This window comes from Tauraco erythrolophus, chromosome Z (genome assembly GCF_009769465.1).
Source record: "Tauraco erythrolophus isolate bTauEry1 chromosome Z, bTauEry1.pri, whole genome shotgun sequence".
NCBI lineage: Eukaryota > Metazoa > Chordata > Aves > Musophagiformes > Musophagidae > Tauraco > Tauraco erythrolophus.
In genome coordinates this window covers 13,024,046-13,267,673 of record NC_141496.1, presented here as the reverse complement: position 1 = coordinate 13,267,673, position 243,628 = coordinate 13,024,046, and the positions used below count along the sequence as shown (strand labels likewise).

At 45.5% G+C, this 243,628-nt stretch overlaps 2 protein-coding genes across 2 annotated transcripts; one reads left to right on the top strand and one right to left on the bottom strand.

Moving 5' to 3' along the window:
* Positions 1-81,623: 81,623 nt before the first annotated feature.
* PDZD2 (PDZ domain containing 2) lies at positions 81,624-225,846 on the top strand. Its single transcript, XM_086629575.1, has 24 exons — positions 81,624-82,102; positions 159,358-159,760; positions 173,580-173,722; positions 174,392-174,524; positions 176,625-176,792; positions 190,175-190,286; positions 192,307-192,455; positions 193,185-193,304; positions 195,814-195,928; positions 197,655-197,728; positions 197,893-198,118; positions 199,209-199,326; positions 201,509-201,641; positions 204,491-204,572; positions 205,526-205,629; positions 206,334-206,502; positions 207,657-208,447; positions 209,617-209,761; positions 211,820-215,435; positions 216,042-216,159; positions 219,365-219,466; positions 221,891-222,161; positions 224,136-224,270; positions 225,680-225,846. Exons 1-24 carry the CDS (start codon positions 81,624-81,626, stop codon positions 225,844-225,846), a joined length of 8,073 nt encoding a protein of 2,690 aa, XP_086485701.1.
* Positions 225,847-238,364: 12,518 nt separating this feature from the next.
* Positions 238,365-238,972, bottom strand: PMAIP1 (phorbol-12-myristate-13-acetate-induced protein 1). The gene is made up of 2 exons (XM_086629928.1): positions 238,921-238,972; positions 238,365-238,477 (listed from the first exon to the last, which is right to left on the bottom strand). Exons 1-2 carry the CDS (start codon positions 238,970-238,972, stop codon positions 238,365-238,367), a joined length of 165 nt encoding a protein of 54 aa, XP_086486054.1.
* Positions 238,973-243,628: the final 4,656 nt, after the last annotated feature.

The window sequence follows — 243,628 nt, the reverse complement described above, 5'->3', positions numbered from 1 at the left end:
GGAGAGATGGGAGGTGGCGTGTCTCGTCCCAAACGCCCACAGGCGCCAGCTAATACACTAACAGACCCTTGGCCTTCCCCTTGCTGGGGACTGCAGCCAGTAAAGCCTTGGCACACCTGGCCCAGCCTTGCACCCTTTGATTGTGCTGCCCTTCTTATGGGCTTGCCCTGCAGATGCCTGTGGTCACTCCATGGGTATTTTCCACAGCAACGCTGCCCGGAGTGAGGGGGACCAGCTGCCTCCAGCTGTTATGTTACAGCACAGCTGTTGGGTTGGGACTTCCCTGTGTCGCTGCTCTTAGTTTTGCCCAATAGAGATGGAATTGTGTTGTAGCAGTTGGTCTGGGCTCTACCTGACATTTCAGCCTCTGGAGTGAGCTCCCCTGCTTGAGTGGAGTTTGATTTTCTCTTTACAGACCTGCTGAGCCCGTTTACCTGTGCAGCAGTGGGATGAAGGATAACAGCAGTGGGATGTGAATCAGCAGTGAATCGGTTGGTTTTAACTTGTGTCTGCTTCTCTGCTGGGAAACGAAGATAACTGGAAATAATGCTGTGACTCTTCTGCTCTGGGCTTGCCCTGTTATTGTCCTGGGGTTTCCTGGTGAAAGAGAGGAGAGAAGAGCATTCCTCTTCCTGTACAAATGCATTGTACCTGGGCATGTCTATGGGCTTCTGGGTGTTTGACAGAAAGGAATATTGTCTTCCCATCAGCACTACCTCGGACTTTTAAATTTTTGTAAACCCAGAATGGAATACTTTCACAGTGAAAATGACAAAAACTCGCATATAAGACAGCAGGGATGTAAGGTTATTTGCATCTACTGCATGCGAAGTCTGGTCGACAGAAGTGGACCTTCCTCAGAGAGATGTTTTCCCACCATCTGCTTAAGTCTGACCTTCAGTCTGCTGTGAGGCAGCTGCCCACGAGCAAACTGAGAAAGAGGGCCCCTTACTTGTACCATCTAATCCAAACTCCCGCACACTGATGGTATAAATGAGCAGGTGTGGTGGGTTGACCCTGGCCAGACACCAGGTGCCTACCAAAGCCGCTCTAGCACTCCCCCTCCTCAGCTGGACAGGAGAGAGAAAATACAATGAAAGACTTGTGGGCTGAGATAAGGACAGGGAGACATTATTCACCGATTACTGTCACAGCCAAAACAGACTCGACTTGGAGAAATTAGCTTCATTTATTACCAATCAACTCAGAGTAGGGTAATGAGAAATAAACTCAAATTTTAAAACCACGTTCCCCCTACCCTTCCCTTCTTCCTGGGCTCGACTTCACTTCCAATTTCTCTGTGTCCTCCCCATAGCAGCACATGGGGATGGGGAATGGGGGTTATGGTCAGTTTATCACACACTATCTCTGCCGCTCCTTCCTCCTCAGGAGGAGGATTCTTCACACTCTTCCCCTGCTCTAGCATGGAGTCCCTCCTGTGGGGTGCAGTCCTTCAGGAACAGACAGCTCCAGCGCGGGTCCCCCATGGGGTCACAAGTCCTGCCGGCAAACCTGCTCCAGCCTGGGCTCCTCTTTCCATGAGGCCACTGGTCCTTGCCAGGACCCTGCTCCAACATGGGCTTCCCATGGGGTCATAGCCTCCTTTGGGCAGGCTTTGGTGTGGGGTCTTCCATGGGCTGCAGGCAGATCTCTGCTCCACCATGGAACTCCACAGGCTGTAGGGGCACAGCCTGCCTCACCATGGTCTTCACCATGGGCTGCAGGGGAATCTCTGCTCCCGTGCCTGGAGCACCTCCTCCCCTCCTTCTTCACTGACCTGGGTGTCTGCAGAGCTGTTTCCCTCACATCTCACTCCTCTCTCCAGATGCAGTTGCACAGCAGGATTTTTCCACTCAACTATGTTATCCCAGAGGTGCTACCACCGTCACTGATGGGCTCAGCCTTGGCCAGCAGCCCGTCTGTCTTGGAGCAGGATGGCATTGGCTCTGTGGGACATGGGGAAAGCTTCTAGCAGCTTCTCACAGAAGCCACTCCTGTAGCCCCCCTGCTATTCCCCCCTCTCAAAACCTTGCCACGCCAACCTAATACACCAGGATACGCACTGGCTAAAGGGGACGATGCTTTGTATCCAAAATTTGGGACACCAAAAGTAAAACCAGCAACACATTACAGAAATGTTTTCTGTATTTGTCAAAATAGCCTGGTGTTTGGCATCAGCTTATGGTCAATGCTTTCATGGTCCCACAATGCACAAAGGATGGGTGACTGTGGAAGTGCAATTAATGGGGCTGTTCTCATCATGCTGCGGTTCAGCTCTGTTTTTGGATGCTGACGAGAGCACAAAATACCTTTATTGCTTATAAATACAGACCCTGAAATCTGTAGGAAGCCCATTTTACCAACTGAAAACCCACTTTAGGAAGAAAACTAAACCTCTTGACCTTGAAATAGCTTCCAAATTCTAAAAGCAGCACATCTAACTAGCTAGCTGCCTTAGTTACAGACATTAATCACTGCCATATTTTACACAGCATGTAAAATTTAAGTAATAGAATCACTGTCCCCATGGCCATATTTGCAACTAAAAGCTGATAAATAGAAGCACTGACCTCAGCTGGTCGATTTAACCCGATGAGTCATGGTCTTGGGGCCACATATGCTTCCTCTGCTAATATTCTTGTTCCTATTTATTTTTTAAAGTGCACTGGCATGCTGTGTACCACAGAATAGCTTCTCTAATGGGCAATTCCAGAAATAGAAATATCCCATTAGTTCCTTCTCCTTTGTCAGGGTTTCACAGTCACCACTTATTCTATACGGAGCCACAGCATCTCAAAGAGACAAGGGCAGGAGCGCTGCTGGGAGAGAGGGAGGATGGGCAGAGTTAGGCTGTTGAGCTGTGAATTCCTCTTGAAGTTCTCCATCTGAGAAGCACCCTGGTATCTTCTTGCTTTTTGCATTACGGGGAGCCAAGCTGTAGAGAAAGATGCAGCAGACGCGGGATCCTCCACTTCAGCTGCTCTGGGCAGCTACGTGTGTGCCGCAGCAGAGGGGTCTGCCCACAGCCACAGCTCTGGAATTGCTCTCGATGAGATTTTTCTCTGCAAAAGGCTGGCTTTTTCATCACAACTGGACCAGAGAGAGAGAGAACCGAACCATAGTCAGTATGATGTTTCAGCTGAGGTGGTGGTCCACAGCAGACCACTTGCCTTGGACTGAGGTCCCCAGGGCTGGGTGCTGTGCTGAAATACAGAGTGGAAAAGCCCCCTTACTCTCCAAGCCAGATGTTGTTTGTAACTCAACTTAATAACTTTGCAAGTTAATATTTACATGTATAACATTTAAATGAATGTCAGCTGACCTCATCACCATATCGGTGTTGATCTAAGCTGGTGAATCATGGTCTTGGGGCCACGTATGCCTTCACCTCCATTCAAATGGGTACAGGCAGGAGTGACTGTACAGGGAAAGGATGAGGCGAGGCTGGGCAGAGGTGGGTGCTCAGCACCACTGGCCACACAGACACCCTGCGGCAGGAGGGATGTCAGGGTAAGAAGGGATACGAAGGAGGATTATGGCACTTTGTAGATTACTCTGCCTTAAGGAGTATCGAGGGGAGAAACACCAAAGTGACTGATGGCAGGTGTCAGATGTGGGTCTACTAGTATGTAATCTGGCACCATCAGAAATGGTATTTCCTCAATGACCTTCCACCAACCCTGTAATTGCGACCTCAAAAATACTGCAATTGATATCGTTATCAAATGTTGCATCTGTACCCAGATGATGGACCTGGGCCCAGCGGCCTCCACGAAGGCAGGAACCTATCTGCTTTGCAAAACAAAGACATTGCAGAGCCCAGGCTGTGGCACAAGACTCCAAAGGCCATGGTTTTCACCAGCCCGTAGATGCCCCCCATGCAGGTCTGGCCCCGTGCAATAAAGACCTGATTGGGATCGTTCCTCTGCTGGACTCTAACTGAGAAACCAAACAAGAGGCAGGTGGCTCTCATGCCTCCACTTTGTCACCAGCTCACAAAGTGGGTACGTGGGACGTAGCCTGGGAGCATATCTCCCTGGATTGCCTTTTCCTCTCCTGCGGGCAGATCCACAGTGCCACAGCTCCCTAAAGGAGAGAAGCAAAAGCAGCTGCTTGTGGAGCAGCACCATGGGGAGCAGTGGGTTTACACCCGGGTGCCCCTGCAGCCCTTTGGCCCCAGATAACCTGTTCAAGTTGCAAATTGGCAATGAAGTCTTAAAAAAAAAACATAATAAATTGAGGCAAAAGCCTTTGGCTGCCTGCATAACAGCCCCTTGTATTACACAAGCATCGCTCAGACTCCTTTGATATTCGTGGTGTTTATGGCCCTTGGACTTCTTTCCTTCAAGTAAACTAGCTCGAAATCAGGCTAGGCCTTCCATTAAACCTGAGAGATTCAAAACAAGGAGAAGGCTCATTCACTTACTGCTTTCGGAAAGAAATAGGAGTATAAACAGCTATTGTGCTGACTCACTTCCATGTACAAATTCAGCAGGTTGGAGAATGTAATGGGCTACTAATTCTGGCCCTGAGCTGGATCTTCCTCTCTTCAGGCATATCCCCATTCCCCCCCTCCTCTGCCCGGCCCTCTGGATGGTAATTCTCTGCCTTCTGACCCTTTAATGTCACTGAAATTGGATTTATATGTGGGATATTTAGCAGAATCACATTAGTATTTGACATTTCAGCTCTTGGAAGTTTTAAGTGATGTTATTTGCAAGGACGTTTTTTTATCGCTGTAAATTGCAATTCTTCAAGAGCAGTATAGCAGTTTAATCTTCCAGGTCTGTCTCTTTGTCTCTCCCTCTCTATCAGGATTTCTGGTGATTTATTTGATTCACTGGTCCTTTGGATTTCTTATGCTTGTTACAACGCACCTCTGTCTCAATGACACAGAAAAATGTTCATTTGAAGTAACAGCTCTGGCTTGTAGTGCTTTGGATTTGATACAAAAATAGCACTGTGTAGAAAACTTTTTTATTAGCTTTTTCAGAATTCTAGACCCCGGGTAGTTCAAGCTGAATAACATCATGTTTTACTTAAAAAAGGAAACCAGATATTGGTTGCTTGAAATGACCACCGAAGCAAGATCCGGGAACACTTATGAGAGACTTTTGCTGCTTCACAAATCTTCACTTCACACGCTCTGAGAACTTAAAAAAAGATCCAAGAGTGCAGCTTTTGCCATTAGCCAGTTTGTATTTTGTTAGCCTTGGATGTGTCTCTTTTTTCCTTTTTTTTTCCCTTTTTTTTTTTTTTTTTTAAGTGAGTAAGTACAAGAAATACAAAGGAATATATTACAGTGGAAAAGCATAAATGAAAGATGTTCAGAAGAGGCTGCTGTGGCTGTGCAATGGGGTTGTGACAAAGAAATACTAACTGGAGCCCAGGCAGTTAGTTGTGAGTTTGTTTTTTTTACCCCAAAAAATTCTTCTGATGAAGAATTTCCAACTGTAACAAATATAATTTGGGAAGAAACCTGGGCGATACTAGGAACAAAGAAAAGAATGCTGCCCGTACCATAGCAGTATGATTAACTGACTGATTCAACTAAGAAGTCTTTCCTGAACATCAGATCTCTGCATGGAGTATTACAGAGACCTTCAGGATCCACAAAGACATTCTGACAGTGCACTTCATTTCTGCCTTGCCCTCATTTAACAAGATTATTTTGCCTCTCTTTAGCACTTCACATCTGAGATGCCAAATGCATTGGAGAGCACCTGCCATATGGACTCTGGCTAGATAAAGATGTATTTTTTGTCCTTATTTGACATGGTAGAATATTAAGACATGGAGTTATGGAGAATTCAAAAACCTGTTGAGTGAGAGCTGCCTTTGGAAACGGTACATCCCCTTCAGAGCTGCTTGAATTTCCAGTGAAATCACTGCTGTTATGAGCAAAAGGATTAAAATATCTCTTCCTTTCTTTTTTCTTCCAAGCTTAGAAATAACAGTTTCTGGCAGATGGCCTGTGGTGCTCAGCGCTCATTCAACAGTGCTGAAATATTAGGAGTTTCTGTCCATGTGTACAGGCACACACTGACCCGCATATACACACAGAAACAATTCCAGGCAGAGTTTTAGTGTAATTTTCAAATCCAAGCATACTTCAAGGCAGACGCTAGACCAGATTCAGGCTAAATTTGTAGGCTGAGCTCATCAGATGAATGGTACTGTCTGACTGAAAAAGATGATAATGATTAACGTGAGTGACAAGTATTTTATGGAAGAATAAGTAGACTGTTTATGGGCTTTGTCCGTGTCAAGTGCCTCCTGCGAGGAGAGGACGTCAGACTGGTGGTTTGCGTTCTGAAGTCAGGCTGATTGCCTCAGTTCTGGTGGATCATGAGCACAGATGCCTCAGGGAAAGTGGGAGCAATGCCAGTACCCAAAAACAGGGTACTGTGCTGGAAGCTGGCTACCTATGGGGCAATGCTTCTCCAAAACTTGGCTAATCTCTTAAAACACTTCTCTTTGCACAGCCCTTGATTAAAGTAATACTGTTTAGGCACTGAGTCTGCTATTTGTGCATTAAAGATGTGGACATTTCCCTGGCAACGGTTTGCTTTGGCAATGTTTAAGCAGGACTTGGTATCTATTGCAGTTATTTTATAACTCCTTGGTGCCAGTTCCATGAAAGAAAGTGTTTCATCAGTGCTTTTCTTATCATCCTGTCAAGACAGCACATGCTCAACAACTATTGTGAATAAAACATTCTGGTTTCTCCAACAGATACGTGCAGATACGGATTTTTGTGCAAAGACGATGCTCAAATTGAAGAAGGTGCTTTGAAACAGTAAACAACTCTGCATGTGCCCACATATTTAACAAGGTGTCTTGGTTTGTAATGTAAAAAATCCTGAAACACACAGAGGCACTGCTGCAGACAAAGGGAGGAATGAAGAGTTGATCACCTAATCACAGAAATTGAAGGAATCCAGACTTTTTTACTTCAAAGAAAAATAAAAACAGCATCAGAGCAGGTTTGACGACCACTGCACAATGATAAAGAGGAAGATTAATAATTTGCTAAAGAAATTACCAAAAAAATCTTATCTTGATGAAAAACTCTAAGATGATCTTTAGTATCTAATTCTCTTTAACCTTACATTTTTTGTATCTACTTGTTTGGTCTCTGCAAATATTCTATCTACACTCAAGTTCATCCAACGGATGAATTTGACCTCTGATATCTCGTGCCACTGAAACTGAAGCAAGTGTTGATCTTGGAATTATATGGAAGAGAGCCTTTAGAGAACTGTATCTTATATGTATTGCAAAATAGTCTTAGAGAGGCTTTTACTCTCAGGAGCTTGGGAAACTAATGTTTCTATGAAGATTAGTACCTGAGTGTTTGAATCTGAGACACTTTGACCCTTGCTATTCACTTATTTTGATCTGTTATAGTATTTGTATAGACTACATATCTTAGATTTATGCAGGAAATGAATAATGTAATGGGTGATATCCACAAACGATTTATAATAAATGTATCTAAGTGTGTATTTTCTTACTTTAAAGTTTAGCTTTTGTTGATCTTGGCATTTTACTCCCTGCCTTCACCCTCTACTATGTTGGAGACACTTATGTTTCTGTTGAACTAAGTACTTTTTAAGGGTTGCCCACATTTGTGCTCTGGGGGAAACACATTGCATCTGGGGAACTTTGCATCCTAGTAAGGCTTGCAGTTACTTTAAGAAAATGTAGGAGGAAAGACATAAATCACTGCTGATGGATTCACAGCTGTTAGCTTACTTTTCCCCCCTTGCTGTAAAGATGTAGTAGGTTAAAAAGTACTGGATCAGCATCTTTTTGTTGTTGCTGTTGTTGTTTCCATTTGTAGCTAGTGATCCAAACTCAAGCTGGGACAAAAAGTGGACTGTCATCATTACAGATGACACAAGGCTGTGCTGAGCCAAATCATGACTGCGGCCCTGAGCCTGGCGTGACTGTTCACTTTCTGCGTGTGGCTCTATCAGACTTCCAAGATTTCTCTTATTCAGCCCTTTTAGTCTCCTATTTACTGCAGTATTTTATGGAGGAGACATATGTAATGTGTTCCCTCTCTTGGGCTTTGCTCATGCAAAGCGAATCCCTGTCACTGCTGCTGCAGTGGAAGCTGCACGGATACGTTCTTTCAGAGTAAGACACAGTCCTGGAAAAATTGCTCTGCTTTTGAAGTAATTATTTCCAAATAAAATTGGAACAATGTGTCCATCTGAGGACCAAGATAACTCTAGGTTATTACCATAATCATACTGGTTAATTTTTCCATGTACACAAGGAAATCAACAGAGTCATTCATTTTAGTCTCCTTGTGAATGGAAATTACAACAGCACAGCCAACGGTGGCTGGTCCTTGGTCTATTTTATACCAGCTATAAACATGACAGAGTGTATGTGCTGTGTAAAGAGCAGAGATGAGAAGAGAGAGAAGCAATGTGAAAGATGAAGGGTCCCAGTTTTGTTTCATGAACACAGGAAAACACAAGTCTTGCTAGTGGAGCTCACAACGTGTCAGGAGTCACGCTGCGGTTTTTACGTGTCAGCCTGAATTTTGGAAGCTGCTGGGGGAAAGTCGCAATTCAGGTTAATCGGCCCCAGATACTTAGCAAATACTGGAGCACTTTGTAGTGTCAGTGGCAGCAGCGTTACGTATGTCCCACCTGGATTTGAAGAAGATGTGCTTTTTCATTTGCAATTTCTGCCCTACCTACTGCTGGACAGTTTGTCCCCAAGCCACCAAACTAGACCCAAGTGGCACCAAATCAGCTACAGAAAAACTTCAGGATAACATGAACTCCCACATCTGGGCATTTCAGTGAATGCTGAGTGCAGGTGATAGCTCAGCAGATCTGCCTGGATCACTGGATGCTGTCCAGCCATCCCCAGAGCGCAGCAGAAGATGGACACTGTCAGGGTGGCATGGGTCAGGGCAGAAAATCCTGCCTATGCTTGGAAAATGTGACAAAATTACAGATTGCTGAAGCTGGCATTGGGATAAAATGCTGTTAGGGTGATGAAAATCTGCAGTGTAGCAAACTCTGAAAGTACTCCAGGTTTCTGAAAACCTGCTGCTGAAATTTGGTCCCACTGATAGAGTCGCAAGAGGTTATGTGATCTGAGCAGCGTTTGAATAGCAAAAACTAAGTATTATACTATCGGCTTAATCTGATGGTTCTCCCTGCTTTCTGGGTTCTCTCCTTTTCCTTAGGCTCCTGCTCTTCTTCCAGGTTTCTCCAGGGTCCAGATAACTTTTATTTTCAGCATCCCTCCCTTATCTAAAGCAAAATAAAATGACATTTTGGGCACTCTCTAGGAGGTGAAGTATGGAAAACATTAAGGGATACACTTAATCTCTGCTCAGCTGGTGTCCGAGAAAAACACAGAATGCTACCAATGCTATTGACATCTGACCAGGTTGCAAAACACAAGTATTGCAAATCCTATATATCATTGTTGGGAGATCCATACTCATGAAACCACATGGAATTAGGATTCTGATGTACACTTTGCAGAAGAGGTGTGTAACCTTCAGGAAGAGCACTAGAAAAATAATATTTCTCAGATGTGTAAGAGGAGAATGTAAAATATTGCTGGCAGCCTCCAGAATTACTGATTGCAGTTGCAGATAAAGTTGACCTTTCCACAGAGATCTGCAGAATAAACTCAACACACGTACAGCACAGTGTCTTTTCTGCCGTTTGGCCTGGTATCAGAAGATACAAGCAACGATTGATTTACATCACAAAATTGAATGCCAACAGCTGCCTATTAAAGTACTTAGCAAAAGACATTGTTTACAAGCATCAGCTTTGCTTCCATGGTATAATCCTACCAGAAGCCAAATGCTCTGCAGCAGGAGCACCAAAACCTTCAGCGCTTTATAACATGGTCTTACAATTGATGTAGAAAATGGGGGAGATGCATATGACTGACTTTAGAGAGATTTAAATGATGTTGTTGTGTGTGGGAATAAGAAAGATAAACCAAAGTCCCTTTTCATGCCATTTCTACACTGGTGCAATCCCTGAAATGAATAGAATTGCTCTAATTTGAATGAGAAAGGGTTCAGACATAATCTGCTCCCTTGTCTTAGCAGCAAGCCATACAAATAGGCTGAACTGTGGACTTTTAAAACTGAAGATAATGGATAATTGGAAGTTAGTGCATGTATATTTTGGTGATTCTGATCCATATGCTTCTGCTGCTGCATTTAATTCTCACATTTGCATGGCTATCGACTATTATTTCCTGCCAGAATTGATCACAGTGGACAGCCGTGCTTCTGAAATAAGGGCTCAGCGCTCTGGTCTGCTATCCTGAGGTGCTGTGGGATCTCTGGGGATTTTTCATGTCCTACCGGGAGATAATCACGTTTTTGAACTTGGGAGTCGAAGAGAATAATTCTCAGAGTTTCTGTTTCATCACCCCATCATCCATCTTGCTGCTGTGAGCCAGTACCTTTTCCAGAGAGCTACCTGGCAGCACGGAGGAACCATTTGCAAGCACGGCTGCTCTTCTGTGGCTAAATAATCAACAGAGTGTTGTTCAAAGGCAGGTCCCTAGAAAGAGGGTGGAAAAATCACGAGTGGAGACTGAATCAGTCTGATACTGCAGTGCTTTTGGAGGAGCCTTGATGCCCTGTGACCTGGCACTGACAGGGATACAGGACAGTGAAAGCCACCTGGCATCTTGAGTGGTGGTAGCACTTCATACATCCCCAAAACTGTTTTCATTGAAATGTCGTGGAATCATGTGCTGGATTAACCCCATGCCTGCATGGAACCACATAATGGGATTGCACTTCAGTGTGAAGACACAGAGTATATAAAATGTGGTGGGACATGGTTCTCCTGAGCACTGCTTTGCCAACGTGTTTTCCAATGGCTCAGGTGGAAAACTCGGCACTCTGCTTGCTGGGAGCTGCTCTGCCGCCAATTCCATCAGTTATTACTTGCTCCATGTGCCTGAGATTTTCTCACTGAAACAAGGTCACGGGCAGGAATCACATACCTGTTTTTTGTGCCTCATCCCAGAGTTCAGCAGCGTGGAAGGGGTTGGTGTTTTTTTTCTCTTTGCATGCTACGGCCTGGCTGACACCACTGAAAACCTCCCTGCTCTGCACTGAGGGTGGTCAAAAGTGCCTGTTTTGTTTGCAGGGAAGGATTCTGCCATTGCAGAATAATTCAGCTCAACTAACAGCATCCTTTGCCTGTTGAAGAGTCCTAAGCCACTGCCTGGTACCCCGTGCTGAGCCTGTTGCTGCAACAAGTGCCTCTAGACAGCCCTCTGCTTTAAACGCTGGGCTTGATTTAGTTATCAGGCCAGACACTGCAGTCAGGAGCAATCATCTTCAAAGGAGTGATAGGCAGAGCATCTGGGCCAAATTGTAACGTGATTACCTGACAGAGTCTTTAATAAAGACAATACTTTAGAGACACTTTGGTTGATCTGAATTCTTTTTTTTTTTTTAAGATTTAATTTTAGAACAGCAGTGCTGGAAACGCGCTCCCTGAGCCTCATGCAGGGGCATGAGTCAGGAAGGGACTCTGGCTTGAAAGAAAGCAGACCCACTGACCATTTCCTTTTACAGTGCCTAGGAAAAGTGAACCTGAAAAGGCAACCAAGCATTTTAGAACATACTTTCATTTTAATAATCTTCAGTGTCTATTAAAAAAGGAACTTTTTAAAATTAAAAAAATGATTCTTTCAGCTCTTTTTTTTTAAAAAAAATGTGTAATTCACTGTTCATTTAAATCCTCTTTGGAACTAGCACTGCCTGCTGAGCGAGAACAGAAGATAAAAGAGATACAAGGAAAATATTTTAAAAATCCTGACATGCCCGAAAATATTAAAAACCTGCACAGAACAACGCCTGCTCCTCGGGGGCCGGAGATTTCAAGCAACTCTTCGAGCGCCAGCCGCCCCCCGCAGCGCGGTTACTGAACCCGCCACGGTTCTCCCCCAGTCCCCGCCGAGGTGCGATCGGGCGCTGCCGGTGCCGCCCGCTGGGTCCCGCCGGGTCCCGGGGAGGGAGGGGGAACCCCGCCCGGGCACCGCCCCGCGAAGGGCTTCCGCGCCGCCCGCCCCGTCGGGCCGCCCCTCGCGGGATCCCCGCGCCGCCCGCCCCGTCGGGGCCGCCCCCGCCGCTCCCCGGGCCGGGCCGGGCCGGGCGGGCAGCGCGGCGCGGCGCGGCTGGCGGCGAGGGAGCTGCGCCGGGCCGGGGGCCACCCTGCCCCGCGGACACCGGGCAGGTGTCGGGGCGCCGGGTCCCCACGTCCCCGCCGAGGTGAGTGGGGAGCGCGGCGGCGGCGCGGGGCTGCGTGCCGCGGGGCGGGGGGGGCGGGGGGGGATGAAAGGGGGGTGGGCGGCCGGTGCCCGCCCCGCTGGCGGTTTCGCTCCCGCGGCGACGGGACTGGCCGGCCCGGGCTGGGCTCTGCGTGCCCCCCGCGCTGCCGCAGTGGGCCGAGGGGGCGCCGTCGCTCGGCGGTCGGTGGAAGTCATCCCTCCCGCCACCGGTACCGGGAGGGTTCATTCCCCGGCGATCGGGAAGGTGCAGCCCCCACGCCAGTGCCAGCGAGACTGCATCTCCCGGGAGTTGGTGGGTGTCTCCTCCATTACCCTAGGGGCTCCATCTCCTGGGGTCGGCAGGGATGCCCTCTGGCTGGGGCGCTTCATCTCCTCCCTGGGGGTTGGTGGGTTGCCAGACCCGTCGGGTGTCAGTGGGGTGCCTCCTCTGTGACCCTTAGCGTCCCATCCCCAGGGAGCCGGAGGGATGCATCACCCCTGCAGGGGCTCAGTGGGATCCATACCCCGTCATCCTGGGCGCTCGATCTTGGGTGATCTTGGGTGCATCTTGGGCGCAGCCCCCAGGGACCAGCTGGACTCCGTGCCCAGGGGCTGGTGGGGTGCATCCCTTTGTAGGTCAATGGGGCAGGTGTCACAGTGTCTATCCCCCCAGGGTCAGTGGGGTTTCATTCCCCTGGCGGTCAGTGGGGTGCATCCCCTGGTCTCAGGGTGCTTGCAGGGTCTGTGCCCTGACTGTCCTTTGCTGACCCCGGTGTGCCTTCGTGGAGGGCAAGGGGCAGCTCCATCTCTTGCTGTGACACTTGGTGCCATCTCCCTATGCTGTGGATTAGGTCATGTCATGACAGTGCCTGTTACTGTCTTGCAGTGCAGCAGGGCCTGGGGGTATGAGCAAGAGGGGTGGCAGTCACATAAAACCTCCCTCCCCCACCTCCCCTGTATGCAGCAGTCTAATAAAATCAGACAGCATGAAACATCTGGCTGATTTTTTTCCCTCTAATCATCAGAAAGTAGTTCTCTGTGTCATTAAATACTCTTGTCCGCACAAAGCAGGCTGTGATATATGCGGTGTTGTAAGCCCGGGAGCAGTTGTGGATGAGATACGTACGAGGAAAACATTAAGAGCTGACCTCAAACTCTGAAGTTAACTGTGCTGCCTCTCCTTCGGGTGGCCTGGGGTACTCTCTTAAACCTGTCTCAGTTGGTAACTATCTGACCATTACACTCAGCTGCAGAAAGCTCTGATGCCCCTTTGAACGTGCCATAAAGCTATAAATGGGCTTAATATAGCCCATCCCGTTAACCTCGATGCTTTCCCTCGGCAGCCTTTTAATGAACTGCAATGCTCATGAATTTCTCTCAACGGGCTGTCAGATCTTTGCTTCTGTCTGGAGAGAGCGTGGCCGAGCAGACCTCCCTGAGCTGCCTTCGCTCCCTCGTCCCTGGGGGCTGCGGGAGTTGGTGGGAGATGGACATGAGGGGTGGGTGGGCTCTGGCCAAGGCAGCGGCAGCGGGTTCAAGCACCATCCCCAGCATCCCTGTGTTCACCTCTTGGTTTTAGCGGAACCATCAGGGCTTGGGCTTTGTTTTGCTCAACGAAAGGGGCAAAGGAGCAGCAGGAAAGGCTGTGAGCAGATCTTCTTGTCAGAGCGCTTGACTGCTTTGGTCTAAGTTCCTCTGCCTTCATTTTAAGGCAAACTGTGATATACCTGTATGCCCTCTGCAATGCTCACTTTCATGTCCAGGATGCACGTTCTTGCAAGTATTGTGCTAATCCCTCGAGATGACTCACGAGCTTCGCCATCTGTAGAGTGGCTTCTCCCTCTCTTGCATGGGTCTTGCACTGGAAAAAGCTCATAGTGTGTGCAAGAATAGCCTGCAATATTACTGATGTAATAATTTTCTGAAAAATAAAATGCCTGAATGCAAATAGAGTGTAAAACATGTCTGTCTTTGAAGTCTTTTTTCTTAAAAATTATTCAGTGCTTAGCCTGGAGGAAGCCTATTTTTTCACTTTTATAAAACTCTTGGACATGAGAAGAAGCGGGATGTGGTTTTTTGTCTTTTTATTTAAAAGAAGAGCTAAAAGTCCTTAAATTTTCGTGACGTGAGGCCTTTTTTGTGTTCCCTTTACACGGTTGACCAGGGATTGCTAGTCTAAAAAAACTCGACGTGTGAGTAGATGTTTAGTCTGGTGCACCAGCTCCTGAGCTGGCAAAGGCAGCTGCCAGCAGCTCTGCCAGGGGCACAGCAGGGCTGAGACCAGCCAGGGATGTGCAGGAGTCCCAGAGCAGAGATTAAGACTCTTTCAGTTGAGACAAAGTAGGGGGAGAAGGTCAAAGTCCAAGTGATGCTGTGAAAGCTTTACTAGGAATGCAGAGAGCTGCATCTGTATGGCGTGGCAGGTATCTACTGCAGGGCTCGTTTGGCAATGCTGGTGACATCAAACCTCTGTGTCGTAAGGGCCAAATTTAAAAGGTGTTAACGTGTCTTCATGGTATTGCCGTGGGTGTCTTGCGAGCTTTTCAGTTGCTTTCTGGAATAAAGAAACGGCTCTAGGCAGGAGTCCGTCGGGGTGTGAGAGCTCATGATGTGCGTTGGGAGGTAGGAAGAGGCTTTAATGTAGGGTCCATCTGCTTTAGCTCATCTGCACAAGGGTTGTGAAATGTTTTGTTCGACTTAAGTAAAACTCTTCTCCACTTCCTGCCTTTAAAATCTGAGTCGTGACATCTGTGAAAAAATAACTTTGTTTTCTTGGTTACTGTTTTGACTGTAGTTCTTGTACATGGAACGCGTTGTCTCTTGAAAGGTCAGTTGCGTTGTCCTAAGTGAAAAGCTGTGGATTTTGCCTGAGTAACATATGAAAAGATCTGATAATGCAGTCACATTTCTAAATTGTTTCTCAATGTTATTACTAAAAGTATCTTTCTTTGCTATATTTGTACACATTTCTATACTAAGTAACATTTCTGAGTGTTGTTGCTGTCTTCATTACAGGGCTTGTTCTTCTTCTAGGTTTCCTGCAGGTGTTAATATGTGCTCTGCGGAGCATTCTTGCATTAAATGGGTTCCAACCACTAATAAACTCCATTAGACGAATGCAGAATTTAAAAAAAAAAAAGAAAAAGAAAAAAAGAAGTTTTAACTGGGCAACATGAAGTCAGGAAATGCAGAGGCTGAGGCTCCAACAGCAATATTAGCTTGGCTGCAGCACACATCCTGTAAGCTCTTTTATGGGATACATCTCATAATGTAAACAGGAATAAGCACGTAGATTAATGTATGCAGAGAGAGAGCAGAAACGGGTATTTTTCTGAATTCGACCCTCTTGTCCATGTGGCAGCTGGCTCTTATGTAGAGCCGGGGAGAGCCTGGTGCTGCCTTATGGCGTGCTGGGCAGCGTGTCCGGCACCGACTCATACCTACCTGATTGCTGATGGAGTGAAAATAACAGCAGCAAATGAGTAATTCGGGCTTTGTTTCTGTCGAAACAGTACCATTGTAATGAACTGCGTTTCGTTCCTTAAGGTCTGTGAGTTTTACTGTGTATGATCCTCAAGCGTTCCCTCTTTCATTATTCCCAACTGGCGTGCCTGGCCCTGCTGAGGCTCCAGGGTTGTAACGAAGTGCAGTGGCTTCCCTTTGGTGAGTCTCAGCTTTCTGCTCGTATTACCCATGCGTTACAGTAACAGCTCTCCTGGCTAATTTTAACTAGATCATGTACAAAAGTGATTACATGAATATTGTATTTTAATACAGATCTGCAATGGACCAAGCAGTATTGCTCTTTGTATTATGCTGTCTTAATTAAAAACTGTGATATGAATATATTTCGCTAAATTGATAAATTTAGCCTGAAAGTCAAACAGTCTAATCTGACCTTCGCCGTGTCACAAGACATTATATCTCACGCAGTTACCACTGTGCAGAGCCGGAGATTTGCATGCAATGTGGTGTCATCTAGGGCAGAGTCTGTGGTCCTTCAGCAGCAGCTCCCAGCAATGACAGAGGCGGTTTGAGTGAATAAAATTAATTTGTAGTTACTCTCCGGGATAAAACAATAATCCTTCTCTGTTTGAAAAGGGCTCCTAATCTAGTATCGCTACACCGATATCACTGCCTTGCTTTGGCATTGTTAAGGCTTTGCAAGGGAGATGGGAGCAGCTCTGATTCTGCAGTCTAATACTTCTCCTGTTATACCTGCCTAATTGCAATGGCTCCTCTTTGGTGCAGTCTCCCAAAGGTGCTGCTAGAGCATTGCAGCAAGACGTGGCAGTTGTGCTTTAATTTCATTACTCTTTGATTTGGCCAGCATTTTATTAACGTTCTCTGCAGTATTAGATAATTTGCAAAGGGGATTAGTACCTGGATGGGTTACAGCATTTATTGTGTGCGCTTAATCCAAATTCCTTTTGAAATGGAATTGTATTAAACTAATTTGGCAAAACTTTGAAATTACAGTAAAGTTGCTTTTGATTATTGACTTTTTTTTTCCCAAGTAACTGTGCTTATTAAAATTATCACAATTCACACAGTCAGAATGGTTCGAATCAAACAGAGTGTTTGGATCCCACTGGCTTTTGGTTTTGGCCATTTTTGCTTCATGAGAAGTGAAGGTAGGCACCGCTTTAGGGTCCCACTACGGAGAACAGCCAGTTGTCCTCTGTCAGCTCCCAGAAATGGAGCAATACCTGTCAGGATTTATGCTGGTGGAGTTACCAGAAAGAACAGCATTAAAAAATGAGGAAGCATGGAAAATGGTCTCTAACTACATTAAAGACTTGTGAAACTTCTGCCATTCTGAAAAAAAGACGCTGTAATTTTTCAGAGTGGAGCCATCCTCCCTGTCTCGGGCTGGAGAAAAGACCTATTCAATGTTACGTTTTAATCATATATGACACAAAGACTTTTGCTGTGCTGTTTAAAATCCAGCCTTCTTTCAGCCTGTGTTCTGCTGGGATGTTTTCATCCAAAACGGACTGCTGAGGCTGCCGGGAGCGGTCTGAAAAAGCAGCTCTAACCTTCCTTCCTGACACTTCAATAGTGACATCCACTGTGGGAAACTACGGCTTAAATGCATTAACGCTTGTCACTGGGAAGAAAATCCTCTCTGTGATGGGGACCAGAAGAGACTGATTCTTAGATTCATGATACAAATTGGTTCATTATTTATTTCAATCAAAGTCTGTAGGTGCTGTTATAATGAAAGATTAAAGCACGCTTTGCAGAATACATGTGAGCTGGCACTGCGCCAACCCCAAAGCCTTCCTGACCTACAAAATGGAGGGGAGCTTTGATGGTCACCTCACTCTTTGCAACGTCTCAGACAACCAGGCTTTGCCCAGAAGTTTGACAGAGGTAGGACGTGTTAAAACAGATGCTGAACCCTCTGTTCGCTGTTAGTTTCCAGGGAAAACATCCTGCCATTGCCTCCTGGGTGTTACACATCTGCACAGGGGCAACGCAGCTGCTTGGTCTTCTGGAAATAATTTGGAGTTCACTAGATATCATCTTACCAGTGCCACCATCCCATTGCAAGTTGTCTGTAAGTTTAGCAATGCTCTCATCTTCTCAGCCTCCAGGACAGACGGGTAAAATACAGCCTGTGCCCCGCTGGAGCAGGGTTTCTCCACACCTCCAGCTGTGAACAAATATAACAGCTATATAAATCAGTAATTGTGATCTGACTGCAGGAGGGGGTTAAGACACTGCTGCTTCTCTCTCTGCTCCTAGAACAAAAGCCATTGTCCAGTAGCGTGGAGTAATTGCAGCTTTAATAGTGAGCTATGTATTTTACGGGTTGTGATGGTCTTGGGATGACCAAGGAGTGATGACCAAGGAGTGATCCTTTGGGACATTTATGTATTTATCAGTACAATCAAAGATCAAAAAGACACTTCAAAGTAGTATGGGTTTGAGAGAGCTTCTGTCCGAAGTCAGCATCAACACACAAACCCCAAAGGCTTTGCTTGCTTAGTGTGAGCCTAGCGCTCTGATGCAAACGCAACCCGAGCAGCTCCTCGGTGTCCCGATGGAGGAGGGTGGAAGGGGCACATGGCAGTCCTTTCTGCTTGTTGTAGTGCCCATTGTCGGCCCATCAGCTTTAATCAGGGCTGGCAGGAGCTCTGATGGCAACTGACCTTGTATTAAAGACTGTCTCATTTGAACACAGTTCCTATCATGAAGGATGTCAGATGACAAGTGAGACAGGTACTAAACATTAAACATTAACTAGCTGCTTGGCTTTAAAATATTAATCCTGGTCTTACGCTCTTTCTTACCTGTTTTCCCAATGTGCCTGGGTTTGAAGGACTTGAGACTTTTGTGAGTGGTGACTACCTGTCTCATGATCATCCGTATCCCAAATCTGCAGTGCTGGTTTCCAGCTTTCGAGCACTCACAGGTATTTCTGCTAGGAACACGCTCACCGCGTTTATCTGGGAATACACAAATGTGAACGGGCTGATTTCAGGCCACCTTCCAGTTTGCCTTCCAGGCTCCCAGCAGCATAGATTATATTATCCTTCCTCTAACCATCTTCCTCACACTTTACTCTCCCAGTCTTTGCAGCAGAAAAGCAAAGCATCTCATCCGTATCACTGAGCAACCTTCCTTCATACGGGTATATGGGTTTTTTTTTTGATTCTCCACTTCTTGGGGTGAGGAGCTGAGCAGGGAGATGTCCTTGTTGGTATGATGGGGCTTGGGCTGCAGGACGAGATGTGGCACGTCCTATTCCAGTGGCGATCCATCTCCCCTCTTGTGTAGTATAACAGACATTCTCGTCTTTCTCCCTTGAATAAAACTACAGGCATTTCTAGGGGGGAAATCTGTCCTGTAGCTCAGCTGGAAATAAATAAATGCAAAAACAAACGGGTGGCACTGCTCCAAAACGCACAGTTATTCCGGCTGCTGTGTTGTCGCTGCTGTCAGGTGCGGGGCTGTGAGGAAATGGGTGTGATGGGCTTGTCTTGGCCCACAGCCTTGCCTTCCAGTCCACGTCCACATGCTCATCAAAGGATTTAAACCTCTATACAGTCGGTAGTCTGAAGTGCAGTGAATCACATCGCTGGGATAGCTAGGATGGAAAGGACCTGCTGGGTCACCTACCCTACTGCTTCGCTTTCAGAAGGTTCCTTCCTAATTAAAGCATGACTGGTGATTGCAAGATGTCTTGTTTGGGTGGTTTAATAAACCACTATCCTGTCCGCGAGAAGTGAAAGTGTGTTTACTAACACCGCTGTAAATGTCTCAGCTGTGGGGTGGTTATTCACTGCACTATTCTGATGTAAATGTTTGTGGTTATGTTTGCATTGATTATACAGGCAGTGCACACGAATTTTATTTCTTGGTGCATTTAGGCTTGTTTTTTTCTCCTTCCTGCCTTATCTGTTCCACTATATACTGTGTAATAGAGATTGCTTGATGTGTAATTGCCTGTCACTCAAGTGCCATTTTACAGTATGGAGATATATCAATTAAAATATTCTTCCTCCTCCAATTAATTTTGATTTTCAGGGATGAGATATTGGTATTTGTCTGGAGAACATTCCACTAATCGTTTGGTACTTCCTACATTTATTTACTTTTAAATGTATTCTATGTGAAAGGTAATGGCCTGTAGTTATAACTGAAGGAAAGAGCATTCATTGTCAGAGCTGTATGGCTGGCTGGCTGTGGTGCTCCCATCATGGATGCAGCTTGAGTGCTCCAGTTTGATGGATGTGAAATCGCTGGTTGTACACCACGAAAGAGGCAACAACTGTCCTCTTGTAACATGTTTCTTTCGGCCTGAGGTAGGGAAGTGTTTAGATATCACAGCTGCAATTTTTCCAAATTAACTGTTTTTTCGAAGTTCATTTGTTAGTCGTAAGCCCTGCATCTTGTACCTGTTGGATGTGGGAAAGCATCAAAAATAGTAGCTCAGCTTGAGAGAAACACGTGGAAACTCTTTAGAGTTGATATTTCTTGTTTGGAGTGGTCCTCTAATATGATAGTGGCTTTTTGGTGTGCACAGAGACTTTGGGAAAATGAGTCTGTGAGTAGGAAGTCTTGCCTTAAAACAACCTACTTTGTGATTAACGATTGTATCTGCAGCCTTTTAATACCTTCTGTAGATGGGATTTAGCTCAGAGATAATAACTCTGATGGGATGCAGGAAGCGTCACTGGTTGGAAGGCATGACGTGGCATCTTTCAGTGTTTCTCCTCAATATTCAGTGGGGATAATCCTACCTTGGGGTAGGGATGGCCTTAAATTTGGTGGAGCTTGGATTAGATGCCAACTGGTTTATGTACCTAATCTATAGTTAGTAAAACTATTCGCAAGCGCACAAAGAAATACAGAAATAAGTTAGGAGACTTCCTGAACCTTGTATAGTGTTTGAAGATCAAGATAGTAGACATTATTTTAGTTACTGGCAATGATAACGCCATGGGCTCGTACTCATAGGGCTATGCTTGGATCCACTGATTTCTATTGTGGGTGGGAAAGGGCTGCAGCATGTTCTAAAAACTACTTTAAGCTGCTAAGACCAATTACAATATTTTTTTTTAATCGTTAGTTGAAACATTAACTTGATGGAGGCTGGAATAGAAATGACTGTCAAAACTGAGCTCGAGCTTTTTTATGGAAGATCTAATATTGCCATTAAAAACACCTGGTTTCATTTTGGTCTGCAATTGCCTGGAGTTTGCCTGGCTGCACGGACCGCAGAAAGTGTTTGGTCCGTCAAGTCCATTGTGTAAGCCCTGAGCGTCAACGCTTGTATAGGCTGTGTTAAGAGTCAACATCCTTTATTTGTGGAAAAAAAAAGATCCATTGGGGCCCATTTCTACTGGAGCCAGAGCAAACCTGGACCAAAACCCCATGGCTTTTACAGTTATATTTTTCTTTCAGCTCCTGGTTCTATTTGTTTTGTGAAGCTGCTGGCACTGCAGCGACAGTTTGCTCTTCCTCTGCCGCAGACGGAAACTTTCTGTTTGCTCGGAGGTGCAGCTGCAACCTGTATTTGGCAGTTTCTGTTGAGGTTCAAACTGCAATTCCAGTTGAAATGAGGCACTGTTTTTTTTCCTTAAATAAGAACTTGTTTAAATGGAATAAGGTTAAAAAACAACTAAGTCTTTATGGAAGAGCTTCCAGTTTGTGCATCGTCTGGCAGGGATGTGCACAAGCTTGCCAGCGTTTGGGAGAGGTGACCCTTCACAACGGCATCCCTGTCTCCTTCTTGGAGCTGCCCAGGAAAGAGCAGGTTCTCAGTTCTCCTTAAATCTGGCCAAATCTTGAAGCGGGGGTGAGAAAAACAGCCTAGCTTGCGTCGATACAAAGTGAATGTAGATTTTTCCAAGACCTGTTTGTTTCAATGAAGATGTGTCAATAAAGGCTTATAAAAGCATTCAGGGCAACAAGCAGCTGCTTCTTCTGGATGCTGACATGCTTTCTTCTGGCTCCTTGGTAGGTCAGATACAAGCTGCTGCTTGGTCCAGATTGCTGTCTGAAGTGATGTCCTAGAGGACTTATGTGTCCATGGGTGATGGGCACAAGCCTGGAAGAACAAACCCTCTCCCTGTGCTAGCAATCCTCTTGCTACGTAGTGCTGTGCGTTGCAGGATTGCTATCTAAAATATGACTTTAAAGGGGATCATAGGAGCTCTACCCACCTTTTAGTTTTCCTGATCACTTTGGGATTTGCAGTTCCCCCCTTACTCTCCTGTTGCTGTGAAGAAAGGAAAACAGGCAGGAGACACTGATTACGTTCTTGAGAAACAATGAAAGTTTATGGCATTGGAAATGCTGCCAAAACATGAAAGGGAAAGGGAAAGGATGAATCTGGAGAAAAAAAAAAAATATTTTTCCGTTTCTTACATTGTCTGTATCAGTAATGGATGGAAAATTATTCCAGACGAAGCTGTGAATTTTGCTTGTCCTTATAAAAACACTGTAAATTTTTTTTAAAGCTTCCCTTTGAGTGTTATGGCCAACCTCATTTCACAGCTAGATATATTCATCTCAGTTAAATGCAATGGACAAAATCTACACAAAACAACTGCTTAACGTTATAAGCAGCTTGCATAAACATGAATTATTAAGGTCACAAAAGCTCCTCGAAACCAGCAGAAATGAGTGCATGGTTGCATTTCTTTTTTTCAGAACATGCATTAATTAATAAGGGGCTTAGTGCCCAGTCTGTTTCTCCCCGCTCTGCCTCCACCAGATTTTGCTTTCATCAAGTGGAGGGGGGAAGTGTCACTTCTCTCTCTCCCTCCCCCCTTTTCTTTGGCCTGAAGCACAGAAAGGTGCCAGACGTCAGCCTACACGAGTCCATCATTCACAGCTGTGATGTCCTAAAATGCTCAGATCGGTTATGCTGGGGGTGTCACAACAGCAATGCACCCTCCGAAACGTCCAGGGGTTTCATTTCATGCCTGCCTGGACTGCCAGCCTGCCTCCTGGGTAGGAGCAGGAGACTGAGGTCAAGTTTCCAGGAGCTAAAGAGCAATAACATTCATGTGTTTGGGCAGTGCAGAGGGCAAGGTGCTCACAGGAGCAGCTTGGAAGAGGAGAAGATGAGGAAGGGGATGTGGTAGTAGCCAGAGGTCCCATCTCTATCTTCTTTCTCTAGCTTCTTTCTCTTCCTGTCTCTGGAAATGCCACATACTCCGATTTGTGTAGGTGTGGACATCGTGTCTCCTGTCAGTCCCCTGCACTTGACATGGGCATAGGCAGCATGTGGTGGCCATGGTGCCCCTGGGCGTCAGAGCTGTGGGAGCGTTTGGAGGAGCTCTTCTTCCTCCTTTTCCAGCACAGGAAAGAATAACGGGGACTTGATTGGGAAATGGAATATGTGGGCTGCTGTGATTGAGGGGCTGAGACCTGCTTGTGTGCAGAGTACAGCCAAAGTGCATGTTAACATATGTCAAGGTCAACACTGGGAGATGATTGCAGCAATGAATTGAAGAGAAAAAAACAGAAAAAGAGTGATGTTAATTTTTTCCATTTATTTGTTCAGTTGTGGTGCTGTCTGGAGTGGAAACAAATCAGGCCAACTGCGCGGAGAGAAGAAGCTGCACTGACCAAGGTGGGAGACAAGGAGAACCACAGTAGTGGGTGCTGGTTGTGTGGGTGGTGGGGAAGGCTGAATCCCAGCAAGCTTATGCAGGGACAAGCAGCTCAGATGAGAGAGTTTATTCGTGGGAGCCTATGTTTTGGAGAGAGGATATTTTCAGAGATGGTCCTAAAATATCAAAAATATTAAGAGACAGGAAGCGCACTGTGTGTAAGGGGGTTGAGTCTTGGGATCCTGGAGATAGCAAATGACTTGAGATTTTCTTGCCTGATTTGTACTGTATGTAAAACCTCTGAGGCAGACATCTCTCTGTGTTTGTCATGAGTCAATGTGGAGAAGACGGGGAACGAAGGCCGATGGTTGGTAACTCTCCTGTCTGGTGTCGTGGCATCTGCAGAAGAAACTCAGATATTCAGAGTCTGGATTACTGCATTCCAAAAAGACAGAATTGGTATTTTTTGGCCTTGCTGGGTTTTAGTGATTCCTTGCTTTGTGCCCTATTGAAATATAAAGCAAACGTCAAGACATCAAATGTGGTCTTTAAAAAATCTTCTTAGGTATCGCACCTGCTCTTTATCTGTGAGGAATCTAATTTCTGCAGCCGCTAGAGAAACAGTTCAAGGAGAGACAAATGTTAAAGCCATTATTCAAATGCTTCTGGTCTAGGGCCGGTACCTGGTTTTAACTTATCCAAACAGCAAAGAGGTTCTTTGGGATGAGTTTGGAGGGAGGAGCTGCCTCCACTGTGCTATGAGATAGGGCACAAAGGCCATGGGGCAAACAGGTACCCTCTAGGATAAGGCTTGTGGGGCCAGCCTTGTTAAACAGCAAGAAAGATGTTTGTCCCATGCTTCATTCCAGCATGGTTTCTGGGAACCAGTCAGGGGCTGCTTTTTATATATAATAAAAAAACTCTGAGCAACAAGGGGGCTTTAAAACAGGCAAAGACTTGACATATTTGTTATACGCAGGGTAGCAGTGCATTAATTTCAAGGCGTAATTTTTAGGGTTTTTTTTTAAACGAAATGAGGACACTAATTAAAATTAATCCATTTATAAATGTTTCTGCATCCAATTTTAAAGTGTAAATAAAACATTCGCCTTGTCTGTCTCTTCTCTTATCCTGAGACAATACAGACAATGTAACCTTTAACTCTTTGAGGTAATGAGCAGAGAAGGCTGTCTTAAATCATTTACTAGAAGATATAAAAATTGTTTGGACAGTGGAGATGGCTTTTAAAGAGCGGGGAGGATGGCAATGGGAATGTTGGGAGTGCCTCAAAATGGTTTTTAATGCTTGCCTTTGGGAGAAAAACTTAAATGAATTCATCCCTGTGTATTTTTATAATTCATCCCTGTGTATCACTCTGAGAAATGCACATCAAGGAAGGCAGACAACAAGGAAGGCAGCCAACAGACAGCTCGTTTTCGTGAGAGGGGTGGGAAAGGAGGGCAGGGAGGTGGCTGGGGGGAGAAACCACTCAGGTTTGCAGCTCCCCAACCCAGGAAGGATTTGCACTGTCAGGGTAGGGGAACCAGAGGGGTGGTCAAGTGGATCAGTGGATCACTCCACAAAGATGCTGTATTAGATTAATTTCTATCATTCAAAAAAAAAGACAGTGAAAAAAAAAAAAGAAGAGAGCTTATGGCAAAGAAGCTCTTTGAAGTTTTAGTTCTGTGACACTTGAGACTGCAGTGTTGTCAACGCTGAAGATATTATTCTGTGCCTTGTTTAAAAAGGAAACTAAACATGACCTTGGGTCTGCGATTGTTGGTGCCTCCTCAATGTATGTTAATTAGTAAAGACCGTGAGAAAAGTAGTACAGCTGCTGAGGGAACTATATATTCTAATTTTCTAATGTGTTCCAGATATTATCAATTGTGCCTACAGATCTTTTGTGCAGTTATGGCGTTGTGGATGTTGCCAGTGTGTGTGCAATTCTGTACTACACTAAGGCACTTGCATATATAGTGGTGGCAAGACTGTTAAAAAAAAACAAAAAACAAAAAACCCAAACTACAAAAAAAACTCTATAGATGACATTTTAAGCTGTAACAAAAGCTGTGTGTCTCTGCTCCATCGCAGGCCATGTAGAAGGTCAGAGATAGCACAGATCAGGTCTGTTGTGTATGAGGATGCTCCCCTCTGCTTTCAGATGCAGATTTTTAATAAGAAATGTATGCATCTCTGCTCCTTGCCACTCCTATCCCTGGGATGTTTCACATCTCTCACTATCTTCTATCAGTTTCCCGCTCTTTGGTCTTGATATCTGTTCTTTATAAACCTTCCAGCCTGAAATCTGCCCGGCACTGACCCGACCCTGGCTGCCAGTCCTCTTTGCCTGGACTAAAGCTAAGCTGCTGCTGACAAAGTGAAGGTGGGAGGAGAAAAATTACACATCCCTACAGCAAAATGTGCAAATCAAAGTTGTCCTGGATTGGGAAGGAGCGTCTCGCTATGGCTCTCCCACAGACGCAAATGGACAAGGAGTTTCTGTTTGGTGAATTAGCAGATTGAGAGTTCGGATAGAAAGTTGTTTCCAGCAGTTTGTACTCTAAATATTTATCTATAGTGAAGAGGCACATTGTGCCACCTTTCCCAGAGAAGTCATGCCCAGGTAGGAGATTTGAGCCATCTTTCCCCCCAAGACTAATGGGATTTATCTTCATGATAACAACTTCTTGGCTCTTAAACCAAGTTGCTGGGGCCTACTGTTTTAAGATGTGCTTCTGGGAACTGGTCTCCATTCCGGAGGGTGTAAAGAGACAAATATTGCAATTGCAGGAGTTAAGGCTTCACTGGATGTTTATTTGGGGTCTTCCTTCTCCCGAGTGCAGCCATGGGAGGCGGGGGAGTGCAGGAGGACACGGCCGGGGACTCACCCTCCACCTCGCCAGCAAACGAGAAGATTTTTCGTGCAGAATGCAACTTCTGCATGGGGCCGTGATAGGGTTTTTGTCCTGTGTGCTGTTTTCTGCTTTAAAGTGCTGTGCGAAAGGACTTCTTTGCTTCCAACTGCAGACTGAAAACGGCTAACCACCCACCATACAGCTGCTAATGCACAGATTATCTCCACAGCCAACAGCTTTAAGTCATCAAACAGAGATAATTTTACCTCTGTGATCCAACAAATAAACACCAGAATCAGGAAAAATCCTCTCACCCACACAATCCTACCCAGGTTTTCAAGGACAGAGTAAAGGGTTTCATCAAAACCAGCGGCAGTGATGAGGTCACCAGGTTTGTCCTGTCTTGGGTCCATGGTGAGATGGCCCTGTGGTGGTGTGCTGTCAGAAGGTCATGGTGCCCTGTCAGCTGATGAGACCATCTCTTCCTGCTGCTGCAGAAGACATGAAATGAGTAGAGCATACACTAGAAGTTGTGTATGCAGGCCTGCTTTTACAGGAAAAATTGTGGCTTGGAATGGCTTTCATTAATGACTTCAGCCTTAAACTTTCTGTTCTTACAAAGAACAGACGTTTCTCACAGCTATCAGGGGTTTAGTGCCATTAAGAAAATACAACTGTTACTTATCTTAATATTGCATCCGTGGCTTCTTCCTCACTGACCAATCTTCACCAACGTCGAGAACGAGGAAAATTCTGTCCCAAAAGTTGAATCAGAAAACATATCTTTTTACACTTTAAAAGTCTATTTAGTTTTGCTTTTATTTCCCAGGTCAGCTGATCATGATTATTTTATTCTAAATGAATTCTCAGATTTTTTTTTTGTTAGTAAATCGTAGCTGCCTGGAGTGTCTCTCATTTTCCCTGCCCTTTTCCCCTTGGTTCTAGGAAACTCATTTCCTTACTCCTGCTATTGAGGATACTTAAGCATGTTGTCATTGGGAAGCAGCGCTCATTTCTTCATGGAAAGAAGCTGCTTAATGTTTCATGCGTTACAGTGAATAATTAAATAAAGAAAAATATCCAAGCCCACAAAACTAGCTGGCAGCTGAAAGGAAAAAAGCATTTGCAGTCTGCTGGGGAAAAGTGACACTCCTAGCCTGGTGTCTTAAACCACAAGGGTAAGGTTTAAAAATGAATACGTCTGGCATGACATTAAAAAAATCTTGATTTTTCAACTTTCCATGCATTTATGGCATTAATCTTTAATTGTCATATTCTTGAGCTACTGGCTGTGAGAATAGAGCTGAACTTGATGGGGCTAAGGAAAAACAGGCTGGTAAGTGGGATGAATTGTCTGCAGGGACCATGACCTTGCGAACTGCCAGGGATGGAGAGGCTGTCAGCACTTGGGCAGGCAGGGAGCTTGGCAGCCCAATAGTGTGTGGCACTAGTGGTCTTCATATAGGGTATCTAAATAAGGGGTTTTATTGGCCTTTATGGTTCTTTTCACCCATTCCAGGCTGCTACAGTAGTTACCTCTCATATTTGTTTATAACAAATCCTAAACCACAACTATTAGGCTCTGTGGAGATGGCATGAAAAACTGGGGAGGTGAGACATCTGTGCTGGGAGTTGGGAGAGGAATGACTGCTTCCAAAATGATATATACGGGCCATGAAATTTTTTCCTTTTCAAACAAAACCAGAACTGAGCTGTAATTTTGCAGTGAGCTTTGCTGTTTTACAAAATGAGATCAGACAACTGCCGTTCTCATGGCAGAGGGAGCCTTGTTTTAATAGTAATTCAGGGCCGAGTTACAAATGGGGATGTGTGTTGTGTGTTTGGTTTTTTGCTTTTTTCCCCCCTCTATCTAGTTTTTCCCTTCGCTGCACATATCATCTCAAACTGATAACGTGCTTTAGCAGAATTTGCTGAGACCAGAGACAGATCAAGGCTTGTGTGGAGCAATAGCTCCCTGCGCCACCGCACATCCCTTTGAATTCGCTTCATGTTAGTCCCATCAGCTGGTGTGGGAGCCTTTGCATTCTCCTTTTTCTACCCCTGTGCGCCGAGATCTGTAGGCTGGATCACATAATTTGTGTCTGCATCTTTCCACTGCCTTTTGCATTTTCCTCTCTGCATGTGATCTGCAGCTCTGGGTGTGGTGGGGACAGGGTGAGCAGGGCTGTGGTGGTGCCCTGTACCACCGTCAGAATTACTGATGTGGATCTGGCGTGCTTGGTACACAGCCGAGTGACTGCTCTAATAACCAGAGGACATCTAGCAGCCCTGCAGCTTTCACGTGCTTCGCTGCTCGGCCAGCACGACTCTGGCCTGACCTCTGCTCCGAGTGGGAGATTAGGTCCAATTCGTCTTGTAGCAAAGCAGAGTGAGGCTCAGGGAGCTGTTGCAGCATCCCGGAGAATAGGCAAAATGAGGAGACAGGGGACTTTTTGGTTCCAAAAAGACTCACAAATTCTTGTTGAGGGTTGGGCTGTTGACTTCTGCTGGCTTATCTGTGCACTGCTGAAGTAGTGGCCATTTGGATCACGTCCACCAACTCTTCCCTAAATTGGCAGGATCTGTGCCAAATGGCTCATACTTGGTACGACAGATAGAGAAAAGATAGGAAATGGTTTGAGAGGAAATGTGGACTTTAGTTACTGCCTCTTGCATCTCATCTGTGGTAGCTCACCAGTTTGTCAGCTGTATGGCAGAAAGGACAGTGGCATTTTACATGTGCTGCTTGTACCTCTGGCTTAGACTTTTCCTGTAGACTTGGTTCAGTAAGGTACCTAACCACACATCGAGTGCGAATCGCGTGAATACTGCTACTGAAACTAGCGACACCCTTCCTGCGCTTCATTTAAGATGTGTGGTAACAGCGTGACCCAATCCGCCTTGAAATACATGGAAGAATTTTCCACTGTTCGGATAAACCCAGATTGGGTACTAAATCCAGTTAACCCTTTGGGCACCTGCGCTGATGTCTGCTTCTCACGGTCCCGTGATCTGAGAGCCGTACAAATACTGGCATGCGCCGCACTGACCAAAACGCTTTCCATGTGGTCTACTGAGAGAGGAGCAGTTTAACTTCTGATGCTGCTCTGTGTTACCACTGGATTACTCCCCTGCCTTGACCACTCTTGACATTGTCTAGGAGACATGGCATTTTCTCTGCGCACAAGTAGCGGATAAGAGGTGTCACTGCGCTCCAGAGCTCTGGTGTCGGTAAGAGGGTAATGGCAGCCAGGACTGGAAATCCAGAAACCTGGGTACCGCCGACCTGAGGATTAAACCCTTCTCAATGAAACGTGAGCCCAGACTAGCCAAATTGCCTGTGATAAGCTTTAAAGAACTGGGAATAAAAGCGTGCACACATCTATTTCCTTTGCAGCAATGTTTTAGCTGGAGGCTCTTAAACTACTGCAGCATTGAATGGTGAGCCCCCGCAAGAGACCTGGCAGCACTCAGCTGTGCTCCAGGATGCCATTCTCGGGGGTTTGTTTTGTTTGTTGTCTGGATTAAAGGGATTAAAGACTTGACCTTTGTACAGCCTTTCAAATAATAACATGTTTGTGCTCGTATGGCAAGTCAGGGAAACATTTTTTCCCCCCCTCCTGATTTTCATGGTATGAGTAAAGATCTGAGAGTGGGCAGGCTTATGTGATGTCAGGTCTTGTGCTTTAAACCACGGTAAATTTAGCTTAGTGCCCCCATTCTTCTCCACCTGATGATGTTTCTGGGACCAGGGCAGGGTACCCTTTTCAGCCGCCCATCCCAAGTACTGTGTCTGTGTTGGCAGGGGGCTGCAGACTGAGCTGAGAGCTCCTCCTCCAGCTGCCGTGCCCCTGGGCTGTGTTTTTTGTACTCAGAAATAAAATTTATGCTGCCAGACGGGACCCTGCTGCATGCCAGTCTGTTGCATGCCGGACGGCTGTGTCAGTTCCTCACCTCCTGCTCTGGAGCAGCTTTTTTAAATAGGTTTCAGAGATTTGCAGTTGGTGGCATAACCCTTTGAGTGAGTGGCAGTGGCTTTTTCCCCCTCTTTTATTTTGGGATCATTCCAACAGTGACTAAAGTTTTCAAAAGCATTCAAGTGATTTAACGAATTTATTGTCATCTGCAAAATGGACTAAAATCATACTGGTTTTCAGAGGGACTCGAGAGCTGTCCTTGGATTGAATGTTTTATCTCATCCCTGTGTATGTTCCCCATGTGATTAAGGGAAGACCCAAGGCCACCTCTGGGACCCAGCCGGTCCCACCTGCAGGTATGCCATCTGCAAGTGTGGCCAGGACTCACTCTTCTCCGCAAGCCCAGTGCAACGGCTGTATGGTCCGGGGGATGCACAAGAGACAGCCAGGTGGGTGGAGGCGTGTGGGTGGCCTGGGCGTGAAGACCTCGTCCTTGGAGCTGCTTCCCTAGAAACAGTGCCGACCCAAGAGACACTGTGTGTATGTATGGGATTTCTCGAGAACGAGAGTTTTTGGGGTTGAAGTATGTGGGGAAAAAGTTTCCCTCTTGCAGCTCGCACTCTGGCAGGGAAGATGACCCCTTCCATGTCTGCCAGCATGGATAAAAGCCATCCACCATGGGATGCATGGTTTTGTGTGCACTGTTTTCGGACAGCTGGCAGTGCCATAGCTTTCCAGTAGATGCAACTGTCAGCATCAGGCTCTGTGAACAGTCGGTAAAAAAAAATTCTGAATAAATCCTTTTGACTCTTTCTGTTCACAACAGACTGGATGTAACAAAGATGGTATGACTTTATCATCTGGATTAGATAACAGCTTTACCATCTGGACTGTCATCACATTCAGTAACTGTTACTCCCTCCATCAAGCTGCAGTTCTTTTCTAGATAGAACAGCCAAAGTAAATAGTAATTTAAAAATTACAATACATAGGAAAGCCGTGAATCTACAAATCTATAACCAAGGGGCTGTAGGATTCAGCCATGCTCAGGACCTGAGTGACAACTTCATTCTCTCCAAAGATAGCACATGCAGTGTCCTCCTCTAATGAAGGTTACTATCAAGGACTTTCCTCTAGGGAAGCAGATTTTTAAAGAGCTGTCTGAATATTGCCTAAAAATGTACTTTAAAGAGAATCCTTAATCAAAGTGATGTAACAACAGGAGTATTTGCTTTTCTACTGGATCCTGGAACTAATAAGTCACAGATAGTTAACCATTCTCTGCACTTTAAAGAGGATTTTGTCTTGGAAGAAATTTGCCCTGCCCTTCCTAAAGTCAGAAGACGCAAGTGCCCTTGTGTCTCCTGTGCGCTGAAGGGAATACAGACTGAGCTTGAGCAATATAAGGTAAATTTGCCAACAGTTCTCCACTGCAATAAATAACTCTTGCAACATAACACTGAAATCTGTGGATTGCAAGCCTGTGCTTTCTGGAGTATAATATACTTCATCCACTCCACCAAATGCCCATAAGGAAATTGTAAATGAAATTAAACCACTATATGTAAGAGTGAACTTGCACAAACGTTTGATTTAGGACACAAGCGTCTCATTCTGGCTCTTGACTGTACAATTTTCGGAAGGAATTCACAGCAAGTACGTGATAGTCAAACAAATTGGGTTGGACATTAGGCGATGTGGTCAGTAAGACGAAGAAATAGATGGAAATATAGTTATGAATCTGAAACTTTAGAAACTCTTTGTAACATTTCTGAGAGCTCTGCTTGACCTACAACCACTGGATAAAGGCAGTAAAAGAGATGTAAAGGAAGTCAAAGTGAATTACGTAAAAAAGACTAAGTGAATATTAATAGAACCTGCTATATTCAACAATTTACAAGCGTCTGGCATTTATAGATGAACTCTGCTGTTTGTTACATATTACATTAAAGAAGAGTCCTGAACCAACATATCAAAATGTCAAGCACGCAGCATTTTTCTTTGATCTCCTTTTTTGTTAGAATGAATTATTGATAGCTTTTTTCGTGGCTGACGGGAGAGATTTCTGATTTTTATTTGCGTATTAGATCAAATCTCCTATTCCTTCTGTAGGCAGAACTCTTTACAACAATATCTAGATGTGATACAGAGCTCAGATTCTTTCTTGCAGGGAATGTTCTCCGCACCCATCCCTTGTTGCTGAGATTTCTTAAGCTGATATTTTCATTGGAAGTCCTTAAGCAAATATATAGCCCACCCTGGAGCTGGTGGTCAGGATGAGGGTGTGATGGTTTTGTGTGGGCCTGCAGACCACACTGGTGGGTCTCCAGCTCCAGAGAGGAATCTGAGCTGGTTTAGCCAGGATCTGCGGAGAAAAACCTGCTCAGCTTCCAGCGATGTGGCTTGGGAGGTGTTTTGCCAGAGCAAGGTCAGATTTATGCTAGGTTTCAGAAAGCCCAGGTGAGGAGAGGGTGTGCACGGTTTGTGGGTTTTCGGTGGCACCGGTGGGTAACAAGATCTGTGTTAGCCACCATCACCTGCCCTGGACATCAGCAAAGCCTTGGTCTCTGCGAGAGCTCCAAACTGCTCCAAGTTTCCTGGTTCAAAAAACTCTTTTACTTTTCAAACGTCACCCCCATAACGGTTCTGGCAGTTGTGTGTTTCTTAAGGGTCCACCTCACCCCTGGAACTTGGCAGCCCCTAAACCCATTTGCTGCACTCCACCTACAATTGCAGAAGTGGTTTGGGCTTGTTTTATTTTAAGGTCAAAAGTCTTCGTCTGAGTAACAGAGCAGACAAAGCTTCCTCCTCACGCTCTCCTGTGCATCCCATTTAGCATTTTTAATTGCGTCCAAAAGATGCTGCGTGGGTTTGGTGGTTGTTGTTGTGGCTCTTCCTCCGACGTCTCTGGATTTGCTCAAGCGCAAGGAAGGAGAGCGCACAACGGGGCCATCAGGCTCATGGAGGGTTTTAAATTTGGGTGGATTAAAGTTCTCTCACTTGATTCTACTGAGAATAAATTGACTGGGGGCTGGGGCTGAGGGTGGCAGTAGGCAGACTGCTGTGTGGAGGACAGAGGGGTGCACTTATCTTCTCGTACTCCCCCATCCTCAAATGTGCTCTTGTTACCTGCATCCCATTATAGATTTGGAGAGCGCAGTTCCCTTGCTGTGGTTTTGGGAGGGGTAACCAGTGGTCCTTGCCTTTCTGTGCCTCCATGGAGACGCAGAGCCTGCGAGCGCCTTTCCCTGCCTTCTGCCGTCTCCCAGCTAGCAGGTCTGCCCACTTTCTTCACGCTAAAATCAGGTTTTTCTCTCTCCATTCCGCTGACCCACTTTAGGCTCTTTGAAGGCTCAGCAGAGCTCCCCGGCGGCTGCAGCTCTGCCTTCGGGGGACGCGGTCGGGCAGTAGAGCTGAGCGGACGAAATGGCAGCAGCGCTCCCCAGACTCATGGAAGGAGGGAGGTTTAGGGGGGTGGGGGGACAGCCCCCGCCTTGGTTTGCTCCCATGTATTTGGTTGCATGTTTTTCTCACTTAACTGCTGCCAAAGATGTGTTTAAAAAAAAAGTGAGTGTTTTTTTGGTTTGTTTTTTTTTAAAGGTTTTATGTCAAGGCTGCTGGAGCAGGCTGCAGTGTGGTTTCTGACACACGCACTCACGCTTCGTGCCTTAATAGCACCTGACATAACCTGGTCATAGGCACAAGCGACACATAGATCACCCATCCCCCACCGCCGCTCTGTCCCTGCTCCCGTCTCCTCTATGTAGGGCATCCTATATGCCAGGCAGTACCCCCTGCCTGAATTCCTTCAGGAGCCCTCAGGGAGCCCTCCCCACCTCTCCATCTTGTTCTGGGGTCTCAGTTTCATGTTCAGCTGCTGCATTCGGGGCGAGTGCAGCTCTTTCTCAGTGCGTGGGTGGGGATGCCGGATTTGCTCCGACTGCACGGGGATGATTGCAGCTCTGCGGTAGTAATTACGTGAGCCTGGCCGAGGGGTGATGGTAGGGGAGAGGAGCAGCGTGGTGAGATGACTCAGGGGTGGGATGACGCAAGCCTGGGGCCTGACTTTCTTTTTGCAGGCTGCGGAAACATCCCTCTGAAAAGCCGGCGTCTAGGTCGGTGAGTGATGTAGCACAGGGCTGCAAGTCTCCGCTCTCTCTGCTTGGCACCGGCCCTGCTTCCCACTGCAAAGGTCTCCAGAGAAAGTGTGAGACCATTTCTTTTCACTGTTTTTGTGGGTGTTTGGTGATTTCCCACCTGGCTGGAGGATCTCAGGTGGTGTACGGGGAAACTAAGGACCTGTCTTGATGAGATGCTGTTCATGGCAAATTCGCTGTCAGTTGGCCTTTGGGAACTTTTATTATAAATTGTTTTTATTTCCTTCCATGTCCCTTTAAACAAGAGTGGCAATTTTGTTTTGCATTCAGATTTACTTTAACCCAGATGAACCTTCCTGTGTAGACATGCTTTGGGGTGTCAGAGGATCTGTGCCTGGGCAAAGCCGGTCCGGTGCTGCGGCAGCAAAGCCATCTTTGATCCTCCTTGACCCTTCAGCACAGGTGACAGCCATTTGAGTTTCATTGCCACAGTTACAACTTTTGCACAGCTGGCAAATTCAACCATACCGGCAAGATGTCACCCAGCTGGGGGCACTCCTTGTAGCTGCCCTTCTGATAAAGTGTGTGGTCTCAGCCTTCTGCACGCTGTTGCTTGATCTGTGGGTGTGATGCAGAGATGTTCATAGCCTGTCCCATCTTCTCCTAAATGCTTATTTAGATCCAGCCGCTTGACCTTACAAGGGAGGGCACAGAAAGATGGATTTATGTGTCTGCTGGTTGGCAAGCAGAGACCGACTTGTTCCAACTTGAGAGCATTTCCCACACATGTGCTTCACTGTTCACGCTCTGCGCAAGGACAGTTGTATGCAAGTTTTGTCCTGTGGGAGATGCCATCGCTGTGTATTAAAGCAGAAAGTGCTTCAGTACCAGTTCTACAGATAAGGTGTATCTTTGTCTTTGTAACCTCTCTTGTTGCCTTTCCCTTCTCTCCTTGTACGTCTTCATGGGGGCTACTCTTAGGACTGAACCTCTGTCCTCTAAATCCCATTGCTGGTTTCCTTGTGTAGCTTTGTTATTTACAGAAGAAAATAGGGAACTTCTGAAAATTACTACAAGTTGTATTTGGTAGAATAAAAGTGGGTAGGTAATGGCTCTGGAAGTTTTCCCACCCTGGTTATTTTGGTCCTGACTCCGTGGAGCAGAGCTGCTGATGAGGCTGAGCACCTGGCACAGTTTATGGTGCACACACACACGCACGGGCTCTGCAGCAGACCCCCAGTTTCATTTTTCTCTTTAGATCACTCCAGGATTTAAGCTCTGCAATGAAGGCAAATGCAAAAAGCCTTCTCCACGCATGTGGTAGTAATACTGTACATATATTTATAGAAGGGCTGGTATTTTTTCCTGTTAGTATTAAATTAATGGAAGAAGGGTAGAAGAGATACTAATATGCAGTTCTTCTCCTCTGTGCATTTCTCCTCTACTGTCTAGTAACTCTGGGTGGTGCTGAGGCTGGACGGTCAGTTTTGGATCGTTGTACTCCTGTGGGTTAGGCACAGATCCTGGAAAGCCCTCCGCACCATCGTGTTGCTGCATTTGCAGAATTGTCAGTGGGGTTTGTGTGTTTCTTGAACACCGGTTTGAGAATTTGTGTTTGCCATGTGGGGTTAAGGCTGAGCATCAGAGGTAAGACGTTGCATCGTTTTTGGTCTGATCCTGGACTAACTCCAGCAGAGCCAAGCCCTGAGACCAGGTGCTTTGCACTGCCTCCACAGCAGGAAGACAACAGTAGGAGCCACTCAGCATTTGTGCCAGTAATATAGTGGTTAAAGTTTAGTAATTTCTCCAAGAATTAGCTGTGTATATTTTTTTTTCCTCATGCAATAGCTGAATTGTTGGAGGCAGAGGCTAGATTTCTTGCAGCGTGTGTTTTTTGTGGTTTTATTCATTTAATCAGTATACAGATGTCTAGGTTTGTGCTCATTGACCAAAAGCAAATGCTCTTTGAGCTTTTGCTTTTGCTTTTGGTGCACAAAAACTGGCGGTGCTTTGGGCAGTTCAGGTAGGCTTCCAATAGATGTCTAGTAGAATCCAATGAATTGCTCCTTAAAAAGCCAGCTTTTCTCTGGTGGTTAAAATGTGCATTCAGATATGTAGTATAAGCAATGGAAGTGATGGAGCAGAAATTAATCCAGTCTGTAGTTCGTATAGTGACAAAATAGCTAGATAACTTAATACCAGGTTGCCCCAAGATGGCACTCTGTGTGCACATTATACTAAAGTAATATTACGGTTGCAAAAGACCACCTGTACTATCCAAACACTGCATACTTCTTCTCCTGGGGAGATGAAGAAGGAGTGAGCCAGAGGTGACAGGTGTGCCTGTGAGTGTGTGTGAGCACAGCCCTGGAGTGACGGTCATCGAGGGCAGCAGGAGCATTGTCAGAAGTGACGCAGGCAAAGCTAGGAGGCTCAGGGCTGAAGGCGGAGTAGTTGTTGGTGCCTAAAACATGACCTCATATGTTTTTATCCTTTTACATGCTTTTAATGTATTGATAAGGTGGTGTGATTCCCAGATACTCATGATATTTTATGCCATTCTTTCACTATTTCTTTATCTACTCCCAAAAAGATTAGCCGCGCAGGGTATACTCCTGTGGCAGGGGAGGTGGTCGCACCCTAAGCAAAATCTGACTGCTGAAGAAGTTGAGTTTCCAAGGGCTAGGTCCAAAATAATAAAATACTTCCTCTTCCTGTGTTAGAGGAAAAAAATGCTGAAGTACTCAAAAAAGTGACAGGATAGAGGAGAAAAGTATGGTACCTTAACTTTATGTTACAGATACGTTTTGGAAACTCTTAAGCCCAAGAGGATTAACCAAATCTATATTTTAATGAACAGAAGATTGTCAAATATGTGTTTGACTTCGTTTGTGTCTTAACTTGCATGCGAGGGGCTTTTTTTCTTCCTGCAGTGTAATCTTTATGATTCTGATTTAATGATTTTTCTCATCTGGCTGGGAAACTGAAAAAGAAAAATTTAAAATAATTAAACTTTTCTCCTTAGCCATTTTCTCCGTAGTTGTCATGTATAATTCTTTAATGATGTACATGTTTTGAATAAATCATGTATTTTAAAATGGTTTGTAGAAGGAAAAAACTCTTCTTATTTTTGCATTGTATTTTTATAATAACTTTTATCAGGCTATGACTCAAAATTTTTCTCCATTTTGGAACTTTCTGTAACAGAGTGAGGTAAAATCTAATTCTGCACTTCACATACTCCATGGGCCAGATTGTTTAATTCTATCAAGCAGGTTTTGCAGAGAAAGGAGTAATTTATGGGAAGCACTTGGCCCCAAGCCCTTTTTTGAGGTGGCTGGCAAATTAGGTATGGTAGAGGCGCCTGGAGGTGGGTCCTCCTGCAGCCTTCTTCCCAGGGGTGCGAGGTGAAGCTTCAAATGGTGGAACTTTTTTTGGAGCAGAGGGGATGTTAGCCAGAGGTGCTGCTGCTGTGCGGAGTGCCATCGCTCTGCTCAGGATGCTTGCCCGCCGCTGCCTTCGGGTGTCACGCGAAGGACGCTGGCCACGCCGATGCGGACACTGTCCACGTTGCTCCACAGCTTTGGCGGAGTGCATCAACCTGGGATGTGATGTGGTGTGACAAGACACCAACTTCTGCTCTGGCAGCGAGGCCGTTCACGTGCAGTGCAGTCTCCAGAAGTCTCCCAGGATGACCAAGTCGTACCCCTGCTTTACAGCCTTGTGCAGCTAAGTAGAGCACGCTGTCTGAGATGAAAGTCACATTTAAGAGCAGGCTCGTTTTCCTCCCCTCCCTTTCCCTCCACTGTCACCGCTTCCACCACCGCAATGGGATGTTTTCCTCCTTCTCCGTTGCTCCCCAAAAGGCAGAAGCCCTCCTCCCCGCATGGTGTAACTAATCTGGTTTGCTGACTGAGCTCTGCTGGGGCCTTTAAAGTGATGCCAGCTACTACGTACTAAATGTAGCATGACAACATTTCAGAGTGGAGCTAAAAACCCAAATCCAATAAGCAAGGAAATAACCATAAAGACGAAGCCCTGGTTTCCATCCTGTCCGTCAGCTCGGTGCCTGATGGGGCAGCTTTGCACTGAAAGTTGGCTGTGGACCATATGTTAGAAGTATGAAGACTTCTTTTTTTTTCCTCTTTAAGCTCGAATTTATGAATAGATGCATTTTTTTAATCTTATAGGAAAATCACATTATTTTCAGTGACGAGCTTTCAGGCAGTTTGGATTCCTTTTTCTCTCTGCTGGGATTAGCAAACAGCAGCAAAACTCACACTTCTCTTTCTAAATCCCTGTTCAAAACAGAAGTGAGGTTGCTCAAGCTCAGGTTTTGTTATTTTGAGATTTAACTGAAAGAGAGTTTCAGTGGGGGGATTCTGATCATGCAGGGTACTGGCTTTCATGAAATTTGCAGAACGATTTTCTAAAAAATATTTGCATTTCAAGGGAATGTAGATTAGTAAGACTTTTTATGGTGAAAGTGTTTTGTGAAGAAAACAAGTTAAATGATTTCTTATTGGTTTAGTTTGTGGGGAGAAGAGGACTTTGAAAAAAGAAGCAAAAGAACCTCCAAAACATGGCTACTGAACATCATGTGGGGGCACATGATGTGACCAAAAAATAGTGGACATGGGGAGGTCCATCCACAGTGCTGGGAATGGGTGCTGGAAGCAGGGAGATGCTTGCTTTTGGAGAAGAAGGGAATGGGTGCTGGAAGTGCTGTGGTCTCCTAAAATGGCAGAGCAGTATTCCCCTTCTGCAAGGGCATCCCGAGGGAAAACTGTTCTTACAAGGTTTCATCAGGCCAATTTTCATTTTATTTTATTTTTATTGAACCAAAAAATCAGGAAATTCACCAGTGTGAGGAGAATTAAGTGTGGATAATCCATTTTTGTGACTCATTCTGATAAGAAAAGAGCTCATCAGCTCCCTGTAGCCTTGCATGTGAAGACAGTTGCTGACAGATTGCACAAAATATGTCTCTGCATTTTTAGGACCCCGAGACAGCATCTTGCGAGCAGATAAAACCAAATAAAACCTGACAAACCATCTTTGTACTGGAGAGATGAGAAGGAAGATACAGATAGTTTCTGTTTGAGGATTTGAATATGAAGCTATGAGGAAAGGCATTGACTTATAACTTAAACTCCTTAAATGTTCTTTTAAACATGAAGGATCTCATTTAATTAAAAGTTATTGCATAACTGCTGCTGGGGAGGGAAAAGTTTATTTTTAATTATACTGCCTTACATAATGGTTACATGATGACAGAGCCAGCATGACGAAGTGATAGAGATTTAAGTACACGTTTTTTAAAACGTCGAAATTAAAAAGCGAGGTGTTGATACATTCATTCATCCTTGACTCGGACTGCCCGCCTGGATCTGTTTCCTGGCCTATGCTTCAGCTCTCAGCTTTTGAGGACAGTATCGGTTTGTTCTGTACTTGTACAGCCCACGGCCATGGTGACGACTGCTTGAATGTGGTGTTCATCAAAATAATAAATATTCTTGTCCACTTTCAGCTTCTCCTTTGATCTTGAAGTATATTTTGGCCAGCAGACCGGTACGCATGCATCTGTAACTAATATGCCAACAAATCACTTCTGTAATTTATCATAATTGTGGAAAACCTATTTAAGCTGGATGATTTCTTAAGTAATTTATTTAACAGCGGTTATAAAACTGTATTTTCCGCCTTGTTACAAAGAACTGTTGGCTGTAAAAGCTGTGTGTGGAACAGGACAATTAAGTCTGTTGTTTTTAACTGGAGAGGGCATCTATGGGAAAGTTGCTAACACAAAAAAGGAAAGTGAGATGGATGGGATGGGAACTAAATTTTTGCTTGTAACGTAAGTAAAAGGCAAACTTTTTTTTTTGTCACTTAAAATTATGTTCTGTGAACAGCTCTCTTCTCTCCTTACTTTGAAGTCTCTGTGTGTCTGCTCTGTATTTGTCAGCATCAGAGGAGTGTCAGTTTAGTGCTTTGGGTCATTGCAAAAAGTCACCCTCCTCCTGCATGCTTGGGGAAGGGGACTGCTGTGCCGGTCCCCAGCCCCACCATCCAGCCCCCAGTGGGGGACACGCTGGGGCCCTGATGGCTGACATGGTGTGTTCTGAAGTGTGATGTTCAATGTATCTCACCAAAATATTCATTTGGGGGAGTCACCACCAGCTGACCGAGCCAAAGAGAAAACCAGCCAGGAAAACAGCAGCTCATAGAGTGGTCCTGGCTTGACCCTTTTTAGACTTAAAAAGGCTTGTTTCTAGCCATGAGCAAACTACTGTCCATTTGCTTTTGCTTTGACAAGCAGGTTTCCTACCAAAGGACCGATGATGACAATGATTATTGTTGAGCTGGCCTATATTGTGAAGGGTTTTTATGCTAAAGGATGATAGACACTTATAATAGCTCCAAAGAAATCTGGTGTGAGACTCCTCTGCTCTGTGGCCTCTGTCTGCCCTTCCCCCTCTCCAAATTCTGTAATTTCTATGAGTACACAAGACTTTTTTGAGTTACAGAGGAGAAGCTGGAATTAATTTACAAGCTGACTTAATGCAGCTTTCATCAGAAACTCCCGGCTATTGAGTGTTTCTGGACAATTCTTGTTAGAGGTTTAGAGCTTGCTTTGTGAATGTGTTTATTAATTAATGTCTGTCTCTCTTTCATGGCTTTGATTTTTTTTTTTTTTAATGGAAACAATCACGAAGGATTTAATTGTAGTGATTTTTGAAATCTTTTGTCTTAAAAGCATTTGTCAGCAAAGGGATATGAAATTGAATGGATGTAAAGATTAATAACGTCAGATCCTTTCAATAACAGGGAGTTAATGCCAAGAAGATCTGCAATATCAGATTGTATGTGCGGAGTCAGACAAACAGAGATCCCTGTCTGAGGTACATGAAATCTTATAGCTGGGACTGAATTTATCTGGAATGATGAGACCTTCTAACTATTTGTGATGTTATATACGAGCATGCTTTCATCCTGCTGTTTGATGGGGAGGTTAACGCTAAGGGTGGTACCGTGTGCCTGGTGGTCACATGCGCTGGTGTGGGCAGCAGGCTCGGTGCACTGGCCTTCCTTCTCATGTTGTTTATAAGTTTTAGATGAGTTAAAAATTGAGACAAGGGAGAACTTAGATTCACCTGAGAGCTTTTGTCAGGGTTCGCTGCTGATCTTTAATGTTCAGTTTTAACATGCTCATCCATGTATCTTCGACTGTCATGTAAGTACAACGAACAGAAAAGCAGTAATTTAAATGTTCATTTGTGAGCTTCTTATGTGAGTGTGTGCTTTGTGTGTCCTTTTGAAGGATACCTGGAAAAAGAAGGACAGGAAGGCAGGGTGTCACGTAGTCTCTAAACCAGTTAGATTTCCCATGGCCAGGATAGGTACTAGAAATCCCTAACTGGGATTAAGATGCCTGTATGATTTTGAAGGTGGTATGCTACAAATCTGCATCCTTATATTGGCAAGGAGTGTATTGTAGTATCAGAGCTACACTGTGTATTGTTTATCTTTGTTATTTTTCTTAATTATTACAAGGAAGTATGTGCCAATTGTAAAACTGAAAGCAGAGGCTTAATGGAGAGGTGTTGAGGCCAGCAGCAGTGTTGGTCGTGGAGGAAGGACTTGATGGGAGGGATGGTTCAGCTCCATATCCTCAAACTCCAGAAATATGTTAGCAGAGGAAAAAGACACCAAGGATCTGCAGCAAGCAGCAAATAACCCCATCCAGCCGCGTCTGCCAGGATTACCTAGCCATGTGCATTCCGATATGATATGAGATGCAGTGAGGTACAGAATGCTTACAGGACAAGGTTGCAATAAAAGACTGCAGAGGGTAAATAGTACTTAGCCCTGACAAACCCTGTCAGTCAGCCAGTGCACCAGGACCATTGCCTCCTGAAAGGCACTTAAACTTTTCTTTGCTCTTTGTGAATTAGTTGACTTTCCCCAGCAGCAAGAAAAGCATAATCTCCATTTTAAACTCTGGCTTACTGAGCTCAGCCCTGAAAATGAAAATCTATCTGCCAGTGGAACTCGTTGGCTTTTGCTGTGTGGTTCTTTAGGGGAAGAGCCTCTCACTCTCATGGCTGGTTTCTCTGGGGTTTGGTTGAAAATACGCTGCTGCCACTGCCTTGCATGTCTGTGTGTGGGGTGGGTAGCGCCTGGTGTCCTGCTTTGCACTTTGCCTTGATGGTGTTTGGCATGAGAGGTTTAGAAGTTTTAGATCAATTAAAAATCGAGCCAAGGTAGAACTTAGGTTCACCCGAGAGCTTTCGTCAGGGTTCGCTGCTGATCTTTAATGTTCAGTTTTAATATTTGAAAGCGCTTTTTCTCAGGGGTCAGAGACCTTTTGTGGGATGGGAGTCACCAGTGATTTACTCATTTGTTTTCCTAACTCATGAGGTTCCTCCCCCCGTAAACGTAACCAGAAAGGAGGCGGCATCGTTTGCCAAAGGAACATTTAGGTTAAGTTTCGTTTTGCCGGAAATGTTTCTCCTTAGTTCTTAAAAACAGATTGAGTTTTTTCACAGCACAATGTGGTGTCCAGCCCATGTGTGGGTGGCAGGGAAGACTTTGTAGGAGGTTGCCAGATGTTCTCCTCTGCCTTGGGGAATTCCTTTGAAAATACTCACCCTTTTGGTGCAATCTGCTGCTGTACAAACTGCAGAAGCTTATGTGGATCCATAACGTACGTGCTGCCTGTGGACACTGAGTCAGTGCTCATATACATCAGGAGCTCCGTAGGAAGTCAGGAGATCTTCCCACTTGATTTGGAGCTCCAGGACCAGCTGGGTCTCTGAGTCATTGTCTCCAATGCATTGCTACCACAAATGATTCAAGTTCAATGTGGATCTCTAACCAAGGTAATGTCACTCGTGGTCACTGGTAGCGCGGGCTGTTGTGTTTTGCTCATGGATTTTCTTGCCTCTGGCAGTACTACGGGAACAGTTGTCTTTGACTGAATGATGTGATCCCTCCCAAGCCTGTTTGCTTGGGGATTGGAAGTGTCTGCTTTGCTCCTGAAGTCACAGGAGAAACTTTTCTTCCTCTCATGTTTGTATTACTGTGCTTGGCTGCCTGAAGATGGGTATTGACTGTGATTACATGAATATCTGTTTTCCTGCACTGGGTTTTGGAGTCAGTATAGAAAAAAAACATCTGTGTTCTTGGTGAGGACACAGCATTCAATAGCAATGCGCTAGGCCATTGAGGGGAATAGTGTCTGTTTTCTGCTGAGAATCTATTTTTGCTCTAAGGAGGCATATGGACCAGAAACTCAACAAAATGTAGGACCAGAGGAATACTGGGAATCGTGAGATCCACCTACCCATCCTGGAGTAGGATCAGTATATTCTCTGATGAATAGATCCTAGCTTACTTAGTCTGTTCTTTTAAAAACCAAAGGGGAGGACATTATGCAACGTCTTTTAGTAGCTTGTTCCTATGCTCCCTGTCCTTGCAAATTTTTTCTAATGTATAGCCTAAATGTTCCTTGCAGGAAATTAAGCTGATTAATTTTTGGTTTACTCTCAGTGGGCATGGAGTACAATTGACTGCTGTCCTTTTTATGACCTTACATAGCTTTGAAGACTGTTACTATATTCAGACCTCTCTTTCTTAGACAAATAATTCTTTTTCCTCTCACCTTTCCTCAGAGGGACACACATCCTTGCAGTAAAATACCCCAAATCCAGAGTATTTCTGTTAGTCACCTAGTAGATTTTCTTGGAAGCTTTCTTACTGTATACAGTGGAGATGATTCATGGAAAAATGCTGGTTATAATGTGATGGCTATCTTTATTTCAAATAAGTTTATTCTAACTGAACCTCTTTATAAAGATGACTTTACCAGATATGAGTACATATGTAAGCAAAAACCAAAAACATCTTCTCTGAGACAAAACATTACTAAGAGACCCTTTTCATACAACAGCAATTAAAGTTCTTTGATCCTCCTTTCAAAATCTAAAATGGAAAGATTCTGGGAATCATGGACATTTTTTCTCCCTTCTTACCTTGAATCCCTGCTGAAGAAATTATACATCTTCCAGACAGTGAGACTGAGTGCACTCTCAGCAAGTTTGCTGATGACACCAAGCTGTGTGCTGTGGTCAACACGCTGGAGGGAAGGGATGCCATCCAGAGGGACCTTGACAGACTGGAGAGATGGGCCTGTGAGAACCTCGTGAAGTTCAACAAGGCCAAGTGCAAGGTCCTGCACGTGGGTCGGGGCAATCCCAAACACAAATAGAGGCTGGGTGGAGAATGGATCAAGGAGAAGGACTTGGGGGTGTTGGTTGATGAGAAGCTCAACGTGAGTCGGCAATGTGCGCTGGCAGCCCAGAAAGCCAACCATATCCTGGGCTGCAACCAAAGCAGCACGGCCAACAGATCAAGGGAGGTGATTCTGCCCCTCTACTCTACTCTCGTGAGACCCCACCTGGAATACTGTGTTCAGCTCTGGGACCCCAACATAAGAAGGACATGGAGCTGTTGGAGCAAGTCCAGAGGAGGGCCACGAAGATGATCCAAGGGCTGGAGCACCTCTCCTATGAAGACAGGCTGAGCAAGTAGGGATTGTTCAGCCTGGAGAAGAAAAGGCTCCAGAGAGACCTTCTAGCAGCCTTCCAGTATCTGAAGGGGGCCTACAGGAAAGCTGGAGAGGGACTTTTGACAAGGGTGTGTAAAGATAAGACAAGGGGCAATGGCTTTAAACTGAAAGAGGGGAGATTTAGATTAGATATAAGGCAGAAATGTTTTACAACGAGGGTGGTGAGGCAGTGGAACAGGTTGCCCAGAGAAGGTGTGGCTGCCCCATCCCTGGAAATGTTCAAGGCCAGTTTGGATGGGGTTTTGAGCAACCTGGTCTAGTGGAAGGTGACCCTGCCCATGCGAGGGGGATTGGAACTAGATGATCTTTGAGGTCCCCTCCAACTCAAACCGTTCTATGATTCTGTGAATACCACAGGGCAACTTTCTAAATGTTGGGGCAACCAGAGCTGGGGTTGCTCCAAGAATTTGAGTGACTTCAGGCTATTTCCTTGCAGATGAATATTTGACTGTGTGGGTAGGTTTTCTAGTTGCTATTTCCTAAAAGCAATAAAAAAGGAGGGGGGGGGGGAAACACTAAGTAAATTTTAGTTCCAAATTTATTCAACAGATCACAGCTTCCATACCGTGGATACAGACTATCTCACTAATATTTCCAACAAAGAAAGGAGGCAGTGCCACAGACCTGCAATTAATATTTCACTTCGGCAAAATATTATGATGTAGCTGTCCCAATTCTCCATATGTACAAAATAGGCATTTTTCAAGCATTATTTTGCAGCCTGCTTTCATTTTTGGGAAGAAATGTTGCAGCAGAAACGGGTACTTAGTTTATAAAAAGCGCAGTCGATACCACATGGAGGGATATTTGTGCTGTATGATGTGGTGTGGCCTATCCTCTCTTCAAATTACAGACAGTGAAAGGTAATTGCAAGTGTGAAGCCAGGCTGAAGACAGCTCGATGACTGCTTGGCCTGGCCATTTGCTTGGCTTCCCATGCAACACACCCCAAAGCTTGGGTTGCTGGTATGAAAAATATGGAGCGGGCATCTGCCCTCCTGGGCTGCTGCTCTTGCTCCCTGCGGAGGTGGTCTGGGCATCGCTGCGGAAGGATGTGCCATTCCTCTTGTGGGTGACTGTGCCAACAGGATGGAAATGCTCTGAGCAGCCATGCCAGGATGAGCAAGGGCTCTGGGTCTGGCCCTTGCAAAGGTGCACAGGCAGGATCTACTCCAGCTTATACAGGTTTAACTGGCTTGGGTATAATGAAGTGAAGGCAGAGGGCAGGGGATTTTTTAGTCACTTTTCCTCAAATCTTTTAAGTATTTTGTTGCAGACAATAAATATGTAGTTGAAGAAGGCTGATAGGCACTGTCTTGCTTGACACAAGTGCCTGTTGGAGCAGTACAGTTGGGATAACAGTTTATAGGCAGCGAATAATGTATCTGCATCTGAGCAAAAGTGCTTTGTACGTTAGGGTTTCTGCTGCCCAGAGATGCTGGGAGAAAGCTGGGGTGCTCACAGTTTTGAGTGAGGGCTTATGTTAAATATAAGTTCTGAACTCTGGATAATGAAAACAGAAAACCTTCAATATCTACAGAGAGGTGCTTAGTGCATATACTTCGCTTTGTATTCCTAAACTCTTTAGAAATGCGAAATTGTACTTTATAGATCGGGGTGTTTAGGTTTTTTTTCCCCTTTTTACCTCTACCTGTTTCCATTTCCATCACCATCATATCATGGATACCACTAGGTGCAGGTGATTATCAAACCACCATCACATCCCCATCTGTGCAGCAATGCACACTCTCGTGTGTCAGGAGCCCAAGGGGGATGTTTCACACATGTGCAGCTCATTTAGGGAAATACTTGGGATTTGCAGATCTACTGGGAATTCAAGTTTGTTTTCTCTCTTACTGGTAACCACCAGTTTCTGTCAACTACCTCAGTGCAAATCAGTGTCTTTCATATAAAGACAAATTATCATGGAGAGATAACTGGTAAAAAAAGCAGAGCTGCTGTGCATTTAGAGACAAGATGTCCCTTAACTAAATCATTACTTCTAGAGAAGTTGTTTAGTCAAGCTGGCACCCAGGCTGCCTTTGGCCTGGCCGGCAGTGGTGTCCTGCCGGAACCTGAGACTGCCTAGAATTTGTTTCCTTAAGAAGGAATTCCTTTGCAAATCCTCATCTCAAATTGCTGTTTTCTCTTCCTCTAGTTTCCCTGATGTTGCTAAATCCAGGTATCCTTGATATCCTTTGCCCGTTATGTCTTCCCTATGTGTCAGCCAATTCCCTACGCTCTAATCTTTAATCTGGAGGTTGTTTTTTCTTTAGCCTGTGGTCTTGCATTAGTTAATCTGGGTTCTGCATGACAAGCCCTCATATGTACCTTGCAGTACAATTTTAATTTGGATCAAGAGTGAGCATATTGTAGCTTTTGCTGAATTAGCATAGATGCTATGTAAGTTGTTCTCTGGCAGTCTGAGAGAGGACAGTTCTCATGTGCTCTGCCCTGGCACCCAACGTACTCTCATTTGCCCACTGATGGTCGTCTCCTCCACTGGCGCAGAGCCACCTCTGCAGCTCTTCATCTTCTTGGCCCTGGGAACATACTGCTGGAAATGCAGCGGCAACTGTGGGGAATTACAGACTGGTGCAATTTAGGACAGTTCAGAAATCCTCCAAAATTGTGTTGGGAAATTGTGTGGATTGAACTTGGCACAGAAAAGCACCCTGTGTTTGAGCACGGGGCTCTACCCAGTGCAGCTGAGGACCCCACTGAGTAATGCTCAAGATGTTTCCTTTGTTTGTGTGTTCCTATATAATATTTTCAGCCAGTGTCCAGGCAGTCCACCAAATTCTGTTAACAGTGTGATCCTAAGGGAATTAGCTAATGACTTTCCATACTGATTGGGTAATGACTTTTTGGAAAGTGAGAGCTCAGCAGAAAACAATCCTGGCAATTACTGCCTGCTCATGTCAATACTGCAAGTGCTGCAGAGCAGCTCCACGAATGAAATGGCTTAACTTCGCAAATTAAGTCTGTCTCTGTCTCCCTAACCTCCCTACAGAGTCTCTTACTCTTGTGTGATACAAGAATGTTTTTTGTGCTCCAAACTCTTCGGGAGTGAGAGTGGTTATGACCTCTGAACAGCTTCTTGCTCTGTCTGCTGCGGGAGCCTTTTGGTGGCATGCCCTGGGTCCTGTCAGCATTTCAGGTGCAGTCTCACAATGCAGCTGAGTCCTGCTATGGCTAGTGGTACATCCGTGTCCTCCCCAGACTGTGCAAATCTTTCCTCTCCTTTGCACCAGGAATGATGCCCGGTGTGCTACTGAAAAGAGCCAGCAAGTTTTGTGGCTTCGGATGTCCGAATTTTGTCCTGGGCAGCTTACCCTGGGGCTGGGGAGGCAGAGCTGCTGGCAGAGAAGTGGCTGGGATGTCCCTCTCACTGGTGAGACCTGGCTGCTGGACCAGAAGAGCGGTATTGCTGGTGTTGCCTTCATGCTCTTCGCTCAGCTGAAGCCTCCCTGCCCTGCAGACAGGTTCACGAGGGGCAGGCCATGGTGGCCTCAGGGCTCTGGGAGGGAGAGTGGTGCTGTCACTTGGTTAGGATGGAGAAACAGAGCCAGGGAGTGTTAGGAGGTGAATCCAGCCTTGCCCTGTTGTCTTCTTCTTAGCCCCTGCTGTCAAGAATGCAACATAGTGCCCAGGCTTGGTGAGATGCCACTGGAGGGGATGCAGAGCAACCCAGCTTTTGTGCTGGATGAGTGAGGATGCTGGCACAATTAAGTTCATGTTTTGGCCCTTTCATTTTTTGAAAGTAGAATCTCAAAGTGCCCAAATCTGCATAAAAGAAGGGATTTTAGGTGTCCAAAGCCAGTACAGGCCCCACTGGCGAAGTGAACTCTCTTGAAGATGTGTGATCAAGTTGTGAGGAAGTCTCTAGCAGATGCCTGGATGAAGGGCTGGAAACAAGGAGAGAAACAGTTGCACGTATACACCCTCTCAGCTCAGAAGAGGGCAGGAAGAGGGCAGAAAGAGGACAAGTTGCCAACCAGACTTCTAATCTCTCTTCCAGAAATGTGGAGCATAACCTTACATTTGCCTTAACGTATGCAAAGGAGAACAGTTACGCTGCAAGAAAAACTCGAAGGAAAAACAGCACATAGGGCTTCATTCCCTTGTGGAGGCAAGAAAGATTATGCAGCTCAAGCTTCCTGGCATTTTCAGTAATTTGTACTTTTTCTGAGCACTCGTTTTGCAAAGAAGACAACTGTTAAAAGGCGTGTTTGCAGCTGCATCTGCAACTGCATCCTTCAGTCCTCGTTATGCATAGTTACTCAGTATTTTACCGTATCTCTTATGCTCCCAAGTCTGGTTTGAGAACAAAAGCACATCATTGGGATGTCTTCTTGAGTCCCACCTGAGGCACTGAAACTTGACTGACTAACTGCTTTGTGCTCTGTTTTACCTCCATTGCTTGACGCTTGATGTGAAAATGAAAAAACCCCATCCAACTTGTACATGGGATAGAAAAGTTTATAACAGTTGTGGTCTGCATTCCATAGTTTGCCTTCTGATGTATGGAGTTTATAACATACATCTTTAACAAATAGTTAGGAAGAGGAAAAATTGCAGATGTGCAGTACATTGGAGCTAAATCTAGCTGCTCTTCTCTGTGTTTCCAGCTGCTGTTGGACACAGCGTTAAGCAGTGCTGGTAATCTTGGTTATGAAGAGCAGCTTAAAATTGAAAGTGTCAGGTAGATCCTGATGGTGAGCTCAGAGAATCACGTGATTAAGGAAATTCTTCTTATGCTTGTTTTTACTGATAGGTATTGCTTTGGAGAGTTATTCATGGTATGTACAAGTATGTCCTTCAAGTGGGTAGAGCTCACCTCTCCTATAGCTGCTTCAATCCGCTTTCCCCACCGTCACGGGACCTCCTTGCTTTGGGAGGATCTTGCCTTTCCCAAGTTTCAGGAGGATTTGCTCAGCTGAAATGCAATTATATTTTTTCTTTGTTTTGTCAACTATACTTTTCCCATTCATCTCCACCAGCAGTACAAAAGTCAAGAGTTTTTTATGAAAACTGTTTCTTCCTCCTCCTTGAAAAAAATATAAAAAAAAGTAGTGGCAGATCTTTCTCTGGAGACCAAATGCAAGATGTTACGAGCGTGCAAACCCAGGAGATGATAATGCAAACTGATTTGCAACCTTTGAGCGCAGCGGCCGTTGCCAGCTGTTGGCTGCAACAAAGTGCTATTGTGCCTCTCCGTCGGGAGCCTGCTGTCATCTCCAGTGATGCTATGAATGGTGCCAGGCACATCCCCGCACACCCTGCCTCGGAGGGGGACAAGCCCCCAGAGTGTCCCCATCCCCACCGCTGCTGCTTGTCTTCCTGCGGCCCCGGCTGAGCGGGGAGGCCGCACATGCTGCCCCTTTCCCTGCGCTCCTTCTTGCTCAGCTGCTTTATGTCCTGCCCTGGTCCAGGGGTAGGCTCTGCCACCTTAGAGCTTTCAATGCTGTGTGCATGTGCATTCCTCCATCTGTCTCCGTCGCGTGCCTCTGCCATCCCATGTGTGCATCAGGCTGTGAGCCATCGCCAGTGCTCCCGAGCTCTCCTGCACCTTCAGCATTTTGAATCTTGGCCTAAATCTTAGTGCTTGGGCCAATTTGTGCTGTTTTCCTTCCTTGTCCTGATTTTGCAGATTATAAATTTAAATGAAGGGGGCTCTGATTTTCCACTCTTCACTGCTTCCAGGCCCTTGCTGCATAGTAAGCGACCAGCCGACAAACACTGCACGTAACATCATGCATATTCCTGCTGACATTGTTGACAGCAGAGCTCATGCATAAAAAAAAAATAGGCCGTAAAGCATAGGTAGCTCTGCAGACTTCTGCTCTATTTAATGCCCAAGTCAGAACATTGGTCAAAGCCCCTCTAAGAATGAGAGATGACATTTCCCCATCTGCTCGTGCTAGGGGAGGAGTTTGTCCTTTGAAAAGCAGAATAATTGTTGGAAGACAAATGAGCGGGCCAAACAGCAATATGCTGCACGAGTAATTGCTCCTGAGTTGCAAATGTTTTCAGTGAGTAGAGGCTGAGTAGTTCTGCTGTTGGGATCATATAAGAAAGCTTTTTAATACTGCTGGCAAAGCAGGATGGAGCTTCTTTGTGACCATGAAGCAAAATAAGACAAGGATTTCATAATAATTTTAAAATGAGGAGTAAGAAGAAAGTCTTTGAGCTCTTACCTAACCCATCTTCTGAACTGTTCTCACTTGTAGAACCAGAGACCCAAGGATGGAGTCTAGAGCCATGATGATCCCATTCCTTGTAGCTGCCTTTCTCCTGTTTGCTGGCAAATCACAGAATCATATAATGGTTTGGGTTGGAAGGAACCTTTAAAGGTCATCTAGTCCAACCCCGCCCTGGAATGAGTAGGGACAACTATATCAGGTTGCCCAAAGCCCTGTCCAGCCTGACCTGAGTGTTTCCAGGGATGCAGCATCTACCACCTCTCTGGGCAACCTCTTTTAGCATTTCACCACCCTCATTGAAAAAATGTTTTCCTTATATCTAGTCTGAATCTACTTTGTTTTGGTTTAAAACCATTACCCCATATTGTATCACAACAAGGCCTGCTCAACAGTGTATCCCCATCTTTCTTATAAATCCCCTTTAAGTACTGGAAGGCTGCTATAAGATCACTCTGGAGCCTTCTCTTCTCCAGGCTGAACCCCAGCCAACATTGAGAGGACCATCGTAATTCTGCCCAATCGGGTGATGGTGTCCTTCTTCCCCAAAGCAGGAGAGGCCCTGCATGGAGAGGAGGAAACCAGGTGAACAGTCTCACCATAGAGTCAGTGGGCAGAGGGTGACTGCATATCCTCCACTCTGGATTTGGGAGGATGGTTTAGCAAACTGAGAGCCAGCTCTTGCCCCAAAGTCACATCTCGCAATGGATGAATGGCTTAATGTCCAGATGGAGTTCAGCGACAAGTGGTGGCCCTCAGGAGTCTATATAGGGACTATGTCAATGACGTAGACTGTGGGATCAAATGCATCCTTAGCGAGTTTCCAGAGGAGTGCGTTTGGCAACATCTGAAGAGACATGCTGCCATCCAGAGCATGGACAAGCTCGAGAAGTGGACCCACGTGAACCTTATGAGGTTCAACAGGTCAAGTGCAAGGTCCTGCACCCAGGTCAGGGCAAACCCTGGTATCAATACAGGCTGGGGGATGAAGGGATTGAGAGCAGCCCTGCAGAGAAGGACTTGGGGGTACGAGTGGATGAAAAGCTCAACATGAGCTAGCAGTGTGTACCCACAGCCCAGAAATCCGCCCGTATTCTGGGCTGCATCCAAAGAAGTGTAGCCAGCAGGTCAAGGGAGATGATTCTGCCCCTCTGCTCTGCTCTTGTGAGACCCCACCTACAGTACTGTGTTCAGCTCTGAGGCCCAACACAAGAAGGACATGGAGCTGCTGGAGCGGGTCCAGAGGAGGGCCACGAAGATGATCTGAGGGCTGGAGCACCTCTGCTATGAAGACAGGCTGAGAGAGTTGGGGCTCTCAGCTGGGCAGTGCAAGCTGTTGCCATTCACAGTAGGTCTCCCTCCAACCCTGATAGAGTAGCAGTATTAAACACCAGCCAGGCAGGCTGGCTGCAAAGTCTTGTGGCTTTTTTTTAAAAAAAATAAAAAATAAAAATTGGTTGGAAACAGAACTGCTGAGGTACTGACAGGCTGACTCCTGTTCTTCCCTCTGCTGTCAGAGTGGTTCCAAAGAATGTTTATCAATATGGTGATAGGCGCTTTATATATATAAATATAAATATATATATATAAACAATCTCAATGTTGAAGATTCTCTATTTTTCTATACCGTGCCTCAGCATTAAGTGCAGCAAGGACCTGCAGCCCAGGTCTCGCCTTCACATGCCCTGCAGTTATCCGTGCTGAATACTGAAAATATCTAACAAGAAATGGAAGATGTTAATTGGATCTATACAAAAGGCAGAAGGTCAGGGTGCAAGCCCCCTCCCTGCAAGGGGTATGAAACCAGTATGACAAATATGTCATATTGCATCTTGAGAATGGCCCTTTTCTTGCTCAGTTTGTGAACTAAGTCTAAACATAGTCTCCCTTTCCCATTGCTCTGCTTATGGTAAAAACATTGCCAGAAACAATGTGTGGTTTTGGGGTCATATAGTTACATGTGAATGAAAAACCACATGCACAAAACTTTTTTAGCAGTTTGTTTTGGCAAAGACAGAAAAAAAATCCAATTTTTTTCAGTTCAAATCTATGTGTGAGTTTTCATGTCTTTGTTACATGTTTCTGGATTAGTGGTGTAAGGAAAAAATCCTTTGTTTCTCTGGCTTTGCTGTCACTTGACTTCAACTGGTTTGTTTAAATTTGATAATGCACGATGATAGACTTGTGGCGAATCTGAGCATTGCAGCTGCCTTAGACCGCATGCAACATCAAATCTGTGTGCTGAATGATCTGCGACCTCATCTGAAGAACATGAATCTTTTTACCTGAAGGTGCAGAATGTGATTTAGTGGGAAGGTGTGGGCTGCACGTCCTGTATCCCCATGCACTTGCCCAGGTTTGGGTGTTTCATGACATCATGCCACTGGTTATGCAGAGGAGTTGTCAGTCAACCGTCTGTGGCCACATCTTTCCATCACTCACCAACCAGAGCAGATTCTTCCCAGAGATCTGTTTGATGGGAGACACATGTTTGAGAGCGGTGGTAACGCTAGTATCTGATATTTCCCAAAATCTAATAGCACTTTGTAAATGCTTTTATAAAGACGATGGATTGCAACCTCTTAGATCTGCAGAAGGGTTATAGTTGTGAGTTGGGCTTATTAATGCATGCACTGGCTCCTCTGGGTATCCAGGCACCTGGCAGTGGTGCCTTTTTCAGCAGTAAATGTTCAAAGCAAGAATTTTAAATATTCCAGTATGGTGTTTTCTTCTGGGCAGAAGATATTTGTACTGACCTGCCTCTATGTATCTATTGACTGCTGTTTGTGCTGTCAAAATGCCAGCTGGCTTCAGGCATCCGCATTCAGTCCTGCACCGTGAATGAACGATTGCTGTTTGGTTGGATCCCATAAATAGCTTTTGTTCATTCATGGAAAATACAGTAATTATAAACACGCCTGTTTAATAACTGTGTTTAATTAATGGCAGGTTAGTAAACGATGCGTGGAGGAGAGGTTAAAATTTACTAGAGGCTGTTGCTGTGTAGCTCTTAATTGAATTAAGTGCATGTTCAACAGGGCCTCTTCCCTGACCCCGGAGGAACAAGCTCAGTGCACTGGAGCGTATGGATGCTATCGATTTCAAAAAACTCTGGTTAAAGGCAGTACAAAAGTGCTCTGTGGCCAAAGTCCAGATTCTTTTGCATATATAGTAAGGCCAAGGCAGTGTTAGTGTAAAAAGTTAGGGAATATGCTATTTATTTAAGAAATTCACATACCTGTAATTATTTTATTAGAAGTCACTTCCCAAGCAGTGCTATTGGAAAAAATAATTGTCCTACACTCACAGTTTTAGCCTTATTTTGGAACCATTATTTCCTAGTTTTTCTCTGGGAGAATAGGTTGTCCTGTCTGTGTGTTTTCTTCGCATATATATAAAAGATCATATATATTTAGGCACACTGTCAAAAGTTAGTTTTTTAACTAACCGCCTGAGGCTGTTTCTTCATACTACTCTTAGACTAGAGACTAAAATTTTCCCATCCCAAATCCATCTATCTACCAAAAGAAAGATATTCTGAAGAAGACTCTGAAGGAAAATGGCGACAGTCTTGTTTTTTTCCAACTATCTGTGTCCAGCCAGACTGTTTATAGCAGAGAGGAAAAATAATCCTCAGGAGAATCGAGATAGGACCTGCTGTATCCTAGATATTGCATGCTCGTGTCCTGTTTATTTTTATAGAAATGCATTTCATGTTTGCATCACTTGTGTCCTTAGCACAGGAAAGTCACGCACACGTGTGGAGTGAAGGTTGAAGGAGAAGCTGCTATTGAGTTTGCTGGAAGCTTTGGATAAACACTACCATTTAATGTGATAGAGTAATTTTTTTTTAACTTTCGGAATAAAAGCTTCTAATGGACTTTTTAATGTATTTTGAGGGTCAGAGTTAACTACTGTAAAGGGACCTTTCATGTTTTATGAGAATGTGTTTCCACCGTGTTCACGTGCCCTCTTTCTGCGATGTCCTCTGGATGTTGGTTTTACCTTTGTGGTTACAATCTTTGCAAGTAGTTGGAGTCAGCTTGAGTTTTATACACATGGCAAACCAGGGGTTGGGTCTGAATTTTATTTTTTTCCTCAAGATGCACAACTTGCGCCCCTGGGAAGAAGCAGTTTGCATGAACCAGACGGGTCAATAGCTCAAACAAAACTTTACAGAGGAAGAACTTGCTGGTATTTGTTTCATAGATCCTCAGCATCGGAGTGCGAAGTCTTTTCAGAGACGTTGGATACCTGAATCCCAAAATGTGGGCAGCTAGTGCTTGAGTGTTTTTTCTCCTATTGCATGAGTCGCAGAATCAAAAATAATACAAGAACACCATTAGAACAAAGCTGGGGAGCTCTCTTGGTGTTTGAGATTTTCTCTGCCATTTGACCAAGCTCTCAGTTACAGCATTTTGTCAGAAAAACACTGTTTTCCCTCAAGTCCTTTTAGAAAAATTCTGTTTGAACTTAAAAAGGCAGATATTGTGCAGAATTTGTTTCCTACGCTTGTTAAAAACATTTTTTTCTAGATTTACACAAAAGTAGGTCACACTAGGGTGCACTGTTTCTTTTTGTGGCTTCCAAACAAAAATGTAATCATAGAAGGATACATTTTGATAAAACAATTAACAGGGAGATTTGTAAATGCATTTGTTGAATGTCAGGTTTCTGGGAAGCCAGGCGGTTTGGGAAAGGACCAGACTTTTAAGAGATTCAATTACCTGTAAGAATATTTAAAATAGGTGAAACGTCAACAAGAAAGAATAGAGTAACCCAAAAAGTCATTTACAAAGATGCGTGAAGAAGTTTAGTGGGTTTGGAGGTCTGAAAATATTGAAGAAGCAGTGGAAGAAGTGTTTAATGACAACTTCTGAGCAAGAATGAGGCTACAGAATATAAAGGTCACTGGCCTTGGTGATGTTTGTTCCCACTGTCTGCAATGAGTCCTGATGCTGCTTGTGCTGGGGTGAAGGGTGAAGTTTCAACCCACGTGAAAGCTCTGCTAGTTCTTGGAGCGTTTGCATGCTTAGATCCTGGGGTGATGCCTGTGCAAGGAGATCCAATGTTCTCTGCAGGGCTCTGTGCAGGACCCATGTGCTAGTTTTGTGGGTGAAACAGCTGCTTTAAAAATGCTGAGGCTTTAAAAATGTTTCTTTAAAAGTGCTAAGGCTTTTGACACTGTGACACAGGTCGACACACTTCTGTTTGGTTCTGTGTTGTAGGTGAGTATTTTGCTTCTGGTGTTTTCCTGGGAGAAACGTGCCTGGCAAGAACTAGAGCAAGCGAAAACTGCTAAATCTTGCTTGCGTGGTAATGTTAATTTCTTTGGTGGAGTCTTGAATTAGTGCTATTGCTCTCCTAATGATGCAGTTCAGTGTAAGTTGGTTCAAAAAAATCCTGCTGGTGTTGCTGCATGTTACCCTACAATATTTGGGTTAAAATAGTAGGGAAAAAAGGATGGTTTAGCTTTGATGTCTGATACAGTTAGGAATGAGTTGCTCTTTCCTGCTTCAGAGAGCTTCTCACAGCTGTTGAGAGAAGTACTTAGCCCCCAAATGCAAGACTTTTATCCCCCAGGGCTGGTGGAGAAGAGGTTGTGAATAATTTGACTTGAAGTCAAGGTGGTGCTTGCTGGAGCAGGAAATTAGGAGTGCTATTTTTAAATGCTGAAGAACTTATTAAAAAGCAGTAATAGTTTTCATTAGACAAAGAGCTTTGAGCTTGGAAGGCTCGTGATTTGAGGTAGCATCGTTCATCAAGTAAGTGTTTTCTGAAGAGTGCCAAGTAAATCTGTCTTTCTGGAAGGGTTGGTGACTATCAGAAGAATTAAGTAAGGGATACGAATCTTAGTGGCATAAATCTTGTTGTGCCAAGTATGTCTCCCTAAATTGGCAGCTGGTATTGCCACACATTAGCATTTAGAATAAAATAAAAATGACATATTTATCTAACGTGAGAATAAAACTCACGCAGGAATTCTGCCCAGATTGCATCTCTCTTGGTCCTCTCTCTCCTTTGCTCTATATCTGTGATTTTCCAAGAATTTTGAAGATGAGAAAGACACAAGCTCTCATACACCCTCCTCTTCTACCACCAGATAGAAAATGGCCCATGGACATATGTTTGTAGCAAAGGAGGAATAAATCAGACATTAGAGAAGATAAAATTCTGACCATAAGGATGAGAGTTACCAGTAGAAGTTACCCAGAGAGGGTGCAGAATCCACATCAGTGGAGATTTAAAAAAAATTTGTCGTGGAGGAATTTGCAGGGATGTGTTGGCTCGATTCAACCCTATTTCAAGCCAGGAGGTGGAGCAGAGGCCCGTTGGGGTACCTTCCAAACTAGGTTAGTATGCTTTCTCTGACAGAAGAAGGGCAGTCAGCCTTTGAAGTTGGTTGTACTAGGTTAAAGTCAAGAAAGCAGAAGTCTTTCCTGCCTTTGTCCTTGCCCAAGACAGAAAAGCATGTTAATGCAAAGAATATTTGACATTAAAAAATTATGTACAGCGAGAGCAGAGTAAGGTCCGGATCCCCATGGCTGCAAAAAGTCGCTTTGATTTTTTTCCAGACCTTTGGGTTTCTTAGCAGCAAGTTCCCTGCCTAAGGGCTTTTCAGAGAACGGGAAGTGTAAAGCTGGCAGGTCTTGAGATTAATTTTATTTTTTCCTGCTGAATGTAAGTCCAGGAAAATTGCTTGGAAGACGTGTAGTAATCGTGATAACACATACACAGCTCCACTGAAACACCCTGACCCTAAGTAGGTCATGAGTTTGAAAAGTAACTGTTTTCCGTGATGTTAAAATAGCATTTATTCTTTAGCTTTGTAAGACTTCATAATTCCCTAGAGTGCAAACAAAAGCTTCACATTCAGTGCTTCAGGAAGATTTTGCATTTGTTAGTGCCGAGGTGTCTCTTTTCTCTAAAACAGGTATGATTTTTGAGGTAACATGCTCTTCGGCACCTGGTCGTGCATGATCCTCAATTGAGAGATTTCCTTGCGCTGTTCAGCCAGTCTTGTTCAAGGAGTGGTATATATGTAAGTAAAACTAAGGAAGTTTTTTTTTTTTCACTGACTATTCAATGCAAAGCTGATAAGCAAGACCTTTAAACCCGATATCCCCAACAGACAGTTCACAGCACTGCATGAAACTTGGTCTGCAGCAGGCAATAAAAATTAGAGGTGACTTGAGAGCAAGCCATTATAATATGTTTTGGAGGGGAAATTCAGGCTCAGGCACAGAATGGAGTTTGCATTGGATAACGATTCGTGCAGGTCAGCTGAGCAGTGGTAACTGAGGCTCAGACTGCCTCTGATGACCCAAGAGAGGTCAAAACCAATCTATCAGAGGGCTCCTGTCCTGCTCACTGCTGGTGCATGCTCCTGTGCCTTCCCTTTGGCAAGCACTAACGCCTGCGTGGCCAGGTCTGCAGCTTGGCTGTCTGCACCCACCAGCCCTCCATCCCACCTGAGCAACGGGAGGGGATCAGCATCAGCCCAGCCACCGCCTGCGCCCGTGGGATGAGAGAGCACCTGAGGACATCGTGCATCCCCAGGGCTGCAGCAAGGAGCTTGCTCAGCCATGATGACCTTCTTGGGCTCTGAACTTTTTTTTTGCAGCTAGATTGTCAGATTTTGAATTCCTACTTTCTCACCGACCTCATGACAATAAATGTTTTGTGTGGAATCCAGGAGGAAAAAAAAAACAACTAAATTTGCTTCCCAGTGCCAGGTGAGGTTTGCCTCTAGCTAGTGACTTGCAAAATATGTCTGAAGTTTGCTGAGGCTGCCTATGGTTTTTAGAAACCATTGCTTTTCAAGTGAGGGACTTGGGGGTTTAAATAACCTTTTGAGGGGGTTGGAAATCCTGCCCTCAGCATCCTGAGCAGGCGCTGTGGTTCAGACTGGTGGGGCTTTTTCGATCGCAACATCCCAAAGTAGTGAGGGTGGGAAGAGAGGGCAGAAAAAGGAAGGGGAGAAGAAGATGGCCAGGAAGACAGAGCCTGGTGTGTGCGGGGGAGATGTTGGGACTTGTTTGCTGGCGGGAGAGAGCAAAACCCCTCTCTGAGGGCACAGTCCTGCTCTTGATTCACTGCGTGCTGGTTGAAAAGGGCAGCCCGGTTGGATTTCTGTCTGCACTCTCAAATAAATCTTTGCTCTCTGAAGCCTTTACTGCGTTAAATGTAAAGATTAGCATTGCAGCTCACACTCCTCAGGTGTCTGAAGCAGTGGCAGACTGGTGCCCGCTCGCTTGATCTTCATTAAGGTGTATTGCAATGATTTTGCCTGACTGCACCGTAGCTGCTTTGGGCTGCGACCGAGCTGTTGTCTCTCCTTTGGGGTCCCAAGCCCCCGAGTTGAGGGCTGAGGGTGGTCGGCAGGGTGGGGAAGGAGATTGTGGTCCTGCAGTCCACCCCTCCGGGGGCTGGTTGGGACAGATGGGGTGGGCTGGTCTCCAAGTGAGCTGCCGCCACGTGGATAATGAGGCTAAAACTGAACCTTGCACATCTCTTTCCATCTTAAAATTGTGAATTGCAACATAATGTATGTGGGTAACCTTATTTTCATCATTTTATTTTCCTCTTCCTCTCCAAGTGCTGTACTTCTGCTTCAGAAGCTGGCCAGCTTTATTTTTATCCCTTTCATATGACAGTCCAGAAAGCTTGCTTGCACCCTCTTTTTTTCTTTTTTTTTTTAACTAAAATTAATTTTTAATGGAAGATGAACAGTTTTAAGATGCAAATGTATGAATATGGTTTTGCAATGCAGCAGGAGAAGTTGTGAGCATGCTGCCTGTCCCCAGGAGGACTTGGCAGGGTTGCAAGGCTGGAAACCCCAGGGATGAGTAGTTCAGATGTGTTAAACAAGGGTTTAATTTTTATTTTTTTTTTTTAAATATTATTACCTGGTGTATCAAGCTTGTTCAAAGAAAAGTAATTCAAAATACCTCTTGACAGGTTATGGTTCTAAGAAATCCTGCTTTAATTCTCCTTCTTTCCTCATTGGATTCTTGTTATGGTTTGCACTTCCAAGCTTTTTGTAGAAACAGTGAGAAATTTCTATCAGTGTGTTTTGTCGATGGAGATTAGAGTGTCCGTAAAATAGCTATTCCTCACGGAAAAGCCAGCAGTGGCAATTTGTGTGGGATGTTGTTCCTCACAGCAGGCAACAGCTCCTGTTCTGGCTTGCCTCCTGCGATGCACATTGGGCTTTTTCCGTTGGAGCGAGGACTGACAGGATGAGGATGTGTGATCATCAGCCTCGTCTGCAAGAACAGCATCGGACACCCAAACTCTTCAGCTTTTTAAGGCTGAAGGCAGGGAAAAAGGACAGAAGAAAGGGAATATTTAGAGATTTCTTAGTATAGTTCTCTGCATCTTTCAGAGCTGTACAGGTGTTTTAATCTGATTTTCTAGTGAATATGTTTCTTTAAAACACTAGGTTTTCCCAGTGGATGAGAATTCCGGTTTTTCACTAGCTCTACTTTATTGTATTTTTAGGGTTTTCCATCTTGAGGCTGGGCATCTGGCTTCAGTTTTCCTTTTCTGAGAAAAGCACTGGGACATTTAAATAATTCAAGGGAGAAATTATATGCGCTCAGCAAACAGATGTCAAAAAAATGAAAGAAGCTTAAAATCTAGGCCTCTGAAGTCACTTCCATGTATTTCCTTTTTAAAGAATGTATTTTTAATTAGCTTTTAGAAACAAAGTGCCGTGCTGACATATACGTACTTGCCCAGCATTTCATCATGGGACAGAACAAAGAAAGTGAAACCAAAGTTACAAACTATTGTGCTGTAATATGTGAAATAGATGCTATGATACCGAATCAGTTCACCTGATACAGCCCACAGTTACAAGACCGTCATGTTGCTGTTTTCCAGACAATACAAAGATAATTGAATGAGTTTCTGTGCTTTGCAACAATGGAAGTTGATACTAGAGTTCCTCTGGCTCTGGTAAAAATAAAAATAAAAAAGGCAATTAAAGGAGAATTCCCTTTTCCAGGTAATAAGAGCACTGTTCCAATTGTAATTTGCAGTTGTAATTTCTGATTTGTCTTTCATGGTCATTCAGCATGTTTTTCTACAAAATCATTTCAGAGTGAAGTTTGGGTTGTGGCATGTCTCTGCCCCTCTCCACGCAGCGCAGCCCCAGGATAGCTCCTGTCCTGGCCATTATCTAAGTTCTCAGCCAAAATACGAAGTACTCTGAAGGGAGTTAGAGTCCTGAGAGAGCTGGCGGATGTCATTGCCAAACCCCTGTCCATTATCTTTGGGCAGTCTTGGCTCACTGGGGAAGTTCCGCTGGACTGGAGGCTGGCGGATGTTACCCCCATTTACAAAAAAGGGCGGAAGGAGGATCCGGGGAACTACAGGCCTGTCAGTCTGACCTCGGTGACGGGCAAAGTCATGGAACAGGTTATCTTGAGTGCTATTAATGAGCACATACAGGTTAACCGGGTGATCAGGCCCAGTCAACATGGGTTTATGAAAGGCAGGTCTTGCCAATCAAACCTGATCACCTTCTATGATGGGGTGACCCGCCTGGTTGACGAGGGAAGGGCTGTGGATGTAGTTTTCCTTGACCTCAGTAAAGCCTTTGATACAGTTTCTCATAGTGTTCTGGTTGAGAAACTGGTAACTGCTGGCCTGGATAGGCACACCCTCCTTTGGGTTAAAAACTGGCTGGATGGCCGGGCCCAAAGAGTGGTGGTAAATGGGGCTAAATCCGGCTGGAGGCCGGTCGCCAGTGGGGTTCCCCAGGGCTCAGTGCTGGGTCCAGTTCTGTTTAACATCTTTATCAATGACCTGGATGAGGGGATTGAATGTACCCTCAGTAAGTTTGCGGACGACACCAAGCTGGGAGGCTCTGTCGATCTGCTCGAGGGTAGGGAGTCCCTTCCGAGGGATTTGAACAGACTGGATCGTTGGGCTGAGGCCAATGGCATGAGCTTTAATAAGGCCAAGTGCAGAGTCCTTCACTTGGGGTGTAAAAACCCCAAGCATCGCTATAGGCTCGGGGAAGAGTGGCTGGAGAGCTGCCTGGCAGAGAAGGACCTGGGGGTGTTGGTTGACTACCGGCTTGATATGAGCCAGCAGTGTGCCCAGGTGGCCAAAAAGGCCAATGGGATACTGGCGTGTATCAAGAATAGTGTAACCAGCAGGAACAGGGAAGTGATCCTGCCCCTGTACTCGGCACTGGTGAGGCCGCACCTGGAATATTGTGTCCAGTTTTGGGCCCCTCGCTTTAAGAGAGATATTGAGCTCCTGGAGCGAGTCCAAAGAAGGGCGACTAAACTGGTCAAGGGGCTGGAAAATAAAACTTATGAGGAGCGGCTGAGGGAGTTGGGGCTGTTTAGCCTGGAGAAGAGGAGGCTGAGGGGAGACCTGATTACAGCCTACAAATACTTGAGAAGGGATGGTGGGGAGGTGGGGGAAGGGCTCTTTACATTAGTGTTGGGTGATAGAACAAGAGGAAATGGGTATAAGCTTAGTCAGGGTAGATTCAGGTTGGATGTTAGAAAGTATTTCTTCTCTGAAAGGGTTGTCAGCCGCTGGAATAGGCTGCCAGGGAGGTGGTTGAGTCCCCATCCCTGGATGTGTTTAAGAATAGGGTGGGTGATCTACTTAGCGATATGGTTTAATGGGGATTAGGGACAGTTGGACTCGATGATCTCTAAGGTCTTTTCCAACCTAGAAAATCTATGAAAATCTATGAAATCTATGAGTCTTGTATGTTTTAGTAGAATATATGGAAGAAAAGTAGGTGAAGACAGAAGAGGACCTTGCCCTCCTGAGGTTTGTGTTGGAGGGGTCAGCCCACCTCATTTTGAGGCTGCTGAATAAAGCTGCTGTTGCCACATGGTTTGTTGGTGTCACCAGGTCATTAATTTGATTTTGAGGTGTTACAGTCCTGCTTTACCACCCGGCTGAAGCTCTGAGACAGACTGATCTCCGGCAGCTGCAGATTTACTTGGGGCACCTGGGAGAGAAGGGACAGTGTGGGGTCTCTCCTCCTTGGGGAAATCCCTCCCCACATCGGGATCTCCACTGGGTTTTGAGCCAGTTTAGGAAGATCTTTGAAGGCGACCGAATAATCCAGTGAGGGATAGAGGTTGTTATGCCTTCTGTCTACACCTCTGAGCATGGATCAGGCTCAGTGTGGCAAATCCTCTTCTGCCACCCGCTGCTATCGATGTGCAGATGATTGATTCTGACTGAGTTTGTCACCTGTCCTCCCATTTTCTTTTTGGAGGAGGGGGTTGCTTAGGTTTCATGGAGTCTTTTTAAAGTTATGTAACACCCTACTCCTCCTTTCCTTAGCCACCCTGCCCAAACTGGACCGCGCCACTATTTCATCAGGTCTATGCTTGCTTGTTGCCAGAACAGGAGAATATGGGACTAGCAAAACAGGGTGTACCTACTCTGTCTGGTGCTGGGTGGGAGGAACAACACTTTGTCATGCTCTGGCTTTCCTGGCTGCAGGGTTGTCAGTGCTTCCTGGCAACTCCTCATGAGCTTTCCTGATTGGGAAGAGTGGTTCTTGCTGTAATTTCAGAGTATTTCCTTCTCTCTGTTGTTTTTCTTTTTGGTGCTGGCTCTTCCCTGCCTGGGGGTTGCTCATAATGAAACATTAATCATCTCAACACTAAAACTGATTTTTTTGCTTAGATGCGTAGTGCAGTGATGTGGCTATCAAATAAATCCCTCTCTTTGGCAGCATCCTAATATCTTGCCTGGGATGCTGTGATGACTTTGGAGAGGAAAGCATTTAAGAAAAGGGTTTTCAAATATGTGCATTGGGTTGGATTTTCTTGTGCTGAAATACGTGTTGAATATTGGGTATATATCATACAGTCTTTAGGAATATTCTGGTGACAACATATATGTATTTTAGCTCCTGATCGTAAGTGTATTTCTAAGCACATGATAAACCAGACGCGTTGTAAGTCTGTTGATATGAGCAATATTACATAGCTGCTTAAGTGTTTGAAGGATTAGTACTTTAGTTTTCAATTTGTGGATTTTTGGCTATGCTGCTCTTGCTTTTTTCTTAAAAAAAAAAAAACAAACCAAAAAATGTGTATTCAATTTATAATATTTGAGTCCAGCATTGCAATAGCACTTTTTTAAGTTTTAAAAAGTCTGTTTGGCTTAAATGAAACTGACTTTGAAGCTTGAATTCAATGGTAGAAGGTTTGGGGGGGAAAACAGGGGTGTACGGTGGTTCTGTTTTGTGTCTTTTTCTTTTAATGGTTATATCCTGTTACAGAGAACGATTATGATGAGAGCTTATACGGGGAAGTTGGCTTGTTGCATGTTCTTAAATCTTTAGCATGTCTCCAAAAGCCCACCTGGCTTCTTTTAAATGTGGTCGGCTGTTAAACACATCTGAACAGCATAATACATGAAAGTGCATATGATGCTTCTGTAAGTCCGGTGTATGGTTGTCCTGGTTTCAGCTGGGACAGAGTTGGTTCTTCTTTTTAGCAGCCAGAAGAGCTCCGTGTTTTGGTTTTAGTCTCAGACTTGCTCTGAGAAGAATGCTGACAGCACACTGGTGTTCACAGTTGGCACTGAGGTCTCAAGGACTTCTCAGCTGCCGTGTTCTTGCCAGTGTGCAGGAGCACAACAGGATAGGGGGGAGCATGGCTGGGGCAGAGGATTCATGACTCTTCTTATGATTTGTAGTTAGACTTAGGATTGAGGGCCAAACTGGCCAATGGAGTATTCCATATCACGCAGCATCATGCCCAGTATAAAGATGAGGGTTGAGCAGAAAGAAGGGCTTTTGCTCTTCCGGAGCTCTCACTCTCGGACTCTTGGAGTGCGCTCTCTCTCGCTCTCCTTTCGGGCCTCTCGCTCGTCTGGGATTGCAATGTCAGGACTTACCTGTTTTGGGATCGTTAGCTTGGGACGAGACGGGCCTTGGTCAAGGGGTGGTGAGCAGTTACACTGTACATCACTTGTTTGTATATATTATTATTATTGTACATATATATATATTTATATATTAGTAGTAGTAGTATTAAATGTTCTTATCTCAACCCACAGGTCTCTCTCCCTTTCCTCCTTTAACTCTCTTCCCCATCCCCTGGGGGTGGGGGAGGGTGAGTGAGTGGCTGTGTCGAGTTTAGTTGCCAGCCAGGCTAAACCAGGACAATGGTTAATACACCAGTAGTGTATGGGATGGTAAAGATTATTGTGTGTGTTTGCTCTGAATGGACTCACTCTTTTGCTCTTTCAGCCCAATAGGAACATAGGCTCAGAAACTGGAGTATTTAAAATGCCTGAAGGCAAGACTTTGCTTTCCAGGCTTTGCTCCTTGTTTTTGCAGAGACGATGACTGCATAAAAACATGTGATTAGGTAAAGCATTGAATCATTATTTATAGACCATAACATTTATTTATGTATTTTTAATTGAGGCTCAATTCAGCACTGAAGTCTTTTAAAGCACCAGGGATACATGAGAGCTACCATGACAGCAACTTTTGTGTTTGATAGCTTTACCTTAGACTGCATGAAGGTTTGCTGAGATTGTATGTAGTGTGGATATGCAAAAAATTAGTCTCCTAACCAATACACGGTGGTAACACTCTTCATTGAAGAGTGAAGTCAATCTCTGCACAGTATATGTCTGTGTTGTAGCATCTGGACTCTGCTGAAGCTTGTGTGGAGACTTTCAGGAGGCAAGCATCTCCTGAGGTTATCCTGAGAGTCCAGGGTCTGCTGGTTGGGTGTAGGTCCTACAGTCCTGACAGAAAATACTTAATAATTGCCAAAATCAGAAAAACATTCTAACAAGCTGAACTTGGTCTATCTCTAGCCTGTACTTTCACCTCCTTTTTCCTAATAGATAATTTTTAATCAGCCAAAAAAACTGTTCAAGAGGTAGTGGACCAAAGGCTGCAGTGTTTTACCCTGTCCAGCTATTGCTGGAACTGTAAGACCATCCTGGACTTGGTTGTGTGAAACCTCAGAAGCAGCCTTAACATTTGGCCTCCTCCAAAAGCAGGATCTCAGGTTGCCTGAGTAAGGTCAGAGGGGGCTTATGTTGGTCTCATACAGGCTCTCTTGGTGAGCACTGCTTACACTCTTGGTGTTGTTAAGGCAACTGAAGGCAGTGTGTTCACTCCTGATGACTGTGCGGTGGTTTGAGGCTCCCGAATCCCCGCTCTGAGAGGTCTGGTCGCAGAAGGAAATGGATGCTGTGGTCAGCATCAGCATCAGCAGTATCTTGTCTCTAAGAGGTGACAGCTCGTTGCTTCTAGCGAGTTTCTACCAGCAGGGTTAACTTTCAACTTGGGAAAGAAAAATGCAGCCTGGCGTGCATGCTTTGGGAGGCTGCTGTAGTTCAGCTGGAGGTTAAGAGGACAGAGGCAGATACAGCAGGGCTATGGTTCAGTGGCTTGTGTCCTTCAGGTGTCACCGATGAGCCCTTGTTGCCACGAAAATCTCTGCATTGCCTTGAGAGCAGGAATAGGAGCTAAACTAGAACTGCAGAATGCAGAGACTGACCCTCCAGCTGTGGAAATCCTACATTTCAGGTGCACTATGCTGCTGGCTGCAGTCGAGGCCATGTCCTGGTTTCAGAGATGCACACGCTAAGATAGCGATGGGTAGTTGGCTTCATGTGTGCCCTTGCTTGCCTATTGGGGCTGTGTGGAGGAAAGCTGAGCTCTGCCAATACATCAAAGTGCTTCACACAGCTAAACTGACCCTTCTTGGAGAATGAGAGAAGTGTGACCATGTAGCGTTGAAGGCAAATGCAGTTACTGCATCCGGGTAGATTTTGGTGATAGAGATGTAAACTGTTACCTGGACATCCTTAGGATTAAAGCAGATGCAGTATACTGGGAAGTGAGAGAGACTATTGGTGAGGATAAGTAAGTGAGCAGTGTTACGAGATCTGGCAAAGCCGAGATGGGAAGGATCTTCTCAGAGAGTCCCTTCTTAAGCTCTACTTGGCACGGTTGCTTGGGAGCACTCACTTGGGAACATCACAGTAGGCTGATAATTATTTCCAATGCTTAGGTCAGATTAGAGTTGATTAATGGATTCTGGGAATAGTGATATGGAAATATGTCTTGTCAAATCTGGTAATAGTAATAATTTTGCTGGTCTCAATTCAGAGTTAAGAGATAAAAGAAAACAGTTTCTTTTTTCTTTCTTTCTTTCTTTCTTTTTTTTTTTTTAAACAGTGGCCTTTCCAGCAATGCAGTAAAATCACATCAGTCCATCTTCTAACTGTATTCAATTTGTGGGGTTTTAAGCTGTATATTTTCTTCATGCTTATCAAAATTTAATTTAAACAATTTGTTTGGTATATTTGTTTTTTTAATATAGAGTCGCAGTATGAGAACATCAGATGTTTGTGGTTTGTTTGTAATTCTGGATTCATGACTCCTGCAGACAATGCGGTCCAAACTTAACATGTTATTTGCCTTTTCTTGTTTTATGAATAATTATTTCAGAGGTCTTTCCCACAGGAAGGTCTTGAGAAGAGTGGAAGCATTTAAAAATAATTACAGATCTACAAAGTCTTTTTTGTCTCTTATCTTATGTAAGTGTTGTTTTCAGAAAGAACTGTAGTGTGCAGTAAATGCCTATAGGAGTGTTCTAAATGTTACATGGAAGCCCAGTCCTTTTCTTCAGAAAGCCTTGCAAGTGAGAAATTTGGAGTTGTGCCTATCGAGGTAGACGAGTGCTTATTTCAAGGTCATACAGGAGTAGGTGAAATTAGTGAGGGCTTTTGAAAACTGGGTCACTTATTTAGGTGCCTAAATATAAATTTGAAGTGTAACTCTGTTACTTGTATGTCTGTAGTTTTCACTAGTTCTCTGTGTGCATATGTGTGTGCTGGAGAGCTGTGCTATTTTAAAACTTGGTAAGGGGATGTTTCTAGGAATCTGCATACTTAAAATTAGATTTCCGCTGTGGTTACACAACTGTAAAGTAAATCCAGAAAAGCATCACTGACTTTAATTATGTTACTCCAGGTTTTCGTTTCTATAAATGATGTCAGAAATGAGTTCTGAATACTCTGGAAATTCAGTGGTGCTTCCCAGCACCAGCTCTGAACAGTTCAGCAAGTGGAAGAGATCCAGAGGATGATTAGGCATGTTGGCGTACAGAGGATGCTGAACAATTGCAGAATTGTATGGGCGCCTTTCTTAAAGAAACTCTTTAGATACAGCTCTTTCATCATTTTAAAACCTTGCAATTACTTGTTTCTTTAAGCAAGCTTTTTCTGTTCTGCTACAAAATTGAGTAGTCTTTAAGGGCTCATAGGTATTTTTAACTATCTGACAGCTGTAGAAATTTGCTTTGTATAGTCTGGGACATTAGATCATGTGATAATTAGCTCATTTTAAGTCTTGTCTTTGAAATAAGTCGTTTTATTATGGTTTAAATGAGTGCAAAAAGACAAGCTTATCTTCCTTCAATATTCAAAGTACATTCAGCGTAAAGGTATATTGGAAAGATTTTAAAAGTCATTTAGAAATTGCAAAGCTTTTCCATTGTCCCACCTGACCTGGACTTGAAGAAAAGGCTGGCTGCTGGAGACAGTTTGTGTAAAAAGAGGATGAGGACTAAAGAGAATAGTTTGATCGTACTAAAGGGCTTCTGTATCGGTATCAGAAAGTGTTTTAGATTTGATCCTCTCATTAATAATGGATGGCCAGACGGATGCTTCCTCCCCTGCTGTCTTCTTTTTAATTCATCTGAATGATGATGGAAAATACAGTCCATCGGTTAGTGCCAGGCAGTCTCTCCAGTTTAAAAGATCGCCGTGTCTGTCCCCGAATCTCCTCTCGCACCACAGCAGTTTTGGCAGGTCGAAAGTACGCTCGGAAGGTTTCCTTACCAAGCTGAGCTGGGCAAACAACCCAGTCGTTGTTTAATGCACAAAAGACCTAAAACCGTGAAGCTGCATCACGGCGGCCCTGGCTCAGCGTTTTCTTACCGTGTGCAACGCAGCTGGCTTTGGCTTACCCTGCTTTCAGACTGGGCCCACCTGCGTGGTTGCCTCACCGTCCCAAAAGGCAGCATCGCACTTGCTGTCCCCAGATGACACCAGCCACTTGAACGTAGGCAAGACTGCAGTGATGTGCATCGAGGGAATGGCTGGTGCCTCCTGGCCTTGGCATGGTAGCCAGAGCCTTTGTTTAACACCACGCTCCCAAGTTTTACTGTTACCTGCTGACATAACAGGAAATTTTTTTTCAGCATTCACCTATTCATAGTATTTTAGTAATATCAGTAGAATCCCATCATGTTTCTGGTCCAGTGGAACTACTTTCCAGGATATCATGAGCCTTGAATTCTGGTATAATTTCACATTTGGGAGTGTGTCCCTTTGTATGAGCTCGCTTATGTTGTATGAATGTAGAAATAAAGATGAAGGAGGCAGTGGATGGCTTCAGGGCTCTAGGAGTAACAATCAGCTCCTACCAAGGGGCAATAGTTGATTTTGTGAGGACTGAGGCGGCTTTTCCTGATCAGTGCTGCTAAAGAGGACATACTCGATGGCCTTTGATGTCATACCAGTGATTCCGAAGACTTTACAGTGGTGTTAAACCGACCGTTCCTGGACTGCGAGTGATCCAGTGTTCCAGTGCTGTCACCTTGTGCTCAGATGATCCGGGGTGAGGGCAGAAGGAATTAGGGGAGCCCCACTCCCCTCCCACCGTCCAGGGGAGGATGTCCTGGCCCTGCCTACCCTGCACACAGCAGAGCAGTACAGGCAGTGAGTGGCAAGGTGGCAGCAGTGAAAGGGAAGAGGGGCCACTCATCCTCACATAATGCATCTTTTGCCAGTATTGGTGCTGAGCGTGAGGACGTGGTGCCCCACGTGGTGCCTGGCAGGGACATGTATGGTCTTAACAAAATTTTCCGGTGGTATTGCAGCTACAGGAAGACTTCAGATGAGGCTGTGTGCGAAGCATACCTTTTTGTAGCTCTATTCTCTCTATGAGAATGGGGACAATCCCATTTCCTTAACTAAAGATTTTACTAATTGCCAGCGGTTCAGATACGATGAGAGCACTTGGTAAATAAACACCTCCTCTAGAGAGCCATTTGTGCACCGGTGGTGAAGTTTTCAAAGCAAATCCAAGTATACAGCTAGATTTTTACCTAACTGTTCTGCACCTTTTATTGTGTAACATTTCCTGCACAAATTTTGCATTTCTACGCTTGGCTATTTCGGTGTCCTCTTGCTGAACTGTTCTTTGCTCTCAGGGCTTGCTTGGGCTGATTCTGTAAACATCCTGGCAATTACTAGGTTTGATTTAGGAAGTCTAGATGTTTGCATGGGTCCTTTGGTTTTTGATGTAGTTAACATAAATACTTGAAAATCAAAGCAGTTAAGAAAGCATTACAGGGAACTTTTCTGCAAGAGTTGATAGATAGTTTGACCCTGTCTTTATTTAGCTGTGCTATATTAGTCTTTTTTTTGGTGCCCAATCGACTGGTTAGCTGCATGTTTTAGAGTGGGATTCATCTGATCATATTCAAATATCTCTATTTGACTTAACTATACTTTTTTCAGGCAAAGGAGCAGAAGGTGCGCTTGAAAGATGTCATGCATCTAGTCTGAAAATAAAGATCTACAACAGGTCAGATGATAGCCATTTCCTACGACTGCCTGCTCCTCTCCTTTGTCCAGAAAGGGAGCCCATGGTGACAGCTCAGATGAGAATTCAGCTGATGTTAATGAACAGAAAACTCAATTTTCATGGCCCTGTATTCCTGTTGGTTGCTTGTGTTGAGGTCAAACCTGAGGCTGTGGTTTGACTGTGCAGTAAATCCAGCTTCGGGGCTCCTTCAGCTGGCTTAAAAGCATTGGGGCCATGAGATATGAAATGCTGACCACTATAAAACTCACTGTCAATTCAAGTTTGTTCAAAATCACTCAAAGCCTGCCAGCATAAGATTTAAATTTTTATTGCCAGGTCAAATATCAGTAGTCTTCCTACAGCTGGCATAAAGCTGACCTGTAAATGTGCACCCTGGCTAATCCAGCAGAAACATAGCCGTGTGCCCGGATCTGATTTGTACCACTGGGTAATGCAGAATAAAACAGATCTGCTACTGTCCTGAAGGATTTCAGACCTTGGACTCTTGCAGCAAAAACATCTTTCAGTAACAGCGTGTCTTTTAGTGAAAAATCTCAATTCAGTTTGTGTGTTTTTTTTCCCATTATTACTTTTTTGCTATTAGTTGCTAACTAAGAAGTAGAAGAAATGAAAGCTACACTTGACTAGAAATTAGTAAATGAACGTCTTTTGATGGTAGTGGATTTATTTCTCTGGTGCTGAAATGCCCAGATGACTTTGGGAAAACAAGTCCAATGCCTTCATCTATATATAAAAGATTAACAGCATCTGTCAAACGTAACCTTTAAAGCAATTATAAAGTGATCTCACTCAGGGGATGAAAGGAATTTTTGGAATAACTGTATGTATGTTTTTCTGGAGGTTTAGGCTCAGTTGGAAATGCCAGAGGGGTTATCCTGGAGGATTGCGTGTTGGCCATTTGCACAAATCGCCTTTTAAAAATCGGTAATGGAGCATTTTGATGACCCTCTATATTTCCTTTTCCCCCTATGGGAAAGTGATTATTGGAGCTCTTTACATCACTCCTGTGAGGATGATATAGGAAGAAAAAGCTCAGCTTGTCAGAAAAAAAAAAAGTTGTGTTTATGCTCTGCATATCCATATATGCTTTTTGACAGTTTCAGCCTCAGCTCATTTAAAGAAAATACTCTTACTCTTCCGTAAGCAATCAAGATAGTTCTTCCTTAAGAAAGCCTAAAAGAAGCAACCTCTCTTCACCTACATCACCTGTGTTTAACTCAATATTTTCAACTAAAAGACTGGAGATTAAGAAAAATTGTGTTGCTTCCTGAGCCATAATTTAAAACTTTTACTGGGGAAAGGAGAAGAAGATATCCAGTTCATTTATGCGGGTGGTATTTCAGCCTTTGAGAACACATCTTATGTGAGAGTGCTGGGTGGAAGAAGGGCAGGTAAAAGCTGATTTTTTTGGCTGTAAGTACTCTAGGGATGAAGGTGAGAAGAGCTGATAAACACCAAGAAGAGCAGCAAGCTGTAGAAGCTACATGTCTGTGGGTATAAACTGATTATGAATACATCTAAGCTGGAATACAGACCATTTCCAACTATGCGGTGTGGTGAGACAGCTTTCCAGCAAAATAACAAAGATGTAAATCCTCTTTACTTCAAGTTAAATTTTATAAGTTTTATTGAGTAGAGGGCGAAAGAGTTGCTGTGATAGTTGAGGACTGGATTTGATGATACCCGACAGGATCCTTGTGGCTGGTGACTGGTGGAGGAGGGACCAGGCTGCTCTACTGGCTGAGTGGTGGTGGCACGTCTTTGGGAAGAGACACGTACCCAGGCTGAGCAGGCTGCAGCCACACAAAGTGGCTGGTTGTTTCTGTGACTGGACGGAGAGGAGTGGTACTTGGGCTGTTGGCATTGCCGAGTGATGAGGCACCATGTTTTTTCAAGAAGTTTGCTTCAGCATCTTTTTCATCCTCTGAGAGCTTCTGACCCAAAAGCTTGATCTTCCTGCAAAGGAGAGGGCCTGTCCTGTGCTGTGGGTTGGCTGTGGGTGCAACCTGTGGGCTCCTGCAGCAGAGCGGGGTAAATCTGAGACCTAAAACCAATACTCAGCATGATGAGGGTCTTTCTAAACTGAGAGTCCCCCAAGGGGTAATCCCCTTTGAGGATCCTCCTCAAACTGAATGGTCATGCTGTCTCTGCACCATCATGACCTTGCTGTTTGAACAGGACTAAAATTGTTTCCATGTCACACCCAGTAAACTAAGCAGGATTTCCCAATTTTCTGAGCCTGCAAACATCCTATCTGCAAAATCAGTCCGCTTCCTTTATCCTTTAAACTGCAAACAAAAAAAATCTCAACAGATCACACTTACTGAGACCCAGGTAGGCTGCGAGATTAAATCACTGCCCAGAGAGTGGGAACCAGTAGCCCCAGAGGGATTCAGAGCAACTAGGACAAACTCTCTTTGGTGGAAAGATAGAATCATAGAATCATAAAATTGTTTAGGTTGGAAAAGACCTTGAAGATAATTGGTTTCAACTGTTAACCTAGCACTGCCAAGTCCACCACTAAACCATGTCCCTAAGCACTGCATCTACATCTTTTAAATCCCTCCAGGGAGGGTGACTCCACCACTTCCCTGGGCAGCCTGTTCCAGGACTTGATAAACCTTTCAGTGAAAAAATTCTTCCTAATACCCAATCTATACCTCCCCTGGTGCAACTGGAGGCCATTTCCTCTTGTCCTATTGCTTGTTACTTGGGAGGAGAGACTGACGTCCACGTCGCTACAATATCTTTTCAGGTAGTTGTAGAGAGCGATAAGGGCTCCCTTCAGCCTTTTTTTATCCAGGCTAAACAACCCCAGTTCCCTCAGCTGCTCCTCATAAGACTTGTGCTCCAGACCCTTCACCAGCTTTGTTGCTCTTCTCTTAACATGCTCCAGCACCTCAATGTCTTTCTTGTAGTGAAGGGTCCAAAACTGAATACAGGATTCGAAGTGCAGCCTCACCAGTGCTGAGTACAGGGAGACAACGACTTCCCTTCTCGTGCCGGCTGCACTATTTCTGATACAAGCTGTCGTGGTTTTAGGCTGATCCAGCAACTAAAACTCACACAGTCTCTCCTTCTCCAGTAAAGTAGAGAGGGGAGAAAAAAAACAAACAAAGGGACTGAGGGTTGAGACAAGAACAGAGGGAGCACCCACCAACCATGGTCCTGGGCAAGACAGACGGGGCTTTTCTCAAAAGCAAAACAGTTTATTAATGATTACTTAGAAGGACAAAGGGAAACAAAAACGATTACTCGAGAGGACAGAAAGAAACAAAACCAGATCTTAAAACCGACACCTTCCCCCCCCCGCTTCCCTTTTCCTCCTGGCTCTACCTCCTCCCCCCAGCAGCACAGGGGGCAGGGACTGGGGGAGTGCAGGTCAGTTCATTCCGTGCTGTTACTGCTGCTTCTTTCTTAAAGGAGAAGGAGTCCTTACACCCTTTTCCCCTGCTCCAATGGATCCCCTACCCACGAGGAAAAATCCACAAACTTCTCCAGCGTGAGTCCAGCCCACTGGAAACAATCCTCCCCACAGATTGCTCCGGTGTGGGCTTTACCACAGTCTCGGGTACGTAGGGAGCTGTAGCCACTCGCTCCGGCGTGGGTCGTCACGCAGACTCCAGATGCCTCTCTGCCTTGTCGTGCGTCCCAACACGACCATCCTCAGGCTCAGGCATCTTCTCCCCACGGGCTGCGAGTGGGTCTCTGCTCCACCGAGGCCGTCCTGGTTGCAGGGGGGCCGCCTGCCATCTCACCATCAGCCGCAGGGGAAACTCAGCTCCGGCACACCTCCTCCCGCTCCATCCTCACTGACCTGCTGTCGATGCGGCTTTTTCTCTCAGATCTCAGTCCTCTCCAGGTGAACTCAGCCCAGTGGGCACCCCGGGAGTGGGGTGCCCCTGAGTTCCCCAGCTGGCTCCGCCGCCGCCATTCTCTGTGGGCGGCGCCGGCCCGACGCAGGCAGCTGCCCGGCCGGGAGCCAGGGAGCGGGGGCAGTGCCCTCCTCCCTTCTCTCCTCGATCCTGGGCAAAGCACCTTTTCCGGTCCCTTTGTCCTGACTTAAATAGGGCAATTCGCAGAGGCGCCCTATTGGCTCAATCCCGAGGGGGATGGCAGTCTGATCTGGTGGCCAGAACTAAGCCTAACCCAGTTCCAAAACCGGGGAGGTCGCAGGGAGCAAAACCCCTCTCCTGCCACCAGAACCACCCCCCCCCCCCCCATCAAACCATGACACAAGCCAGGATGCTAATGGCCTTCTTGGCCACCTGCGCACACTGCTGCCTCATATTCAGCCGACTGTTGACCAATAAATACCCCCAGTTTCTTTTTCTCTAGGCAGCTTTCCGGCCACTCTTCCCAAAGCCCGTGATGTTGTCCCCAGGAACAGGGACTTGTGTCCTCACAGGGCTACCCACTCACCAATGCTGCCTGGTTTAGTCCAGGCAAATGTCAATGCCAGGGTGGGCATAAAATCGGAGTCTTTTGTACTGCATGTGAGGCAGTGGGATGGTTTGGCAGGTCTGTCACGTACAGAAAGTAAGCAAGGTGGTGGCAATTCCAGTAAACTTTCTCACGTGGGTCTGTTTTGGTGGAAGTCAAGAGCAAAAATCAATTTCATCTGAGTGTCGAGTTTGTATTTTTTTATCAGGCAGATCTATTTTTTCCCTTGATGAACAATTTGCACCTTTCTATTTTTTGCTCCCATTGGCATCGGACAGCCTGAGCCGCTCTTCTCGCCAGCACAGAGGTGTTCAGCTCAGTGCTGTGCTGTTTGTTTCGTCTGGAAGGAGTATTTTCTGTTTATGCTTGTCAAGAGTCTTTTTTCCGAAGACAGCAGGTTTTGTTTGAGAAAATCAAATCCCTTGAAAGTATTGTATAATTATCTACATGATTATCTTAAGTGTCTGCCATAGCTCTGCAGTGAGCTCAGGGGCGTAGACAGGCAACCTGCAGCGTATCAACGCCCGCAGTTTTTCCTGAGGGGAGGAGGAATGGGGTTTTGAAGGCTGCCTGCCTCTGGTGGGGTGCAGCAGGCCATCATCCTCCATCTCTGGAGGGACATGTGTGCATGGAGAGGGAGAGCTCTCCAGCAATGTTGTTAAATGAATGATGAATGAGTTTTGCATAGAATGCAGATGTCTCTCAACGCCTCATCCTGCCCAGCTAACAAGGACTGAAGCTGAAGTCAACATCAAGTTGTGCCCTTGGCCAATGCAGAGGGGATTTGGAGACTCTGGAGCTGAAACTGTGAGCTGCTTTTAAGGAGCCCCAAGTTCTCCAGGTTGGACACTGGGGCGGTGCGTTTGCTCTGGGAATAGTTTGTGAGGGACAGCCTGTAACATGTCCATCCAATGACAAGATTAACTTAACAAGATTAGCTAAGAGCAGAACTTCTTAAATTATTAGGCCAAAAAGGGCCTCAAAGGGTGATCTGGTGTGATCATCTCTAGAGCTCATATGGTGTTGATCCCTGTGTGGTTACTGGGAGCCATACTGATGTTTGCTGTTGAAGCAATGATAAGAGTTTCCTAGTCGTAACTCACTGGATGTTGGCCATTATGTGACCTCTCACTGTGCTCTCACTAAGACAGAAAATGGTGCTGAAAGGAAAAAAGTAAGAGAGATTGAAATGGCGAGATCTACTGTCTCCCACTGCCCAGGAGATATTGGCTCTAATTGTTGCTCCTGGCAGGTATTTGTCTAACCCATCGCAGAGACCATGAGTGTTGGAGAATCCAGCCACCTAAGATAGTGTCCTCCAGTACTTTGGTATTCTTTATCCATGTTAGTGTTATCTAACTGCCATCCTAAACCTACCCCGATGTGATTGACATCCAGTACTCTATCATGGCCAAGGGGAATAGACCGCTTTTTTCCTCCTGTTGACTGTAGGGCATTTTTAAGTACTTGGAGGACCTTTAGCTTGTGTTCTTACACGTTACCTGCAATTCTTTCTCCTTTTATACTAGCAGGCCCTAATTTCTTGAGTATTTCCTAATAAGTCACATTTTCTAGACTGTTAGTCATGTCAGAGCTCTTCTCCAAATGGCTCCTTGCTAGCCCTGTGAGAGGCTATGGAGATACTTCATACGCCTGGTAGGCTCTGTCCTTCTTGACACATCCTGGGACAATGACCCTTTCTTTCCCCCAACAGCCAGACTTTATTGACAGGAATGATTCACTACAAACCCTGCATTTCTTCCCAAAGATTCATCACCTAGCCAACCCTGTCTACATGTGGTTTTCCTTTTGTAGAACTCTGCACTTGTCCCTGATGAACTTTATCCTAATTTTTAGACAATGTGGTTTTGATTTTTGCCAAGATGATTTTAGATGCTAATCCTGTTCTCCAGTGTGTCTGCAGTCACTCCCAGCTTCGTGTAATCTGCAGATTTAATAAGTGTGCTCTCTTTCATCGTCCAGGTCACTAATGAATGTGCTGAGCAGAGCTAGACTATATAGATCCAGCAGAGCCCCTCTCACAGTGTCCTTCTGTTTTCACAGAATATCATTAATAACTGCTCCCTGGGTATGGCCTTATAGTAGTCTCATTTAATCATGTTTCCCTAGTTTATTTATAAGAAAGTTGTTTGAGACGGTGTCAAAAGCTGTAATAAAACCCAGATAAATGACATCTAACAAATTTTCCATTATGAAAAGAAATTAATTTGATTTGATATCATTTTTTTTTCTTGTCTCTTCTGTATCTGCTACTGCTTATATTTTTGTTATCTTCCACGTACATGCAGACTGTTTCTTTGTTCATTTTGGAGTTTTTCAGAGGATTGAAGCGAGGCTGACTGATGGAGCATCCTTTTGCAGCTTCTGTTTCTACCCTTGAAGACAGGCATTGCGCTTGCCTTTGTCCTGACTTCTGACACCTTACCTGTCTGAGCTCTCACAGGTGACCAGGAGAGAGGTATCTGAGATGGCTTCAGCTGGTTCATAGAGAACTTAAAAGGTGGTTTGTCTGACCTTGCTGGTCTGGAAATACCTGACTTGGACAGAGGCCTGATCTCACCCTGTAACAGGCAGGCAAGAGGATAATATACTTTGTAGTGATAATGCGTCGTAGTACTAACTGTACTAATCCTCTGTGTGTAGTAGGCAATTTTAACAAAGACTGAAGCAAAAATCAAACGAGCGTTGCCTGTTTCGGTGTCATTTTTCAATAACTTTCTCTCTATTCGAACAACACTTTTCCAGGCTGTCTTCTTGGTATTAATATAAATATAAAGGGTAACAATATTTTTTTCATCTTCTGCACGCTTGATTTCATTTTTATGCCCTGATGTTTCTAATATTTCTACCTATGTGTTCATATTATTTTTTTAACTCCTGCTCAGTAACCTTTTAGTGTTCTTTCTTCTTGTCTTTGAGGTAAATGAAAAGCTTGTGATGCTGCCAAGTCTTCTGATCCTTCTTCTGCATTGAGATGTTATTGTGCCTGTGCCTTTTAAGCACAAAATATTGTTTCTTCAAGAAACTACAGCTCACCTTGATTTCTTTTTCCTTTAAACTCTCCTCCATGAATTCATGCCCAGTAGTTGTTTTTTTTTTTATTTAATGTACTGAAGCTAGGCATTTCTGTTTTGCTGTCCCAAATCCCTCCTGTATGGCATATGTCATCATTTCACAGGCACTCTTACTCGAGTTTCCTTCCACCTTCTTACCCCAAACACGTCCCTCTCTGCAGGCACTTCCCCACTGATTGCTCAACCTATCAGCTACGTGAGAATATTGCTCTGAAGGCACGAGGACTCTGTCTCCTGCTGCTTTCCTTTCCTAGCACATAACTCGTGCTTGAGCTCTCCCATTACCATTGAGCCAGTTGTTAGGTAGCCTGACCCATTTAATCTTTTTGATTTGAGGTTTGTTGTGCCGTCCTCCATATTTTTTTAATTTTTTTTGTCCTTTTATTATTGACCAGATGTTTTAGGAGTTCTTCCTCCCTCTGTGTTCTGGACCTGAGAGCAAGTATATGCATCATCCTTGGTATACCAAGAGATGCTGCCTCTACTTTTTCTCTGCCGGTCCATGTATAAGCTATATATCTTTATATCGGTGTTCAAGATCTATGTCTTACTACAACAAGTTCCAGTTATATCAGTTAAATCATCACTTTTGTCTTAAATTAAATCTGAGATCTTAAATAGACCTACATTCTGTTTTAAAAGCAATATATTCACCAGTGTTGCATTAGACACCTAAGATATTCAGAGGATTTAACCTTATTTCATGGTCAATCTGTGACTGTATTATCACCCCTTCTTTTTAGACCTGTGTCCAGGTTGCTTCTGTCTTTATTCTTTCCTGTTTTTTTTTTCCCCTGTCTCCTACACTGAGCCTAACTCAGAAGTCCCTCTCACTAAGCAACGGGCCAGTTCCTCTTTTCCTGAGCTGATATCTACCCCTGTTCAGTCACTGGAGCAACATCACCCTGTGGGTGAAGATGCTGGGGTCCCTCTAGAAGCATCGTGCGTGGTCCTGATGTGTTGTCCCTGTCCTTGCCTGAGCTTCCTTGGAGTCAATACTGTCCATCTTTGTAGTGCCATGCAGCCAGGGAGGTGGCAGAACACTTCGGATTCAGTTTCTGGGCAGCAGCATTTTGCAGAGACTCCATTTATACTCATGCTCTTGGAGTCGCGGGCTTCTGCTACAGGCTCTTCTGCCCACGCCAAGCCTTACATCCACGTCTGCAGGAGCAGACGTGCAGGCTGCAGGCTCGAAGCTGTTGCCTTCTTCTGCCTTCCCAGTGCACAGCTCACTGAGCAGCATCCGCTGCTAGAAAATAAATCCCAAAAAGAAACCGGTCAACCAGAATTGAGACTTGTCAGGGTTTTCCTTTGTTTCATAGATCCTAATGATCCTAGAAAAAAACCCTTTCTCACCTTCCTGCTTACTCACCCCAGGTCTCGCTGCCTCCTGGCTGCCTGCGTGCCTCCCTCTCCAAATTGCAGGAAACTGAGCAATTCACCTGTTGTGGGTGGAATGTTTTGACGCAGTTATGATTTAGCAGCAATTCAAGATTTATGAATGGTATGAGGTAAATCAAAGGTTGAATTTTTAGCAGCACTTAATGGTTAACCAATTTAAAGATTAACAAGATGATTCAGTAGGATATGTTATAATTAAAACAGTGACGTAATTACAGATTCAAAAATGACAAGATTTACACTAACTTACTACAAGGTATCCTAAATCAAGATATATATATGTGTACGTATGTATAAAATATTAAGCACACAGACAGATAGAAATATTTGGATCCAGTGAAATAGACACTCACACTCCTGAAGGCAAATATGTATATTCAAGCTCACAGATAAGTGGAGAGGTGGATGGAAGAGGCTGGCCTATAGGTAAAATTTCCCTCTCGGGTTTAGAGTAAATACAATGCATTGGCATTCCTCAGCGGGCGACAGTGGAGACTTGAGGACGATGACCTGCCTCGGACTTCCATCAGCTTTGTCGGCAAAAGATCGGTGGAGTTGGTACCTGAGAGGCGTCCCAGTGCAGGGGAGATGCTGGTCACAGCCCACTGAGATCCAGGAGAGCTCAAAGGGTCTCACATGTAATCGCTATTTATAGAGTCCGAGATAACTGACTTTTGTCAGGTTCTTTTCCATTTTGGCCATAATTCTCATCAGGTAATATTGGCAACATTCGGAGTGGGCTGCAGTCCAGGCAGGAGGGGTCTCGGATATGTTTTCCAGGCCACAGGTGTTCCAGGTGTGGTTAGGGAGTGCCTAATTGTCCCAACTCACTGTACTTGTACCGAGGACAGGAAAGTACCAGACTGTTTCCACTCACTGCTCCAGTAGATGAGATCAGAAAGTGCCAGACTGCAATTGAAACAAGACCAACCTTGGCTGGTGCTGACATCGCAGTGCGGCCCGGGGAGGGGTTTGCACCACCACATCAGCTGCGCAGCTCTTGTCCCGGGGAACTGGGTAGCCATCTCCCTTAGACGCGTTACCTGCAGGGTGGGTTTAGTCCTCTGTAAGCCATCGCTGCCAGTAAGAGGAGGGACCCCGTTGCCTGTCCTCGCCCCTCGTGTTTGCTGCTGCCCGTGCCTCATGCAGCTTGGTGAAGAGCTAAGTCAGAGAAGTGACTAAGTTAAGCCTATCCCAACCTGAAAGCACGGGCATGGAGGAGGGTTAAGCTGCCTTCAGCAGCATCATCAACCAGCTTCAGTCGCTGGTGAGACCAGTGTCGTGCTGTGCCCCTTCGGTGGTCCTCGGAGCAGTTTTGGTTGGAGCGTCTCCTTTGCTCCGGTGATGGGACAGAGCTGTGGCAGGAGCATCCCCACGGCTCGTCAATTCCGCGTCTTACCCGAAGGTCAGGAGCTAATCGTGACCTTTTATTCCCTTGCTGAGAAGAGCAGTTGGTGCCCTCAAGTGGTAAATCGCAGAAGGAGAGCGGCTCCGGCCGTGCGAGCCCGTCTTCAGGCTCCAGCCGCCGGCGGGATGCTAGGCTGAGGCCGTTGGATGCCTGCAGTGTTTTCGGCACTTCTAACCATGGTGTTTCCCCCATGCAGGACAAGACGGTGTGGTGACTGTGGTGGGAAGGAGACATCATTCCCAGCGGAGTGGAGACCCTGATGGCAGGCGTACCTGGATAGCCAGAGACGCTCCCCACTGCTTCATCCACCGACCTTTCTGTGGGGCCAGCTGTGGTGTGTTCACATCAAACATCCTGCCTTGACTGTACTTTTGGTCAGCTAGAGCCCAAAAAAACGTCCCTGTGAGATTAGATGTGACTTGCTTTGGACCTGCAGCCCCGCTCCAGCATGGCCCCAGGGACTGCAGGGAGCCAGAGTGGGCGACGGAGCCAAGGTCCAGGGAGCCGATCGGGGCTGGGGCTGCTGCCCTGAGCAGATGCACGGGGACAGCGATGCCCATCACACAGGACAACGCGGGGATCTTCCTCCCCCTCCTGTGCCAGTGGCTGCAGAACAGCCGTCGGGAGGGGGCCGAAGGCACCGAGCAGCAGCTCTGCCGCTCGGCCGTCCAGAAGCTGAGTGAGTACATCCAGCTCAACTTCTCTGTGGATGAGAGCAAACTGCAGCCAGGGAGCTGTGGGACTTCGGATACAGAGATCTGCACTGTGTACCTGGCCCAGGAGATGAGGAAAACTGAGGTTCTTGGGTTGAGTTTTGGGAACATCCCCTCTCTGGGGGACTACGGGGAGAAACGTCGGGCAGGGAAGAAGAGGAAGGGGCATAAGGGGCCGGTGCTCGACGTGGGGTGCATCTGGGTGACGGACTTGAAGAAAAACAGCCCAGCTGGGAAGTGTGGGAGAGTGCGCCTGAAAGACGAGATCCTTTCCCTGAACGGCCAGTTAATGGTCGGCGTGGACGTCACCGGAGCGAGGTAAGGGTGGAAGAGCAGCTGCCGGCGGCCGCCTGTAGCAACACGTGGTGCAGGTCACAGTCGATACGGATTTGTGCCTGAGAGCAGAGGTTTTGACCTCTGCTTTCCAGCCCCCAGGAGAGGTCTGTGTTCCTTCTTAAGGTCTGTCAAAAATAAGTCACAAAAGCGAATCGATAATTAGCCCACGTTTGCTGCTCACACATCCACTGGAAAATTTTGAGAGGTCATTGTGTCAAAAAGTAGCATTCTGTAAGCATTGGAGGGTATCCATTAAAACAGGAGTCTTCCTGGATTTGGATAAAACTAGGTTTTTTTTATGTAAAAATGAACACAGACTCAGCATTTTTTTACAGGTGCATCTTATTTTTGTTGAATCGTTTTGAGTTGAGGGAAGGGAAGGGAATTTGTTGAATCGTTTGATTCAACAAAATTTGAGTTGAGGGAGGGAAGGGATTTTGTTGAATCGTTTTGAGTTGAGTTGAGGGAAGGTTTTTTGACAGTTAAATGTTGTCTGAGACTTTTTCAAAGCAAGACGTTTTTGTGTTTTCCAGATTGGAACAACTTCATTTTAATAAATTCCCTTTGACTTTATTGCATTTGCTCTCCTTTGCTGTCTCCTGTCCCTGAAAACTTGAAACGTCTAAGAGTTCAAATCAGAAATGAAGGTTCTTGCAATGATACAGATTATTCTTGCTATTTTATTTCAGCTGCTGCATGCTGTGAGATCAGCTATTGGCCCAGCTTTGCTCTTTGTGGGCTGGCAGACTGGCTCACGTTTGCCTTTGCAAAAGCAAACACCTTTCTCTGATAAAGATGAGGATGCAAATGTTCATTCATACCTGAGGTTGCAACATACCAGAGAACACGAAATCCTCCCCTGCTTGCCAAAGGGAGCTCATGTTGTGGATGGACAGTTTTGGAAACAAAACACTAGTGAAGTGGCCCTTCTTTAAAAAGAAACTGTCCAACTGCAGCCTGGGTAATCCAGCACGTTTCATGGACCTTGGGAGTAATATGCCATTTTAGACCAGCTGAGAAGGTGCTCCGGCAAGTGAGACTTGCAACAGGTATATTGGTACTGTGGCAGTATCAGTCAGTGGCACCCTCAGGTTTGAGAGGTTTTGTGGCAAAAATCAGTTAGTTTGCTGCTTCCCCCTTGCTACATGTCACCATTCCTAAAATTTGTGAGAATTGATTGCTGTGGACAGCAATGGTGTTATCTTATTATTAATGCATAATGAAAGATAATACCCAATGGAGTCCAAAATGTTTGGATAAAATATGTTCTTTTTATTCTAGCCCCGATGTCTTCATTTTGGAGTTGTTCCTTTTGGAAAGCTCTCTTATTAGACCAGCAAGCTGTGACTGCTGCTAATGAGAATCAAGCACTCCATTTTTCTTAGTGGAGGGTTTTTTCTGGCCATTTTAAAGGCAGAGTTTTGGTGGTACAGGGCCAGTGTCATTGTTCATAAGATCCTGTTTTAGAATATTCTACATCCGATTTAGGCCAAAATTTAGGACATCTCTTAGTCAAAAGCTGATTTATTTTCAGCATCCAAAGCATCCTTGCCTAACTAACTGTCAACTGCTATTTGACAAGGGTGGTGTTGATGGGTGACTGTTTGGGACCTTGAGGACACTCTCAGTTTAGACTGCTTGGTTTTGCCTCTCAGGGAGCTGACTGGTAGCTCCAACCCCATGTTATCACCTTATTCATCTGATCTGCTTCAGGATGGTTTGAGAGTCCTTCAGTAGGTTTCTCTGTTGGGGTGCTCAGAAGGGAGATAATTCTGCATAGGTTTATAATAGGCTGAAAGACAACGTCAGTTTGCCTTTTGGGAAGCCTGTTTCAAAGAAGCAGCCTTCTAGAGTGTTTCCATATTGCTGCTATGAGCAGAGCCCATTCCACACGGCTCTTCAAGGTGTTGGAGCAGACAGCACATTGAATAGTAGTCCTGGCTCTATTTCTGTCTGCCTAATTATTCTCTGGCTGGGTGAGAAACTCTTCCAGATTGACACTAAGTGGTGTGAGTGCTGTGACTTGCAGTGTGACAATACTTTGTGTAGGCTATGCATGATCAGTGAAATTAAAATTCTGCCTGTAGTTTCTGTAGCACCAGGCTGGATTGAGCAAGCAAGACCACTGATTGCATATCTGTTCCTTGCCTGCCAAATGTGCTAGGGCAGCCCCATCTTGCCTGGTAAGCATGTTGTGGTCCGCACTAGTGTTTTAGGGAATCTGCTGATTTTTTTCCGTAACAGTGGGGAATGTAACAGGTACCTGGGGACCCTGGACACAGAGCAGAGGGTCATATCACTCTGCCACTTTCCTGGGGGTTACCACCCCTGCAGCAGGGCCGCCAGAAGCGTGTCCATGTACCTACACTTTGAGTCATTTCCAGCTCCATTCCACTACGAAAACCTTCCCTGCACCAAGAGGATAAGCCAATACACTGGGCAGTGGGAAAGGAGAGGTTGGGGTACATGGTTCCTTCTGCTGGCTGTCCTATGGGTGGCCAGTCTCTAGAGGATGTAGGGGCAGGCAGCTGAAGCCATAACAGTCTGGGCATCTCTGGACAGATTGGCTTAAATTGGGCACCCCTGGATAGATTTCACTCTTTCAGCACCTGCCTGGTGTAGGTCCTGTGCCTACAGGTCCTCAGGTCCCGGAGCAGTGATAGGGTCAGACACAGTGCAGAAGAGCAGCTCGCCACTTCTTGGAGGAGCCGGCTGCGGGTACCATTCATCTGTCTCTCCCTGCGAAGGAAGTTGAATCTGGTTTGTCTTCTTTAAAGAAAAGATATTTTTTAAATCCCACCTGACTGCCATGTAAACAGCAGAAACAGGTTGATTATTGCTGAGCTTATGTCTTTTTTTTTCTTTCTTTTCATTTAGAGAAACATTATGCAGTAATATGATCATCAAAGCTTTTTGCTTAACAGGGTATTATTACATTAGAGAGGAACGATGTAGGTGGTGGCATTTTTGGTGATGTTAGTGACTGAGGGAAAATTATTGCTGTCTTCAGAGTCAGAAAATTGTGTGTGTCTATCAAACACAATTGCAGGGAAATGAGCTGTATTGGAGTACTGAATAAAGGTTAGTCAAAACTCTGCATTTTTATTTATCTTCTGTCTATACAACTGTATCTCCAAAACACATGGGTTATGTTCCCCAGACAACAACTTCCTATGTTTTTTGGAACTACTCCTCTCATTTTGGGCTATTACTCATTTACTGGAGGGAGGCTGTTAGTATTCCTGCAGATGACAGATGAATCCTTCATTTCTTGAGCATGACTGAATGGGGCTGCATTGAGCAAGTCCTGGGAGGATTGCAAAAGAATTATTTTGTCATGAATATCATTCTGTTTGAAATATTTGATTGCAAATTTCATCAAGCATAGCTGCAGTGCTTGGACACAGCTACCACATACATCTAATCTTTAAAGCCAGTGCTGAATAGATTTCCAAATTCAAACTGTTTTTGAAGAAAGAGAGTAAGATACATTGCAAGTGATGACAGTATGGTATAAACATGAGATATTATTATAATTTTGTCATTGAGGAAATCCAACCGCTGCTTCAAAACACCATGTTCCTCATCTCCAAAAGTGACCAGACATCGTCATGTGCAGGAATACAGTCAGATAACTGGCTGGCTTCTTCTTAACCCACAACCTGGGGCTGCTTCCAAAAAATGAACAGAGAAGTGTTTTGACCGCCATACCTTTGCACAGTGTTTTCTTTGCACAGTGAGTCTCTCCGCCTCAGCCAGTGTCCTGGGGGAGTTGCTGGGACTCCTCCCCAGCACAAGACACAGCATGCCAAATTCCAGGGAAGTAAGTTTATTTTCAAGGATGCTGTGAAAGACCTTCAGAAATCAGATGTGCCATGGAGAGCAGAGCTTTAAGTGCCACTACTGAAGGCAAAGCTTTGACCTTACCTGAAGTTGGGGGTTTCCAGCAGAGCCAAGGTCTTTTCTGAGTGCTTTCTGCTGCTGCACATTGCATCCACGTGCTCCAGGATAGCTGGAAGTATGAAGGTAACATCCTGGTCCTCCTAGCAGGTCAATGCTATTAGTAGTTGCTTGATACACAGACATCTTAAACATAGTTCTGCTTCTCTGTAACTGCTAGCAGCTGATTACAGAGCACAATACTGAATGTCTAACCAAATTACAGGTCTCAAAATGTGCAAAGCACTTTGTGCTGCTTGCCTGTGGCAGTCAATAACAGTCCTGGGCTCAGCTGGATGAAATCTTGAAATTCTGTATCAAAAAGGTCCTTGCTGGTGCTGGAAAGCCAATATGCAGTCCCTGGCCTTATTTGGAGCCAAATTCTGCTCTGAACAGTGGTCTTCAGGAGAGTGGTCTTCTTCTTTGCCCCCTCATTGGGAGCCCTGCACACAAGGAGGTGCGGAGTGGTACCTCTGCTGAGGGGATGGGAACGGAGCAGGGGCCTTTGCTGAGTCTGAGTAAAGCTCAAAAATGTGACAGTGTGGTTTTGAAAACTGATGTTTCAGAAGAACACACCTTTCAAGGTACTTTTTATTGAGCTCCCCAGTCCTCAGAAGTTTGGACTGAATGATTTTTTATCATAAACAGCTTTGCCCCTGCAATAGAAGAAGGATTTTCTGGTTGGGAAGAAAATCTCCCCCTGAACGTGGTGACTCTTTGATATCAAAGTGCCATGCTCCCATTTTCTGTTTTTCATGGGGTGCTGCTTCCTGCCGCGCTGCGGTGAGACTGCCAGCACCGGAGGCTGGCTGTCCTCGCCATGGCCGCTTTGTCCCCGCACTGGCAGCTTGGCTTGTCTCTGAAGCATCTGCAGGATTTTGTAGCATTGTGCTACTCAGTGGTGGGTTCAAAACACTTACAGGTGCTCTGACTGGTGTGCAGGGATGGCATGCTGTGGGGACAAGAAGCAAAAACTGTGCTTCCTCTGCTCATCAGAGGTATTCAAGGTATTGGAGGTGTTCAAGGCCAGGTTGGATGAGGCTTTGAGCAACCTGGTCTAGTGGAAGGTGTCCCTGCCTGTGGCATGGAGGGTTGGAACTAGATGATCTTTAAGGTCCCTTCTAACCCAAACCATTGTATGATTCTATGATTCCATGATTCTGTGATTAGCTGGGGCTCTTAGTTTAAGTTTTAGATAATAAATCTGTTCTTTAGTAGAGTCAGGAGTTAGGGTGTATGAATGCCCGTATTATGGTGAAAAGGGAGGTTTTCAGGTTTCTGTGTTTGTAATGGGCCCATATTTCTCTACAAGTTATTGTGGATTTATTTTCCACTCGGCAGAGCAATGTCCTTTATATATTCTTTCTCTTAGGGAAAAATCACCCCAAGAAAAACTATCCCTGGTCATCGCAGGAAGCTTTGTCTCACCCCGCAATCCCACGTCAGGTTGCGTGGATCGATTGCTCTGTTTTGCTGTGTTTCCTCACCTCCTTCCTAAAGCAAAAGTGCTGCCAACACAAAGTGCTGCTCAGTATAAGCAGCTGCTTTGCCTGGTGTTAGCAGGACCTTCTCTTTGTTATGTTCATAAGAAAATATTTTTGTTTTAATAGGAAAACAAATGGAAATGTATCCTGGCCCCTTGCCCTTGGCCAAGGGGCAAACATTTCTGTGGGAGCTCCTTGTTAAAATATTAACAGCACTGACTACATGGAGGAAAACAAACACAGTGGTCCTGGAGATTGCAGCCTCCAAATACAATCTTGGGGAATAGATTTCTCATAACTGACCTAAAAAATACTCTCGACCTATTGTGGAGTTGAATTAATGTATTTTCTTATATCATATTACCGATCTTCATGCTGCTAAGTGATGGATCAGGGCGCAGAGGCTGAGACCTGGGGCTTGTTATCGTGGGCATGGATGGGAGGTGTAGGCTGACATGCCCTCCGAGCTGCCTGGTGCGTGAGTCCTGCAGATGGGAAATAAGCAGCACGTAGGGATCTTGGCTGAGGGTTTTCTTCTCCAGTTGAGCTGCTGTGAGCGGGGAGACAGTGAATGTGTGCTCAACCTGTGCAAAAGGAGAGGAAAGCCTATGGATGTCTAACAGACACAGCGTAAGTCTCACTGTGCTCCTGAAGCCGTGTATGCTGGAGCATGGACCGCCCTCTGAAGCACAGCTGCTGTATTTTAAGCTGATAGTGGATATTAATTCCCCTGTTATAAACATAACGGGACTAAGAAACTAAGAAAGAGATGTTTTTCTTCCCTTCTTTTATGTCTTCAGGAAAGGTATGAGCAGACTTAGCCACACGTGTTAAGAAATAAATTGCTCTGAAGAAATGAGCTTTATCTCAAATCCTCTCTCAAGAGCCAAAGACTTCAGCAGAAGGTCACTAATCCCCAGACTCGGCAGAGATCATTTAGCTTGTTTGTCCTATTTGCTTTATTAACCTGAACGTGAGTTCACTCTGTTTCCCCTCCACACCCTTTGGTTCCTGCCTTCCCTCTCAACCTCCTTGCGCTGAGCCTAGCCTCTGTGGAGGCAAAATCCCTTCCCTTGTAGCAATGGTCATTTGCAGCATCCCACCACTACAGCTGCCTCTTCAAAGCACTTTCCAAGATCTTCATCCTCCTCAACTTTTCATCTTGTATATCTTCTTGCTCAGCTCAGTTTTATCTAAATACATGAAAGACAATAGAGAGACTCCCACTGATTTAAATGCCTCATGTCATGGATGTGTTTGCCTGTTTGTACCAAAATTTTGGGAGCAATATGCTTGTTGCTGCCTTCTACACACTGTTGCGACTGAACAAGAGAGCTGCCCTCTCTCAGTCAAAAGCATGATCCCCAGAAGGCATACATGTATAATTAGGCCAGGACCACCTGCAGCAAACGCTCCCCAGCCCCAGCTCCACTTGCTTTCTTTTCAGAGGGATTGCATCAGGCTTGAAAAGACTTGGACAGAGGTTGATGATGTTGCCTTAGGAGGCCTAAGAGCTTCAGAGGTTAGGAAGTAGGTTGTCCTGGACTTTTTTTGAGTGCTTTTGTTTGGTTTTGTTAAGCTATGAAAGCTCTGCTTGCAGGGCTGTACCTTGTTGCCAAATGCATGGCTGTGCATCTCCATTTAGTGTGCTGTTCTGACCGCGCTGTAATTACAAGAGAATAAGCCTACTGTTTGGGAGGGAGCTCTGCCCTCCCCGCTCATCTACTGCGGGAACAGCCTGGTTTGGCGAATCAGCCTCGTCATTTATCCCTGATGCCAAAGTTTCCATCCTGAGCAGGATTTTCAGCCTCGCGCGCAGCAAGCATCCCATGCTCTCAGGTCATCAGGAAGCACAGCCGGGATGCAACAGAACTTAACTAATTGGCAAACCGCTGGAACACACAAAAGAGGGTCACTTTTTTCCACCACCCAGACAAGGAGCAGGTGAGGCCTTCAGCCACAGCAGCGCTTATTTTCGCAGCCTCTCCAGCAGTGCATTTGCTAGCGCAGCACAGTGTTTTAGCCATCAATAATTAAAAAGAGAGACGTTCAAAAACATGAGCAAGGAACATTTTGTGCCCATTATTCTTGCTCCCTCTATAATGCTTGTGCCCTTACACACCAATTTGCAATGTGCAGTCATTCACAGTGTCTCTTCTAATCTGTAAATGTGAATCTCTCTTCATATTCAGGGAGTCCAAAGTTTTTCAAAAAGTAGGCAGTGGGCTAAAGACTGATTTCCATGAGACAGCAGCACCAAGCTGCTGCAGGAGGAGGAGGCCACTGCAGCCAGGTTACTGGGTTGCTATGAGATACATGGCAGGTTGTTCTTTCCCACCAGTACCGACTGATGGGCCATGAGTCCTGGAAAGGCACAACCTCTCCAGTCTTCATTGACATGTTTTTTCTCATAGCATTGGGCTAAGCAAGCGGCGTTCCCATTCTCAGAAGGGTTCCAGGGCTGTTCTGCAGGGAGGTGATGGTTGTATCTTCTCACCATCTTCATATGCCTTTGGGTGTGATGGTTATTGTCCTGGAAGATGCACTAGGACTGAGCTGTGACCCTCCAGAGCTAAAAGCATTAACGGTGGTGGCAGCTTAAAACCTGCTTATCCTCTGTCACTGGCAATCCAGCTTGCCTTGGAAAGGACAGGAACGGAGAGCGTTGAAAGGTGCTGAACAGGAGATGGTTTCACAGGCAGAGGCTGTGCTTGACATCAGCCTCAGAGAGACAGCTTATCAACATGAACCTGCCATCTACGGACATAAGTGAGAGGATAAATATGAGAAACGTTGGTGCGATCAGCAGAGAGGAAGGTATATAACTCCAGAGACAGCTGCTGCGTTGAATGGCTTTGAGGCCAGGCTTTTTTTTTTTCCCGTGGAAAACTCATTGCTTTTCTTATCTGATGTGACACTTGCTTCCAGCTCCGAGCCGTATCACATGCTCCTTGAAACTTATTTTTCTGTCTCCTTTCTGTCAGATGTAGGCTAAGACAGGAAGGGCTTATGTATCAATCTCAGGCTCTGCAGCTTTACTCACCGTCCTTGCTGCTTTCTCTGGATGAAATGTATGATGCTCAGTAAGATCATCTGGGCCTCTGAAGGGAAACACTTTTACCAGACCAGTACCAGCAAAAAGATAAGTTGGCAGACACTGCCAGAGGTTTGGGGCAGCTCAGGAAGACTTCTACCTGCTGAGAGAGGACAAGAGTAGGGCAAATGTGATTATTAGCAGGAAACTTCACCCTAGAGCATCCCAACACTCAGGAAGCCCAGCTAGGCTGAAGGCTCTGTAATGAAACTGTGAGAAACTAGATGTGGATGGAAAATGGGTTCAAGCTTTTTCAAAATGCAGCAGAACTGTTGAAACCTGATTGAAGGAGATTATTGTTTCTGCTGATGCCTGAGACTTGTTGATACTGTTTAAAAAGGTGCCAAAGTCTTTTTTTTCCCTTTTCCATACTACGCATTACAGATAACTGGATGACCTTCAAAAAAAAAAAAAAAAACTGGCAAAATTAAAAGTCGCTAAACAGAGCAACCATTTTAACTGTTTTCCTGGTCTGTTCCTTATCATTGGAATGGGTTCAGGCTAGCAGAGTAACTATTTGATGAAACAAAAGTCAGCAATGTCCCCCTCCTTGTCCTCAGACACATTGACCAGCGGCTCTTTGTGCTGTGATAACTGAAGAATTACAAAGTGCTTGCCAATTTTTCATAGCCTGGGCTATTTTTGTTCTGGTAGTGAAGAGAAAAACACGGAGATGTCATAACCAGTAAACTTGATGGTGTCATCTACCTGAACACTGAGCCTAGACAGTGGGAAAATGAGCTAGAAGTTGGGGAATTCTGTCTTGAAAACTCACAGATGATAAATGGAGCCAAACTGGTATGTGAAATTCTCACTGAAATTGGTTTATAACAAACACACTAATTGTTCTTCTCAAAATGACGCTTCATATTTTCACCTGTAGAGAAGTTCTGCTAGAACACAAATTTTTCTTGATTTCCTCTAGAGGGCAATGTCATATAAATATTTTAAACAATTTTTGGATTATGTCAACCGGGAATTTAGCCTGCCTTATCCAAGAATTCATAAGACAGCAGTGAATATTGTTTCTTTAAGTGCTTTTAGGGTATGTATATATGTAACATAATTACTGTAATTGTTTTTTGGGCTTGTTCAGTGCAGTAGCTAAACCCTTTAAGGAGCCCAGAAACATGTTTTGCATTTTGGGGAGATTTGCCTATGCTGGAATGCAGAGAGGGAGCTGCTCATGAAGACCTAACTCTTCCCTTATACCTGTGCAGCTAGGACTTTCAGGAGATTCTCCTTATTTAACATGCTGCAAAAGAGATAGTAACTGAGTCCTTGAGAATGAAGTTACCAGTTGCGGTAGTTGATGTTTGTAGCTGGAACGGAATGGTTTTGTGCTATTACTCATTTCCCTAAGATTTTAGGTATTCCCAAATTCATCAATTGTATTTACTTGTTTGATGGATGTTAGTAACAGCCCAATTTTCAAATTAATTGTCCATATAAACTAAACAGCTGCTAAAATTAGTGTGATTCAAAGGCAGCCAGTCTGGTCCTTAATAATTGATCTTAAGGGATATTGTCTCCTATTTTCAGTCACTGTAGTGTAAAAAATGGCAAATATGGATAAAGGTTGTTTTGTTTTCCTTAAAGATCAGATGTATAATTTGAAACGTGCTTACATGTGCACAAACCTCTTTTTTGTTGTCTCTATCATCATCTTCTTCCCTTCCCCCAGACCAACACTACCAAAAGGGAAATTTGCTCTTAACTTCCCAACATGAAAATGGCTTTAGGAAAATCCTTTTAGAATTAGTTTCCTTTCCCCTCCTGACAATGACTAGTCCTCTGGAGCATCACCATAATGGCCTTATTGGATTAACTTGCAAATCCCATATGTTTCCTGAATTTGTGGGTTAACATTCTTTGTAAAATATCTCTTCCAAAAAAGTAATGGGCAATCTGCAGTCGCCAAGTTCTCTAAACGAATAAACCTGTTTGTTTGTTTTTCCCCCAACAGGAAAAGCAATTAATTAAACACTTATTCCCAAAAGTGCTCTATTTGAAAACAAGGGCCTGTGAATAAAAAGAGCTGCAGTTGTATGGGCTTCAAAGCCAAGCAGTCACTAGGTAGCAAAGCAGGATTTGCCGTCTACTTTTGAGTAATAGGAGCTCCGAGGAAAATCTGAAGACACAGCTCTTCTGTAGCCTCTGTAAGTTAAATAGGTGGGTACTGCTTTTTCATTGCTGCTGCAGGCCAGGCAGGACTTTCATGGTTTTAAATCCCATCTTAACAGAAATATGGTAAGGAGTTTGTAGATTTTAAGCTTCTGGGAAAACTTTTTAGAGACACTAGTGGTGACTAAATATTCTTAGTTTCATTTCTCATGCCACATGAATCTGATAAATAGCTTCAGGTTTGAACCCTGTATTCATCGCCACCTTGGTTTAGGGCTCGTGTGTGCATCTTGCTGGCTCTAAGGTATCTGACAGCTTAATGCTTAATCACGGGGGATTCCTTGCCTTTGGCTGGAAGAAGCTATGTTTGGGGCTGCAGGTGCGTGGGGAGGTTGATTCATGCTGAGCTGGGATCTCTGTATGTAGGTAGCCCTGGGAATGTCACGCTTGCATAGCAACAGGACCTGAAGGTACTGCCAAACGCTCAAGACTTCGTTTCCTCCTGCTCACCCTCTCTGCCTTCCTTGCTGACGAGTGATCTGAAGTGCAGCTTTCTTGCACAGAAAAACAAAGCTATGCCTGAAGTCTCTGACAATACCGTTAACACTGTGGGCTTTGGTGGAATTGCTTCCCTCTTGCCTCTGTGGAAATGGAGATACTCTGCCTTCCAAATTTCTTACCACCGCTCTGTATCTGACCCAGAAATACACAAAAATTGTCTCTTCTCTGATCTGTTTTTTGATCATTGCCTGCATTCAGAAAGTAAGTGGTATGTACAGCAGAGCAGAAAATTATTCAGTAAACTAGCCAATTTCATCAGGATGAGCTGTGTGGTTAAAATAAATCGGATTTCCATAATTCACCAGTTATACTGGGGAGAAAGACATAATAATAGTTAAAAAAAGTGAACGGACGCGAAATGGATCAGAATTTAATGGCTGGTGCATGGAATTCAAAGTCAGCAAGCGTTTTCTGCAGGGCTCTGCCTTTAAATGGACTCTGTTTTAAATAGTGTATGAGAAAGGCAGAATCTCGTTGCTTTATTAGAAATATTTTGTGACTCAAATGCTTTCTCTGATGACCCAAGAATCAAATTATAAACTGTGGAAATGAGTTTAAGGAGCATCAGCATTAAAAAAAAAATCGTGCAAGTTAGTAGAGAAGTAAACATCTGTCTTGAGAGAGGTGGATTTCAGAAGAGTGTGGAAAACAAAAGAGGTAAAAGACAAGAGGGTAGAAAAAAAATAGAATGGAAGAAGGACTTGGAAATTCATTAATTCTGGCTGGCTGAATAATAATCAAAAGTGTTTTATCTAATATGTAATTAAATTAGGTATAATTATCTGTTAAAACAGTTCAGCCAGCTCTGAATTAACCAAGGAAACCGATCCTGAGTCCAGGTGTCAGCTCCCATACTCCCCGAGGTTTTCCCAGCCTCAAGGATATTCTCTCATTTAATGATAGTATCAATAATAGAATTAAAGAATACAAGGAGGCATATTCTCCCTTTTTTATACAGTCTCCACTGGCACCCACTGGCCATGTACTACATTAGAGGAGTCGTGCGTGACTCGGTGAAGCCAACTCAGGATCTCCTTTAGATTAAAACATGTCATATACCTTGTTCTATACTGAGTTATAAGCTGGCATAAGAATCCAGCACGAACCCAATGTGAAGAACTTGTTTAAATTCCGTGTGAAGTTCTGCCTTCTTCCCATACGAGTGGCATTTGCTACTTGCTTGTAGTTCACGGTGCTTTCTGCAGCGAGCCCGTGCTGGTTGCCTGATTTACCTTCCGTTTCTCTTCTGCATGCTTCTATTTTAAGTCATTTACTCATAAGTTATGTCTGCATAAACTGTGTATGACTTGGAGCTAACTCCTGTCAGAGTCTTACAGCCTAATGGATAGCACGTGTGGACTCAAGAAGTGTTGGGTCCTGGTCAAGCCTCCTCTCCCTGCTGTGAACCGGTCACGGCACTGGTGTCAGGGAGGTGATGACAGCAGATCACTTTCTGCAGGTGCCTGAGCTCTCCGGGAGAAGAGCACTTCATTAAATGCTGAGTTTTACTGTGGAACGTTTCTTTCCAGCTACCTGCATGTCTGTTGGAGGGTTATAAAGTCAGAGCAGCTTCATAAGGGCTAAAATTCTTTAAAATACCTGTTTCTGCAGAAGTACGTTTGAGCAATACAAATAAGCCCTGGTTTACGAGATACCTGCCTGGTTATGAATTTAGCCACTATCCAGTCTTCCCAAGTGTCTCCAAGAGGCGTCAGTGTAAACAAGTGAGACTTACTTACCTGTAGGGTTTTGCTAGAATAATGACAGAATGGAAAAACTGAATTCTGTTTTTTTCTGAGGCCTTGAAGCCAAAACACTGTCCTTTTCTGCACCTAGCACAGGCTTTCCAAAAAGAAAAAGAATAACCTTGTTTTTGTTGTGGTGCCCCAGCCAACATGCAGCTGAAGTTTGATTTCCAGATATGGTATTTGAGGTTTGTTGTGAAGTGAGAAGGTCCAAAGCCAAGCCTGCTAGAGCTGCCAGTTTTCTGGTTGGAGCGATCGCTCCAGTTGATAAAACTTTGCATATTATATACTCACAGGGTTATCTTTTAGAGCTGAATCAGTGCAAAAGTCTAGCAGGGCAGCTCTGGGTGTGGGATGTGTGTTTACTGGGGAAAAAGGAGCCACTTTGGGACTTTATTGGAGAAAATGTGATGAAATCGTTTCCTGTTCAATGCAACTCTTAAATGGTGAGAACTTCCTTGCAGGTATAAACAGACTCCTTGGGAAGGAACTGAGCTGAGGAGGAACCAGTATCGGTGTCAAGATAAGCACACAAGAAAAAGAAAAATAGGATTAAATATAACCATGTAATTCATCTCATGGCTACATAGTGGGAACAGTCTGGTAATGCTGGGAGCATCTTTCTGCCCCAGCCCCAAAACATAATCGTAGAACCATAGAATAGTTTAGGGCAGAAGAGACTTTGAAGATCCTTGAAGATCCAACAAAGAGAAAGTCAGGTAGGAACACCAGGAGGCCTGCATGGATGAACAAGGAGCTCCTGGACCAACTCGGACACAAAAAGAAGGCCTATAGGGGGTGGAAGCAAGGATGGGTAGCCTGGAAAGAATACAGAGCGATTGTCCAAGCAACCAGAGATCAGGTTAGGAAAGCTAAAGCCCTGATAGAGTTAAATCTGGCCAGGGACATCAAGAGCAACAAGAAAAACGTCTATAGATACGTCAGTGATAAAAAGAGATCTAGGGAAGATGTAGGTCCTCTCCAGAAGGAAACAGGGGACCTGGCTACCCGGATATGGAGAAGGCTGAGGTTCTCAATGACTTCTTTGCCTCAGTCTTCACTGGCAAGTGCTCCAGCGGCACAGCCCAAGTCACAGAAGGCAAAGGTAGGGACTGGGAGAATGAAGAACCGCCCACTGTAGGAGAAGATCAGGTCCAAGACCATCTTAAGAACCTGAAGGTGGACAAGTCCATGGGACCAGACGAGGTGCACCTGTGAGTCCTGAGGGAACTGGCAGATGAAGTTTCTAAGCCACTATCCATCATATTTCAGAAGTCGTGGCAATCTGGTGAAGTTCCCAATGACTGGAAAAGGGGAAACATAGCCCCCATCTTTAAAAAGGGGAAAAAAGAAGACCCAGGGAACTACAGGCCAGTCAGTCTCACCTCTGTGCCCGGCAAGATCATGGAGCAGATCCTTCTGGTGACTATGCTAAGGCACATAGAAAATAAGGAGGTGATTGGTGACAGTCAACATGGCTTCACTAAGGGCAAATCCTGCCTGACTAATTTGGTGGCCTTCTATGATGAGGTTACAGCATTGATGGATAGGGGAAGAGCAACTGACATCATCTACCTGGACTTATCCAAAGCATTTGATACTGTCCCACACGACATCCTTGTCTCTAAACTGGAAAGACATAGGTTTGATGGATGGACCACTTGGTGGATAAGGAATTGGCTGGATGGTGGCACTCAAAGAGTTGTGGTCAACGGTTCAATGTCCACGTGGAGGCCAGTGACGAGTGGTGTTCCTCAGGGGTCAGTACTGGGACCAGTGCTATTTAACATGTTTGTTGGAGACATGGACAGTGGGATCGAGTGCACTCTCAGCACGTTTGCCGATGACACCAAGCTGTGTGGTGTGGTCAACATGCTGGAGGGAAGGGATGCCATCCAGAAGGACCTTGACAGGCTGGAGAGGTGGGCCTGTGAGAACCTCATGAAGTTCAACAAGGCCAAGTGAAAGGTCCTGCACGTGGGTCGGGGCAATCCCAAGCACAAGTACAGGCTGGGAGGAGAAGGGATTGAGAGCAGCCCTGAGGAAAAGGACTTGGGAGTGCTGGTGGATGAGAAGCTCAACATGAGCCTGCAGTGTGCACTGGCAGCCCAGAAAGCAAATTGTATCCTGGGCTGTATCAGAAGAAGTGTGGCCAGCAGGTCGAGGGAAGTGATTCTGCCCCTCTACTCAGCTGTTGTGAGACCCCACCTAGAATACTGTGTTCAGCTCTGGAGTCCCCAACATAAGAAGGACATGGAGCTACTGGAACGAGTCCAGAGGAAGGCCACGAGGATGATCCAAGGGCTGGAGCATCTCTGCTATGAAGACAGGCTGAGAGAGTTGGGGCTGTTCAGCCTGCAGAAGAGAAGGCTCCGGGGTGATCTTATAGCAGCTTTCCAGTACCTAAAGGGGGCCTACAGAAAGCTGGAGAGGGACTTTTTGCAAGGGCGTGTAGTGATAGGACAAGGGACGATGGATTTAAACTGAAAGAGGGCAGATTTAGATTAGATATAAGGAAGAAATTTTTTACATTGAGGGTGGTGAGGCAGTGGAACAGGTTGCCTGGAGAAGTTGTGGATGCCCCATCCCTGGAAGTGTTCAAGGCCAGGTTAGATGAGGCTTTGGGCAACCTGGTGTAGTGGAGGGTGTCCCTGCCCATGGCCGGGGCGTTGGAACTAGATGATCTTTGTGGTCCCTTCCAACTCTAACCATTCTATGATTCTAGGATTCTATGATCATCGAGTCCAACCATTAACCTAACACTGCCAAGTCTACCACTAAGCCGTGTCCCTAAGCACCACATCTACATGTCTTTTAAATCCCTTCAGGGATGGTGACTCCACCACTTCCCTGGGCAGCCTGTTCCAATGCTTGACAACCCTTTCGGTGAATAAATTTTTCACAATATCCAATCTAAACATGCCCTGGCGCAATCTCTGTTCTCTCATGGTCATGTCACATGCGTCCACTTTGTTTTATGGTCTCCAGTTTGGCAGTCGGGGAGCCCACGGGAGATGTGCAGGGGTGGTGTGGGAGTTTCAGGTGTGGACACAGGGAGGAGGTTTGCGCTGCTGTTCATGTCGTCCAGGGATTTCTGTTTCTAGGGTTCCCCACACTCCTCTTGTAAGGACTAACTTCATACAGGGAATGGGACAAAAAAAGGTGAAGGCGAGCTGAGCTGAGGCTGAGGGTTTCCATCTTGGTCATGTTTTGCTGCCTGCTCTTTCAGCAGCATTCATCAAAGTAGCCTGAAAATTGTGTCCTGGAGAAATAGCTTGATTGAATATTTGAATTTTAAACTTACCATTGCTCTCATTTTTCGCCAGGTCAGCTGCATGTTGGAACTTTTAACCTTTAGATTGTGCCAATTGATCAAAAGGTTCCTGTGTAGTTACTGAGCTCTGATTTTTTTTTTTTTCAATTGATGGCAAAATCTGCTCCTGACTTGGGAAGAAGGCATGGAACGTTACCAAATGAAAGCCTGAAACCACAGAAGGGCATTTGTTGTTCATAATCCCCTTTCTCTTTCGGTACAATCAAAAAGCAAATTATTTTCCACCCCTTAGAAAACGACTTCACTTTTTTCTCAGACATTTTGCATAATCATTGAGGGAGAAGGAGGTGAATCCCAAAATATCAGGAAATTGAGGAGTGGTTCCTGATCTCCATATGTGTCAGCATTACACCAGGGTAACTCAATTAACTAAAGAGGTGACTCTTGGTTTATGACTATGTAAAAGGGGAATTGGCCCTGCAGAATGTGTTATTAAATACAGTCAGCTGCCACAGATTGATCCGAAAGAAAACGTCACCGCTCCAAAAAATTAACACGAAGCTAAAGACCAGTCATAAACCTCCGATCCAACAAGACACAGAGATATCCTAGTGAAAAATCCAAAAACGGATCAGAAATTTGAGAAAGATCCTGCCCATGGATCCCATAAGCACCATACCCAAGATCTGCAAACTGTTCCAGATCCCATTGATACGTGGTCTGGAGCCTGTAACAAAGACACGCTGGACCCATCCAGCTGAAGCAAGAAGCCATGCAGATTAAATTTGTATTAGCTGGAGCCTGTAGATTGCTTTAGCAAGCAAAATTGAGCCTGGGTGTTAAGATGATCTGGATCAAGAAATCCAAATTAGGTTTCTTCCTTAAAGAGAAATGAGCACATTTTGGCACTGGTTTTCTTAACGGTTTTAGAAAGAAAATATTTGGAAACAGATGCAGTATGTTTCTGTATATTAAATCCAGTCTGTGAGATAAAACTACTCTCTGTGACTGCACAGAATGGTCAGAAGACTCCTGGAACAAAATCCTTCCTAAATCTCATGTATGTTTTAAGGAAGTCTCTTGAAACATTAATAAGTGGGAGGCGGATGGCACGTTCTGACAAGCGGCGGGAAGTACGCGCAGATAAAATGCAGGATGGTTGGCGATGTTTAGAAAGCAAACAAGATCTAGGCTTCCACTTTAAATATCATAAGGTACAGAGCACAGCGTATTCCGTTAATGGAGGCTATTCTACCATAAAATGAGAGCCACATTTGGAACAATCTCTGCAGTCCTTGTTTAGGACACTGGGGAGAGTAATATAAAATGACTCCAGGGTGGAGCGCAGGTCGCTGGAGGGGGCAGCCTCTGCTGTAACCTACATTATTTTTGTAGTTAAAGAGAAGGGAAAAATGTTGCTTTGATGGGAAATCCTAGCGAACAGGCACATATGGGAAGCGTATTTGCCAGGAGGAAGTTAACCCCTGAACAGAGAGCTTGTGTAGCCCTACTCATTACCCAAGTCCTGCTAGCTGGGGTGCTGGCAGCGCAAGCAGTGCCGAGGCACTCTGCTCGGTGTTTGCAGAGGGGTAAAACGCTCTGTGCCCTGTTTTCTGTGAAAACACACCATGCTAGAGCTTGCATTGCTTCCCATGGAGGCATGTTTAAGCGTCTTGCTCCTCCGTCCCAGCGTGATTGCACAGTTGAGGTGGTGGCTGGGGCTGGGAAGCTGCACCAGTCTTCCTCTGCTCTGGTCCTTCTCTCTCTCGTCTTTCACCTTATCTCCTTCATGTTTTCTGGGATGTGTGGTGGTGTCCCGTTTCACGTCTGGGTTAAATCACTTCCAACACTGCAAGTTGTGGAGGCACACTGGAGGCACCCTCCTGGAGCAGATTGTCAGCAACATTGTGATGGGGTAGTTGATCTCTTGGCCAAATTAATCTTCTCCAGTAGCTCTGGAAATCCCAGGATGAGGCATGGGCAGTAGCAGGTGTGCAGAGCCCTCCCATCCCACAGCAGCACCTTGCTGCCTCTAGCCAGTGGCTGGTGGGTTTTAAGTACGTTTTTCCCCTATCTTTTGACCCTTTAGGTTCATAATGAGATGTGCATCGTGTACTGCATGTACAGAGTCTTGTTGCTGGAAGATTCAGATTGCTGTTCTCGTGTCAAGAAAACAAACCCCATCGATAGCTGCATTCCCCTAAGGCTGCCGAGCACCCCGTGCAAAATTTTACACTCCGCAGAGCTTAGTGGAGTTAAAAATAGTTCTTGTTGTCAAAATATTTCTTGGGAGTAAAAATGTCCTTAGGATACTTTGCCAAAAAGTAACCTTTGGAACAAACAGGGTAAGGAAAACTCAGAACCTAGTCTTCAATGCCGCGAAAAAAGTTTGTCTTAATTGCGCAATATGGGCGAAAGGTTAAAAGCAGAGAAAACTGGCATCACCTCGGGGAGGGAAAGAATGGAATTTAAATAGAGATCTAAGGGTGAGTACATAATGTAAGATATTATATCTTTGTGAAGTATTTTTCCCTCGGTGTCTGAAAGATTATCTGGGAGAAAATATCTGGCTCTGTGTAGAGGATTGAGGTCTTGCTGAGAGCCTTTGAATTCAAGGCAGGGTAAAAACTGGCCTTTCACTTTTTTTTTTTTTGAAGGGTAGTGTCACTTCTAAAATTGGCCCCCAAGTTATCATTTCTGAAAACAAGCTTAGGTAAGTGTTTCTGCCCTGGAAAAAAATCTAAAAGTCTCAGTGATAACAGATAGTTTTGAGCAAATGTATGTTCCTGTGTAGAGTCTCAAACCTGGGCCATACACTGTAAACAGGTGAATGTATTAAGTGAACAGCAATTAAAGAGAGAGGACACTACCAAGAGAAATGCAAACAGTAAATAAGGATTGAGAGGTGAAAGACAGCTTGATGATTTTTTCATTTTAATAACTGTAGCTGGTGTTATATGTAGCAGATAAGGCAAATTGCTTTAAGACGGTGTGATTTCTAGGTTATTACTCTCTTTCATTTCAGCAGTACCGGTAGCTCTCCTTGTATCTGTTTTCTGCTCTCCAATCTTGAGTTAATGCTTTGTATTTTGAAGTTAAATACAGCATACTTAATGCCATGTAAATCTCCATTGTAAATCTCCACTGTAAGGTACTAAATAATATGGTATTATTCTGCTATTTAGTACTTACCTGAATTAGAGGACTGCCTGGGTGAGAAGGCTTTATCCCCTCTAGATTTGTAGTATCCTCTAAATAAATTCTACTAGCACATCAAGAAAGTAAATAAAAAATCAGTTCAGAGGGGTAAAATGTAGATATGCTACATAAAAGTTTGAAGTTTCATGGACTATTCTCTAAAACTGAGATTTTTCTAATGTACATAATTGATTTTTAAAGTGATCATCTCATAAATAAACTGTAAATGCATAAAATCAGCTGTCCTATGGCTGCTTACTAAACATTATAAATGTTTCACCAACAGCTCTCTGACCATAGACCTCAGCCTCCTGCTGATGGGGTATATTTAAAAAACATATTCCAGAAAAGGGCTTGTGGGATAGTGTGATTAATACGGCCAGTCTTACCTCACCACACCCAAGGAAACCCCTAGGTAAACAAAAAAACCTCCAACACAAAACCATTCCAGAAGAGAGATTTTCTTAAAACTCCTGTTTTGAAGGCTAGTGAGAGTTCATATTTTAAATATCAGTTAGCCTTAACATAGGAAGCTACAATGTAAGCGCTCTGGGAAAAAGACCCTATGTCCGTATTTTTCTTACAAATTACTGACTGTATTTTGAGTGCTATAAAAGGAATAATTATGGATAAATTAATAGATTAATAAAATGGAGAGGTTCAATTTCCCAACAGCTCTCTGTACTGCTTCTCATGATTTGCTTTTCATATTTTGCCTGAGAAACCCTGCCTTCTATAACAGGAGAAAACATCTCTGATTATAGCCTGTGTAAGTAAGGAGCACAGGGACAAGACATCAGAAACCTCCCCAGAAATCACAGAAAAACATCTTATTTCTCACTATGTGTATGGTGGGAGGAATAAGCGAGTGTTTACGAATAATACTAGTATAGCTCTTGCAAGGGCCTGTCTGCCTGAAATTTGCTTATAAAACACCACTAAAGATTAAGGGCTGGGGTGTTTTCAACCAGACCTGGAGCTGTTTGGAATTTTTTTGGTCACTGGCATTTTTCTGTACACCCTGTGAACTTGCAGCGAGTTTGCAGCCAGCACAAAAGGACAAGGGTGTAACTCGTAGCTGAGCCCTGGGTGGCTCTGGGGGGATGCTGGCTGTGGGCTGTGGTATGCAGCTCTCCAGGGCTGTTTATAGTAATTGTGTGTTGGAGCTATTAAGTTTGCATTTTTGTTTTTTAAAGACTTTTTTTGTTCTTGTGTGCAGAAGAAATGGTAAGGGAAAGGTTTTCTCTGTGGCATTCGTCACACAGTGTAATCGCACGTCGTGTAGAAATGGGGCATTCTGAAAGTGGTGTTTGCAGAGACTTAAGGAACTTGACAGTCTAAATGGGCTGCATCGACCAAGCAAACTGTGGGGAGATCCACACGGAGGTCAGGGGTGGGATTTTTGTATTTACACTGGCATGACTGGGAGCAGAATGTGGCCTTTGCAGTCCTCGGATCTGCCTTGGCGTTCTGGACTCCTATGCAGTGTTAACCCTCTTTTGTGTCATTTTTGTGGTTTCTGGCTGAGTTCTGAAGTTTGTTGTTTTCTTTTAGGAAAAATGGAACATCATATTGTTCTGGGTTATATGCGGTCCTGGATGTAGATGCTTATTGTGTTTTCAGAGGAATTTCATTTTAATCTGAGTATTCATTTTGCTGCTCATCAGATCCACAAAAGTCTTGGATCCTGGGAACACGTACCATGTAGTTGACTTTATCTCTGTGTGTTGCGTGTCAGGGGTGTCAGACATCTGGTGCCCAGGACACAGCAGTGTTGGGACAACGTATATGTCTGTGTCTGTTGTAAAGAACAAGTGTTTCTAGTGCTTCCAGCTTCTAAAGGTAATGTTTGACATAAGCCTTAAATGTAGTGCAGTTTTAGGTACCTGGTAGCAGACCTGACACTTAGAAACTCTCCTCAGTTGCTTCCTCGAATTGTTAACTTCTAATAGTAACACATTAGTGGAGCTGATTTCAGTGGCATTAGTTTGAGTGTGGCTCTAAGGTGATTTGTGCTCATTGTTTTTCTGAATATGGATCAAAAACTTGCATGTGGAAAGATGACAAAGTACTAAAAATAATGGTAGTGCCAAAAACGCCATGTGGCATTTTCCCCATGCAGTGGCATGGGATGCAACTGCAACTGTAGTAGCTAAATACCAGTAGTAGCTTTTAGTTAAAAAACTGTAGTAGCTTTTTTCTGCAGCCTTCTTTTGACTGCAGCGTGAAATAGTTTCACCAGTCCACAGTTTCTCCATCCTTAATTTTCTCTATCCTTAGTTTTGTGCTCCTGAAATCCAAGCTAGAAAGAAATTTGATGCCCCGTTCTGTGGGGCAGTAGAAGACGGTCTGATCTAAGTAGTTCTCCTTGTTGTTTGCATATGTATGTGGCATTTTCTTTTGGATAGACTTTCCCTATGTGTTTATAAATCAATGCTTTATCTGTAAAAAAAAATATGACTCAAATCCTGTTTTGGCTTATATCACATCAGATTACTTTGAAAGGCACAGCTGCATGCATGTGTATAAAATATCTAAATGCTATCAATATTCTCCAAAGTAAGAGCTGAGAAGATTTAGAGCCAAATCCCCCAAAATTTCAATGGCAGCTCCTAAAAAGACCTAGAAAAGCCCTGCGCAGCCATCACCGAGCTGGGAAATGCCTGACAGTTTTGGATGTTCCTAACACCCAAGTGCCCATTTTTCTGTGCTCTCATCCAGGGCACTTCGGTCTTGCCTGGGCCTGGGCGGCTTGTCTGTCTCCTTGTCCCAAGAGGACTCCCCATGCCATTTCCCACCCTGTCGTACCTCCTCAGGCCAGCCAGGAGGAGAAACCACCTTCTTACACCCTCTGGCTGCTTCTGCCTAGATTTTACCAGACAGGACTTTGCATTTGAATAGGATGTTGGGTCATATTTTGTGGTCCATAGGATAAACATTTCATGGACCTTTCTGGATTTCCAGTCTCATAGGAGGTTGTGCAGGATAACCCCTGGGGTCTCTTTTCTGTTGATGACTGTAGACTGAATAGTTAGAGACACAAAAGGAGGCATCCCAGGGTGTGATTCCTGCTCCAAAACTCTTTTGTATTATTATATTAACAAGGTCGTGCGCATAACATGAACAGTTTTCAGGGCAAGGACTCAGGACAACCTCTTCTTCCACATCAATGTCCTGAATTTTGGATTTGCACAGAGGAATACAATTAAAAGAAGAGGCGATGGGGAGGGCTTAGGCAGGAGCCGTCTTGGAGGCTACTTACTCTCCTAGGAAAATGATGGTGGTGCGCATTTCTCTCCTCTTGTGCAGAAGCTGCTGAACTTTCTGTCCGTATCCCAGATGAACTCCCCAGTCCCTGTGCTCAGAGCCACTCAGAGGACAGATGCAGCCGTCACATCCTCCTCTCACTGTGCTCAAAATCTGATCTATGCTTTTTAAATGAAGTGGGTTATGAGTTTAGGTTTTTTTTCCTCAGGAGATGTCAGGCCATGAATCACGGTTGGAAGGGAGGCATTTCCTGGTTAGGAGCGTTGAGCCCCAGAAAGAGGCACATCACAAGGATTGAAAGCTTCCCTTCGGGTCAGCTCTAGCTATGTTAAACATTGGTGTCTTCAATTTTGGCACCTAATTAACTACCTGTGCTGCCTGGTAGTCGAGATGCTGACACCAGGCTGTCCATTTCGCTCCAAGGAACAAAGCTCAGAGTCTGGTCTTCCTCTGAACTCCTGTCTCCCTCTAAACTCCTGGAAGGCTGAAAATCACTCCGAAAATCCTGAAAAACTGGAGGGACGGTTCTTTCTGTGTAGGGTAGTGCTGTATGTGAGAGACAGGACTCCTGCGAGCAGAGCTGAGGTGTTAGAAGACTGCTTGAATACAGCATGGGACTCAGTGGAGAAGGCTCATCCCTGTCTATCTTGATAACAGCCTGATCTGCTCACTCTTAGAATATTTTTTTTTTTTTTTGTTATATTTAGAGCAGTGGGTTATTCCTGTATGGCCAGAATTTCTGTCATCAAAAGACGACTGTGACCACGGCTGTGTAGTTGAGATTCTAAAAGTAAAAAATGAAATATTGGGTATGACCTGACTGCTGTTAGGCCTGCTGGGAACTGGCTGCCACACAGCTGAAAAATGGCCATGAGATGTTAAATGACAGCCTGTGACACAGGCACTTGGCTTTGGCACATCAGGCCACGCTCCAGGGAAGGAATCAACCCCTGGGAGTTGTGTGGAGGTAGCAGTGGCGATTTCAATTTGGATGCCCCGAGTGGAAACATTTTCAAAGGGGGTAAAGTACGGGGGACGGCTTTCCAGAGGTGCGTGGTTTGGATGGAGCAAGTGCCTAGAAAGGAAAAATATCGTTGTCCGGGGCAGGTCCCGCTGAGACGCGACCTGTTAAGGCCCTCTCAGGCAGAGCAGGGCTGCCCTCCTCGTCCTCCCGGCGGGGACGCCCTGTGCACGGGAGCTCCGGGGCGGCGGCGGGCACCGGGCAAGGGGACCGAGCCGGGGGGCTGGGGCCGGCACTCGGCACCGGTTGGGGGTGGGCTCCGGCGATGCCCCCGGCTGTGCGCGCCTGCGGTCTCTGCGCTCCTTCAGCGCTGCGGGACCCCAGGGGGGTCCGCGCGCTCCCGGCGCCCCGCGCTGCCGGCGGCGCGGCGCGGCGACCGGTGCCCCGCGGGGCGCGGGGCGGGGCGGGGCGGCGGCGCGGGGGCCGTGCGTGGCCGCCTGCAGCCGCGCCCCGCGCCCGGGAGGCGGCGGCGCCGGCGAAGGTGCCTCCCCGCCGCCGGCGGCAGCAGCAGCGGCAGCAGCAGCGGCGGCGGCGGCAGCAGCAGCAGCGGCAGCAGCAGGAGGAGCAGCAGCAGCAGCAGCAGCCGCCGACACCGCCGGCGCGCAGCGAGCGGCTCCGCGGCTCGGTGCCGGCAGGTGATTAAGCGGGCTGCGGGGGGCGGCCGGCGGGGATTAGCCGCGGCCGCCAGCTGCTGCGAGGAGGCTGAGCCCGGCGGAGGTGACGGGAGGCGCGGAGAGAGGTGCGCGGGGCGCGGCGGCCGGAGCCGCAAGTTGTGTCGGCGGCCGGAGCGGGGCGGGTGCGCGGCGGCCCCGGGGCGGGGGCGACCGCGCTGCGGCTGCCGGGCGGCCCCGGCGAGGTCCGACCGGGGCGGCGGGTGCCGGGGTTGCCCCGCGGGACTCGCCGCCGGCCCCGCTGCCGCACCGCCGGCGCTGGGCGGTCTCCGGGTCCGGGGCTGCGTGGGGAAGAGGGGTGCGGGGCGCCCCCCAACCTGAGCGGAGGGCTCCTGGCTCGGGGCAGGGCGGAAACTTTAGTTACGGTCTGGCATGAGGGTGCGCTTTCCCGTGGGGACAGGACTCCGTCCAAACCCACCAGCAGTTCGTGTGGAGGAAACCTTTACAACTCAAGTCACAAAATGCTTTCCTGTAGGACGCATGAATACTAGATTTTTAAAATGAAAGCGCTGCTGAAAGCCTAGCGGAGGAGCTTCACTTGGCAAGCTTGCGTACTGAAGGTTTTTAATAAAGAAGATACATTGTCTTCCAACTGGATGCAAAAAATAGAGCTGAATTGCCACTTCCTAAATGTGTCATGATTTCTGGCTTTCAGTTAGGAAAGCTTTTGGTGGCATTCAAGTGCCACAGCCCTCGTGTTCTCTAAATATGTCCTAATCCTCAAGCAAACAAAAGTCTGTTGGTGTTCAGTGGGTTTTGTACACGTAGGGCATAGGCATACTTCGTTCTTACTTTGTATTCACTTTATGTTGATACAAATTCAATGCTTCTGCTCAACCCTGCGTTTTGGCAGAGTCCTCTCTTGCAGCGGAACTGGGGGGCCTTCTAAATGAAGCTAACAAGTAAAATATGCTTTGAAATGGAGTGCAGATGGGAAGCGTCTTAAGTATTGTGTTGCACAACAGTGCGCTCTCTGTGTGTGCCATTCAGCTCACAAAACTCTAGGTTTTGTGAATGCATCCACAATCTGAACTGGACCTTGCACTGTTCAGAAATATCACACGTTAATGTCTGGAACAGCAGCAGTTCTGATGAGAAAGGTTAATTCATCTCTCTCCTGACAGTACTTTTGATGCCCGACACCTCTGGTCGGCATTGTTTGTTAGAAATGTGCATGTGTCCTGAGTTTTTAATTCCAAAATATTCTCAAAATTGTTCAATAAGGACAGTAAGTGGTGGTTGCTGGCTCGGGTGGGTGGTGTCTTTACTTTTCTAGAGCTGTTTTGTGAGTTACGCAGCTGTCTCTTGCATCCTGAAGCATTATTGTGGATTGCCATTTCATAGTGACTGAAAGCAATAGACTGGCAGTCTTGACAGCAGAAATTGAGGTTCTCTACCCCAGTTTCTTTACCCCCACATCTTACCCCTTCTTCACGGTAGGGAATGTCTCTTTGGCTCCATCTCCTGGCTCAAAAAGGGGATCCGCCTTCCTGAGGGGTTTATGGAGAGATGGGAAGCCTCTGGCTGGTATTGTTAAAAGGTGGGTGGGAAAGGTGGTGAAGGCTGCTTCTTGGACTTGAACTGTAATCTTGGGACCTGTTACAGCAGAGTACCCACAGCTTCCAACTGGAGTAGGAATTAGGTCCTCACTTTTTTAATGGGACGAGAGCGTGTGCCTTATGTTACTTTTTCATATGTGTTGGAAAGATTTTTGACGTAGTGACTAAATATTATCCTCTGGTATTTAGAAAATCGTAATTTAGTGTTTAATTCCTTGCATGGATCTGCTGGAAGGGTTAGTCATCTTGCCTGATATATCTCTGTGCATGATCTTTTGGTGGAAATGTGTTAATGATATATCCTTTATGTCATGATTTTTCTGCATGGTCAGGCAAGTGTGTTGCCTGCAAATTATTAATCCACTTGAAATAGAAAGCCTGTGGCAGTATGGAAGGATCTTGCTGTGATTTAGCAGATGTATGACTGTGCATGGACTTTGAGTGTGAGCAGAGGGAATCCTATTCTGCGAGCATAGTGAGACGGCAGTATCCTTCCCTTGTGGAGGATCTCCTCTATGCCTTATCGTTAGAGGAGCACAACTTCCTCCAAGTGGAAAGACAAAAGAACCTTGACCAAGCTGTAGAACTACGGTTCCTGTCCTCCCTGCAACAGCCAGACTTCTGCATCTACCCACCATACCCAAAAGTGAAAGGGGAAGGTGGCAGACTTTGTTCTGACACGGATCATCAGTCCTTGAGATGCTGTTGGGAGGAGCAGAGCAATAACTCTCTGAAGCTGGCAGGTATGTGAAATTGCAAAGATCTTTTTTGTTTCTCTATAGATGTCGTGTCTATTCCAGCGAATGCTGAATAGGCCTATGTGTGTCAGTGCCATTTAATGCATCATTGTTATTATTTAAATTATAATAAATCATGTGTCTTAGTGTAAGAACTGACAAAGACAGCATGGTGTGGTGTTGGTGCTACCTATATTTTTTTATTATTTGTGTAGCACTATCCCTTTCTTTGAATTCCAAGGAATGGAAATGCCATGGATCTTTTCCTGCCAAGGGGTTGGTCTGGAGCTCAGTCAAAGTCGATATAGCCCTCCTTGTGGACACTAGTGTTTTTCGCCCTTGTGCAGAGTGTCCCCTGTTTGCATGGAGAGATGTTCCTCCTTAGATATGCAATCTGGCAGCAGGGGAGCCCTAGGAAGAGGATGGCCTCTGATGTGCTGTGGTGGCCCAGGGCTTCTATCCAGTCCTCCAGAACCTCTCCCTCAAGGCCGAACGTTGGTGAGTCTCTGAAAGTGTCTTATGTCCACAGAGTCCACTGCAGAGGGAAAAAAAGATTCTTCTCAGCAGATTTGCTCTATATATTTTCCGAAGTCTGCGCCTAGCTTTCTACCATGCTTTGTGTCTGCTATGACCACGGAGCCACCACCACCAGCCCTGCAAGGCTGAGCTGAATTATTTTCTGACTTGCGTATCACCAAGAGACGCATCAGCTACAAGAGATTCCAGCTGTAGAACATGTGTGTGCGGTGTGTCTTGTTCAAATGTTATTTCCTTAATAAAGTTGCTCATTTGGCGTAAAGAGTTGTTGGCTGGTTTGGGTGTTGAGGCTTTTTTCCCCCTCCCTCCTTCTAGCCCTGAGATACAACAGACAAGTTGTGTTATCTGGCTTGTTTTGTAAGTTCATTTAAGGTGCAGTCCACAGCCCTGGTAGAGCTGTGATTGCAGAGAACTTCAAGTGGTAGCCCATTTGACATGTGTGGGTATAAATGGATGCTTTTGTGGGTACTGTGCATTTGTGAAGGACAGCAGAAAGGCGGCAGCCCTTGAAGAACACTCCATAGGATTTAGCTGGGGAGCTGCCTGTAGCCAGCCTCTTGAAAATTCTGACTGCAAGTGCTCCAGTGAAGTCTGGGTTGTCTTAGTATTCCCTGACTTCACACACAAGCTCATGCACACACATATTCATTCACTGTAAGCTGAGACACATTTCTTCAGAGTCCTGTCACTTTTCTTTTTCCCTGTCCTTCCTCCTCCTCCAGTCCTTGCCTCGCAGTAGCTGTCGTGCGGGTGGAGAAGCTGGGTTCGCAGTGAAGCCTGCGCTGCTTGCAAGGTGGTGCGCGACCTGTGGAGCAGGATTCGGTACCTCTCCTCTGCCTGATGGACGGGAAACATTTTGCTCATCGTAGGAATGCTGTCACTTCTGGATTAAATGGACTCAGTGTTTTGCAGGCTAAAGACTTGTAACAGTGTGAGACTGCTAATGAGGAATATTACATTCAGTTAAAATACACAGTGGAATTCCATTATTGTAGGCCAAAATGTAGTAAATGAATTAGAGCTTAACCCAGGATTCGGGGAAGATGTTGCCATTTCTACAGAGTGCTCCATGAATGTTGATAGTGGTAAGTGACTGAAGCCACTTGAACCAAAAGTTGGCACAGGTCCTGGTCCATTTTCTGGAGTCATAGACAACTGGAGTGCATGGAAACGCTTTGGCTTTGGGACCCAGGCTTGGTCCCATCTGGTGTCCCAGAGGGGCATCTCCAGGGCTTCTCGTTGTGGGAAGGTGGTTGTAGCACGCTGGGTTGTCTCAGTGCAGGGCCAGCTCAGGTCAAGTAGATCCCTAGAACATTAGGAGAACATGGCTTTACTGCTCCTAGACCCGCATGGCATTGCAGCATGGCTGTGCTTGCTTAGCCCTGTGCCGGAACGAGCCGGCCCAGGTGTGTTGGCTTTGGGGCATGTCATGCCCATGCCATGGTTTAACAGTTCATATACAACTCTCCTCCTGACAATGGGTGATAGACAAAAATCTAATTTTAGGTAAATCTAATGTAAATCTGAAACATAAGTTGAACACTGCAAGGGGAAGGCTGTTTGTGTAGCTGCCAGCATTGCTTTCTGGAAGTTTAGGTTCACATTGGCGTAGTTCACTTGGTTTGTCCTACAGTATCTCAAGCACTTCCTACAGCATGGAGAAGGTCTTGGCTCCAGATGAATTCTGCTGGTGCTGAAGATTTGCAGTTACTTGCAGAATTTGACCTTTTGTCTCAAGAAACTGTGGTGCAGCTTCCAAGTACTACCATGAGTATGTACAAAACAGGCAGGGAATGTATCCGTAAATCCCTGCAGCTGCTGGTGAGCAGAGAGAGCAGCAGGGCAGCGTCGATGTTGCTGACACAGGGGTTGCAGAGAGGAGCAGGAATCTCACCCTGCTGAACGGGAAGGAAACACATTTTCAAGTTCTTGTCCGTAATCCAGGATGGTCAAGAATGCCTTGGTGGGGTCAAACTTCTGTGCCGGTTGTTCACAGATGATCTCGCAGTCCGAGGAGGGAGTAGCTATACTAGGCAAAATATCTTTGTCCTATGTCTTTAAACACTGACCTTCCTCTTTTGGGGACAGGATGTTTTGTGAGGTGGACTGATCGCATTGTAGCTCTTGTGCTTTTGTAGGTCAAAGCTGAAAGAGCAGAGAGGAGAAGGATGCAGCAGCCAAAGCAAAAAGTTTTGGACATCCTTAAGCACACTAACATGTAGGAAACAGCTTTTAAAAGAAGTGTTTAAAATATGAATGAACACGAGATGTAAATGACTTGCTAAGAGGCCAGCTTCCAGACACAGGATAACCATAGGGGACTTCTTTGCTTGTACTGGATATTCATCCGACTGGTTGAAGTTTCTGGCTCTTTCTCAGATTCTTTAATGTGAAGATGTTTATTGAAAGTGACTTCTTGATTTTGTGGGTCTTGACCAGTGACCTAGGGATAAGTGTGATTTGCTGAGCTGATACTCATGCCTTTTTGGATTTGAGTACTGAACAGATTTGTTTATTGACTGCTTCTGGTGAAGTGGCATCTCCGGTGTAAATTCTTCATTGCTTGGTTGATGAGGAGCCAACTGATAAGAAATTGGGGAAGGCTGCATTCTTCAGCAAAAGGAAGTTATTTCTTGTAGATCTCCTGGGAAGAAAGCTGTGAAGGATGTAGAAATGCTTTCTGCGTGAAGTCACCTCAGCTTTTTCATGTCGTTCATGAATTAAGGGAGGAAAAAGTAAACGGTTTTGGTGGGAACCACCAGGCACCTAACAAGACCCAACAGTGATGCAAGAGGTCTTGAAAACTTAAAACTGCTGCCCTGTTGAATTCCCTGTGCTGGCATCTGAATAGCAGAGCAGGGAGGACAGAGTGAGAAAGGGCTTATGGATGGGATGGAGAAATGCTTATCCAGGGAGGTGGATGCATCTGCGAGAGGCAGCAAAGGAAAAACTCTGCAAAGTGCCTTCTGGATGGAGCATTGAGCCGGGCTGGGTTGATTGCATCTTGTAGAGAAAGCACGCGTGTCTCTACGCAGCAGCATCTTCTGGCTGCTCAAGGTGCCAATGGGCCCTCTCCAGGGAGCTCAGAAGTTATGGGACTTCAAAGGGAAAGCTCTCTTCAGGCCTTTCTGTCCAGCTGGACTTAAATGAAATTATTTGTGATTTACACCAGTCTACAGGAATGTGCCTGTTCTCTCCTAGCTGTAGGCTCCGTTTTAAAGTTTGGATAAAGGCAGATAGTGTCTCATGTCTTCTCAAGCCCAGCTGCTGCAATCCTTTTAAAGTGTTGCTTTCACTTAAAAACCATGAAGCGCCTTCCAGTGATGCTTCTAAAGCAGAAGTTTAGACTGGCCAAGATGATTTCTGAAGTTATCCTCTGGGGAAGAAACTTCTAAAGAAGCCGCCACTCAGCCGCGGTACTTGAGCAGCCTTCCAGAAACAGCTGTTGGGGATGCAGAAAGCCGAACTGGAGTCTGTTCATGGCTGAAAAGTTAGTTTTGCCATTAAAACTAAAATTTAAGAGAGCGCAGCTGTCTGCAAAGTGCAGCAGCTGGCTTGAGCAGCCAGGGCACTCCTGGAGGAACAGGGAAAAATACGTTTTATATTGTCTTCCGTGAGCTCAGCTGCCCTTTAAAAACAAACACGATGTCGGCCAAAGGCAGTTGTTTGCGTTGCAGGTGAATTGCGAGATAGCACTTGGGGGACGTGGGGACACACGCGGGTAGTTTAAAGGACTCTTCCTAGAACTGCTTGTAATCCAATTCAGATCTCAAATGCTGTACTATAAGAGCAGTTTCCTCTATGCGATCCCATTGCTTAGGAAGGCCTCCTGCCAGAGCTAAGTTGAGAGTAGGAAATTGTTGCCTTTGGTGCTGCAGTGAAGACTTTCTGATTTCTACCTAAGGAAGGGGATGTCGGGTGTTCTAGTCCAAAGTTGCAGCAAAGTGAAAGCAACAGATTGCGGTCAAGGAATAGAGGGAAACTGATAATTTCTGTCTCTATAAGCTTTGGACCAATGACTCCTTTTCTTCTCATGACTAGAGAGTTTAAGTTTCACCTAATGACCTAAAAATACTGTACTTTTTGTAAGGTTTAAAGCTTGAGTGGAGTACAGCAATGGCAAAAAAAGACCCTCTGTGGAAAAAATAACAAAATGGGGGAAAAACCTGGAATGTGCTAGTAGTGCTGTTTATGGCTTTTCTAAGTCTAAGATGACAGTGGAATGGTGGATTCATGGAAAACAAGCTCGTAGGGATAGTCCTTCCTTGCACATATACTGTGTTAGTAGCAGTTGTGCATGGAAGTCATTTGGAGTCTAGTTTCTATTTATCCTGCTACATGGGCATTTTAAGCCTTTGCTGTTGTGATGATACAGAAGACATAAACATCCATAGGTGTCTACGGCAACATCTGGAAAAGGTATTTGTACGTAAGTTTGTGTTGTGTGGATTTCCAGGCACCTTCTGCCTAATCCCACTTCTGATGCAGCACTCTCGCACTCATCTCACGCTCACTCCACTGTCTGCAGAAACGCTGTCTCGAAGGGTCATGTCAAAAGCATCAGTCATGGGTTTTTACAGTGATTGACATTAATTAGCCTCTGCGGTTTCCTTCTCTCCCCTCCCCATCCCCTTTTTAACTTCATGTTTTTCCTTTGAAACAGAGATTAATTTGGAGTAGCAAGGTTGTAAACTGCCCTTGTTTGAACCTGCCTGCGCTGTTAATTTTATTGGGCAATGCTGGGGAATGGGGGGGGAGTTCAGCCATGATAGCAAGTCGCTTGCTATCACAGTGATGGTTTCTAAAGCCTTCAGCCGTAACTTATCTCATCCTTTCCCTCTGAAGCATCAGCCTTCTCCTTTCCCTTAGTAGTGTTTCTCTTCTACCCCCAGTCATTTCAAGTGAACTGCTGTGCTCTTCACTAGCCTCTCTTCATCGTCTTTCTTGGACTTGATTTGGGCATGACCTCAAGTTTGCTGGGAAAAAGTCATCTGTTTTTCACTGTGTGTAGTGACTCGGGAAGCCTATCTGTCCAAAGCAGCTTTTACTGTGTATCAGTAGCATGTCTGAGCTCTCCATGTGCTTGAACACGATGTCCCTCTTGTGATGGCATAAGACCTGGTGGCAGGTGAGGGAAGGACTGGGAGGTTCTAGGGTAGCAGTGCAGCTCCTGCACCTTGGTTGGTTGGCTCGTTGGGCTGTATATGGTGAGGAGGTGTGCCTCCCATGTGGTTGGCCTTGTTTTGGTCTATCTCAGGCAACCACACTGTAGATTTTCATGCACTGAACAATCAGCCTCCTAATTTTTTCTCTTAGCAAGCTCTGCTTGAACGATATTATTTTGGTGGACATAAGCCTCCTTTCAAGTTCCAGCCTAAACTTCTTTATGCCTAGTTCATACTGCTTTATCTTTCCCTTTCCCCTCCAAAGAGAGCCTTCGTTTTGCTCTGGTAGAAAAGCCAATGTCTTTTTGTCTCATGAGAGAGGTCATCCTGCTGACCTTTTCTTGCACTATGCCCGTTTCACTTAACCCTTCTTGAACTCGGTAACCTGAAATCGCACATTGTTCTGTGTGAGACCTTACTGGTGTCTTGTATATTTTCCCATTCCTCACTGAGATCTCTGGCTTTTTTACACTCTTGCCGTGAGCCACTAAACCACCAAAGTCTTTCTCTTTCTATATAACTTCCAACTGATGAGCTCCCAAGCTGCAGAACATATTTCTTTAATCCCAAAGTGCATGACTGCACTTGGCTTTATTACAAGCTGTTCCTCCTGTCAGTTGTTTTAGTCCTGAAATGTTCTGAAGAAACTTCTGCCCATCCTCTGGGCTGACAGACTTTCTCAGCTATTGGTTGTCTGCAGATTTTGTTCGCACTCCCCTACTTTCCCTACCAAGGGAATTAGCGGAATTGCTCGATAAGACTGTCCCAAGGCATATCTTTTAGGAAATCTGTTTATAGTTTGTCTTTCTCACCAGAATGTCAACATCTGCACAAGCTGCTCTTCTTCTGGCTTTCGGGAGGTGGAGCTTGGTTTGGCTCTAACGTCTGTACTAAATAGTAAACAGGATGGGTTGTGGAGCTGGGCTGGTGGGTGATCCACACGCCAGCAAGCACAGCGTGTGCAGGATGGTGGCAACAAGCATACGTGTGGCAGAGCTGTGATGTTAAAAATTTCCTCTTGGAGGGTGAAAAATGGCTTTGTTCTCTGGCCTGTTGTTATCAACACTTAATGGTTCCTGGAGGTTTCTGTTCATCTAAAAAAAAAAAAAAAAGTAAAAATTATAGATCCATGAAACCAATGACTTGAATGTAAAGTGAGAGTAGCATTTTTAATTTATACTCTTATTAGCTGTAGGGATGACCAATGCCGAAAATTATCAATTGTGTCAGCTCTAAGTATTGAAGGCATGACTGAAATAGTATTGTCACTGTCTCACTTGCTTATCTGAGTGTGTTATCTGGCAGAAATAGTCTTGAAAACCTTCATCTGAGTCCTCCCCTGTGGCTAGTGCCAAAAGACCAGAATAGACCATCTCCTTGGGCCTTGTCCAAGACCGGTTCCAGTTGGGAGAGGAGTTCTGTGGTCTCCCAGAGCTTTGAGCAAACAGTGCAGCCCTTTCTAAAACCAGAAAATACACCAAGTGGGTCATTGTGGGAAGGGGGGCGGAAGTCTGAATTTTGAAGCGTACATTGTATATGCTTTAAATGACCAATAATCTGAATTATTAATGGAGATCACGACAGATCTAGGGCATCAGCATTATACATTTCATGAATATACATAGGTGTATCAGAGAGAGATGGCTGCACTTGCGTGATACGCACTAAAATCCGCGTTTGAGGGAGTGAAGTACGCCACATCCACTCTTAACTGCTTTGTTTCCTTTGTTCAGTAGCTTTAAAGCTCACCTGGAGAATTCTAGCAGGTAAAACGAGCAAACAAGCCATTCCTGATGGCTTGGTGGGGGATTAGAAGCTTGGTGGCATCTGCAAGATGTTCTGCTGAGGCAGTGAGAGTCCCGACTAGGCTGGTTTGAAAACAAACAGCATTTGCTGTCCAGCCACAAAAATCCACATGCGACAATTTGCTCTGTGTGTGCATACTTGAAGAGACAATTTGGACTTTTGTCCTTGTATCAACATGTGGAGGAGGAGTCTGTATTCCACTGATCTTTTCCTGTTAAGGAATCATCTGAAGGTAGGATTTTTGTAGTTTTTTAGTATCTGGTGTTTGCTCCCCCCGATGCTGATCTGCACATCTTTGCTCATCGATATGCTAATGTTGAGTTCACAGAATCTCTGACTTTAAAGTCATGGAAAAGCCATGTTATTGGGTAATTACTGTTTAGCCATTTGTGTATCAGTCTTTCAGAGTGTGATTTTTTTTTTATTTTAATGGCTCTTGGATCCGTAGAAGCTGATCCATTTAAGTTGCATGGTAGAGAGGTGATATCACTTAGTTAAAAAAATTTTTCTGCTTGGAAGTCCAGTTGCTTTCCACAAAGGTGTAGAAAGCCCTGGTTCTCAACAAGGGTTATTTAAGGGAACGCTTGTACTTTGAGAGGCCAGTGTAAGAGGCTTTGAGCCACAGTCTTAGATCTGCTGAACCTTGAAGCTTGTGCAAAAAATCCTTCCCAAGCAGCGAGCCAGTTTCTGTCCCGCTGCCTGCATGCAGCTGGGGTGTAACTGGTGATGGGAAGGGGAAAGGCTGGGTGGGAATGATTGCACTAGTCTGTGCGAGACCTCTGGCATTGTCCTCGTTTTTGGTTCTGGGGCTTTCTCCTCTCCGTTGGAGCAGATTTTTCAAGATCTCGCTACCACAGCTGTGGCGTTGCGTGGGTTGCATAGTCGCATACCAGCCCGGGAATGTTCAACAGAGTTATAATGGATCCTTATTTTGACCCCGTGATTTAAAACAAACTCTCTTAACATGTGGTTGCAGCTCGCATGTTGTCACTTTACAGCACTTGCAGTTTCAAACCAGATGACTGAAATCGCAGTGGTTTTTAAGAGCACGCTTGCCTTCTCCCCGAGGTCTTCCTCCTGGCGACATGGTTCCCTTCCCCGGTGCCTCCCGTCCCTCCAGGACCCAGACAGTCTCTCTACGCGTGCGGTGCCTCCGTTCCCTGGAGTCTCCACTACAGAGCTGCTGCTCAAGGATCAAATATTTCAAACATTTACATTGCTGCAAATGAGTTTCCCGTGCCGTTGAGCTGGAGCTCGAGTGAGGGCAACGGTCCTGTTGCAGTGCACGGGGAAGAGGCGGCAAAGCTGAGGATGAGCAGCGGAAACATTGAGTTTGTCTTATCATGCTAAGATTTATAGTGTTTGCTGTCCTGTGTCTTAGCCTCATTTAAAGTACACACTTAGGCACAGCTTGTTGATACGAAGCGTGCCAAACTGCCGTCGCTGAATTTACGGGTGCAACACAGGGCCAAAGTCCTGTCTCGGCTCCCGTATGGGATTTTCCTTTAATCAGGATGGTGGAGCAATGGCTTATCAGGACTTTGGGGCCGGATCCTTTCCTAGAATAAATAAAGCTAAGCTCATTTACAGCAATTGAGCATTAATCTCTGTAAGACTTTTCTGAAGATACATTGTAGTGAATGTAATGAGGAAGAGAGCTCATTATTTTCCAAGAGAAGTGACGGATGAGAGCGCATTTCCACTGTGCAATTACCATCGCTCTTTCTTTTTAATCACATCACTGAAAATGTCTGGTGGCCACTGCAATGACAGTATTTGTGAATGGAAGCTGTATGTATTCAAAACAGTGTGAGGCCAGCAATTTTCCTTTCCTACAGTAAATCTTGCCAAATACCTAATTTTCAAAGATTAGGCTCTTGAAGTGCAGAGCTGAGGGTATGATCGGCTGGAGGACATTCACAGCTCAGTAATGAAACACTGATGTATAAAATGGTAATTGATCCCGGGAGCACCGCAAGCGCTGAGCCGGATCACATTATGTGCAGATTCCAGCGCGGCCACGGAAACTGTACAAATGTTGGCACAGAGGGTTAAATGTGAGATTAACTAACCATGTTCTGCAGAGATCATACTAAAATGAAATGTGTTGTATTCAAAATTTTGGGGGTGGTTCACTGGAGAAGTGGTTTTCCCTGCAGGTCTAACATCTACGCGTTTGTTTCACAGATGCAGCTAAAGGTGATTTCTTCCTTGGAATGGACTGCTGTGATTTATTGATAAGCCCAAGCCTGACCAGTTGTGATAGTTTGATGGGGGGGGTGTTCTGGTGGCAGGGGAGGGGATTTGCTCCCTGTGCCACCAGATCGGAGTCCCATCCCCCCCCGGGGGAGGTTGAGCCAAATTGGCGCCTCTGCGAATTGCCCTATTTAAGTTGGGACAAAGGGGCGGGAAAGGGGCTTTTTGCTCAGGAGCAAGGAGAGAGCAGGAGGGCGCTGCCCTCGCTCCCGGCTCCCGGCCGGGCGGCTGCCCGGGCTCGGGCCGGCGCCATGTGCTCAAGATGGCGCCGGGGGAGCCGCATGGGGGACTCGGTAAGCGCCCCACTCCCGGGGTGCCCGCCGGGCCGAGCTCCCCCAGAGAGGATTAATATGTAAGAGAAAACAACCACAACGACCAGGTCAGTCAAGATGGAGCACGAGGAGGGGTACTGGAGCTGAGGTTTCCCTTGCAATCGGTGTGAGGATGGCAGGCGGCCCCCTGCAGCCAGGGTGCACTCAGTGGAGCAGAGACCCACTCGTGGCCCGTGGAGAAACCCACGTCAGGGAAGAGATGCCTGAGCCGAGGAGAGGTCGTGGAGCAGGGGATGCACGACAAGGTACTGTTAATAATGGGCATGGAATGCACGACGAGGTCGTGGAGGCATCTGGAATCTGTGGGATGGCCCACGCCGACGCGAGTGGCAGCAGCTCCCTAAGAGGCCGAGACTGGTAAAGCCCGAACTGGTGCGATCCATGGGGAGGATTGCAATCCTGCGGGCAGGACTCACGTTGGAAAAGTTTGGGGACTTTTTTCTTCATGAGTAGGGGATCCACCGAAGCAAGGGAAAAATGGTGTAAAGAGTCCTCCTCCTTTAAGAAAGGAGTGGCAGTTAACAACATGGATGAACTGACCTGCACTCCCCATTCCCTGTCCCCCTGCGCCGCTGGGGGGAAGGCAGAGCCAGGAACGAAAGGAAATAGCGGGTGGGGAGGTGTTGTTTTAAGATCTGGCCGTGTTTTCTCTTTCTCCTCTCAAGTAACTGGTTTCGTTCCTTGTGTCTCTTGTTCAGTAACTGTTAATAAATTGTTTTGTTTTAAGAAGAAAGCCTGAGTCATGTTTTGCCCGGGACCATGGTTGGTGAGTGCTCCCTCTTGGTTTTTGTCTCAACCCTCAGTCCAAAAACCATGACACCAGTCCCCAAAAACATCACTTTGGAAACTGATGGTATTTTTTATGGACCTATAGATGTTACGTTAGCTGTCCAGACCCTTTTAAGCATGTTGCTTCCCGAGGAAAACTGATTTTTTCTGTGCCAAAAGGCTGCTGCAGCACTTCAGTTCCAAAATAATAATAATAATTAAAAAATCCCCACTCTGCTGCTGTTTTTAGAGATTTGCCTTTGGCCTGTCTGACTCCTCTCTCCGTGAAGTCCTAACAAAACTGGTCCTATGTGAGTAGTTAAGCAAAGAAGACATAGCAGTTGTGACAATGGATTTCATGCCCCCAGGTGCATGGGGAGGGGGCTGTGCTGGGGCTCTTCTGTGATTTCTCATCTGTCTGGAGTGATGGTGGCTCTCTGTCCCTGTGGGCTGCTGTAATCGCAGGTTTGGGGCTTCCCATGTTTGTTGGCTTGTTTGGAGACTCTCCAGAGTCCTTTCTGCTCTGGTGAGGGTGGGATGGTCCCTTGAAAAGACTTTTCTTTCCTTTTTTTTGAGGAGGAGCATAACATCTATGGGGTTTGTATGGAGACATCTAAACTCTGCATGTCTTAATCCTAATTCAGAGGGTGTATGAGAGTGTGCTCACTGCAGACTGAACCCCACTGTACCTCTGCCACATTCCCCATCCAGTGTGTGTGTTGGGTGGTGCTTACAAAAGAGTTGTCCAGCTCTTCCGAGGCAGTAAAAATCACCAGTCTGGGCAGGACAAACATTCTTCATCAAAAACTTGGGAGAAGTTGAGGTGAGGGTATAAGCCAGCCTCTGGTGCAGGAGGAACCAGCGTGCCTGGGGCAATTAACTAATTAGCTGATCTTTGCCCCACCAATTCTCTGTGCCACTCCAGAGAAAAGAAAAAAAACACAGCAAACCTCTCTTTGCCTGCAGAGTGTGTAACTGAAAGCGATCTCCCTGTAATGGTAAATTTGGAAAATGTGCAGGTAAATTGATCAGTGTTTAGGGGGGTGAAGCTGTTGGATTCCCAGAAAACGAAGGCATCAGTCCTGCTCGCTGCCAGCTGGGGTCACGTTGTTGCCAGTTAGGCGGTAGAAGATCCTGATGGATGAAGTGACAGACTGTTTTCCAAGCTGCTGGATAGTCTCCGAGATGGGCTGTGGGCTCTTCTTCTCTGGATTTCTTTCAACAATTGCCTATTGTGTCTGAAAACAATTGCTCGGTTCTTCATCTTAACCATGGCAGGACTGTAAATTAAGCTACTTTTTTTTTCTTTTTTCCTGCTGTATCACTGAATCCTAAATCTGGTGGGAGTTGGTAGTTCTGCCTCCCCTGCCAGAGTCAAGATCCTGCACTTGCATCTGCGCTGGGCTTGGGGAGCGTCAGCCTGGGAGGTTGGCTGGCAGGGCAGCGAAGGCGTGACAGGGTGGCACGAACATGCTGTCCGCTCACTCCAGATCCAGCAAACTCCAGCGGCACGGGACGACAGCGAGGACACTGAGTCTTTGTGCGCTGTGACTCGTGCTGGCTAGAGTTTGCACGTGCTCATGGACACCTTGTGAAGTTGCAGGGTGGTGCTGCTGCGGCATGTGTGTCTGCCCAGCGTGTAACACAGCTTACAAGCACAGCACCCTGAGCTCCCACCAGCGCAGGTAGTAACAGCTATATGCTGCTGCAGAGCTTTGTGGTGGTCAGAGTGTTGCTTATATCGTTTTATCCTCACCTCGCGGGGACGTGGGGGTTTTGGATACGCTGCAAGTACCGCCAGCGTCCTGTGAAGCTGTTTAATAATTGATGTTTATGAGTACAATTGGAAGCATGATTGTTGCAGTAAGTGCAGTAGATCTTTGGTTAGCCAGTGTGCCTTCAGTGAGCCCTGGAAGCCCACGTGCAGAGCGGGTGACGATGCGAATTAAAATCCAGCTTTGGAAGGCGAGTGGGATGCACAGGCGCAGCTGGACGGGTTGGTGGAGCTCTCCCTGGTTTCCGAGCGGCTGGAGTTTCGAGAGGATTGCCACTCCTGTTAAAAAATGCAAATGACAAGAAATGTTTGTTTTGGTTTGGTTCTTAATCCCTCTGTACTTTTCATTACAGCTGTAAACGGTGGGTTTTTGTGTTGCTTTGTTTGGACAAGAGTTAGCCAAATGAGTGTCTCGCTGGCTCTCCCTTTCCCTTTCTGCTTCACTACGTTGCGCTGTTTGCGTTATAAACATCCCAGGATGATGTTTAAATCCAAATAAACAGAGTTGTCATGGCAATTGAAAGAAAATTGTGGAAGCGTTTTTGTTGTTCTTGTATAATGCCTTGTACGATGCTGCATTCATAGAAACTTTAACTATGGGCGGAATAATACCACTTTTTCGAAGAAATAATGAACTCTGAGTTTGGTGGATAACCACCTAGTGGTGATGGAATAAAATGGTTGCACCTTGTAACTGGTGCCTCTTGGTACCTTGCAGCCTCCGAGAGGTCTGGTGCGCCATGCTGGGCAGGGCAGGCTCCAAGGTTTCCTTGTACATTTGTTTTATATTCCACCCCGTCTCGCCTCCAGACTGTGCCATTTGCTGTATGGTTTGAGGTGGGTCGTTTCTAGTCTCTCTGCTTGCTGCTTGGTAAATGAGCAAGGAATCACTGTTTTCTTCTCCTGACAGCACCGTGGCCATCACCAGCTGTCAGATGCTTGTGAAGTTAGGTCAGTTGCTGCACTGCCAGGTGATTGTAGTTAAAAAATATTTATAACTGGTTATAACTGGATAGAGCTTTTATTTTTTTTCTTTTCTATTCTTTGGGTATTGATTGATTGACTTTTAGCTGAAGCCAGTACATTTTTGGACAGATGAGAAACAGATTTTTTGTGAGATTTCTTGTGTCTGTTTGCTTTAAGAATGCTTTTAATACTTGGCTCAAAGCAATTTGATCTCTTTTTTTTCTTCAGAAGATGATCATTTTATAGCATGTTGTACATTAAAGTTAATACAGGTATTTGGAGTGTATGAAAGGTTTTTTGTAAATATGTTTTTAACACAAAAATACCTTGCATGCCAACAACGCCATCAACTCATTCTCTCCCTTTACTTTGTTCTCATATCATTTCAGTTCTTTAATCTTTTACAGACGTACTTTCTTAAAAGCAGGATTGAAAGTCTATGGTTTATATTATAGTTCCATTTTCCTGAACACATCTTCTCTCAGCACATTAAATATAAACTGGGTAAATGCAAAGTATAGTAAGTAATTAATGACAATTGTTTTAGGGCAGACATCACAGGAATAAGGTATATGTGTATTTTAGAATGTCTCCTAAAATTTGAACATAGGCTAATTCCTGAAAATATTGGAAGAATTTGAATACGAAGGACAGAAACACGAAATACGCAGCTAAATTGAGCAAAATGCAAAATAAAAAATGTGGTTGTCATCATCTGTTAATAGTGAGTCTCCATGAGGATTATCAGGGACTTAATGCAGAAGTCACTTGATGAAATTTGTCATGTGGTATACAAAAAGTTGGACTATGTAATTGCAGTGGTCTCTTCTAGCCCTTAAAGCTGTGAGTTGAGTAGTGCCAGCCGTGTCTTTCCAGCAGTATAGGAAACAAAATGCGGGAAGTCCTTATTCTGAAGAGTTTGCAATCCAAACAAGATAGATACAGAATAAACAGGATGCACCAGACAACTCCAGAGAGGAAATGACTGGGATGTAGTTGTTTGTGAAAATGTTGCCTTTGAGAGAGCGCTGTAGATTTATAACCTCTGGACATCGTGTGAAAAACGAGTGGAGAGGAGGACTTTGAAATGGGTGGAATAGTGCATAGAAGGAAAAACGATGAAGGATGTTTTATACCTTGAGAGAAGAGAGGAATGGAAAAAGACCACAGGGATGGGCCAGTCGGTGTCCTGGCTGATGGAGGGGAGAAAAATGAATTAAGTCTGCTTGGACCTTAAATAGGGCTGACTCGATCTGGGCTTTCAAGGCAAGGCTGCTGAGTGAGAGTTACTGGCACCCGAAGGTGTCCATGGCCCTGTGGTGTCTGGTACCTAGGCTGGCGACGATGCTGAGTGTCGTTCTGCTCCTCCGCTCAGCCGAGCTCCTGCAGGCAGTCAAACTCTGCAGGTACAAAAGTCTTCTTACCTGGTAGCAAGAGGAAAAGATGGAAGGGGTAACCAGATGCCCTGGGAATGGAAGTGGGTTAGGGACTGGACTTTTAGCTGTTTTCAGCCTGAGCATCTGAGGTTGTGGCCCCAAACCTTGGCTGTGGCAGCCAACCCTAGGAATCCCTGTTTGAAACAATTACATCTCAACCCATTTTAATATTGAGGATGTAAACTGGGGAAAATACATGGCCTCTTCTAAGTGATTAAATATCTGTTACGACAGCTGCTGAGCGCGAGTGGTGCATTTAGTGCTGGTGTGCCTTCTGTCTCTTGCCAGCACGCGCTGCCGCAGGTATGCGTGAAGAGGTACCAGCTTTGTAGATGCAGTTGTGCGTTTGTGTGCAAAGATCAGACCCATGTGCATGGCCAGGTGTGAACTCAACAGGGACCACTCTCCTCACTGGGTCCTTTGGACAGAATTACCATCTCAATAATAAAGACCATTACAGTCTGTGTTGTTCTGTTTAAAATATCTTTTAAACAGCAGGGATTCCACATGATAGATTTCTTTTTTCCATGTGCATTGAAAACATTTTAAAACCAGTTTGAAATATCATCCACGTTAATTTAACTGTATGGACGCGTTTTAAAAAAGTATTGAGAGCAGGGAAAGGAGACTTTGGGAGCATGCCATTTGCTGCCTCTCGTCAAATGCCAAAATTTGTTAGCAGATGAGGCTTTTGGATATCTTCTCAGCAGTCAGGGGGTTCAGAGCAGTTTCTGCCTTACGACGCAGGATGTGAGATTCCTCTGGGTGCTGTAAATCTTTTACATTTGCAGAGGGATGGACTGCTTTAACTGGAAGAGATGAGCAGTAACACAGGCATGCCCCCCACCCTCCTCCTTTCTGCCCTGGCTGTTGAAGACCTGCATGCCGTGGGTGACTTTGGGATTGCAGGAATGGCCAGGAGCGGGTAGGCGTGAGCTCTGCAACCGTGATGGGACGCTAGAGAGAGCTCCATGGGATGGTGGACAGAAGATAATTTTCAGACACTGTGATAGTGAGGATGTTGGGCCACTTAGCAAATACTCATGAGAAGCCACTCCAAAAATGTGTGTGTGTGTATGTGTGTGCAGGCAGGAGAGATTTGGGTAAGTCGCTCTTGGGGGTGGTCTGTGAAGTCTGCCGTGTGTCTCCAGTAACATTCCCCAGTGGAGGTGAATCACTGGGATCAGAAATTGTATGATCTGTGCTGTGACTTTTTGGCTGCGTGTTGACACCATGAGAGGGACCTGACCTATACAGTACTCATTCGGTTGTTGGCCCATACCAAAACTGATTAAATTCCAGCCATCACTGATCATAAGTACTAAATTATTTTCCCAGATCTTTTTTATTTTCACTCATTCAAAGAAATGAAATACTCCGTTATTCATAATTTTTCCCCTCATTGCAATGGAGAGTATAGTTATGTAGTGTCTGCTGATCTTTTGACATCCTGCTCTCTGGAAGACCTCATGCTTGAAGTGCTAGCACAGTCTTCAACCAGAACTTTGGATCAAGGTCCCATTTCGTTGCTTCCTTGTGCCGGGAGGGGAAACTTGTGTTTTTGTGGGACCTGGGCTGAGTATGTGGTGTGGATGCTGCTGACAGCGATGGGGAATGCCCTTCTCTGACTGCCAGCGGAGAAGCAGAAAGTCAAGGTGTAGCCCTGGAGCAGGGCCTAAATTGTCCTTAAGGCACTGGAGAAGACCGCTGGCCTGGTTTTCAATCCTTAGCTAAAGGGAGAGCATTAGTCTTTTTTTTTTTTTTGGCAAGGTAAAAGCCCCATGAAACTGGTCGGGTCAATCTGTTGTGATTTTTGCTGCAAAAGTAAAATTCAGATGAGACTCGTTATCTGCATGGTTTGTATATTTAGGAGTTGCGTTAATTATCCTCATTAGCTCCGTTTCTTGAAAGAAATGCTCTTGATCTTACCCCTTGTGCCAGAAATACAATCTGGAATGAAACTGTGAAAATAACTAACACATTGATAAGGTTCAGGCAACAACTTCTGAGTGCTCTGGTTTGGCAGCATCTGTCACCATGACTGTTCCTGTCCTGCCTGGTTGAGACCCTTCAGATGGTCTTTCTTGGACTTCAGCTGGTAGGAGCTACCATTTTAAAAAGCAGTCCATGTGATTAAGAGTTATTATTCTCTCTGATAATATTCAGTGCAGCTTACACTTGTCAGACACTGGAATCTATTTACTGAATTCTTTTCAGACAAGTCAGTTTTGGCACTTTGCAAAGTTTCCTTCCATGTGTCCTCACTGGCTGAATGCTAATTTATTCAGAAAGGCTCAGCTCCAAATACACGAGACAGCGTTTTCAGTGTTTCCTACTGTCTGGACAGCACTGTTTGGAGAATTCACGCCTCCTCTCTCTTTCGTGCCCTTGATTTCCTTCAGTAAATGTGTGATGCCATGCCACAGATAGCCTATATACTTGCGTTAAATGACTTTGTATTGTAACAGGAAAATGGACCTCCTTTGATAGCCTCTCCATTGGGAAACACCTGATAAGCTTATTGCATCAGTACAATAAATACAGTCAAAGTGCCTTTGACAAGTGACATCTCTGAATTTTCTAGTCCGGAGTGATTCCTCTGTCCTGGAGGACACAATGAATTAGCTGATCTCAGCTGAATTGTCCTAAATATCCTGATTATTTCTGATTCTGAACCAGCAGCATTAACACAGAAAAATTGTAAGGAGAAACGGATAGAAATTATAGGGTATGCAAGAAGAGATATTATCAGGTCTGAAGGGCAGTTGTTTCCATTTAGTCTGACCTTGTGTATAAAAAGAAGCTGTAGACCTTCTTGAATGACATTTGAAACATGTAATCACTTAGTCCAAGCTTTGGAGTGGGATTTTGTTCTCCTTTAGTTCAAACACCGTAAGCAGCTCAGATACCCATGTGTGTGGCTCTCAGTGTCACAGTACCTGATTGTTCATGGCAGATTAATGAGATGTAGAAATTAAACTAAGGAAGTGCTTTTGATCTCCTTTACAATCTGGGAAATAAGGCGCAGCATCCCCGGCTCCCCTACTCATGGAAGCGCTTCGTTTGAGCGAGAGTCACGTTAAAACACGGTTTAAGCACCAAAAAGGGCTTCTCTGCTCTGCCAGTGCAGAGCTCTTCCCTGTCCTAGCACCAGGCATCCTTCACAGTATAACTGACCCTGTAGCCTGACTCAGTCTGTGTTTTCCAGGGCATCTCAGCTGCTTTGCAGCACACGCTTGCTGCCAGTGCTCCCGTGGTTGGCTCGGGAAGCTCGATGCTGATCTCATGCCTGGACCTGCTGTTGTAATTCACGAACTGCGTGTTCCTAGACCTAATTCCCCGCAGGTCTGATCGGTGAGCTGATCTCTGGGTGTGCCGACCAGTCATGCACGTATGCGGAACAGGGACTCTCTGCAGGTGAGCTCCTGTGGCCACTCTTTAATTAAAAAAAAGAAAAAAATATTTGGAGGAGGTCACGCCAAGCTTTCTGCGTACTAGCTCTGTGGTTGGGTCACTTTTTTTTTTTTTTTGGTTGGTTCAGAAGGGACCTTAAAGATATCTAGTTCCAGCCCCCCTGCCATGAACAGGGACACCTTCCACCAGACCAGGTTGCTCAAAGGCTCATCCAACCTGGCCTTTAACACTTCCAGGGATGGGGCATCTACAACTTCTCTGGGCAACCCGTTCCAGTGTTTCACTTCCTCAGGGACAGTTGCGTGGGAGAACATTAAAGCCTGAATCCCAATGTTTTCTGTGTCATAGAGTAGATTTTGCTTTTTTATGAGAAGGAAGCTAGATGCCTCCTGTTAATTAGCTGTTGATGTTCCTTTGTTGCATCTGATCTGGCTGATGCCTCCTCAGCCCGTGTTAAGACCTTTGGCAATAAAGGTTTTCCTGACAAAGACAACCCCTTATTTCTTGGGAAGCGGGTTATTCGAATCTGTTAGGAATGGGAACAAACCAAAGCTTTTGAATTTAAGGAACTCCTCCAAAGGTGTCCTGTTTTTCACTGGGTGATGTCTTAGCCAGGTAACGTGTTACTAAATCTGTCTTTTTGGTTTGGTAATCCTTGTGAGATCCTGCTAGTCAACTAGGTTTGAGTTTGAAGAAAAACAGGCAATTAAGCAGGGAGGCATTGGTTTCACCTGCCTACCACAAAGAGTTGGTTGATGTCCTCCCAGTAAATTACAGCTTGCAGTAGGCAGTGATTCATCTTTGCAAGCACAAGTGGGAGAACACTTGTCTGGTGATAGCAATATTCGGGCCTGTTTGCACACCTATTATTTTCCTGTAGAAACTCAGGAGCAGATTAGCATGTGGTGTTTCTCCTGAAGTCTCCAGTGAACCCTTTCAGAGGGAAACGGGAATGCCATGTTTCTCCTCCCTCTCCCTTGGTTGCAGCCGTGCTCTCTCATGCTGCCTTTGTGCTGCCACCAGTGTTTGTGCAGGGACATAGTCAAATGGGTCATGGGTACAATGCCATTGAAAACAAATCCTCCTAGGTGCAATCCCAGGTTGTTTTTTTGTAGGATAGTTCAGGTTGGAAGGGACCTGAAAAGATCATCTGGTCCAACCCATTGTGGGAAAGGGAGCCTAGATGAGATTAGCTAGCACCCTGCCCAGTCACATCTTGAAAACCTCCAGCGGTGAGAATTCTACTGCATCCCTAGGGAGGACGTAATTTTTAATTACATCACTTTCCTGGTTTGCTGATGAAGCAACTGGTCCTGGCACATGGATGGGAGTGCAGAATCGTGTAGGGATAGCACTGGGGTGGCACTGATTGAGAGAGATTGTCCTAATCCTGCTTTTGCTCTCAGCTCTGCCATGGATTTGCCATATGGCCTTGGGCAGGTACTTTAATCCCATCACAGGTTTCTCCATGGTACGATGGGGATAATGCTGGTGACCTGTGTGGCGCACAGGAGTGCATCAAGCTTTAGGTAATCCAGTTGAGCAAGTGGATTAATAAGGGGTGAGAGCCGAGCCCAGTTTGTTGGTGAAATACTTGTTTGTTTCTCCTTTCCTTGTGGCTCCAGGGCCATCGGGAAGCCTGTGTACGTGTGGAGTTATGTGCTAGCATCCCTTCCCAGTGGAGGGACTGGTGAAACCTGGAGCCGCCTAGGCTGTGAATTACGTCTCTGTGGGGGACCCAAGGCTCAGGCTTGCTTGAATGGTGTGCACTGGTGAAAAGGACATCACAGAAATCCTACATGACCGTGAAGGTAAGTGTGGCTGGTGTGAAAATAGCCACAACAAACTGGATTAAATTTAAGAGGAACCTGCTCTTATTCACTGCTGAGTGATGAAGCAAAGTGAATTTTGGCCTGCGAGTCTCATGATGTGATTTATTAGTAATCACTTCCATAGTGTTTCTCATCTGTAGATCTTAAGTGGCAATTAGTATGAAGGCGAGAAAGTACTATTCTTGTTTTATTAAGGCACAAAGACATCAAATGACCTGCTGCAGGGCATTTCGTGAGTCAGTGGTAGGGTTGGGCATAACGCCTGCTTTGAGGAGGATAATTTTTGTACGATTGGTTTATGTCTGCTGGTGCCAGTTGTGTATGTGATTTGGTTAATAATTGTGAACATGACTTGAAATTTTATGGAGTTGTTCACTGATGGTGAGTCGGAGCGTTGCCAGAACTTGCTGACAGTAGAGGCTAATTCATGCTAATCTGTAGGCTTGGTATAGTTTAATCCAATTCATCTCAAGTAACAGGTTTTAAATTCTGGAGCCCATTTCCATCGCTCTATTTAACAAATAGATAACTTGCATGTTACAATGGGAAATATGAAAAAACCCTTCAACCCTTAACAGCTCTGTAGGTGTCCTAGCTGTTGCTAAAGTAGTCTGCTGCCTTCTTGAAGCACGCAGCTTATCCTGGAGCTGGTTTTCCTCCTTGTCCAATTAAGCCAGATAATTAAATCTCCGTTTTTAGTCATAGCCTGCGTTTTTAATCCTGTAACTGAGCTCGGCCTGCCAGAGGACGTTCTCTGCATTTCTCAACACAGCAGATCCCCAGTAAACATGGCATTAAATCCAATCCCATGCTGCTTCTCTGTATTCATCCGTCTTTTCTTTACCTGGTACTTTTATGCTGGGTGTTTCCTGTGCTAATGATTATTTTATTTAAATACCAGATGCACTGTGATTATACTTTTAGCTCAAAGTATAGGGAGGGTTTTTTTAAGCGTTAGGTTTAGATACATGTACTTGATATTTAGAGTACAAGCAGAAAGATGTTTTGACTGAAGCTGCCTAGGCCCAATTTGACAATCAAATAAAAAGCTGGAGGTTTCAGGAGTGAAATGGCAACATCTCTTCAGCAATACTAATCGGTTCCTCGCTTCTGTATTCATTGCATGTCCTTTGTTTGATGGTGGAAGCTTTTAAATCAGCCGTTGCGTCTTACCTGAAGGATGTTTTGCAGTTGTTGAGTGTAGGTGTAGGGGAACGATGTGACAAGGAGCTGAGCTGAAGAACGCGCAACGCGCAGCCCTGTGGGGCTTTACACGGGGATACTCGACGACTTTGATACACCGAGCAAAATTTGAAGGCACTACAAACAATCCTTCACTTCACGAGTAAAGACATTACAGATATCTGTTCCCATTTGAATGTTTGCCTTGAGCTCTGATACAGAAATGGGGAAGAACAAGAAATTCCAAACTGTTTCCTTCTCCATGCCTGTAGCATCTCCTTATGGAAGCTGCCTTGGGAACTAGATTCAAATAGTTCTTCACTGTTTTCATTTTCAGCTGAATTTGCTGTGCGAGAGGGGCAAAGCCGTACACAAGAGACTACTTAAATGGAGACGTGCAAAAAAAACCCCATGCGATATTTGGATTGCTTTCTAACACTCAAAAATGAAGACTCAGATTCCTTAGTCCTTACTGGAGCTCTTTCCTCAGGTCAAGCGGAGGACATGAGTAAATGATGTTGGTAGGATTTTTTACATGTCTGTACGGAAGAGAGAGCGCTGGCAGGAGACCCTGTGTTTGAGCACCGGTGGTTCTTTGTCTTGCGTTGGGTTGTTAGGTGTAATCCCTGGCATTTGTGTCATTCCTGGAGCATCTAGAGACCTCATCTGAAGTTACTGTTGTGTGTCGAAAATGCTTTGGTGGATGTGTGAATCGTCACGTTAAGGCCGTGGGAGGCCTGTCCGTGGGCAGGTATTGCTGATTGGTAACATTGGACCTGTGCATGCCTGGATCACCTCGTGCTTCCGATTTAGTGCAGATCAGGCATGGACATTTAGGCTAGCCTGTGCACATAATTTACGCTGGATTCATACCATATGTGGAAGGACAGATGATACTTAACATCACTGCCTTATGTGTATCAGCGAATAGCTAATGCTTCAGCTTTTTTTTTTCTGGGTGGGACGTTAACCTGACAGGAGCTGCAGCAGCTTGGTCCTGTGCATCGTGTAGTTGGCGCAATTTTAACCCCATTTTCTGGTATTTTCTGGATTTGCTTTCTTGCTAAACGGTGGCCTGACGAGCAGAGTAAATTATGCTGTGGGCAAGTCTATATGCTTATGGTCAGAGTGTATGAAGTGAGCTTGGACACTTCAGCCTGCATGCAGCGTAGGTGCATCCATGATCTCTATACCATAGTGTTCCCAGCTCCCATTTGTGTCTTTAGGAGTCCTTTTGCCACATCGATATGGCAATGGCTGTGATATACAGGGTTTCTGTACATTTACTAGGTCTCATTGATTACTGTCTGTCCTGAAGACAGATTATTAATGAGCACAACAAATTGCTAGAGAGGGAGTATGTGTAAGGAGTGGTGCTGGTTGTCGTCTGCTATCACATCTGGAAGAGATTCAACAAGGGATGCAGCTGTCTGCCATATTTAAAGAATGAGATTGGGTCAGTGGTACAGAGTGAGAAGTACTAGTCTAGTAAAGGGAAAAAATGAGAGTTTAGAGCAAGGAGACAAGTACAAATAAGAGAGCCAAAAAATCCCCCAGTTTTTTGGATGTTGTTCTAAATGGGCAGTGCTCTTAAAGTAAGAGTTGGCTCCCACGTTATGTGTATTGGGAGAGAGCTTTCAAACAACTGCGTCGGTATCTCATGCTGTTTCTTTCCAAGTTTGGGTTTTTTTGTTGTTGTTGTTTTTGGTTTGTTTTTTTTTTTTTTTTTAAGGAATGCTGTCTTCTCCCTCTCCCCTTATTAACTATTTTCTGTGAGGAGAAACCTCAGTGCAAATCAGTAGCTTAAAAAAAAGTATAAGTCTTTGCCAAACGACGGCTTTGAGGGACTGGATACTGGGGATTAGTTTTTGCTTCCCATCTATGGTGATTTCAGGGCTTTTGCAGGCCTAGGGTACAGCTTGGTGGTATCATGGTCTTCCAGCTGAGGGAAGCCCTGATGCCTGGTTATTCAAGGATACTGGGAGAAAGGCACCTGGGAAACGTTGTCCATACGTGTGCTGCAGCTGCACCGGACACTGCCTAGAAGTGAGACTGCACCGACGAGGGATTATTTGGGTTACAGAAAGGAAAATTGATGGTGCTGGACTGTCCCATGGAGGAGAGTGACAACAGGGAACTCCACAGGGGCTTTTTCCCCTGTGTTTCCTGCCAGAGAAAGGCGGACCCGAAGCATGGCTGGGATCCTGAGCTGGACTTCTCAGCTTTCCCCTGCGTCTGCAGCAGGCTGACCGAAGCTCTGCTCTTGGATTTGCCTGAATTCAGGATGTGTCATTGATTTGTTCTGGATGGTGGCAGTTTCTCTGACTTCACTGCAGTTTTTAAGAAAGAGAGGGGAGAGTGTTTTTCATCCATGGCAAAAATATGTTGAATATATCATCGCTGAATATCTTTCCCTGGTTTTCGCTGAGGCGGAGGCTAATCTGACTTTCCTTTAGTTCAGGCACTGGTGACTTCCTGTCTTTTTATTCCTTCACCAAAAATTCCTGAGTTCTGATTTTATAGAATTAGAGGTAAAGTCCAGTTCTGATTTTTAGAACTAAAATTCTACCATTTCAGTTATATAGGCGCTGTTCATGCCATGCGACAAAGAAAATGCCAGAATTCGAGCATGTCCCTGTAGTTACTAAACATTTGCCGCTGTGGGTAAAATTGGAGGGAGGAGGAAAAGCCAGACTGAGCCAGAGGATGATCTCCAGGGGGAGAAAAGTCCAGGGGTCTCAGAAGCCTGTGTGCCTGGGAGAGTTTGAAAATGGGACACCGATGTCAAAGTCACTTTGGTGCTTTGAAATGTGCCATCCTCGGAGCTCAAAAGACCCCAGAGCTGCAGAACGAAGCAGACTGAACCTGGGAATGGCGTGGGCTGGGAGCAGTTTATAACTGAGAATCGTCACTTAATTTTCTTGTTGTTATTGTCATGCAATTAAAGTCATGGCCATTGAGCTTAAAAGATGAGGGTGTTTGATTGGATTTTGAGGGGCCGTGATCGCCACTGTGATGTTGCTGCCCGGAGGCAGGGACTTGCAAACCGATCTTTCCAATGGGAGGATTATAGCTGAGGAGGGAGCGCTGGGTTTAAAGAAAGAAAAGTTTAAAGCTGTCATAGAGTGGTTTCCACTCAGATGAAAAAGCAGAGGATTATAAAGCTTTTGTAAAAAATAATAGGGGGAGAAAAAATTGCATTGTTAGGGGACTGACAATGGAAAATTCGCTCTCAGGGAAAGAAAAGCTCTTGGGACTCGCTTTGTGAAAGGATGGTTCACCACAAGTACGGGGCGAAGCGAGCTCCCGAAAGACACGGCAGGCAGCTCCCAGGGCTGTGCATCTCAGGAATTTGGCTCCCAAGAGAGGATTTCTCAGCGAAACTGGTGGCTGAGTGGCTGCGGTGTGGGGCTGCTCTCGGGAGCCCCTGCAGCAGCACTGCACCTCTGGGCTCAGTCTGAGACTGGGGACTTTGTGCCCTTTGTGGGTTGTGGTTTTTGTCATTAATTGTGTTTCTGACCCTCATGCTTTATGCAGAAAGGGCTCTCCCTCCATCCTCAACGAGTCTTGGAGGTATTGTTTGCAGCTGGAGGGGAGGTCAGGCTGCCTGAGGTGGGTGCCGGGGGCAGAGGACTCATGGCTGGAGGGCAGAAGAGAGAAAATGAGATGGAGAATGTGGAAAATCAGAGACATTTGAAGAATGAGGGGAAATAACATCCTTCTCTCCATATTCCCCCAATGCTGCCTTAATCCATCAGGTCGGAAAGTGACTTGGATGCCCCTTTCAGACCCTTCCTGTGCTCCTGTGCATTGAGCTCAGTGTGCTGTAAAGTGCTAGCCAAGGAGCAGGGTGCTCAGGTGGGACAGAGAAGCCCAGGTTTGCTGCCTTGCCCTGTTGGGGCCTTTTTGTGTGAGTTACCCAGGATCACTTGGGACCTGACTTTCTACAAATCAATGATATTGAGGCATCTGAAGATTTTTCACTGTTGGGCTCCTTTGGGTCTCTCTGGCTGAGTAGCCTGTGTTTGACTTGGATCAAAACATGAAGCAGTGTCAGAGGCTCCAGTACTCCTGTTAAGGGCTGGTGTGTTTAGTCATGGTAACTGTAAAGCATCTCCATTTTGTGATTAAATCTGATTTCTTTTTGTGATAGGTTTTTAAAATACCACCTTCAAGAAAACAGCTTCTTTCAGGAGCACGTGTGCCTTGGGACATAAGGATTTAAGGATGCCTGTAGAGCATTGTGAACTGGAATTGTTACAGAAGGAAATAGTTTTTCACTAATTGGCAGAAAAGGGTTTAATGAGATACAGCCGGGTCAGACTACTGCATAGCACGTGCGAGGCTGAGCGATAACCTCCAACATAAAACACTCACACTTGCACATCTAGTTTCGAGATGCAAAACTAGAGGTTGATGCTTTGCTAATTTTTTTTCCAATGCTAATTGAATTACTAGGTGGTTGTGAAAACCTGTGGAAGGACTACGTGGAAAGAGAGTGGCAGAGTTCGAGGACCTAAGTCAGCTGGCATTGCCAGGTGTTGGTATTCTTGAAGAAGCTGGGTTTGCTGGGAGTTTGTGCTGATGGCAGACCAGACGAGTGTAAGACTCTTGCCCAGCTGACAGCCCTGGAGACCCACAGAATGCTCTTGGAGTTTACATGGACCAGGTAACGGCACAGGCTGCTGAAATCCTTGAGCATACAGGAACAGTTGAGTCAATACCTGCCTTCATGCTGCTGGCAAAGAAGCAGCAATGTTGACCCAAGCAAACCCGAACCCTGTGCTTTGTGTCAGACCAGGGATTGCTGCTGTGCAGCTGGCTGTGGGATTTTTTCTTTGTATTGGACTTTTAAAATTCAAATGCTTTGGACAGAAACATTATAGCATGGGTCTGTATGTCTGAGGACATTAGTCTGTTGAGACACTTGGCAGGAGTGCAGAGTATCTGAATGTGGAGTAACTTGCTTTTTCATTTTATAAACCCTTATGTAAACACATTGTTTGGATCATTGGAAGTTGATTATTTAACTTTTCTCTCCACTGTTTGAAAAACAAAAAAGGCCAAAAGGAAAAAGAAGCAAAACACTACTTATTTTCCTGGTGTGTCCCTCTAATACTTTCCAAATGTAAAAGCCTCTTAAGATATGGAAAAGCAGCAATACTATTTATACTGCCTTTATGAAAAGACTGATCAAAGGAGCATAGCTTCCTTGGCTTTATTTAATGTCGATGACTGCATTAACGTCAGGGTGCTTATTATTTTATTGAATTCAAAAGTTGTGGGCTCTGCAAAGCGTAAAGCTGGCTGAGGCTCTGGTGTGTGCTCGATTTTTATTGTATTATGTGCCATGCTATCACAACACGTTTTGTGCTCCGACGGCTGCATTTATTTGTCGGTCATTTGGAAAGTCTATTTTGTGTTGGGGCTTGTCTGTCTTTATTTTTCTTCTATTTTTTACTTCTTTTTTTTTTTTTTTTTAAATTAACTCTGCTCAAGGGTGTTGGGAATTGGGAAGGTTTGACCTTGCTGGGAACACCAGAGTTTTCCTCTATGGAGGGGAGATAATCCCATCTGTGTTCAGCTGAGCAGCCAGTGCTCCCGGCGTGCAGGTGGAAAGGGGTTAAAAGACATTCATGTGCCCTGAGTCATCGTGCCCAGCTGCTGTGGTCAGGCAGCTTTCTTGGCTGCTAACAAGGCTATGAAGAGGCCAAGTAAAAACAGACACATGAAAAAACCTCAACAGATGAGGTGAGGGGCAGTTCCTGCTGGTTCTCATACAGCCATGACACCTTATACTGAACCATTTTGACATTATGTACGCATATGGGGCAGAGCGTGGGTCAGAGCCCCCCTGCCCAAAGGTGAGGGAATGAGAAGATGCAGCAAGTGTGCTCAGATGGATAATTTAAAAGGTTAATGCTGAAATGGTAGTATGCCAGCAAACTACGCAGCTGGTTAAAGCCTGACTTGAAGGGGCTGATGCGATCAGATCCCAGATGAGAAATCTCACTAAAAAGGTTTACAGGGGATTTTATGAGCGCTGTTGTCTCTGCACGCATGGTGGGGACGTGGCTTTTGTCTGCCCTGCGAGCAGCGGCAGTGGATGGGAACGGACAGCATGGTCCAGCTCTGAATATTGCTGGCGTGGGACAGCAGCCTTTTGACACGGCATAGTTCAGTGCTTTGTTGTTGAGATTTCTGCTTTTGTAACTGCTGGTCACGTTGGTGGTGAAAGCAATGCTGCTTTTAAAGCAGAAAAAAGCAATTATTATGTGCTAAGCGAGTTTGAAATAGTTGGGTTTTCCCACATTCTCTGGACTTTAGAGGTTGGCTGAGATTTTCTCCCCCCCCCAGTTGGTCACATTTCTCACTTTATGAATCAGGTATTGTTTTTATCACCCTCATTTGGTTACCAGGTAGGTTGTCTCTCTTTTTTTTCATTTAACTGTCTTTTGCCTAGTCACAGCTTGACCTTACCACTTACTTGGAAGTAAAGATGACATGTGAACCTAAAAATAAGAGGTGTTTGAATCTTTCCTAGTCCCCTCTTGTCTCAAGAGCATTTCAGTTAAATCAGGGGAAACTCAAACCCACTCACTTTGCTCAATCCTTCAACACAAAACCCCTTAACCGTCTGTCTAGGAGCCTTAACCGTCTATTGCCATGGCTGTATTACTTGTATTCCAGTAGTGATGGTGTAACGGCAGTTTTTAATTTATTGTGCAAAGAAGCGTGTCATGCTGGGTGCGGGCGTGCGGTAGGTCATGTCCAGCTAAACCTCAGTTCGCAGGGATAATGAGAAGATGGCTCACATAAAGCTTAAAGATGGATAGCAGAACAGGTGTAACCCGGGTGGTAAAGCACTGTTAGTGCAGTCACGTCCACCCCTCCCCTGTGTGACCACTGGTGTGTACAGGCAGCTTTAGGCAGCGGTTGGCACAGTGGGTCTCCTGCCTGCAGTCAGTGCTTGGCGTTAGCTGCTTGGCAGAGCTCTCCTGGCCTTGGTACTGGCTTTGGTGAGGGCAGAGCCTGGCTGATCCGCAGCCTACCTGCATCAGCCTGGCTCGGATGATCTGGAGAAACTCAGGAGCTGCTCATTTTCCAAACATGGAAAAGGTTGTTCTGAGCAACACTAGCAGGTATTTCCAGTAAAAATTCATGTAACATGTGGGATCCGGGGTTTTTCCCATTACTGACTCAAGAGCAGAGCTGGCAGTCGAGACCCTGGTGGAGTCGCAGGTGTCCTTTTGTTCTTTGTGTCATGTCTCTGCAGTGGCCCTTTGAGACCAGAGCTCTTCAGGGTGCCATACTCACACCTCGCTTGCCCTCCTGCAAGGGAATTACTGCAGTACTGCGTTCACCTCTGGAGGCCCCAACATAAAAAGGGTCAAAGCAGGTCCCAGAGGAGGGCCATGAAGATGATCTGAGGGCTGGAGCACCCCTCCTGTGAAGACAGGCTGAGAGAGTTGGGGCTGTTCAGCCTGGAGAAGAGAAGGCTCCGGGGTGATCTTATAGCAGCCTTCCAGTGCCTAAAGGGGGCCTACAAGAAAGCTGGAGAGGGACTTTTCATAAGGGCATGTAGTGATAGGACAAGGGGCAATGGCTTTAAACTGAAAGAGGGGAGATTTAGATTAGAGATAATGAAGAAATTCTCCTCTCTGACAGTGGAGAAGCAGTGGAACAGGTTGCCTGGAGAAGTTGTGGATGCCCCATCCCTGGAAGTGTTCAAGGCCAGGTTGGATGAGGCTTTGGGCAACCTGGTGTAGTAGAGGGTTTCCCTGCCCATGGTGGGGGGGGCTGGAACTAGATAATCTTTGAAGTCCCTTCCAAACCATTCTATGATTCTGTGATTCTGTTAAAGGGCAGCCCTGGGACCTGCAGGTCCTGCTCCTGGTGCTTCTCAGACAGTGTCAAAGCTGAAAGTTGGAGCTGAATTTCAGGGATGCAGGTTGTGTGCAGTGCTGGCTGCCCTGGGGTGGAGAGTGTCCAAAAGCTGGGCTTGCCCTCCATGCCTGCAGTTGGGCACTCAGCAGAAAGCACCCAGAGAGGCTCGGGTTTTCTAGCTGCATCCTCCTTGTGTTGCTTGGTGTAAGAGATTAATTCACTGTCAATGCTGTGAGGTCTTGATTTGGATTAATTTATTTCACATTGAACTCATTAAGTGCTCTCCGTCATGCGTATTTTTGACCAGCAGTGAGAAACCTCTGTGATGTGAGTGCCAGGGATGAGTTAGCAGGCATTGAGTAGTGTGTAACGGGGTATGATGGGATGACCAGGGAGGCCCTCGCCAGCTCCTAACTTTTGCTGAGTTTCCACCACGGGCTTCACCGCTCATTTGGGGGTGAAACGCAGGGTCTGGCACATGAGTCTGCAGGGGTGTTTGCTCTTGGAGGTCTTGTCAATACAGAGCAAGCTTTCAATGCAGTCATCATTTCATGGGTTAAGGACCTCTTTTTCGAAGCCTTTGTGACGGGGTCAGTAAATGTACTAAAGAAATTAGTAAACTGAGTAAATTATTAAATCAGTAATTCTAATAGGGATTTAGCATCTGCCCTCCCTTCATTGAGTTTGAGTAATGATGATTATATATGAGTTTAAACTGCCAAGTTTGGACTTGTATCCAGACTGCTACTTCAAGCCTCATGTCCTGGCTTTTAGCTTCTGGTCCGGATCCAATACATTAGGATTAATATATATATATTGGCAAAGCTAAATAGACCTTAAAATATGGTAGATACTAGTGAGATATTGGTGTGTTCTCTTTCATACATATGCTTAGAGATCTCAATTTTTAGATAAAATTTAATAAATTGGGCAAGGTAACAGCCTTTTATGTGCAGCAAATGGCTTTTGTGACCCATTTCAGAGAGAGCTGGAAGTTTATGCTCAGGGCTACTGGGCAGTACTGCTGAGGCCCCATCTCTGCCCTTCTATCCAAAGAACGGACTTAGGAGCATACAGAAGGAAAATAAGAAGAATGTATTAATTAAGTTGAAACATGAAACTGCAGTGGCACCAAATACATCAATAAATTTGGTGTGATAGCTGTTTTCTCTATGAGAGTTTTAATATTAGTTAAGTCAGCCGACTGTTGCTTTGCTAAAGGCAAATCTCTCCAGGTGATAAATTTGTCCTCGATCCCTCCAGGGGTTATGTCTTTTTTATTTCTCAGATGGTGAAAGTAATTCCTCTTGCAAACTCAATTCTGCCTGTGGCGACTCTTCTAAGGCTTCGGCTTTGAGCATGGTCCAAAGCTAATTAAATCAAAGAGTATTGATCAAATAGTTGGCTTCGTGCTTTGGCTTTCTGTTCTCCTTGCTTGGACAAGGAGCTGCCTTGTTTCCTCGACATCCTCTTGTTTATTTAGGAGAAACAGAGAAGGAAGAAGAACTCGTGCCTCTCTTCCCTTGAAAAAAAAAAAAAAAGTGAAAACTTTGAGGGGATTAAGGGGAAAAAGTTTGGAGAGGAAGAGTAACCTCTAAACAGGAAGATACGTTGGGATTTTCAAGGGGCAGGAATGTCTGGAGAGCTGTCAACATCTTCTGCTGTTTGCCAGCACATTTCTATAGGGTCCTTGCCAAAAACCTCCCCAAAGTGAGGGGCTTAGTCAGAGTCACTACAAGGATAGCTTTGTGGGGACAGTTCTGCCCCTTGTCCCCTCTTGCCTGCTGGTGACACAGGCAGCTTAGGTCAGCCCTGTTTTTGGGAACAAGTAGTGTCTTGCGTGAACAATGCCGTAACTGCATTAGCAGGGCGATTTTGCTTGGTCTGGTGAAACGCAAGTTTGCAAACAACATGGTGAGACGACAAATGCGGTACTGGCTCGGTCTCATCTAAAAGGCTTTGTGTTTTACTGAACAGAGTATACGCGTTTTATATGTGTAAATGATAGGTGCGAAATCCAGTAGGATACAACGGATTGAATCAGTCTTTCAGAGTTTGGACATCCATGTGGTTGGATTTTTAACTGTCCTATAACTTTTATTAATATCTAAATGGTTGTCCTGCATTAAATGCCAAGTCTTACTTTCTCTAGTATCTTAGATTTAACAGCTATTCTGTTAAGCATCTCCAGATCCCAGACTTTGACCTGGCACCCAAACTGATGGGTAACCGAAAACAGTCTGCCAGCACATCACGGAATTTTGTCCATTAGTGTTACATAGTGTTTGCTTCTAATATATTTTACATATGTGTGAGCACTGTCATCTCAGTCATGTTTCTGACTTCATCCCGATCTAATGCATAAAACATATGGTACTTGTATGACGTCTGTATGAGGAGAGTTTGTGTTGTATCTGTATGTGTATATGATTCTATATTTGATCGGTGTGAGAGCAAATATCCCAGCCAAAGAAAAATTGTTCATGGGAGAATAAGTGCCACCATATTTCAGAGTAAAGGCTGTGGCAGGCTAATTTTAAGGTTTTGCGTGTAACAGATGAAGCTGTTAATAGTACTTTGGCATCAAGATAACACCGAATAAAAGGATCAAGAGGAACAACAGGTGCCTGTCCTGTCATTTTGGTATTTTTCTTGTTTTGTTTTTAATACTTCAGTCCTAATGCACAACAGGGTGGGGGGTGGTGGTCATCATCGTCATGGAAACTGGGCACAATGGTGATTAAGATGGATGCTGGTCTTTTGTTTCTGGGGTGCATGTGGCTGCTGAAGTGTCTGTTATTGTTGTGCTCGGCGGCAATTTGTTGAGATTATCTGCTGTGTGTGACTTCCGTGAGCACGGCAAATGGAGACCGTGCGTGTTGACGCTTCTCACCTGAGTAAATGCCAGCAAACAGGATCCACAAATTGGCTTTATCATTGAACACAAGGGCCTCTAGGTAGGCCTGGGGGTGGGTATTTCTGTCCACCAAAAAGTTACTATTGTGATGAATTGCTTTAATTTTGGGGGGTATGAAATAAAAAAGCCTCTTTGCTGCAAAAGATTGGTATTTAGTGAGAAGTAGGTGGAAGCTGGAAGTCCCTGGGGCAGCCATTGCTGTGCTGGGTGTCGGGGTTGAGGATGTCTGTCCTGGCTGAGGTTGTGGCTGTCTGTCTTGGCTGGCGGCAAGGACTGTCTTGTTCCTTCTGGTGAATGGCAGCGCGTGTCTGAAATAAAAAGACCCTGTGCTCTTCTTGGCAAAGCTTCCCAAAGTGCTGTGAAGGAGCAGTCGTGGCTCTGAGCCATCTCTGCGCTCCAAGGAAATCCCCGGTCTTGCGGGGCAGGTGGCAAAGTGCCCGTTGATTTTTGGGAAGGGTGAGGAGTTGTCAAGGTTTTGCTGCTGGAGATTTGAGTGGATTAGGACAGCCTTAGGGCTGCTGTAGGGTTGCAATGGCTGTCTTGGCAAGATGAAAAATAGCACTACATTAAAGTGCCCATGGCAGAGTTGCTTGGCATATACGTATATGGCTAATATTTGTCTGTCATTGCATGTGGGCTGTTGAACACCCGTCTGCGTTGCTAGAGGAGCAGAAATGTCCCGCCACACGGATGCGATCCAGCCCCCGCCCCCCGGCTTGTCCAACAAAGAAATTATTGTCACTAAACAAAAGCCTTTCTTAAGGAATATATAGATGCCCAGGGACTGAATTTATGCCTCTCTCCATGGGATGAGTCACTGCACTGGTTTTTAATAGAGCCCCTCTGGATTTATGTGGCTGCTGCTCAGATTAAACTCTGATCCAGCGTGTGAAATAAGATTTGGTTCTTGCTGTGTCCTGCTGCTGTCCTGCTACTTGCAGGCGGTTGCTGGTGAAAGTCTGCTTCTGGCTCTTTCTGTGCCCACAGCAGTTACAAAATGCCTTACAGAGCATCCTCCTTCCTGGTTATACAGGCTGCTTGCACGTGTTGCTGCTTGTTATTTTTAAGCAGACACCCAATACCTGCTATCTCGTTGGTTATGTTTTGTTTAATTGAATTCAGTCTTATGTGGGAACATGCTGACAAGTCCAATCAATACTTTCAGTGAAAGTTAGCAAGGGGAAGGAAATCAGTTATATGACATGTTATAAGCTGATAATGAAGTAGTTGTGATGATTGTAATGAGAATTTTCAGTTCCCCCCCTACCCTTGGTCGGCACTTGCATCATTTTTCCTGCAGTCACTGCCAGGTTCTGCTCTAAAATTCCGAAACATGACTTGTAACACCTTTGGAGTGAGAGACCACGATTCCCTCGGGGAGAGAAGTGAGCTAGAAGAGCCGGTGGAAGAGCTGGGGTGCTGTGGGTGGGGCAGGTGATGGAGGAGGAGGAGAGGAAGAGGGAGATGGTTCGGAGGGAGCGGGAGTGGCGCTGAGCCCTCAGATGCATCCCTGCGGGTCTCCGCTGTAAGTAAACCTGCACGTAAGGCAGATGAACGGGAAGTCAAAAGGGGTAAGGAAATTTCTTTTCCTATGATGCTTATTACTTTGTTTTTTTTTTTTTTGTGTTTTCTTTTTTTTTTTTTTTTTTTTTTAAGTAGCAAAGGCTTATCTGTCAAATAAACCTGCTCTGGAAGAAGCACGGATGGACAGAATCTCTTGGAATTTAAATTTGCAAGCCTCACAGTCTGCTTCTCTGGGCTTTGCATATCTTGTGGAAGTTTGTAAACTTTGTTTTGCTTGACAGCCTGTCTACATCTATGAGGGAGGGTTTGCCTCTGGCTAGTGTGCCCTTTGCATTAAATTAAGCAACTCCCTCTGTCCTGTAAAAGCTGATGTGAACAGCTCTGCAGCTTGTCTGCAGTACAGCAACTATTTTTTTGCCGCCTTTATTTTTGTTACTGTAGCTTTTGGTTTTGTTTTCAGTGTCTTCTCTTGTGTGTCTGTCTTCCATCCCCTCACGCCGTCTGTCACTGTTGAATATTCAAACTCTTGATCTGTACGTGGGCTAGAAATTATTATTGCTTTGAACTTACAAATGAAGTAAGTGAATTCCCACATCCACCGCAGGAAAGGAGAATATTCAGTTTGAAATATAATTTGGAGCCTATAGGAAAATGCATCTGACGAAGTTTTTGCTGATTCTATAGCTCTGGTACCAAAGCACCAGCTCTGTTAAGTATTGCATGTAAGCTCTGTATTTTAATATTAACTCACTGTGGCTAATTAGTGCGAAGGCTCTTTGAAGAAGCCGATGTACCGACTAAACAAGCTCTTATTTTTAAAAGCAACTAAAGGCACTCTTAATTTACAGAGCAGATAGATAGTTGTAAAGCTGCCTTCAGTTTGCATGCTGGGAGCCAGTGTGAAGCCCGAGCGTGCTTGCAGTCGAGTTCACTCCAACACTGCTTGCTAGGATGGGTGTTAGTGTGCTCGAGGGAGGTTTCTGGGTCTTTGGCACAGTAGCACAGCGTAAATTTGTGCCGCTGAGCTTGATGTGTCCGGGAGGAGGGTGTCGTGTCACGAATGGTCCTGCACCATTGACATCAGTGGCAATATTGCCAGTGTCTTTGCTGTTTGCAGGCGGGTTCAATCCAATAATGAAGAGCAGCTTTGAGTTTCTAACCAGATGACATGGCTAATCCTGAAGCGTGTATAAAGCGGCCATAGTTATTAGGAGATTTGTGGCTTTGGAAGTTCAGATTCCCTTAGTGCAGTTTGTTAATGGCAAGGATTTGCAGTAAGTGAATAATAGATGAAAGTCATCAAAAGGCTTACAGGGGATTTCTTGTGACGTGGTGCTGGTCTGTCTCACGCCAGAGCTGGAGATTTCTGGGTGGATCCTAAAAATAAAAATTAAAAAAAAAAAAAAAAAAGGAGCACAGTGGTTCCATATTTTGGGTCACTCTGGGAAATTGAGTGGATGGTGTGATGCATTGGGAACTATTGCCACAGTGCTGAGCAATGCATTCCCTGGGCTCTGGCTTCATCCTGTGCCGGCAGTGCCCTGGCAGCGAGCAGACCCTTCGCAGCCCTGGGGGCTGGCAGGCGGAGGGGAAGGGGTGCCCATGGCCATCTTCTGCACCGTGCAAGGTGAGCTGGGCGGGTGCTACATCTCCTCGCCATCCGGCACAGCTCCCTGCTGGGCCACACGCTCTGCTTTGCTCCCAGGGGTGTTTTCACCTGCAGAGGCCCCCGGGGCCACAGCATCTAGCGTTTCTGCAAGCTGGGAGCTGCTGGGCAGCAACTCCGATTGGCTCTGTAATTTCAGGTGATGGGTTGGGATCCTCACCCCAGCGTGCTCCTCCTGTGAGACCCTGCGAGGGTGTTTGTGCCAAGGGCTCCTCTCAGCTGGGGCAGCGTGCAGTGATGTGTGCCCTTACCCGCTTCTATGCTCATAGAATCACAGAATGGTTGGGTTGGAAGGGACCTTAAAGATTATGTGTTTTCAACCCCCTGCCACAGGCAGAGACACCCTCCACTACACCAGGTTGCCCAAAGCCTCATCCAACCTGGCCTTGAACACTTCCAGGGATGGGGCATCCACAACTTCTCCAGGCAACCTGTTCCAGTGCCTCACCACCCTCATTGTGAAAAATTTCTTCCTTATATCCAATCAAAATCTGCCCTCTTTCAGTTTAAAGCCATTGCCCCTTGTCTTATCACTACACGCCCCTGCAAAAAGTCCCTCTCCAGCTTTCCTGTAGGCCCCTTTAAGTACTGGAAGGCTGCAATAAGGTCACTGCGGAGCCTTCTCTTCTGCAGGCTGAACAGCCCCAACTCTCTCAGCCTGTTTTCAGAGGAGAATCTGGCTCTCCGATCATCTTTGTGGCCCTCTTCTGGATCTGTTCCAACAGCTTCTTGTGTTGGGACACCTGGAACTGAACAGAGTACTCCAGGTAGGGTCTAGATTCGGTCCTGACTGGTCACTGGGCTGGGGTACCCGTGGTCACCTTTCAGGTGGCAGCATCAGTCCCTGCTTGGACTCTGGGTCAGGGCTGCGGGAAGTTCCTTCCTGAGCCTGTGGGGAGGAGAAATCGGGGAATAACCCTCACTGTTGTGATGGTGCGATGGAGGTGTAAGCAGCCTCAGGGACATCCTTAGGCAGAAAAGCTGCAGGATGGTATCTTGACATGGGATGGAGGGTGGGAGCTTGCAGTCTCCATGTGACTTTTAATTAAAATAAAAAAACTTTTTTTTTTTTTTTTTTTAACTCTGCTGTCAAGTCCCAAGTTGGATTGCACTTGTGTTAATGTTTGGCAACATCTAATGAAGCTGCAACTGGGGCAAATCTTGATAAATTTTGACTGCAGCAGCAGCTTAGGGGGGCTGATCTGGTGCTGGGAAAAGCCGATTATGTGAGCAGATGCAGAAGGCAGAGTCCCATCCGCTCTCCTGACTGTTAAAATAATGTTCACTTTCAAGGCTGCTGCTGGGGGACTGTCCTGCCCACCCAAGGCGGTTTCTGGGGTTGCAGCCCCTCTCATGGCCTGCTGCTCATGAGGGGTGCTCATGTCTTTTGTAGCTGGCAGAGTGGTTACAGCACGTTGCAAAATCTGTGTTAGATCCAGAAACTTCCCTGTGTGCAAAGTGTTGGCTGGGAAGTCAAAATCATCTGCAAGCACTAATCCATTGGCCCTCTGAGGAGGGCACGTCCGTCTGGTTCGCGTTGCAAAACTGAGTGAAAGTTGGGAAGTGTTTATGGTTGCTGCCATGCGCGTTCATTAATTCTTCTTGCTTTTGGCATCATCCAAACTTGCTGTGGTAAAAACAGAAAGTGAGGATGTAATTAGAAGCTGGTTTATAATATGAGCATCCGAGGAAGGAGGCAAACGAACTACTGACAGGCGCATGTATATCTGACATTGCCCTACTCCTGCTTTTGCAGACTGTTTTGTTGCAGAGTCCTGGCTGTAGTTCCTGAATTTACTTGAGAGATGGGTTTTGGGAGAACGTGGTGTCCTTGGGGGTGTTGTCCTGGGGGCGGCTGTCACCTGGCCAGAGGTGTTTTTTCTCCACCTGGGTTGGTGCTGGCCTCAGCAAGTTGGTGGTTGCTTGTGTTTTCCTGGTGAGCTGCCTCCACCGGGGAATGCTGAGCATCTGGCAGCCAAGCGCTTGAATTCAAAGCAATGCACTTGCCTGGGCAAAAATAACCCCAGCCCCGTCGCCAGGGAGCTCGAATGGGAAATGTTTGTGCTCATGGGGAATTGTAAAACCGAATGAGTGCCGGCATGGTTTGCTTGTTTTAGAGAGGCGAGTCCTTTATTCTGGCCAAACGTCAGGAATATCAAAGATGTAGTTAGGCGGTGGGAGAGGAAGGGTTTGGTGTGACTGACGGAAACTGTTGAGCAAGAGAGACGGCGCTTTGTGTGGGGTTATTATGGCTGGAAACCTGTCGCAGCACGCAGAGGAAGCACGGTTCAGCAAGCCCATGGTCAGAGCCGAAAGCACTTCATCCCCAGGATTTACTGTGTGCGCAGCCTGTCGTCACGGCCGAGAACAAAGTAGCGGTGTTAAATAGCTAAATAAACCTCCTGTCCCCGCCGGCAATGGTCCTCAGAAGGCAAAAATGCCCTCTTTTGAGAGCGGGTGCGGGTGAAGTGGAGCACTGATGGCCTGGCTGGGAGGGGTGGGGGGCTGGAGGGTGGGCTGGCTCCGTCCTGTGCTGCCCATGAACATGGCAATGGGTAACGGCGTCGCATGGGGCATGTCGAGGGTCCCGCCGCGAGGAGCAGGCTTGTGGAAGATTCACTCCTTTTCCCTTCTTCCTCAGGCCTCCTGCAGCCTGAAAGTCACAAAAAAGTAATGTACGTAGGGAGGGGTGCGTTTGTGTGTATGAGTTTCAGCTCTTTTTTTTCCCTTTATTAATTTGGTTGTTTTTTTTTTTTTTTTTTTTTTTAAGTTTTTTTATGGCATAGTCAGATCACACTTTCAGGCTTTTCCCCTGCTCCAATGGAGGGTTACGGTTTCTTTTTTGGTGTTAGCAGAGGGCTGAATTTCTCATCTCAAATGCACATTTCTGGCTTTGTGAGCTTCTTGGTCAAATCGCAAGATCTGAGGGTGCTGAACGACAGGCATTGCTCCCCTGTGGTAAGGAGGGAGCAGCCGATGCAGTAGCTACCATTTTCAGTATTAGGAAGAATCCTGGAACATACCCAAAACTGAGTGGTCTTTTGAAGGCGTATAGCCCTTGCTGCTAAAATCGGCCCCTTCAAATAAATCTGAGAGTCTTCAATTTGTTCCTTCCCTATCTGCCCCCCAGCAGTTGCAGGATTATTTCAAGCCTGGCCTCTCCCAGTTAATAGGGCTCCTCTCAGGAGCTCAAGTAAGCTTGCAAAAACATTGGAAGTAAGTCTCCACTACCCCAGTGTACCGCTTCCTGCTGTAAAGTAGACTTGATTAAATTTGCTGGCTCTCCCTTTCATTGCTCGCAGACATTCAAAACCTTAACTTCTCAGTGCAAAGAGGTACCTTGGGAATTACAACTAATGTTGAAACCTAAAGAATGTGGTTTGAGAAAACAATGTTGCAGAGACTTTTTTTTAATTTTTTTTAATTTCTATTAAAAATATAATTGCAAAACTTTGCTGCTGGAATAAAAACTCTTTCAGTGGGATGTGTTTTTTCTCCTCCCTTTTGGGCATTTGTGATAATTATTGATTAGGGGAAAAATAGGAAGTTTTATCCCAAAGGGGTGACCCCCGGGGAATATCCTGGGCCTGCTGCTAGCGCTGCCCTGCGCTGCGTCACCAGTGCCAGCTGGGGACACAATCCAGCCCCCATGGGCTTGTGGACCGCCCCCCCACCCTGCACTGGGCAGCTTTTCACCAGGGGGCTCTCACAGTCACCCGTGGGATTTTTTTGTGGCACCCGCTGCGGGTGCTGCATCTGTGCAAAAATCCTGGATTGTGATAAAGAATGTCTCCCATGCTGACCTTCTCATTCGATTTTGAGTACAAACCGTTTCTTGCAGGTTAAATCTACTCCCGGCTGTCACTGCTGCCTGGTGTGATTGGAAACCGGGGGCAGCATTAGAGAAAAGGTTTGCAGGGAGGAAGAAGGAAGGACATGAGCTGGATGCTTAGAAATAAGTTGTTTTAGAGGGGTGATCCTAAAATAGCCTAGGCAAAAGGTGGAGAGCCCTGGAAATAGAGTGGCGAGGTGTGTATATGGGTCACACCTGGATGACTTTTGACCCCTTCCTTGTTTCTTTATGTGAGGCACGTGTGCTTTCCAAATGGGTGATTTATTTCATGTTTTGCAAATGTGAACTTGTTTGGGCTTACATCTCAGGAGGAACAGTGCGGAGAAGGAAAGTCACTGCCCTGGAAGACTGAGTATTTTCAAACAAATAGCAGTCAATGCAAATTGATCTGCAGCAGAGTAAAATCTTTATTTTGACATATTATCTTGGTTTGAAAGTCAAAGTTCCAGTGCCTCTTTATTCACATTTCTGAGATTTATTGCCTCATACAGGAGTATTGTTTTAAAAAGAGCCGAACATCTGAACTAATGATGACAAGCTGCATCTCTGCAATTAACAGTAGCAGCCGAAACACTTTGAGCATTGCTCTGTAACTTACTGCAATGACTGCAAAAAGTAAACAGGAATTTATTTGTATTCCTGTGTGTGTGCTGGGCATGGTCTGCAAGAACCTGGTTGGGTCCGTGCAGAAAATCGTGCGTGGACTTGATAGCCGTGATCTTTGCAAGCTTCCTTCAGATGAATGCATTGGGGAATACTCTCGTTAGGGTCTTGGAGCAATTACCCCCTGTCTGCGTTAGGCAGTAGTGTAGCCCAAAAGGGAGAGGGTCTGTAAGGTGGAACTGTTGAGCTGAGGCCTGACCTCCACTTTTAGGATTATTTTGGGGGTTAGTCTGGACTAGCTCTAGCGAGGTCCCATGCACCGAACACTGATGGTCATTCAGATGGAGCATACCCAAATCAAGACATTTTTGAAAATGTATTTGGTAAAAACAGAGCAGGGGAAAAGTTTCTCTGTTGTTGGCAGGGGCTGTTGCAGCTGTGTTACCAGGAGGTGTGAAGCAGCCAAGTGTCTCTGTCCTTGCCCTGTGCTCCAGGAGGAAGGTGAATTGACCCCTTCTTTGGAAAAAGTGTAGAGGAGGTGTAAAACTCAACCTCTCCCCAAGTCCTCGAGAAGAGATCAATTGCATGGAGAGCAATTGGGAGTGAAGGGCAATTGCACAGGACACCAAACAAAAATCTTTTGGTACTCGTATTGCCTGGAGCTTCAAGAGCAGTGACTGTCTTCTGAAGCGTGGGAAATCGTTGTGGTCGAGGAGACTGCATCTGAATAGCAGTAATACAGCATGGATCAGGGAGTAATTGCAGGTGCTAATGCCCAGTTTTAGCTTGGTATCATTTTGGCCTCTTGCAGCAAAGGTAGAAAGCTAGTATTTATCATTTTTAAACTGATAACTAGTCACTTTAAATTGCTTAGTTGTCTTGTAACTGGTAATTGTATTTGTGAGCAAGGCCATGTATCCAGCTATCTGTCTTTTTACAGCAGAGATACGAACTAACAAATTGGAGCATTCCGTGCCATGATGGTTTGGCTGGATTAGACCGCTTCTCTTTGTACGCTGTGCTGCTCACCAAGGAACAGCAGGGTGGTGGGGTTGCCCTGTATGTAAGGGAAGATCTAAACTGTTTAGAGTTAAATGTTGGGGATGACCTAGTAGAATGTCTGTGGGTGAAAATCAAAGAGGGGCCTATGAAGGCGGATATTGTAGTGGGTATCTGCTACAGGCCACCCTATCAGGACAGTGAGACTGATGAGCTATTCTTTAAACAACTGGGGGAAGTCTCGCGCTCACTAGCCCTTGTCCTTATGGGTGACTTTAACCTGCCTGATGTCTGTTGGAAGTATAACATGGCAGTCAGGAAACAGTCTAGGCGGTTCCTGCAGAGTGTGGAGGACAACTTCCTCTCACAACTGGTTAGTGAACCGACTAGAGAAGGAGCTCCCCTAGACCTGCTGTTTGTGAACAGAGAAGGTCTTGTGGGAGATGTGAAGGTTGGAGGACGCCTGGGGCTTAGTGACCACGAGATAATAGAATTCTCAATTCTAGGGGAAGTTAGGAGGGGGAACACTAAAACGGCCAAGCTGGACTTTGGGAGAGCTGACTTTGGGCTGTTTAGAAGTCTGGTTAACAAAGTCCAATGGGAGACAGCTCTCAAGGGTAAGGGGGCGCAGGAGGGATGGTTACTATTCAAAAAGGAAATTCTGGAGGCACAGGAGCGAGCTGTCCCTGTGTGCCGGAAGTCGAGCCGCCGGGGTAGAAAACCAGCTTGGATAACAAAGGAGATTTGGGAACATCTCAAAAGAAAAAGGGATGTCTATAAGTCTTGGAAGAACGGGCAGGCATCCAGGAATCAATACGGGGAGGAAGTTAGGGCATGTAGGGAGATAATCAGGGAGGCAAAAGCCCAATTGGAACTTAGACTAGCCAGCTCCGTAAGGGACAACAAAAAGTCTTTCTATAAATATATTAATAACAAAAGGAGGGCTAAAGATCACCTCCAGCCCCTACTGGACTCAGGGGGTACGTTAGTCACTAGGGATGAAGACAAGGCTGAGGTCCTTAATGCCTTCTTTGCCTCAGTCTTTAATAATAAGGTCAGCAGTTCCCAGGTGAGCTGGCCTTCGGTGTCTGAGTGCAGGGAGGGAGAGCAGATCGAAGCTCCTGTGATCCAAGAGGAACGAGTCAAGGATCTGCTCCTTTGGCTGGATGCCCACAAGTCTATGGGGCCTGATGGTATCCACCTGAGAGTCCTGAGAGAGCTGGCGGATGTCATTGCCAAACCCCTGTCCATTATCTTTGGGCAGTCTTGGCTCACTGGGGAAGTTCCGCTGGACTGGAGGCTGGTGGATGTTACCCCCATTTACAAAAAAGGGCGGAAGGAGGATCCGGGGAACTACAGGCCTGTCAGTCTGACCTCGGTGACGGGCAAAGTCATGGAACAGGTTATCTTGAGTGCTATTAATGAGCACATACAGGTTAACCGGGTGATCAGGCCCAGTCAACATGGGTTTATGAAAGGCAGGTCTTGCCAATCAAACCTGATCACCTTCTATGATGGGGTGACCCGCCTGGTTGACGAGGGAAGGGCTGTGGATGTAGTTTTCCTGGACCTCAGTAAAGCCTTTGATACAGTTTCTCATAGTGTTCTGGTGGAGAAACTGATAACTGCTGGCCTGGATAGGCACACCCTCCTTTGGCTTAAAAACTGGCTGGATGGCCGGGCCCAAAGAGTGGTGGTAAATGGGGCTAAATCTGGCTGGAGGCCGGTCACCAGTGGGGTTCCCCAGGGCTCAGTGCTGGGTCCAGTTCTGTTTAACATCTTTATCAATGACCTGGATGAGGGGATTGAATGTACCCTCAGTAAATTTGCGGACGACACCAAGCTGGGAGGCTGTGTCGATCTGCTCAAGGGTAGGGAGGCCCTTCAGAGGGATTTGAACAGACTGGATCGTTGGGCTGAGGCCAATGGCATGAGCTTTAATAAGGCCAAGTGCAGAGTCCTTCACTTGGGGTATAAAAACCCCAAGCATCGCTATAGGCTCGGGGAGGAGTGGCTGGAGAGCTGCCTGGCGGAGAAGGACCTGGGGGTGTTGGCTGACTACCAGCTTGATATGAGCCGGCAGTGTGCCCAGGTGGCCAAAAAGGCCAATGGGATACTGGCGTGTATCAAGAATAGTGTGACCAGCAGGAGCAGGGAAGTGATCCTGCCCCTGTACTCGGCACTGGTGAGGCCGCACCTGGAATATTGTGTCCAGTTTTGGGCCCCTCGCTTTAAGAGAGATATTGAGCTCCTGGAGCGAGTCCAAAGAAGGGCAACTAAACTGGTCAAGGGGCTGGAAAATAAAACTTATGAGGAGCGGCTGAGGGAGTTGGGGCTGTTTAGCCTGGAGAAGAGGAGGCTGAGGGGAGACCTGATTACGGCCTATAAATACTTGAGAAAAGATGGTGGGGAGTTAGGGGAAGGGCTCTTTACATTAGTGATGGGTGATAGAACAAGAGGAAATGGGCATAAGCTTAGTCAGGGGAGATTCAGGTTGGATGTTAGGAAGTATTTCTTCTCTGAAAGGGTTGTCAGCCACTGGAATAAGCTGCCCAGGGAGGTGGTTGAGTCCCCATCCCTGGATGTGTTTAAGAATAGGGTGGATGAGCTACTTGAGGATATGGTTTATTGGGGATTAGGGATGGTTGGACTCGATCTCTAAGGTCTTTTCCAACCTAGAAATCTATGAACCTATGAACAGGTAGAATTTGTCTCCTTAATACCTGTTAGTCTGTCTGCAGGACCTAAGCCCAAGAAGCATCATGTACATCTGTCTCTCGGGACTTTTAGATGAAGTTGTGGGAGTTGCACATTTAGTAAGATCAGGTCCTTTGTAAAGGATGTGGGGCGGGAGGAAAGTGTGGTGATGTTTGGTGTTGTCTGATCCCAAGTGTAAGATGTTTATGAAACTGTAATACTTAAAGCCGATGGCTTCACCACCTTAGACCTTGCAGCAACTCTGTGGGATAAGACATGTTGTCATCCCTGTATTTTTTCGTGGAAAGACTCACCCGGGGTGGTGCGAGGGATCTATAGCACAGCAAGGGAAAAGGAATTCAGTTCTCCCATTGCCTCGATACGAGGTAGGGTGAGGTGTCTCACCAGGCTTTCTTTAGTCATGGCCCTGTGTTGCAAAGCTGATCTGAATCTCATCTTCCAGCAAAAGCTGCAAGCAGGCAGTGAGCCCACGCAAACGCAGCAGCAATCCTCTCTCTGCTCTCTCTTCAACTTTCCCAAGAGTTCAGGATTTCACAGTAGGCAAAGAGGTCTTACGTGGGGCATCCTGGCAGCCTTACCAGACGTGTGTTTGTACAGGGGCTGTTGGACGCTGGAGCATTGGTCTTAGACTCTTGGTTTCTCTGATGAGCCATGAAGATCAGACCTCGCCCCATCTGTTTGCTGCTGCCTATATCATCTCCGAGATGTTGGTGTGGTGTAGTGTTGTACAGCCTGACAGCAGGTAGCCTGCAAGCAGCTCGAGTGTTGCTGCGGTGAGAACAAACAGGGTGATGCTCAAAGCTACGGGTGGTTTTAATCCAGCGGAGGATTGGGTCTAGTCAGCACTAAGCAGGTTTCTACTGGCTTATAAAAGGCCACAGAAATATACCTTGAAATTTAACTTCCAGATTGTTTTTTTCTTCAAGATTTCAATACGTCTAATTGTGTTCCTTGCAATAAATTTAATAGTGGAACATGTGCCATACACAGAAAGAATGGATTCAGGGTTTTGTTCTCCAGATAGCCACTGATTTGGCTTTCCTGAGAAAAACCTGATAAGGCGTAGTGATCCACAGCCTGTGTGAGGCTCAGGGAGGTGCCACTTAACCTGGGTGACCAGCCGAGGGCTGAGGATGGCTTGTCCTCAAAAGGTGGACGGGATCCCTCTTGTGTACCTGGGGCCTTGTACCACTCCCTGGGTGTTAGTCTCTCGGCTCCGCGATTGACTTTTCCTTTGCCCTTTCTGCCTTTCCCCCTATTTATTAGGACAGGCAGAGAACATAGCGTCCTGTGCGTCTGTGTGTCATGGCCCGTGGAGCCTGGGGCAGGAGAGGGCTTGTCGGTGACGAGGTGCTGGATCAGGCTCGTTCCTGGTGTGCTGCAGCTCTGTGCCTGCAGCAGTATGTTCAAGTAGCAGCCAGGTTTACCAATGCCATTGCTTTCTGCTGAGATAAATTGTGTTTGGAGAGCTTAGTCCTCCAGGGAGGTGGAGGAGAGGACTGGCCGTGGGGTGTCCCTGCAGCCCCAAGGAGGTGAAACCTCTTGCAAGCTCGGCTGCAGCAAGGTTTGGCCAAGACTTCGCCTGCATGCATTAAGGCAGACTGCCCAAAGACAAGGCAGCCTGTGAAAGGTCCCCCTGGTGCTTGCCAAAATCCGTCCTCAGCTGGCTGTTCTCGCACATGAGATCAGTGAGGTGAGGGTTTCGTGGGGAGCCATGTGCCCTTCCACCAATCTGTACCCTGTTAGTCATTAATTTGCCCTGCCTTACCTGAAAAGCAAGTTGGCTTGTTGGCCGGTGTCATGGAGAGGTGGTTTGTTATATTTAGCTTTTCAGTCCTTCTTGAGGCTGGAGGTTTCAGTTCTGCAAGCATCTGTGCTGCCCTGCATCTTTCCAGCCTAAAGAAGATTGAGTTTCAAGATGTTTTACCGTGCCAGAGTCTGTTAGAGAAGAGGATAAAAATTAGTGGTCTGTCTGTCCTGCTAAGGATGTTACAGGTCCCCGAGGGGAGCTCTGAAAGCGGTTGTCTTGGCTGAGGTTTCTCCTCCGTGCCCTGGTGAGCTGCACGATGGGCCGGCTGGCGAGATGTCAGTGATGCTCTGTGTGTATCGTTGCCAAAGCACTTACTGATCTATCAGGACGAAAGGTTCTGGAGAAATGCTAAATAGTAGTATTAGTGTAAAATAAACATACTTCTTCAGTATTTCTGATCCTAAAGTGGATCCAGATGCTTTCTTGTGGCTGCCTTGGTTTTTCTGTAGCTCAGTGCGGCCATCTGCATTTCTTCAAGTGAGATGGGGTGCGACGGAGAGCTTGTCACAGCATGCTCTTGTCAAGTCTGTAAACCTTTATATTCATATGCAGACAAATATATATATAAAAATGAAAAAATTACTAGCTTGCTCTAAGACACCATTTCCGAGCCTGACACTTCACACACGTGCCAAGGAACTTGGAATAAACTCAGTGAGTTTATCAGTTTTTATGATCGCAGCAATCAGTTCAGCTGTGTAGGGGAGCAATGGGATTTGGCTGCGTGACTCAAAATAGTCTCCAAAGGAAGCAGACATGTCCGTCTCTTCATAATTCTGGTACAAGAAGAATATTAAATGCTCCCTGATACCAACCACTAGTTGCATTTTCCAACCTGTGGTTGAGCTTTGCAAGAGGTAACTTCCCAGCGCCGTTTCAATTCTAAAATAATTTCCCCCAAGTTTTGAGGATTATTAACATTTTCATGGTTCCTCTCCTACAGAGGAGACCAAGTCTACCCCACAGCTTAAGGGTGGTGCTTTATACGGACTGGGGCTTTACCGGAGCTGGTGCCAGGGTGAGATCAAAGCAGCAGGAGCAGCTGGGTGGTCCTTCCACTGAGCATGCCAGTGGGAAATTTTTCCAAGACGATGTTTCGGTGATGTTTTAGACCTGGCTTGGGGAGATGATGGCACAGTGTCTAAGAGGACTCACAGCTGTGCCAAAGGGACTTGATGCTACCTTGCAAAGACTGGCAGATACAGAAAGTGTGGGTGGATGTTTTGCTGGTAAAACATTTTGGTTTGGTAACTAGATTTATGGTCAGCAGGTAAAATCTCTAGCATTCTTAAAATCAGCGATAAGAGGATTTGTTATATGTAATCATTCACTGGCACAGGGCTTTCACTGAATCCTACTCCATCCCCTGCCAACCATAATGGGGAATAGGAAGTTTTAGTCTCAGTTCTCAATAAATTTGGATGAGTCGGAGCTGCATTAGGGGTATTTTTTCTCCAAGCACCTTCTCCATCCAAGCTGGAGGCCATGTTCAAACTAAGTGACAACTTGGAGGTTGCAGCTGATTTCCCAGATCTGTGCTGAGAGCTGCATATGCATATCAGCTCTGATCCTGCCTTATCTCAGACACGGTGTGTCGATTGCTAAAATCTCTGAGTGCTCTAAATGGACCACATCTAAAAAAAAATGTGTTGTGCACATTAAACCCCCTGAGAAGTCAGATTTTGGGTCCTGTTTAGCTTTTGCAGTTTTCTGCAATCTACAGGCTGAATAGTTAGTTGCATTTTATTGAATCCATTCTGTTACTCCCTTCTGGCATGGGATGCTCCTGGATTGATAAAAAGAAAGTGATTAAAAATCTGAAGGTTCTCACTCATTTAATACGACCTTTCTTGTCTTCTGTCCAGTGTTGAGAGCTTGCTGTGCTTCTGTGGGGTTTTTTTTGGCTTCTTACTTAAATAGGGGAAGAAATGGCAAAGGAAGAGGAAGCCAGCTGAGTAGGCAGTGAGTATTTAGCAGAGCTTACAGGTGGCTCAGGCTTCTTGGTTAACAGCCCTGTCTTGGGAGGGTGATACAGCAAATGACCACAAATTCTTGGTATATTAGTCTCCTGTCTTGTCGTATGAGATTGGTGTTACGCCAGTGCTGGTTTTCCAGCATGGGACGCCTGGTCTTTGGTTTGAAATAAACGCTGAGATAATGATGCCACTTATTGCATCACTGGTACCAACTGCATTTATCCTGTCTGGAAATACCTGACATCATCCGGTGTATGCAATCACTCGCTGCCATGCAAAAGTAATTACTCACTGACCCAGAGAAGACTTTTTGTTTTCCCTGGAAACTTATTGTGTGCTTTGAACTGCTGAGAAGTACTCAAGAAGACATAAACCCATGAGTTACTACAGGCTGCACGCCTGGAACATGTAGGACATCTCAACATATGGAGTAAATCAGCACGGCTCCGCTGACTTCGGTGCAGCTGCGTCTATTACCGCTCACTGTAACTCTGCTCCAGACTGTAGGGATGGTTGTCTCTGAGCAGTGGATAGAAAAAAAAACCCTCCCTCCTTTCTTCCCTTTTCGTAGCTTTACACTTTATGAGCAGAATAAATGTGCTACAAGTGGAGGTGAAACAGTAAATTGATTTTGCCGCTATAAAATTACTTTATTTGGACATATGCTAAATTCCCTCACATTCCACTTGGTTCCTAAATCAAGTAGTTGATTAATGCATGTGCTTTGTTACTGCTCTCAAAAATACATCAATGATTAGTTTGGAGATAGAAATCGGTGTTTTAAAAAAGGCCCACATATGTGCACCTGCACAAAAACACATCAGGCAGTACTGACTGCGTAAAAACAGGGTGGGCAGCACCCATGCGAGCCACAGGGCTGTGGGAAGAGGAGCTGCTTTGCTGTTTCCATGTGCCAGGAGAAGCAATGCTATCAGGCTTATGTATGATGGATCAGAGTGCAGTGGTATTGCTGCAAGCAAAAGTCATGAATTTTAATCAACTTTACTGGCTGCCTTGAAATTTGAGTTGAAAGATAAATGCGAAAAACAGGCAGCCCGTATTGTTTCTGGAACAAAACTTCCCCTTTTCTGTTGATTAAAAGAATTTTTCTTTTAACTTGATAATCAAAAATACTTCCATCTTAGTTCTGAATTTTTTTTTTAGGCTAACCCTTGAGATCCTGCCAGCTCTGGGTGCCTCCTTGAGCCGAGTGTCACCTTGTGGCCACCCAGACAGCTGACCTTGGCTGCAGAAACTTGCCAGCCAGTGGGGTTCGTTGGCTGTCTGCTTTCAGACATTTTGAAAAAGATGGTTTTAGGGCTTAATTTAAATATTCTTAATGTGTTTTTTTGTTTGTTTTGATTTAAAAAAAAAAAAAAAAAGACTTGTCTGGTGAAAACTGAGTGGACTGTCCAAGGAGTTGGAGTCTGGATTATATTCATTGGGGAAATTTGGCACAGCCAACATACTTGTCCTTCCCCCCCGTTGCTCCAGGGCTGTTTTTAAGGTTGCGTAGTTGCCATATTCGTTGGGGCATCAGTCTCCCTAATTAAATATAAGTGACTTGAATGCCATCCTTGTCTGGGGGGTACATCTAAGCTTTGGGAAGAAGTGGACTGAAACTACCACCTCATGTCCCCGGACAGAAATGCACACCCATAGTGTTATTTTCAGGCAGTGCCAGGCTGATCCAGATTACTTTGAATAATTGAGAGGACTTTCGTCACTCGTCTGTACAAAAGTTTGCTTCAGGGGTTATCATAGCTGCTTTTCCTGTTCTGCTATTAAGTCACCTCCGCGCAGGAATAACTTTGAAGGGTTGTATTTAAGGCCTAACAACTTTTAAGAAAGGAAAGGGAAAAATTAGCCTGCAAGCACTGAGGAGGGAAAAAAAAAAGGGTGGAGGAATCTTGAGTCACTCCTCTTCTCTCAACCACAAGTTGTGTTTTATTTTCTCCTAGGATCTTCTATGGTTCAGCTCCACACCTAGTTTCTCATCTCCTCTGATGGCTGTAGGTTCACCAACTGCTTTGTGTTAGTGAGTAGTTCATTGCAGCTGTAGCAGAGGCTTATTTGATGCTCTAGGAAATTCTTGCTGCTTTCGCTAGTGAGAAAGGCAATATATGTTTTGGGCCTAAATTAGTGTGAAAGGGCACATGCAAACCTGCTAAGTACAAATTCCAGCTTGTTTGTACTGTCAGTTGGTTACACCCTTGGCTCAGAACCCAAATATTTTAAGAATTTAGGTTGAGGTATATCCTTTCCCAAAAGAGGCATGAAGTTAGATTCCCCTTTTGCATCAGCGGGTGCAGTTTCTGTAAGGACGCCGGGTGTTTGCTTGAAGCAGAAACATCAATGCTTTCAAGGCATGTCAAGAGATTTTAGGAAGGGAGAGAGGCAGTGCTTTGCTCTGGTATGAGAACCTGGTGGCTGCTCCTTGCACAGCTGAGATGACTTGGCTCTTGCTTTGACTGGAATACACTTGCTGAAAAGGAAACCCACCTGATTTCCATGTCCCTTTATGGGACCCAGGACGCCTTATAGTGCCACGCGTTGCTGTACCAAGGCCATTGGCGCTACGCCTGCTTACCCCCCGTGGCTGGTATTTTTTTTTTGTTGTTTTCCCTTGGGCCTTCAAAACACGTACCTATGCTGAAGCAGAAGATTAGTTTCACTAAGGAGGCTCATTTCAGATGCAAATGCTCTATGGGCTGCTGCACAAATGAAGCCTGCCTGGTTTTTAATTTTTTAAAGAACTTATTTATTTTAATGCCCCGCTGGAGACACTCTCTGCTTTGCTTTGCTTGCTCCACCTTTCCATGTTGCTGTGCTGCAGGTCTGGAGGTAGGGGTGGTGGGAACCTGTTTGATGGCATTTACCAGTTGTTGTGTGAAGCTGTGGTGGGATCAGCCTGAATGGCTGGTATTCCTGATATTATTCCTGCTCTTATTTCCCTCTCATACTGAAGGAAGAGAGCGTTTGCTGATGCCTGGCAGTGTCCTAACGTATCCACTCACTGGTTAATCAGCTGCCTGAGGAGGTGCATGAACATCATGGGGTGCAGGGTGTTGGGGTGCCAGGGTGGGATGCTGGTGCCGTGGGACAAGCAGTCAGTAATCCTCACACATCCCTTCTCTTGCAGTTACCTGGCCGAGCAGTGCTGGAATGGCGGCTTCGTCTACCTGATCATGTTGCGCCGCATCAAGCGTAAAGCCCCACTTCCTCCCTCCAACGGCAACAACAGCAACAGCTGCGACCCCAAAGCCAAGCCCAGCCCCGAACCCGGCGACAGAGCCGCTCAGAATGGGAAAAGGACCAGGAAGTTTGGGGTCATCACCAGAACACCGGGCAGCAAGGACAGCAAAGAGAAGCTGGGCTCGGAGCACGGCAACGGGCACTGCACCCCGATGGAGGTGGAGATTACTCAGCCGGAGACCTCCGAAGCAGAAAGCAATGGGGAAGAGCAGCTTCAGGGCACCGGTGGACAGTACCGGTGCCGGCTGTCGGATGGTGGCATGCCAGATGTTGGTGACTACTCCGCCCAGGTACGTTTACATTGAGTTTTTCTAGAGAACAAAGCAGCAGGAGTGTAGGCAAATTAAAGGAATTCCTCAAGAGGTTTCCCTGATTTCAGTGCTGTGTCCTCGGACTGAGCCTCCGAGTGACAACCCAAGCTGTCAGGGCGCTGAGCTGTGGGATGGGGTCCAAAACAGGTGGGCAGGAGGATTAGAGAGTTAAATAATAATTGTAAGAAACCTCAGTCATGCTCCATCTGTGATGGAGGGGAAGGTCCTTATATCTCTGACCTGTCAGGGTTGGCCTCAGGATTTCTTTTGTTGAAACAACTAATGACCTTACGACACCAGGGCAGGAGGTGTCAGTGGAAGGTCATTTTGTCCTTTGGGGATTCATGTTTAGCTCTGTCTGAGTTCAAGAGCACCTTCAAAATTGGAATTGAAGCTTCCCGTTTTGATGCACCAGACTACTGTGCCTTTATTTGTGTTACAGAGCTTGTTTGGCCAGTGTTTGGGGACCACATGAAAGTTACTGTGAATTTTGCTCTGAGTTGATGAGATGGATGATTTGTAAATGCTTGGGATGACAGTGGGATTGGGGCTTTCGTTGCTTCTCTCTTCATCCTAATGGAGATCTTGGGGTTTGTTGCCTGGCTAGAATTACAGCATTGCTGGATGAAGGAAAAATAACCCAAGCCTTGATCAGGTTTCAGTATGCATCTTATCACCAGAAGAGCTGTCTGCCAATCTTTCCAGAGACGCTTATAGTATAAACAGATGAACACTGCTTTGTTGGGCTTGGGGTTTGCTGCAGCAGCTGGTTTTGGTTTTAAGACTTCAAAGCTAGTAACAGAGCAGTGTGAGTGGACATCTCATCGCTAAATTCTGAGGAAAGCATGAGTTTAAACGCGTTCTCTGAATTAGGGCTCCCCAGTGCTACTGCAGGGGTGGTGGTGGTTGTGAACTTAAACTATTTTGACTTAAAGTGCATTGGAGGGGCTGAAACCAGTTTTAAAATAAGCTGGTCTTAAAGAATCGTAATTAAGAAGACTTGCTCTTCCCATCAGTGAGACATGTTGCATTTCATGGTGTAACAGGAAGGGGAGGATGTTTTTGTACTGTTCTTGCAGGTCTTATAATTGTAGTCTTTCTGAAAGAAAACATTAAAAGTATACAGTAAATAAATAAATCCTTCAGTATTTTGAAAGCTCTAGTCCATATAAAAACTTCTTGAATCTGTTCTGAAGATGTCTAATCAAACACATGTTGTAAATGAAGATCGTCAGAGTTTGTTTTGAGGAAGTTGAAGGCCAAAACATGCACACAATATATATGTGTGTGTGTGTATATATATATGTATACACACACAAAGAAACTCTTGATCCAGAGCTGTCTTGTGCTAGTGTGTTACCTTGACGTTTTGAGTCATTTTAATCTGAGAAGTAAATTGTTAAATTCAGAACATATATGTGTCAATGTGAGCAATAAACACATTTTTAATGCAAAGCACATAGAAAGTGGCTTTGTAAAATGTAAAAGTGTAGTGGAGTGACTGGAAATTTAAGAGCTATAATCTGTTCAGATACACTGTATTTGTCATGGAGCCTGTTGGGAGGCACAGTCTTTTAGTAAAATTGCTTCTCACTTTCTTTTAATTTTTTTCCCTCCCTTAATATTGTGCTTAGAGATATGACCTCTGTATGTGTCAGTATTAATTACATTTTCCTGACATCTGAATGAGGAGAAATGTGAATAGATAGAGCCTGAATAGCATGCCTTGCTCATCCTTTGCTTTTTAAAGATGAGCGGGCCTTATAGAAGCCTGTGACTTTAGCCTCTTTGAGGTAGCTACTGTCAGATTAGTGAATGGCTTAATTCACTTTCTTAGTGAGTATTACATAGTGGCAGTGCATAAAACTTTGAAAATTATTTGAATCTTGCTTAAAAAAAAAAAAAAAAAAAAAAAAGACGAGGAGTAAAGACACCTGGGAGCCTCAAATCTCACTTCCAGCTCTGTTTTCAAAGTGTGACCTGGCACTCAGGCGTGTGAGATCCAGTTGTGTCAGGAGCCTTTTGAAAATGGCATCCAGGGTGTCTTGTCAGAAGTTGCAGCCTCCTTCCAGGCTTCAAAGAGCGAGCCAAACCTCTAGTAGCCACGGGATGAGTTATCTCTTCCTGAGTGGGAGCAGGGTGCATCGGTGGGGCACCTTCTCCGTGGGGAAAGCTGCTCCATCCCTGCTGCCTGCCCCGCGCTCCCCATCTTCTCCACCCATTAACTAATTGAATATCCAGGGCTGTCAGCCCTGCTCCTTCAGGGAGCACCGTGATCGTTTCGAGAGGATGAGAGCTGGCCTGCAGCGGGCTGGAGGTTGGCTGCAGGTGGGAGGAAAGGCTTGCAGAAGCTGCTTGGCAACTGACGTGGCTGTGGGAGGACCCCGCTGGTCCTCCCCACCACTCCTTCCCCCTCCACTGCCCAGGACACAGATTGGAGAATGAGTGAAATTGGAATATGGTGTGCAGGAATATCTCTTTTTCTCCCTATAGATAATTAGTTTGAAGTTGTCATACTGAAAACAGCTTTTAAGGCTCCCGCATGTCGTGCGTGTCATTTGCTTTCAGGATACCTCCTCTCCCACGAGCGTGGGGTTGTTCTCCCATTTTCTGGCTGCGTGCCCCTAACAGCAGCAATGCTCGGTGAAACGGGAGGCAAAGAGAGTTCTGCTTGGCAAGGGAACCTGCCGGGAGACTCCTGTGTTGCTGGTTTGTGCGTGTCAGTCCCCTTTTCCAGGCTTGCTTTCATCTCCCAGATCTTGGTCCGTCTCTCCTGTGCACTTGACGTTGCTATCACTGCGTATAAACGAATCTGCCAGGCTGTTTGCTGGTGTGTAACCCTACGTAAATATTGTACCTGTCAATTAGCAGGCAGCATTTAATGTTTACAGGTGGTTATGTTATGCTGCAGTATCTTTAGGATGAAATTAAATGCCCTTTAAAATGTGTGGATTCAGAGCAGCAAGGCTGTATCTGCCTGGCAGGAGGATCTCGAAGGTCTGGAAACCAGACCTGACCTTGGAGAAGACCCAGGCTGGCTGCAGTGGGAGTCATGGGCAGTGATTTAAGACCAGGCAATCTCTGAGCTGGGGTAATGATCCGTCACATCCTAGGAAGACTGGGGAGTTTAATACAGAAATCAAAGTTTACTTCTTCTATTCAGTGGCCTGAGACAGGGTGGTGTTTTGTAGGCTGGTAATTACAAAGGCATAGATGAAAGAGGAGTACGGGGAGGGGCTGCTGGAGTCAGCTGAAAAACGATAAAGAGAAGGAAGCTCTGAGGTTTCCTCACAATATACCAATCCTGTGGTTTCGTTGTGTTTGCTGGTAGGACGGAATCCCTGGGTTTTGTTCTCAGTTTCTCTATCATGGTATTTTTGGAAGAGCGATGGATGGCTTCCATAGGTGTTCAGCCCCTAAGAAGTTCCCGGAGGTGGCCAGGTACAGCTGGCACAGGCAGGGATCACAGGCAGGACCGTGAGGGTCACAAGGACCAGGTTGACAAGTGCGAGGATGGGAGTGTAGTTTTCAAAGGTGACTTGAACTGATCCAGGTCTGGCTGGCTGACAAGAGGCTTTCATTGATGCAGGCAGGAGCAGCATGGCTGGAGATGATGTGCACCAGGGTGGACTGGCCACCTTTGCTTCTTCTGGCCCCAGCAGGATGCTCTGAAAAGTCCTTAAAACACCAATCATTAGAAGAAAAAACAAGACACCTCCAGAACCCCCTTGAATCTTCTTGCTTCTGTATAAGCATCCAAATTAGTAAGGGATTGAAATCTAGATGCAAATTTAACATTCACTGGTAGAAACTGCATAAAGGAGATTGGGCAGAGTAAAAGTACTATTAGTGAAGGGAGGGCAGTGAAAGGGGCTGGAGCTCTTCATTTAGGCATTTCTCTACTGGGAGAAATACATGGCAGGGGAGGAGTGCAGGGTGTGCACCAGGTCTCCTGGGTCAGTGGTAGCACTGCAACATGGGGCTGTGGTGGGACTTCTTTCCAGGATGGAAACAAGGCAGCGTCTGGTGGTCCTGTGAGGTGTGTCTGTTGTTTTCCTGAAGTCAATGTACCATCTGTTACAAGCAGGGAGAGGGGAAGGCAAGGGGATATTAGTGCCTTGCCTCACAGAGGTTTTTGGGGGAGGTCTGTGGTATAGTAGTGCTTCAAGACCTCAGCTCCACATTGTTAAACCCAGTTACCCTGCAGTGGGTCACAGCTGCCGGAGCAGCGTGCCTAGCCAGCCCGACTGCGAGCTCAGCTTTCTTAGACCACAGCCCTCTCCAGACCTGTGAGTGTGTACATGGGCGGACAGGGACGTGCGTGTACGTAAAAGACCAGTTGTGTCTTTGCCAGCCGGCGCTTGCTTTGGTATCGCTGCATCTGCACAGCACTTCGTGTCCTTTCATCGGCGACTTTCTTCCTTGTTCGGGCCCATTATTGCTTTCTTATTAAAATGGCTTGTCTCAGGAAAGGCTGAATGCTTTTGAATTGCGTTCCGCTTTGTAGTTAGGAAAGGCTGACAGCCTTTCTATAGCAATATTTACCAATTAGCGTTGGTAAATGCCAGCCTTACCTCGCATTTTGGTTAATGGAAAATGTTCCTTACCTTGCCAAGCAGAAAAGGAAGGCTAATAGCGCGTTACAGGAATCAAAACATGAAACTTGAAGTAATGTACTGGCGTTAAGCATTTAACTATTTTTTTAAATGTGATGGGGGGAAAAAATTCTCATCCACTTGCTGTACCAAAATGAAAACCTTGCTCTGAGCAAGGTACTTACAAGGGTAAATACTCACAGCTCCACTGCAGCTGCTGAAGCTAAGTTGCTTTACATCAACTTTTTTGGCAACCTAAGCAGTAATTACTGTTTCATCAAGGCTTTTATGGGACTCTTATATGATGCATGTTTTAGACATAAATAACTCTATTTTCAGTTTTTAATGTAGATACCTTTAGTCATGTAAAGGGCTTCCTCAGAATCTGTTTCTGTTTTTAATGTCTTTTTATCTGTTGTGTTTGCTTCCAACTTTCATTAACATGAATCCTGGGGCTGTCTGCTGTCTTGAAGTTTTAATGTGCACTGTGATAAGCGTGTCTTCCCTCTCTCTTGCCTGTTTTGGGTTGTAAACTCTCTTAGGGACAAGGGCTGCCTTTTAATTGTAGCTGTACAGCACTGGCAAAACTTGGCCTTGCTTTTGCTTGGGGTTTCAGGAAGTGCTTTGATGTAACTAATAGTGAAATTACAGTTAATTTTTTTTTGCTGCCAGTTATCTTCCACCTTGCCACGAAACAACTGTCATCACAACTTTCTGGGGTTAAGTCTCACTCGCTGCCAAATTTGTTCAACTGGCTTAAAGGTTTTACCTTTCTTTTCTGTGATTTAAGTGATAGCTACAGCTGTAGTAGCTGTGGGTTGTAATTTTGAATACCGGTCTGTCCTTTTATTCTGGTTTTGGATTGAATTTTCCAATGGTGTGGTGGAGGCTTGGGCATAGAGATAATCCAGTAATGGTGAAGTTGTAATGAGTTAGTTTTAATGCGTTGTCTTGAAGCAGGGTCTTCGCTCTTGAAAAGAGCCCCAAAGGCAGCACAGATATGCACGAGGTTGTGTTACAGGAGGTCTCAGCCATGCTCAGCTATCATAAACTGTAGGTGAGAGCACCAGTATGAAAGCATTTCTCACCTACACAGAAAGTGTGGGTTGTTTTATTCACTTTGTGTATGGTATGAAAAATACAGCAAACCCGCAACTGGAATGCAGAGGACGGGCTGTAGCTGAAATGTACGTTCACACCATTTTATCTTTTAATCATTAAGTGTGAACATTTGGAACCAAGTGGACATGCCTAAAAATAGAGTATGCTGTTTGCTTAGGTGCTGTAATGTTTCAGGGGTCATTTGGGATTGTAAAGCTACATACACTTAATTTTTGAGGCAGGGTGCTGAAGCCACTGAGTGAACCCAAAGGATTCCTGACGCTGATGGATGTAATACCAGTCCCCACTAGAGAACCCTCTTTAGCTGACAAGGGAGTGGGGTGACTGACTCTGGGATGGGCCTTAATCTACAGCAGGCAGCAAGGGTGTTTTCTGAGAAACTCCAAATTAGCCAACTAGCCGTTCCCTATAGCCCAGCCAGAGAATGAGACTGGGCAGGATGCTCGAGGGAGCGCAAACACCTTGTAACCCTTAAAAGCCTTAGCTCCCCAGGAGGAATTGCCTTGCCAAAACCCTCCAGGGTCCGGGATAGCTGAGAAATCCTTTTGCTGATCTTGCAATAAAGCTTCAAGTTGATGGCAAGAGGGGAGCAGCCCAGAGAGGTGCAATCCAGATGGTGATGGGCTCAGGATGACAAATGACTCCAGCAGATTTTTGTAAGGGGTGATGATGTAGTTCAGGTGCTTGCAATGGCTGATAAAATGTTTAAAGCCCTTGCCAAGGAAATGATGTCAACAAGCAGTCTGTCTCGGGAGGTGGATCCCTGGAGGACAGTCTGCTTTAAGTCGCAGAATTTTCATCCACTCTGCTGTGATGCCTGGTTTGTGTATTTTAATTATGTGTTTGTGGGAGGGTGTGTTTTCACTTTTGACTGTTCCCTGTGCTTTATCCCTTAGGATGCTTCTCTTTCCATGAGGAAAGTAGTCTTATGTCAGTGAAAGGATGCCAAGTGTCTGGCGGCCGTTTGTCCAAACAAGGGGACTTGTTACATGAGCAGTGGACACTTGAACGCAATCGCCGTTGTGTCTGTGCTGCTGGCTGCTACGTATTTTGAGGACATGGAAAGTTCACGTGGTCAACACTGTGTAAATCATATTAAGAGCTACTCGGGTTTTGGGTTTATTTCGCTTCTTTCAAGTGGTGTAGGAGACACCCACTGTGTGGCTTGCACCAGCCAGAGGTAGGAGCCAAAGGCTTCAGGGGCTCAGTGCTAAGAAACTTTCATAGGCAGTAGGGATGGACAAAGAACTCCTGTCTTGGAATAATTGATTCTTAAAGGAATTTTTTTTTTTTTCCCCAGCTTTCAATTTGTCTTGGAGTTGTTTGTCTTGCTTGTACAACAATGAAAACAAAACCCAAGGTAGCAGATGAAAGCAGGAGTCCTGCTGTCAGATCAGCCTTAAAAATAACCTGGTTAAGATCGGATGAAAAATGTACTCATTACCCACTAATGAAATAATTGCTTTGTTAAGAATCTGCAAACATCAGATTTTGGCATGATTTTCTGGTACTGACTCATTCACACTAATATCTGTGATGTGAAGAGTGATAGCTTTTGACCGTATCTTGAGATTGACGCGTTTGAGCTGCTCGCCTGGTATGTGATCATGCAAGTTAATTCCCCAGCTACTGATCCATCTCTCCCACCTGCCTGTTGGGGAGTGGGGTTTTGGGAGGAGGCACGATTTGAGTCAGGGTGGGGCAGGCAGCTGGGAGCAGGGCTTTTAATTTATCCCACATCAGTGAAGGATGCTGGGGAGTGGCGTGCTGGTACAGCCACCCCAGTGTGCTCCCTGTGCCCGTAAAGGAGGATGCTGCACTGGTCGTTGCTTGAAGGCAGTTGCTTAGTGCTGGTCTGAACGTGGTACGTTTCTGTTTGGGAGATTTTGTGCGGGTTTTTCTGCTGCTTTTCAGCTGCGTGTGATCAGTGTTGACTGACAGCTCCTATCAAGCCGGTTGTGGTCATTTTTTTTTAATGCATGAAACTTACAGCTTTCTCTTAAATGTCACGTTTCCAAAGCAGCTTCGTGGCTGGCGAGGAAGAGCTCGCTGTTCACTTCTGCTGCTCCTGCGGGCAGAACCTGTGAAGTTTGTGAGTGGGAAGCGGTCCCTGCAGACAGACAGTAAAAATCCATGTTGAAATACGGAGGGAGGGGAACGTCCCGCGGGCAGTGTTAAGGCCTGTGGCAGTCAGTGTGCGCCTACAGACCTTGTGTGGTTATTAGTATTCTCATCAGGGCTTATCTCTGTTTTTATTTTAAAATTGTTACATATTTGCATCAGGTTTGGCTGAATTGCTGCTGTGACAGAAAGTGCTTTTTTTGTAGACAACTATTTTACATTTTCCATTTTACCGTCTGGCTTTTTAACTACTTACTGCGTTTCTGTTTTCCATTTGTTTACACCTTGCTCCTGCCAAGCTTTCCTTTAATACAAGATTTCAAAGTAATTTTTCCTTTGTATATATAGATTTGCAGCTTCTTGAACGCGGCACAGTCAAATTCAGTGAAACCCCTTTAAACTCCCCTGCAATTAGCTGGTGAAAGGGAGGAAGAACGGCTCCGACGTCTTTAATTTATTTATTTATTTCCCTCCCTCCTCAGAGGAGGAACGTTCCTTTTTGTTTTATTAATGATGTGCTTATGAAATCAAGCGTTTGATGGTATGCACTTGGAGCAGGCAGAAGGCGAGCTTCCCCACGTCGCGCTGGCAGCGTGCTTCCTTTCTGATCTGTAGCACGCTAGTTTATTCCAGATGTAGCCTCACTCTGAACAGGGGCTGCCTGATGTACAATGGCTTCATGGTGGAGAAAGACGGCCCGGGGGGACCCACTTGAAGCTGCCAGCTGCGTTCTCTATTCTCGTTTGCGGTCTCTTACATAAGATGACCCATTTCTTTTTTTCTTTTTTTTTTTTTTCCCCCTTGCAATTAATCCAAGTAGAATATTCATACTGTCTTTAAAAACATTTTAATTATTTGTAGCTCGGGTGCTTTGAAGTTGATCAGCTTCGAGTGGAAAAATCTGGTCCAAAGGGCTGCCTGCTCCAAAGAGCCAAGTTCAGAGGAAAGTTGAGTCACCTGAGAGTGATGTAACTGTAGAGAACAAAAATTAGCCATTAACCCAACTGCAGCCTGACTTGACCACTTCTGTTTCTTTTTGCTATAGGAGTGTTCACAAAAGTGAAGGAAGCCAAAAAATATAGGTCTGGAGTGGACTTCAAGAGATGACCCGGTCTCATCTCCTCCTCTGAGACTGTCTTTGATTAAATGTTGGTCCGTCGCATCCATGAAACCCTTCCATAGTGGGGAATCTGTAGTCCCTTTGTATAGGCAGGTCTGCTGCTGCTTTGGGTTTGCAAGAAAAGGCCATGGAGTGGGTCTGAACAGAGTTAACATTTGTTCTGGGAGATGGGGAACAAATCTCTAAAGGGAAATTTTGGCTTCTTATTCTTTTCACACTCCCAAAGCAAGCATGGATGTCTTTCTGAGTGTCCGTCTTGGACAAATCTTGGGTGAATGGCACAAAATTTTGTGGATTGTCATGTACAGGTTATCAGTCCATGTTATCTAGTGAGCCCTAGGTACTAGGTTCTCAAGTTTTGGATTCTCAAGTATTGGGACTGGTACTGTTTGACATCTTTGTCGGCGACATGGACGTTGGGATTGAGTGCACCCTCAGCAAGTTTGCTGACAACACCAAACTGGGTGGTGTGGTTGACACGCTGGAGGAAAGGGATGCCATCCAGAGGGACCTTGACAGGCTGGAGAGGTGGGCCTGTGAGAATCCCATGAAGTTCAACAAGGCCAAGTGCAGAGTCTTGCATGTGGGTTGGGACAATCCCAAGCACAAACACAGGCTGGGTGGAGAATGGGTTGAGAGCAGCCCTGAGGAGGACTTGGGAGCGTTGGTTGATGAGAAGCTGAACATGAGCCAGCACCATTCGCTGGAAGCCCAGAAAGCCAACCGTATCCTGGGCTGCATCCAAAGAAGTGTGGCCAGCAGGTTGAGGGAGGTGATTCTGCCCCTCTGCTCTGCTCTCATGAGACCCCACCTGGAATACTGCGTTCAGCTCTGGAGTCCCCAACAGAAGAAGAACATGGACCTGTTGGAGCAGGTCCAGAGGAGGCCACAAAAATGATATGAGGGCTGGAGCACCTCTCCTGTGAAGACAAGCTGTGAGAGAGTTGGGGTTGTTCAGCCTGGAGAAAAGAAGGCTACAGGGAGACCTTCTAGCAGCCTTCCAGTACCTAAAGGGGGCCTACAGGAAAGCTGGAGAGGGACTTTTCAAAGGACATGTAGCGATAGGACAAGGGCCAATGGCTTTAAACTGAAAGAGGGCAGATTTAGATTAGCTATAAGGAAGAACTTCTTCCCCCGGAGGGTGGTGAGGCCCTGGCACAGGTTGTCCAGAGGAGTTGTGGATGCTCCATCCCTGGAAGTGTTCAAGGCCAGGTTGGATGAGGCTTTGGGCAACCTGATCTAGTGGAAGGTGTCTCTGCCCATGGCAGGGGGGTTGGAACTAGATGATATTTAAAGTCCCTTCCAACCCAAACCATTCTATGATTCTAAGTGCTGAGTCTTGTTATTGTAACCTGCCCTTGGTTAAGAGATACAGGTTGGTCTCCTTATTCTTTAGAGTGACCAGAGATGGGTGTCATCTAGTCACTGGCTGCAACAGGAGCTGGTTGTGCCCTTCTCTCTGTCCTTGCTGATGATGCCTGGAGTTTGAGATACCTGGCTGGACTGGCATCAGCACATCCCTGTGCTTTAGGCATGAAACACTTTTACACCGGGAGCTGTGGGTGCACGTGCACAGGTTTATTGTGTCACTTGTGAAGGAAGCTGGAGAGATTATTCTGAGCCATTTATAAATAAAGCTGTGAGAATTATTCTGAGAGGATGGAAAAGTTCAGATGTTAATAGGAATATGGAACTGACAGCGGCCAAGCCGCAACCAGAATTGTGCAGCCGATCAGAGGAGGCCAGTCAGCAGTTAAACTTGTCCTCCTCAGGGCAGGGATTATGCAGGCTCCAAGGACAGTGACATCAGACCTGCAAACTGCCAAATCTAACTACACGTGGAGTTTCCCTTGGGTATTGTAAGTCTTCGGAGCAGAGTGAATACTCCAGAATCCTGCTTTCATTTAAAGACTGAGTGAGCTTGTAGTCTTTTTGTTTATGAAGGAAAGCTTGAAAATATGATCCTTTTGAAAATTTCAAAATTAAAGACATGCATCACTCTGCTTTTTTTTTTCTTTTCTTTTTTTGAAGTGTTTAGGCTTTGTGTGGTTGAACCTGGGGATCTCCAATAACTCAAGAAAACTGGTTTTAAGTAAAATTTAAATGCGTTTACAAATCCTTGGAATTGGCGCAGAGCTTTACTATTAAGGCTTTCCTGTGATGGAGTCACACAAGATGCGCATTCAAAGCAGCAGCATTTCCGTGCTGCTTTGTGCAAAAGAGATAGCAGCTTTGTGGGGAGGGGAAGGGAGTTCTTCTAACACCCCGTTTCTCCTTGAGCAAAGGCTGGCAACCTGCCTTTGAATAGTTAGCTTTGAAAATCCTGGAGTGACGTGACTCGGAGGTATGTGCATGTTGGGGGGGGGGCGTTTGCTTTGTAGCACGTGGTTAAATGAAGAGCTATGAATGTTTTATGAAGAAGAGGGAAAGAACAGTGAGGGGATCTGATTTCCAGTCGACGCCGAATTGTTTATTCCCAGTGAAATGCATGCAGCTGACCGGCGGGGACTCAAGGGACAGCCTTCTCTTACACAGAAGGCGGTGACCGTGTCGTTTGAAAATGAGTGGAAGAAATACGTGTTTGGGTATGTGCTAAATGGTTTCGTTGTCTTTGTTGTGGCTGTGTTCTGCCGTCCATGTTCAGACTGAGTAACGCTTTACTTTGCTGTTGATTTCACTGGGAGTTTGAGGGGAATAAGATGGTGCTTGTCTTGAGAGCAGCAGAGTCCTGCCATGTGCTGCCGTTAAGTGTTTTGCTATGTAAATGAATATTTGAGAGTGGGTTATTTAGAATGAATTTGGGATTTTGTTGTTTTTAAATAAGATGTGTGATAGTGAGGAGTGCTGAGGAATGCAATCTAGGCTGCACGTCGTGGGCCTTTGCATAACTCGCATTCCAGAAAGCTTTTGCAAATCATTAAATGCAATTTTATGACTGCATTGTTAAACTTTATTGGAGAGTCTGCTTCCAAACTGGATTTAACAACAGGATACTCGAGTGGCATCTCGCGATGAGAATAGATGGTCATCGTTTCAGCCTGGGCTTGGCTGGGGGAGGTGGAGAGATTGTATTTCTGTTATACTGTTTTCATTATGGGCGCGAGGTACTTTGTAGCAATAAAACCTCTCTGGAGCATTTTCATGCTGTAGCTCAGTTCTGTTTTTTAAGTAGATAAATATAGCTGACTCTTGCCCCTGCATTTAACACAGTGTCTCGTGTATCACTCTAATTTATCTCAAAGTATTCTCTGTCCTGACATGTCCTGTTACTCAGCAGGAGACTGGGCTTTTACCAATGCATTGAAGATCCCAGTTAAACCTTTTGGGCTGTTGCCCATGTGCATGAATTTCAAGTTAACAAATTACCCACAGGTGTATATGTTTTCAGGCTCAAACTTTTGGGTTACCTCTTAAGACACCTGGTTTGTTTTTCCTGTTTCTCATACCTGTGGTCTAGGGGCTGGGTGACATTATTATTACTGTTTTTCACTTTGTTCTTAAGATACGGTTGTAGATACTGACCTCTTTGTTCCTGTATCTGAAAAACTCGTCTTGCATTGCATTTAAAAGCTCCAGCATAGGGCACCTGTGATCAGGTAGAAAAAGCACATTTTCTTCACTTCATAAAGACGCTGATAAACAACATTGTTGTAAAAATCCGCAGGTTGCTGCCACAACCCTTGGGTTCGCCGATATATTTAGCAGTTCCCCTTCTCAGAAACAAGCAGCAATTCCTACATGCTCTTCACAGTTTGACATGAAATTTTAATCGTCTTTGCTACTCGGGCGTTTGTGTACTGCGAGAACGTTACTTGTGTGCAGAACAGACACAAGTCTGTGTCAGAAATAGCTGACCCGGTGCCTGGTGACTACAACACGTGGCCTAAAAATTGTCTCAAAATTGTGCATTTTCTTGTCTTGCAAGCTTGAAAACTTTCTAGGGTTTCTCATAGTTCTGTTCTCCTGGCTCTGCCCCTCTCTGAGAGAGTCCTGGCAACCGCCTTACGCATCTCGCTTGCTTGCTTGTTTTTCTTGTTCCTTTTTTTGCTCTGCTGATACCTGCTACACTTGTGTTTCCTTGTGCCTCATTCTTACAGTAGGACTCATGGGAAGTATTGCTTATTTTGTGTTTTCATATTGCTCTGGTGTTTGTAAAGCATGTTTTGGATTAATATTTATAATAATTAAAAAAATAAATAAATAAAGCTGTCCTAAACATCGCTTATTACCTTGCTTGTATTGAAAAGTTATTCTCTGCGGTGGATAAATTATTATTCTCAGTCTGTACAACAGCTGCCCAATAAGAAGTGTTTGATTGACAGCAGATAATTTGAAGCTGGTATTTTCTTTCCTGTATCTCAAATCCTGCAAACTCCTCCAGAGAGGGAAGGGCTGCTGCGTGATGCAAGTCTGGTCCCTGCTGCAATAGCAGTTCCCGCTACCTGGCGTTCAAGGTCCCCCTTGAACAGCGTCTTGTTCCTCTGCAGCCTTACACAGCTCACCCTGGAGTTTTAGTGAAGGGGTTTGAGGCCACTGGTTGCTTCAGGAAGGATCAGGGCAATTGGGAGCAGCGCCTTTGCCTGGCTCAGAAAAGCTGCAAACAGCCCTGCAAGGAAACTTCTACGTGCTGACCCTGCTCTGTGCTGCCTCCTCCTTTCTGCCTCTTTCGCTTGGACCACAGTTAATGCAGCAAAGCTCAGCAAAAGCACCCATATAGCCTGAGCTATACAGATGTGTGGTGATGGGAAGCAAGGTGCTAAATAGCTCCCTCCTGTACCCTCCCAGCCCTCTCTCACTATCCAAATCCAAATTCAAGGACTCTTTGCACATTTTGTCTCAGCGAGAAGGTTGCCGCATATGGAAGATGCACATCCTGAAGGGGACGGACGGGCTGGGAATCCAGATAACGGGAGGCAGAGGGTCGAAGCGGTCCCCTCACAGCATCATCGTCACCCGCGTGGAGGAAGGTGGTTCCGTACACAGGTGAGGTGGCAGCGGTGCCTTCTCAGGGGCGGGAGTGATGGAACATCCCTGGCCATGGCTGTTAGGCGGACTCATGAGGTGGGCGGGAGGGATTTACCCTTTCCTTGTGTGAAAAGTGGGAATATGGCATTTTTAGCTCAAAAACTTGTTTTTCTGATGGGTCATCAAAGCCCCTTTCGGCATGTTTAGCCCAAAGCACAGACAGATCGAACGCTTGCTCCACGGCAGAGTGTAAATCCAGGAGCATGATGGTTTGCGGGACTTTTTCCCCAAGTCCCCTCTTGGAAGGTGGACCTTTACCATGGGATTGGCAGTGGATGAGTGTGGGTTGTGCACCCCGGGGCACTATCTGCCAGCCCTGTCCCTGCTCCCTGATGGGGGGAAGATGGGGCTCTCTCCTGCTCCCTGGTCATCTCCAGTGGGGCACGGAGGAGGTTTGAGGGGTCTCAGCCCTGCAAAGAATGAAGTGGTTCTACTTATAGCAACAATTTCCTGGCAGCACCTTTCTGAGCCACATTTTTTGTCAAATAACACTGCACCGATCTATGCAAGCTTAGCATCAGCCTGGTCACATGTTGTCTGTGCCTCTACATTTCACTGCATGCCACTGGGGACCAGCGCTGGGGAAGGACTGCCGTGCAGCTCCGCGTTCCCGCTCTGTTTCCGCAGGGATGGCAGGCTGACAGCGGGCGACGAGCTCCTCATGATCAACGGGCAGTCGCTGGTTGGGCTGTCCCACCAGGATGCCGTGGCCCTCCTTCGCTCGGCCGCTGGCCTGGTGCAGCTGGTGGTCGCTAGCAAGGTATGGTCCTCTCCATGGTGGTCTCCTGAAAGTATGCCTGCAAGAGTTTGTGCAAGTGCTGTATGGAAAGGGTGTGTTTTTGATAGGGAGTCACATGCACATTTGCTCCCCTAAATTTGATGCACAGCTATGGGAGATGTATCAGTAGCTGCCATAAATCTGTGACAAATCAGCAGGGTACGGACCAGCTTAATGATTTGCTTGTATTGTCACTGTTGTTCAGTGTGCAAATGAGTCTGTATTTTTTCATGCAGATGTTACTTAAGTTTTGGCCAAACCAGTTTTCTTACATTATATGCTAAATAAAGCAGGCTCTGCTCAACCTCTTCTGTTTTTTTGCCTGTGTAGCCTCTGTAGTGCTCATCTTCTGTCCTATCTGTGTGCCTGAGGTCTCTCGATGATAATCTCTTGGCTTGAGTTCCTTATTTTGTCCTTGTTAATAGCTTGGAGTGGAGCTCTTGCAGATAAAGGAGCATGAAATTTCAGGGAAATGAGAGTGGAACTCATTTATCAGTCAGGCTCTTGATTCTGCTTTCATCGCAGGAGAGATGGAGGGGGTATTAGACAATATTTTTCCCTGTGTTTAAGAAAATCCTGCCCACCCTTGTTTGCTCTCCTCCCTGGACCACAGCCTGCTGCTCCCCTGCTTGGATTGATGCAGGCATTTGGTGGGCAGCTGACCGACTCCCCAAAGCTGCTGAGGTCTCAGAGAAGGACCTGCCTTCAGGTGGGGCAGCCAGGGCCATTGGGGTGGTGGTAGGAACCTCTTGGGCCAAAGGAACCACTCATAAACCTGCGTTTCCAGGTGGAGTGTTCTGTGTCAGCAGCCCACTGTATCAGTATTTTTTAAGTTTTCTTTAGCTTGATCTTCAGGTTTCCCCAGCCAACCTGATGCAGGTTTCCATGGGTTTAATCGCTGGATGCTCTTAGGGCTTCTCAAGGTGCTTTATGCTCATGTTTTTCGAGAAGAGGCTCTATCCCACCATATTCAAAGTGAAGAGCCTGTAACTTCTCTAACGTTTCAGTTAGTGAAGTTCATTGAATACCTTCAGTAGAGTCACACCTACTGGTGTTTATTCTGGAAACAACACGCTTTGACCTGAAGCAGATTCATTTTGTATTTCCTTTAGACAATCAGACTCTGCCAAAACACAAAGCAGTAGCCCGCATAAATTTCTCCTTAAAATTATTTGCCTGTTCATGTCATGACTGCACCAAAACAGTCATCACGAGTAAGCTTACAGACCAAAACTTCACGGTCCTGATCAGGCTTTCAGTCTGTTTGGTACATGCTCTGAGCACTGGGACAGTTTTCATGTCCCTGGGAGGAGGACTTGGAAAGGCAAGCGGCGGGGAATCCAGCCTGTGCCGTGTCCAGGCAGTCTCAGAAAAGGTGTAAATAGGTGAAGTGTTTTCCAGCAGCTCCCTCTGGGCATTATTTGTTGTTGTGGGAAAGCAGCCTCGCAGTTTGGCCAGGTGAGCACTCCGAACGCAGGGTTTGTTCTGAAAGCAATAAAATGAGAGTCTCTCTGGCCTCTGCTTTGGGTTGATGCAAATGTTTGCCTCCCGAACATTTTGCCAAGGACTGGAAACAGATCCTGCAGTGTCAGGACTGAGTTGGTCGAGGATCGGTGGGTCAGTTTTTGTTTTGTTCTCCTAAGAAGGGTTGTTGACGTGTTGCTCTTGTGCATGTGGTTAGATAAACGTGTGAAGGGAACATCTGCAGGGAGGGAGCAGGACCACAGTGTGATTTGGGATGCAGTGAAGAGCGATGAGGTCTGTAAACTCTGAGTCTGCTTGCAGTGACATTTAATAAAGCCAAAGTGGGGGGAGCAGGCTGCGGGGGAACCATTTATTTTAAATTCTCCTTTATGAAATCTAAATGTTTTAGATGTGTAATGGCCCGTGTTTACTTCCTATGTACTTTAAAACCAAGTCTGCTTTTCATAACTGGACCATTAACGTCTGAGGACATGGAAGTGTGTCACGAGGGAAGGGTTACCAGGAAGCTGTCACTGGGCAGGTGAAACAGAGCAATTTCACCATGGCTTTGGCAGTTTTCTGCATGCAATGTAACATATTGTGTTGTCTCCCGGGTAGGAATCTGCCGAAGGAGATTTTCTGAAGTACTCATCTACCAGTTTGCCAGACTTGCTTAGCACTTGCTCGGTCCAAGACTCTGTCTCTTGCACTGACAATAAGGAGAACGAAGAGCCAGAAGAAGATGATGTGAAGGGAGTGAATGTGTCTCCCGAAACACTGGTCGCTGTAAGTGTGGCTTTGGTGTGATGTTTTTCCTCTCTCCCTTTGATGCCTGTTTGCATCTCCTACAGCCCAAGACAGAGCAGGTCCTTGAACAGGACGATCCCACCCAACCTTCCTTCACATGGGAGATGAGTGACCAGCTGAAATGGGAATGTCACCTATGGCAGCAGCTGTGGCAAAGCAGCGGCGTGGAGAGCAGGAGCTCTCGTGTCCTCCAAGCTATGTGACAATCATGGTTTTGTTTTTCTCGCTGCTGTTGGATTGTTTTCCACCCTCTTCCACTGCTTTTGTTGGATCTGGCGCGAAGTCTCTCTCAGTTCTTCTGCAGTAACATGCTCTTGTCTCACCTCCTTTTGTAACTAAACTTCTTTAACAGTTTATGATCCAAATCTTCAAGTTTTTATTTGCTCTGTTGAAGCCAACAGACACTTTTGGGGGAGAGATATGAATTTCTGTCTGTGCACAGTAACTGAAGTTCTGCTGAATAAATGCCAGTTGATAATCTCACTTGCATTCCCTTCAGGGCTGCATTAAGCAGAGATTAAGTGGATTATTGTTATTTATTTGTAACGTAGCAGCTCTCTGAAACTTCATTGGTGTCCTGGGCCTCTGTTGTATTGTACAGGCAAAGAATAAAATGATGTTTGCTGCTCTGAAGAGCTTGCAGGCTGGTTTTCTGGCAAGCGAAAGCAGGTGGATTCACTCAAAGCTTTTATCTTTTTTTGAATTGTCTCTTCCGCCTTATTTCCCTTCTTTTCTGTGACAATTATAATAAATCTCTTAAACCTTTGGATGGCTCAGATGTGATACCAGTTTGGTGATTTGTTTTGATTTTATATTTTTATCCTTTCTGTTTTCTAAGCAAACGACAGCTCCTTGGGATGAGCCTTGTGCTGTAATCTGGCTGATACTGGTGTTCGCTTCATACCTGCCTGTTGCCTCTGACTTGCTTTGAGTCTATTCTTATAGTGGTCCTCACTCACACGTCTCTTGACTGTGACAAGTTTTGTTATTTCTGCACTGTCTTCTCTTCTGTGTGCCAGGGTGCGTTTTTCAGGGGAGGAAGGGAAAAACAAACAGATGAGAGATGCTTAGTGCACTGATGACGGTGTAGTGTTTGTGTGCTAACTTGAGTGGGCACCTAAGCGTTCTTTTAGCTATTGAAATACTTTAAATTCTTCTCTATATCATGTTTCAGATTCTGGTAATTTTTCATAAGGCTACGGCTCAGCAACACTGAAAAATCATAAAACATAAAAAACACTTAAAAATCAATTTTGTCAAAACTTAATTATGTGTGACTTCAGAATGCAGCTCCCCAGCATTCCAGTGACTCTTTCGGTTCATGCTAGGAGTTGTCACTGGTTTGCTCCAGACTTGCCAGCAAAGGCTCTGCTTGGTTTTCAGTGATGGTTTTTGTTTGTTTCTTTTTTTAATCGAGTGTTTCTTTTCCAAATTAACATAATAGTAGGGAAAACTCAGGGTAGCTGAGGTGCACACCACCATGAAGACCTGGCCACATGAGCCTGCCCAGAGCCCTTCAGCATGGACCTGAGTCCATGCCTGCCCTGGTGTCCATCTCGGTGCTGCTGTGGCTGCAGCTGTGACGGCCAGATGGACAGCCAGCATGGTTTGCCTGCCTGTCTGGCTCTCTCACCCCTGATGGCAATGGCTCTGTGGTTTCGTAAGGCATCACTGGGGGATGGAGGGGAAATCACAGAAATCTTAGTACAATAAACGTATCAGAAGAATAGTAGGAAGATTTTTTTTTTCCCTTTTCTCTATTTCTATTATTTTTGTTTATTGTTGGAGGGAGTGTAATTCAGAAGAGTTTTATAAGTTGTTAGTGACTCTCGGGACCACTTTTTTTGCTTGAGCTGCATGTGAAATCCTCTTAATCTAAATTGCAGGATGTTTTTGTGTTCCCCATGTAATTGTCATGTCAGCCCCAGGAGTGCAGAGAGGGCTCGCTGCAGCCTGAGGTGAGCACTCCATACAGTGCAGACCCCTGGGCTCTGCCCGCAGCCTGATCCATCCTCATCAGATCTGGGCAGCCTGAGCTGACCTGGGCTGTGCAAATCTTTTGTGCCGTCAGGCAGGACATAGGAAGGTAAATGTGTGCAAAAATAAACTTCACACGTGGTGTTTTTCGACCTGGTGAGATGGGGAGGATTTTTCATAGCAAAGTATAGAAGCTGATTTCAAGGTCAGGATGAACATGAAGCACCACGTTATTTTATTTAAAAAAAAAAAAATAATGTGTGTAGTCATATAGATATTGCAAAATTGTTTTGGAAATTACTGTTCTTTACTGCTCCTACATCTCTTGATGATATGTGTCTTCTTTCTCTCATATATATTCCATTACATTTATTCTGTAGATAAGGGATGACAGTATGACTGATGATTAAAGTAGCAACTAAGCTGGACCTCTTTTGATCTGTGCAAATATAATTTGTTTTAGACTTCCAGGGTAGGTGGTACTGAAGGTCTGGACCAGGTAACTGTGACTGTAGTCTCAGTTAAAGTGTCAGACCTCTCAGATTTGAAACTGATTTGAAACCCAGCTCTGACCAGGAGTTACCCTTCTCACCTCTGGCAAGAGGTGAATTAATTTTCTTGTTTACTGTGCAAGGCTTTGTGGAGACTTAAAGGGATGCTGTCAGGTACTGGGTGATTAGGTAACAACAAGTAGTTCAGTACAATTTATTATCAACTGAGGCTTCACTGTCCCTTTTCTGATCAGCATAGTGTATATCTAATTCTTGAGCAAGTGTAGAAGATCTTACAAAACTTGCAGGAGCTCTTAGAGTTGTCTAAAGCCCTCTTTCGTTAACTTTGCTGTGAATATATTTCAGTGCTGAGTATTCAGAAACATTATTTGTAGACCTGATGGACTTGCTTTTAATGCCTTAGCACCTGATTGCTTAAAGGCTGAACCAGGCAGAAAAAATAATCCTTTGGAACCAAGGTATATATTCAAGTTTTCATCCTTGTAGTTATTCAGAACTCAGCTGGACCGGGCCTCGAGCAACCTGACCTGAGTTGTCTCTACTTTGAGATGGGGCCTGTACCAGAGACCCCTAAAGATCCCTTCCAACCTGACTTACTCATCAATTCTGTGAAAAAATAATTTAAAAAAAAAAAAAAAGAAATAAATCTCTTTTCTAGGGGCTGGATGTTAAAAATTTTCCCTGTGAGCCAAGTTCTTTAAAACTCTTAAGTTCTGCTCCAGTGTTTCCAGCCAGGGAAATAGAACCTAGCTCAGCTTCCCCAGGACACAGCAGTAGAGTTTAGTGGCACTTGAAGACTAATTTAAGAGAAATATCACTTGTAAGTCTTACTTGAAAGTCCACTTGTTTTGTTTCATTAATAAAAATTTTGTAGTACAATTTAATTAGAGCTCTGTTTTTACACGTCTCCTTATGTAAAGCCCTGTTTAACATAAAACGTCCCTTAAAGTTCTAATTGTAATAAAACTTGTGCTGCCAGGCAGAAAAAAGATTACATTAATATCCTTAAAGTGCATTTCCTTTAAAGCTAGTTTGGCCAAAATTTTCCTTAACTTCAGATGTGAAATACCAGGCCACAGAGTTGCATTGCGTTAAATTGTCCTGAGGCACTTCGGGGATTTTAAATCCCCCCTAAATCCGTATTTTGCCTTGTGCAGTTGACATTGCTATTTTAAAATGTCATTATTTATGTCCAAGTGAAATAGGATGATACGACAGTATTTGCCTTTGACAATTTATTTTTAATTCCGATTCACTTTTCCTAGTATTTCTGTTGCTTGAAATTGAATCTGTCACTGTATTGCTGGCTGATGGAGCAACCTGGGAAATGAACTCTAAAGAGAAAGCAGGTCTGCCAAGAATTCGCAAAGTGTCTGATTAATTTGGGGTCCCCAGACAGAGGCATGTACCATTCTTAGTCGCTTCAAAGTTTTTTGCCTTTGTTTCTGCTGGTGCTGTGTTGTTCGATATATGATGATCTGAGCACTTTATTGTTAAAGTGTTCCACTTCAGTGACCAGCTTCATATTAATGGGCTGAAATTCCAAATTGCTACTAAATACAAGAAAAGGATGTCAATCTCGGCAGGTTTGAATCTGTGGTAGCTGGAGGCAGGGAGGAAAGCCTGGGGACCATTCCTCTATACTTAGTAGAGTCTAAGTGTAGTCTTGTGCTCTCCTTTGGGTATCTGCTGCTTGTGATGCTGGAGGCAGGACCCCAAGCCAAGTATATTCTGTGCAGAATAGAATTTACACAAAAGAGGAATTTCATATTTGGGAAAGGAGGTCATTACTATCCCTATCTCTTGGGGGGGAGCTGGGGAGGGAGGCGATTTGCCTTCCTGTGCCCAAGCCAACCACGCAGGCGAGCCCCGGGGAAGCAACCTCTGGCAGCATCCTCGGCTGCGAGACCCTGTGCTGTGGGGTGGTGAAACCCTTTTGCTTGTGTTTAATCATTTTGTGTTGGCTTGAAGTGCTTGATGTGTACCTTCATGAGAGCTGTGGTTGTGTTGCATGCAGAGATAGCTGTGACCCACCAAGGTCTTGATCCTTCTACAAGTAACAGAAACAGGATGTCTCCAGTTAAAGGTTTCTTGCCTGAGCTGGGTTTTCCATATTCCTGGCAAAACCTACTTGTGTTTTTTGCAAGGCATGCAGAATGAAAGTGGATAAATAAAACTGTTCTGCAGAAATGCATTTTTTTAACCCCCCTCCCTCCCCGTTTTTATTGTTTATGTGAGACATAGGACTACTTAGTTATTTTCTGTCGTGAGCCTTTCTGTCTTACCAGGGAATCCATACGTAATTACCTGTAGCCATGCAAGCATAATAAGGAAGACGATAACAATGCTGTAAGTTTAAAAACACTCTTGGGGTCAGAAGTTCTTCTGGAAACACTGGGAGAGAGTTTCAGAGAAAGCATTAGCATTGAAAAGGAACAGGAAGCATAACTCAACAATTAAATGTGTGTAGAGCGCGGGGAGGGACCCTCATTACTTGGAGGACTCGAGCGTTCGTTCCCATTAGGGCACTGCAGTCTTGGAAGAGGTTGGTAAAACACAGCTCACTCCTCAAACAGCACTGCCTGGCTGGAAAAGGGAGAAGGAGCTTTTGCTGTCAGAAAATCTGCTTTGCACTGAAACGCTTTACTTGGCAGGGGAAGAAGATGAAGAGCCTGGTGTGAGGCTCTGTTGTGGCCAGACCTGGTCCTGCAGAAAGGTTTAATAACTCCTTTCCTCTTCGTGGTGAGGGGCGGACGATGTTTGCAGATCCTGCCTCATGCCACGTCGTCCTTGGAAGGGGCAGGCGAGGATAGGGTCCATCCTCACCTTAGCGTGGCTTGGAGCTGCTGCTTGGCTGTAAATGCTGCATTTGTTGAAAGTCTGGCAGCACCATGCCTTTCTGAGATACAGTCTTGTCCAGCATATCATAGAATCATAGAACAGTTTGGGTTGGAAGGGACCTTAAAGATCATCTAGTTCCAACTCCGCTGCCATGGGCAGGGACACCTTCCACTAGATCAGGTTGCTGAAAGCCTCATCCAACCTGGCCTTGAACACCTCCAGGGATGGGGCATCTACAGCTTGTCTGGGCAACCTGTGCCAGTGCCTCACCACCTTCAGAATGTAGAATTTCCTCCTTTTAGCTAATTGAAATTCACCCTCTTGCAGTTTAAAGCCATTACCTCTTGTCTTATCACTACATGCCCTTGTAAAAAGTCCCTCTCCAGCTTTCCTGTAGGCCCCCTTTAAGTACAGGAATGCTGCAATAAGATCACCCCGGACCCTTCTCTTCTCCAGGCTGAACAACCCCAACTCTGTCAGCCTGTCTTCATAGGAGAGGTGCTGCAGCCCTCAGATCATCTTTTTGGCCCTCTGAACTCACTGCAACAGCTCCATGTCCTTCTTTTGTTGGGGACCTGAAACACAATATCCATGGGTCTGTCCCCATGCAGTGCCCTTCGCTCGTGTTGTAGCTGAGCAGACACACTGGATCCCGCAGAGGACTGGGGAAATGCAAGTTTTTAGAGTAAATGTAGTTAGGAATTTGGGCAAGAGAAAATGACAAAATATTTGGGGACCCCATCTTGTTCACCTAGTGTGACTGTACTTCTTGTGTTGTTTCCAGAAGCCATATCACGTTAAAATAAGCAATTGCAATTAATTTTATTGCCGGGAGTGTTCAGTGATGGGCTTATGGTGGTGGTGCGTCACTGGCAAGGGCTTGGGGAAGGTGTGGGCAGACATCCCATGAGTTTGGGAAGGAGGAGTAGTGGTGAAAGGCCCCCGGGGGGCAATGTCATTGAACTGCTGTTTTTCACATGTCCTGAAATTCACCTGTCCAGGTGACATTAACATGAATGTGTTCTTCGAGTCAGGAGGGAGTTCCTCAGCAGCAGTTGCATCCTTCCCTGCACCTGGCTCCCAGCCCTTCTGGGCCACTTTCTGCTGCCCCTGTGTTAAAGGCAAGCCCAGAGGAAACTGTTTCACCCTGAAGCCAGTGCTCTGAAAGGTTCCCTTTAAACGTGATGCAGGGTGCAAATGGTGAAGTACCTCCTGTTTCTTGGGCTGGTGGAAGATAACCTTTTTGACTTGACCATAAATATCAGTGCAGACAATGCCCAGAGTTACAATTTTTCCTCTTGCATGTGATATGCTTGAAAGCCAAGTCAGCAGAGTAATAGAAGCACAAGTTTATCTATAGTACGGGTTCTGCATCGTCTTTGTTTTTGTGAATGAAGGTTTTTCCCATAAAGCAACAGATACAGTACAGCCTGTCTCTCCTTTGGCTGTTTGGATAACTGCCCGGTTTTGAAGGAGATGAACTGCCTTTAACAAGCTAAAAATAGCCCTCTCATGGCACTGGAACAAGAGAGATGCTGTCACAGCCATGCAGTTCACATACATTAACATAAGGATGATAAAGGCTGTAGGATTTGAGAGTTAGTGTGAATGTCGTATCATCACATCTGCAGTTTATTTATCTGCAAATTCTTGAGTGTGTACACGGTCCAGTCTTGGTTGGACTTGGTTAAAAATCATTCTAGATGTGCTGTGCTTGAATAAATGTGACCTATATAAAGTATGCAGCTTCAGATCCTTGATTCAGGTATGAAAGACACTTAATGCTTATGTATTCTGTATCCTCTCATGTATTTAGGATGATATAAAATGTAGTTTTGGAGGTGAAATCCAAAGCTCTCCACCATCTGTGTCATGGGAACGCTTCCTGCAGCTGTGGGTTGACTTTAGTATTAGGAAGGTCTTGTTTCATTCTCAGGAGAGTTGTTTATTTTGAGGATTGTTTATTGCTTGCTTTATCCCTCACAGTCGGTAAAAAGGTTGTCATTAAAAAAAAAAAAAAGGCAGAAGCAATTTATTGTTTATCATGATTTGTAGGCTCCGGATTTGTGCTAAGCCATGAGCTCAGCATTTATTAAAGAAAATCATGGAGGAGCTGGACCAGCTTTCACACAACTCGAGTTCCATGTTTGTCTCCTCTGTTTACCAGGACTGATCTTCTGGGACATCTCTGCAGCACATGGAGACATCTCGTGGGGAGCGACTAAACTGCATGCAAATGTGTCGTGCTTTTTGATGCTTGGGGGGAAAAAGGATGAAGCATAAAAAAGAAAGCAGCAGTGACCTGTTTGTACACCATTTCAGAAATGTACGCGTTTGATTTCCTTTAGCTTAGAAGCTGTTTCTAGTGAAAATGGTAAAAAATTGCAGAAGAAGAGTAATCTGGTCTAAAAAGGGTTGGGAACTGTTTAGCTGGGAGCATCTTACTATTTCCAAGGCATGTGTTGTCTGTGATGCGTGTTTCTTGGAGAACTTAGTTGCATTAGCCATTTCCTTCATTTCGTCCTATCTAAAAGGATATTTTAATTGTTTTGTCACTTCAAAACATTGTTATGAATTTTAGCGACTGGAAACCTGAAAATGATATCTGCTTTACTTAACTGCAGCCCTGACCATAAAAATAACATTGCAGCAATGAGTCTTTGCAGCCAGCACAGCTGAGATCCTGCTGCATCGAGAACCTGCCACCATCCTCTGGGCCATGGTCAGTGCATTGGGGCTCCTGGTGTCACATGTTGAAGAAGGTTTGGGGGTGTCTTGTACAAAATAAATAGAGTGCTGTGGAAGACAAGAGCAACTCAGCTCTGCCATAGCGAGTTTCCAGTCTGTTTACTGAGGATACCTGGGCAGGTGTTGCTGTTGGCTCCGTGTTGGTGAGTGCCAGGTTATGTTTCACATGCAGGTTTGTGTCTGTGACTACTCTAGAGACTTGATAAAGAGCAATAAAAATAACCACTGGGGCTTTGTACCACCTGAAGCTGACAGTAGTGCCCTTTTCTAGCAGCTGCTGTGTTACTGTGAAGGCTCAGGGTGGCTTTTGAGCACAGGCATTTGGTAGAGTGATAGACCAGGCATTCTTAGAGACCACTTTAAAGACTTTTGTTTTGTTTATTTGGCATTTCCACCTATTCAGAAAATAGGGCAGCTCCAGTTCTTGACTCTTTGTCAGACTTCCTGATCAACTTTCTGCACATGAACTGGGAGTTTTCCAACACTTTCTTTATAATTAGGTAACAGAGGCCTCAGGTTCCCATCCCCTTTCCCTGGGCAGGAGGAAGCACAGGCTGCACACGGTGGTAGGGGCATGGATCATTCCCAGAGGAGCTGCTGGGGAAGGCGGCTGGTGCTTTGTTTTACCAGTGGTGCTAAATATAGCCTAAGTCTGAGCCCTCCTGGAGCCATGCTGGGGGATAAACCAGGTGGTGCCAGGTTTTTCTAAGATGCCAGTTAAGGCACTAAATTAGTGGTGATGTGGAGGTGACATTCCTCCTCTTTTCCTCCATCCCTGGCTCCATTTGGATCTCCACGTTTGTGTCATGATAGAATGGAGTGATGATGCAGTACCCTTTGAAAGACGGAGTCCTGTAGCTTGCTCCAGAAACAATTAAGTCTGAGTTTAATTTGGACTTGTTGTGAGACCCGTGGTGTGGCTGAGGGTGCTGCCTGGGTGTTGGGAGGTGCTGTGTTTCGGAAAGATGTCCCTGGGTGCCGCAGCCCCTGATGCTGTGTGTCCTGGCTCGTCCAGCCCGTTCCAGCGTTCAGGCAGCTTTGTGCATGCCCTAAAACAGAGCAGTAAGCCATGGAAAACTCAGGCCTAGCCAAGATTAGAAAATCCATGTCTTCTGCATCGTTTGCAGTGTTAATTCTGGTAAATTACAATGCCGCACTTGGTAATTTATCTGGGAGATGGATTCAATTAAATTGAAAAAGAGCTAATTTAAAAGCGAGGATATTTTACTTTCCGTGTGAGGTAAAGGGGCCTGTGGAGCTCCCTGCCTATCAGATACATTTAGGGCTTAAAGCATGCTGTGCCCCAGAAAGCAATAAATAATTGCGCAAATAACTGGAACAGCTAGAATTATAATAGATCTTCAAAGAGAATCTCCAAAACTTTCCGAAAGGCTAAAGCCTTTAAGGCATGAGCTAGTCTTGAGGGACTAGGGAGAAGGACTTTGTTTAGGGACCAGGGGAAGCCAGGCTTACATTGGGCATTTTGCACCTTTCTCTGAGGGGCTGGTGCCACCTGCTTTTGGAGACTCCTTGGGTTCACCCTGCCAACTTCCTGACAGACAGTATTTCATAGTTAGAATCATAGAATCATAGAATGGTTAGGGCTGGAAGGGACCTTCAAAGGTCATCTAGTCCAACCCCCCTGCAAGGAACAGGGATATCTCCAACTAGATCAGGTTGCTCAGGGCCTCGTCCAACCTGGCCTTGAACGTCTCCAGGGATGGAGCATCCACCACCTCTCTGGGCAACCTGTTCCAGTGTTCTACAACTCTCATGGTAAAAAATTTTTTCCTAATATCCAATCTGAATCTACCTCCCTCTATTTTAAAACCATTACCCCTTGTCCTATCACAACTGGCCCTCCTGAATAGCCTCTCCCCATCTTTCCTGTAGGCCCCCTTGAGGTACTGGAAGACCATATTCATAGTATAGTATTTCATAGTTAAATATGTTTGGGGAAGTGTTGCTTAAAGAAAACTGTCCTGGCTGTGTCGGGACTCAAGAAGATAAGGAATTTATCCCATGGAACTTGCGCACGGCCGTTCCTCTTCCACGTTGCTGTTTTAACGAAGAGTGGTGGACTTGCTGGTGGACATGCTTTGCCAGTGCGGGTAGGGCTCAATTTAGTGTGCCGCAGGCAGCGCGGTCTTCATTCTCGCAGTTTTGCTCCCGAACTGTCAGGTTAAATTCGTCTGTATGCTGCTGGCACTCCTCAGCAGAGAAAGCCAACGGGCTGTGCCGTGGGGAGACGGATGGGCTCGCTGGTGGGAAAGGCAGCAGCTCAGGAGCTCCGCGGCGGCGGCAGGAAAGCAGTTTGCTTATTAAATTGTGTCATCCCCCGAGTGCCGCCTCGTTCTGTAGATCGGTGACGATTGCCAAGCTGTTTGCGGTTAAACAATGCAGACTCTCATAATCCTGCTCCTCATCTCGCCTAATTAAGGGCCTGGTCACGCTGGAGCTTTGCCCAAGCGAGGACTCCGGGGGCAGTTGTTCGTTCTGGTGCGGTGCCAGGACCGCGTGTCCGTGATAGTGCCGTTTCCTTTGAAGTCAATTGAGATGTCACCATCGCTTGATCCTGGAGCTACTTAATGAGCTGGCAAAATGGGCTCTATTTTTAGATCTCACTTCAAACTGCTGTGCGTGTTAGAGCTCCCCTTTGTCCTTAAGACCAGGACGGCATTGGGCAGGATTTATTGGTTTAGTTTAATAAGAGGCGTACAGAACTGAAATAATAAGCTCCATTTCCTTGAAGGTGAGGAAAATTAAAATGGCATGGTTAAATGTGGGCAGCCACCTCGCGACAGTAAAGCGATACGTTCATGTGTGGCCAGAAGGATAAGGTGGAGCTGGGTTTTTCTTCTGGTCTAAGTTACGCCAGAGCCAAAGATTACAGACACACGACTTTGGGGAGTTCTCGCCAGCTTTGTGGACTGCACTTCTGAGTAGGATGAAAGTTGGTGGTTTATTAGACAAGCTCAACCACTTGAAGAATATCTTCTTTGTTGTGAATGCTAGAATGTCTTCCCCTGTGTGTTTATAATCAGTGTCAGAAAAGTATTTTTGCTAAAATAAGAAATAAACAGAGTTTGGATGTATTTACTTCTTACTGTAGTCGGAAGCCAAGATGGATAAAATGTTATTTCAGGAAGCTGCTGAGAACATGTTGGCGTTTTCCCTAGCGTTGGTGTTGGCACATGCATGTCCTTCCGCGGATCATACGTGGGATTTGGGGGTTTGCTGTCTGTAGGCTCAGCCTCCAGGATGGAGGTGGAGGGATGGGGTGTGCAGTTTTAATGCAAGTGGCAATTGTCTCTTGTTTTTCCTCTCGCCCTTCTAGAAGAAAATGTATGTAATAAGAGAATGCATCTGTACATGCTTCTGTTGTGCAGTCAAAATAAATAAAAAAAGGTCAAAAAAAATAAAAAAGGTCCAAACTAAACCCTGCGTAGTAGAAACATGAGGTGTACTGAATGGGTCAATCTTAAGCTGAGGCTGAGAGTGGCTCTGTGATTTCTGTGTGTTTGTGCAACTGATTTCTACTTTTCTACAGGGAGACATTCTCACTTACAAAGTGTATTTTCGCTTATAGGATAAATTCCAGCATAGCATTGTGTGATCCACAAAGTTCTGGCTTACTTCTAAACAGTTCTGCTGTCTTCTGGGTATCCTCTCAAGGAAATCATAGGGAGAGCTGGTGATGCTTTGGCTGTGGCCTTATCACTGATGGTTTGAGTCTCTTGGGTGGGATTTTTTTAATTGAATTTCTTAACATCTTTTCTGTAATGAGTCCCTTGCTAGGATGGCCAAATTGTAAGCGCTGGTTTTCTCAGACTGATGTAGTTATTTTCTTCTTTAGATGAATCCTGTTACATGGAGCTATGAGCTGCAAGGCATTTGATACTAGAAGCGGACTCTGAAGTAGTTGCTGCAATGCCTTGAAAAATCAACAAGTACTAACTAGGATGTGCAAACTGTGTGTAAGCTATGTGTAGCTGTTCATGTTGAAGGGGGAGGACTAAAAAGCAGTTTTGGTTCCAGCTTCCTGGTATCTGCCAGTTTTATGTTTTCCTGAAGTTTTTACTCTTTGAACTGAAATTACAGCCTAGTGTCTGCGCAAAGGGTAAACTTTGGCTTTCTTGGTTTGGAGATAGTAGGGACTGAGGGATGGGAGGCTGGTTCTGGGGAAGATTCTGCCATTTTTAAGCTTGAAATAGTGGAAATAGAAATTATTTTAAGAGTAAGTATTTGGTCATTTGGGTGGGTGTTTTTTTTTAAAACAGACTTCCAGCAGTTTATATTAAAGGTATAATGCAACCGGTAACTGGTTGTATTGGAAATTCTGTCGTCCTTGACGCGAGCTGTCTGAATAATCATGCAGAGGATGCGTGGTGGGTGATGGCCTGAAAATGAAAGAGAATTCGTGTGTGCATGGGGAGTGTGTCGAGCATTGCTGTGTAGCGGCACATCTAGGAAAATGTGACTGCTCTAAATCAGTAGAGGAAGCAGCAAGTGGAGAAAGAGGTCACCGGAGTCTTACACAGCGCACAGGTTGGGGACAGTCTTTGTGGGCTTTGCACATGGGTGGCTCTGCTCATCCCTGACCCTGTGGGAGCAGGATGAGGGGTGTGTGCAGCCACGCTGCTGTACTTTGTCACCTTGTACTGTCACCTGCATCTGGGCAAATACGGCAGGTGACCAGGCTCCTCGTGTCTCGGTGCGTTTCTGGGCTCCTCTCATCAGGGTGGTGGGGTTGCGAGCCCACGTCCAGGCTTTTACATGCTTAGCTGTGTAATCTTCATAACTTTCTGTTAAATTAACTTTTCATCCATTATGTATTGGCATTCTGCTTCGGACACTGACAATAAAATCACGCTTTTAAAAAGTGGTTTTCTCTATAAAGATGTGATGTCTCTGGAAGCTTGTGGAGCTGAACAAACTGCATTAAAAGCTACATTAAAATTTTGTTAAAATGCGTGTGGAAGCAGCTGAACGAGATGCTGGGTGCTCCGGGGGCATTAGGGCGGTACTCTGCAGAGGATCCCTGGGCAGACCAAGCTGTGGGTGTACCCATTGGTAAGATTTGCAATAATGTCCGAAGGCATTGCTGAAAAATTATTACAGAAATGTGTGCTGGCTTAATACAATGTCATGTTTTGGGAAAAAAAGGCAACATGCAATGGAATTTTCTGTCCCTTAGTAAAAATGAGAGGAATTCCATCAACTTCTCTGGTTTACAAGTAGATAATTTTTGGGTTTGGGGTTGTTTTTTTTTATTTTTTTTAGATGATGGAAACTGAGAAGTCTCAAGATCCAGCTTGTGCAGAAGTGTCCAAAGGAAACAACCAGAGTCCAGGTCTGGGAAGTGGCATACTGAAATACAGAAGTCGATCTCAAGGTAAAACTGGGTTGATAAAAGATTGCAATAGTAAGATTTTTATGTTGTGTATTTATTTTAGCTCTCTAAAAGTGAGATAGGTTTTCTTTCCTTTGGAGGTCACATTAGTTTAATTTGGAAGGAAAATCCCAGCTGTAAGGTGTTTGCATTCAGCCTCCTGAGTTGAACTATTATGTGGACAGAAAGACGGAGGAAAATGTTGGGAGCTTCTTTCTTTTTTTTTTTTGTTTTTTTGTTTTGTTCTTTCTCTTCTCTCTCACTCTTTTCGTAACATTTACGTTCCCTTTATATTTCAGTGTGCTGTAATACTGACATGGGGGACGTTTCAGCATGCCATCACCAAAATACCCATTATGGTGAATACTCCTCAAATTTTCTTTTGCTTTGTCCCCAAGTCTTAACAGTAACCTGTATGCAGAGCTTGATCACATTCTTATCCTTAATACTTTCCAAGTCTCCCTCCCTCCTATCTTCACCTTAATTTTCGTTTACTCAGATCTTTTTAGTGTGCTCCAGGAGACTTCTCTGCCTGTCGCCCCTGTGACTGTGTGTTGGTGGCTCACTGGGGATCCAGCCCTGGTTCCAGTGAGCACTGATACCCCTGGACTGTGGGTGAGCCTGGAGCATCCCCCAGCCTGGTCCCAAGCCTAGGTTGTGGCGTGAGAAGGGAAGCAGTGTTCAGAGATGAGCAGAAAACACAGAAATATAACTGTTCTTCTAGAAGAGAGGGAGAGGTGACGGAAAAAGGTTGGTTGTAGGTGCCAGGAGGATTCGGGAGCAAAAGAAGTGCCAAGATGCTAGGTCCTGCCAAGGTAGCTGTCCTGGCTGTGCAGCGGTGCCCCATGTGCCCAGGGAAGGGAAGCTTTAAAACCAGAGGTAATTCCATACCCTGAAGCAGGGAATGGGATTAAATCGCACTCTGAGCAGCGGATACAAATTCTGCCTATGGATGCTGCGACGGTGGAATTGGTTTAACGCTGAGTGAAAACGCATGGCTGCCCCAGCGCTGCACTCCATCCCTCCCTGCCCCTGGCAGCAATGCTTGCACAGCCTCCGGGTGAGGAGGAGATGGCAGAACATGGGTTTGGGGCTCTCCTGCGTACATTTGCAGTGGGACTACCTCCAGCCCATGGCTTGTGAGCCCCGTCCCCAGGGTAAGGACAGAGCAGTGAAAATGAAGGGAAAGCAGAGCTGCCTCTTCTGTGGCAGCTCCAACTTGACATTGGTTTAAAGCAATCTCAAAACCACGTCATTAAATCCAGCTTGCATGAATTTGGCCTGTCTGTCTTGGGTTTTCATCTGTAAAATAGGGGTTAATGGCCCTCCCCTGCCTGGTGGGGAAATGGCAAGGATAAATGTGTGGGAACTGCTGTGACTGAGGGTCCTGTGGGGACCTTGGAGAAAATGAGAATTGGAGGAGCCCTGGTGCGAGGAGCAGGGTACTCTGCGGCTAATTACAGGATATCCTTTAAGACAAATAATTCTGTTTCTAAGGTGAACTCTGCACTCTTCTCTTTAAGACAACTAGGATCGTTGCCAGAAGGAAAGAAAATACCATTTATTTGGCACATTTTGCCTTTTTCTGTTCCAGAAAAATTTCTCTCAAAGTGACATGACACCTCCAGAAATGAATACTGCTACAGTGTCAGGCCTTTTAATTTTAAATAAATGAAGCTTGAGAGCTTAGTGCACTGGCAAGTGCCATTGGGTGAGAACGGTTGAATTTCTTTTCTGTCCCTGAGCTACCGGCTCAATTATCTTCTGGTTTTCCTTGCTACCACAAGTGAAAGCACTGAGGAGCTCAGCGTCACTGAAAGATTGTACAAAACCTGTGACAGCAGGATAAGTATTTAGTTGAGAATGATCAAAACTAGATTGTGACTGCCCGGCTGGAAACGGCGTAGCTTTGTTTTAAGGCACTGTTTAAGTTGGGTTTTGCAGGAGGTGATCATTGCGTGATGGTACGAGGATAAAGCGGCTCCGAGATGTTTGCGAGACACATTTCTGTGGTTTCCCCTAGGTGCCGGATCCCGCTTGGAGTCTGTGGGAGAAGACGACGAGCTGACAGTGGAAAATGGTGAATCGAGTTATGAAATAGCGGTGAAATATTCCCGGGGTGGAAGAAAGCACTCTCTGCCCCAGCAGCTGGAGTCGGCAGGAGCCAGGCAGGTGAGTGGAAAGGCAGAGCTGGCTCTGAGGACCTTGCTGTGCCTGGACCTTCGAGATCTGGAGCTCATAGAAGCCAGAGTAGTGAAACAAGCCCAAATAGGTACATCACGGGGACTGAAACGAGGCCAGGACGCCCAAACAGGATGTGTTGTCCGCCTGGTCTAGTGGAAGGTGTCCCTGCCCATGGCAGGGGAGTTGGAACTAGATGATCATTAAGGTCCCTTCCAACCCAAACCATTCTATGATTCTATGGAGAACTTCTTTACTCTGAGGATGGTGAAGGGGGGTACTTTTTGATGTGGCCGGGAGGTACTAAGACTCATCTTAAGACTTGCAGTTCTAGAGATATGAAAACTTAAACAAAAAAATCCTGCTTCTCTTGATTTTAATGACTTAATGATGTAGGCTTTTTTCCCTTCTATTTTATATTTTTTTAGCAGATAAGGACTTTAGTATATCATGAGGCTGCCCTTAATCTTTTTAATTTAAATTGCGTCTGGTACATTACAAAATGATCCTACTGTGTGAAATGCAGGAAAATTACTGCGGCTAGATTCACTTTGACTGTAATGAGCTAGGATTTCATCCCTTAAACTTTTTTCTGAATATATCCATAAGATCCACCCTCCTGCCCCCTCTTCCCTGACACACACAGTTTTCCCAGTATGACATCCCAGTGCCTGAGCCAAGCAATCAGAGCGACCTCCCTTTTTTGATGATGTTTGTTAGGACTACCATATCGTGAAGAAATCCACCCGTTCCTTCAGTGCTGCCCAAGTGGAATCTCCATGGAGACTGACCCAGCCCTCCATCATCTCCAACATTGTCCTGATGAAAGGGCAAGGCAAGGTGAGGATTTCTGCATGTAGCTGGTTTCTCACATGTAGCAAGATCTGGCACGTAAGTAGTGTGTCCAATGCCCAGGACTTCCAGTAGCTCTCAGATAGCCAATAATGATAATAATGGTAAACAAATGCCATCTTCAAATATAAGTGCCAAAGTTACACTTGCAAAATATGGGGGAAACAAAGTTCATGCCACGCACTTGACACAGGGTGGCTTTCATTCTGATTTGGTGCATCTGGTCATTACCAAGATATCAAATGTTAATAACGGGTCTATAAATATGTATGTTTATGCAAAGTTGGTGCAGCTACAGAAGAGTACCTGTTTGCATGCATATTTATGGACAAGCATTTTGTCTCTGTGGAATCTGGATACATTAAAAAAAAATAAATCACTGCAAATTAAGCGTTAAACCGGAGGACAGGTTCCCAGTCGATTGCTCATCTGAGAGCATGGATTTCTCTGGGTCAGGGAGTCCTCTTTTCTCCCCCAGTAATGTGTTTGCACACTTGCTAGATACCAGCTGGCTGAATGCTGAGTGAAAAGAGACAAGTATTAACCTAGGTGTATATTGTTTTCCCTAATCCAATCCACAGTAGTATTGGAGCTGTCATTTAAATATGCTAAAAATATGCATGCCTTTTTCTGACATACTCTTTAAATTCGTCAACTGAATATGTTTTGGATTAAAAAGACTTGTTTTGACTTTCAAGCTCAAATACAAAACAAATTTCTTGTTGTGGTTTAAGTTTAGCAAAGAGTTAGAAATAGTGACTTCTCTGGGTAGATTGACTCACAGTTGCTGTAACTCTCCTTATTTTAGGAGCTTTAGCTTGATGACATTTCCAAGGGAATATTTCTTTGTTTTTCATGTACTTATATTTTTGACCCCATTTTTCTCGTAAGAAGTAGATTATTTCTCTCTGTGGGATAAGCTACCCTCTCCTGCCTTTCTGCAGTTAGCTGCAAGGCGTTACGAAGCGGCTGGGAGCATTACAAACTCTAGTGATCATGAACCACCACAAACAGCTGCCGTTTTAGGTGCCTTTCACTCACTTTCTGAGCAATCATCTCTGTTAGGGGTTGCACTGCGTACGATTTGTACAGTAGCGTTTGATTTATCATCTCTGTGCGGACCTGGGACTTGAAAAGTAATTCCGAGGAGTCGCTGTGTTGGTGGCTGGGAGCCAAGTGCGTGCCCTTGGGTTTTCATCTGCAGGCATATCTGCAAGAGAGAGGTTTCTGTTAGGCAGTGGCAGCACTTTTCTGGGAAAGCAGGCTAACGTGGGAACCACTGTGCTTTGCAGCCGTGTTTCTTCTAGCCCACCCCACGGAGCCGTGGGTAAAACTGCTGTTTCCGTGCAGGGGAGTGCCAGGAGCGTCCTGCTTTCTGTAGGTTGCTTTGCAGTTGGTAATTACCCAGTGAACAGTTAATTGAGTTATTTGTGTTGCACAGAGGAGCTGGGATGCTTCCTTTCTAGAAATCAGTCATGTCTTATCAAATTACTAGAAGCTCATAACTGTGGTAGTCTACTTTATATCCACGGAGTAAAACAAAACAGCTGGTGGTTGTGTTGGGTTGTAAACACAGCATTAGCACCTGCCCTGGCAGCATCCCGCAGCTGGAGAGGGCTGCCCGCGGTGCTAATAATAACCGTGGCTTCAGATCACTGAAGCACAACAGTTTTCCACTTCCCTTGTCCACCTGGTCGGTGAGTTTTCTTTTTATTCTGTAAAATACACACACAGCAATGACAGGAGGAGAAATGTTGGGGCAGGGAACAGATCAAGGAAGTGATTTGGCTGGGAAATAACTCAGCAGAAGGGGGAGAGGTTTGTTCTGCTGTGCTCATCCGTTCCCTGATCAGCCTCGCAAGAAGGTCTCGCAGCCAGCCAGGGCAGCGCAGGGGCAAGAGATAACAGATGGAGCCCTGGGGAATGTATTGATCTAGATTTATTTAAATACAACATGGTACATGTCACCAGGATAATTAAAAATGTACATGTGTGTGGTAGCCCCCCCACGCCAGCCCTCTTCCAGCCACATTCCTGACGTTACAGCACTGACCTTATGTCATGTTCTTAAGCTTTTCTTTTTCCTGAGGAAATGCAGTATCTGTGACAGCAGAGAAAACGACAGTTAATCCTGGATATAGATCTCAGGGGTGGGAATCTACTGTCTGTCAATTTAAGAGCAATGTGTTACAGTTTTTAAAATGGGAATAGCATAAAGCCATTGACCCAGTGTCAAAAAAAAAAATAAAAAATCCTGGAACAGATTTTTGCCTTTTAGCTTAAGATGCCTGCTGCTAGTTTTTGGACTGATAAGTATGTTGATATTAGAGTGGAAGTAAATCGGGAAATGCAAGCAGAGGTAAGATGGCAGCTTGTTTCATCAGCAGCTTTTGGGTTTTCATCTTTCCTTTGTCTTGTATGTTATCGGCAGTCTTTCTCGCACGGGTGATAATAGAGTAAGGTGCCAGCTGTGTGTCTCCTCCTCCCTGTTCTTTAGGGTCTTGGATTCAGCATTGTGGGAGGTCAGGATTCTGCTCGCGGACGCATGGGGATTTTTGTGAAGACTATATTCCCAAATGGAGCAGCGGCTGCTGATGGAAGACTTAAAGAAGGTATGATAGAGAGAATCCAACTGCGTATAAAGGACCACAGTGGGATATTATTTCAGTCCAGCAGAAAAATTCAAGTACAGCTTTATTTAGGCACCTGGCCATCAGGCTGTGGACAATGTAACACACCCTGTTTGTCCATCCTGGGGAAGATTGATCATAGCAATTAACTTGATTATATGGCATACTGGGAAGAGGAAACTACAACATGAAGGGTTTTTTTCCCTTCCTCTTCAGTGAACTTTTTTTTGCCCAAGCCATAAGCTGAAGTTCTTCAGCTGCAGGTGGTCATTGATGGCAGTGAAATGTATCTATCCAGCCAACATCTGCCTTAAAGATGGTGGTTCAAGAAGGGGTTATACAGAGGGACATGCTTGGGATAAGCCATTTTGGGCCCTTGTGCTCTCTGAGCCTCTTGGTGTGATTTGGACATGAATCAACAAGTAAGAGCTATGACTAGAAAAAAGAAGAGAGGAGGGATGGAATTGGCAGTAAGATCACCTAGCTGGTTAGAGAAGCAGATATATCCTGATTTTTAGTACTCCTTTTCCAATCTTGATCTCTGAGCTGGATGTACAGCCTGCTCTGCATGTGTTTTTGTCCAGGTCCAAGTGCTCCCATGACAGACACCCTCTTACTGTTGAAAGTACAAAGTGACCATGAGTTTAGAGTGGTGGTTTACAACACTTCACAGGGGCTTGGTTACTTCTCATCCACAGAAAGCTGCTTCTGTGTTATTTCTCTCAAGCTGCTCCTGTGTTACTTCTCTGCTTCTCATATCATCGTTCCCCTCGTTACATCTCGTCGCACTTGTTGTGTTTGAGGCTGCTTGAGGTGCCAACTCTCACAGTTCCTGCCAGAGGGAAGCTCACATCCCTGCCGCGTAGGTTGTGCACTTGCCATGGGAAGCCAATCAGTAGCAGCTGTGCCGTAAACCCCAGCAAGCCTTTGCAGGCTATTCAGAGCTTGCATGCTCTTTTTTTTTTTTTTTTTCTTCACTGAGGCAGGGAAAGGAGAGGAGGGGTAGACTTGGCTGATGGTGTCACCCCATCTAATTTTGCACAGATGAAAGTAAAATTGCAGAAAGCATATCTGGCTCCTGCTTGCTTTGCCCTGTTTTTAATAAAATTAAGGTAAATCAACACAGCTGGGTGTAAGTAGTAAGACCGAGAGCCTGGAAGCAGGTAGAAATGTTATAGGACGTGTTTGTTGCGGTCAGAAGGGCATTTGCAATCACAGTGTGTGGGCTACATGCTTCTCCATACGCAGGCATTTAGTAAGAGGACATGTTTGCTTTCTGCATGTGGATGCAAGTTTAGTTTTCTCAGAACGGGGTTTGGAGTGATGTGCTGTAGTATTTCATTTAGATTCTTTTTTCTCTGTTGATGTTCACAAAAGAAAGGGAATTTTGTAGTCTCTTTGTACCTTATCTTACGAGCATCTATTTTCAGACCTCAGTCAAAATCCATAGTGTTTCGGCTTGTTTGTTAGTATGAGAATGCCAAGCTAAGGATCTCTGGTGAAGAACAGTCCTCGCTGTGCTCATTCATCACTATTAACTTGTGAAGGCATTAGGACAAAGGAAAATAAACGGAGAAAAGTAAAAGGCTTTTTACTAAGCACTTAATTGCAGTCCTTATAGTAGCGAGTTGCCTTATGTACAGGAAGGGTTTTTTGCATCTCTATAGTCTGTATGTTGCTGACTTCGATTTTTGTATCTGATTACCAGGGGATGAAATCCTAGAAGTTAATGGAGAATCTCTTCAAGGGCTGACCCATCAGGAGGCCATTCAGAGGTTTAAGGTAACACAGATTAGTACGGGAGAGATTTGTGCTTCTCTGCGTTCAGTGCCATTTAGCACACTGGGCTTTACATTTTTTCGCTGCCACAAATCACTGAATGCAGGTTTACTGGCAAATGTTGGCGTATCATGTCACCTTATTGGGGTTCTCTGATGTCTCTCCAGCAACTCAAGAAAGGTGTGGTGACCCTGACGGTGCGCACGCGGCTGCGCAGCCCAAGCCTCACACCCTGCGCGACTCCCACCTTGCTGAGCCGCTCCAGCTCCCCCAGCTCCAGCGCCAGCGGTGGCACACCAGTCCCTGGCCCCGACGAGGCAGATGGTTCCTCCTCCAGCCGCAAAGGACCCGGCCCGAAGGACAGGATTGTCATGGATGTGACGCTCAATAAAGGTGAGGGCCCATTGAAATGGGCTTGGAGAACGAAACTCTGCTCCTTAGGGGAGTTTTTGGAATAAGCTAACGGCTCTGATATCCAGGGCACATGTCCATCTGATCTTGAACCACGGGATGGGGGAGAAAAACCTCTGGTGCACAAACCAATAAAGAGTTCCCCTGTCCACATCTTGCTGCTCCAGAATGGGGACACTCTTAAGGGTAGCAGTCAATGTCCATGCTGCTGAAAAGGGGAGGCTGTGAGATACAGGGCAAAATGTGAACCAACCTCTCGACAGCCCAAATGTCCGTGCCCTTCTTGTAAGGAACAGGTTTGGAGAAGACAAAGCTGTGCAGAGCGTTCAAAATTGCCCGGATGAGCTGTTTGAACTCCTGCCTGAGGGTTGCTCTCATTATCAATAATTTCACAAGGTAAACTTAGAGCATATGCTATATGTCGTGGGACAAGTATACCTACTTTAAAGACGTGGTCTTTAAACTGGCTTGTCCAAAACCAGACTAATATGCTGTTTTTAAAGGCTGGATCAAAAATGTCTAGAGAGAAGGTAGGATGTCCAGCAATTCCTACTTTAGGGGTGTTGTTACCTGAAGGAAAGCAGAGGTGAAAGTGAAGAGTGGTAACCATTGAACCAGAGATAACGCCTCACCTTTCTTCATGCCTCTCTGCTGAGGAGTGCCATGCGGGTGTTTAAGAAAAGAGAGCAGTACGTTGGGCAGCATCTTCTGTGCTCATGTTTTCTGCAGTAATTTTAAGTGACATCTTTACTGGATTGCTGCCCCTGCTCCTTTGTGCCTTGGACCCGATCAGACCTTGTGTGACATTTCCAAGGGGTTCCCACGGCACAAAGAAAATTCGCTGGGAGTGGAGCTAGTCCTGTCAATGATGGATCTTGGAAAACAGTTGGGATCAGGTATTTTCAACCCCAATTTCCACTGTTGGTCTTGGCTTCCTGACTGACTGCACCTAAGGCCAGCCCTGAAACAATGCATGAGTCTTGGTCTCAGATAGGATGTGGGAACACAAACACTTGTGTGTCCTGTGTGATTACAATCTGCTACTTTTCTTTGTACTTTTTGTTTTTCACAGAGCCAGGGGTTGGGCTCGGCATTGGTGCCTGTTGTCTCACGCTGGAAAACAGTTCTCCAGGGATTTACATTCACAGCCTGGCCCCAGGATCAGTGGCTAAAATGGATGGCAGATTAAGGTTAGTTAAAGCAGAAACACGCTGGAGTGGTTTCAGAATAAAATTCATTGAGACTGTTTTCACCGATTGGTTGGTGTAGCAGGGAGGAGATTTATACTTCAGAGTTCACCAAAAAGAAAACATTTAAATAGAGACATTCCAAAGTGGTATTAAATACCCAGGAAACGTTATTCTATGTGCTGGAGGCAGCATAATCATTAAGGTTTGAGGGTTTTTTTTAAATTCTCGATACAGAAAACTGAGCCTAATAGCACCCTTTGAGAAAGGGGAGCAGCAAGAAGTGCAGCCTCATGTCTTTTTATCATAGCTGCAGCCAGAGACCCCAGGCTGGGAGGAAATTTGCAGAGCTCTGCTAAAAGCTCAGTCACCTGAAACTCTTAAAAAAGAGCTGGGGGAGATGTTCTTGCAGCTGACTGTGCCCATGGCTGCAGCAGCGCTTTTCTGCCCTTACCGTCTGTCTGGCAGGATCGCTGCAGGCTGACCTGCCTGTCTCATTTACTCTGTCATGGAGTTTGGCTGTCTTTAAGGAACCATAAGAGAGTGAAGCAATCATTCCAAGGGTTCCCTTGTGCTTTACTTTGGATTAAGTGACAGGAAATTATTTGCTGGTCCTCTCCTGGAGGCCTTGTTTTTAAAAACTGTTGGAGGAAGTCTTCCACCTTCCTGTGTTCCTGCATAAATGCTGGTGGGTGCTGGGAGCATCGCTCAGGAGAGGGGGCTGTGCTGAAGACCTGGTGAGACCTCGCGATCCGCACTGAGCGTGGGGCCTGAGCACTGGTGCAGAGAGGCTGAGAAAATGCCTTGCTTTCACACGGGTAGAGAGCTCCTTCTGCTTCCTCGCTCACCAGGAAAATTGTGATAGAGCGATTTGATTTTTTGGAACAAGGGAAGAAGATAATTTTATGGTGGCAACCCTCCCAAAACCCTTGAAAATTCCTACCATACAGAAGTGTCTATAAGAGACAGTATTTAATGCTAACTTGGTTTCTTATAAGCCTCTTTGGAAAAGATTGCAGTGCTGGTTGCATCTGTATGTAACAGCTGTATCGTTTATTAGGTTTAAGTGATTGATTATATCCAGGCATGCTTCCCAGATTTCTAGCTTGCTTCTTGGAGACATTGCTTCCGTTGTCCCGTCAGCGGTTTATGGCTCCATAAGCCAAAACTTACAGGATGGTTTTGATTGTTGGAAAACTTTGTTAATCAAATACCAGCAGAGGTTTGAATCCAGCTCCTCGTATCGGAGCTCCGCCACTCAATCACGTGCCTCCATTTGTGTAGTTTCTAATAGCTCTGTAAATCTAAAAGATGGGCAGAGCAGTGGCATGATTACACAACTGATGGGTCACCCTTTGCTTTTGTGAGCTTGTACTAGAAGTACAGGCTACTGAAGGCTGCCCGCGCGCGTTCTCCATTTTTGCCTTTGGCGTGTGGACCCACTGTGCAAACTCATTTCCATTGTCACAAGTAGCTCAACGTAAATCAGCAGTGGTACATTGTTCAGAATGCCTATTTAAAGCAAATGCTTTAGTAATTATGGAGAATGCTTTGATGATATCCCTAGTTGATGATCTTTTCTTTTGAATACTTCCAGATGTCTGAGCACCATGAGCAAGAGTTAAGAAATTGGGAAAACAAAACTAAACAATCTATGCTTTCCTCTCAGAAGAGGGTTGTATATGTTTTCTTTTTAATGGCTTCTATATGTTAATTTGAAGCAAATGCAGGCTTATCACACTCAATTTTTTCCTGGAGTCATTTCATAAACTTGTATGTAAATCATGAATTTCTTATCAGCATTTGTGTTAAGTAATTCAATATGATGGGAAGGAACAGCCCATCTGACTTTAATTTTTCCTTTTCTGTGCTCAACAAGTATCTGAATGCGGAACTGGAGTTGAAGTTTGCTTTCACCCTGGTCCTAACACAGCCAATTCTGTCTGTTGGTTTAATAGGATTTGTAGCGCTGATGGTAAGTGCAGAGGGGATCTCTGAACCTCCCTTCCAAATTCTACAGGACTTAAAGCCTTCACGTCACAGGGAGCAAGAGCAAGACTGCCTTCTTTGCTAATCAGATCTTTTCCGGCCACTTGTATTTCTGAAAAAGATTGGCCATCAGTTGAAAGCACAAATGTTTCTGTAGAAGGTGGTTGTGATTAACTGGCTCTACATCTCTCTGCAGTCGAGGTGACCAGATCCTGGAGGCAGATTCAGTGAGCCTGCGTCACGCGGCTTTAAGTGAAGCCTACGCCATCCTGAGCGAATGTGGTCCAGGTCCGGTCAGCCTAATCATTAGTCGGCATCCTAACCCAAAGGTGAGGAGAAAATGTGTTAGCGTATCTGGGTTGTTTTCATCTGGTGCTGTAATTTGAGTCTTGCTGTCAAGAAGGCAGCAAATTAAGAATGTTGGATTTTTCTCTCTATGGCATGTGTTGTGCAAGAAGTCAGGATTGTAATGATGCCTTCCAGTTTTGCAAGTTTTAGAAATGCTGGACTGTGCCTGCTGCTTTTCACTTAGTCACCTGCTGATCAAATGCAGTTTTCCTGGAACTACTTGAGTAAAGTGTTCCCATCTTTCTCGGTACTCGGACCAAGTGGCAACGCAAATATGGCATAAGTCCTCTTCCTCCTTAAAGTTATTTTGCAGTTAGTTTGTCTCTGAGTAGAATCTAATTTAGGGCCAGGAATATAAGTATCAACAGATTGAACTGATCGACTATAGTAAAGAAGTAGGAATACTGCTTTTTAAAAAGTAAAATCTGTCCAAAGGTCAAAGTTTTCCTTCAGGAATTAAAACGTGAGACTCTGGAATGTACTGCTACTGTGAAATCTGTGCAAGGGCAATTTAGAAATAAGGCTGTGTTTACAAAGTGAGTATTTTCAAGCAATTTTTTAAAATTAATGATAGAAGATAAAAGCCTTTTAACCAAGCTACAGGGAGTAACAACTTCTTTTATTTCAATATTTCAAAGAATTTCATGAGTGTACAAAACCTTCCTGTTTAAACAGGAATGAAGCTGTAAAAATATTTGCATTAGTGGGTCCAGAGAGCTCTGACTTTTGAACTCGTAACTACAAATGGAGCCCTTAATAAATCCCTATCTAGGAGAACTCAGGTTTCTTATTTTATAATTAATTTGCATATTTTCTGCTAAATCAAATATACAAACAATAGACAAATAAGGATCTACTGTCCAGAGTTTATTATCATTGCCCAGAGGCCTTGGGCTGCTGAAAAGAAAGAGGCTGTAGTTGTGTTGGTTAAAGGTGAGCATGGAGAGGGTAAGAATTGGGCTTATAGTGTTAATGCTATACTGAACCAGCACGATGGTTCAATTTGATTGCAGTATTTTTGGAGAGTCTGTAAGTCACATGAAATAAAAACTGCATGGAGTGGAGCCTACCCTCTCTCCTTCATCCTTCAACTTGCTGCAGTGATGGTTTGAAAGCCGATGAGTGACCTAACCAGGTATCTGCTGAGAAGATGAACTGAGTTAAGCTAATTGCTTGCTATTACTCAGTAACAGAGGGAAACCATTAAGTGGCTCCTATTACAGTTTTCCATACGTGATATTTAAAATGATAACAAATCCTTTGCCAAGAAATGCTAAGAAAAGCTAGAAGTTGAGCTGGAGAGACCCTAAAGCATTTCCCTCCCCCAGGCAGTATTGAATCTACAATCCCTCGTAGTTGGATCTCTGAAGGAGTGTCCATATGGGGACCCATATTTATCGTTATGTCACTGTTACCCTTTTTCTGGCAGCGCTGGAGGATCTACAGAACTGTGTGTAGGGTTTTATTTTATTTTATTTTATTTTATTCTATTTGCTCTAAATAATACCTCAGCCTGCAGATTCTAGTTAGGAATTAGCTTCTCCCTCCCCATAAAAGCAGTCTGGTCTGCCTGAGGCGTAGAGGATGCTAAAATTCAAAATTGGCAGAGCTTGCAGAAGTTTGGATTTTTGGTTAGCTTTAAACAAATACTGCAGTCTGCCCAGCACCTGGTTTTACTCTTGAGACATCTTTTACCCAAAGGTTTGTGTTAAGGTCCTGGAGCATACTCTCAGGGCTTGGTCCAGGTCCTATAGGAACTCCCTGTGCCCCAGGAGCCCAGAGGCTTTTGGTTTGCTGTCAGGTCATGCCACAGGCTGAAAACAGAGATGTATTTCTACAAAGGCCCATGTTGTTCTAGACATTTTTATACTTAATGTCTCACTTTATGACACAAAAGGTCCACAGTACATTTTGTTGCTGAATAGGTTCGCTTTGGTGTTTTCATGCACTTCCAAGAGAAATACCACAAAATTTTCTTTCTTCTTGTTATTCTGAGTGAATGTGGCATTTAAACCATGTTTAAACTGCCGAGTTTGCCTAGGAATCTTTCAAATCTTCATGGTTCAGAACGATTCAAGTTTCTAGTCTCTATTTATGCTGAATTTTAATTCATGTAAAGCTATGCATATGAAAATTATTTTCGACAGAATGAACTTGCTTTCTGTTTTTAAATATATATTACTGCAGACTAGTTGTTCCTGTTATAAAATTATGTGGAGCTTTCCAGTAATAAGAATTAAGTACATGGTAGTAATTCAGGACAAAATTAGCAAGTATGGTAAACCATTATTTATTCTTAAACCAGAGGAGCATTAATTAACAATTACTGATTTAGGTTTTCTTTTTAAAAGCAAGGAGAAATGAAAATTTAAAAGACAGCTAATATCTCGGGAAGTCTGGTATTCTTCCGGTAGGTTAAGTGTAGAATATCTTGTGTCGCTGATGTATGCTTGTACAAAGCAGTCTTTGTCTATTTTAAAGTAGTATTTTCTCGATGTGCAGCACTTAATTGAGTTAAAATTGTGCTGTAATGGCTTCATTTGATTTCTTTAAGTCTGCTGCTGTTTTATTTGTTTGTGTAATGTGGCAGTTAGATGTGCTCTTCATGAAGTCAGCAGGCTTCTGCTTCTTGGTTTCTGGAGCAGAGTGGCATGGAAGGAGTCTGAATCAGGGAACGAGGACTTAGGAGCTCTCAACTAGGTCTTCTTCACTGCATCTTTAAAAATAGTACCATATCTGAAATGAGTCATGTATTTGTAGTGATAAGTGGTCAGACTTGCATCTTCATTTCGTCTACCCAGTTTGATCTCTCTCTTCCACTTGACTTTAGGTTTCTGAACAGGAGATGGATGAAGCAATCGCACGTACTACGCACCGAGAGAGCAAGGACGTCAGCTCCTCTCACGTCACAGGTAGCAGCATGTTCTCTCCTAGGATGTGTCCTTTTCCAGATGTGAAAGGGTTTAAGGACATGCTCTAGGGTTGCCCAACATCAATATTTTGAGAGCCCTCAAAACAGCAGAACAGTTTGGGGAATGTAATCACTCTGTCCACTGCAGAAATCTTAGGAAAAACATCCAGTTCAGATGGATCATCTCTATAGCTCAAGTTAATTGCTTTGTTTCGCTAGGCTGCCATGATCTGAAAGTAGGGTTGCCAAGAAGTGGTTGCTCTATCCTTTCTTCAGGATGAAGGGAGAGGACAATATCCCTGTCTCCGTAGAGAAAGAACAGAAGGAATCAATTCCATCTGTGTACATTTATCCATGTAGATTTGGGGGACCGGGGGGCAGGTGGGAAGAGAGAAAGTATTGATGTGTCCATTTGAAAAAGTCCAAGTATTGCATACTGGAGGATATGTTTTAACTGCGTTTTAATCTTTGGGGTCATGTCAAAATGTGTGCTCTGGCATTTGTCTGATGTTTTTGAACAAATAAAAGCAAACGCTTGGCAATGGCAGAATGACAAGTAAGGTGATTTTTAGACAGAAATGTTAGATTTGTAATTATCCTTTTTGTATCTGTGTCAGCTAAGACCTTTTTTGAAGTAGCCTTGCCAACGGCTTGTCTTTCCAGGTTGCACCTAGTCAGGAACATACTCTAGTGGGTGAGGGGGACCATCTTCTGCTCATCCCTTGTTCATAGCTCTGTCCTGGGCCTGGCTGCTGTAACGTGTTTCTGTGATAATGTTTCACCTGATCCAAGAGAGAGCTTGTGAAATGTTAAATAAATCTCACTTTAGGAAAGTAATTCAGATTGTAAGTGGGATTAAATGCAGCCCTGAGCTCAGAAGGTGAATGAGGAGCTTGTTTGGATATATGGTCTACACCTTTAATTTTTGGCATCTGACTAAGCTGTGTTTAACAGGAGCAGTACAAAAAAGCCCATCTCCTAATGTGAAGACCAAACAAGGAGAGACCTCATCTCCCCTCAGCTGGACTATGAAACGCTTTCTGGAGCCAACAAGCCGGGTAAAAGGATTAACAGCGTCTGCTTCAAATTCAGCTTTTACTGCAGCTCTTACTTGATCAAGGAGTTCAAAATCAAAGCCCTACACTCCTTTCCTGTCACAAGGGCTCCATAAAAGGGTTTGTTTCTAAAGTCACACGTTTAAATCATGACAGCAGCAAGCTGCTGTTCCTCTGTGTGGCTGTAGCCTTTGGGAGCAATGTGCAGAGCATGGCAGAGAACACAGTGGGTTCCTACCTCCTGCCACCTCGGAGGAACTCCTGCTCTGTGGGACACAGAGACGAAGTTAGCAGGAGAGACTTGAGGCTGTGGTCTCTCTCTAGAGCCACTGCAGTGGAAAAGTCTCTGGTTTTCCTGATAGAGCCAAGGAAGCTGTACGAACTATGTCCAGAAATACAAACCCTTCCCTTCTCTAGGAGCAGAAGACGAATAAAGGGAATTAGATAAGTGAATAGTTTCATTCCTTGTTTCTGCATTGAACCACATCTGCAAAGTAGTGGGATTTAGAATCCATTTTTATTTATTATACTGGCATTTCAGCCATCCAAGTTTGACAGTTAGGCTCTCGATATACTGACAAGTCTTCTATTTTATAAATCTTTTTATCTTCCTTTATTGACACGGCAATGTGAGTTTGTGGTGCTTGCATGCAGACAGGGCCTTTGAGCATCGATGACGGCCAGTCACCAGGCTCACTTCTTTTCAGCAGGGATCTGTCAGCTCCGAGGCAGAGCTTTCCCAGTACTTCTCGCATGATGGTACGAGCCAGCTCCCGTTTTCTGATGCTGTAACTGGCACCTGTGACGAAGAGCAGCTCCGTCAGAAGAACAGAAACAGTTTGTTGGATGACGGCTCTCTTCTTCCTGGCAACCTGAGTAAGTGACAGAAAGGTGTCTGGTCGTTTGGCTAATGGAGAGAGAGCTGCTGGGCACTGGTTTGCTTTACGGGATTGCTATGGTGATTCCTGTGCTGGTAAGAAACGCCTGGCAGCGTTGTGCAAGCCAGTGCTGATCACATGAAATTCTAGAAAATGGAAGGGGTTTACAACAATGCACATAAATGCCCGTTTCCATGGTATTTTGTCCAAATTGCTGCTCTGATTATGTGAAAATTACTTTATTTGATTGGTTTGGCCAAAACTAGATTGACAGCACTGCAGGTTTTTTTCTTCAAATGACTGATGATCATCCGATTGATTACATTTAAATGAAAGTGTTCGTAGCTATCTCAAATACACGATTTCAAAATGTCACATATAGCACTGTAATCAAATGTTCAATTTTGCATCAGATATTTTGCATATATGTCTTTGTCCCCGTAGTAATTGACTGAAAGAATCTTGCGTTTCCTTACTGACATGCACCTGATTTCAAATTCAAAGGGTTATTACATTTGTTTTCCCTTTCCTGTGCTTCTCAAGTAATGTCTTTGTCTACAGCTTATTTTGCTCTGGAAATTCATTATTTAATGCTTAAAAGCATTTTTACATAAAAAAAAAAACAAAACCAAACAAAAAAACAGAAAACAAAACAAAAAAAACTTTCTACAAAATAAGATGCAGTTCTTTCTAAGAAGGGCCTATTAGTCTTTAATTTGAAATTGATTGTCATGTGCTTGTGTCTGTGTTCAGGAAGGCATTTTTCACTCTCTGTAAGTTGATGTAGGCAGCCCTGAGCATAAATTTAAGAAAAACAGGAAAGATGTTCTGTTGTTTAAAGTAAAATACACATGTGAATTTGCATCACTTTCTTCTTTGGGTCATAGTCGTAATTTAGAAATAAACTGAAAATAGAACCAGATGTGCCATGAACTGGTTTCAGGAATTACCCATAAATTGTGAAGCTATCTGCCATCCCTCTTGCTGTTTACTCTAGTTAGAGGGAGGATACGAAAAACTTGCTTTTTCTTTTTCAGGAGAGGTTAAATTTCCCCTGCAACAGAGCTACATGTACTCTGCTGTAGTCAGATACATAGTATTAAAAATAATCTACAAATGCAATTAAAGTATAGCTTTTTTTTTTTTTCCCAGCTGCTAGAGAAGCAGGAGTGGCAAAAACAAATGGTCTGGCTTCTCCAACTAGTGGGAGATCATCCAGCCTTCACAACAAGCACGTGGAGTCTGTCCGACCTGGCATCCTCAGCGACAGCCCCAAATCTGCCCGCAGCCCCTTTCATCGACAGAGGAGGGTTGTTTTCTATGATGGTGACATTAGTGATGATGATGAAAGTTCCCACTTGCAAAGAAGCCACAGGGTTAAGAGCCAGGAGGATGCTGGCATTGTCATTACAACCTCGTCTGTAGAAATCGACAATGAGAGCCAGGACAGCGAGTCACCTAGATATAGTGGCACTGAGACGTCTTCCCCTGTCTTCAGCAACTCCATGGAGTCTGCAGACAGCACGCTGGAGCAAATTGACTCTCCTTTCTTCCCCATCATAGCGTTCGATTACTCAAGTGTGCCTGAAGTCCGTCTCGGCAGCCTGAGTCTGAAGGAGCTCCGGGAAGCACAACTTGAATCTAAGAGGTCACCAAAACTTGAGCACAGAGCAGTCACGAGAGTGAAAAGCATGATGAGCACTGAGTGCCGAAGCCTTCAGAGACAGAGGATGGAGGAGCATGGCTCTTACAACAAGCCTATTGCGAGGATGCTCCCTCACAGCAAGAAGTGTGAAGCACCAGACAGGGCAGGGCAGGGCCAGGGTGAGATAGTCACTCTGGTTCGCAACGAGCACGAGTCATTCGGCTTGGATTTGGAAATCCAGGCCATGCCCTTAAAGGTGGTTGTCACAGGGCTGCGGCCAGGTGGAGCAGCAGAAATGGTAATTTTTTTATTTGGGTTGTCTTACTGTGATTTGCTTTCACTTTGCAGGGGTTATTACTACTATGAAGCAAGTGATCTTGTTGAGAGTCAGTGCAAGGGAGATGTTTGTCTCTGCTGGGCAAAACGTCTCATCCCATATTGTTGTGAAGCTGCTGTTAAATGAAGCATTTCTGATGCAGAAGTGCACCCTTGGCTGATTCAAATCTAAGAAAGTCAAGAGGCAAATCTGCTGAAGTGGACTGATCCCCACTCACAGTCACAGTTTGGAGGGAATACTATTATTTTGTTTCCTTTCCTTTTACCGGAGGCAAAGGGAAAACAAGTAAATCCTAGTGGTAAAAATGTTTATTTTATATGCATGTATTCCTGCGTTATACAAATCTGGTACCAGGAGACCTTAGGAGCTGGCCAGGTTTGCCGAGCACCCTGGTAGTAACACGTTACTCTTCTGCGTCTCATACTCACACATATTAGTGTGGATACTTGCTTCACGGTGGATGCAGAATTGCTGGCCTAGATGCAAAGGTGCAGAAAGAGGAAGGAGGACACTCTGGTGTACAAAGCTGGAGGTAGCGTTTTTAATCTAGTTAGTGTCCAATAGGGTAAGAGGGGATATGTCGCAGCAGTTTGAACTGGGCTGTGAGAGCTGAGGATCTGGATTCCCTTCCTGCCTTTTTCTCTGACTTACTGTGGGGTGTTTAGGAACATACTTAGGCTTTTACCTTAAGAGCTCAGTCTCTGTCCAGCTTAGTTATTTAGGAGGGTCCCATTGGTCTAATGGGAGGTCATGACCAGCAATATAATTCATACTTAAAATGCAAAAATGATAGACAGTGATCCAGTCCTGAAGAAGCTAGGGCTGATTCATCCCAAATCATGTAAATGAAGAGGGCTGTCCCCTCCATCCTGATACTGATCTCTCAGAGAACCCAGCAGCTCTTTTGACCTTCCTGGCTTAGATTGATCATTAATTTCTCTCCTGGCAAAAGCACAGTCTGCTCTTTATTTACATGTTGGCAAACGGACGGCGGTGGTACCTGTGATCTGCCGTGATGTGAAATAGGGAATGTTGCTCATAAGCCACTAATTGCTTCCCGGCAATCTTTGCCCCTGTGGCAGTGCTTCTGAGGTGTATTTATAATTTCCTTCGATCTGTCATTGCATCAGGGATCGATGGGCAAGATGACTGTAGGAGACGAGATTACCACCATCAACAGTATCCCAATCAGTAAGATGACATATGAGGAAATTTGCTTGCTTATGCAGTGTCTTCCCACATCCGTAACCCTGGAGATCCAGAAAGCAGCATCAGGTGAGAGAGTAGTTTTGCTTTTGTAACATTTGTTCTGAGTATCAGTGAAGAAAATTCCCTTGGATCAGCTGGCTCTGGTCCTCTGCTGTCCCAGCTTCCCACATCAGTTCAGAGAAAACAGGGAGGGTATGTTGTGTCTCCATTGGTGGGCCAGGCAAAGGACTTCGTCGCCAAGCCAGTCTTCAGGGTCCTCCCTAGCAGCACAACGAGGGGAGCAAACCTACTCCGATGTGAAATGTTCGAAGCTCCCACTTACGTATGTCCCTCCTGCCTGCATTCGCAGAGGTCTGAGTCATTTCAAGCAGACCTGGAACTGACTCAACAGCAACCCTTGTCCTGACAACCTGTTTTACTGATGTGCCTGTTCAGTAAATATATTGACTCTTTATAATCACATCTGTCTCTCTTAAATCTGAAGTTTAAGTAATGTTTTTGTGACTGGACAATAAGATAATAAAAGCCCCTTTTCCTTTCTTTCTTTCCCTTTCATGTGTCAGAATTCTCTAATGTGCAGAAAGATGAAACGGAAAACCCAAGAATACTAGAATCTTATAAAAATGTTTATTTGCATGTTTCTTATAAAAAGTTTCCAGTTTGAACTGAAATATTTGATACCTCCTTAGTCTCTGCTCAGGGCTGATTTATGCTGCTACAGCAATATATGCATCCCCACAGACTGTACAAATTACGTGGTGTGGAAATGAGTGTTTGAAAAAGAAAAGCATACTTTTCAAATTCAGGAAGAACATAATATTTTGCTTCATTTTAGCTTATGATCTTCTTTGTGTACTTATTAATACCTGGGAGCCTAAAGTGCTTCCAGATGCTTCAGTTCCAGTTATTCTTTAAGGAATTTCTGGCTTGGCAGAGAGTCCTGTACTTGTTTCCTTAGATTTCCTTAGATTACTGTGGCTTTTGCAAACTAATAGCGTTGGGGTAGGGGCACATTGGCACTCCTTTATCAGGCAACTCTTCTGGTCTACCCTTCCCCTCACCCTGCCCCACTGGCAGAGAAGGAGGTCTCTGCAGTGTGTGATCCAGCGTGCTGAAGCAAGGCAGTACTTCAAATCCTAACCTGGCTGCTTCAGATTGCTCTTCTGAGATGTCTTCCCCTTTGTTGACTCCAGGAGGAATCTGCACTTCTTAGCATGGGTACCTAAATTAAGTGGTGTGGATAATCCTGCAGGTTTGTGCAAGGATTAGAGAGATGGCATGTCTGAATGAGCAGGAAGGGATGCTGACTCTGTAAATACACCCCTTCTTCTCCATGCACTTTCTGGGCCTCATCTGGTAGTGACTGGCCTCTGGGTAGCTTGAATGGGGATGCATGTCCCAGAAGCAGTGTAGAAAGCTGTGAGCAGATGCTTAGGGTGATGTGCTGAATATTGAAGAGCTGGAGAAATGGGTGAACAGGAACCTGTTGGAGTGCAGCAGGGACAGGTAGCTCAGTGCGTTGCCCAAGAGTGGGTTAAACATGTATTGGAAGCAAGGGAAGGTCTGTGCCAGGAATCTTGTAAAGCCCATATGCTTAATGTGTGTATAACATCACCCATGCGTGTCACATTAAACACCTGCAGAAGTGCCGAGAGGATCAGAGTCAACTAATTTGTGCACAGCTCGTCACCATGTTACCTGTTCACCTTTGTTTGCTGTGCCAGGGCTATGTGTACTCTGTGCAATCTACTGGAGACATCATTCGATCAAACAAGTAATGAGAAGCAGCACTGCTTAGCCCGACTTAGCTGCACACTGACGCTTTCTTTGGTAGTTGGCTGCTTGACTACTGAAATTTAAAATATGAGAATTAAACAGGTCATGACTACTCACCTTGGATAAGTGGATTGCTCCGTCCTTTGTGCTGCTCAAATACGCAGGGTTATGATTAATTTGAGTTGTTGTAAACATCGCTACAGAAGAGGAGGAGTTCAGAGCAAAAGGAGAACATGTAGTCTGAATACGCAGGTGTCTGTAATAAAGCCTGGTGTTTGCTGTGTCACTTTCCGTATCTGACAGGATTTTTCTGCTTTTTTTTTTTGATTTATTTTTATCACGGTGCAGCTGTCAGCAGATTTACAAACCTCATCCTGTCTCCAGGGGTAGACAGTCAAAATCAGGCCGATGTCAACAGCATCCTCGCGACGGAGGAAGAACCGAGTGCCGGGAAGCGAGGCGGAGCAGGTTTGCAAAACGCCGGTGGCGGCTGTGTGGTGGAGAGAACGCCACTGCCACCTGACGCCATGAGCAGAGACATGCAGAGAGGTACCACCACGAAAAGCGGCCGCGCTGAGCACTGCGCGGCCGTCCCCGTCACGGACATCGATGACTTACTCAGCCAAATGGGTGCTCCCGAGAGCAGGGCGCCGCGCACCCCGTCGCGAGCGGAGAGCCCCCTGAGAGATGAGTACACCACGATGTGCTGCTGTGGGACTGACGAAGGCTGTCCCGGTTCCGAGCCGCGGCCAGCAAAGGAGGAGCTGCTGGAAAAAACGACGAATTGTGGAGCTACTGCACAAGGCGTTTTGGGGCTGTCTGTGTTGGACTCCATTAACACAGGCAAACTTTTTACTGTGAATAAAAACTCTTTAAATAACTACTCTAGGAATTTTAGCAGTTTAAATGAGGATGAGCTGCCTGCAGCAAGCTCTCCGGAAGGTAAGAGAAGCGACCTGTTCCCAAAGTCTATGTATGGAGCTGCAGAGGATTCTCACTCGGACGCTGAGTCTGTCACGGAAACCTTTGACAGTGCTAATGAGGAGTTGGCTGGGCGGTGTGCTGCTACCAACGCCCTTGCAGTCTGTACTGTGATGGAGTCGGATGAGGAGCAGATTGAAATTTGTTGCACGAACGATGAGCTGCAAAAGCCTGCACGGGAGCAGGATCTCACATCTGCAACAAGCTCATCCCCTCTGTCCCCACGGCACCCTTACGGCAGCAAAGTTTTGCAGACTGAGGGCTGTGCAATGTGTGGGTCGCTGGAGACGAGCATCAACAAGCTAGGCTTGGAGGATCACAGTGGTCCCACTGCATGTCCCTCACAGTGTTCAGACGTGTCCTCTGCATCTTTGTGTTCTCCTTCCTCAGTTTTTCTGCCAGAAAAAGACATCTTAAAGAATTCAGTCAGTATCCCTGAAGTTTACTCTTTCTCTAACAATGGTGCCTTAAGTACAGAAGAACAGATGGATTTGGGGAACAGTAACGGACAGATGAAATGCTGTGAATCCATCAAAGAGGAAGGGTCTCTGCACTGCAAAAAGGCAAACTTTTGCTCTCCTAGAAATGTCAATGGCTTGGAGAACAACTTGCTTGCGAAAGAAGGATATTGTGATGAGCAGAGACCCAGATCTGAAAGTGAAGCGGTCGTTGATGACTCTAATCATCCTGTTAGCTACTGCTTAGTGAAGAAAGAAACCAACAGTTTGTCCAACTTGTCTAAACCAGACAGCAATCATGTGAATGCATCATCACCAAGAGCAATATCACTCAGGTCTCCCTTTCCTGCTAGATCTAAAGATCCAAAGGCTAACACAACTCATGACTTGCCAGGGAAAAATGAGAAAATCAACTCTGTGACTTCAGGAAGGACTTCAAATGGAAAAGTCCAAAGCTCAGGCACAAATCTCTGCAAAGGAGCTGCAGTACCGCACAGCCCAGCCTCACAGAAAAAATCCTGTCAGGAGCCTAAGGGAATGTCACAAAAAAGTATAATGGACACCCTTTTAAATAACCAGAAGACCAAAGCAGGACCAAAGCTGAAAGGGTTCACCATCAAAAGCAAAGCAAAGGCAAATTCTGATTCTTCCGGCATTAATCCTACCAAAGTCAGTGGGGCTGATCAGAAAAGGATTTCTGTTTCTCCACAGTTGTCCCCTAAACTCCTTGGGAAGAAAACACCGTTGTCCCGTAGTTCACCTACAAACCCAGATCCTGGCAGAAGCGTTTCAGCACCCTCGAGGACTCTGAAGTCAGAGCTAGAAAATAAACCATCGCTGGTGATTTCTGAAGATTCACTTCTGCCTCTTCTGAATGGCACTGGCAGCCCAACAGCAAGCAGTGAAATGAAATGTGACCGTTGGGAGGTAAAAGACCTGCAGCAGGCATGGGGAAAGCCAAAAGAAAAGCAAGTTTCCATGCAGCCTGCAGTGTGTCAGGTTAAGGGTGCTAAGGTGGATGATTTCAGCACCAGAGATGGTCAGTCCAAAGTCGCTTCATCTCCTCAGGGGATACCAAAAGTTGAATACGTGAAAGGGAGGACTGAGAATCCTGGAAGAGGCCTGAACACGATCAAGAGCGTCTATAGTGCAGATGACCTTAGGCAGTTAGATCTGCAAAATGTAGGACCGTCTGCTGCAGGCTCTTCTTTGTTGAGGTCCCCCTCAGTTCAGCCGGAGCAGCTGGAAGGGCAGGAGATCCAGCGCACTTTCATTGAGGTGAAGCTTTCTTCCTCATCGTCCTCGTCGTCTTCCTCCTCCTCCTCTGCCTCTTCCTCACCAGCATCGTTTTTGCAGCTGCCACTGCAGGAGAAAATAGAAGAGGCGAACACAGAAGTGCCTCGGCTGGCTGAGGAGATAGGGACCACGCAGTATTTCTCAAAAGCGGATGCTGCCGGAGACAGAAGTCTCTACGGCTTGTCAAAGCCTGTGACGAGGACTTACTCAATGCCGGCCCAGTTGTCGGGTCACTTGAGGGAGGACTGCCACATTGCTGAGGTTCATCACGTGCAAGGACCTCAGGGCCATGCTGCAGAGGAGAAGTACCCCCAGGCAGCGACAGGGATGCTAAAGATGGTCCGTCTCAACCCACCAAATGGCCAGAGCGGGAAGGAGCAGGCATACACCTCCAAAAGTGCCCAGAGGGTCCATGACGCATGCCCCTCAGCCAGCGACATTAACTGCCCTGCCACCGACAAGCTGAGGAGCCTCAGGAGGAATTACTACTACTACGAGCTGAACTGGCCGCATGAACCTACCTCATCCTTCTCCGTCAAACAGAGGATCAAATCCTTTGAAAACCTGGCGAATTTCGACCGGCCCGTCGTGAAGGCCATCGACATACACTCAGTGGCAAGGTGCCCTCCCACCAGGAGGTCATGCGGCGGGGCCACCGCCGCCATCCCTGCCGGGACGCCACGGGCCTTGCGGCGCAGCCTGAGCTCCTACGGCGGCAGCCCGAGCCCCGCCAGTGCCGTGGCCGAGTCTCCCACCGGCACAGAGCCCACGCGTGCGGCGGGGGCTGGAGAGCGGGAAGGAGAGCCCCGGAGGGGTGAGGAGGGCGGCGCCGTGGCAGGCGCGGCCGCCTTTCCCGCCTCGGCCTCACAGGTGCGGCGCAGCCGGGGTGCGGGGCGGCCGCCGCTGTCCCGCTCCAGGTTGCGGGAGCTGAGGGCCCTCAGCATGCCCGACCTGGACAAGCTGTGCGGAGAGGGCTTCTCCGGGCCGCCGCAGCCCACCTGCTTCAAGACGGAGCTGGAGATCACGCCCCGCAGAGCCCTCGGCGTGCCCGCCCGCACCGAGGCAGCCCCGCCAGCCCGCCGCGGCCGTGCCGAGGCGGGCGTGCCAGCCACGTGCGCCAGCAGCCCTCGGGACAGCGGCTCAGGGACGCCAGGCTCTGCCTCGGACGACGATGCGCCCCACGGCAGCTCTCCGGATGGGGAGAGCTCGGGAAACAGCTGGTCCATCAGGTTGGTGTCGGCTTCGCTGCCGCCGTTTGGTTTTTCATCGCCACGAGCCTCTCCTAAGGCAGAGCTTCCCCAGTGCCTCAGGTCCCTCCTTAAAACGCGTTTGGGCTTTGGCCCTGGTCCCCATTCCCCTCAGATCTGGAGTGCCATCCTTCATCCCTGAAGGGATGGCAAAGCCAGGCTCCTTCTCTGTGTCACCTCTAGCTGGTTTTGGTCAGTTTTTGGCCACATTATGGCACAGCAGGCGCTGTGGGGGGGAGGCTGCGCAGCGCTGGCTGCCAGCGCAGCCCGTGGTGACAAACGAGCTCCTTGTCCTGCCAGAAGCAGTCCTCAGATGTAGCTGTCTCCTTGGTTTTGCTAATGTCTGCTGCTGAAACCGTTAGGGAAGGAGGAGGGGAGCAGAAGGGGAATGATTTTCAGAGTTATTCTTAAATTGTCTTCTCTACTCTTTCCCATTCTTCCAGCATACACCATTTCTTACCTGTTTTCGAGATTTCTGCTTGTTAATGAGCTGGCCTCGTTTGCCCTAATGCAGACTACATGGTATACCTGAAATGTACACAGCGTAGAAATGTAAAGCTGTCTTTTACATTTTTCTGTTCGTTGTAGCTTAGATCAGCTGCTCGTCTCAAGCCTGGACCAGCAAAAACTGCAATCTGTTTTGTCAGCAGTAGTACCAAAATGTGATGTTGCTGCTATGCTCCAAGAAGTCAAAGCACAAGTAAAGGTAAAACCCAAAAGATGAAACTAGATTATTGGCTGTATTTTTAAGGGTTTTCTTAATAGCAGGTAAAGCCTCTTCCAAACAATTTCAGAACTCCTCCAGTAGTCCTCTGGTATGTTACAGTCGCCGATAGTTTTACTAATGATGATTTTTGAATGCCTGCTATAAACCCATAATAAATTTGAATGGCTTTTGTATAGGAAAGGGTCTTGTTTGTCCAAGGCAAAAGCAGCTTTGAGCCACAATAGACTTATTTTAAGTGGAGAGGTATGCCTCTATTTGAGTCATTGTTACAGCTGAGAAACTCCTGGGTTTGCTAATAATTGCACATCTGAATTTAACTTTCCACTGACCATCTGGGTCAGACTCGCTTTCCTCACCATGCGGGGAAAGCTCTGCTCTTCTCTATGCCTTTTGCTGAAAGCTGCAATCACGGAAATTGAATTTATTTTGTTTAATGCTGAACTGGTGGCTTGCAACACCAGCAAGCTCTGCTGGAGAGTTTGTAAGAGACTCCTATGCCTTTTTTGCTCTCTTCGGTGGAAACTGGTTATTGCATTAAGATAACCTGCTTCGTTATCTAGGTGTTTAAAGAAGGCCTCCAAAGTGAAATGATTGCCAGAATATTGCTGCCGTGTTTGTGCTTGTGTTTTTGGGATACATCCACATCCTTTTTAAAATCAGAACAGAAGTTGATAAAATAATGACAGCACTGGAGGGGAAACTCCCATCTGGTCTGCATAACTGCTAGCTCAGCTGTGTTTAGAGTGTTCATGAGTCTTATTCACAAAGGTTGCTATTTCAAACGTAGAACAGGCTGAGGGGAACGGGACCTCCCCAAAATACCCGGCTTTACCTCCTGCCAGGGACAGGGTAGCCAAAGCTTATGAGTCCCAAGAGCTTGGTGAGCCAAGCGGGTTCAGTAGGTTTACTGATAAAATTAGGATTGGATCGTACTTCTGACTGAAGGTAATTAAGTGTTCTTTACAGCATTTTGCATGGGGTCTTGGAGAGATTATTTATTTATGCCACTTTTCAAAGTCTGAGAACTCAAATATTTATAAAGCTGAATGCTTTTTGGAATACACTCCATGTCTGCATAGTTTCTTATCCATATTTAAGCCCATTATGGCACGTACGCTGGAAAATTTTATGCTAGTCAAATGCTGGATTTAAATGCACAATAGGACAGTTCTTTGTAGTTACGCAATTGTTGAAAAATGAGATGGACTGCCTGATTCAGACTGAGAGCTTCCCCAGGAAAAGTTTGTCATGATCTTTTGCTCTGAACAGTGCTGAATTTACTGCTACCATTTAATAAGTGCTACTAATAATAATAAAAAAAAATGACCTTTTTATTGTTTAAATCTCTATGATCAGTGATCTTCAGGTAATAATGACTGGAGACCTTGTGTGTCCACTGTGTGGCCAAGTAAAGCAATAAGCATCTGTAGCGTGGTCTCTGTGCCCCATAGCGCAGGTGCTGGTTGAGGACAGCACTGGAGCTGGGGAGGGAGGAAACACACGACCTCGGCAATGGCGAGTGAGGATGCAGGCTGTTGCTGACTGGCCCTGGACGTGTGGTCCTCACATGACCCTCTAACATCTGAGCATCTGATGTTTTTATTTTGTTTCTTCCCCAGTGTGAGCAAATTAAGTTGTGGTAACAAGGGTTGGAAAGAAGCTGAGCTCTTGAACAAAAAGGCCTGCTTAACGGTCAAAGATACACATATGTTTCCATTTCCCTCACTGCACTTTGAAAGGGGCTAGTGTAGATACTTAACTGATTTTATTATTCCTAGCCTAACATAAAGCTGTTTTCACTTAAGTGCAGGTGAGAAAGGTCTTAACATCTACAAAAGACTGTAGACTAAGATGTTCAGCCCTGGATGCTCCTCTCTCCTCCAGCACTAGAGGATCAGTGATGTGGAACAGGGTGGCATTGGTTTCTGACATTGGCTCTGTGTGTTGCAGGGATGCCTCTAATACAGAGTATCTTCCAGGGCCACTGTTTGGCAAAAAAGTACACAGTGAGGCCAATAATTTGAATGTTGTTTCACTGAAAATGGATAACAATCTGTAGTTCCCTGTGCCTTATGAAACAAAATTAACAGGCAAACGCTGAGTTAAGATGTTGACTTTAGTGAACTAAATATGTCATTTAATGCTAAATAGATTAAGAGGTTGATTTCCAATGATTTTTAGTGTTGTCGGTTTCTGGAAATGACTGATGTTGGATGGGATCCTGGGGAAAAGCTGAGACCTGCTTTCTACTCCCCACTTCAGATGCTCTGCCCCATGGACAGTTACTATACCCATGCTTCACCAAATGCCTGCTTATAGTCCCCCTTACACCACCAAATGTGTAACAGCATCTGGTTTTCTCCTAACAACTGTTCAGAAGACAGCACCAGACTTGCTGAATGGGATTGCTTCTCTCTCATGGCAAATTCTGTATTTTGGCAGCAGGCCATCACTTCGAAGAAATCAGCTTTACACCTTTGTTCTGATCTGGAGCCAAGTTCAGCCCTGGTGCAGACCTGCACCAGTCCCTTTCCTTGTGCTGGATGCTCCCATTTCCACAACAGTGCAGCAGTGTCCCGTTTGGATCACTAGCAGGCTCCTTGCTTTCATCTACCAAGTGAAACAGTTTCTCCTGGTGTCCCATCTAAACTTCCCAACCTTCAGTTTGTAGTCGCTGCCCCTTATGAGATTGTCCAGCATTGCTGAGAAGAGGTTGATGCAACTGCCCTGCATTAAGCTTTGTAACTGCCTTTCAAGAGGAAAGAGAAATGGGATAATGGAAGTGTTAGAATTCCCTGGAAAGTACAGTGCTTGGTTTAAAAAGGTGGATGGAAATTATTGAGTTTTGACTGCAAAAGATTTATTAATGCAAAGTCAATTACAGGCTGCCCGAGGTTTAAGACACTTCCCACTACCCTAATTTTGACTTTGCTTTCTAGCCTTGGACTGACTGAAGAAACCTTTGCGGTCACCTGAGTACTCCTATGTGGCTGCTACTCATGTGTAGCATGAACAGAAATGCATTAAATGTCTCAGTTTTAATTAATTGATTTGCTTTTTTCATCTGCTATAATCTGAGGGTACTGGGAATTTGTCGTTTGTGCAGAAACCTGGTCTTGATCTTTGGTTTTGTTTTTCTTCACCCCCCCCCCCCCCCCCCCCCCCCCCCCCATTTTTCTGCTAGAGCAAAGAAGACACATACTTCATAGTCTTGCACAAAGAAGAAGGAGCTGGCCTGGGATTTAGTGTGGCTGGAGGAATAGATCTGGAACAGAAATCAGTCACAGTAAGTGATGGCTACAAGTCATTTTTTTTGCAAAGCTCACTTTAAAGCAGGCTGGTGATTAGATCAAGTGCTTGTTTATCAAGACTCACTGCAAGTCATTCACAGTCGTAAAACAGTGTCTCTCAGAGGCGTCTGTGTGCCATCTGCTACTGAAATCAGAGTGTGTCTGGGAAGAGTAATTTTTATTATTGGAAACGGATGCCAATTACGTTTTCAGTCTTTAAAAGTCTGTTACTGGATGAGATCGGTTAGATCTAAATTCTATGAGTGTAAATAGAATTATGCATGTAGTCACAGCGCATGCGGCCTTTTAGGGGAGACTTTCATTTCCAGTCCTTGAAAGTGAACTCTGTGCAGCAACGATTTTGAAGGTTTTTGCAAATCCTGAGGATGGCTGTTTCAGACGTCAGCAAACATTCTGGATTTCACTTCACAAATTTGTTTTGGTGTTACTAAGATCTGTCGATTGTCAGTAAATGAGTGTTGTTTTTTGGTGTGATTTTTTTTTTTTTTAAATAAGCCTTGTACAACATTCTGAACCAGGGATATTATGTGCTGTTAAGTGATAATTGTGTGTAAAAAGTGGTACCAAGCAATCGAAATAGTGCTCAAGAAAAGATTTGTGTGGCAGAAAATCCAAGACAGCCAGTGTCCCATATGACTATTTCTTTACACAAGATAAGCATTTAAATCCTGCCCTGAAAGACAGAGATCCATTAAGTGCTGAGATTGGAAGTAGGATATGTGCTCAGTCTTTAGGGCCTGCAGCACCCCTTGCAGGAATCTTCTGGGTTTTGCTCTTAGACAAGATCAATGTAAGTAAATATATTTTACATTAAGCCGTCATTGAGTTAGAACATGGTCACAGTCCAGGGACGAGACTCCACTTCTCTCGCCACGGAGTTTGTGTTCCCTGTCTCTGGCCCAAACACTTGCAGTGTCAGCTATGAACAAGGGCAAGGCTCAACAGTGTCCCACCCTAGAGAACTCCTCACTTAGAGACTGGGACGCTGCCTAAAAATACGATCTTGAGCTCCATCAAGCTGAGCAGCTGATGAAGTCTTTCTCCCGAATGCCGTTAGCCATGAGACAAAGAGAACATCAGCTCCTGCTCTTTCCAGATCCTTTTTTTTCAGTGTGTGTGTAAGCATGCTCCTTAGGTGGGCAACATTTTAATGTCCTTGACCTACTGGGAATCTGGGTCCCAGCTGGGTTTAAGGTTGACATTGGGTGCTGAGCTGCTTAGATGGGGTGGAGACATAGGAATGCCTAGTGAACTTCAAGGTACTGAGGAGTTGAGCATGTGAGGGAAGGCAGCAGATGTTTTGGACATGACCCCTGTATTCCACTTACCTCTTGCAGTTGAGTGTCTACATCTGTCGTTGAGGCTGTTACTCCAGCTTTGAATGCCTGTTTAGACTGGCTGGAAATTCATCTTCTTGGATCTGTTGGGTTCTGGCAGGTGCCCTGCAATGAGAGGGAACAGGAGCCAGAAGGCTTCCGATTCGTCACTGTTGGTCTGGGTATTAGGAGAAATTCCTAGAGAAAATGCCATGCAGAATTGTGGCCACGGATTTGCTGTCTTGAATCTTTGCCAGTGGACCTAGAACTGTGTGCATGGAAAACCATAGTCTGGCTGCTAAAATTACAGTGCCTGATAGGCAAGTCTTTAAATACCAGGTCTTGACTCTTCTAGTCAGTTCCTTCCTGTAAATGGCGCACATCTAAATCTCAGCTGCACTTGCTGGAGTTTGCTCAAAGTCTAATCCACTCTAAATAGAGTATTTTTTTTCTCTGTAAAAAATGCATTTCAAGCCACTCAATCATCCCTTTGCGTCTATTTGCATGATACTTGATCAGCCAAATTGATGTGGGCAATTAAATACTCGTACAGCTGCCATAATTCAGAGCCCTTCTGTGCGCAGGTGCTGCGCGCCGCTTGGAATCATGCTTTTGAAAACAGCACAGGATGCACGTCCCAGTCAGTGGGAATCTGGGGAGTGGGTGTTGCACACAGCAATGTGGTTCTTGGTGTTTGCTGTAGCAGGCGTGTGGATTTAACCTGTGTGTTGCCTGGAAGTATGTTAATTGAAGACCTTTGAGGAGTTCAGTGAAAGCATGAGTGATTTTTGATGTTACATGCTCTAGCTGGTTCTGGTTGTCTTTGGCTTAGAAATGACCATGCAATAACAGCATCTTTTCCTCTGCTTCCCCCCCCCCCGCCATCTCTAACTGCAGTTCTTGTCCAGTCACTTAGGCCTTGGTGTTTGAGGGTGTTTGTTGGAGCAAATGTTGTGTGTTTGATATCCAAGCAGTGGGCGCTGATTGCAGACTTCGGTAGGGACTTTGTGTTCACCTTGGCCTGTAGAATGCTGTATGTGGTCATGAGGTTAAAGCATCTCTAAGTTAAAATCTTTCTCGTAGGTCCACAGAGTGTTTTCAAAGGGAGTGGCATCTCAAGAAGGGACTATTCATCGAGGAGACCTTGTTCTGTCAATCAATGGCAAGTCTCTTGCAAGCTCAGTCCATGGGGATGTCCTGAATGCTCTTCATCAGGCAAGACTATACAAATATGCAGTCATCGTCATCCAGAAGGAAAAAGACAAAGCAAACAATTTTTCCAGACTTGAAATATCAGCTACTAGCAGAAAATGTGTGGGGTCTGGAAAGGATGTTTCCATGGAAATAGGAACAGGTATGATCTTTGTCCAAGAACAATTGGAAGGATTCCCTTGCAGAGCAGACTGAAAGGAAAAATGTCCGTGTGTTTTAGATTAAAAGTGTCTGTGCCTTATGTGATTGAAGGGAACAAATGAAATTACCTTTAAATTTTATTTGTTCTTTTTGGAGCTTAAACACAGTTTGGGTGTTGGTTTGGGTTTTTTTTTTTTTAAATATCATAACTAGGCAGAAACTCAGAAGGACGTTTAGGGCCTAATCCAATATCTACTAAAGTTAGTGATTCCGCATATTCTTCCAATCTAGGATAAACTCTCTTTAAGTAATAACAGTAGTCAGTGGAATAAAACAAACAACCAAAAAAGTAAAAAAAAAAAAGCCACCAACCCACAACCCCAAGCCCTGCAGTTTGTTATGCACAGGGACTGAACTTGCTCTTTGTAATAGCAGATTTCATACTGTTCCTACTAAAAACAGGGAAAAAATTATTTTGATACTGCAGTAAATGGAGCTAAGTCAAATCCAAGTCAGCCATCCTATAGGAAACTAGGGATCAATGATTTATGTAGAAACATATCACAGGAATCGTAAGTTCCTGTTTGGGAACAAGACAGCATTTCAGTGTGAAGGCTGCACTTGAGGTGTCACAAACACCTCAAATATCTTGATTTTTTTTTTTTTTTTTTGTATAATTAAGACACAAACCCCTTTAGTACCTGTCTGTGTGCCGCTGCGTCAGGAGCAGGGGATGACCTGCTTTGGTCCTGCACTGCTGCAGTGTTCCTGGGAGGGAGTGGGCAGTGGTTACAGCTTATTGCCGAGAGATTGGTGGTGCGGCTTCTCCTGCCTTCCAGGGCAATATCAGGCACCCCAAAACTAGAAGCTGCCACTCACCCATTTTTAACCCATTGGCCATAATCATTACTGTTTTGTTGGTTTTTTTCGGTGGCAGTTTTTATTGTTTTATGCTTTTACTGGGTTTTATAGTACAGCTTTGTAACAAAGCTTAAAAGAAATAGAAAGGACTCCATAAATGAATGGATCAGTCTTTCTGGTGTTGTTCCCATGGATATAATGTAAGTAATCACTTCAGAATCCCTTTCTACCCTTGATCAACTCCCTGCATCCTGCATGTTGACAAATGCCGAATACCTGCTGGGTGCAGGCACTAGGGGGCAACAGTATTTCATAAACTACAGCATTGGGTTGTTAAGAACATCTTTTCATCCTGAAGACAAAGCACATCTTCAAATGTTCTAGAGAACGTTTAAAGTTGTTTGAGATAACAGTAGCAGTAATTTGTGGTAGTGCAGACTGCGTAATTTTTACAGTCACACAGGGCAACGAGGGTCCTGTTTTCTGAAATTGTGGATTTATTTCTTCCTAAGCAAAATCAAATTTTATGTCAGCTACAGCAATACTGTGTTTTAAAAATACCTGATATTCAGGAGGTGGGATGCTTCTACAAGTAATTACGGTTATTTCCATAGGTATGGGACCAGAAAAAAAATTTGTACTAGTGAATGATTACAGTCTTTTCCTTAAGAGGACGGGGCATGTTTGTTTAATGTAATTTTTTGTTCGTTACTGTTATTTTAAAAGATGTGGCTCATTGAATAAGAAAGTGGGAACAAATGAGAGAAAAAGAAGTGCTCTCCACTCACTATTTGTGTCATTTTTCAGTTATTTTGCTGGTGGTTAGAGTCTTTGCTAAGTTTGCTAAGCTTTAATAAAAAAATGCCTTGGCAAGTTTTTGTTGAACATGCGAAATGAAAATGTCTCTGTGCATAAATGCATTTTGTGTTGTCTCCCTTTTGGGCCTGCAATAATACGCCTTCAGTTCTGAGAAACTGGGTGACAACATGTTCCAGCTTGGATATAAACCAGACTCTGAATTGCTTTGTCACTGCAGCAAAAACAAAACCAACGAAACACAACTTGCAATTTACTGTTAACTGCCTAACAAGATGCTGTGTGTATTCTGTCACAGATCCAAACCTGGATATGAATGATGTCATCTGTGTTGAATTATTGAAAACCTCTGCTGGTTTGGGATTCAGTCTTGATGGTGGAAAAGCTTCCATTGCTGGAGACAGGCCCTTGCTTGTAAAAAGAATATTTAAAGGTACTACAAACATACAAATGCCATGGGTATTATCTCAGTTTTCTTCCTGTGCATTGTACAGACGTTCTAATTCTTGGACTCAATGTGTTTTGAAGCAAGAGTGGTTTTTGTGGCCCTCGTTTGTTACTGCTTGCTAGCCAAAGTGGTCATTAAAAAAAGCGCTCCTGAGAATGGCTAGGAATTGCATCTGCTAGTAAATGTTTGTGGAGCAATCTGATTTACTAAATATGATGCAGTTCCTTCCTGGGCATGTCCACTATGCTAGACATTAAATTACAGCAGCAATATTGTATATGCCGGTTTGAGCAGTTCATGCGTTATCCAGTTCTCTTTTCTGAAAGAAGCACAGTGCAGATAATCAGTGTGATTCCAAAGCACCATCCTCCATTATACCCGATTAGTAGTTTTACCTTTTTTTTGGTCTTTGTTATTTTTTTGTTGTTAAATATCAGTATTAGCTTTTGCCAAGAATACGTGACGTTCATATTCAAAAACTGCCACCCTTGGATGCTTTGTTTGTCAGCAGGTAGTTAAACTTACATGAACCGTGTATAGAAAGGAAACCAATCCTGCAACTATGCTGTGATTTTTTAATACGTCTTAGTCTGGGATTCAGTTTAGTGAAAAATACAGCACTTTCTAAAGGAAGCTGAAACTCTCAATGAAGCTGTACGCAGCATTTTTACAGCATTACTTTTTAGTGGTTTATTTTCTCATCAAGGAGAAAAATCAAACTGGTATTTCCTAAATTGCTGGTCAATTTCTGTGTGTGTGTGTTTTTTCCCCTCTTCAGAAATTGGTTCTGGGAGTAAAGGGCATGTTTAATTTTTGAGCTCATTAATTTGTGTCCTTAGATACAGTCCTTTCCTCCCCTCCCTGTGATGTCTGATGTTAGTTAAATTATCATTACAGAAAACATTCTTTCGTCAGCAGTGAAGGGTGTGCCTCTCTCTAGGAGCTGTTTCCGTGTCTGGTGTGTTTGTCCTAAATTTGCTCATTTTTGGTTTCTTCATCCCTGTTAGCTGGGTTTTACAATGTACTGCATTATCTGCTTGTTACCACGTTAAAATTCCATTTGAGAAGATACGTCCATGCCACATATAACCTCTATGTTTATTTTATCAAGCAGATTTTCTTACAGCTACAGAAATGATGTACAGCATATTTCATGCGCTCATGCTACTTCCTTCAAAAATGGTTTTTTCTGAGAACAAGGATTTATCTTGGTTAAAATAACATTTTCTGAGATGCAGCATGGGGTGGATTGCTAGAGATGAGCTGAACATAAGTAACTGAAATTGCCACTGTTGGAAAAATGATTGATTTGCTTGTTCATCACAGTGGAAAGCAAATTTCTGTGGGTTTACTTTTTTTTTTTACACTGAGTTTTTTTCCCCTTTTGCTCCTAGGTGGTGCTGCAGAGCAATCTGGAAACATAGAAACTGGAGACGAAATTCTTGCTGTTAGTGGAAAATCATTACTTGGCCTCATGCATTACGACGCCTGGAACATTATTAAATCTGTGCCAGAAGGCCCTGTTCAGTTACTAATCAGAAAACACAGAACTTCAGTATGATGAAAGCACTACATCTAATCTCATTTGCTAAGACAAAACATTTAAAATTGGCTAGAAGCTGTCTTTGTTTTAAAACCACACAGAAGTGTCTTAATGCTCTACAGAGAGGTGCTAAGAGCCTTGGAGAACCACTAAGCAAGCATGTAATAAAATCTTCCCTAATTATTGAGGACGAAGGAAGCCAAATGTTAGAGACACTTTTGTATGATGTGGCAGTTTTAATGGACCTTCAAGACCTCTCCTGGGTTTGGTTTAAAGCATTTTGACTGAGATGAATAACACTGTGCCTGTCCCTGATGTTTTTAGTACCTGCAGAGCGTTGGGAGTATTAAGTTGTTGGTTGCCATCCTGTTGACAAGGATGAGTATTAAGACTGTACTATATCACTTAGCTGTGGTAAGACTTGAGGACACTTACTAAGGATCTGGTCCTTTTTTGTTGTTATAAGAGAATGTCTGGAACAATCTCACTTTATTCTTCTAAGTGCAGTTTTGCTAAAAATGCATGACAAAATAGTATAATTTTGCACAACTTTTATGCCTAAACCATGAGCGTTTTATTGCGAAGCTGAAAAAATCCTCTTAAAACTGATGAACTGACTCAGCATCCACCACAACTGAATCTGCTCTTAGATGCAGCTCGTGTCTGAAAGCACTTGGCATTAATGCGGTAGAAATCTGTGAGCAAGAAAACAATGTCCGAATAATGAGTCCACCGAGGTGTAGACTGAGTTGTTAGTTGTGATTAAAATGGGAGCGATGAAAATTGGGGTCTGAATTTTCAAATTTAGGCTTCTTACGTTAGGCACCTTTAAAATATATATATTTTTAAAAGAGGGATAATTTCAGGTGCTGAGCACTTGCGGATCCCAGAGACTTCAGCGGTCGCTGAGTATGACTGAAAGCTGGGCTGCTTTCATTCAGCTGCAAGAGGTTTAAGGCTGCCTGACTTGAAACACTCAAGTTGGAAAATGGTGGCCTAACTATGGGGATAATAACAGATTAAATCTGAACTAGCCATATTTGTGATGGCTTTTAATCGCTCTTTTTTGTTGTCTCCTGTCCGCTATTTATTTTTGCTTGTGTGAGAGTGGGTGAGGATGTGTGTGGAAGATACAACTGTGCCTGGCTGCGTCGGGAACGTGCTGATGCTGAGGGTTCTGGATGGTGCAACTGAAAACTGTTGGTAGAGACGGGAGAAACCGTGGTATTAGATACAGCAAAACTGAAGAAGTTGCAATGCTGCAGGTGCTTCGTTTGGGTTTTCTCGCCTCCACTCGCAGCGGAGGTGTCGGTAGCAGGCTGTGCCACTGAGTGTTACTCACAGTCTGCTGTCCTGGGAGGAGAGTGTATGGGTGCAAGGGATCAGGCTCTGTTATTACTCTTCCTACATCCGGGATAGCTAAACAACGTAAGAGAGATACAGGGGGAGATGGGCCGGTGTCCTTTTCAGCTGCAAACAAGTTGTTTGTTCAGAGTGCTCAGGTTGTTTCTCGCAGTAGGCTGGAGACCGCTCCACAGCCAGCGTGCCCAGGGCAGAGAGCTCTCAGCCTGGAGCCGCTCCAAATCCGAGGTGCTACCTGCCTTTGTAGTGAGCCAAGACACTGCGTGGCTGTTACAAAATGATCTGGGCTTGTCGCTTGGCCTCACCCTAAGGTCATATGGTGGTTCAGTTTATTTACATTTATTCAACAGTGCTTGAAGCAATTGCTTCCAGGTGAGTGGAGCACTCACTTTGGTTCATTTCTGTGACAGCTTCATCAGATGGCAACTCGTGGTGTGCAGAGGAAAATTCAGTTCTGTGAGGCAAGAGACCAGGCGAGCAGAAGAGCTGAGCAATGTTTGCCTAAAAATGAATAGATTTAATTCTTTTTCAGTGACGCATTAGCACGTGAATCCAGGGAGAGATGTAACTTTTGGTTACGGGAAAGGCAATACTGTACATAGTCCTCCAGCTGCTTTGCCAGCAGGATTTCTGTTGAAATTGATTCAGGTTCAGTGCTGTGAAATGATTGTGGAGTTGGGTCCTCCATGACCCCAAAGCTCAGCCGCTCCGTCAGGACCGGTCCTTGCCTCCAGTCACCTCCGCGGTGGGAGAGGCTTCAGGAGGATGCAGCACTTTGGGTCGGAGGACCACAATGAGGGTGCAGGCCTGTGCTGGGATAAAAGAGGTTACTCCTGCATGTTTGCTGAAGAACAGGGAGGAAATATTTGGCAATGACAATTAAACGGTGAGGCCTTGTTCAGGAATGACCAAAATCTGACTGTAATAGCGTGTATAATAGATACATAAAATGCATGTGGAATTTAATGCAGCGTAGTGAATACATACCTGTATACGTATAATGCGTACAAGTGCAGTACTGACTTTTTGCTACTTTAATGTGGTAAATCACAGTTGTGTTTTAGGAAACGGCGGGTTTTTTTTCAGTCCACGGTTTGAAATTTTGGACGTTCCAACGCAGGGAGGTGTATGTCTCCCTCGCTCCTAAACCGGTGTGAGCTCAGAGGTAGAGTCTTCATTTTGTAAATTAAACTTAATTTGAGGTGTCTTTAAGATGATACATGGTGAATATTTTCAGATGCTTAATTGCAGGTACTGTTCGTTGTGGGTGATTTAGAAGGCTTTCGTTTTTCAGTAATCGAATACTGTTCAGTATTTTATTTTACATGCACGTAAATATGTGTTGGCTGAGTAACAGCAAAGAGACGGGGATTTTTGTGTGTGATTCAGTAGTGGCTATAATTTAAAAGGTAGATTTAATGTTTTAAGTCAAATAGTTGCTATGGGTAGATTGATACACTTCTCTACTAACATTACAGCAAGAAAAAGAATATTTAACCCTGATTGTTTCTGTTCCGGAAAATACTTTTTTTTGTGAAAGAACAAGAAACATCTTTACTGATGCTACCAGTGTTGATATGGTTATAGTAGCATTTCCTGATGTGTCTGTTGGGGTGACATTCCCCATAAAAGCCTCAGGATTTACGCAATATGGGTCTGCTTTATTACAAACAGGATGGGCAGACCAAACAGATGTAGTGAACCTTTGGTTTTGCACCTGTCAAAGTAAATGTTATTTTTCTGAGAGCCTTATTGCACCAAATGACAGAGAGCTTTGCATTAGTTTGTCAGTATTCAGTAGGTTCATGAGCGTTTTTGGCCCTGCTGTTTGCATATCGGTCCCCACGGTGATTCTTTGCCATGCTGGTGGGTTGGCCAAGCTCTAGGAGAGTGGTGACTCTCCAGAGACTCGCAGCTGCATCTCAGAAGACCAAAAAATCGGGATGAAATTACAGACTTGGTCCACAACTCTTCACCAGGAACCTAAAGGCATTGCAGATATGGTGAATTTGCTCCTAGATGGCGGAGGCCTGGTGGAGGGCTTTGCAGCTTCTAGGCCTAGGGCAGCTCAGGATGCACGTCCTGGATACGAGAGTGGGTTCTGGTGCGATACTGCTAGTACATATTCTGCATCTTTTTGTACCTAGAAGCTCTTTCCAGCTTCTGTGGAGGCTGCATCTGTACTAAAAACTGTGAGATCAGGCCTAAATTAGGGAGGGAACAACATCTGACCATTTTCTTGCTAAAAAAAAAAAATAATATGAGAGCAGATAAATATTAAGAAACTGTTGAGTGATTCATATTTTCTAATGACCCTCACTTAAAATTAATCCTAGTTAACATTCTGCTGTGGTTCTTATTGAAATCTGAAGGAACTATTCCCAGATAGGAGTGTTTGCCTGCTTCTACGTTTAGGGTATGTAAATGTACAAGTGGAAATATTGATGAGGAGTAGAGTAGAAAAAATTGGGGATATCACTCTAGGTAGCTTTTGTGTGTTAGGCTGATACAATTATTGTATGATATTGTATATCTACACTTTTATTTATATAAATAAAACTTCTTTTAATGAAAACAGTTTTAAATGCCTTGTATATTTTAAAAAGTGAGTGCAATAACATGAAATAGATTGTACAATTTTTCAATTTGGTGTCTCTGTTATGTAAATCTGTATCGCCATAAACTGTTTCGTTTGGGTTTTTTAGTGATTTTGAAAATAAATGGTATCCTTAGTACTCCTCTAGATATTTATTTCTGTTACACCAAAGTCTGTCTGGTCCACAGTTGGAACTGGCATTGCAGGGACAATTGCAGTTGTCCTGGAGAGCACAGTCAAGGACTAAGTGTTAACGTTGTCCAGATGTGCATCTAAGCTAGAAGTAAAATAGTGCCCTGTAAGAACTGTCCTTCAGTGTGAAGAGGATTAAAGTGTTTGAGAAGTGTTAGAAGGTGTGTTATAGGACCTGCTTTGGTGTCTGGGAAGGTGTATTTTATTTTTTCCTGGCCCTTTGCAAAGACAATGCACATGGCAAAGGTGAAATGTGGAGTTTTCATTATGAGCAGCAGTCCCTGGAGTGCATCACCTATAAACTGTACCTCCTGCCCACCCCTTGAAGAGACAACAGGTTGTATGTGCAGGGAGTGTGTATATACAACTAGTTCTAGGCTGGTATTTGTTGTTGTCTCCCACCTACCCTGGGGATAAGCTCCTATCCAAAACCGCAGTGAGCCAGCGGTATGGGCTGGGTGCTAGAGGTGACCTCTCTGTGGACGGAGTGGAGCTGCGGTGGAGCTCGTAGCGGGAGGTGGAGGCCATAACCTCCAAACTGGTGAAGTTTTCATCAAGAGGTCCACCTTTTTACAGACACAGCTGGCTTCACCGTCACTGCATGGCATCTGGAAGCAACCCTGCCTCACAGAAAGATGTCAGCCTGGAAAGCACGATCTGGACACCCACCTGTCAGCTGCTCTGACGTGGGGAATGCCGGAGGTGCCCAAAATCCCGCACTGCCTGGCAGCACACTGAAGTGTCAGCTAGTTGCTGCAGGGTAGGCTGAGCTGAAGGAAGGAGCTTGTGAGTTAAGTGCTCCTATCCGCGCTGCAAGCCCTTGTGCATTGCTCCGTGTTCGAGTGCTGGGTTGGGCGCTCACAGCAGCAGCGCGGCTGGAAACTCCTGCCTGGCTCACGCCACGGTGCAGTCCTGCCTTCTCCTCTGCCATGGCACTCGCCCGTGTCTCTGCTGCCACGCCGTTCAAACCTCGCTGTTTCCTCTGGTGCACAGCGCTGCACGAAAGGGCTGGGCGGGCTTTTCGGCTGGAGAGGAAGGTGTTTGCTTTCCTGTGCCGGTGGCGCAGAGGGCATTTCCCTTGTCCCCAGGCTCACGCCACAGAAGCCGCCGTGTTTGCTTTCGGTTTCCTTCTCTGGGTGCCATGCCACAAGGGTGCAAGCGACCCAGTCACGTGAGGAGGAAAAAGCCCCGGCGCTTCTGCTGAATCACCCTGTGGGAAAGACTGGTGCATCGGGCTTCTGGCCTGCCCTGCGGGCACTGGAGCCCTTTCCTGAGCTGGAGGGGAAAAGCAGGAGCTTGTACGGTATCCCAGTCCCCCATCTGCACTTGGACCCCCTTTCCCCATGTCCCTCTCCCTTGCAAACAGCCACAATGAAGGACGCTACAGAGCCTGTGCTGTAGCACAGATGAGATTGTGCAAGGTGTGAAACCAGTAGCGTGGGAAGGGGATGGATGGGGAGGCGTGGGGCAGCATGCAGAGCTGGGGCCTGGCTTCTCCACCAGGGCTGTGTAGGGAAAAGCAAAAACGTTTTTAGCCATGAAGTTCTCCTCTGCTTTTCTCTCTCTCCCTTTCTGTCTTTAGTGCTGGGGCAGCCCAGCCCCTCTCCCCTTTTTCAGTGACTCCCCTGTATCCATCCTCTTGTCTGTCCTACCTCCTTCTCCTAATACGTGGTGTGAGCTGGGGTCAACAGGGCTCAAGCCTCAAAGCAGCCTGGCTCTTACAAGGATCGGTCTTTAATTAAAATCTTAATTGCCCCAGGCAGTGGCTAAGTAAAGAGGAATACAAAAAAGAGAAGACACAACAGACTTAATCCATAAATGGATCAGTACATGTGACTTCATTTATCCACTAAGATGTGTGAAGCAGTAGAAAATTACATTTAATTTTCACCTAACTCAGTTGTGTTTCGGGGATTGGGCTTTTCCTGAAGGCCTTGAGGCATGGGCAAGTGGGGAACTTGGCACAAAAAGCATGAGAAGTTTGCAGTTTGGGGCGCAGCTCTTTTTATTCCCTTAATGCTAACATACAGAGCTCAGATCTAAATGAAAAAGTAGAGACACTTACTTTGTTGTTTGCAATATCAGGTTTGTCATTCTACCCAAAAAGCTGTGGTTTCTTTCTCATTTTTTTTATGTCTTTGCCACTCTCCTATTCCCTGGTAGTATGACTCAATGCAACTGAATGTCCAAACAGGATCTGGTTTTGGCTCCAAAACCTCACCTGTATTTCCTGCGATGTGTCAAAACTGCCACTTTACCACAATTAACCCACGGCTGATGCCTGCTGTCTCTGTCCCCGCGCGGGCGTGATGTGAAGGAGAGCTCTTGGGGAGAGGTTCCCCATGGCCCTGCCCGGAGCCGGTGGCCGGGCAGGAGCGGGGCGTGCGGTGGTTGGGCGCGATGCCTGTGCAAGCAGGGAAATGAAGCCGCAGGGAAGCATATGACCGCGATGACAAGGGAAAGCAAAACCTCCTAGGCCACATCCCTGAGCTGCACTTCCTGGTGCCCAGGGCCACGCAGACTCAGCCCCAGGGCCAGCCATCGCTGCGGGGGCATGTCCGCCCCACTGTCTCCACACTGGCAGCCCCGTGCCCTCCCTTTGCCCTGGGCTGGGAGATTCAAAGCTTTGGTCCAGTAGTTTGATGCAATATTGGGTCATAGAAGCACTCTTGCAGCACCTCCACCCTGCGTCCAGCACCCCCATATCAACAGGTGCCCAAAAAATGAGTGATGCTGCATTACTTAGGGCTGATATCTGCTGCTGGTAAAGGAGTCACTTCTTCCTGTTGAGGACTATGGCTGGAACCAGACTGTCTTCACTGGCCCTTGGCAAAAGCCCATTTCGGACTCTGTGTTTATGGAAAAAGCCAGCTGTGTCTTGCTCTTTTCTTGTAGTCTTGTTCCTCAAAGCACTTGACGCAGCTAAAAGACTGCAAATTAATTATGACTGCAATAATTTATAAAGCTTTTTTCCTTTTAAAAATACAAAATCCCTCTCATTAAATGATCATAAGAAACATTTGATGCAAATAAACATTATTCCCCAAAACAAGGAGTTGCCCTTCCATCCTGCAGTTCGTAAAGCCGTGACTGGAAGGATGTTTTCCGGCAGTCAGGGTATTTGCTGAAGTTAGCCAATATTAAAACCAGAACCTTTTGGCCTTTCCATTGACAGTCCCATACGCGCTGGCCTCACCTCACCGTGCAGCTGAATCAGACTGATACTGTTGTGCTGAGTAAACAAGTTATCTGAAGCAGTACTTGCTTGGATTTTTCCCTACCTAGCAAAGCCATTTCCTTGATGTGCTGGTGATGCCACGGGGACACTGGGAAAAGCCCAGCTGCTGTCATAAAAAAATTACCTCCCTGATTCTGGATCCTAGGCAGGAGGGACCTGGATGTGGCCTCATGCCTTTGTCACGGCTCAGTCACATCCCTTTTGGGAGCACGAAGTGGAAGGTGCAAGCAGAAATCTGCCCTTAATCGCTGCCACGCAGCAAGTGGCAAAGGTGGCTGTGATCCCAGCTTTGATCCCACAAGGATCAAGGAGGCACAAGCATGGTACCTTGATCCGGACAGAGCATGGTAACACAGGCAAAAGCCCAAAGGCACAGAAGCCTGGTGATAAGTGCCATCCTGGGGCTGTCCTCGGCTCTGAGCCCCCCAGGTAGGCGCTGCGGCTGTGTCATGATGGTAACACAGGGGTGCCAGCATCCTGACGGCAGCTCCAAGGCCTCTTCACTGGCTTTATTCAGTGCTGCTGACGGTAACTGGTTTCTTTGAGGTTTGCAAGCTGACCTGTTCCCTGCAGAAAGGTGCTTTAGCCCTTCAAATGGTTGCAGCAGCATGGAGGAGCCGGAGGAACGAAGCCAAGTGGTGCTCCCGCTGCCCTTTCCTGCAGAGGAGAGAATGATTCCAAAGCTCCTGTAAGATGAAATGGCTGAAACAGGTTTATTTGAGGTCGCTGTCATTTCGTGGGATGTCTGCTCTTGCTAAAGGAGTGGCATCTGCCTCCACGCTTTCGGAGGGCTTGCGGATTGGTGAGATTTGCATTGCAAAGAGACCATGCGTGAGAAGGAAGGGCAGCCTTGGCGTGGTTTCTTACGCCATCGTCCAGACAATATAGTGACGCACTTTGTTTACAGCTGCGACAGCTTTCGGGACTGTTGTTCACTGATGGTCCCGCCATCAGACAGTCATCTACTTTAATGGAAAACCCTGCCAGACCAAAACACAACACATCATATCCCCAGCCCTTCCTGTCCAGCCTCCTTGCACTTCTATGGTTGCATGTCATGCCGTCGCACCACCTCGTGTCAACGGGAGGAAAATAATAAAATTAGTCCCGTCCAGCAGTGTGTGCTAAAAATAATGAGCAGCATGAGACATTGTTTTTCAGATGACTTGAAAAAACATCCCGTGGGGAGAGAGGGGAGGAGGGAGGTGTTGTCTAGCAATTTGTTTAGGAAATACCGCTTGTGCATCCCGTCTCAGGTGTGAAAGCATGAGCTGGCCAAGGACGCCGGGCTGGCTTTCGCCTGGGTGAGCGCACTGCAAACACAACACGGAGCTGCACTGGTTGCTCTGGCAGGTGCCCACGGGCTGTGGTTAATGGAGAGTGCTACGGGGCGGCAACTGCGGCGGTTTGCGTCAGCAGGTGGATTTAGTTTGGTTTTTTGATATCAGGTGCATGCAGGTGAGTCAGGCATTTTCAGACAGTGATGCCGTGCCCCAGTGATGGGATTTTCTTTTCCCTTGCCCTTTAGGGAGGAGCAGGTCACAGGCATCATGCTCTGGCAGTGACCTGGCTGGAGAGTGGCCAGGCTCCAGCAGGAAGTGGGTGAGGGTGTCTGGATGTTTTCACGAGGCTGATGAGTCTTATGAGTGTTATTTTCTGCTGGAGCTGTGCAAAAATGCACTGTGCAGCACCTGTGGTAGCACTTGGCACCAGGCTGATGTGATGGGTCTTCTCAGGACCGCTTTGCTGATGCCCCCTGAAGTGAAGCTCTTCCAAGCCTCTGCTGGTAGCTAACTGGGAAAGGACAGGGATTTGCTTCTACTTGGGATTTTTTGTTTACTAGAAACCAGAGCCTTTGGCCAGGAAGCACTTAGTCGTCCTCACACTGGGAACGCGTGCCTCCCCCAAGGTGCTCCCTGCAAGTGGAGCTGGGGAGCAGCAGCACGATGAGTCAGGGGAAAGCCTGCTGATGTGCAAGCATAGCAGGTGAAGATTGCAGGGTCTCCTCTCCACAGACACATCTTTGATTCTCAGCTTTAGGGATGAAGAATAAGCTCTGCACTATCCCTTTGCTATTCCCTTGCAGTAAATAGTATCTTTTCACCTTTTTCCAAAACTCCAACTTCAAGCTTTGGAGAAAGTAAAAATCTGATCTTGGTGAAACTCCATGATCCTTTTTGCCTGCATCCGAGACAAAAGCCTTAACTTGGATGCCTATTCTTCACTGATCCCCAGGGACTCTAGTCCTCAAAGCTGCAAAACTTCTGGCAGAATTAATGGAGCCCCTGACACCACCCAACTATTCTGTGGGCAGTAATTACTAGAAAAATACTAGAATGGGTGTCTCAGGGTCCCATTTTGAAGTTCAAGTATATGGTTATATCTTGTTCTTCTTAAAGGCAGAAGTAAAAGCCTAATTTCCCAATGCATACCTACTGACACTGCTGTTGCCCTCATGTGTGCCTGCTGACTTGAAGTATGGATGGAATTTGTGTAATATGATCCCATGTTCATATAGCAGATCCTCTGCAGTGGTAATAAAAGGAGTCCTAGGGAGGACATCAGCAACCACTTGTTCATATACTGGCACTGATCACTTGGACCTAGGTCTTTTTCCTGAGCTCTTGGTGAATGCTAGTACTCTTGATGATGCTCAGAGAAGCATAAAAATATTTCACAAAAAGCAAATAGTCTTTGCATATCTAGACAGAAAAATACTGCACTGATACTTAACTCAGATATTCCTGTGACTATGCATTTATGGGGATACCCTTTTTGCATAACATTCATGTGTGCTAAGGCCTTGAGAATTGGGCAGGCTCTATGAAGCCCACAGGTCGTTTCCTAGTGAATTTCAAAGCTACGTACATGGAGCAGAACACATATTCAAATATATTTCAGCTACTAACGTGAATGCTAACACTGAATTTTCCTGAGAGTCCCAGACAGGCACAATAATTGTTTAGTGTCCTTGGTGAAGACTCCAAGACTCCACCAAGCCCAGGACACACAGCGAGAGCCCTTCTGTTGAAGTCAGGGCTGCCTTTGATAAGCAGCTTTGCCAAGATGCACGCTGCGCTAGCCTGGGAGCTGGTGTTTAGCCCAACAGAAACTCTTTGCATTTACTTTTTAATACCTGAAAAAACGACCTCTGTACATGACAGCAAAACACTTTATTTTGCAGTACTGAGACAAATAACAACTATTCTTGAAACATTATATTCTCACTGAAAAGGTATTAGCCGGCCTAGAGGAGGAGGGAACCGTGCGTGTGACTCAAGCCGATGGCAGAGCTCCCAGTGACGGCACTGGGACAGGGTTGAGTACTCCATGCAGAAAGGAGGCAAAGTCAGTCAGCTTCTGCTTAGCAAAATCAGTGACAACAAGTAACAGCCATACACGGTTGGGACAGTGACCAGAGCCATGTAATGACAATTCTGCAAAGACGGATTCAGGAGAGCCAACTGAAAAGTTACCTATGAACACAAACAAGAGTTCACTACAAGGCAGGAAAAAACATTATTTGAACAGAACCAGAATTCAGAAAGTGCAACTGCACAGCCTTATGCAATGCAAATGTACTTACACACCAGGTTAGTTAAGAGAAAAAACTCTGACCATAGAGCTAAGAGGTAGCTACAAGACATGATCAGCTTTAGCCATTTTCTTGCTAGCTTGCACCCATGAAATAAATACTGTTTAGGATGGTGTCTGACACGAATTGACCAGCATTGTTACTGTTTGCCTTGACGGCAATCCCCTTCTTAATTCAGCTCCTTCGAAGCCAGCCGGAGCTAATAACCGCTCAGTGAGACAGGCAGAACACATCACCATCCACTGGATGTGCTACAGCGGCTTCGGCATTATGGAACCGAAATAAGGTTGCCATGAAATGAAATGGAAATAAAGTACAAGGGAAGAACCTTGTATAGAAGTATAGATAAACATTCAGAAATCCAAGGCTACTTTCCTGTTACTGCTGTAACATTCAATTCTATTGGTATTATTTCTTCAAAGAGAGGTAGTTGCTTTCTTTGAATAAACAACATTCTCAAGAAAACTTGAGATTCAGCTCGGATTCAACTTTAGGATCTACTTCTGTTGAAGAGTTATTTTTATTACTTATAGACACAGCAGCATTGTACTGCTCTTAAGGAATTATTTCTAATGTCAAAAGAATCCTTACACCAAACATACATACCTCAATATCTGTATTTGTGTAATATATATTGAGATATATATGTCTTACATAATGCTATACTAAAGTATGCTCCCCTCTGTGCTGTATGAAGTATTTCCTTTATTATCAGAAAGCTTTATGCTTTCTTCTAGTTACTATCACGTATTTTATGTCACAGTTTGAACATTTTTTCATACTATTTTATGACCCTAACAAGTAGCATTTTATTAATAGTTCTCTGAAATACCCGTTTCCTACACATGGGGTGCACTTTTATATTTTTTATATATATATTATAGATATACAAATATATACATATATATATATAATATAGACTAGAACTATGCAACATCGTGTTAACTCATAGAATTGTAATTTTTAGTCCACAAAGCAACATCCTGTCACAAATAACCTTTCAATAAAGATAGTTGTTTACTTAACAAATGACGTAATCCCACCACCAGACCCGTGTCCAGCAGAATCTGTGCTTCAGAAAACAAGAGCAGTCAGAAACTGAGCTTTACTTGTGATATTCGATGACAAGTTTGAAGACAATGACACTTTTTTTTTGTTTCTTCCCGAAGGTGATCTGAGCTCCTTAGTGAAAGGCGGCTGTGGGGCATGAGGACCAGAGAGTGACTGGGGAAACCAGGCTCCTGGAAGTCTTCTCGGACCAGACTGAAGGGCAAGTTCTGTCTTGCCCCAAGTCTCCCCATTGTACGGTGAGGGGCTCTGCCCATAACTACCTTTTTTTTTTTTTTTTTTTGACCTGGAATTCACACGCCAATATTGCTGTAACATTCTTCAAAGAAACCATGTTTTGACAGACATCCTCCAGCGGCTACTGGCAGCAAAATCCAACGCAAAGAGCTTTCTTCATCTCCCGTGTCAATGAAGTCTCTTTTTTTCCAAATCCACAAAGCCAAGGTCTTCCCCTGCTTTTTCCGAGCACCGTGTCCGAGGGGAGCTCACGTTTCCGGGCAGAACAGCTTTCTCAGGAGGTTCAGGATCTTCTGCCGCAGGTCGCACTTGTCGCCGATCCTGCGCAGCTGCAGGGCGCACTCCGCCGCCGCCTCCCGCTCTGCGGGGCGCACACACGGCCGTCAGCCACCCGCACGGCCGCCCCATCAACCACCCGCACGGCCGCCCCGCCAACCACCCGCACGGCCGCCCCATCAACCACCCGCACGGCCGCCCCGCCAACCACCCGCACGGCCGCCCCATCAACCAGCCGCCCCGCCGCCCCACCAACCACCCGCCTTCGCTTTTCATTTTAAGGACATCTCAGCAACATTGTAAATTTTTTTTTGTTTCCATTTTTTTTCCCCCAATATTATGCCCTCCCCCACTACGCCTGTACCCCCTTCGCGTCCACACGGGCGACCGCGGCCGCATCCCGCGGGCGGGCGCTGCCCCCGCTCCGGTGCTGGAGCCGGAGGGGCAGCGGCCCGGGCGGAGAAACGTGTGTGTGTGTGTGTGTGTCCCACCAACCATCACCACCCCTCTCCGTTCACCACCCGGTACCTGCGGGAGCGGCGGGCGGCGCGGCTTTGCGCAGGGTCTTGCCGGGCATCATCATCGCGGTGACCGGGTGCGGTACGGCACGGCGGGATACGGCACGGCGGGACACGGCACGGCACGGCTCGGTGGCGGCGACGGAATGCGGTCGGGAGGGGCGGAGCGCGGCTCTAAGAGCGGCGGCGGCGGCGGCGGGGCTTTCCCCGCGCTGTGACGTGAGGAAAGTGCGCGGGAATCCCGCCCCCCCGCCGGGCGGGCAGGTGGCGGCGTGCCGGAGCGAGCCCCGGGCCGTGCGGGGCCGGGGGCGGGGGCGGGGGCAGGGGCAGGGGCAGGGGCAGGGGCAGGGCCCTCCCCGGACAGCGCCTCCGCTGCGGGACAAAAAGGAATGGTGGGACTGGGCGTGCTGGAACAGGAGGAGATGGAGGGACGGGGTGCGCTTGGGGGAGAAGAGGCAGAGGGACAGGGTGTGCTTAGGGAAGAGGAGATGGAGGCGTGGGTGGGCCAGCAGAGGTGGAGGGATGGGGGTTTGCATCTTCTAGGCAAGAAAAGCCGGAGGAGTGGGGTGATTTTGCATTAGGCAAGGAGAGATGGGAGGGTGGGCAGTGCTCGTGGTGGTCCAGGAGAGATGGACGGGGTTGTGTTTGTGCTGAGGAAGAAGAGATGGAGGGATGGGGTGTGCTCGCACAAGCAGAAATGAGGGATGGGGTGAGCTTGTGGTGGGCAAGAAGACGTGGAAGGATGGGTCTGCTTGCTGTTAGCCAGGAGATGCTCCTGACACAGTGCCGTTATTGTGCGCAAGGTCATAGTAACCTTGGCCTCAAACAAGCCGTAGGGAAATGAGCTGGCCCGTATCAAGTGCCGTTTGCGACTTAGGGCCTCCTTCCCACTGCTGGATCCTCCCCATGGCAGCACCGTGCCCGCACGGCGTGTCGCTGGCTGACACATGCCAGGACACACTTACCTGCGCTTGCTGTAATTCTAGATGATGCTTTTTGCAAGAAGCTGGAGCTGGAGTTATAAAGTTGCCCTTGTGACTTTGTGATTGTTGCACAGTGTTGGGAGAGCTGCCAGTTGACTGACAGATGAGTCACTCATATGCCTCCAGTGTCTTGGAGAGTTTATATTTGGTGCAGCAGCACTGTAGGATGGACTTTTGTTTTCTGCTGTGTGAAAAATCACAGTCCGTTGTGGCTGGAGCAGCACACGGTGGTGGGCACTGCCAACTGTAAAATTGCACAACAGGGGCCCAGCAGAAAAAAGCCCATTGTGGCTGCAAGCCAGCAGTGAGCTCTGACCTTTTTGTTTGTTTGTTTCAGTTCCCTTAAATAAAGTGGTGTAGCTGTGGGAAGCACAGGCCTCTGGGGAGCTGCTCTACCAGAGCAGCCACCAAAGCTGTTTCTTGCCATGGCTGCACTGAGCAGGACCAGAGGTCCCCAGGTGGCCACAGCCACAGTGGGGAGCAGAGCAGCAGCCCGAGGAGCACTCTTCCAGTTTATTGCTGTTTAATGCCATTTAAAGTCGGCGCAATTACACAGCTGAGAAGAGAGAATCATCTTGAGAAAACACGCCACGAACTTCACCAGTGTCTGGGCGATGCGGTCTAACCAGGAACATGTTATTGACACCCAACACGTGACGGATGCTCAGTATGAATAACACCAACAGGAAGACGTGATGAAAGGAAACCGAATGTTGCAGAAACGAAATCAAGAGTAGGAAAGAAAGGAAACGAGCTGTTCTTTTTTCTCTGAAGTCAGTTATTTCTGCTGAATCAGCTTCAAGCTGTTTCTGTGCCTCCCTGTAATATCTTAAAAAAATCTCTGGTACCGCTTTGTTACTGGAGTTCATCTTCTCATCTTCCCAACGCTGTCTGGTGTTGACAGCTCTTGTGTTAACTGAGAAGCTGTTTGTTCCTCTCTCTCCCTTTTCCCGTTTCTGCAGACCGCAGAGTCAGTGGTTCCTGTCGATCCTGGCAGGTCCCAGTGCCTGAGCAGGAAACTCAGCTCTATTGTCAGGAGCACAAGCCAAAGGTCATTTCGGGAAAGCGCGGCAGGGTGTGGCCACACGGAGCAAGGGCGATGATGGCCTTGGCGGGCTTTTTTTTCCCTGTTTCTTAAATCACTCTAAATCTCTTGTTTGCTCTTCTCTGGCACCCTTTGTCCAGGGATCTCTCTCACCGTTACAAATAAAGCTTCATAAACCCTCAAGCCTTAAGCATTAATCTCAACCTCACTTTTCCGGGAAATGGCTTTGTTCTGTGTTAGCGATTTTCTGGTGGCAACTGAAGCAGAGCTTCCAGAAGCTGCTGCTGCGCTGCCAACACCTCCGCTACAGTGAGGCAAGAGGTTAATGTAGATTTAAATAGTTAAGTGAAATACTCCCACTAATTCAACGTTAAGCTGCTGGTGTGGTCCAACACCAGACAGGAAAAGAAACTAAGGAGACTGGCCTGCCCCCTGCTCAAATGTAACCCCCAGTTGCTCAGGTCTTACCTGCTGTTTAAATATTACCTAATGGCCCTACCATTAATTCTTAGACTCTCCCTAATGCTGTTCTCTCTCACCTGCTTCCCTTGAAAGCTTACGCTAATAATTTTCTTAGCAAAAGGTGAACTTGCATGGCTTGTCCATATACTGCAGTGCTCTGTCACTGGCGGAGGGAATGAACACATCTTTTTCCCTGTGACCACCTGTGTGCCAAGCAGGTGGCATTAGTTAATTACTTGGAAAATGCTTCTGAAAGATGACTCACATGTGTCTGATGTGGTGCCCACCAAAGCCAGGGTGGCCAAAGCAGTTTTCCTAGTGAGAGCAATAACATGTGGTTGAGGATGGGGTTGGATGGCAGAGCCCCCCCTTGATATAGCTGGAGTGTAAGGGGGTTTATATGGAGTGCATGCTCTTCAGTCAAGGAGTAACTGTGAGGAAACTTGACTGAATTTTCCTGGTCGTAGGTTGTGATATGGTCCATTCTAAATTAGCCAGGACAGATTACCTGGTGAGCTGAATTTCCTGCGAAAGCAGAAAGCAAAGACACTGCAGGTGGCTTCTTGTAAGCCCCTTCCCGATTCAGCCCATTGGTAGTCACCAAAAATCTTCCTCAAGAGCTAAAAGGGATGTAAGAGTGGGCAAAATTCTTTAGGTATTTTGTTAAGTGGGTTTTAGCACTCATGAAGATGACAGTATCCTCATAAAGGCCAATCTTTGCAACTACTATCCAGAAGCAGGTATTAGTAAAGTAAATATTGATGTTCATCATAGTTTATCAGGCTGGTGAAGATTTGCTGAAGATCTCTCCTCCGTGTGCGTAGGTGTCTTTTCAAATGCCAAGAATACTGTGAGCACAGCTGCACCATCACTGCTGGGCTTTTGCAGAAGTCCTTCCTTGGATGATGACTATGGTTATTTTCTGTCTTGCTATCTTCGTTGAGAATTTGAATGTGCTCCATTTCTGGAATTCTTCATCGCTTACTGGTCTGCCAGATCTTTTTTCAGGCTCCAGCTACCTCCTGTTTCCCCTGTTCCCTACACCTCCTCCGCATTTTGTCATAATTTTTGTATATAGTCAACGCAGCAGATGTAGGATTGAAAAAAAAATGGGGAATCCCATGTGTGAGACACTTGGCTCTTTCCTGGCATGCCAGTGCCTTGCAGCTCAGCCAGCAATCTGGTAATCCATGCAGGGTTCATTATCAGTCACTTGCTGTGAATCATTGAAGTCTAACAGTAGAATTAGGAAATCCAAAGGAGTTTTGCTGGACACCAGCATGGTGATCTGGGATTCGTGGTCTAGCACCAAGGTGGTCCTCAGTGGTGCAACGTCTCCCCTGTACCTTTCCAATGCTCTTCAGTTGGGACAGGAACTATTTTGCATGGTTAGAAGATTTTCAGAATATTCCAAATAATATTTTCTCTGTGCTGGGTTTCGGAAGTCCATTGTTTGAATAATCTCCAATTGGATAAAGAATCGCTTAGTGACCTTAAATCCCACAAAGCAGATTTAAAGTGGAAAAGGTTTTAACTAAGGAACTTAGGGCAAAAGGTGAACAGAATTAATAACAGAGAGTGGAGACTGAGCCAAGGTGGAATGCATTATCTTTTGTGAAACCTTCCGCTTTGAAATTTTTAGGGCTTAACTGTTTCATTCTGTAAAGATAAGACCTCTACATTTAAAAAAAGACGGATGGTATGTTCAACGTTATAAGAAAGTATAGGATCTCCTCTATGATTTCAATCATAGCATCATAGAATAGTTTGGGTTGGAAGGGACCTTTAAAGGTCATCTAGTCCAACCTCCCCCAGCAATAAGCAGAGGCATCTTTGACTACATCAGGTTGCTCAGAGAGCCGTCCAACCTGACTTTGAATGTTTCCAGGGATGGGGCATCTAACACCTCTCTGGGCAACACGTTCCACCCAGTGTTTCACCACCCTCATCATAAAAAATTTCTTCCTTATATCTAGTTTGAATACACCCACTTTTAGTTTAAAACCATTACCCTTTGTTCTATTGCAACAGGACCTGCTAAAAAGTCTGTCCCCATCTTTCTTATAAGCTCCCTTTAGGTATTGGAAGGCTCCTAGAAGGTCTTTGTGGAGCCTTCTCTTCTCCAGGCTGAACAACCCCAACTTTCTCAGCATGTCTTCATAGGAAAGGTGCTCCAGCCCTCGGATCATCTTCGTGGTCCTGCTCTGGACCCACTCCAACAGCTCCAT

What these genes read in the sequence shown, in the direction of transcription:
- PDZD2 (XM_086629575.1), top strand. Translation starts at nt 81,624, where the DNA reads ATGCCCATCACACAGGACAACGCGGGGATCTTCCTCCCCCTCCTGTGC. An exon ending in CAGGTGGAGCAGCAGAAATG is followed by an intron (nt 208,448 to 209,616) that starts GTAATTTTTTTA and finishes TCATTGCATCAG; the next exon opens with GGATCGATGGGCAAGATGAC. An exon ending in GGAAACAGCTGGTCCATCAG is followed by an intron (nt 215,436 to 216,041) that starts GTTGGTGTCGGC and finishes TGTTCGTTGTAG; the next exon opens with CTTAGATCAGCTGCTCGTCT.
- PMAIP1 (XM_086629928.1), bottom strand. Translation starts at nt 238,972, where the DNA reads ATGATGCCCGGCAAGACCCTGCGCAAAGCCGCGCCGCCCGCCGCTCCC. An exon ending in GCCGCCCGCCGCTCCCGCAG is followed by an intron (nt 238,478 to 238,920) that starts GTACCGGGTGGT and finishes TGCGCCCCGCAG; the next exon opens with AGCGGGAGGCGGCGGCGGAG.